Raw genomic sequence first — 288,358 nt, 5'->3', positions numbered from 1 at the left:
ACCTTTAGAACAATTTATCTCTGCCGTCCTGGATGCCCTGTTGACAGCGTTATGACAGGTGTAATTTTGTATTGAACTAGTGTGTGTGTGTGTGTGTGTGTGTGTGTGTGTATAGAGTAAAACTAATTCCACCCAAGCTTTGGAAAGACAGAAGGAGTAAGACTCCTCAGTGGCCAGGTATACACAAGCAAGCTCTTAGATTAGGGCTGCTGTCACACTGTCACAATAATGTGTTTTACATGTGATCATGCCAATGGGGTCTGGCATGATCACATGTAAAACACATTACCCTAGTAGAGGGGAAATACACTCTCAGTGGCAGGTGTCTCGATAAGGAAGAAGTAGAATTAGGGAGGCATTTAACAAGTCCAGGCAAGTGCCTTCAAGCCAGAGCTACAGTACAACCATCCAATTCTCTCTCCGCTGGCAGCCTCTCATTGGCTCAGTAGCTAAAGGGGGAGAGCGCGGTCAGCCAGTGACCAGCAACCCACTATTGAAAACCACTCAGCCGGCAGCTAATGCTGAGCGGCCCCAGGACTGCAAGAAAGAGCACAGTCAGGGGCCTGTATTCCTCAGGCCGACCATGTCTCAATCACACGTCCAACAGGCTTGCGTGCGCACAGGCATATGCTAATTGCTGCTATTGTCCCCAAGCCAACAGCCCTTTAGACAAGACCAGAGCAGGCCACTGCTATTCCTGTGTGAGCCACCACAAGAGGGAATTGGATTCAGCTCCACTAATTCCGGCAGACGGGGCCCCTGGCTGAACAAAGACCTCTTTGTCAACTGCGATTCAGAGCTCATTGTGGACTCCCTACATCCCCCCCCCCCCCCCCCCCCCATCACTGCATAGCGCCACACAGGCAACCGGTTACTGCCGACCAACATCATTAAACTCAACTCCTTGGCTATTGTCATAAGACAGTTAAGACAAAATAAAAGTTTTTTTTTTTCCTTTAATTAAATGAACGGCTTCTGGAAGCATGTGAGAGTCCTCATTAAAAGTTGTTCTGGAGCCAGTGTTAAACTAACTTGAATCTTTCCTTCATTTAATCTATTTTAAAAATGCACCATTTTTTTCCTCTCAATAGAAGTCTTGTCCCCTTTTAAGTCAATCACGGCTAGCGATCTGTAACAAAACTGTTTGGGGGGGGGGTGTGTGTGTGTGTCACCGTCACCAAATGATAACTCCCACTGCTGGCTTGAGGAAGAAAACCACTACGGCAAAGTGCATTCGTGTCTATTAAAAGATCATCCCATCCCATCCCATGAGCTGTGTCATTTGCATATAAAAAGTGACTCTCCGCTACAGCCGTCCGGTAGAGCTTCACAATGGTAATGGTAGAATTGGATGTGCCATGGTGCCACATCAGTATTTTGCTACACGTTTCCATCTGTACCATGAAACCAGTGTGTAAAATTCATATATTTCCAAACTGGGGCTGCCGCAGGTTTCCAACTAAAATTTTTTGATCTTGATCTGAAAGAAATGAACTGGATTGTTTACAAATCGCTTTCCAGTGGCAGATGGCAATATGGTGTTAAGAGTGCCGACATGTTAGCCAATATTTGGTCCGAATCCATTGCATTGACTTTGCTAGTCCATTGCAGTGACGTTGACATTGCTGGTCCATTGCATTGACATTGACATTGCTAGAGTGAAGTTTTCATACATACATTATGTCTGTAAGTCATTGTGGCCAAGTGGTTTGCAGTGCGCAGGTGTAGAGGTGATGCGATGCTCAAGCAATGACAAACAGCAACGTTCACGGTGTAATGGTGGTTTATTTATAATCCAAAGTCACTTGACAACTGTAAACAATAATAACTGGCAATACACAGCGATGTGTAATGCTCAGAAACCCCCCCGGGGTTCAGTCCTGAAATAATAATGTTTGTAAATACACACACAGAACACAGACACGGTCACAATTCCAAAGGGAGTGCTTTTCAGTGCGAGTGGTGAAATACATTTCTTTTGTGAACAATGGTGCTGTGACATCCAGGTTGGTGCTGGCCTTTAGTGACAGCTCCTGGTACGTGTTAGCCGTCTAACAAAACAAACATTTACAATTAGCACGACAGAACAAACAAACGCTAAACATTCACGATATTTTCAGTCCTTCAGCGGTTCATCCATAACCATAACAAAGGAGCACTTCGCTCGGCCACTTCCCCTTTAGTACCTTCAGCCACGCCCCCTTGGTTAGCAAGCGCAATTGTTTTTCCTCCAATCCGCGATTGCCACATCACTTCCCGTCTGGGGCGATGATTTCCTGGATGGCCGACTTCCGACTGACCCTGGAATGAACTTTCAAACCATCCAGTCCGGGGCACACTGTTCCCTTTACAAAGCGTCCTCACAGGTCGGGAGGGAGATTTATAACCAAGATTCATTTGTTCTCTGTCACAGTCATGCATCACAATGGCTCCAAGGTAGCTTTCTTTTTGCACTACTCAAACAAAACCAGTAGGATTTCCAGTCCATATCTGCACTGACACAGCCTGTTCTTTACCCTCAGGGTGGACCTCGTCTAAACTCTATATTGACTGCTTTAAGATTCCATGATGAGACACCTACAAGTTATTTTAAATTTGGACAAGAAAATAGGATTCTTGCAAAGATACAATGGCACCCCAAAGGTCACTTTGTAATGACAATTAGCATGGATAAATAATGTCGTTGTCCATTCAAAATCATGCATAATGGTGGAGTCCTTGTTTAAATCAGTTACCAGTACAGAAATACATCTGTTTTATGATTAAACCTTATCCTGAAACCTACAAATCAACCAACACAATATTTTAAACTGCTCTGCCAGAATGGTACCACCACAGGAGTGCAAGGTTAGATATTGGAAGTGACCTACAGCACAGGAAGTACATATCAGGAAGACACAACTTAAAGTGTGGTACTTGAAAAATCTGCACATACCCAATAAAAAAAGCAACAAGCAAATTAATATTTAGTACAACAGAGGGCCAGTTGTAATGTTGCTAATGCTAATAGGGAAATTGATTTTAGTCCTGGTTAGAACTCTTTTATATGCTCTGATTCCTTGTAAAAGCTCAAGCCAGGGGGAGATAGGAAACCCTATAGAATTCGCAGAGCACACCCTAATTCAAACAGTTGGCATTTCAGCTTCAAATCACTGCTATGCTGTGTTTTGCTGTTGCTATTCTTTTCCTTAGTTGCCACATTTCAAAGAAACATCTGGCTTGTAAGATATGAATCTGTGGAAAATGTTTGTGGACCCTAACCAGTGATGAAACAGATAAATGTACCACAATGGGGAATGTAAACAGCAAATCAGCAGCCCCTGACCTCAATAAAAGAAGATATTCAACTGGAGGTTTTCTATACACTAATGAATTATTCATGGCAGGGGCAACATGCGAGCTCTGGCTGCAGCCGGGGAGGCACCTGTCCATTGCAAGTCAAGACTTGTGCATATTCATTCATGAGATTAGTGGACACATGTCAGAGCGGCAGAAGCCGCTATTGAAATGCACAGCTGCTCTGAAGAAGGCAGACAGACCCCTCTGCAAACACTAGGGCTTGGGAGCGTGACACACTGTTTACACTGAAACGCCATGGCAACAAGTTGAAGAATTGACTCAAAACCTCCCAGAAACAACAGCACCAGAATTGACCCGTTTTGTTGTGTTTAAGATCTTTTTGTTCTTTAGTTGGTTTTATTTCGTATATTTCAATTAATTCAAATTGAAAGTATAGAATCAAAAGATGCTTCTAGTACCTCATTTCAGTGGTCGAGATGCAATCAGACTGTGACCTACAGCAAAGGAATTAGCTACCAAGAAGACGTTTATTGACCGATTTAGAAAATCTGTATATGCCGAAGCAATATAAGTTGGTACCACCATTACTAAAAAACATAGAATGTAGTAATACTAAAAGATTCTATGACAAATGTTACGACTAGAAGTCTTTCTCAACGTCTTCAAGAGAAGAAAGCGTGTTTAGTTTCAAGAGATGTGCCAGTGAGTGTTTTTATAGTTACGAAGATACTATTTCACAACCATTCTGACTAGAAGTCTTTCTCAATGAAGACATTTTTACTACATTACCATAAAAGGTGACTCAGTGATAAGGGTGCTCATGCTTATAATAAAATAGTCCATACATTCTAAATGCTCAATCATAATTCAAAGGCAATACAATAAGAAACTAAGTCAAGTAAACAAATGTTTTGGCTACAGTCAGTACCAGTGCACTAAAGAAGGCACTTTGGCTTGACTTACTTTCTTATAGCTTAATAAGAAAACGGATTTTAAAACTTTGGTTGTCCCAGGTAAGAGACTATCAATCCAAAGAGTGCTCCATGAGTTCTGTGAACCTATCTTGTGTCTTATCATAATGAGCGATTGTGGGGTGCTGGCAAAGTACTAGTACTAGACAGTTCCTGTCCACCGTGCCTGACTTTCACAGACTCCAGGCAGCACAAAGGGGAGCATGGATTACAAAGGTTAATCTGCTGTGGTATGTCAGGGTCGTAGATCCCAGCGCGAGAGTCTCCTAATCCAGTGTATCAGAATGCTATCCAGCACAGTTCACTTTCCCACAGACTAATCACAACTAGAAAACACTTAATGGAGGAATATATAATATTACTAAAATCAACTTTTCTCTTTTGCAATGTCTTCAATGGATTGTCTTTCCCATAAAATCCATTATTCTGAAAAACGTGGCGTAAATGGGTGGCTTGCATTGGAGAAGGTATTCTAACAATATAGTAACATTTTATCATTTAGCCCTTCAAATTGGGTTTGGTATAGAATCTCTAACACCTTGTGTTAACGTAACATTATTCAGCAGGTTTAATTCAACTTCATGAAGCAAAATGAGTTAATTCTACAGGGTGATGCACAACTTTTGGCAATAAACCTGAATTGAACAGCTTCTGAAAACCAAAGCGGCATCATTTAAATCAATGTGATTCTCTCGGTGATCATTTTGGTGGAATTTGTATGGAAGACAGGATACACCACTGAGATTTTTTTTATTAAAAAAATATTGCTGTGTAGCATTGAATGCAAAAAGTTATTCAATGCTAGAACCTGCTACATTTCTTACTCGTTTAATACTCTATTATGTGTGTTCTTTATCATTCTCCAACACAATGCTGTTTTTAAACCACTTGTGTCTGCTTCTGAAAAGACTCCTAAAAGCTGCATTTCTAAAGTAGTTGTACATTTGATGGGCCCTGTAGCTATTGTTTAATTATCCCTCACAGTTGTACATTTATAATATATCTGGATATATCTGATATTCATATTTTCTAGCAGAAGCTATTGAGAGTATCAGATTGTGGGGATATATCAAGGTGAAAGTTAAAGAGATGGTGTATATACCTTTTTTGTTTTTAATTGTTAGGTTGTATCTAGCATCATAAAATAGTTTAAAACTCATAACCTCACCCAGGTCCAGTCAAGGTCAGAGTTCCAGATTCATCAGTACAAGTTAAGCCTAAATACAATCTCCAAGTGCTGTAACCAAGGGAGGGGAACAGTAAGCGCAACTGTGATATCCTTGGGTCACCATGGAAACCATAGGATTGAAAAATGCCTGATTACGATTAATACTTAACACACAGCAACAAGATAGATTTTGGGAAACGGTTTACTGCTAAAAAACAATCGAGTCAAGAAATTATACACACCCCAGACCCACCTCAGATTCTGAGGGAATGAAGAAATATGCTCTGGGAAGTCTATTTCCCAGACACAAAAAAAGAGAAATAAATTGTCCTTGGCATCGTTCTGAAATGCTGGGGGTGATTAATGAACCAGGGGGGGGCAGGTCAAAATATTTCCCTTGGCATTATAAGTGCCTGCAACTTAACATTTTATATGTTGTTTTCCAAACCCAGAAATAGCTCTTTGGCTGTGTTTCTGTAAGAATGCTGTGGAAAAACTGTGGAAGGGTTTCGTGAAGTAATACTTAAGTTCTGTAAGCGTATCACGGATAGCTCTGTGGTGACATCAGGCCAGGGAGTAAACAGAAAACAATACTGTGAGTGAGGGGGCTCCCGAGCCTGGAGATCGCCGGTTCGAGTCCATGCTATTCCACTGCCGACCGTGGATGGGAGTTCCCACCCGAGTGGGGAGGGGCCAGGTCGGCCAGGGTGTCCTCGGCTCACCGCGCAGCAGTGACCCCTGTAGACTGGCCGGGCGCCTGCGGGCCTGCCTGTAAGTTGCCCAGAGCTGCGTGGTCCTCCGACACTGTAGCTCTGAGGTGGCTGCATGGCAGGCCTGCAGAGTGGAAAAGACGTGGATGGCTGACAGCACACGTTTCAGAGGACGTGTGTGTCTGTCTTCATCTCTCCCGAGTCAGCATGGAGATGGCAGCATCTCTAGTCCTGCCTCTGAACACACCAACCTCAATCAGTCAAAGCGGCGGGTTTAATACATTATTATTATTATTTATTTCTTAGCAGACGCCCTTATCCAGGGTGACTTACAAGATATCACTTTATTTTTTACATACAATTACCCATTTATACAGTTGGGTTTTTTACTGGAGTAATCTAGGTAAAGTACCTTGCTCAAGGGTACAGCAGCAGTGTCCCCCACTAGGGATTGAACCCACAACCCTCCGGTCAAGAGTCCAGAGCCCTAACCACTACTCCACACTGCTGCCCATGTACATGTGACCATGGTGCAATTTGTCAAATTTACAGTTGGGGGGGATAAAATAGACAAACAATAAAACATCATGGCAAGCCTTGATACATCTGTAGTACACATTTTAAACAGGTAAGAGAATCACTATGTTACTTATTTATACCGAATCAACTGCTAAAGAAATCTTTAGGAATCACACATTTTCCAAACCTGCCCTCATGCAGGATAAATGCAGTTATTATTTTTATGGATACGGTATCAAAAGGCAATAACAAAAACTACCTACGGTACAGCAAATAAAACACAGGTGCCGGAGACGGGTGGGCCAATGGGCCACTGCCCACGTACTTTTTAAACAAGGGGGGGGGGGATCTGCCCACCCACTTTTAACAGCAAGGACGAGAAGAAAAAAAATATGGTATATATATATATATATATATATATTGCTACATTTGTCATCTTGTAACACTATAGAACTGTTGAAACATGTTGAAACATTTGTGTCTGAAACTGTAAATAGCTGTAAATATATATATATATATATATATATATATATATATATATATATATATATATATATATATATATATATATACAGACGTGCTCAAATTTGTTGGTACCCTTACAGCTTATTGAAATAATGCTTCATTCTTCATGAAATTAAAAGCTATTTTATCATGTATACTTGCATGCCTTTGGTATGTCATAGAATAAAGCAAAGAAGCTGTGAAAAGAGATGAATTATTGCTTATTCTACAAAGATATTCTAAAATGGCCTGGACACATTTGTTGGTACCCCTTAGAAAAGATAATAAATAATTAGATTATAGTGATATTTCAAACTAATTAGTTTCTTTAATTAGTATCACACATGTCTCTAATCTTGTAATCAGTCATTCAGCCTATTTAAATAGAGAAAAGTAGTCACTGTGCTGCTTGGTATCATTGTGTGCACCACACTGAACATGGACCAGAGAAAGCAAAGGAGAGAGTTGTCTGAGGAGATCAGAAAGAAAATAATAGACAAGCATGGTAAAGGTAAAGGCTACAAGACCATCTCCAAGCAGTTTGATGTTCCTGTGACAACAGTTGCAAATATTATTAAGAAGTTTAAGGTCCATGGAACTGTAGCCAACCTCCCTGGGCACGGCCGCAAGAGGAAAATCGACCCCAGATTGAACAGAAGGATAGTGCGAATGGTAGAAAAAGAACCAAGGATAACTGCCAAAGAGATACAAGCTGAACTCCAAGGTGAAGGTACGTCAGTTTCTGATCGCACCATCCGTCGCTTTTTGAGCGAAAGTGGGCTCCATGGAAGAAGACCCAGGAGGACTCCACTTTTGAAAGAAAAACATAAAAAAGCCAGACTGGAATTTGCTAAAATGCATATTGACAAGCCACAATCCTTCTGGGAGAATGTCCTTTGGACAGATGAGTCAAAACTGGAGCTTTTTGGCAAGTCACATCAGCTCTATGTTCACAGACGAAAAAATGAAGCTTTCAATGAAAAGAACACCATACCTACAGTGAAACATGGAGGAGGCTGGGTTATGTTTTGGGGCTGCTTTGCTGCGCCTGGCACTGGGTGCCTTGAATCTGTGCAGGGCACAATGAAATCTCAAGACTATCACGGCATTCTGGAGCGAAACGTACTGCCCAGTGTCAGAAAGCTCTGTCTCAGTAGCAGGTCATGGGTCCTCCAACAGGATAATGACCCAAAACACACAGCTAAAAGCACCCAAGAATGGATAAGAACAAAACATTGGACTATTCTGAAGTGGCCTTCTATGAGTCCTGATCTGAATCCTATCGAACATCTATGGAAAGAGCTGAAACATGCAGTCTGGAGAAGGCACCCATCAAACCTGAGACAGCTGGAGCAGTTTGCTCAGGAAGAGTGGGCCAAACTACCTGTTAACAGGTGCAGAAGTCTCATTGAGAGCTACAGAAAACGTTTGATTGCAGTGATTGCCTCTAAAGGTTGTGCAACAAAATATTAGGTTAGCGGTCCCATCATTTTTGTCCATGCCATTTTCATTTGTTTTATTATTTACAATATTATGTTGAATAAAAAAATCAAAGCAAAGTCTGATTTCTATTAAATATGGAATAAACAATGGTGGATGCCAATTACTTTTGTCAGTTTCAAGTTATTTCAGAGAAAATTGTGCATTCTTCGTTTTTTGTGGAGGGGTACCAACAAATTTGAGCACGTCTGTATATATATATACAGTGCCTTGCGAAAGTATTCGGCCCCCTTGAACTTTGCGACCTTTTGCCACATTTCAGGCTTCAAACATAAAGATATGAAACTGTAATTTTTTGTGAAGAATCAACAACAAGTGGGACACAATCATGAAGTGGAACGAAATTTATTGGATATTTCAAACTTTTTTAACAAATAAAAAACTGAAAAATTGGGCGTGCAAAATTATTCAGCCCCTTTACTTTCAGTGCAGCAAACTCTCTCCAGAAGTTCAGTGAGGATCTCTGAATGATCCAATGTTGACCTAAATGACTAATGATGATAAATAGAATCCACCTGTGTGTAATCAAGTCTCCGTATAAATGCACCTGCACTGTGATAGTCTCAGAGGTCCGTTTAAAGCGCAGAGAGCATCATGAAGAACAAGGAACACACCAGGCAGGTCCGAGATACTGTTGTGGAGAAGTTTAAAGCCGGATTTGGATACAAAAAGATTTCCCAAGCTTTAAACATCCCAAGGAGCACTGTGCAAGCGATAATATTGAAATGGAAGGAGTATCAGACCACTGCAAATCTACCAAGACCTGGCCGTCCCTCTAAACTTTCAGCTCATACAAGGAGAAGACTGATCAGAGATGCAGCCAAGAGGCCCATGATCACTCTGGATGAACTGCAGAGATCTACAGCTGAGGTGGGAGACTCTGTCCATAGGACAACAATCAGTCGTATACTGCACAAATCTGGCCTTTATGGAAGAGTGGCAAGAAGAAAGCCATTTCTTAAAGATATCCATAAAAAGTGTCGTTTACAGTTTGCCACAAGCCACCTGGGAGACACACCAAACATGTGGAAGAAGGTGCTCTGGTCAGATGAAACCAAAATCGAACTTTTTGGCAACAATGCAAAACGTTATGTTTGGCGTAAAAGCAACACAGCTCATCACCCTGAACACACCATCCCCACTGTCAAACATGGTGGTGGCAGCATCATGGTTTGGGCCTGCTTTTCTTCAGCAGGGACAGGGAAGATGGTTAAAATTGATGGGAAGATGGATGGAGCCAAATACAGGACCATTCTGGAAGAAAACCTGATGGAGTCTGCAAAAGACCTGAGACTGGGACGGAGATTTGTCTTCCAACAAGACAATGATCCAAAACATAAAGCAAAATCTACAATGGAATGGTTCACAAATAAACATATCCAGGTGTTAGAATGGCCAAGTCAAAGTCCAGACCTGAATCCAATCGAGAATCTGTGGAAAGAACTGAAAACTGCTGTTCACAAATGCTCTCCATCCAACCTCACTGAGCTCGAGCTGTTTTGCAAGGAGGAATGGGCAAAAATTTCAGTCTCTCGATGTGCAAAACTGATAGAGACATACCCCAAGCGACTTACAGCTGTAATCGCAGCAAAAGGTGGCGCTACAAAGTATTAACTTAAGGGGGCTGAATAATTTTGCACGCCCAATTTTTCAGTTTTTTATTTGTTAAAAAAGTTTGAAATATCCAATAAATTTCGTTCCACTTCATGATTGTGTCCCACTTGTTGTTGATTCTTCACAAAAAATTACAGTTTCATCTTTATGTTTGAAGCCTGAAATGTGGCAAAAGGTTGCAAAGTTCAAGGGGGCCGAATACTTTCGCAAGGCATTGTACATACATACAGTATATATATATATATATATATATATATATATATATATATATATATATATATACTGTTTAATGTTCTTTATCAATATATTCTTTATCAATGTAAATGCTGTACATGGTCATTTTTTTTGGTTTGTTTTACAAAACAAACATTTAACTTAATTTTAATTAGATTGTGCGATACCACTCACTACCCTACATTCAGATAACAAGCTCATTATTATTAACAGTAGTCATAGTCATCATAGTAGTGTAGTAGTATTGTTGTTCCAAACTTTAAGAGATTTTGTTAAAGTCAGTTTGCGTAAAAATGATACAGCATACATTTATAATTTAAAATATGTTTAAAATGTTCCAAAGAAATCATTGTTAATTCAAAATCTTTTATCCGGGGGGATAATGACAACGGAAAGTGCAGTGCCAGGGATAAAATAAAAAGCAGAGCCATCGAATCGCACCCTGCATGTGACCGTCTCCAAATTAGTAATAAATGAATCATCTGGAGACGTCACATTCTGCACGAGTTTAGCATGGACGGGGAAGTTTAACCCCATCCATGCTGCTAAATGATTAAATGTTTTTACACACATAAATACGTTTTAAATAATAATACGACAAATAATATAATACACACAGGGGCGGGGTGTACCCCGTCAGAAAGCGGCAATGTAATTACATAGTAATTACCAGTACGTATAAATTACAGTTGAAGATATATGAAGGAAGGTTGGGGTCATTCCTGATTTCCAATTCCAATTCCAATTCCCTTTTAATTAATTACAACCCATCATTAATAAAAACTGCAATTAGCAGTATTCTGTAAAAATTAGCACCTCACAGTGGCAACAAATTGCTTAAATTGGCTTCAAATGAAAGTAGATGAACAATCACATCAATTGTGATAATATTGAAAATATGAATGCCTTGAAATGAATTGGAATTTGGAATTGTGAACTGGAATTTGGAATTGTGAATTGGAATTTGGAATTGTGAATTGTGAATGGAATTTGGAATTGTGAATTGTGAATGGAATTTGGAATTGTGAATTGTGATAAGCAGTAAACATGAATTACTGAAATGCTGTTTGCATATTCAGGCTAGTGTAACAGGGCAGACAACCACCTCCCATGCACACCGCAAGCAAGCATCTTAACCACTATGCAAAAGACTTGTCTGCAAGTGTGGTTATAGAGCTTTATAACTCATCACACTGGCCTTTACTTTAACAACATCTGTTCATGATAAATTCATGGTTTCAATATGAAGTGTGAGATATATCATTGATAATGTTAACTTCATAGGAATGAAATTTGAATCCCAGAGTACTTCATATATAACTGCATTGATAAAGAACTTAAAAAAGGAAACATTTACACATCCCCTTTATACCTGTATGTAATACATTAACTACATGTAATTTTGCAACAGTTAACAGCAACTCATAGTACTATCTACATGTATAATTAATCATTTGTAACCCAAATCTCAATTTAGCACAAACAGTTCATGTCACCCTTGTAACTAAGTTTCATATCAGGAGTTCATGAGACAAGGATTTTAGTTTGTTCTCAAAGAAGAGGGACATAGGGGGAATAGTGCCACTTTTGTTTAAAAAGCACACCACTACAGTAATACAATTACTAACATTAAAATCAATTTTAGCTGCCGGTTCCAGTTATAGTGTTAGTGAACACCCATGTACTCGTATGTCCTTCTCTCTGCCTGTGTGCTACGTTTTGTTAAAATAAACATAATTACCCACATGTGTTAGGCCAGTACAGTTGATAAATCTTTAGTTTTCGTAGGGAGTATTTGAGTCAATATTCTGAAACTATATTAGCTACCATGCTGGAATCAGTCAAGCTATTGTTCTAGGAGTGTGGCATATTTCCTGGATAGAACATCATTTTCTCTTTCAGGGTGGGGTGATTTGTTTGTGGTCTATTGAGTAATTTTTATTTTAACACCGTAGTATACTATCCATATAAAAAGAAACAAGGCTGGTAACTCATCTACTGTGGTGGGGTTATTGTTTAACAAGAGGAGACTTGTGGAATAAACATGTGCCTCATGTATGAGATAGTGAGCCTTATTCACAACTCACACTTGAGTAAACTCATAATGTAGTATTATGGAGTAATATAACTTGAACCAAGAGACGCACTAAACTTTGGGTCATTCAAACTTATTTACATAGGTGAGGCTATGGCAGTCTTCTTGATCGCTCCTGAGTTCCTGGGTGTAATGAGGGAGTTGGCTTGGTTGTGTGTTGGGAGGATGCCCGCACTGACCTTCAGTTATCTTGAGCTGTTGTGGGAAGTTGCTGCAGGGACAGAAGGTAATTGTACGTTCTAAATTCTGTGTGTGTGTGTGGGGGTTGGGGGTTGGGGGTTGGGGGGGGGAGGGAATTACTGGACTTTCCAAATGTATTAATCATCTATATTGTTTGACTGTGAGATGTCTTTCTTCCAACATTTGAAAATGAGATATGACATATGTAATTAGCTTTTGTTTGTGGAAAAATATACCAGTTTGAATGACCCCCTATTGCTGCTTCCAAATGGACATGCCCAAAGTGGGTTAAGTCATGTTTAACAGATGGCAGTGTATGGGTATGGTCTCTGTAACTGAATCCTAACTGGTTACCCCTTCTTTACATTGCAACACCAATTATTAAGTTGTATTCCCAAGTAATACAAAAATACTTACATTTATTACACTTAGCGTTCCGCATTTTAACACATTTTTATTTTACAAACATTAAAGTAGAGATAAAATCGGTAAAAAAACTAATTGTTTTTAATTGAAACATCGGTAAAAATCAGGGGGGGGCGGGGATTCTCAGTATACACACTTTACATGTGGAGTATGATGAGTAGCAGTTCTGGTTTATGATTAAGTTTAATGTCCCTGGCATGTATGATGAAGAATCTGTGCAAGTCAAGGCCACTTTTTCCCAAGTTAGCTGGTACTTTGCGAACAGTTGGGCAATCACTGTGCTGACAGAGCTAGTATTTGCAGAAGGTGTGAAATCATTGAAATCATTGACAGAACTGGATAATCCAAGGCATTGGGAGACGCGTCACAAATCACACTGAACATTTCCATCAATAAGTTCCATAAGTTTACCAACTAAAGCATCATCATTTTCTCTCAAATATTTACGAGTAAGCTTGTCGGCGTTAGGCAGTGTTTTAGCTGATGTGATGGACAGTGCTGTCGCACAAAGTCGCCAACAGAATCAGGTGATGATGTGTTTGTGAAGCAACAGAGAACCAATCACATGCGATGTTTGAACGTTATTTGGTCCACTGACATCTAAACGTACCTGCTGTATCTTAGGTCACTGTAGGGCTGCTTATTACAATGTCGGAGTCATAATAAAACAGCATTTAAATCAAAATATTGTGTATTTCCTAGAAAATAGTAATCCTTTAATTTTTCGGTAAAATTTGAAATAAACCGGAAATGCGGAACGCTAATTACACTGTATTTATTAAATAATTACTCAGTTGTTGCTATGTAATGTTTGTGGTAACAAACACATCATGAGACTTTACCAAAGATAACGCAGCTGTTTAATTCAATTGAACATACCATCTCTGAAATTCAAGTGAAATGGAAAACAAATGACCTCATATGGTCCATCCCATTCACTATTTTTCTTATAGGGACAAAACTTTATACACAGTAAAACAACTGTACAAACCTCAGCGCTGTGAGTTCTCGAGATTGGTTTTCCAGTACTGGTACTGGGTTTTTACGACTGCTGTCTGTTCGGGACAATGAAGATATTATTGAAATGTACACGCAGCTGGAGGGATGAGAACTGCTTTTTACTGTACTGGGAGGAAATCTGTCAGGAGCCTTTGGGCAGATAGCAGGGACAGAGGAAACCTGGTCACTGCTCCATGCATGATAGAATTTAAAGCCATTTGCAATGATTCACTGGCATATCTCTTGGGAAACCTGACTTCACCTCTGGGCTGCCTGTCAGTGTTGTAGAGGTCAGGAGGGTATCCACACAGAACACATTGTTTCTTACACACTTTCCTCCATCAAGGAGGACCTTTTCAGTTGTATCTAGTCCTTTCGACACCAGGAAGCCCCTGTGGACAATAGAGACAATTGCTTTGTTGAAGTCAACCGAAACATAGTCTACAGGATTTTTTTTTTTTTTTTTAAGTTTTGCTTTTGTACAGTTAGCATGATAGCTCAGACTTAAACCTCAGAAACTTGCTGAATACTACACAGGTTTTGTGATGTTTCAATGGACTTAATTCAGCTCAAAATAACAATTTTCCTCTGAAAGGTGAGTGGCTGTAATAATGCAGGTATAGCATGAAGTAACACATAGTTTGACGTAACAAGATGCCTCATCCCTGGCACCGATACAATTGATCAGTTTTAATTTAAAACATTGGGACAGAGAGTGTGCAGTATGAAAAAATAAAGGTGATTTAATTTATTTAGATGATGGCTACAATTAGGCAATGGGCCAGCAGGCACCATGAGGGCTATCCATCAAAACTCTGTGTGTGTATCTTAATCCTGACCTGAAACTCCCACTATAAGGGTTCAACCAATTATGTTGAATTGTGTGACCTAAGTCGAGCCCAACAAACTAATACTGTGACCTGAATTCAAACTGGAAGACAAAGACCTGAGAGACTTGTGAACTAGCCTGCTGTATTATCAAGCCTCTTTTCCATAGTTTAAATGTAATCCAACATTTGAAATATGTAGCCTGTTTGAACAGACCAGCTAATGAAGGCCTGGATAAAAGTGAGGGTCCTTCTAAAATGCATTACTATTCAGTTTCTACAAGCACTGTGTTACTTCCAATCATACTGTAAATAATGATATAGTCAAGTTTATGAACCCTGGCTCGATTTCAATTGAACTGCATACTGAACTGATATTCTGCCGTCTGTATTGTGTAGCAGTGCAGATCCATTGCAATGCTAAAAAAAGTCTGAATGAACGCATTGTTTCGCATTTGGTGATAAAGGGTAATTAGTCTGATTTTCAGCCACTGGGTCCAGAATCTTACGGAAAGATTAATGTTTTCCATCAATTCAGATACTGCCAGAGCTGAGAGGAAATGGAGACTGATGTCATCGTAAACCAACTAAAAAAAGAGGAAAAAATAAAACTTACAGCAAGTGCTTTCTACTGCACTAGACAATTTTCTTCGAAAGATTCAGAGAGGGCTTTGTCTGGTCCAGCAGCTATGAGATTAATCTTTCCCACAAGAGTTAACCATTTCCAAGGTGGCAGAAACTGCAATGAAAAAAAAACAATTAATCACAACAGTGAGGCAAAATAACAGACATAAATTCTAACTGAATGGCAACATGCACACCAATGTCAAAGAAAACAACATGCCCAGGCCCCAGAGATAAATACATCACTACAGTAAGTATGCATGCTACACACAATTATTAACCATTTCTTTGAAGACCCACTGAAGTGTATTTATGTAGTCCAAAACACATAAGATTTACTTCATTTTGTTCATTTCTAGCAGTACACTAGTTTTACATTGTATTTCATATGTGCAATATTAAATGGTAGTGATCAGGTTGTGTGCAGTTTCCCAGTCTGAACTCCCAAATGTATTTTTGCAACCCTTTGGCTTTACGAAAAAAGCATGTGTTTTATTGTGCAGGTGAAACAGGCATTGCCTTGCTTAGATCAATCTCATGGGATTTATGATTTTTTATAGCCAGTTGATTTTTTTATGTACCATTGTTCACTCCAAACTGGACTCTCTTTGAGACCATATGTCAGCAGTCTGCAGTGTTTATTCAAGATTATATGACAAGTGGAATCTCTGCCATTCACTTTCAACTGTGTTATCGTGCAATAAAACAATAAGGTATATTTTGGATAAACAAACATCATAAAGTGTCCATTGACAGCAAAGCAACAAACAGTAGCCTCTCCCTAGCTAGTGTAACTCAAGTTTTGTCCATTCAGAAGACTGTCATAGCTTTGTACACTTTAATTCTAGCTTCACTGCCACAAGGTACACAGAATGGATTGTAATCTGGCTATAAACCTTTTAAAAGAGGAAAAGAGGTTAAAAGTTTGGGCTAATGAAGGTATTAAATTTGAAATAATTTAAAAATACATTATTCATAATTCTGACTTTTCATACAGGTGACATCACTGTAGGATTTTACGTAATTTTACGTAATTTTTCTAGTATAATATTTTTTTGGATACATTTTTACAGTGTCAAAACCCAACTGTATAAATGGGTAATTGTATGTAAAAATAATGTGATATCTTGTAACAATTGTAAGTCGCCCTGGATAAGGGTGTCTGCTAAGAAATAAATAATAATAATAAAGAATTAGTGTTCTAAAATCTTTTTCAGTACAGCTATTTCTATGTAATAAAGACTAGGGTCCAGGACTGTGTTTCTCTCCAAGGACGCTGACCTGTGACTGGACTGCCTGACGAATGACCTAACAATGGACAGGAACTATAAAAGACACTGTACACAGCAAGGTATAAATAAACACGCCCTGGACACACTGCAACCAGGCCATTGATATCAGAAATGTAAAACCAAGCAGACATTACCCGGTTCCTTTACTGACCACTATTGTTTCATGTACGAGAAACCGGGATTGCCTGACCTCACTTCCAGAGGGGAATTGCGCTGAAATGAATTTGTTTGAAAGGAAGCTCTCTGGGGTATTTATCAATCCTTCTTGTACATAACACAATAGATTACTCACCTAGTTTTTAAAGGCGCCAAATGAGCAAAAGGAATATTATTTTGTGGCCACAAGCGTCTGAAATGTTTTTTGAAAGCACACCCTTTGATGTCAAGAAGAAGTACATTTCGCCCATATCATAATAACAATCTTTTATTGCTGGATTTGCAGTTTTTGAGATTTATGTGGCGTTGCTCCTGCTGCTGATTTGCTTTTGAAATGGAAACGGTGAAGAATTTGAAAGGGAAATGTTGTCTTCTTGTGTCTTTTACTGGCCACATTAATAAACAGAATGGCGAGTTAAGAACCAGACTTGTTGGCAACACGTTTATAATGATGGAGTATCTTGTGAGCTTTCTTTGAATTCATACACCTAACTTCAGCCTTGGCACTTCCTGTGGATTTCATAACCTTTATCAATTCTGTGTTCCTGTGTAACAAATAGAGTTGATCATATGTATGACTGGAATTCTAAATTCCAGTCAAATTAATCAAAAACACTGTGCTGCATACTCAATCAGACTTCCAATATAGCCACTATATCTATATATAGGGGAATAACGTTGTATTAATACATGATTATTTAAAAATAAATAATATTCAGCAATTCATCATACAATTCATTCATAAATAAAAACTGGTGATGGGGATCAAGTGGAGACACCTGTATATATGTCACACATATGTGTTTGCACATATCTAGATAAGCATGTTAGTAAGATACATTATAAGTATAAGTTATAATTGAAGTGACACCAGAATGTATTCTGGCAACAGGGTTTTGTGTTAAGCACAGCAAATATAATAAATGATGTACCTATTGTGTATTTACAGTATACTATGTTTTTAAGTGTCCCTGGAACTACACTACACTTGTGTTTTTATACTGGTATAAACACAGGCTATTTTTAGTGATTACTGTAAGCAAGTTTCAAAATTGTAGCAAATTTGTATCGGCAAACTGACTCTAGTCTGTGACCTGCTGTACCATATACAAATATGTTGATGAACTCAAGCTGCTCAAATGAAGGTGGAAGCAGTGATGTGTAAGCTTAGTACACAAGCAGGTCTTGTATCTCTGTACAATGTCCAATGAGTATGGTTGAAACAAAGCCATGACCCTGCTATAACTGTATGTGCTTTGGAACTCCCAAATGCTGCTCCTTAAACTGGTTTTGTTATGGAAACCGGAGTTGAGTGGAATATATTTGTCTGTCCTTTCCTAATTTAATTTAGGCTTGTTTGACCTCCTGGGATGCTTCAGCTGTCTGGCGTATCACTTTCCTCCAAGGCTCCTCGGCAGAACAACTGCAGTGCTGACCTTGTGCCTCTCCCTTCTGAGACGTTTGACCCTGCTTAGAATCTTATCACTTTCCAACAATATCCACAGACTAGTATTCAAGGACTTCTTTTTCAATTGGATTTTTGTTTTTTAGTGTGACAGGCTGGCTGCAGGGAGGAACTCAGACCAGAGATAGAGAAACACACAGACAGACGGTGGTTTATTAACAAAGTAAAAGGTTTAAACAGAACACAAAACAGGACACGGCGCTTGCGGCCAAAATAAACAGGTAAACAAAAACGAACAGACACTTAACAAACGGTGAATGGACAGACAAACGGTGAGTGAAGCAAAACAAACGTTTCTTTCTTTCTTTCTTTCTTTCTTTCTTTCTTTCTTTCTTTCTTTCTTTCTCCTCTCTCTCTCTCTCTCTCTCTCTCTCTCTCTCTCTCTCTCTCTCTCTCTCTCTCTCTCTCTCTCTCCACTCACGAACACCCAACCCCGAGTGAATGAAAATGTGTCTATATATACTGTTGTGCTGGGATTCAATTACTAATTAATTATTCACTTGAATCCCAGCACGTGAATTAATTCTGTGCAACCCCGGGCTCACATACTACATTTAACCAGCACGTGAAGTGATTTGTGCCCTCCTCATGACTAAATACAAATCTACATTTTTAAATACACGTGAAACACAGACCCGTTTATATCCCGTGTACCAATCTCTATACACCAACATTTACACACACAACATACAACACATAACACACACATGCCACAGGGGCGGGGCACACATTTAGTCATAGAGATGGCACTCTAAACATAAGCAGATAGGAGACAGAGAGCTTATCACGTTATGATGCATTATCGCCTTAGGGTTCATATTAATAATGCTATTACAATCAGGCATTTTAATCAAAGGGACTGAGTGGAAATAAGAGGGACTGAGAGGTGAATGAACCAGAGTGTGTTAATAACTGATGATACTATCGCTCTGCAGTTAAGAATACAAAATGGTCAGATCCAAAGACTGTTGTTGGGTTTCTTAATGACACATATTTATTCATAAAAAATATTATCTAAATCTCATATATTAACCGTTTGTTTTTAGGGCCGTACTGTAGAAGGAATTAAAAAAAAAAAAAAAGTCTATACCTTTAACTTGAAATGGATTGGGCTTTTATCTAGTCTAGCTAATCGTGTATTTTTCATCCAGCTTTTGGTCCATCTGTCAGTTGTCTAGTGTCACTAGGTGCTCTAGTTGTTTCGTTTTTAAAAGATTTCTGGAACTTTCTTGTTTTGACCAAACAGCTAAGTGTTAAAATTCAAATCTCTCCTGTCACCAGTGCCATGGCAGAGAGGAGTGGCCTCATTGTCCATTGTCTGCTGCTGTGCTGTTGTCTTAAACTGTCTTCCCACCTAGAAAAGGATGCACCTGTCTGATGTGACTTCAAACAGGAAGAGCTCTTTCACCCTCCACCTGCGCATCTCTCCTCAGCTCCGAGGACGGGCAAAGCTGGTGAATTTGATAAGAATGGAGGAAACGTCAGGTTCTTGCCTGAGATGGACTCTGTGGCTGTTAGCTATGGGAACGATGTTCTGTTCTAGGAATTATAGGTGACACTGCATAGCCCCCCTTGAACAAACCATGGTGCTACAGCAGGTGTGTCTAATTTTCTGTTCATCCCCCGTGTGTCTATGTGCGTACTTCTTACAGTAATTAGAAACGACATGCTATAGTCCACATTTTGGCTTACTCATTTTCATAGGGATATCCTGTGTCCTTTGGATATCAGACAGCAAACTATATTTAACTGAGCTGTGAGCTTCTAACTGGTAATGAATGAATATTGCTTACAGCAGCCTGGTCACATAACCCTTGACTGACGTGGCTGTAGCAGGACTGATGTATACAATCCACACGACTTTCCTTAGCTATCTCCATGGAATGAATGGGCCAAGCAAAAGAAAGGATAGTGGTTATAAATAGCTATTTAAAACCAGATCCCTATGGGAAGAAACCATAGGTATGGTGAAAGGGATACATTTCAGTTATTCAGAGCACGTGCTGATTGATTGTAACTTGAAGATTACCAGCCCTTGCCATGAGGGTCTGCTAGCAGACACAGAGCATAGGCCAGCCTCCACATACATACAAGTTGAATTATGTATCTGGCATCAGAGCCAAATAGCAAAATGCATTCTTAGCGTGGCACTGACCAGTGTTTCATTCACGTAGCAATCGATAGCGGAAATGGGCGTTAGCCAACGGATTCATGCCCCAGTACCTTTAATAAGACGGGTCACATTTAAGGGTGGTCTGGTTTCATTTAGAAAGCGGGGGGCCATCATTGAAAGAGTAGAGTAACCCACTAGCTCAGATGTATGGTCGTATATTCAGGCTCAGGTTTCTGTTTGTGACTGCAACCATTTAAGTGCAATGACTAGGACTGAGGGCACACTTGTAAACATCTCAAATGATATCTTTCCTGATTAACTATTTTTATTAATAAATTAGTTAAATCAAATTTTCTGATCCAAAATAACACATCCACGGTCCTAAAATGTGGCTATTTACAAGGCTATAATTTTTGCCTATTAATAAAATGTAATGCTTTTTTGTGTATTCACCAATGAACGGTATTTTAGTATAAAACTGATTATGACTGAAGGACACTGAAGCTTTCATAAAAACATGTGCATATAAGTAAGTAGGTTCTGTTATAATCAGAGATATTTGGAAAAATATTGAGAAATCTTAGTCAAAGCAGTGTGTAACATTGAATTTTGATCAGAGAATTATGAAACATTTTATTATCCCTATATCACTGAAATGGTTAAAGCAATGTGTGTGAATCACTCAAAGAGAAACAAATGCAGATATCTGAACACTTGTCTGACATTTGCCTACAGCAGTCTCAGAAACCTTAGAAGATTCACAAAGCTCTGGCCACTGCTGGGTTTAATGTATACGATCTTGTGCATTTGGGATCATGCAAGTCACATGCAGCAGCTCTGCTAGACTCGGAAAGTCACAGACACACATTCCAAGGACAGCTGGTGCATTAGCACTAATTGTGTCCTCAGCACATATAACTTCTTGTGCCTTCGGGCTATGAGATCTTTAAAAACAGGCAGTGCCTAGTAAATCTAGCAGCATTGTTGTGCATGGCAATCAACCAGCTGACAGCAGGGAGACTGTTAAAACGAACCCTGGAACATGACCTAGAGTATTAGTTCTTGGTTGGAATCTGAGGGTGAAAGCAAGGCTATTTAAATTGTAATTCAAACCACTCAAATGCAAACCGCTTAGAAAAACAACCTGAAAAGGGCTGTTATTTAGGTTTGAGGTATGTCTGTGTTTCCTTCTTTGAAAACTACAATCCACACGACTTACCTTAGCTATCTCCATGTTTAGAATACTGAACGTCAGTCAAGGGTTATGTGACCTGTGCTCTAAATTACTTAATTAGACCAATAATTGGTAATAATTGATCCAATTAAGTAATTTAGGGCAAAGTTGGAACAAAAGCCAGGAGGGACACCAGCCCTCCAGGACCGGAATTGCCCACCCCTGAGTTAGAAGCTCACAGCTCAGTTAAATATAGTTTGCTGTCTGATATACAAAGGACACAGGATATCCCTATAAAAATGAGTAAGCCAAAATGTGGACTATAGCATGTCGTTTCTAATTACTGTAAGAAGTACGCACATAGACACACAGGGGATGAACAGAAAATTAGACACACCTGCTGTAGCATCATGGTTTGTTTAAGGGGGGCTACGCGGTGATTCTTAGTGACTGTAGCCTCTAATTATATACAAATTATCGCCAAAAGTTTTGCTTCATAAAATCTAATCAAACCTGCTGAATAATGTTACGTTAACATATTGAATTACATACCGCAGTGTACTTTTCCAAATGCTTAACGAAAAACTGACAAACATTGAAAAATGTGACATTTTGAAATCTAACATGAAATCCTGTACTACTATTATGGCTTCTGGCAGACTTTTGCAATATAATTTTGTAGTTTCTGTGATTACATGATGTTGAATAAAATATCTAAATTATCCTAAAATTCTAGGTGATGCAAAACTTTTGGCCATAGCCGTATATCCCATATATAAATACCTAAGCATTGGAAAAACTGTTGTAGCATATTAGAGTATACTTAAGCTTTAACTAGAGGTTGCATGATGTATGAGGAGATAACCGCTGTCTCCAAGTTTATTTAGCTATAGCTTTTATTATGCATTCAGGGCTACCCTGTACATTTCAGATACAAAGCTTTATCTTACATGCAGAATTTAGAGGCATATACTAGATTGTATTGCAGTATACAGAGCAAGGACAGAGGGTGGTTGAGGGGAGAAAAAAGATGTGTTACTTAAAGCAACAATTCAGCCTAATGCCTATATTGAAATAATATATAAACAGTGACCTGTGACTTTCATAGAAAAAAGTTAGATATGATCGGTGATAACAGGCTGTTCGATATTTCACATTCTGTCAAAAGAAGCTGTCTCAGTGTAATAGATTTCAAACATTCGCACATTGTTTAGGCGAGGCAGACAGCCGATCCTATTTTTAATTAACAGATTTATTTAAGATTTTTAACACTGCTGACCTCTGAAGAGATCTAGGAAAAAATATCTACTAAAAATGGCAGACTGCTAGTGCAGCCTTGGAGAAATAACTCCACTCAACATAGCGGACTTGTTAACTGGTCCCATGGGTATGCCCCTATATTATTAATGTATGATTTATTTCCTATGACAGGGTTAATATTCGTCAACTCAAAAAAGCTTCAAAGCCGCCAGAAACCAACTTTTATTTGAATCTCTCATTTTGAATGCTTCCGGGTTCTGTTGCTAAAATACATTGACTTGTTATATTTGTTCTCTAAATCTGCCTTACCTGAGTTTGAGCTTCTAAGTGCCAGGACTGAACAAACTTTGTCATTCCATTTACATTATGTGGCAATGTGACTTTTCTTTGTCCTTCCCACCTGCTCTTGTTGTCTTTCTATCTATCTAACTAAATAACTAACTAACTAAGTAACTAATTGTCACGTTGTCACATGATTTAAAAAGGAATGAAGAAGGCTGTTCGGTCCTGGCACTTAGGATTCTCCAGACAAGCTCACAGCAATCTCAAAGCCAGGTAAAGGATATAGAGATACATGGTAATAACTCAATGTGAATGCAGGCCAGAAGTACTCCGAATGATTTGAAACACCATGAAATCGTAAGGGACGTGTAATAAAGCCGTTAACATTGGAAGCTGCTCACTCTTTAATGAACTGGAGGGTGAATATTGAGAAAAGGTGCCTCCTGTGTCAGTGCTGTAATTGCGCAGGGGCTCTGCTATACCAAGTGAAGTTTGTCTAGACGTGGCCTGAGGGATTGTTTTTTTATATAATTGGTCACTAGCTAGAGAAACAGGGTGCAATGCTACTCCCACCCTTGGAGTTGAATACACCTAGAAAACAACACCCGACTCAGAGCATGTAGCCTCTAACTGAAACCCTAATTGGAGTTTTCTTAATGTACAATAATTTGAATTCCAGTTTGCTCCCCTTTAAAGGTTCATTTGATGTACGGTGAGCATTGTGGGCTGCTTTATATAGCTCTATTTTTTTTTTTTTTTTAATGTGTAAATGAGTTAACTAGCTTGGCCTACTAACAAATCCCTAGCTTTGAAATGTAGTGGAAAATGAAAATAAAAATTGATATTTTCTTTTAATTGATTAATCAGAGCATGTGAGTGATCAATTATTCACACTTCACAGTAAATTATAACATTACATTCAGTAAAATGATGTAATTAATTGATTAAAGACCCTATTGTTTTTGTGTAGTATTCAGTCTTTTTATTACAATATAATAAAGTTTAAAATTCATCATTAATTAAGCTAATAGAAGTGTAATAAATAGATATCAAACTGCAATTTAAATGCATCATAAAAAACTGAATTAGAAACAATACACTTTTGAAACATTTTTTATGGTTATCTCCCACAATTAAGTAATTTTTTCATACAGATCACAATATAAAATAAAAACAGGAGACAAAAATGACTGTTTGGATAAAGCAGCCACAGGGGTAAGGTCTTTCCTTAGTACCAATGGGGCTGGCCTAGGAAAAGCACAGGCAGGCAGGCAGGCAGGCAGACCAAGGGGGGTGTGAGGGTGGGAGCCTCTTGTTCTCTGGCAGGAGAGCAGGGAGGAGGCTGGTTCTCATGCCCTGTGGTCCCAGGGGAGTAACTGTGGCAGATGCGATGGCTAGACCCAAGCGAACCCTCCTGCTCTTCGGAGTGACAGCCTCAGTCAAGAGGAGGGTGTCTCCAATCCGTCAACTTCAGTGCGTTACCACTGAGATGTTTATTCAAAGGCCTGGACTTCGTTTGTTACCCGGGCCTTCCCATAGAGTGGCAAAGAGTGAAGTGTGTTGGTCACCCACACCTTCAACTGTCTTTGATTTTATTTAAACTGCTGTTTATTTACACTGTGTATCTTTGTGTTTAAAGTTATGAAATAGCTAGTATAAATTAAACAACATAAACACAATGTAATTACAGAATTAAAAAAGGGAGTAAAAAAACTAATGTCTAAGGCCTAAAATCTAATTAACTATAGCTACTGCAACTTTTGGTATCACTGTGTATAAAAAATAAGCAACAGATGAAGGCAATTTAACAAAGCAAACCCTATGGGAATGCATTGGCTTGGGGAGGGGGGGGGGGGGGGGGGGGGGTGCGGACTGTTCAACTAGTAACAAGCCACCAGGGAGCTATTCCCACATAATGGGCTATATCATTATCAGCTGTGACAAAATCAAGTTTACAAAGTGAGAATCAAAAAGATCTAGTTCACGCTTTGATGCAGATGAACCCACATCTGTAAAAGCTATCACAGCTTTGAAAACCCAAGGAATTCTATCGGCACGCATTACATTGCACCAGCATGCATTACATTAAACCATAATAGTCAGATGTTTCCCAGCATGCACCTCTGTGACCAGCGAGCAAACCAATACACCAAAATCACACTCACCAAAAACCAACTGGCGGCAAGGTTTTTTATTTCAGCAAAAATGAAAGGATGTTTGTGGTCTGAACCATGCAACATCTTCTAATGAGTGTGCTTAGGATTTTGATTAAGTATACCATTAAGCTGCACCCACGTCTTTTGAGGTTAGTCTGCTGTTGATAAAGCTAAATACTTTATAATTACTGGACTTTCTGATTACATCAAAAAAAAACTTTCCAGATAAAGAACATTTCCTGAGCCCTGATTCGTCATAATATTTGGGGATTCTTGATTTTTATTTATTTATCTTTTGGTATCATGCTTGTATCGTGTTACAAAAATAATAAGTTACACAGAGTTCAAATGATCCGAAGCAATAAACAATTGTTTGCCAGGGACCCTTCCCAGAGGACATGATTAGTATTGCACGTGAGGATCCCTGAGTGGCTCTCCTGGTAAAGGCATGACAGTGTGGTGTGCAGGGTGAGTCATACAGTCAAGGGAGTGCAGGTTTGCATCCTGGTTGTGTGAAGTTGACGGTCTTCGCTGGGGATTCCACCGGGAGCGTTACATTGGTCCTGGCAGTCCAAAATTGCAGGTATTATTTCTCCTCACCACACTACAGCGTACCCTACTGGCCAGACACCTGCGAGGCTGACCTTTGTCCTCCAGGGACCAGTAGAGAACTGACATCCACTGCAGAGCTCCTGGGTGTACAGATGCAATTGGCTTGGTTGTAGGATCGGAAATGCACATACAGATATTAACAATAGCAAACTCCTTTGCTTGTCTTTGGAATTCTGTTTATCTGTACAGCCTCTGCACAGCCTTGTTCTGGTTGTACATAAGTATTATGATCGCATGGCATTTAAATGGTATGGTTTTGTGTACTGGCTCCATGACCTACAACTGGAAGCATTCACTTTATTTGCCATGCTGGTAGCTGTATAGGTGATTAACCTTTTCACATGGTGCTTGCAATATTTCACTGACTGTGGATGTAAATTCTCATTCATTCTTGTAGTTAACAGTAACTATGGTGTGGTAATTCATAAACTTTGTGTATGTTTTGCACATTGCTTACTTTAGGACATTATAATGTTGTGTGTCTGTAATAATAAGTCTTACAAATATTAAGGTGGTTGTAGCTAAGAAAATACATCCATTAATCTTACAGCAAACATGTATTTTAATTTTAAAACAAATCAGGAACTACACTAATTTAAAGAAAACTGTTTTCAAACCTGACTTTACAGAATTGATTTGTCCCCACCACTTCAACCCTTCTTTCCTATCATGAACTCCTTCCCCTAGTGACTGACATCCTTTGCAGCCTGTAACACTTGACCCTAAAGACACAGTGAAATGACCTAGGAAGTGAAACTGTATCAGTCTTCCTTAAAGAAAGACAAGCATACTGAGAGCTTTCTTTACCCTGGCGTAGTACCAGATACCATGCTTAAAAAAGAAGTTCTTCTGCAATCTCGACTACCAGTCGTTGTGCATTAATAGTAAGTTGATATTATGTGGCATACCACTGCACCTGGGACAGAATATTATCTATTATCATCCTGACATTTGTATGCATGGGGTCTGAGTTAGGTAATAATGGAGAACAACTTCACCCATCAGTGAGTCTCCATTTATTCAACATTCTTGCTGCAGGGTAGCATGCATCAGACTGCACATAAGCATTTAATTCTCTGATGTCAGCTTTTAAAAACCGTGTTTTGTTACACAAGGCTGTAGTTATCTGAGAAAAACATACAACATAATTTGCACTTCAATGTGTGCTCAGAGAAGCCAGAGAAATTATTTGTGTAATTAAACTTGTTATTGGTTTTCATAAATTAATTCATATGTTTACATTTGCAGGACATATGTGATTCGATGTCCATATAGAAAATGTATTTCTGAATTGAAAATAAACAGACAATGGTTGTATCAATTGCTGTTGAAACAGTATTACAGTTACATACTATGAAGACATAAATATTTGCAACCAAAATATTTGGTGAATCACACCCATAAAACCTATTTTGCTCCAGAAATGTTGGCGATATAAATGTTGCAATATACGAAGTATGCATTGTTAGTGGAATTTGATATTCGTGCCAAAAATGTTTGCAGTTTTTTTTCACTAATGTATTGCTTTGTTCATGATAATATTACATTTGAAAGAAATATATTTTTCCACAGAAGCTCATGAAATTCTGACCCTAAATCTCTCAATAAAACTCCATAATTTACAGCATTACAAATAATATAAAGGATGTGGCCTTCACCTTCACACTGCAACAATATTCTGTTCTAATAATTGCTGGTTAAATTTTTACTGGCCAGGGAGAGAAACAGACTCACTTCTGTGTGTGGGACCATGAGGGCAGGCTTATGAGTAACTTTTATAGGCCGATATGAATCAAATCACAGGACGCAATTCACACGGAGCGTTTTTATTCCTCGTACTGTATTCTATTGGGCTGTAATGACAGGGCTGGAGTCGGGATTGTTTGATGTATTGTGGAATCACAGGCTTTTTGTGAAATAAAGCAAGGCAGTGTTTCAGACTAATGACGCGTGCTGGCACATGCTGGAGTGGTGGAGTCACCCTGAGTTTATTGCCTGTGGTGAGGAGTAGCAACTCTTTTATTCACATGTAAAAAAAAGGGTACAAAGTTCATGAAAACCTTGACATGAAAGGCTTTACCAAAAGTTATCTGATTAAACATATAAATATGTATTTATACCAGATACCAAAAAGACATGACTTGGCCTTTTCCCATAACACCTGTCACAAAGACGGCCGGAGTGGGTGGCGTCAGACCAGAAACAGGAACACAAACGACAGAGAGATGGGGTTTTGGTGAGGCTGAACGCGTGATCGCGTTCAGCATTTAATAAACAGAACAGAAAATAAAAGGTTGGAACAGACAAAAACACTGGACACGGCACTTGTAGCCAAAAGAAACATATAAACAAAACGGACTACCACTAAACAAACGGTGCACGGACAGACAAACAGACAAACACGGTGAGTGAAAACAACTACTAATTCTTACTCTTTTCATTAACATTTACCTCCGCTCCAATCCCGTTCTCCACTCACCGAACACCTAACCCTGAGTGCAAGAAACGTGCATCTATTTATACTGTTGTGCTGGGATTCAATTACTAATTAATTACTCACTTGAATCCCAGCACGTGAATTAATTCTGTGCAACCCCGTGCTCACATATTACATTTAACCAGCACGTGAAGTGATTTGTGCTCTCCTCGTGCCTAAATACAAATCTACACTTTTTAAATACACGTGAAACACAGACCCGTTTATATCCCGTGTACCAATCTATACACCAACATTTACATACGCACGCATACATACACACAACACAGATCACACAAATGCACACAGGGGCGGGGCACTTTGCCACATATACCCCCCCTTGTGCGCAGCACACATGGCCTCAACGGCCACCTCCCCCCTTAAAAACCCAGCAGTCCAGAACAAAGTCTCGGGCTGGGAAGGGAGGCTTCAGTGGGCCCTTGGCTGGCAATGCTGTCAGCACCCCTGCCGGTAGTGGCACGGCTGACAGCCTGTTGGTCCCATCCTGCAGCGAAAAAGCTGCGGGGGCAGGTGGTCCCCCGACCTCCCCCTTCTTCGTAGCCGGCAGCTCCCTCCTGTGGGGCTCCGGCCACAAGACCTCCTGCAGCGAAACTGCTGCTGGGGAAAGTGGTCTCCAGACCTCGTCCCCCTTCTTCGTGGCCGGCAGCTCCCCTTTCTGGGGCTCCGGCCACCGTACTCCCTGCGGAGGTACGGGCAGCAGAGGCAGCTCCTGCTCCTCTGCTCCGGGCGGTGGCGGAGGCAGAGGCAGCTCCAGCTCCTCTGCTCCTGGAGGTGGTGGAGGCAGAGGCAGCTCCAGCTCCTCTGCTCCTGGCGGTGGTGGAGGCAGAGGCAGCTCCAGCTCCTCTGCTCCTGGAGGTGGTGGAGGCAGAGGCAGCTCCTGCTCCTCTGCTCCTGGAGGTGGTGGAGGCAGAGGCAGCTCCTGCTCCTCTGCTCCTGGAGGTGGTGGAGGCAGAGGCAGCTCCTGCTCCTCTGCTCCTGGAAGTGGTGGAGGCAGAGGCAGCTCCTGCTCCTCTGCTCCTGGCGGTGGTGGAGGCAGAGGCAGCTCCTGCTCCTCTGCTCCTAGTGGAGGAAGCGGTGGAGGTGGCGGAGGCAGAGGCAGCTCCTGCTCCTCTGCTCCTGGTGGTGGTGGAGGCAGAGGCAGCTCCTGCTCCTCTGCTCCTAGTGGAGGAAGCGGTGGAGGTGGCGGAGGCAGAGGCAGCTCCTCTGCTCCTGGCGGCGCTGGCTCCCTCCGCTGTGGCGGCTGGGCTGGTGCGCGCCGTGCTGCCTTCAGCAGCATAGCGAGAGGCTGCTGGGGGACACCAGCATCCTGCCCTTCTCCCCCCCAAAAATTTTCAGGGGGTTGAGCCTGTAACCCCTCCCCTTCCGGCTCTTGGGGCTGAACCAGCAGGCATTTTCCCTCTGCTGGTGGCTTGGGTCCCAGGGCTGTGGAAGCCCCGACTTGCCTCCCTTTGGGCTGTGGACGCACCGACTCCTCCCTTTTGGGCTGTGGACGCACCGACTCCTCCCTTTTGGGCTGTGGACGCACCGACTCCTCCCTTTTGGGCTGTGGACGCACCGACTCCTCCCTTTTGGGCTGTGGACGCACCGACTCCCCCCTCTTGGGCTGTGGACGTTCGGGCTCCCCCCACTCAGGCGTAGGACGTTCGGGCTCCTCCCACTCAGGCGTAGGACGTTCGGGCTCCTCCCACTCAGGCGTAGGACGTTCGGGCTCCTCCCACTCAGGCGTAGGATGTTCGGGCTCCTTCCGCTTGGGCTGCGGACGCTCAGGCTCCTCCCATTTGGGCTGTGGACGCTCAGGCTCCTCCCATTTGGGCTGTGGAGGCAAAACCAGCAGGCATTCACCCTCTGCTGGTGGAGATGGGGACAGCAGGCATTCACCCTCTGCTGGTGGGCCTGCTACCTGGGCTGCTGTTCCTTTTATCGTTGCCTCCAGGTAGCTGAGGAGAAACTCCACACCTTCCTCCAAGGTGTTTGGGGTGTGTTCCTCCTGATAGGCCTCCCATCTCTCACAGTCCATCATCCACAGGGCCTGGACGACTATGGGCAGAGACTGGGCCTCCAGCCCAGCATTCTCCAGCATCCAGCCCCGCAGTTTGATGGCGTCTTCTGCCATTGACCTTTTTTTTTTTTTTTTTTTCTTTTTTTTTTTAAATCCAAACTGCGGTTCCTGCTCTGGCCTGAGTCCTGGAGGCGCTGTCGATCCCACTTAGGACACCACGTGTCACAAAGACGGCCGGAGTGGGTGGCGTCAGACCAGAAACAGGAACACAAACGACAGAGAGATGGGGTTTTGGTGAGGCTGAACGCGTGATCGCGTTCAGCATTTAATAAACAGAACAGAAAATAAAAGGTTGGAACAGACAAAAACACTGGACACGGCACTTGTAGCCAAAAGAAACATATAAACAAAACGGACTACCACTAAACAAACGGTGCACGGACAGACAAACAGACAAACACGGTGAGTGAAAACAACTACTAATTCTTACTCTTTTCATTAACATTTACCTCCGCTCCAATCCCGTTCTCCACTCACCGAACACCTAACCCTGAGTGCAAGAAACGTGCATCTATTTATACTGTTGTGCTGGGATTCAATTACTAATTAATTACTCACTTGAATCCCAGCACGTGAATTAATTCTGTGCAACCCCGTGCTCACATATTACATTTAACCAGCACGTGAAGTGATTTGTGCTCTCCTCGTGCCTAAATACAAATCTACACTTTTTAAATACACGTGAAACACAGACCCGTTTATATCCCGTGTACCAATCTATACACCAACATTTACATACGCACGCATACATACACACAACACAGATCACACAAATGCACACAGGGGCGGGGCACTTTGCCACACACCCCACACACCTCTCTGACTGACATAAGTGAGATTAAATATCAGTTTCAAAACTCCTTCAGACTGGAATTATATGATAGTGTTATGAAGTACGATAAAGACATTAATTATAATAAATGCATAGCCAATTCTATGTGCTTATATATGGACTTGAAGTACTGTGTACTGGTACTTTAGTTAAAGCTGTTTTATCACTGTTGTGACGATATATTTTTAGTAGCTTCAACTGATTTATTATAACTTCATACCACTTAATTAAAGTTCAGTGAATGTTCAGTAAATTTTGTGTGTGTGTAGTGGCTGTCTCCCGGCTTCAATGTAAATATCCCAGACCAGAGAGTACAAGTTAAATTAATTCATTAAAATCAGGTTTGTATTTAGTGTTGGTCATGGGGTCCATAAAACTTGGCCATATTTAGTTTTTCCATTTTTTCCCCAGACACAGCAGAAAAAACTTGTGGCATTAATAAGTCTGACGCTATGTGGAGGTGGCAGTGTGGAGTAGTGGTTTTGTGGCCCTATTTTATGAAAAGCTGCTGAAGAGAATGCTGGTTGAAGCACTGACAATGCTGGCGCAATCTGCTGGCTCCCTGTTTCCATGTACTGTGGGTCAGTGAGGATTCTGTGTTCCACTGACTGCTGTGAAATGTAAATTTGTCTACCTGTAGTTCACAGCATTTGCTTGCAAGGCACCAGTGACTGTGTGTTAGAATCTGTGCCCCTTCCCAGCAGCGCAGTGGTCTCTGGGATTCCCAGAAGTGTGTTCAGTGGCCTCTCACACTGAGCCAGCTGCAGGTGCAGCACCAGCCCCCAGCTACTATCTGTCAGTACAGCTTCAGCGTTGTGTGCCGGCTAAACCAATACACAATATCTCAAGGTCTTTCCTAAGAGGTTCTTTAGACTTAACGGACCAAACACCAATTCATTTGCCCCTAGGATTTTTGTCTGGATAATATTTTTCAAGCTGTATAACATAAAGTAAAACATAAGTTAAACATACATTTTGTGCTGTATAAATAGCATAATATAAAACAGTGTTGTTTTGGACTAGTTTATGATGAATTCACTAGAAACCTGAGATGCAATTACCTAAAATAATTAATATATGAATTCCACAACTTTTTATACAGTATACAAAGTTGGCTAAATTAATAAGTCTTTCCTACTTCTTGTAGGTACATTTACAGTAGGATTGTATCAAAGGCTTCCTTTATTAAGTTTTTTTTTTCTTGGTCTCCAATGGTCTCTCAAATTTAATCTGCATACTAAAATATTCAACATATTCTAAAATAAAGTTAGAACAGCCATTTCAATCCCTACGTGTAGCTTCCTAAAATCTGGAAGGGGTTAGCAAAGATGTAATGACAAACGCAAGTGTAGCTCCTGTGCCAAAACGAGGAGGCAGCACAGAGACTCCTCAGAGGAGATGAGAAGGCACATTCACTTTGTACATGCTGGTGTAAAATACACAGTATAGTTAGTGGTTGAGCTGCCCTGTACGTTTAATCTGCTTGTCTTTTATGTCAGCAGGAGAGAAATCCCAGTACTTCAGTAATGTGCTTTCACTCCTGTTGCTTTCTCCCAGTCCCAGTAATTAAACAGGACCCACACGCACAGGCAATGCCTATAGTGACCCCTGCTGGAAGAGACTAATCACATTTTTAATTTGCTTTTAGCAGTGCTTACAAAGGTACCACGAAAAGTTCCTGTCAGGACAACTGAGGAAGTCTGCACCTCCGGTCACTTTTTTTTTTAACAAAAACGCTTATTCACTATCAAACGTGAACTACTTTAGATGTGTAATGACTGCAGTATAGGATACTGACCTTAAGGTTAGGGTTTCGGTGTAGGGAGAGGATTATTCATTGTTTTATTAACAATAATATGATAGCCAATCAGAGTGCAGTGTCCTGACAGGAGGATTTCGTGTTACCTTTGTAAGGACAGCTTTATTTTACCTTTGCATGAGATCTGTGTTCAGTTCTGCAGACAGTCTTCAGTACCCCCTGCCATTCATTCCTGGGCCTCTCAAGCAGAGGCTGAACTGTGTGATGGAATACAGTGTGGGTTAAGAAGAGACCATCAAATTCATACGCTTTTGACCTAAGCGGAATTCAAACTCAGATCATTTTCATGAGGAAATGTTACAGAAAAAAGTGATTAAAAAAAAATATATATTCTAGAACTTCCAATTGTAGAAGAGGAATTGAGCTGTCAGCTCTGATTTGGCACAATTGCAACAACATCCCCCTTCAAAAAATGAACAAACATGCTCAAAGCTCAGCAGTGCTGTGGAAATATCCTCAAGAAAATAAATTGAGAATGAGAACTCCTGTGAATACTCCTGAGGATTAATAGTCAACAGACCCAGCTGACTACATATTGAAAATGCTGTATGCAGAAAAATGTTGGGTCATATTATGGTTCATATAACATTATGTTAGGGAAAAGGCTAACATGCACAAAAACTGATGGAACTGGTCCAACCTCAGAGGTCAATAAATACATATAAAGCACATGCTTTTGTTACGCAAACAGCAAATACATCTTCTGTAAAGCATAAGAGCTGCATCTCCCTGTTGCAAGACTGTATCAGCACAGCACGTCTGACACAACTCTCATAGCGGTCTGATAGTCAGTGCACATTTTTGTTGGCTGTTGCTTTTGTTCCCAACACTGCACAACTTACTGGTGTTTCACGAGGAACGTTATCTAAATGGATGACTCATTCTGGACAACAGACTGTCTTGCATATTTCCACCCACAACTTCCCTGACAGAATTGGAAGAGAAACTGCCTGTGGAGGCCCTATGGCTGTACACTCCTTTGTTCTGTTACAAAATATAGCATCAATAAAATAAAGCCAACCTACGCATATCAAGTTTGTTTATGTGTGCAATATGACTGATTCAAACTAGCTACAGGAATGAGTGAGATGGAATTCACCTGTGGTATTCCATCATATACAGCCAGGTCAATCTACAGCAACTTGTACAGGGGGGTCCCATTCCTAAATGACACTGATATGGTATTTCCCACAGGGACCCCGACCAGGAATGTAAATCAAATAATCTGCCAGATTCCATGGTTTAATATGTGTGCTTAAGCCCATGGCTAGACTTCCCATGTATATGGTCTTAATAACTCAATAATTACAGAGTGCTTTATTGCTTAAAGCAGTCTCACTATTATCTTGAAAGTAGTCTATGTCTCCCACTGACATACTAAAGGTTACATTCAATGAACTGTCGCTACAAACCTACAGTATCTTTTTATTTTAATAGTAAACCTTAGGTAAACCTTATAAAAAAATACTTTTTAAGGCACAAGCCGACTGAAGTCATGGTTAAATAATATACGCTATGTTTAGAAAACAGCGCAACTTTAACTTATAAAAGGTACTGAAGGACAATGAGACTGGTCATTGGTGGAATGGTAACACAGTGGTAACATTTTCTAGTCTTGACACATCTGGTGATAATCCATTATTGAACCAAGGTATCAGTATCACTGTGCAACCATATCTGGACCACTGTGTCATGTTTTTAACAAGACAAACAAAAACATCCGTCAGTAATCGCAAAACAAACAGGATTTCTGTCAAACCTGGCTTTCATTGTTTTATTTTAGTTTTTTTGGTGTCAAAAAATAAACCACTGCAATGGCACTGGGCCTCTGAGAATTAGCAGCACCATCCCCACCCTTGATTAGAAATCCTTAAGGACAGCTCCATTTCCCTTGATAAGCAGACAAATGTAATGCACAGGCACCAAGGGGACCCTTTAGGGTTCACCTAGTAAAGGCATTGTCACAGGAAGTGAGGCTTGAGTCAAGCATTCGGGAGCAAAATCATCTGAGGTTGGTTTGCTTCAGCATGGCAAAGCAACCCTTACTGGCCAGGAAAAGACCAGTCAGGCCGATCGCTCGCTTCCAGAGTTCAGTACCTTTTAAATTATAGGCACCAGCTGATTAAAGAGACTAAGGACCCCTTAACTCTTATCCTGCCACTATGGACTGTTACTGACAAGCAACCTCCTAGTTGAAAACATGCACATAACTTTAAATAAAGTCACCCCATGTTAAAAACACAAAAGGGAGGGAGAATTGTGAGTTTGTTTAATGTTGTAATGATTAGTTCCATGGCTAGACTTAACCCTGAAATCCATTGAACTCCAGACTTTGAAACAGATAGACTTGCTTATTTAATGTATCTGTGTTTTCTTTTGATCGTCCGTGGTGGAGTCAACATACTTTCTTCTGCTGTCCCTTGTTATGATTGCAATCACAGCTGCAGGTTTTCTGCTGTGTCTGGAGGCCTAGGAAGTTATTTTCACTACGCATGGGAATTCATATATAAGGTTTATGAGCATCCTTTGTTATTTCACTAACTGGTTCCTTGCTTGGCAAGCCTGCTAGACGGTCCAGCAGTGCTTTGGTGAGGGGGCAAAGAAAACAAGCAAGCAAAACTGAGCCACCAAATAAGACAGCAACTCCCTATTCTGGCAGCCGCACACATTATGCCTCAGGTCCTTCTGAATCAAAGCCTTGCTTTGTATTCACAGTTGTCTTCCACTGGAATTACCTTTCAACTTGCCCAATAGTTTAGAGTTGCCGTACATATTATGTATGTGTACATAAAAAGTTTCCCTCTCAATCTGTGTCTTTCTGGCATATGTTAAGCCTGGAAACATCTCTTCCAAAATGTTATGGAGTGTAACATGTGTTGTGTTTGGATGAGGTTAAAAGCTCGAAGACCAGAAACAGACAAATCTGGCTCTTTCTCATGGTGGTTAGTAGTCTTGTTGGTTGATGCTCAGTCTCCACCCCTGTTACATGACCATACCAATCTGATAATGTTAGACCTACATTCATTTTTTTACTGTAAAATCCACAAAATACCCCCAGAAAACTAAGCAAACGACTTTCAAACCTGGATTTGAATTTGCATGCATATTCGTCAATGGTCCATGTAATGCTTTTCATTTCAATTTCTAAGCCTGTTTTTAATACCCTGAATGGTATGTTCCCATTGTGAGCATTTAATTGAAGAAAAGAAAATCATTTCAAGTTGTATTTATCACTTTTTTTCCACGGAAGCAGCAGAAGTTGTATCAATGGTAACTAGAAACACTGACTTTTTTTCTTCAATTTTGTGAGGGGAAAAAAAACGAAACTGAAATTTTCACCATTATGTCAATGTTTCAATTTTTGAAAATGTGTTTAGAAATTGAAAGGATAAGCATTATACACACCTAGAAACTTACTTTGAAATCACTGTTTCCTTTCAACAACTAGGACTCCAAGCTACACCCCCACCCCCACCTCCACCCCCACCCCCACACACCCCCCCCCACCCCCACACACCCCCCGGGGGAAACTCCCCAAATCAGGCTGAAAGATTCTCTTCCGATTGGCCGCAGGTAATTGTTTGAGGTCTATTGCAGAAAACATGTTTTCTTGTTTCTTGAAACATGTCTCTGGAAACATGTTTCCTCGTGCATGTTGGGTTTTATGCCATTATTCTCCCTTCTTGCTGCTGCATGCCCCTTTTCTTGGTCATTGTTAATATCTGCATGCCTGAAACTTGCCTTAATACATTGGGTCGACCATTGAAACTGTCAGAACAATTTTTTGTTATCATTTTTTGTAATTTATGCTTTTGTCTCAAGCTACACTGTGATTGTGTGTTTAAATCGTAATTACATTGTCAATGCACAACCACATGCATAAATAATGTTTCTATATGAAACGTCTGCGTAATTACAGTGTAGTTAAAATATAAGATGACAATCCTAAAAAACTGTTAGGTTAAATGGGCTCTAATGTTTTCTAAATAGGAAATTACCAATTTAAAAGGTACTGTCAGGGTAAACCATATCAGATGTTTGCCTAACACACAGCACTAATATCTGAAGGGAAGTTTAGATTAACATTTCATTTTATCAAAGTATGTGTGTGGTAAAGGTTCCCATGGCTCTCAAACTAGATAAGCCACCAGCCAAGACGATTTGAAAGAAAATCTGAATCGTTTTATTACCTTTATTAAAATAAATAAGGCCACATAATCTACCTTTCCTATGCTGTTTATTTTCTCTTCTGCGTTTTGTATCAAATCCATTTCAACCTTGTTTTTCGTTGTGGAAAATCCAATTAAACACAAAAGCAGGACCTTTCAGCTGCAGCTGTGAAAACACTGCCGGGCAGCAGGCAGAGGCCAGGGGAAGTAGCTTCTCTTCTGAGGGATTGTGGGAAATGACCTTCTCCTAACCTGGAGCTGTTAGTGTAATATCACAAATATTTGAAACTCAAGAAACTGTCAGGACATAAAATTGGAATGAGCATGTCCTAGACTGTCCAGTATCTAGAAATTAAACACAGCTGGCCGTCTGTACGTTCGAAAGAGATTACTTTCCTTGACTGAGGATAGCTGGGCTTGATTGAGTATACCTTCACAAGATCATCCACAGTTCAAAGACACAGGCATATATACAGCCTATGTTACATATGTCTATAGCAGGCAACTAGAACTGAAGAGCGGTTTCTGAACCCATAGTCAAAGAGCAACACACAGTGATTGCAAACATCATAACAAGGGACAGTAAAAAATAAAAAGAACATGAAATTTGATTCTACCAACCTAAGCAAGCTCTATAATCCAATAGTAAGAATAGAATAGCGAATGCGCTTGTTCAATCTTTAGCTGTCTGGAATTCAGATGTACTGTCCTTTCCCTATTCAGGCCCGTCTGTGTCCCACAGTTCAGCAGAACACAAGGAATGACCTTTTAGAACTCCCCAAATGTGGTCATATCTCAGTTATAATCAGTTCAAAACAATCTCAAGCGGTAATCTTTTACATTCATGATGATGTAAAATGTGTCCAGTCTTGAGAAGGCCTGAATGATGGTTCTACACGGGTAACACAAAAATAACAAATGAGTGACGAAGACATAACCGTGAATACGAATTGTGCACCTCTGGCCCAGACTGGATTTGTTTCTTTCCTCAAGAGATGTCCACTGATTAATTGAGAATATTTTTGCTTTTGAACACCCATGTCTCTATTTGCTAAGAGGGTGGAGGTACGGCTCAGAAAGCATTATCACTATGCACTGTACAGCAACACTTCCACACAACCTAACCAGGGATCCAGAAACAATGAGGCAGAGACTAAAGAGTTAACCAGCTGCGTTCTAAATATACATCAGAAGAGAATACTGCAGGCTTAATCTCAGTGCCCTGGGTCCCCTTTCCATTTTTTATCTTTCCTGGGAATTTGGCCCCATTTGCATGTAACTCAAAATTGTCTTACGTTCTCAAGGTCTGAGGCTGTAACAAACAAAGTCTAAACTGAAAAAAAGGGGAATCTTTCTTTGACCTTGTTTCACTGTGCTGCCCTCATCCCTTTATAAAGGGGCTATCATTGTCCTCTTATCTGCAACAAAAACTAAATGTAGCCAGTGCTGCTGATTAGACCCCATCGTCACAACGTGTGTTCGTCCCGCTCAGGCAAGTTCCTTCTGGATTGGACAGTACACATGATAAATCCCTAGGCATGCCAAGAAAGATAAGCCTATCAATCTTTCAGTTTGCTTCATTGAGGGTATGTTGCATTGCATAGTGTGTGTTTATAGAGCTTATGAGAATCGTTTTGATTTCCATTTTTTAAATGCGTATTCAAAAAGGTGTAGTATATGTGGACTTTTCTGAGAAATACATCCAAAGTAGGTGAAAGGGTTCTACTTGTAAGGCACCCAGTGCTGGTCTTTAGAACGACCTTGTTGAAATGTGTTACTGATCAGCACTGTGCCAGTGTAAGATGGTTCATTAAGGACTGGAAAAAAAAATATTTAAAAAAAAGGTGTTATGTATGATAGAAATTATGTCCGGATCTTCACATTTCAAACAGTCTAGATCACATTTCAAATGTAGTGATTAGGTTAAAGTTGTATAGCCTGGCTCTTTTGCATAGTGGTTAAGCCACTCTGTGCCATGACCCAGATCTCTTATATGGGCTGCATCCGATTGTGGGAGCTAAAGGGTGAAGATCGTAACGGGCAGTGTTCTGTGATGCACTGTCGTTACGGATTCTGACCCTTGTCAGTGAGATGAGATTAAAAGTCTTGTGTTGTTTTTTTTTTTAACATATGGTCGACCCCACAGTTAAAAGTCAGATTGTACGTTTATACAGATTGTAAGATTTTCAACAGCAATGTAATGGTTCTGTACTAAGAACAATTGTAGCGCAAAATGTGATCCGTTGCTGGAAATTCTGCAGACTGGTTTTCCAAAGGGTTTCTTTAGGGTAATACTGTATTTGCTTGAGTAAATAGGTTAGGCGCTGTTCTCAAAACTGTACTGTTGGTACAACAATTCTGAGAATCACGATTAGAAAACAGAAGGGATGCAAGTCAAATCTTTCTACAGACAATCTCTGTGGTTTTTCGCTTGATTAACTGTCACCTTGCGTAACCATGTGTGTGAGTGTGTGCGTGTGTATCTGTATCCGTCAGTTTCGTAAAATCAGCAAAAGTAATCTGAAAGTCATCTCAATTATTCCTGACGGCTTCTCCAGCTCTTGAAAAGGTTGAGGCTTTTGCCTCAGGTCCAAACATGCATGATGTTCCGCTGCTGTAGAAGGTATCAGCTCTGATTACAGTAAACACGGTGTTAAAACATGCTTGCTTGATTCATGCTTCAGTGCTTATTCCCATGCGGGGTTAATGTGCACCTGTTTTACTTTTGCCAGGAGTAAACAGAGGCAGCCCTGCCAAGTTCAACGCTGACAAGACAGTGGGAAGGGAGCGGCATTTGTAAATTAGGCCTTGGGAAACCAACTTTTCTGTCTGTTTTGTTTTCTCAATTCTTTTGTCAGTATTACCTGAAATACTGTACTATAGTGAAATCAGATGCACCCACCCTCTTTGTGACACAGGGATCAAGTTATATTGACTTTCAAAAACTGCTTGGTTATGTTTCAGTTTGATTTATTTAGTGGGAAGGACAGATCTTATTGTTTTCTTTGATTAAGCAATGGAACGTGTAAGCTTTCACCTTTAGGCTACCAAGTTCATACCCTGCTACCAGAATCTATAGAATAAAGACATATAGAGGATAGACCATGAACGTTCATGGAATACTGTAGTTATTCCACGAATGAGGATGGATGAATAAGTCACAATTAAACAGCTGAATTCACCTAATTACTTTCCTTAGATGAAACGTAGCAACATGGCGTTATTATTTAATTGGCTTTATATGAATGAAAAATCTGGTTAAAAAAAAAACTCTGGTTCTCTGGTTTTCAAAGCGCTTACCTCTTATTGTGATTGGCTGCGGCTCACGAGGACCAAACAGAACTCCAAAAGAATTCCAAATCACAGGGTATCAGTAGAGTTTTCAAAATATTCTTCAGAAGTATAGACCCAGCTCTGGCCAGTATTCTTTTTTTCAGGTTTTATTCACCGGGTGGTTTATAGGTGACCAGTTCATGGATCCATCGGGGATGAAGTATGCACCATAGATTAATGAAGCAGGACAAGACAACAAGACAATGGTTTGGTTGCCACCTCGAGCCATAGGGAGCACTGCCATAGCATATCTATAGTTCACAAAAGTGCTGCATGTCATGGATTGTCAGTTTTGCAGTTAAAATTAGTATTAAACCAATATGACAAGATGTAGACTACACTTAATTTGGCTTGTGCTCTGTTAAATTACAATGGTGAAACATAAACAGTATTTTAGAGATTGCACCTTTTGCTGTCACATTAGGGAGCAGTTTCTATCCTCGTTGTGCCACTGAACACAAAACCACTCCTGAGGGTCTGGGTGTTACCAGCACAAAGGAGCTTGTCAGCTCTGAAAGGCCTGTAATGTTTCAGGGTCTTGACTGAAGTCTTTAAATCTCTAACGCAGGTAAGCAGAATCTTCTAGAGGAGGGTGTGGTCAACACAGTGTCATCTGACAGAGGAGTCTATCTCAAGACACATCCTTGGGCTGCAAAATTTCTAAAGCTGTACAGTATATGTATGAACCTGGATTGTCTAGCTTTTCAATGCAGTTCAAGGTCTTGCACCTCAGTGTACAGACTAGTGCAGTAGTCAGATTTCTTAATGTTTCCCTGTAACACATTTAAGCCAACAGATATTAATTAAAGCAGAAAGAATCCTATTTTTAATTGCAATACAAGAAACACACAGCACTGAATACCAATCAGTGGTACTGTAGTAAGACAATGTCTTCTGGCAGTGTGATTTAATACCAGTATAAAATTATTTAACATCCTGTCGTGCTGTAAAGAGGAACTGTGAACCAGTAGATAATATAAGAGTTATCGTAACCACTGTATTCTGCTTCTTCTTTACTTTGTATTCTTTTTCTGTTTCCACATCCTGGTGACCTTTTAAACCTTAGAAGTTCAAAGCACCGCCGTGGCCTAAATAGATCTCTCAGAAGCAGGTACATCAGAGTTCAACCATTAACCTGCAACACTCTGCTCCTAGTGGGTGTCAGCAGCAAATTTGCTTTTTGTTGCGTTTCTTACTTTTAGAGTACATGTGGTATTTCTTGCATCCAGAGTACTGCAGGTTACACTCTGGGATACCTGATGTACTTTCTCATATGCTATGAAGAGAGTTGATTATGTAATATGTATCAGTGTTTCTTTTCTGTCTGGTCCCTGCTAAATGGGAGTGTGTTCCCCAGGAGGGAATTGAGTGGGACAATTTACCTGAGTTATCCCCCTGTAATGACCTATGCTCTGTAATGACCTGATAAAGATATAACAGTAGCATTCCCTTACCTTGAATGGTCTGAGTAATGAAAGCTACCATTTGAGACAAGTGGAAAGTGGAAAAGCATGTTAGCTATGGCAGGAATTATCTTCAGATTTGAGGGTTTAACTTGCAGTAGCATTGCCAAAAAACAAGAGGCCATCTTTTCACTCTGCGAGCCCGCCATGCAGCCACCTCTGAGCTACAGCATCGGAGGGCCACGCTGCTCTGGGCATCTTACAGGCAGGCCCACAGGTGCCCGGCCAGTCTACGAGCTCGCTGGTGCGCTGAGCCGAGGACACCCTGGCCGACCTAAGCCCTCCCCACCCGGGCGGCGCTCGGCCAATTGTACGCCACCCCCTGGGAACTCCCATCCATGGTCCGCAGTGGAAAAGCCTGAAGTCGAACAGGCGATCTCCAGGCTATAGGGCGCATACAGAATTCTGAGGTACTGTTAATGGCCACTGAAAAACATTTTAGTCATCCCAGCTCAATTGGACCAAAGAGGGTTGTCAACTTTGTCAAAGGCTTACAACAATTAGGTACTTTTTGTTGGAAAGCCTTTAAAACATTTTTTAAAATGATAATAACCTTATACCCAGATAATTTGCATGTACTTCCCTGTCATCATTTTCTTATTCACATGTGGTTCATGTGTCAACAATCCTAAATAAGGGAAAAACCATAATTTGGTTTACTTGGGCTGGAACAACACATTTACAAATCTGAGCCTCACACCCGTGTATCTTGGGTATTTCCATGAATTTGTTCACTACTGTATACTTTGGAAAGTTAACGGTTTGGGATACAGGAGTATTACAGTGGACTTTATACCTACTTCCAGTGCACAAGCAGTCAGACTATGCCTATCAAAGGAACCTTTTCAATCAGATATGCTCATTCAAAGGCAAAACAGATAAACTGAAGATGTGTATTTTATTGTATTGTTTTGCAACCTTAACCTTAGAACTGAATAAAAGCTGTCTCTATTTTAGGATATTATATTTAATAAAGCTCAAAGAGGAACACCTGGTGATGTTGTCAATGGGGACCTTTTTGGAGAAATCTAATGTTTGAGTTCAAGTTTTCTTTTTCTTTTTTAATACATTTTGATCCCTCACCGCAGCTATCCCCACAAAAGATCAGGAGAAGGTCAGTGGGCAGTCTCTGATCCCATGACCAAGCCAATTGCTTCTTCAAACCTAGAAGCTCTACAGTGGATGTCGACAACTGGCCCTGACTGAGTTTGCTTCCCTAATCAGTAGGAATGCCAGAGTCAATCTGACGCTCTCTGTGGATTCCTGAGTGAAGATCAGCAACATCACTGGGTCAAGATTTCTGAAAAGTTATTTTTGGGATACAAATGATCTAATTATGTGAAAGAATTGTGTATAGCTTCCAAACATCTGAATTCACAATAGAAAAATAAAAATACTTCAACCCTTATCAAATGCAAAGTTTATTCATGAAAAGATGATAATCTAGCATTTGGTGTGGCTTGCCAAGGTTGCATAGTGTAATGTCCTGAGGCCGTCTCATGAGAACGTAGAGAGAATGGTATTTTGCTAGCATATGGTGTATGAAAAGATTGTGCTATAAGTATAAAGTTGAAACAAGGGCAAACCTTAAGATTAAAAACAAAAAAAAAAAATGCTGGCAAACTGGAATCATACCCAACATGACCTTCAAAATACACTCAGAGCATTATACAAAATACCACCTCAGAGTGCTTTTTTACACAAATGTTAAACTGTCTCAATAAAGTAAATTGGAGTTAGCGTTCCTGTGTCATTTTCACAGCGCTGTTGCATACAGTTACTTTTATTAAACCCACTTCAATGCTGCAACCACAAAATGTAAGCAACTGCATAAATCTCAAAGACAAAATTGCATTTATTTTCCAGTGCAAAATGTCAAATGTTATACAAACTTCAAACGTGAGAAAACATCAGGACACAATGAGAATTTACTTTATTGAGGATTATTACTATTATTTGACTTTACATGATTGTTCTGTTTGTCAGATCCATATTTTTTCACATTTCATAGCTGTTCTATTCGTCAGCTCAACTTTGCCACTCTGCACTGTAGCGTTCCAGTAGAGAAATCCAACAACCTCTGTACAACAGAGCTTGTGCACTACCTCATTTACACCACAGGGGGCTCACACCAACTCTCCCTACCTCTCTTACCCTGGACTGTATTTTCCTATTTTAATCGCGTGTGATAATACCTTTATTGTAATGACCGAGACTGGTTGAGTTTAATAATCCTTGAAATCTAATATCAGCCTCACCAGGATTTACACTCCAGACTGCATGGAATCCCCTTGTATTTTGCATCTTCTTTTGTTGGCTTTCATTTACTTAACAAAAAAAAAATACAGTGGATGCTTTCTTCTTACCTGCTTGTGCTGTGTATGAATGGTCTAAATTGAGCCTGTGTACATGGAGTTAATTAGCTGCTTTACACAATGATTGAATAACAGCTGCCAACTACTGCTTTTTCACACCGATTCTTGTGTTAACCTCCCTCATTAAAGCCAAGTGGAATTCGCATTCCTTTGTAATTCTCACAGCAGCACTGCATACAACTTTCTTAGCAGCTCCTTTTCCCTTCTTCTCCAGGGTCGTTTCAACACCATCCTATCAAACCCAGCCCTGTTATTAGAACCAGGAGGCACTTCTTAAATCAAGTGTAATTAGAACTCAGCCAGCCAGCTCTCACAGCTATCAATTGGTGGCAACTCAATATTCCTGAGGAAGTCATGGCAACTCTTTCCTTGGAAGGGGGTTGTGAAACAGGATGTTTCTTTGAGAGCATCTGGTTTAAAACATCAAGTGAAAAGAAGAGACTCTACAGCAGGGGTGTCCAAAGCTGGCCATTCCAGTCCTGGTCCTTGTTCTAACTTGTTAAATTGAATGAATTAAACCTCCACCCAAACCCTAAAGTAGTTACTTTTTTGATGTTACCTGTTAAACCTGGAGAGGAATGCCCCCCCTTGTTTTTGTCTGCTTTTGTGGGTATTACAGCAGCAAAAAACATGCTAGAAAATGAGGTTTTTTTAATCTTATTTTATTATTATTATTATTATTATTATTTATTTCTTAGCAGACGCCCTTATCCAGGGCGACTTACAATCGTAAGCAAATACATTTCAAGTGTTACAATACAAGTAATACAATAAGAGCAAGAAATACAATAACTTTTGTTCAAGCAAAGTATAAGTGTGACAAACCACAATTCAATAATACAGCAGATAATAGTGATAGTTACATCAGGGTATGATTAAATAGTGATAGTTACATCAGGATAAGATTAAATACAAAGTACTACAGGTTAAACACTTGACAGATTACTGTATTCTGAAGTACAGGATTAAATGCAGTAAAATAGGGGCAGATAAGAGCAAAATAAAGCACAATATTTCAACTGAGCTTCCTGTTTTCTTACAGCAATTCAAAGATTTGTGTTTTGTGTCTTTTAGCACTGACTGAAATATACCGTGGCACTCTCTCAGCAAAATTGGCTTACATACGTATACAACCCTATCCTGACCTTATCTCTGGGGGTATTGTCCTCAAAATACATAAGTGCAAAAACAAATGAGATTTAGAAGGAGAAAGAAAGGCAAAACCAGAATGTGGTAGAGTCACACCCAATCACAATACAAGGTGACTATAGCTGATTGGCAGCATCGTGTGTACCACTTACAGCCAATCATACAGGCGCTGACATCACAGCAAACAACAACAGCAGACAGGATACAAAAAGGTCAGTCGTGGCCATAGAATTCGGTCTTAAATTAAACGAAATTTCCGATGGTGTTTTATACTTGCCGTTCAAGGGCTGCACTGTGAAGCTTCGACCCAGACTTGTGTATTTGAAGATGCTTCCTGAAATAGAGAATAATGAAGGATTACAGCTGGATTAAATGTTCTTTATTAAGATGTGCTAGATCTTCATTAAAGCTTACAGTATCTCAATGTATTGATCCTTCTTCAATTGCCCTACAAACACTAAACAGTAGCTTGTGCAATAGGAAATCCGTTTTTAAAGAGCAAGTCTCTTCAAATGTCATTTTAATAGTTTTCCCCTGATGATTTTATTATTGTTATTATTATTTGTTTATTTAGCAGACACCTTTATCCAAGGCGACTTACAGAGACTAGGGTGTGTGAACTATGCATCAGCTGCAGAGTCACTTACAATTAAGTCTCACCCGAAAGACGGAGCACAAGGAGGTTAAGTGACTTGCTGAGGGTCACACAATGAGTCAGTGGCTGAGGTGAGATTTGAACCGGGGACCTCCTGGTTACAAGCACTTTTCTTTAACCACTGGACCACACAGCCACCATTTTATGGTGATTGCAATCCTTATGAGTGGTTCAGGTCTCCAATATTGAGAAGTCTTTTCAGTCCTGCACTTAGGATTCTCCAGACAAGCCCAATACAAGCTCAAAAGCAGGTAAAGACAGATTTAGAGAAAACTGATAACTCAACAGATCCCAGAACCACTCAGGATAATTACAATCATCATAAAACAGCAAAGGAAGTGTACAATAAAAAGAAAATATTTGAAGCTACTTAATATTTAACAAGATACAATTTACAAAATGAACCAAGTGTTTAGGCCAAAGCAGGCATATAAAACGCAGGAAATTGGTTAATGTTTAGTTTGATATACAAACACATCAAGAACATGGAGGTGACTCAGGCAACTTAACAAAACAAGACCAAAAAGACTAGAATTAAAAGCAGTGCTGTTTGTTCCATTTTAATCTTGAACAGTGAGGTTTTTTATGAGCCATTTAGATTGATAGTTTGTGGACAGATAAGACCTTAAGTCAAAATAGACGCTTAAATCAAAACAAAGAGCCTGAAAACAATGGAGTGGCTTGTAATTGGGCGGGGCAGTCATATATTTATAGCAATGATTTATGAGCATAAGTGAAAACATCTTATGCTATTATTCATCGAAGCGGGTATTTTATGTTGTTGTCAAGATGTATTTAGAAATAATTGTGGTGCCTTTTACTTGCAACTGAAATATGACCTATTTTCATGTTACATAAAGGATTAATTTACTCTGGGAAACACAGTACCATTCTGTAATTATGTGTATTTGTTTTATCATACTCATTCAGTTGCTTTTGATGACTTGTTAAGTATGGCTGGTACAAATATTATAGAGCCGTGAGTACATTATTTTCAGAGAAGGGCCTTCTCTGGTGCATTTTACACTTCTACTAACTTACTTTCTTACTTTTAAAACACAGTTGCAATAATTTCAGTCTGGCTACAAATACCTTTTTTCCAGTACTGGATAATGTAGTCAGACAGGTGCCTGTCAATGTCACATGCAGTAATCATACCTGAAGGCATGTTGGTTGGTTGTATTTCCAAAATTCGGTGTGGTTTGATGTTCAGGTTTTATAGCCATGCACATATATACAGTGACAGCTGCCTCTTCTCAGCAAAATGATAACATGTAGGTTAAATACTTATGATATAATATGAATACACACCACAACAACAACAGAAATGTGTTTGCACGTCTATGTATTGTATTGTAATGTTCAGTATATTGCAGTTCATCTATTCATTCTAGCCAGACTTTTTCAGTCCTAAACCTGTGCTATAGCTTGCAAACTGGGGTAATTTTATTTCATTTTGTTGATGTAGGTTCTGTACTGAAATCGCTTGTGACCTAAGCAGATTTGAATCAAGACAAGGTAAAAGGCTAGGATGTTAATCACTGTGCTACTTAACCTTCAGGTTTTCAGGTTTTTTACCTTGAGTTGAAGTTGCTTGGTGCATGTCCATCTCAAGTCATTGTTTAAGGTAAGCTTCCCTTGCTTTAAAGCTAAAAACTGGCAACACCCCTGTGAGCTGTGCTTGTGAACTCTCCTCCTCTCTGTGCAATGGGATAGAACTGCAGAATCAGGTTGCAATGAGAAGCTGTACTGGATGTTGTTCGCAGCACACTCGGTTGTAAGACTTTTTTTTTTAGGGTGTTTGTCTCGACTTAATTGTCGAAACGCCTTCATTCACTGCTTGAGTTGTTCAAAGCTGTAATTGGAACGAGGATCCACTCCCTATATGAAGTGTCGTCTGCACTCAGTCACCAGAGTTATCAAGTGATGGCAACTCAATATTCCTGAGTAAATGAAGGTGGACGGGGAACTATTAGGGTATTCTAATGTATTGTGTCTTTGTTCTCCTGTATGAACATATATAACTAAATACATAACACTTTTAACACTAGAACCGCCACGGCAGTCATTTTGACGTTTTTCACATTTCAAATTTAAATAACTCTGCGTGTGTGAAAGATACGCGGTTGTCTGTTCTTGACTTTTCCTAAATACATGTATTAAATACCCCGATGGCATTTGAAAGGCAGGATCGCAAAAATAAAAATGTTATAATCCCCTCTACCTAGAACCACCAGAGCAGTCATTTTGACTGCCTTTTACATAACCTGACTATAACCTACAATATTCTGTTTTATTTTTATATACAAGCCTGGTGCTATCTCTACTGGACCTGGCAACCATCAATTATTTTGTTTTGTACAAGGAATGCACCGGGGAAAATACCAGTAGCAGAGATTTTATCTTGAAGCTAGCCACAGCGCATCAGCAGAAAAATTTTGATCAGAAAACTGCAAAGCTGCAGCAGCTCAACCTGGATTCTGTGCTGCACTGAGTGACACAGGCAAGAGAAAACATATGTTACTTTCGTTTTAAATTAAAAACTACTTTCGTTTTTACAGTTTTGTATGTACATATACCTTGACACCTGTATACACACTAGTTTGTTTTGAAATGTTTATTTTATTATAGTTTTTCATTTTTTGAAGTAGTGCTTTATATGTGGTAAGTTAGAAAATAAACCCTTTTATGTTTAATTGTTCATTTAAATACAGCGTTTCAGCTGTGCAGATGTTTGATATGATGTGCTTGAATAAAACTTTTGAGTTGTATCAGATAGTTTGTCTTTCATTTTAATATTGATGTTGTTTAAAATGTGACCGTCATAATGACTGCCGGCGGTGGTTCTAGGTATGAGTATAACCGCGGCAGTTATTCCCTCAACCTAAATCATGCCTATAGTACTAGAAATAAATACATTAGTGATGTCTGTTTAGTAATATAATAATGCTGTAAAACATGTGCTAGTTCTGGCCAAATGTGTTGGGTTTGAAATTCGGTGTGGTTTGATGTTCAGGTTTCATATTCATGCACATGATGGCAGCTGCCTCTGTTCATCCAAATTATACCATGTGTGATAAATATGTATGAAATAAAACAATTATTATTGCATTATTGTAATATTATAAACAATGTACTGTTTTAAAAAAAACAAAAAAACAACATTATTTTTGGATGTAATAAGTATATTGGGTAAAAGACAGACATATTAAAGAGAAAATATGACATTGTAACTAATGTACTCTTCTTTGTATTGCTTTGTATATCATTTTCTGTTTCAGTCATCACATCCTGTGAAGTTTAAAGCACCCCTGTGACCTCAATACACACCTCAAACATGTCTCTCTAAGTACAGCTAGTACATCAGAGTGCAACCAGAACCTCCCCACCTGCAATACTGCCCCAGTGGATGTCAGAAATACATCAGTAAGAAATACCACAGACTGTAAAACAGAAAATCATACACAAAGTGATTTTAAATCACAACACAAATACATCAGTAAAGGTAACAGGGATATGTCATACCCAAAACAAGTTGCTTTTTGGTTAAAGTTTATATATGTATTTTCAAATAATTGCAAATATATTGCTGTACCATATTGGAATTTGTGTGGGAGCGATCAAAATGAAAGATCATCCCAGGGTCTCAGACTGCAGTAAAGCCCAAAGGGCCCTTATTTTCACAAGCACTTTTTCTCACGCCTCTGCCCCTTTTGTAAATCTACAGAAATCTGCTCCGACATGTTACCGAAACCTATATTACCTTCAATTTGAAGAGAGCAGTGAGCCCTGGAGGAGGGAAAATAACATGTTAAAACAGTGCTGTGTTTTAGAGAACCTGGACAGTGTGTATGCCTGCCCTGGCATCTGTAGGATAGCTCTGAGGCATTTCTTAAACAAATTTAGCCTGCCCCGTCTTGTGAAGGAATGGTGCAGAATCAGTATCAGCTGATGAGGAGAGCATTATGGGATTACTATAAATAAAGGAGTTTCCACAAGGTGTGCCAAAACTGAATGAAGTGTAAAATGAAATTTAAATTTTGTTTTATTGTTTAATAAACTTTACAAATGATATTATTTACAGGCAAGTATTTTGGTACCGGTTCCAAATAGGTGAAATCACAAGCCCCACAAAGATGGGTTGTTTGTTTTTAAAAGCCTGTTCACGCTAAAATAATCCACCATAGCATTTAGAAGATTGTTTCTGTACAGAGCCTTCTGTTATATTACACACCATACCAAAGTTGTGTATTTGACACAGTGTGTTTCAGTTTCAGCAAGGTGGTCTTTTGCCAGCCTGTGATGTGTAATAAAAAAGGTTATGCTACAGAGTTCAAAAGACGGTTTCAAGGAAGAGATCAATTAAGATTTTAAAACTCGTTAACCAAATTGGTTGCTGCAACATACAAAACATTTAATATTAAAACTTTGTCGAAGTGACAAAATACACCTCATATAAAATACTAAAAAAATATTCAAATAACACTGACTTATTTCATCGCTTTAACTCTGGGACATCAAATTGCTATACTTCACAACTCAGCACCATGTGATAAGTAGCTGTCTCTCGCATGACTTAGTCATTCGTTGTGTAAATGGTATCTAGACTCTCTATAGTATGTAAAGTGCATCTCCTGATTGCTCTGGTTATGAGCAAGACAGTATGTTTCACAGAGAACAGATTCAAAACACTTATTTCCAGACATAAAGAGTACTTTTTCAAAGTCTGCTTTTATGAATAAAATACAGTTTGACATTCATGAAACTCTCTTGAAGTGATTTTGGCTTCTTTAACAGTCTAGAACAGTTTTGTGAATATAAAACTGAATATAAAGTGGAAATCACTGACAAAAGGATAACAAGATCACATGCAGATGTATCCTGTTGAGTCAGAGTTGCCCTGGCTGCCCGTGGTGGCCCTACACCATTGACAGTGTTATGGCAGATGTTTCTAATTCATTATCCAATCCCTGTAATCTTTTTACACTGGGGACCATGCACTCCGCTTCTGTTAAGATACTAATTGAATTTATGAATTGAACTTTATTATCCTGATATTAATTGAAGAGTCAAGTTGCGCTGATGTGTGGCTGTGTCACAGTTATGTCTGTTGACTTGCCTTATCAGTTTCTCTCAGTCTCTGCACTGTCTGGATTCAGGACAATAAAAGTCAAGTACCAGGAAGCCAAATGGGATTTACTGCCTCGGGTCAGGTGTTTTTCCTACCAAACTGGTTTGTTAAAACAGCAAACAAGCAGAGCGCCTGCTTACAATACCCGTGCACCTGTGCCAGGCTGAAGTCAAAAACAAAATAGCTGTGGGAAAGGCTTATCGACAGAGATTTTGTCAACTGCGGTTTTTATTTATTCAGGATAACTGTTTAGTTCAGTTTTTATTAACTGGTGTGCAGCTTTTGTTTTATGATTATAATTACCAAGCTACAGGTATATCAAATCACCCCTTTCCCCCATTTCGAAATTTTTCAATAGTCAGTTATTTAGCAGGTTTCATCTGACTTTATGAAACTAAATTAATTCATTCTATAGAGTGATGCAAAACTTTTGGCCACAGCTGTAGATGCTTATATGCAACTATTGTACCATTTTGTAAAAGTAAACAGATGATTGAACTAACACGCCCCGTTTCTCACCTGTTCTGGCTGCTAATAAAGGAAGCCCTCTTTTCCGATTGAAATGCTCCCTCTTGAACTCTGTAAATCATTAAGAAGACCCGCAGCTCATTGTTAGCTAACCTTTGTTTCCTGGCTAATAGAGCGCAGTGTACTAGGCGTCACTCCCTGAACTTTACCGCCAAACACAGCCCTCTCCCTCCAGAGTACTACCAGGTAGCTGACTGCATTCCAGGTCTATGTGCTGTAGTTCTAACTCATAGACTGAACATTCACAACTCAGTTTACTGTAAAGCTACGTCTTAGTTAGTGCTTATCTTGGCGAGAGCTGAGTTCAAATCCGCATGAAGTTTTAACATCTACTCTTGTGTAATGGAAATCTGGTTCTCATACAGGCACTGAGATTCAGTACAAGTGGAGTGCCTTCAAATGATTAAGTTGGTTGAAGGAAACTTAACTGACAAAGCCAAAACCTACAATTACCTTATTTGTAAGTGGCCACAGTGGTCGATACGAACTGAAGTTTCACGTTTCAAGATATCAAACTCCTTTGAGCGTTATTGATGATACCCAGTCATAGCTAGAACCTCCTTTATTTTTTTTATATTTCAAAAAGTGAAATTCAAACACGAACAAGGGGGTGGAACAGGGTCAATTGAACACATTGCAATAGGAATGCACTCACAGTTTGTTTCCAGTATAATACATGTGCAGTGATTTTTATCCACCATTCATGAAACACAGATGTTGAGGACAGGTGAGACACATTCAAACAATCACAGTTGCCAAACAAGACTAGTTCAACACACTAGTTCCTTGTGCAAACAAACTATTTCAATGATTGGCAAATGGCTTTAATGCAAATACATAACCTTTTTATCTACCCCCACCTTTCCCAACCTTGAACGTGCTTGCAAAATCCCTTTAGAAAAGATTCCATGCCAAAGACTACATACAACTGCTCTTATAAACACGAGGACCGAATACCATCACAGTATCAGCCTTAACCTAACGAGCGGTTTGTTTTCTTTGAGCTCTCGTTCCAAAGCATACTATTATTTGGAACAGGCAAATATTCCCACGCCCTGGGTTTGTTGTTGAATGCTTCCTGTTGACACTTTTAGAGATGGGGAGTGCTGGAGTCTGTGCTTCTTCAAGTACTCTGAAAGAGAAATGGAAACTTGACAAGGGCATTTTATAAATTACATGCAAGGTAATAACTGATGTCTCTGCAAAGTGCTGACAGGTGGGATTTGTGATGGAAGGAACAGCACTGCAGGGCATCCACCTCGCCTCGAGAGTAAACGGGTTTATCTACCAAAGTCTTCATACTATTGGTTCATTATCGAGGACATTCAATATGGATTTGCATAATGGATACCCTGGGGAACAGAAAATCCCTCAATGATATTTGCCTAAAATACTGTGTAGGTTTTGATTTTAAATTGTTAATAAATCCATAAGTGCTGCTCATAATTACTGGCACCACCTTCGTGCCAACCAAAAAACACCTGAAGACATTTATGCAAATAAAGGATGGAACATTTGAATATCAGTGATGGCTAACCAGCAGGTTGTCAAATTTCCAAGTAAAAAAGGGTCCTGGAACATCTCCCAGTCCAGGTGTGTCTACTCATAGACCTCACCTCGGGCTCACACTTTAGTTTGTTGTTTTGTTGTGTGTCATCCTGGGCTTGCTGTGTGTAGAACAGGGCTTGAGACACACCGGGTTCCCTACATCTGCAGAGCTGGAGATATTGTTGAATTTTTGTGACCTGCTTAAATACCTACAGGCAGGTGTCACTCACTACCTTAGCCAGGTGACTATCATCCCAGCTCTAATTCCAACCCGAGGCATTCTGGGGGATGTAGTCTTGTACATTATCCTACATTTTCCTCCCTCTACTCTGCCACAGTAGTTTGATCTGTAGAAGCTCCTGGAGCAGGTTGTTTAATTAGATGCTGCTAGAGCTGCAGATGTTAACAGAGCATTCTGGCTAAACAAAATGACAATCTGCTGGTCACTATAGTACAAGGGTCTTTACTGCAGGCTTTGTCGTGGTACCATGTGTAATATTCTGTCTTCTCTGTTATGCAAAAGAATGCAAAGGTGGCGTACATGTCTGAGCTTTTGACCCTTATCTCTCTCAAGGAGTCTTGAACTCTGTTAATTCTGATACGGTCAGACCAGTGCCCAGTGCATGACCCCTTGCGTGTTGCGTATGACTGAATAAGAAAATGCACAGAGGAAGTTTGCATAAAGAAGTGAGCTCACCCGTTTACCACCACGAGCAAACAGTACCGAGATGTGTGGGAAACCCACAATGATGACTTAACATTATCAGTGTCCCTGCCAGACCACAAGCACAGCAACAGGAGCCGCCGGCAGCAGCTGCTGCTGAATCTTTGGATGTTTGGCAATACTGACCTTCAAATCTGGGCCCTGCTGAAGATAAGCAGACTTCTCATAACAGATATAAAGAAACATCTTCAGTGTCACTCAGATTGAGGCTTGGTGCCTCGTTTCCGAAGGGAAGTGTAAAGCTTGTTTTTAAAAATCCACACTGACTGGTGATAAGAGGTCCTGTTTGTTGAACAGCACAGCTTCCATTCATGTATCTGAGGACTAAAGACAACAAAGTGCTCACAGAAATATCAAGTAACTTCCTCAGTGGTTGCTTTCCTGTCCATGTATCTCATACTAAACCTTTAAAATGAGATTTCTTTGTATGCTGCTGTTTAAGTGTTAAATGCTACATACTTCCTAGTCTTATATTTTGAAGTCTTGTTGCCTGTACACTATGAGACCTGTCTAGGGCAAAAAGCTAAGGTTAAGCTTTATTTTAAGAGACACTTTTTAAATGTGTTAACTGTCAACAGCTATCTTACTAACATATTATGTTGTTCATTTTTTGTTAGTCAATGATATGGGGTTACATTTTAAGATATAGCTATATTAATGTAGTAATATATAGCAAAGGAAAAGTTTTCTTTTATTTGACCTTTTTTATTAGTTTATAAATAGGTAGCATGTATCTATTACACCAAAAGAGATTTAATCTTTAGAGGTCATAGTAAATGTTATTAAAACAACTCCATACTCTTAGAAAAGAGGTGTTCTTTATAGAACTATTGGAGTCATATTTAGAGGCTCCAAATTTGAAGCATGTTATTTAAAACTGAACCTTATTTGAACCATGCAGGGCCAAAAATGGTAGAACTCGTTCAGTTTGGGAAAGAGAACTGCATAAAACTAAGCTGTGTGTATGTGACTTATGATAAAGGATACCCAACACAACATAATGTGTTCACTTTTTAATCACAAAAATGAAAATCATACACATGAACTGCTATTTAAAAAAAGGGTGTTTTGTTTTTTCCTTTTTTGTGCCATAGAGTAAAGTATTGTACAGATAATATCTGTATAAAATGTACTGTATTAAGTAATATGTTGATTAATTGATTGAAACCGTGCCTGCATACTTATTGAAATACCATGTGAATACAGCTCCTCTCATTATTCTGAGCTGGATGCTCATTTAAATACATTATCATGCATTACCATACAAATCACATTCTGATTACCATAGTATGGCACAATAAAATTAGCATAATGAATACAATTGCAATAGTAAATACGAAAATCATTAACGTGCATGGTAATTGCAATTATCACACACCATGAAGTTTAGCGGGCCTTTCAGAAATGAGGCCCAAGGTGTGGTTTGTAACACTGTAGACTTAACAAGGATTTCAGCAAAAAAAAGTACTTGTTCTAGTATTGCCGCCTACACATTTTCCATATTTGCTCAGCTCGCCCATGATCACCAACAATAATAGTTATCTGTGGTAAATAAATCCAACTGCTCTAATAAAAACAATTAAAGTCGCTTATTGAATAGCAAAATATACTGTCACAAAATGGGACAGGGTGCTCTCTTACACACGCAGTGTAATAAATACCAGGAAACCAAGAAGCAGAGGCCAAGGCTTGATGTTTAGTGAAGCGTACAGCCTTGGGTGCAGAAAATAGTAACAGAGACTGGAGCACAAGCCCAGTGCTTTACACTTCAGCATTGCACAGCTCCAAACCCAAGCTAAATCAGACAAAGACTGGAGCACAAGCCCAGCGCGTTACACTTCAGCATTACACAGCTCCAAACCCAAGCTAAATCAGACAGAGACTGGAGCACAAGCCCAGCGCGTTACACTTCAGCATTACACAGCTCCAAACCCAAGCTAAATCGGACACAGACTGGAGCACAAGCCCAGCGCGTTATATTTCAGCATTACGCAGCTCCAAACCCAAGCTAAATCAGTCTACTATTGATCCTCTACGCAGCCTGCTCAATTCCAATCTCTCTACTTGGTTCTGCAATTCATCCTCTCCTATCTCCGCCCATTAATGATTGACTTCACGGTCATTCCTAAACCCTCCCTATGTTTGTGTTGAGCTCAAAGCAACCCACAAAAACAAAATAAAACACAGGGGTTAATTTAGCAAGGGCCACTGCCTAATTATTCAACAAACTCCCCCATGTGGCTGCTGATTCCACGGCAGACCAGCCGGAAACTAGTGCCTAAATACAGGGGCCAGTGTGAAACGGAATCACCCCTAAAATCAGTCATGTAGTTCTGTAGGGGCTACCCCCCAGGTCCCCGCTACCATATGTAAAAATCCCTCTCCAACAACCACATAAAGATTGACTAAGCAAGTACTCTCGGGTTGACTGTAACCGCATATAACTAATGCTTACAGTTTTCTTTAGAGATGGGGTGCAGCTACATTGGTTTAAGGAACATTTGGTAAAGTATACCTCAGTATTTCTTTATTTTTCTGCAGAAACCATATTCTTGGCATCCCTGCTGAGCACAGCTGCATTTGATATAATGGAGCAACCACACAAATTCAAGAAATCCAGCTGCAAGTTTCCCCATTGCCCAGTATGCATTGGTGGCCTACTGCAGCAGGAAGTATACTTGCAGTAAAGTCTTGTGCTGATCACAAGGTAGGCAGTCTAGTGGTGAGGGCTGAGTGTGGAAGTGAGGCGATCCTGGTTTCATATCTCAGGTCTTATATTAAGCCTGACCCCTAGTTTGGTCAATTCAAGTCTCTGTTCCTCAAGTCTAACTGGAAAAAAAAAAAAAAAAATCTTTGTATTTAACATTACATTACCAGTGTTTAACCCTGAATAAACTCTACCTTTAGCAGACCACAGCACTACCAGCAATAGCAGCACAATGGATTCGAAGCAAATCATGCACTGGGCCCTTGCAGGCTAATGTAACAGGAACCGGATGGAGGCTGGGTATGAACCATCAGGTTTAAGACAGACAGCCGTTCAGAGAACTGCAGGGCGACCGGAATCCGATTCACAGTGTTGTTAACCTCTGCTTGTACTGTTGAACTCTTTTAAAAAACCACTCGTGCTGCGTTGACTGGAAATCAAAAGCATTTGCGTGCCTTGATTTGAAACACCCACACTCGCATGTCAACTGGGACTTGAGCAAAACTCACCTTGCTAAAAGTTCACAGTGATATACCAACATAATGCTTTGCAGTAAGGCAAAGTAATATCAGAGCAAGATGGTAAAGCATTGCAAAAAAAAAAAAAAACGTGTTTAATCTAGGTTTGAGGAAAGCAATAAAAAGGCAATATTACAGGGCAAAGGTCTGCTTTTATAATATTTTAATAGATGTCCTCTGGATCCAAATTAAATCTTGGAATCCAAAAAATTGAAGGCAAAGCTTTTAGTAAAAATACATTGTAATTATGCTGTTACATATATATGCTGATAAAAAAATATATATATTATAAACACTTTTCTACTGTGCAAATACACTAATAGTGTAATTACAGAAATGACTGTAGTATAACTTTTTCACTGAAGCATACATTTTCCTTTGTACAATCTGTGTAAACACTTCACTTGGTATTCACTTGGTACAAACAACAGTGCCTGTCAGTGACCAAATAAGGGCAGCAGTGTGGAGTAGTGGTTAGGGCTCTGGACTCTTGACCGGAGGGTTGTGGGTTCAATCCCAGGTGGGGGACACTGCTGCTGTACCCTTGAGCAAAGTACTTTACCTAGATTGCTCCTGTAAAACCTGTATAAGTGGGTAATTGTATGTAAAAATAACATCTTGTAACAATTGTAAGTCTCCCTGGATAAGGGTGTCTGCTAAGAAATAAATAAAGCTGACCATTCCACTTTTAAAAGAGAACTAGAAGGACAACTAAGGCAAGTAAACGGTTAACCCTGCAAGGCACTGGCTAATCTCTGAGCTGGGTTTTAGACAGTGTGGTGAGCACACACTGATTAGTGGATCTGACTAGTGGAAGGGTGCAGGATTAATGTGGGAAAGTCATTGATAAAGACAGAGGGGGCAGATGTTTTCCTGAACTTTCCGATCAATAGAGGCCTTGGAGAATGGGCAAGGCAATCAAGAAGAGATGCTGCCTAACAAACGAATGGGGATTTCTGACTCCCTGTAGGATACTTTGCTGAGATAGTCATTAGCAGGGAAACAAAGGGACTGCGGGCACTCAGTCAAACTGCTCAACTATCCTGGAGGTTGCCTTGATTGATGGGTGGACAGGTGGAGGATACAGGGCTTTAGGGGACAGATTCTAGCTTTTTTACTCTAAATATTCATTTTGCAAATTACATTTTATATTTCAGTTCGGTAAACAGCCAGATGAATCGATAATAGAAACCACATCCATCTGATGGAGCGTCTAGGTGCAGAGGACTTCATGTTTCACAAACAAGCTTGTGGTTGATCTCGTGTTTCTTGTTTTCACCATCGCCTCTGACCTTGTCACCCCTAACAGCACATGCCTTACAAGTCTGCAATAAAGCACGACACAGCAAACAAGAACCGTGATTGCTGCAATAATAGTTCTGCCTCTTTTAATCCCCACAGTTTGCAACCCCTTGATGTGCCATTGGAACAACATCTGCTAATCAGCATGGTTAGGTAACATTTCTGTTTGTATATTATCAAATACAGATTCCATAATGGGCAATATAGGTTTTAGAACCATGTTACTGCTCTGCTTTTCAAAGGAGAGCTTTATGACACTCAACTGGTAAAGATGTTTAAACTTTGATCTTGGTAAACAATGCTACTGACCATATGCTGAGACACACCTTCACTAAGCAGTCTGCAGCTGAAAAGCAACACATGCAACTCTCTTTTCAGGACCCTGCTCTGTCAATATTTACTTATTAATAATGTGAAGTGTGGGAGAAATCTGAATAACTAACACACTATACCACTAACCATGCTTTATAGCCAAAATATATCCACCTGCTACTTTTTGTTTTGTTTTTGCAGTTTATGTAACTAATCATTTTACAGGAAATACAATCTTTGTAAAAATGCAAAAACTATTTTAAAAACTTGAGTCATACAGTTTGCCTCACTGTAGCTGGTGCTATGCAATAATAATAATAATAATAATAATAATAATAATAATTTCTGATTTTAACAACAATTACATCTCTGAAATCTCTTAAAATATTGGAATTGGATATGCATGGGGAAAGAAACTCCAATATCAGTTTTAAAATACTGAAAGAGGTTCTATTTCTCATGTACTCAGTTCCAAAAGTTCCAGAAGAAATATAGTATATTATGCATATACATACAGGGATATTTATTTTTTCATAATGAATGGTAGTAATATTTAAACCACAGAGTGTACACAGTAAATAAAATGGGCATGGGCATGGGCATGGGCATGAGTGATTTATTAATTACACACACAACTGTAGGGTATAATTGACTTAATTCTTGACAAGTAATAACAGTAATTTACTTACTTGGGGGGCACTTTCATTCACGATGTGCAGTTTTGAAAGAAACATATTATATTGCAAACATGCATTTTAAAATATGAAATCTGGTGCTACTATCTTACACTATGGCACCACTATCGGTAAGATAAAGTTCTCTTAGGCTTCCCTTCCCTTCCAGGAAATCTGTTACACTTCCTAGGTCATAGACAGCTGTGTCTTTGGGGTCAAGCGTCTTACTAGCTGCAAAGCATGTCAGTCAATAGGGGAGGCAGCTGGTTGGTTACTGACAGGAAAGAAAGCTCTGAAGGGGTGGAGACAAATTCACTCCTCAAGAAATTACCATGAAAGTGCATCTGAAAGCAAGGCCTTCAAACAGAGAATGATTTAAAATAGTGTAGCTTCAGATATCTTTTTAAATTAAATAGTGATACATGTTTTCTAAAACTACATATATATATAGTGAATTGATGTGCATGGTGTGGAAAATGTATGGAATTATATTATAAGCTGAATCAGGCTTTTGGCTTTTATCAGGATAAGAATCTATAGGTCCCTTTGTGGCACCACCAGGGCGACATCTAGTTGCTTGAAATTCATTTCACAGACCAAACACACAGAATCAATAACCTAAGAGATGCATTGTGCAACATCGTGTGTAAGCATTTTAGCAATGCTGCAAAAACCTGAAACCTTTTTTTACTCTGGTGTTACTGTACCTCAAAATTAGCTTCCTTGTGATAATTTGCAACCAGAAGCTGTTTTCAGCATAAAAAGCCTGCTTCCATTTAAAACTTTGCAAAGTTCATTTCTATATTTACCTTAGTTTTGCTTCCTTAGTTTCATTTCATTAGGTTTAGTTTTGTACCTAAATGTAGCATGGGCTGTATTCAGACTAAATGCAATGTATAAGATAACAGTTGTAAACATTAAATATCTTGCTGTTTCTTATAATTTTATGTAATAAAAAAATAAAAAATCTTGATTATTCTAAAGATTGTGTGATCCAGTATGCTGTATTACTTTCAGGACATGAATCTAATTCTCTGTTAGACCACAAAGGAAATGGTCAGCTACACGTGCATACACACACACACACACTGCATCATATAGATTGTGATGTCCTTCCATGATTTCTGTTATCTTTAGAATTGCTGTCAAACTAGACATGGAAAACCACATCCAGGCTAAACAAATCACTGTACATTCAAGTTTTTTTTCTACATTAATTGATAGGTTGCAAAAAAAGGTATTCAACTCAGCCCCTGACAAACCCTGTTTTGTGGTGTTAGAATGTTGTTGCTAGACTATGTTTACTGTGTCAAACATTCCCTGAACCATCCTGGGAACTGGGGGTAGGATAACTCCAACTCTGCACTTATCTGTTCTACTGTTCTTTAGTGCTGTGTTTTGATGGTCTGTGAGTGCCCCTGCTGGTTAAATAATGTTAAAGCAGGTCTAGGATAAAGAATTCCTCTCTCAACATTAGACTGCTAGTGAAGGCTAGAAGACAGCAGATTAGTTCACCAGGCCTGGGCTTGGGTATAACACTGAGGGCCATATTCACAGCTCATTTGCCTCTGTACTAAATGTCTGTCATTTACTGGAAAAGAAACAAGGTGCATTAAAGAGCTCTTAAAAACTATAAGCCTGACAGAACAACTAAACATTTTTAATCTAAGTGTCTTTAAAGTCAGAGCACAAATGTAAAAACTAATTTGGTTTGTGGGGCTAGGGGAGGCATTTGTCTGTTTTACCCACTCAGGCCTCTTGCTTACTAGATTGGTATCCTAAAATAGATAATCGTCCACTCTTTGAATATATGCAAATGGTTTCAATTAGAAAGTTTTTTTCTCACAGGTCCAGTAGTACCTGAAATATCCTTTTTACCACAGATACAGACCGGCTGGTATTGAGGACAAATATCCCACCCAGTTGTTCTCTATTGGTAGTAAACAGATAACATTTGTTGGACGTCTTGCTTATTACTCCCTTATAAATGACTTGCTTTTGATAAAATGCTCTTCTTTTAATTCATGTTGTTATTGTTTTCAAAGCTTTTGAGTTATAATCAACAAAGTGGTGACATTATTACACATTAACATACTCATTTCAACAGTATGTAGTTTTATTTAAATAAAAGTTCATTCATCTTTAATTTCCACAGTGAATTTTCTGCTGGCTCGCTGACCTGTGAAACAGTCTGTTTATCTTTCTGATGGTTTTCTTCTGCATGTTCAGAAACTTCCTAACCCTTCCCCGGGCAAATATTGTTTTTACCTTCCAGCCCAGCATGTACGCAGGCAGAAGGAAGGGTCTACGTGACAGCAAGTGGTTCTGTAGTGGCTGCAGCTCACAAAATACTTTCATACTTTCTCTCACCTGCCGTGCACTTCCGTTCACTATCAAGGTCTCAAATGTGCAGTTTGGAAAAAAAAACATCTGCTATCGCAAACATATAATCATTTTAAAACAAGATAAATAAAAAAGGTGAAAGAAAGTTCTCAGTTTGCTGGCCTTACTTTCCAGAACCTGCTTACACTTCCTCTAACAATTAAAATATTTGTTGAGCTGCAATTTTAAAAAGGGGAAAAAATATAGCACTAACCTCAAATGAAACTTGTGGCCAAGATTAACATTTATTTTGGACTTCCCTCCACACGAATACTGACACAGCAGATGTATTGTATTTTCTGTCAAAGAGGTCCCCCTTCTGGTGTTATAGGGAAGCACGTATAAATTTTTTCAACTGTCACACAAAAGAACAGTATCTAGTATTTTAAGGCTGTTCTCCAGGTCTGACTCAGGTTGACAATGTCCAGTATTTCCTCAGACTGTGTTTTAAAAAACAAAATAGTTTATCCAATAATAACCGCTGCTCTTTTATAGTCCTCCTTTACTAAAGGATATAGTGACCACTCACGAATACCCATGTATATATTATTATTATTATTATTATTATTATTATTATTATTATTATTATTATTTATTTCTTAGCAGACGCCCTTATCCAGGGCGACTTACAATCGCAAGCAAATACAAATACATTCAAGTGTTACAATATAAGTCATACAATAAGAACAAGAAATACAATAATTCTCAAGTGTGACAAACCACAATTCAATAATACAGCAGATAATAGTGAAAGTTACATCAGGATATGATTAAATAGTGATAGTTACATCAGGATATGATTAAGTACAAAATACTACAGATTAAACACTTGGCAGATTACAATATTCTGAGGTACAGGATTAAATGCAGTAAAATAGGGGGCAGATAAGAGCAAAATAAAGCATATTTAAATGAAGGGTGATAGTGTCCCAGGATACAACAGAGGAGTTCTACAGGTGCTGTTTGAAGAGGTGAGTCTTAAGGAGGCGCCGGAATGTGTGTATATAGAGTGCACCAAAATTATTCAGATGACTTATTTGCCAATACACTTACATTTAATATCCATATTACTATAAATTGTAGTTAGGTTCAATTGTGTAAATAAACAGTGCCAAACTGTCTAATATTGAAAAATATAAATACACATATATAATTAAATAAAATTTACACATTATTTAGGGAAACTAAAACATATATTTTTACAAAAAAATATATATACAAGGCAACTTTGTATGTGCATTGTTGAGAAAGCATAATAAACACCCTAAAGAATCATTTGAAATGCACAGTGGGGGCACATTCGTGCAATTTGACTGTAGTAACATGACCTGTTGATTTGTTGCTCAATATACTTGTACCCACTGGAGGGAGTGCAGAAACAAGAACATGGCCTTGATTTCACAATGTCTCCAGCAGGCCTAGATACAGTAGGCCTACTCTAGAGTAAAAAACATATAAAGTAGTGCTGTGCAAATATTGGATATACAGAGAAACATTTTGAGGTAAAAATGACCATGTTCTTAATTGTTACTATGCCAGTATCCTAATTTATAAATTACTTTTATCAAAAATACATGCAAATGGTACAGTCAAGTAACCTGACCCCTCTTACACAAAGGAAACCAATGCATAATGCAACGTGAAATAAATAAAGCACATTCCATTGCACAGGAGAGTGTTTCTCTCCTTTCTTTATATGCTCATTTGATGGGTACCAGGGTTATTGAGAGATTTCTTTCATGTAATATGGCAGTAGTTATACATTTGTCTCAGTAAATTCTAAATGTAATAATATTTGGGTTACACTTTAGCATAATGGTTGCAAGTTCATATACATTCCAGTAGATTAGCTGTTTGTGGTTCTTCAATTAACCCCAATTACTTTAAGGTACTGCTAAAATATTTTGCCTGTTGTTGTAGAGGGGGCAGTAATCTATTCCGAAACACCAAGAAGATTAGTAAACAAGGGGCTGATTGCAGTTAAAGGGCAATAAACACCCCACCCTGCATCGTCCATCATCATAGAACATGGAGACCATTTTGGGGTACCTTTCGTCTTGTGAGATGGTTTGCTCATGGAAATCATCGGTTATCTCTTCAGGGATACCCAGGTGTTTATGAAGAGGTCTAAGTTAGATAAAAATGGACATCAGATATTTGGTACAGTCATTTACAGTACAAGTGTTTTCCAATTAAAAATGACAGCGGGTATATCTATTCAAAACATGCAACTAAAGGGTTCCAAGTACAACTATTATCAGCATTACCAAGGTCAGTTGAGATACAGAGAAAATGTGCTGTACTAGCCCTTTTGTTATTGCCATGTACAATCATAATTACATCTATGAGCAGGATTTAAAACAGCTGAGCTTACTGTATTAAAGGTGTGTTTCTTTACATGCCATGTCCACTCAATGAAACCTTTACTTTATATAACTTTATTTAAAGTACCTCTGCAGCCAGGAATGGCTGCAGAGGTACTTTAAATAAAGTTAAAAATGCACACATTCGTCAAAGTTCAGACGTATTTATCCCCTTTTTATTTAATTATATGGACAACAAATATATCTTAAATACTGTACATAGATACAAATTTCACTTTACATCGCTGACATAATGAAGGCCGGTTTTGATATGTAAACAATAAGAACATAAGAAAGTTTACAAACGAGAGGTGGCCCAATATTCCATATGGGTTTAAATAACATGTTTTAACTGTGGTATCTGAAATATAATCAATATATTTGCTATATACTGTATTTATTTTTCAGTTGCAATACCCCAGACGCTCGGTGTTTTATGTTTTCAGAGGTACCTGTGAACGTCATTCAATAAAGCGTTCGCCTCAAAGTGCAGGCGCAGGCGCCCTTTCAGACCACAGAACACATTTTCATCAACATCGACTCAACTCGGCAGTTTCCGTCGGAACTGCTCGTGTAAGCCCCCACCCTTCACCTCTTGAAAAAGCAAAATAAATGAGCATTACATTTTCAACAAAGCACCGCACTAGGTACTCCAAATATCATTAAAAACTTTGCAATAGGTTTGTAAATTAAAAATAAAATATAAAAAATACGATACATGTTCCATTGCACTTCGATTGTGACGCCACCGTGTTTGGGATTGTGACGTCGCTTGTACACGTCGCCTAGCAGGATGTGCTCGTCGAAGATGGCGATTGTGTGTGAGCCTTTCAGACCTACTATCTTTTAGGAATTCATATTTAATTCGCTTTTATATCAAGTACTATATTTTGTATTCGTTGGGAGACCCGGATTCAGATTATTCAAGGTAAGGAGCGTAGAAATCAATTATCCTGTGAAAATAAAGCTGTATTCTGTAAATGTACCGGGTCGGATTAGTACGAGTTTAGAGCACAGTGGGATTTGACAGCACGTAGACATATGTATCATGTTATCACCCTTATAACCGGGGCTTTAACTCCCAATAAAAGTATTTAAGCATTTTAAAGAAGCTCAGAAGTTGAGGTTGTCTGTTGCCGTGTTACAAATTGATCCTTTATCATGAAGACTATGTCCGTTAGTTTGTTTACACCGCGGCACCAATGTTTTGTTCACGGTTTCTTGCTAAACCGTAAATACGTTTACTCCTAGTTTATACTCGCCTATGCACTTCGCGTTTATATTGTTTTTTGACAGGCTATGTGCTGCCTGTACGTGCATTCCGCATCTATTCTGCGTGCCTGGAATAAATCATTGCACGCTTTCTTTAGTGTATTTTTATATGACAAAGAACCTTGTGCTTGTCGTTCAGAGTTTGTTATCCCAGCAAGTATTCCCCAAGTTGCAATAATATCCTGCTTGTTATTTACAACATCAAGCAGAAGACTCAAATGATCATTGTTACAGTCATCTGCTGTTGCTTTTCGTAACGATTATTATTACTTTTTGATTTTATCTTTGATTTGGTTCTTTTTGTATTATAAAGGGTGCAGGTATTCACGAGTAGCATTACAAGCGAGCCAGTTGCCTAAGGGTAGCATCGGGCAAAACATGATGTTGCATACAATTTGAGTTTAAATAATATGACAGATTATTTAGTGCGTAGATTGAGTGTGTATTATTGTTGCCTTTTAAAATATATTTTAAATAATTACTTAGACAGATTACTTAACAGATCGAGTAAGTATTTTATTGTTGTCTGAAACACCTACAGCAGTTGTTTTAGAAACTGTCTGATAGGCGAAAGGTAGATTTGTCCTTAACTTTTGGTGGCTCATACTGATCACTGAGGCAGGTGTCACTTCGTGATGATGATGCTAGACTTAACACGATTTTAAGCGTCTTATCTTGGGTTAGTTATTGATTGTTTGTTTATTTTTAAATAATTATTCCACCCTCTGTATTAAGAGAACAATCAACTTTAAAGAGACACATTTGATTAACAAATTATGATCTGTATGTCTGTCAACTTTCCAAAACATTGATGGTAACTTTTCTTTAATATAAATACCTCCTAAATATTACTAGATTTGACAGAGTTAGAAAATGTTTTACTCCTGGCCTTATAAATCGAGTCAGTTGCTGTGACTCTTACATTACATTGAATTAAAGATTAATACAACATTCCTCTTTTTCTTTTCGGTGTTTCCATTACGCATAAGCCTTTGGTATGATTTTATTCTGCATGTTGATTTAGGTCATCGTTTTCATGGTTCTGATACATGTAAGTGATGCATATTATTTTTTATTTGAGAATCTAATTCTATAGTAAGATACGATTTGTCATTTTGCAATGATGTAAATTCCTGTAGGTTATTATGGCTATAGGTTCAATGTAGAAACTACAAATAGCTTGAGATTGCTTGACTGTGTTTGATAGGGTGTTGTAGATAAACATAGGACCAACCCTGGAACTCTGTGTAGCATGCATGGGTTTGATTTTTATTTATTTTATGTGCTACATACTAGCTGTGCATTGTAGCGTTTCTTAATTCAAATCATTATTTTTTTATTTTACTTTTGTCTTATCACAGCTGAGATTAAACACAGCTTTGTGCTGGAATAAAGTTTCTGTCAACTGGAATCAAAACGGCCATGCAGCCACCTCCTCGATCTGAACCCCCCGGGGCTGCCGCCCTCCCACCTGTAGGGGTCCCCAATGTGTTTCGGAGAAGCAGTCCTTACAGCAGAAGGGCGAATGTACCAATGTCAGCGGCAGCTGCACCTGTGCCACCAATGACAGACCCCTTTGCGTTCGGCAGGCAAACCCCTCAAAACACACCTCTGGGAAATCCTCCCCCTAAGAGCAGTCCTGTCCCTGTGCAAGGACCGCCTCCTTCAAGTTTCACACAGCCAGGCCCAATCCAGAATCAGTTTGCACCCACACAGTCATTAGGTAGTACCCAGGGCCTCCACTCTGTACCATCATCATCGGCTGGAGTTAACCTCTTTACCCCAAACAGCTGTGTGGCTCCATCACCCCTGCCAGGACATTTTAATAACTCAAGCAGATTTGCCTCGCCAACCCCTCATGTTAGAGAACAGGAACAGCGTAACTCCAGAGAACATCCACCCTTTAACGTGCAAGGATCACAACAAAATAACTTTGTCGGTCCTCCTCATGCTGCAGCCCCTCTCCAGAACAGACCTCCTTACGGACAGGATATCGGAGGAGATCCCATCTCTTACAACCCCACAGTACCTAATGCAATGCCGTTCCCTGCTCAGAACATGCAGCCAGCAGCCACTTCATGGATGCCGGATTACGGCAGTTGTCCACCTTCGGCCCAAAACTACTTTCAGCCTGGTGAGCATCCAGCCCAGCAGTTTGGTGTTCCTGTGCCAACCTCATCCCCAGCTAATATACCATCTCAGACGCCTCCCCAAAACCAGATGCATTCAGAACAACAACCCCAGGTTGGGCAGCAAAATATGACACCTTTCCTAGGTTTTGTTAACAGTCATCCGCCACCAGACAAAACAGAAGGAAGTAATCCACCTGTTTCCCAACACCATAACCCTCCATTTCAATCTCAAAATCACTTCAGTCAAAACTATGGGTTGTCTAATACCTGGTTTAACCAGCCACACCAAGAGCATTTCTACCACCAGCCTGGTGCGGCAGAAACCAACTTCCCTCCTACTAATACCGGACAAGCAGGGCTTCCACCAGAAGGCAACCACATTCCTTATGAATCAGATACTGGAACCGTTTCAATGTTTTTCAAAGGTAATGAAGTGGAAAATGAAGAAACTCTGGCAAGTGAGAAGAAAGCCATGAACAGTGTTCCCGGTGGAGAATTGTTTCTGCAAAGCCAGGGTCAGCCACTAATGGGTGTTGATGTGGCACAGAATGTGGCAGGAGTCCATCAAAGTTTTGATCATAATGTGACCGGCCCTATTAATGCACTGTCCAGCTGTGAAACGGGCCCCTATCTGAATGACAGTGCTTTTGTAAGTGAACCCCAAAAGAACGCTGCGGTGCACTTTGACAATGTGGAAAACCTGGAATGTGCACCTAATCTGGAGGTTTTACCTAGCAACCCACTCAATATCCCACCAATGCCTCAAACTGTTCCTGAAGGTGCAGGGCTTGGACCAGTCCCAGGCCAGGAAAATCCAATTCCACACGTAGCTGACAATTTTGAAGGGGGGCCCAACTTGGAGACTCCAGATTCTGTACTTGATTGTCCTGTGCGATCTGAAAGCGTCTCTTCCAGCTACAGTAATGCAAGTCATGGTAGCGCATCTAGTTCCAGAAGACCGCAAGGAGTGGTCGGAACATTTATACAACAGGAAATTGCAAAACCCCCTCAAGAAGTTACTGCCGGTTATTTTGAGCAAGTTGATAGTTCTCCTGCAGGAGATGCAGTCGTACAAAACGCTGCTAACAATGTGTATCACAGACAGCTTTCCCAGCCTCCAACACCTAGCCCCCCCAAACCAACAGGAATATTTCAAGCTAGTGCTAACAGTTCTTTTGAACCAGTCAGATCCTACTCAGTTGGAGTTAAACCTGTTGAAGTTGATCAAGCCAGGATGGTGATGGAGAAAAACAGTGGAGCGCAAAGCAATGTCCCACGTGGGGCACTGGTTACAGACGCATCACCTGGGAATCTTGAACAGCCACCTGACAACCTGGAAAACATATTTATGCCCACAGGACAGCCACCTGTTGGTAGCCCAAGTAATGTGTTACAGCCCATTAGCAAGCCTACAGTAGAAACAGTTCAGCCACTGCCTGATAGAAGACCATCTTCTAGAGCACATGCTCCACGCTTGAAATGCGAGAGTCCTGCCACTACCCTGTGGGCTCAGAATGAGATCATGCCACTGAACATTCTCTTAGCTCCAGCTGCCCCTCCTGTTCATGTCTTTAAGCAGCCAAGCATGGAGGTTATTCAGCCCCCAGAAGATAGCCCTTTGGATCAACCATTGGAGCAGCAGGCTGCCCACAAAACATTTATCTCACAAAAGGCTGATGTGTCTTCAGAGAATCTTGAGAACCCTCCTCAAGTGGGTGAGGGTGACCATCTGAAGCAGCAGGCAAGTTTTGGTTATGCAACCCTGCTGGTCTCTTCACCTCCAACCGAATCATTCCAGAATCAACCAATTTTGATTGCCCATCCTACTCAGAACTACAGTGTGGTTCCTCCAAATAATCCTCCTGTTTCTTTACCTAATCAAACTCATCAAGTTAGCCTAAGTGAACCCTTAAAAAACCAAGGAGTCGAGGACATGACTGTGCCAGTCAGCCAGGCTCCTGGAATTAATTTGACTTCTGGAGCCAATGCAGTTCAACCGGGGTTTCCATTGAGCACTTCCATGCCTAATTGTCAACCACAGTTAATTTCTGTCACACCAAGTTTATCTGGAATTGTCAGCAATCAGCCAATAAACTTGTTAATTCAGCCGCCACCTAATCAAAATCCCCTTAATTTAACACTAGATAGTAGACATGGCATAAAACCAGCAGCAGAAAACACTTATGAGTCAGCAGCCTGGCCATCAAATCAGGCAGCAGCTACTGATCCTTCCAATTCAGCGCTTGGTCAAAAGGCGAATCTTTCTGTGTTGGCTAATAATTCTCAAAGCCAGCCTGCTGGTCATCACCAAAATGCCACCAATCATGTACTCCTTGATTTTACCATGCCCCGTACACAGGCCAACCAAAACCAAGATCCTAATCAAACCAATCTTCTGTCTTCTGCTGGTTCACAACCGCCTCCGCCCTCATCGCAGGGCTTGAGGCAAGGTGCACAGGCCAATAATCCAACAGGTTTTTATCTGCAGGTTACCAAAGATGCTCAGCAGTCAGCTGGGACTGGACAGGCACCTCAAAAGCAAACGGCTCCAGCTTCACAGCAGACTGCTTTAAACCCCCAGCAGTCAGCTACTCAACCAGGGCTCCATGTAAATGAAGGCACAACGCCAACCCAAAGCGTGCAGGGTCCAGGACCTCAAAACAACCAGTACCCACAGTCTTTTCCTTTGGTACCTGGGCCTCAAGGAGTGGGAGCTCCTAATCCACCAATGGGATATGGCACGACAGGGCCGGGTGGCACACAGCACCCCATGTACCCTCCACAGCCCCCCAGTTCACAGCCGCCTTCATTAGACAGTTCTTCACAGCAGCCTCCTCAAGATCTGCAGCGGCCAACCCCTTCACACACACCTCAGCAGATGTACGGGCCGCCACCTCAGCATCCAGCAGCAGGGTATGGGTATTATGGTGGTGGGGCCTATCCTGAGTATCCAGATGGCAGGCATCCTTATCAGCAGCCCTATCCTCCTGGGGATCCAAGGACTGCTCAGCCATACTATCAGGTATCTTTTCTGTCAATGCAAATATAGGACTGTGTCCTGCTTGTGAGCTGCATTTAACAATTGTGAGTAAATCAAATATGACCAACTGAAGAGAGTCAAATTCACAATCCAAGGTAGTTTTAACAGTATTGTCATTGTGATTTGTTTTTCTATAAGAAATCAAAGCCAACAAAAATATTGTTGTCTTAATTCATATTTCTACTGTACACTTTGTTGCTCATTTGTCTTAAGTTGGTATTGATTTTCTTATCAAATGTAATATTCATCAGCCTTGTTTATATAAAAATAAATATCAAATTGCATTGTTTGGAAGTTACAGAGTTAAATATAATTTAATGTTTGCAAATATTATAGATGGTACTTTACAGCAGTATAAAGTCTTTATTGAGCATTGTGGAATGCAAGAGGATTCATTACAACCAAACACTGTACATCTTGATAAAAGCCAAGGAGTATATTACATAGTTTAAATCAAGTTTTCAAAATGTCTGCTTTTGCTAACTTTTTTTTTTTTTTTTTTTACTGTAGCTGACTTATTGGCAGCATTCTTTATTTGAACAACTTTTAACAAGGGCTGTCTGCCTGCCTAATTTCAAGACCTAATGAAAGATGTATGTCTTCCGTAATACATGTTCCTTTTATAGCCCGATTAAAAACAATCCTTTACAATAACCAGATTTGTTTTTGTGACTCACCTCCTGACTATAAATGTGAGTGAGTTACTCCATGACCACGAATGTTATTTTGTCTAGGAGGATCCATACAGAAGGTATGACCCTCGTTACGTTCGCTATGAAGGGTACAATCCAGGATATCGGGAAGGGAACAGGTCTCAGTACCCTGAACAGCAGGAGCGCCCCAGTTCTAGAGCCAGCCAATACTCGGACAGACCTTCCTCCAGGTCAGAATCTTTTTTTTTTTTTTTTTTTTTTACATTATTTTGTAAGCCTTTTTTTCAATGAAGTCATGCCTCATGATTATTATGGTCTTTAAATTGTAATATATATTTTTAATGCCTAAATGATTTTGCATTGTCTATATATAAAAATAAACCCCCAAAAAAAACATCACTTTCCAAAATGTGGGCCACCGTGTGCATTTCAGGGTATAGCAGAAATCTGCGAGACAGCACGGTCTCTTCGGTTCATTTGTGCTGTGCTCTGTTGTGTGTGTTATTCGTGATTGGAATTACTACAAAGTCTCTGTGTTTAACCCTATCAGTGTTCACTTAGGCTAACTTGATGTGCTACTTCTAATTTGAATGTTTTCAAGCTACATGTTTGGCTGAATTTGTGTAGTGTAGTACTTAAAATGAATTGCAGACTGCTCCCTAATAGTGCTCTAAAAAGATGATTCCTCTCAAAGCATCAGCGTTTAATTGCTGGCTAGGACAGATACTTCATGTATCCACTTTTAAGGGTTCTCTTGTATAATGGTTATTACTTTCATCTTTTTTTTATTTCATAAAGCACTCCCGAGGTTTATTCCTAATTTAATTTTGTTAAACAGTAAAACCAAAATGGGACCTCATTAATTTCTGTAGTTTTTTTATTTTCATTTTTTTTATTCCCAACAGACAAGGCTATTCTGAAGACAACTATCTGAAGAGTGGCCGAAGTGCCTATGATGATTATTATGCAGACTACTATAAAAAACAATATGACTATGGAGGTAAGACTGCGAATAAAATACTGTTTAAGCCACAGACTTGTTGTTTTGAATATTTTTGAACCAGAAAAAAAAAAAAGAATGAATACAGACCTGTGTTTGTCTTCATATTATGCATGCACAAATGACAAATATCTTGAAGTTTTTGCTTTTCCAAATAAGAACATAGTTAAAAAGGGTTCTTCAAAATCTTTAATATATAATGTTCTTTCATAATAGATCGCAGCCAATGGGACCATTATGATCCAGCTTCCTATGACCCTCGATATAGAGAATACTATGAGCAGCAGTACTGGTACAACTATGACCCTGAGGCTTACCGACGAAGAGAGCAGTACTACAGCCAACAGTATCCCAGGTATAACAGAGATCGCTTTTTAAAACGTTGGTACGTAATGTAGATCAAAATTAAAATACATACAAATAAAACTGGACCTATGAGTAAGAGTGGAGAGTTTTGTGCTTAGGATGAACAGTTTAACTTCCTCATCACAATTCAAAGTGTTTTATCTGATTGGGAAGAAGTGGATTTTCCTAAAATACTGTTTTTTTTTTCTTAAATCTTCTGAATATTTTGGGTTCTTTATAAATTGTTATTTTTACTGATTCTTCTTCTGGATGGGAATGACATGGAGAATAAACACTAGTCTCATATATTTTGTTTTTGCAGGAGGTTACTTGCTACCAAGAAAATATAATTAGGCAGCATATGTAATAACATCATTAACACATGTAATTCTAGTGACATCATTGCCTCACCAGCTCTTTCTTCTTAGGTGGGGAAATACAGCAATTAACAAAGCAAAACAGCACTGAAACTTTATTCACTGCAGTCAGTGTAATAGTGTTTACATGAGCAAGCCGTGTCTTGATATAATTGATAGGCATACTTCATGTTTATGAATTTAATAAGAGAGTGATCTCTGTAAAGTAATTAGTAGGGATGTGCTTTTGGTACATTTTTTATGAACATTTAAATGCTGTCAACGTTTAAACGTTGAAACCATATCTACACACACACGCACACTCTTTATATTACATTATGATGTATGTTGACAGCTCTGGTTAGTTTTTTCTAAGCAAAGAAACCCTAAATAAGCAAATAACGTTTGAACATCATAAAGACTGCAAAGTAAAAACAAAACAAACAAACAAACAAACAAAAAAACGTACACACCAAAGTATATATTGAAATTAGGGCCGTCACTTGATTCAAATTTTTGCTCAGTTAATTTATGTGCATTAGTTGATTAACCAGTAGAATAATCTGTACACATTTTTTAATAACATTTTAAAGTCGTGTTATACGTATTCACAGGGATGTAAGGGCTAAATAAATGTCAGCCAAAGCGTTCTGTTTATTATAGATGTTTGCTTTTTTAACTCCGTCCACAGCAATTTCTGAATGCTTTCATTTCAAATGTGAAGCATGATACGGCAATTTTCTTTGGCATAATTATTTACATACCACGGTTTTCTCGTCCGGTTCCTCAAAATACTTCCAAACATGGCTTTGCTTTGTTCCTTTGTTTATAGATGCCATTTTATTAAAAATATATAACAAACTTAATAAAAAATTCTTGTCATTAACTTTATTACACTGTGGAGTTGAAACCATATCACGCCTACTACGAGTGGCTCGCCTGGTAAAAGCACAGCCACATGGTGTGCAGGGTGAGTCATACAGCGCAGGTTCCTGGCTGTGCGAGTCGCCGGTCTTCGCTGGGGATTTCAAAGGGAGAGTTGCATTGGCTCTGGCGCTCCCATGGGTTAGGAAGGCAAAACCAGCAGGGACTGCATCTCTTCATCGCGCTACAGCGGACCCTGCTGGCCAGGCACCCAGTGAGCTCAGAGCGGACACCTGCAGGGCTGGCCTTTGTCCTCCAGAGGCTGGTAGCTCGCTGACATCCGCTCTCGAGTTCCTGGGTGTAAAAGAGGAAGCTGCCTTGGTCGTGGGATTGGAGGATACCCACTAAACCTTCGGGTCTTCTGAGCTGTGTGGGGAATTGCTGTGGTGAGGAGAAAAAATGATTGGATATTCCAAATTGGGGAGAAAAATCACACATTTCTTTTGTATTTTTATATATTTTTTTTAAATGTCCCCCCCTAATTTGACAGACGGGAAGGATATGATGATCGCTGGCAGTATGATCCTCGCTACGACGCCAGCTTTGATGATGAGAATGCTCACCCGAGAGACCCCTATGGGGATGAGTATGACCGACGCAGTGTCCACAGTGAACAGTCAGCCCACAGTGTGCACAGCTCACACAGTCAGCAGAGCCGCCGAAGCAGCTTCAGCTCCCGCTCACAGCAGGTAAGGATGATAAACCCTCACCAGCACCAATATTCATTAAAGCACAAGGTGTTAACATGGTGCTGACATCATTCCAGTAAACCTAATACTGTATATATTGATATCATTTTGTTCATATCAGATTCTCTTGTATGAAAAAGCGCACACATTATGGTAAAGGTGAACTCGATTTTTTTATTTGAAGCTGTTGGAGAAGAATATTTTTCGAACAGTCCTTGCAAAGACTTCAGTGCTGTACATCCGGTCAGATTTGTAGTGTCAACAGTATCCTCTGAGCAGTATTTATGGTACCTATCAAGGACCTGTTAATTCCGGTTTCAAATGTGAGAAGGTTTTATCTTGGTTTCAATTATAATAAGTCAGTGTAAAGATCACACTAATAAAATGCAAGGAAATTGTTTACAGAGTTGTTCCTTCAGGAAGGATTCCCAGGTGGTGCTATTTCTCTATGGCTTGTGCCCTCATCAATGTCAAAGCTAGCCTAAAAATAAATTGGCTGTTTAGGCTCATGTAATCAATGGTGTTTTATTTCTTACAAAGCAGATCTGTACCACTGAAAGAAATCAAACTGAAGGAACAATACCATTAAACATCAAATTCATGTTTAATATAATGTGTGCCTCTTTCATATGGGAAAATGTGAGCTGCATGAAGTGGCTGTCTTGTTACAGCAGCACCACACATTTTGGAGAATGGATTCTTAGGGAAGAAGTTTATGAGAATGTAAAGATAATGTATGCAAAGGCTCTAGTTCTTTTTTTGCCATGGTTATGTGTTACAACGTCGCATTGTTTCCTGTTCAGAGTCAGGTTTACAGAAGCCAGCAGGACCTTGTCACTGCTGGATATGAAGCCCCGAGCCAGCCTGCCGCTCCAGCAGATTACTCCTATGGACAGTACACTGACAATGTAGGAGGCCGTCAAGGATTCACAGACTATCAGTACCCAGCAGAAACAGGATGGCAGTCTGTTGAACAAGGTAAGACTAAAAAGACAATGTGCAAATTACTACTGTACTACTAAATATATAAATAATGATGCATCCTAAAAAACATCTGTTTACTCATATATGTTTGATGTTGCATCACATTAACACTTTTATTAAGTGACAGGCATGTAGAGGATTACACCAGTGGACCACAGTTTCAGAATCCCAGGGTATATAGAAGCTGTCTGTGTTGCACTTACAGTTTTAAATGTGATGTAGGCCATGGTGATCTTTCTCAATGATACTGATGGTTCTCATTTGGTATTCACAGCAGTGGCTGTGATTGTATGTAATTAACCACCTTCGGAGTGAGAACTGCTGTCCACATTTAAAAGAGCAGTTGGAACTTCTTCTCAAAGGGTTTTACTTATTCTGCTTACAACCTGTTCTTTCTTCAGTGCCTCCAAGACCTGTAACTCCTGAGAAGTTTACAGTTCCTCACATATGTGCCAGGTTTGGTCCAGGAGGTCAATTAATTAAAGTTCTGCCCAACCTACCTTCTGAAGGCCAGCCTGCTTTGGTGGAAATACATAGCATGGAGGTAAAAACAGTGGTGTTTATTTAGAAAAGTTTACAAATCGCTTTAGTGCACATTATTTAGAGTAATATGTACAGTATCATTGAATATAAATGAGCAATGCAAAAGTATTTTAGTTAAAACCAATATTTAATTATTCAGCCATGTAAGCCTAGAATGGTTTCAAGATCGGGCTGCTGGAGTTGCTTAATGTTTCGTTTCATTTCCACAGACCATGTTACAGAGCACACAAGAGCAAGAAGATCTGAGAGCATTCCCAGGACCTCTTGCCAAGTAAGTCTGTTCAGCAATGGCCTGCACTTGGCTAACCTGCCAAATATTCATAATGTTTTGCTTAAAGACAGCCCTGTTTACAAACATTTCAGCAAATGCCTTCGTCAGCGCTACAGTATTACCTCTCATAATTTATGATTGTGTTTTCAATTATGCATGACTTACTGCATTACAGAGTATCTGTGGTAACAGCCTTGTTTGTGTTTTTTTCTAGGGAGGAAACCCATAAAGTTGATGTAATCAAATTTTCTCAGAACAAAGCTATGGAGTGCCTGAGAAACGACAGTCTGCTTGATAAAGATTCTGCAAGTCTAATCTGGGAGTTCATTGTATTGCTCTGCAGGCAAAATGGGGTTTGTATTCTGCCCATAATTGAATATAATAAATGTGTAACATTAACGGATGAACTGTAGAAATGTTAGCATTTTTTATTATAGTAAAGCAGAAGTGTGTCTTTTGACCAAAATATTTGTATATGAAGAAATGCCTCTTAACTTTAATACTCTTAACATTGATTTTAGTTGTAAATGCAGGTTTTATGAGGGCTTTTGTAGGACAAACCTCATATTACAGGTCTATTTAATTTTGAATACCGGTTTTAACTTACAGATTAGTATGGTAAACGGTTTCACGTTGCTTCTTCAAACAATTGAAACAGTCTCTTTTTTCAGACTGTTGTTGGAACTGATATTGCTGATCTCCTGCTGCGGGACCATAAGTCAGCCTGGCTGCCTGGAAAGTCACCAAACGAGACGAACCTGATTGATTTTAACAACGAAGCCCTGGACCGAGCTGAGGAGGACCCTGGCTCTGGGCAGCTCTCCCTGCTCTCGGACACTTTCATGAGTGTTCCTGAAAACGCAGGCAAGGAGACGGAGCGCTTCCGGGAGCTGCTCCTCTTCGGCCGCAAGAAGGTAAGATGAACTTTCTAATCCTAAAGCACACCACTGGGTTCCATGTACTCCATTTAATACCTTGTATTGACATCTGCATTAAAACAAGACTTGCAAACAACAGAGCTAGTTTTAAATGGGCATGGTGCATTAGTAGTCATTATATTAAAGTTTACACAGTCATTGTTATGAGAATCTAATCATTGCGCTGCGGGTGTCGTCTGTGATGATTGATGTTTTATAGTCATCCCGTGGTTTGTGTTAATGGCCAGTTTAAATAATGTTGTTTTCCAGGATTCTCTTGAATGTGCAATGAAGCATGGATTATGGGGGCATGCGCTATTACTTGCCAGTAAAATGGATAGCAGGACACATGCAAGAGTTATGACCAGGTAATGTGTTTTTTTTTTTGTTTGTTTGTTTTTTACATTTATTTATTTATTTATTTATTTATTTATTTATTTATTTATTTATTTTCAATACTTACACAGATATCCTGCTTGAGATTATGGTACTTTTTGTTTGTAGAAAACTTGGACGTTTGTTTTTATGACATCATTTTTTTCTGTCTTTGTATTTGCTTTTTAAGGTTTGCTAACAGCCTCCCTATTAACGATCCTCTACAGACAGTATATCAGCTGATGTCTGGTAGAATGCCTGCCGCAGCCACTGTGAGTACTAGATGCAGCATTGCAGCCAGGGGTGTAATATCACTTTCATTGAGACTGGATCTTTATTTTAGAGGATTTGTATAAAAAATTAAGGTTAACCCTTTGCGGTCCTATGTCGGACCTGGTCCGACATTGCAATTTTCCCTTTCTGGTCCGATGTCGGACCCTGTCTGACATCATCAAAAAGACGCAAAAAAAGGTCTCTAGTCATTTTTTCTCCGGAAAAAGCTGAGAAAACCATTCAATGGCCGAGTGAGATCGATAGGAGCCGAGAGAAACCGAAAAAAAAGGGGCGTGTCTCATGAATATAGATAGCCCCGGCATCACATAGATAACACGGACATAAACAAACAAGATAGCTGCTTCTGCATCCAGCGCTCAAAGAATATCACAGACATTTGCAGAGCTTTTTTTAGATGTTATAGTAATAAAATAATGACTTGGATCACATTATTGAGGAGTTTGGTGATAAAACGAGTGATCAGGAGATGATTTATCGGTATGCACTACTATCAAGAGGTATGTGAAAAAAACAGCGAACGAGGGGTGGGGCAGGGCTGGAGATGCAGTACTGAGTGTCCTGTTGATATGCAGTGCCTTTTAAACCTGTTTTATTGTGAGAAAAAATACTTTTAAACAGCGTGTCTAAAATAAACTGCGCATGTGAAAATAAATTGGACCTGACGCGCCTGAGACATACTGAATAAATGGACCGCTAAGGGTTAAAGAACTTAAGGGCATATTTTCAAAGCATTTTTTTTTCCTCCAGTGTTGTGGAGATGAGAAGTGGGGAGACTGGAGGCCTCATCTGGCTATGGTGCTGTCGAATCTCACTAATGCCTTGGACCTTGATACTCGAACCATCTCTACTATGGGAGACACGCTTGGTGAATCACTTGTATTCTTTTATGTTACTCGCACATTTTAATTGGTGGCATTTTAAAGGTATTTTTCATTTTAATGTTGAAATTAACCAGTCCTATGTTTGTGACATTTCCAGCCTCAAAGGGACTGATGGATGCAGCTCATTTCTGTTATATGATGGCCCAAGTTGGATTTGGTGTTTATACTAAGAAGTCAACTAAACTTGTCTTGTTGGGGTCTAATCACAGGTAAACTGCACTGAAGAAAAACAAATGACATTAGAAACACATTTTCTTTTTAAAGTTCACTGTTACATTTGCTGTCTTGAATTTGCATTAAAATAACGTTTTTGTTTGCATAATCCGACTTCATTGATAAGTAGTAAATATTTCGTTTTCATCTGTCTAGCTTGCCGTTCTTTAAGTTTGCCTCAAATGAAGCCATTCAGCGAACAGAAGCATACGAGTATGCACAGTCTTTGGGCTCCCAAACCTGTTTACTTCCTAACTTCCAGGTTAGTACTGTTCCCCCTCAGTGTTCATGCATTTCAATGGAACGGTTTTATTGCAGTCTGAACTAGATTATTACAAGGTTGTAACTCTCTTGTACTTTTTTTCCCAGGTATTTAAATTTATATATGCCTGCCGACTAGCTGAGGTGGGACTTTCTGCTCAGGCTTTCCATTACTGTGAGGTCATTTCAAGAACTGTCCTCAAGCGGCCATCCTACTATTCACCTGTATTCATCAACCAGCTCATTCAGGTAAACTTGATCTGCATTTCTTGTGTGTCCTGAGATGTCTTGTGCAATGTGTATATGTCTTTGCTTATCATTTCTTTGTTCTCTCCCCAATAGATGTCTGCAAAGTTGCGATTCTTTGACCCTCAGTTGAAGGAAAGACCTGAGCAGGAGTTGTTTATTGAACCAGATTGGTTAGTTCGACTTCATCAGCTGGATGACCAGATAAAGGTAAGAAATGAAACTGCATACATTTAAAAATAAATACTTCTAAAGGATTGTGCTGTAATAGTGTGAATTTGTTTGTGTTTGTATAAAATCTAAGCGAATCTGTTTCTGGTGTGTGATTAAAATATGTGTTTTGTATGGTGTAACCTACAATAAGCGGTGGTACTCTCTCTGATAGGAAGGTGCAATCTCCTATAATTCAGACCGAGCCACACCCCAGCAGTATGCTTGCAGCACCCCCAGCTCTGAGTTTGATCATACCAGCCAGACAGATGGCATTGGATTTCCCCAGGACATGACCTCCAATACATCAGAGATCCCTCTAATGACATCGTTGATGCCAAATGCAGGACCACCAGTGCCAGGAGTGCAGCTTATGCCACCAGGTAAATAGAATTAAGACATCTGTGGGGGGAAAAAAGACTAGTTTTTGATATAAAGTCTTATTTCATAGTAGACCTTAAGAACAGTCTATCAGTGCCATTGATATGCAAATATATGCACTTGGCTGTGTCCTTGGGACCAAGGGGTGTTATTGGAATCAGTGTGTTTGGATAATCATATAATTACTTTGTTTGTTAAGATTACAGTCCACATCAAAGAGAAGGAGATGCGATACCTTTTTATTGGACTAACTAAACAAAAATTAATCACGGCTACCATTTCATCTGTCAATTACCAATCAAGAAACCTCCAGAAATAATGATGGTAAATGTCTTTTATATAGACTAGACCGCTGAGAGATCAGTGGTGTTTGTAAAATTGAAGTTCGTGTGATCCGCGTACAGCAGCATGCTTAAGCATGAGCCCTCTGTATAACTGTGACTCTAGTCAGTGTGGCGTCATTGAGCAGCTGTTTCTTGGCTTATAATTTTATCATGTTGCTGTTTTTTCTTCAGCTCCTCAGACTATCCTTGATGGAGCAATGCCTTCGGTCCCCTCCCCACAGTATGCTGCAGATGTCCCATTTAATCCAGGGCCTCCTCAAATGCAACCTCCAATGCAGGGTTCTGCACACCCCTGTCAGGGTCCAATGCAGGGCTATGCACCTCCAGCCATGAACCCTGACCCAGGCTTTGGTGCACCTTATCTGCCAGAACAGTCTCATACACAGTTGCCACCACAAGGGTCCCTCAATGAGGCACTGCCGACTGTACCAGAGCAGCAACAAAACCATCAGCCAGGTCAGTAGGAAAAGATATTAGCCTTTGTTCCGTGTATCTTCATATTACCACCTTGGCTTCTTTCCCCTATGAGTATGCATTATTATTAATGAATTAAGGTAATGCAGGGTAAACTATGATTAGTACTTCTATCGTGGTAAATTTAAAATGTGAATTGAGAGAACAGGTTTGTGTTCTGAAGTGCAGAGACTAATCAGATTATCGCCACTACATTTATTGAAGCAACCTATTCTTAAACCAATGCATTTATATATACAATCTACAATTTAAATGAATAATACTTAGTTTGGGGGTGCTGGCTAACCATGTTGGTGAATTTTCAATTCATCTAAATACAGCTGCTGTTTATTTTATTACAAACAGAAATACATTTATTCTGTAAAATGTAAGATTTTTAAAACCTTGTTACAGAAGGGGCCGAGCATATACAGTACCCATTGCCTTGCCCAGTGTAACTCCACTGACATAACTGTTTTTCTTTCAATTTGTTTAAAAGTGGAAAGGCATTTAAGTTCCCTGCCGTCCTCACCGACCAGAAATGCTTTCCCTCCGCAAGGACATATGGATTTCTATGACCAAATGGTCCACATGGTAAGAAATGGTTTTCTGAAGTAGTTCTAAGGCAATGCTTTTCGTTTTAGTAGTTGAATCTAAACCTTAAACAAACTAAATGTAAAGCCTTTAGAATGAACTTGGTTTACTTATTGCTGTTTTAAATTTTTTTTATTTTGCATTACATTTTTGTGATTGAAAGCATTACTAAATCCTGCATGAAAACAGTCCTTACTGTAGTTTTTAAACAAAAGTTAATGATACTGCATGATTTAATTGCTGGCACTAATACATTGATCATTGATGTTGATTGCTAATTGGCATGTAATGTGGCTTTGTCTGACTAGGCCCCAGGCAGAAGGTCCAGGTCTACTTCTCAGTCTTCAATGCACATGGTATGAACTAGTCAAGCTCATTTAATACATTTGTTGTGCTTCCATAGGAGCTTCTACTAAACACTCAGTTAACATCCAATTGGATAACCCTATTACTAATGTTTTTAAAACCTTGACTGTGTAATTGAACATCTAGCCATGTCTTTCTTTGGGAACGGGTGCAACAATCCACTTCTTTCACGTCCATGACTCTTCATCTTTTCTTGATACTGAACTGTGATCCTATTTAGAGGTGGTAAATACCATTACATATAATGAAAATATGTTTTAATGAAACCATTCAGCTTTCCCAGTAGAAGATATCTTGTTGTTTTTCCAGATTTTGTGGATTTAGTGGTGAATGATGAGTGTAACCAAGAAGTGAAATAGATTCCCGTCCTCCGGTCACATAACCATGCATTTCTGTACTGTAGGGACATGGAAGACGGTCTCGCACAACATCCGAGTCTTCCAGTCACTCAATAGGACGTGACAGAAGAAACTCTGCTGGAATGCAGCCCACCCCACCTCCTTCGTCGATTCCGGAACAACCGACACGCAAACCAGAACAACCGAAGAAGGACTCGCCAAAAAAGGTGATCCAGCCTGTCCTTACAACCCAATCCCTTTGCTTAAAGAACAAGTTGGTTCAAATGTACATATTTTTTCACATTAACGTTTTTATAATGTTTGCAGTCGTTCTGAATGTTTGCAGTGTTTCTTCAATGGAATAATTGTAAGCATCATTACAGCTTAACGGGAAGGTGAAAACACTATGTGAAATAAAGCTACAATTTTTTTAAGAAATGCTTTTATCATTTTTTTTTTTTAAGTATATATTTTTAGGTGATTTTAAAAAAGAAAAATCACCAATTCTGTTCCTATGCAAGTAACAGTAAAAAGTAGGGTAAACTATGATCAGTACTTCTATTGTGTGGCATATGAAAATATGATTAAAAAGTGAGTGAATTAAGAGGACAGGTTCTGAAGTGCAGATCACATTTCTCTAAGGACTTTCATCAAATTACCTACATTTATTGAAGCAGTTTCTTGTACGGCAATTCCCAGCTTCTTAATATATTAAAATAAACACTTTTAACTGCTTCCTAAATGCTCTCTATGTGCTTTTATTTTTTCTGCAATACAAGATGAATGTCTACTGTGAATTTAGAAAAGTTAAGTGGGCAAAAGCCTTTTGGAGCGTGAAAGCTGCAGTGCAAAACAAGCTTCATGTACTAAAGCCACTATCTGATTCTTTAATCAGGGCGGGGGAGGAGGATGGCTCAGCTGGCTGACTCGAAAAGGAAAAAATGAGGCTCACCTACCGGACGATAAAAACAAATCGGTAAAGAGATATTTATACCCATCTTAAGTGAAGATGTTTTAAGAGCATTTACACATGCAATGTACTGTGTGCTTTTAATATCGCATTTAGAGCCCTTCATTTTTAATTGCGTCCAAAGGCATGTTTTCTGAAAGCAATGAAAACAATTCAACAACTGTATGATACTATCAAGAAACAACTTGGCAGCAGGCAGCAGCAGTTAACTTACTGCTTTTACTCATTTCTTTTTGGAAGAATTGGGGAAAGTCATAATTTGCTGATGTCAGATGAACAAATTGTCACCTTTTTCATTTTAGATAAGATTCAATTCTAGTTTTTATCCATATTATTTATACTGCAACTAGATTATCAGTGCAGTCAGCAATAGTAACAGTATATGGTGCCATTTATGACAATCAATCTATCAATCAGTCAATCAATAACTTGGTACCTGAATTAATTGGTCGGTTAAGAAGGCATCAGATATTTTTACAGTACTAATAAAGTAATAGTTTGAGATAATAAAAATTAAGTTTAGGTGCATAATCATTTTTGTAGTTGTACGTGTCAAAGTGGTAGATCACAACCAGTATGTGGTGGGTATAGTCATGTTATCTTTTCACATTTCAGATTGTCTGGGATGAGAAGAAACAGCGCTGGGTTAATCAAGATGAACCTGAAGAGGAGGTAGGATTCAGATTCTTATTTGATTTACACAAATGTAGAAACCTAATTTTTGCTTACCTCATTTCACTGTATTTTGGTTTTGGTAAAATCGTTCTGTGATCATAAAACCTGTATAGGGTGCTAATCCATTACTTGCTGTTTTCTTACAGAGCAAACCACTTCCACCACCTCCCCCTGGTTTCCCAAAGATGGGTCCACAGATGGCACAAATGGGGCCTGGAGGGCCACCCGGCAGTGGTCCCCAAGTTAACATGTTTTCAAGGAAAGCTGGTAAGTTTCTGAAAGCTCTTCCATTAAATATGGGTGTGCCATCTGCATTAGAATAGTGCAAAATATGGTAAACAAACTTGTACATTTGTGTTGGTGTGCAGTTCCAGCTGGACAAATCTTTCATTATGTGGGCATGGTTGGGGAAATGTAGGAAATGTGCCTGTGTTGTTTTATCTTCTCCACATAAATAACTAGAAGACTTCAGTCTCCGTTGCCTTTTTTAATCTCACCGCATGCTGTGCTGCCCTGTTCTAGCTGTTCTTTACTCAGTTGGTATTCTCATTCCAGCAGGTACAAGAGGTCGATATGTTGACATTCTCAACCCTGGAGGAGTAGGTACCAAGCCTCGTGGTCCTGCCCCTGCCCCAGCAGATTTGTTTGCACCTCTGGCACCGATGCCCATCCCTGCAAACCTGTTCGTCCCGAGTGCAGGTGTGTGTTCTGAGCACAGCATACACTAAAGAGCAGATATAAGCAGCAAGCGCTTGACAGTCAAGGATCTGTTTCCATCTGACTTCTTTTTTTGCATGCCACTTGATAACATTGCATCCTATTTTAACTTGGCATCCTGTTTCATTTCAGCTGCTGATGGTGGACAGCCTATGGAAGGCAGCATTGCTGAAGTGGAACCCAATACAGAACAGAGTAACATGGACACACAGGTAGAACTCTGATCTGCCGTACTGTTTGCCAGCAGACACATTCCATTAAAGGAGACTTGTGGCTGAGCTGTTAAGCTATTCAAGCAAGTCCCTCAAATAGCATAAAAAAACCATTTTTGATGGGCATGGGATTAGTTATTTTGAATTGCTGTTATATTCTGTAGTATTTGTGGGTTATTATGCTTGTAAGTATACTTCTACAGCCTTCACCTGTAAAAAATACAAATACTTATAAACATGTGAAACTATCCTTTGACACTTATAATTATCATTAGCAGAATAAATAAGTACAGATTAAGTTTACAATGGTACCTTTTTTTCAGTTTAACCCAGCAGCTTGCCCTCCTGGCTCTGAAGCACCTGTAAATACAGACGGGACACAGTCTGGGGAGGTATGAATCATTACTGATACAGAGTTCAGATGAACATTATCCTGAGCTATTTAATGTGGTTTATTGCACCAGACAAAATGATCTGCCAATTCATAAATTAGATTTACTGCCATTAATTTTGCTAGCATGATGTTACAAACATGCTCACTTTTTTTTTTGATAACATCATTTGCCCATTCTAATTTCCACATGCCGCACATGGAATATGTTGCTTTGTTCAGTGTAATTTCATTTTTTAAATATAAATTAATGACATCGTTTAATCTTTTAAAAGAAAAAAAAAAAGTGGATTTGTACATTTTGAGACAAACACTTTAAACTTGACTCTTCCAACTTTTATAAGGAGTGAAAATGTCAATTTATCAAGCATATGTTCAGAAAAATCATTCTTGCTTCTAATCTAGTGCTTCTTTTGTACTCTGTGTTAGAAGCTTGTGTCTCAAAGTAAATAATGAGACCTGCCTGTTTGCTTTGGTGTGTGAGTGTGTGAACTTGTAATACGTTTGTAACGATTGTGGTTTATGAGCCATGCCTTAATCATATGAGCATGGGAAATTTCCTGAAGTTTTAAGTGCCAGGATAAAAAAACTCTTCTTTTGTTTAATGAAGGAAGATTTTATAATCTAGTGTTGTGTTTTGTTTTTTTTTTAAGCCCATTTATAGTAAACTAATGTTAGAATCAATGCAAAAACTGTAAATAGTTTCTTCTACTTGGAGCAACGTTATTCCATGTTGTCCCTTTTTTATGTTAGACTCCTGGCATTTAAAAAGTGAAGTCTGAAATGATGCTTTCATGAGATTTTCCTTGGATTGGAGGCTTTGAGCCGTGACACGCATGTTTGATTTTGGTTCATCTGGGTTCTTTTTGTATTTATTTTTGCTGTTTTGTAGCTCTCACGTTCTAGCTCAATGAGTTCATTATCACGTGAAGTGAGCCAGCATTTCAAACAGGTACATGCAGCTGGCAGTTCACTATTGCACGCCAAACTTCTTCTTTTTATTTATTATTATAACCTTTGCACATTTACGTGTCTCAGATTTCACAGTCTCTGCCTTTAGCATTGCATACTTCACTAATACACAAGCAACATTTCTTAATGTAATGCATCATTAAGATTAGACCGAACATTTCATGATGCACTGTGCTTCAGATTTAATTTAGTTATGTAGTATTGCAGTCAGGCAAGCCGCAATAGAGAGGCTACTATTTTACTGGTGATCTATATTTTTAAAGTACCAGTGTATGAAAAAACATGCCTTGAATTGCTTCATAAATAGTCCAAGTGTTTGTTTTAGCAGAATTCTGACGTCTTTACATCGGGCTGGGGCGAACATGTATTTCATGTTCTAATATTCAGATTATTACAGCAGAGAAATCTTGCAAAACAAAGGAGCAAAACACAGTTCTGTACAAAAGATTGTTTTGTGATTTGTTAATGCATTTTATATTAAACCTGTTGTCAGTCTTACTTTGGTTTACTATTGTCAAAAAGCTTTGCTTGATGCTTCCAGCGAACATGGATGCGGATGTATCTCGGTGTTTGTTTGAATAATTGTCCCAGCACTAGAAGTACAGAAGCCAATTTGTAAAACAATCCCCTCTCTTTATGAAGCATTTATGATCGCTGGATAAATCCTCATAATGTAATGCTCAGATTTGACATGATGATGTATGCTGAAGGCAAGGGTTTGTCACTGTCCTTTTCACTTTGTTGTAAACGTAACCATTTATTGCACAGAGTGCATGCTTTTAACAGCAATGTAATACCTCTTATACAGTGCATGCTGTGCCATTAATAATGTGTTGGGAGTTTCAACTGGTTCAGAAGAGAGTAAACCATTTTTCATACACAGTATCTCATTTTGTTCACCTTTCTAGTAGGTTTCTTTTAATACTGTTTTAAAAAGTTAAAACTCAGCAAAGTGCTGACAGGGTTGATCTCCCTTCAGAGCTCCAGTTTTGTTATCTCCTACAAGTGAGGTAAGCTATCTACTAGCACTAACTACCTTACAGGGTGGAAATAAGACTCATATTGCATAGCATTTTCATCCTTTGCAGGTTTTACAACTAGCTTGATTAGCCACAGTGTATAGGTAACAAGCTCAGGTGCGTCTTATTAAACTCTTAGTAAAACCAGGAATGGATCAAACTGCTATGCAATGGGAGTCTTATTTCCATCCCTGCGTTACTATAGTTTATTCCATGGATCACACAGGTAAACAAAAAAATGAAAACACTTTTATTAAGACACTTTGGCTTACCTATGTGTGGAAGTCATACATCCCCTGGGTGTAACACAAGATTCCATTTGCCATGGGACAAATATATTCTTTATAGGTTCCTTGTTGAAGTAATGTTGACTTCTTTTGATGCTTTCTTCAGGCTCCTGATCAGCCCCCTGCTCATGGAGGTCTCCCTGCAGGAGGTGTCACTTTCTATAACCCCTCTCAGTTTATGCAGGTAAGTGATGCTTTCAGAATTCAAAGCAGAAAACCTTTGCGAGGTCTGGGAGGAATTTCCTAGGGACTTTGGGCTCTGACCTAATGTCAGCAGTATCACTGTAGTGATAAATATATATTCTTTATTAAGATGATAAAGTTATGCATGAGGTTTACAGTTGATGTACCTATAGGAGTGCTAAAAAGGTACTTTGGTAATAAACTGCATTTAAACACAAGCATTTCAGGTTTTTTGTGTGTTTTGTCCAGTTTTATTTAACCTGTAAGAGAAAAAAAATCACCTGTTGAATATATGTGGGTCTGAATCAGAAATAAACACATAAATAAATACAAAAAATGTACCAATATTCAAATATGGTACAAAATTTGGCTTACATTTCTGTAACTGATGCAAACATTTGTGCAATATATATTTTAATAATTTGACATGCTGTTTTAATGTGTTAATGTGGTGTGTTTTATTATCTTTATTTATACATTTTAGCCAGCAGGACCATCGGCTGGCACGAGAGCGGGGAGATTCAGCCAGAGAAAATACCCAGCCATGAAGTAATCTGCCAGCCTGACCCGTCTATCCTTTCAAGAAAACAATTAATTCCCACGTACAGTCAATAATTCATTGTGACATTAACTATTATAGGAATGCAAATTAAGAAAATAAAACAATATCAAGATATTCATCCACAGTAGTTTTTTAAAGTTTAATATTATTGTTTTAAATCAGTATGTAACTATTTAATATAACTGCCCAATCGGGTCCATCAGAATCCATAAGTGAAATAATTGTGAATGTCACAATGCCGTATTGATCTGCATATTGTTCAAAATGTAATCAGCATTTGTCACACACTAAAAAGCCAGTAGTTTTACCATCATAGGCAATTAGTAAAGCAAAAACGACATGTTTTAATTTATTAAATGCTTTTTATTGAACTATTGGTGAAAAACAAACTTGTTACCATTGAGCACAAGGACCATGTCCCTGTATACCATTCCTCAATACACAAATCAGTGCCCTGCTTAAATCCTTCTTACAACTGTGACTAACGAAGACTCATCTTTTTTTTTTTTTTTTTTTTTTTAATTTGAATTGAAATGAATCACCTGTTTTTATCCTGTATGTATGTATGTAGTTCATTTTGTGATTCTATAAGGCTGCTGTCAAAACAAATTGTATAGCCTCTCTGTATAATAGGCAACGCTTGAACATCTGGAAGGGTGGATTGTGTGATTTTTTTTTTTTTTTTAAGTGCAATATTATATATGCTTTCTCTTAAGTGATATTGGTAAAGTGTCATTAAGAGGGGGGAAACGGCTTGACAGCAATGTGAAAGTGGTTGTTTACCCATTATGAGTGTTGGAATGTGATTTGTAATTACCTGCCCTATAGTACCTTGTCATAATTAACCACGGTCTTAATTGATCTGCTCTAAAGTTTTAACCATACTAAAGTAAAAAGGAAGACCAGAACCACGAAAAACCAGTGTTACTTTGGCAGAAGGTACCCGAATTCAACATCATTCGAATTTATTGTCGTAAATCTTTTCAAATATGTGTATATCAGAATCAAATTGTATTTATGATGTGTGGTCAAAAGAGGTGCAAAGCTTATTAATTAATGAATTAATCTAATTTAACATGACTAGGAAAAACTGTAGAGTATGAAATTCTAATCCTCGGTTGTACTTTTTTCAACATAGTACCAAAAGTTTTCAAAGCATCTACCAGTACAGAATGAACTTAAACATTTATGGAATGTTATTGGAGGGGGGGAGGGGAGGGTAAAATAAGACTGGTTTTGGTCTTCCCTTTTTTGATTGGATTGTCAACATTTCTTTTTTCCTGTCATTCTAAATGTATCTGGATCTTTGCTTCCGTGTAGTTCATGAAGCTGTATCTCCATGTAGACTGCTGAATACTTTTAACTCAGAAAGCTTCCTTTTGTTTAAAGAAGCTCTTATTTTTCCTAAAAGTGTTTGAATTGACACTGTAAGATTCTTAACAAAATAATAAATAAATATTTTGCGCTCTGGAGCACTTTCAAATGATACTTTGTGTTATTTTTTTTATGAATTTAAATAAGTCTTACTTGTCTTTCTGTTACCACTACTATATATTTAAACATTTCTATCGTTGTCACTTTAATTGAAGCAAAAACTATATGTTGAGTGTGTGAGAGGGGTTTTTCTGTAGACAAAATCTAAGACAGAGCTAAGGACTGTAAACTAGACAGACCGTTGGCTCCAAGTACACTGGATATGTCCATTAGTTCTAGCTATTACATGATCAGTGCTTTGCTCTTTCCCTTTTGAAGGTACTGGATTCCAAGTAAAAAACATTAAGTTCTGCTTTCACTCTGAGTAGGGTTCGCTGTGCTGCCAATGGACCCTTTTGATGTTTTTTGTTTATCCAAACTGTACTTTGCCTTTAAGAATCCCAATGAGAGCTGTTAGCATTATCATAATTACTACGTTTCGTCCTGTTATGATACTTGATCCTGCTTAAGCATACATTTCAGATGCACCGCTGTCCTTTTTTGGCATACGATAAGCTCACAGTCTATGCTAATACCTGAACTTTGCTCTGATTAAACAAAATCCAAAACAAAGACATTTGTTTTCCATTGTTGTTTTGTTTGAAATCTTTATAGTATCATTATAAATTACATACAAATTGGCTAGACTTTTTCTTGTAAAAAAAAAAAAAAGATATATATTTAAAGAAACAGTTTAGTTATTTATCCATTTCCTGCTTTCAAAATACTATTTTGCTGTATAATATTAAAACTGTTATGCAGATCTTTTGGACAAGTGTTCATCAGCACATTAGCTGTTTATCTACTTGTTCTAGCTTTACGTTTAGAGTGTCTGAAGTGAGATCACAGGATTTAGTGATCCCCTAAGTGAACTACTTTAGTATTTGCAGAACATCAGACTGACCATTGAGCAGTACCTGAAATCAAGGGAGTGTCCAGCTTCTCCTGTCCCAGACCTGGAAATTGAAGGTTGCTGCATATTCTATACAGTAATAGTACAGTACTGAATAGTTTGGATTTAGTCAACACGACTGTTCCTTGCTTCCTCCACTTAGAAGGAGGCGCTCTAATAGATTCGCAAAGGGGATAGTAGTAGCCCCGCCTTCTTTTGCCTCGCTTGTTGCTAAGGAAGCTGTGTCTGTTACTAAGGAAGCAGGCAGTGATGGAGGTTCTACAGTCGCGAAAGGGAATTTAAGGTACTTGACATTGTTTAACATTTTTTGTAACATTTAAACTGAATAGTTTACAGCCAAATACAGTACATATTTTATTATTACAATAAGTTACATTTTACTTTTAAGATGACGCAGTTCCAAACACACATTGTAGCTACATTATCTTTTTAAAGCTATAAACCAGTGCAGTTGTACATATAGTGATTGAGATGGCAACCAAGCAGTCATGTTTTATCATTGTTAAATAATTAAGCATACGTCTTTGTTATTGTGGCCTTTAATTTAAATAACGTCATTTTGTCAATAGTCATTACCGCGCTGTTTACATCTAAGTCCAGTAGTATAGTCAATACTGTAGTAACAGAAAATGAAAAAAATAATCAAATATGTTACAGGTACATATTTTCATTATTATTCCCCCCCCCCGTTTATTTGATTTGCTATAGGAATACTATTGATTTTGTATTCTAGTATAAATTAAATTATAGTTTAAAGTGGGCCTATTATTTATTACCTAGTGTGATCAAATGTAAAGTTACTGTATGTAAATTGTAAATGAACGCTAGACGAGTGTGTTACAGTAAATGCTCTTATAGAATTGAATTACGGTAATGTGAAGCAGACAATATATAACCAGTTGTTATTGTGAACAATTACAACGCAGTATGAAACAACGCGGCCGAACACTTTTAAATACATATTTTTTAAAACCCCACTGTTTAGATATTAGTATATGCGCAGTTTGGTTCTGCTAGCATTAAATCGTTGTCTGTCAATCAGAACACCACTTTTGGTAACAGAACCACAAAGTACTATAAAAATAAAGCCTTATTCAAAAGTGATCACCAGTTGATGACTGCAAAGTGAAATATAGACAATGCAGGACATGTTTTATGAAATGATCGTTTCAATTCCTCATAGGGGGTTAAGTGCGTGCTCATCCTGCATTGACAGTCTCTAGTTTAACACTGTGGTTGTTGTTTGGTTGCCGTAGCAGGTCTTTATTTATTATGTAAGAAGGAACAGCAAACAAAGGAATACTTGGATGAATGCCCAGAACACAACAAAAGGCCAATAATTAATTCATTTTAGTGGCTGCATTTAGTTGAAATGCCAGATGTTTATTAGAAATATGTACCGGTATTTCTTAAGGTAATTTCAATTAAAGTTAACAGTTTGTCTTGTTTGTAAGCGTTGCAACCTGTGTGTCAGAGCACTGAGTAAAGATGATCTGCAAAGTGTAATATAACACGTTATTGCCTTGATCAGTTTCAATGTTAGAACCGTAATTTATTTTTCAAATTCACTATCTATTAGTTTTTAATCATTTCATAAGGTTATTGCCGTTTATGTATTTCCAGAGTATGCTTTAATTAAGAACCACTCTCTAAAGTCTGATAACACTTGATGCATTTGTTCTGATTAGCTTTTCTTCATGCTGATGATGTAGGTTGCAGTGACCTACTTTTTCATGCTACTGATATCTGTGTTGTTATTCACCAACGATGTAAACATGATTTAATTAAATCATTTGTTTAAGCTTTTAGTATTGCTGATTTCAGTGACAGACATTTGGTTTAATGCATCTTGCAGACCCTTCCAGAGTAAGTATTAGTAACATCAGCAAGTTAAAATAAATACAGGCTGTATAGCAGGCATACACAATTCCAGTCCCTCTGGTCCCCCTGGTTTTTGTTCTACTAAATTTCTTAATTGAGCTAATTTGACCTACTTTAAGGTCTTAATCAGGTAATTATTTAACAATGCCTATAAAACCTGGGAAGATTATTATTTGTAATTTTCTGTTTTGCAGGTATGTAGCAGCAGCAGGTGATGGAACTACCACATCTGGAAATCTGGGTCTTGGATGGGTACACACATAAATGGTATTTTGTGGGAGAACTTCTTTCTTCCAGCAGTTATCTTCATGAATTGCAATACACAGCCATTGAGTAAAAGTAGTACATATTTAACACTGGACTCCCTGGATTATTAATCATGCAGTGCCCTTCCTAGACATCCTCAGTGCTGCCTGGGCTGAATTATTCTGCCAGAAACAGACAGGTGCAGATATGATAATGAACTATCAGAATGGTGTTCCACTTCAGCCTTGCACAGGTGCTGTTTCTTCAGTAAAAACCAAAGCAGTAAAGAAGCCAATGGGTTTGGAAGCTAATGACAGTACAGAAAATGTGGAAAAGGGCTCAGAAGAATATGGTTGTGAAAGGTTTCTGAATGACACCTTGCGGTTTCCCCCGGACGAGTTGGGCCAAGGAGCTCAGATGTTGGATAATGCTTTCCTACCAAGACCACCCCTTCTGCCCAAACCTCCTGGGCATCCTAAATTGGAAAGGGCCTTCTCCCTAGAAGAAAAGGTGGGAAGACGGAGGTTCAGAACAAGCCAGGAGAGCCTGGCTGAACCTGGAGGGATCGGATCTTCTTCTGTGAACTCCCTTCAAGACGATCTGGTTGGTCACCCGGTTTTGAACAGCACTTTCAAATTTCTAGATGGACGGGTTTCCTCAAGCAGCCTTCACAGCAACGCCTCAAGAGACTTCCAGGTCTCTCCTTGTCTTAGAAATGGTGGCAGTAGCCATTCAGACCCTGGGAAAAGGAGATCCAGTCAGAATTATGAACAAATAAAACCTTCAAAAACAAAACTTTCTCCTCTTCAGCCTACAGGACCCCTGCCTGCTATGGAACTCAACATGGCATCTCCTGCATTAAGGACAGCTAATAGGATAGACCAGGATTGTATGGATTACGGAGTGATCCCTAAGAGTGTGTTTGGGAGACAGCACAGTAACCTTACTGATGGCAGGCTGCTGGACAGTATGGTGTCAGATACCTGTTCCACTAACTCCATGAAGTCTTCACTCAGTGTACTCAATCCAATTCGATCCAAGGATGTAAGAAATAGGTAAGGCTTGTTTCTGCTCTAAATCCGTTTGCTCAACATATATACAACTATCAACCAGTAGGTCTATAAATGTATGTGGCAGCTGCTGTATGTGCTTGTTAGTTCAGCAAATTCTCAGGATATAATGCTATGTTAAAAGATTCTGTATGTTAGATATTCTTATTGCTGTATCTCACTCAAACCTTTGCAAATCAAATTAAATCAAATCAACCCTACTAACTCTAAGGGTGTTATGCACCTGATGTTTTCCTAACAGTCCAGTTAAAAGAATCTTCAACACAGAAGTGAAGTGTATACTAATTTCAAAGGTGATTTTGCTTTTCATCTCTTAAAAACACCTTTTGAATAACTGGCCGTAACCATTAGACTCTGGAAACTTATTTTTTAAATAAATTGTAGCTGTTATTATTGATGATGGAAGCAGCCCATAAATATCTTGTATTTGTTTCAGTGCATTTGAACTAAATACCACTTTCAGAGTAGAGCATTAGCAGTTCCTAAGATGCTGTTTTATATTTACAATAGTCTCCAAAACATTTTGAAAAAGCTATGAGGACCAGACTTTGTGATACCAACATGGCAAATCTTCATGTTAGGAAAGTAACTTTAGCTTTTAAGACCTGGCTTGAGTATTGTCAAGATTAGAAAGGCTGTCATCTCATTAGGTTGAGGGTGATTGAGGCTGCTTGTTCAACAGCTGGCAGTCTTTCTAATTCCATTGAAAGGGGTCACTGGGGAATTGGGGGGGGGATCCACTGTCCTCAGGTAAATGTGAGCAGGCTTTACAAGAGCCAAATAGTTATTTTAATGCAAATAATTTACTGGTCAAATATTGTACAGAGCATAATCTTTTATTATAGAAAAAAATATTTTAAACGGTTGATTTAGACGCTATCTTGTATGTAAATCACAATGTATGTTATATTATGTTTTAGCATAGCCTAGATTGTACTGGCATTTAGGTGATTCCTTTGAGTCCACTTTGAATCCACAAATTGGCCCAACAAGATTGTAAAATAACAAAGAACACTGTGCAGATATCTTTTTTTTTTTTTTTTTTACAATTAAGTTAATAAAGCTTTTCTAATTTAAAAAATAATTATGAAACAAAGGTGGTGTGTGGAGGGATTATTTAACCATTTTTTACAGCCTTACACAAAACATTGATAAACTCTAAGACCCAACCTGACTTTTACAGGATAACACTTAAACAGAAGTGTCTGTAATTCCAATGTAACTATTATTATTATTATTATTATTATTATTATTATTATTATTATTATTATTATTTATTTCTTAGCAGACACCTTATCCAGGGCGACTTACAATCATAAGCAAATACATTTCAAGTATCACAGTACAAGTAATAATACAATTAAGAGCAAGATAAATACAATGACTTTGGTGACTAACACGTGATTTCCTACTGATTTCAAATGAAATTCGTATTGAATTCAAAAGTCACAAGCATGACTTCATAACATTTCCCTTAATACACATGAAATAATCATGAACAGACACTTATTTGAAAGTGTTACCCTTTACAGTATGTGTGTATGTTTAGGTGATGCATTTTAAAGCAGTGCACTGTAATACGTTTATTTAGTGTGTCTCTTGAGTTGTTTTTGAATGTTGCTTTGTTCTGTTCTTGTATATTTTTTTAAATATTTCTGCAACACAGGAGTTTTCTGGAGGGCAGTCTTCTAGGCCACGGTGCGTTACTAGGAGCAGAAGAGCTGGATCGATGTTTCCCTGAGAGGAGTATAGGGATTTATATTGCCACGTGGAACATGCAAGGAAAAAAGGTGGGTTGGAAACTCCATTTGAACTAGCATGTACACAGTCTGATACCAAGCACGTGTTTAATTATTGAACATTGCTTTTGTTATTTCATTCACAAGAAATAATGTGTTCTATAATCATCCTTGTAGACTGCAAGTGCTTCATTATAGAGGAATGTCAAGACTACAAGATATCTAGTCAATAGTTAAAACAGAGTCCTGAAGTTGTATACAGCTATGGCCAAAAATTTCGCATCACCATATAGAATTAACTAGTTTTGCTTCATAAAGTCGAATGAAACCTGCTGAATAATGTTTTGTTAACATATTTAATTACATACCACTTTGTAGTTTTCCCATATACTTAATGAAAAACTGACATCAATTGAAAAATGTGATGTTTTGAACTCTAACATGAAATAGTGTACTACTATTATGGCTTGCAGTAGACGTTTGCTATATCATTTTGTAGTTTATTTGATTACATGATGTTAAATAAAATATCTAAATTCTGTTCGTATAGCTTTTTTTTTTTTTTTTTTTAATTATGTTCTAAAATTCTAGGTGATATAAAACATTTGGCCCTAGCTGTAGGGCATGTCATATATTTTAGTTAATATGTGGTCAGTATTACTGGAAAGCAGACAAAGATAGAAGGCAAGAAATACCAAGAATCAGCTTCAAAGCCGCTCTGTCATTTTAAGTTTCCTTTTTAAATTGTTTATTAGGAACTTCCTCATAACTTGGATGATCTTCTGTTACCTCCTGATGCTGACTTTGCCCAAGACATTTACATTATCGGGGTTCAGGAAGGCTGTCCGGACAGGTGTGTTAATAACTAAAGTCGTGTGGTTGCACTGTGCTGTTAAAATGTTAGAATAAACCAGTTCTCACAGAAACAATTGCAGAGGAACATACTGAAATCTTTCAAATAACATTTAAAATCTATTTAAATTGCATAGTGTTTAAGTTGATTGTGTAGCCTGCAGCAAGCAGGTATCTTTTCTTGAACAGCATTTCACTTTCTGTTGCCTTTACGGATATGTGCTTCTTCTTTGTGCTGTTTGGAGCAGTTGTTTGCCAGAAGTACAGTAATAAGTGTATGTTCTGATTTCCCAGGAGAGAGTGGGAAATACGCTTACAAGAGACCTTGGGGCCTTACTACGTCATGCTGGATGGAGTCGCTCATGGGGTTCTTTACCTGTCTGTGTTCATTAGGAGGGATCTCATTTGGTTTTGTTCAGGTAGGTGCTGGTAGACTTACCCTCTCCCTTTCAGATGTAAGCTAGAATCTATGATACATGTTTGCACAATTAGCTGTTTTTGTATCTGGACAAAATGTATATAGTGTAATATCTCAGAGTATAGAGGCAATGTTTTTTGGTTTTATGTTTAATAATAATAATAATAATAATAATAATAATAATAATAATAATAATAATAATTGTGATGATTTTCTTGCTTGATTTAGAGAAGAAAAACCTTTTGTGATTTAATTTAACCTTTTCTTATAAATTGCAAAAAAGGGAATAATGGACACTTGTTTCCATCAAATCAAGTCTCTAAGGATTGCCTTGTAATGTATTCTGCTGAGGGTAAGTTATTTCTGTGTGCTGTCTTTTAGCTGCTGTTTGTATCTGGTACTTTGTTTCTTGCAGAAGTTGAACATACAACAGTTACAACCCGAATCGTATCCCAGATCAAGACTAAAGGAGCTGTTGGTATTGGCTTTACATTCTTTGGTACATCATTTATCTTCATCACCTCCCACTTCACATGTAAGTTCACAGTCTGAATGCATCTGAGAGAGAGCGTGCATGCTGGATGCACCTAATTTCTTTACAAGCACAACCTCAAAACTCCTTTAAAGCAGACCAACCAGCTTTAAGTGATTATAGAATTTTATGTAGAACATTTACTAGCGCTGGGATGAATATTGAAACAAACATAGCTTGAAATGTATTTATTTTTTAAATAAAAAGATAATATAAAAATGCTTGTATTTCAGCTGGAAAAACAAAAGTATATGAAAGGATTCTGGACTATAACAAGATCATTGAAGCCTTAACACTTCCCAAGATCCTGCCGGACACAAACCCTTATCGATCAAACTCTTGTGAGTTTTTTACTTGTTAGTCTTTACTCCTTTAATAATACCATTTTGACAGAAACCAACCATGCTGTTGAAATATAAAATGCAAAAGCAATATGAAAAATCTAGTGCTGGGACAAATATCCGAATATTCGAACGAATACGTTTTGACATGTATTCGGATACAAAAATCAGATGTTTGTATTTGCTAGAAATTTAATATCTTTTACTTATTTACTGGCTCACCAGAACTTGCGCGACAGTTTCAAAAATGGCAAATGAAAAAGAGTTCTGTGTGATATGTGAGATTAATGTATATAAAAAATAAAAAAAAATAAAAAACACAGGATCAACACAGCAGCTCTTGAGCCTCTATTTAAAAGTTTTAGACAGCAAAAAGTAAACAAACCAGATTATGCGCACACGGATAGTGATCTCTATGGAAGCGCGATGTGCTGTTTTGGAGCGAGTCAGAATCTCATGGGACAGAAAAAAGGCAAGCATATCATTCTGAAATGCCTCGCTTAAACAGTGCCCAACTTGCTGGAAATGTTGTGTAGTAATTTTTATATAGATTTTATATGTTATACATTTTTTGTTGCGACTTTCTGTTATGTGGAATGTAATAAACAAGAACCAAAGTGGTGAGTTTTTCCTCTTCATTTTACAACGCCATTTGCACGTTTGTTTATTTGTGTTTAAAGTCAAATTTCAGTTTTCGTTTGCTTGTTCAGCTACAAAAAGCCACAAGTAAACCTCATGTTATTACTTTATGAAAACTCATCTGGCCACTGTTTACTGTGAAGAACTGGCAATGGCAAGGAATGAAAGATAAATAAAGTGTGTTGTCAACTTTATGTACTATTTATTTCAGGAATAAACAAAACAACGTTTAACTTGAACTGTTATGTGGCATCCTACTCTTGGGATGTTGTTCTTCTTTAAAGTGTTACATATTGTAACGTCTTGCTGTAAAATACAGGCACACACACACACAGGGGCCACACACCCCTGCCCCTGCTGCTATGCTGTCTCTGCCTGCGTTCTGAGCAATATAATGGCTTTTATTACTTTTTGAAAATGAACGAATATCCGAACATGAAAAGCCTGTGTTCGTTCCAGCACTAATATAATCAGTAGTCTCTGTGTATAGGAACACCTCCTAAGAGAACACTTCGGCTTAGGAAGCACCCTTGTTGTGAAATTTCCTCATTGTAAAGAAACAGGAACTTTGCTTAAAAGAACACCTTTTTGGCACAGCTAGTGATTCACTGCTAACCGATTCACAACTGATACAATACTGTTTTGTAAACTGATAACTCGTCATCATCAAACTCAAATTCAAATGTTTTATTCAATCTTTTCAAACTGACTTGTCATCGCGAGAGTAATCTAGAGTGTAGGGGTGCTGTGTTAATAACCATTGTGTTCAAATTCATTCTTGTATTCATAATTACTGTTAGTCACTGCTGCATTTTTACCGTATGTCGGGGTGTTTTGTTAATTTAGTTTGTCAGTTAGTTTATTAGCGTTAGTTTGTCAGTTAATGTATTAGTATTATAGTTTATTAACATTTTTTTGTACCCCTAGCTGATGTCACTACACGATTTGATGAGGTGTTCTGGTTTGGAGATTTTAATTTCCGCTTGAATATGGACCGCATTGGAGTGGATCAAATCCTGAAGCAGGACCTCAGCTCAGACATGAACAGACTACTACAGTATGATCAGCTTTCCAAGGAAATGAAAGATGGTATGTAACTAAACCACACTGCTTGTTTATAAAGATGTAAAGGGGTTGTGACCCTAAACTATACCACAAACATTGAACAGCTGGGTTGTGGTTTGCTGAACATGGTTTGGAAACACGTTATTTATAGCCTCAATGTGTTGGAGTGTCAAGCATATTTCATGGGCGGTCATTTTTGTCCCCTTAGATTATTGGTGTTACCTATCGCACGTATAACTTGAAGTCACTACTCATAACCATGCCATTTATTTTCTGCAGGTTCTGTTTTTCAAGGGTTCAAAGAGGCTCCTATACAGTTTCCCCCAACATACAAATTTGATGTTGGATGTGACATCTATGACACCACCACAAAGCAAAGAACCCCTTCATATACAGTAAGGAATCTCAAATTACACTATAGGAGTTAGGAAATCAGAACCTATAATATGTGTTTTAAGAAGTATATGCCAGTTTGTAATATTTTTCTCACACTTTTAGTATCTAGAGAAAATGCTAAAACTAAACCCCATTATATGTTTGTACTCTGGGATCACTCTACTGTTAAAAGACATGCCGTTTTTCCATCTTTCTCCTAAAGGACCGTGTGCTGTATAAAAGTCGTCACAAAGGTGACATTAAGGTTGTGAAATATACCTGCTGTTCCACTATTAAATCGTCAGACCACAGGCCAGTGTTGGGAGTATTTCAAGTTAAAGTGAGACCTGGGAGAGACAAGTAAGTAAAGCGCCAGTTTTTGCTCCCTTTGTAGAAATGTAGTTTATAAAATAAAATGATCTGTAATACGAACAATCAGTAGCAGGAAAGGGTGGGACAATGCAGTAATTCTTGTGTGTGTGTGTTTTCTTGGTAGTATTCCATTGGGGGCTGGTCAGTTTGACAGGGAGCTGTATTTGGAGGGGATCAGAAGGAGGATTACCAGGGAACTCCAAAGGAAGCAGGCACTGAAAAATCAGAAAAACAGCACGGTCTGTGCCATTTCCTGACAATCGGCAACGGCAGGAGAAACTTGGGAACTTCTAAACAGAAACGGAATCTCAAAAAACACAAAAAAGCACAGCCTGGTCTCTTTTATACAAGGTATACAATCAATGCTGATTAGCTGTTAATTACAGTCAATACAGACTGTGCATTGTTTTAACCTTCAGGATAGTCAAAATAAAAAAGAACAATTTAAAGGAGGAGTGCACAGAAGTTCTGTTTCGTGTTTTGGATACATATGTAATTGACTGTGCCCTTTGCAGAACATTGTGCTTGAAATATAATGTTAACTTTGAAGGTGCCTACCAGATACCCCATTATTCCAGAATGAAAAATATTTCATACAACATATTGCTGACCAGAATGGATGACCATAGGAAATACATTATTAACCTTTAACTGTCTGTGATACTGTTTTATTTGCTTGGGTATTCATTTATAAAACAAAATGCTTAGGAGTAAAATGCTGCTTCCACAATTGTTAATGGGTTTGTTTATCCTGGTACGTATCCAATAGCCTATCCACACTACCTAAACAATGCCACATGATTGTCATTCATGTCAGTGATTATCGCACATTTAAGTAGCAAGAATAGAGTATAGCAATTTCTTACAATCTAAACAGTATTATATATAATTGTATGTGCAATTGGCCAAATTTAACGAAACCTTTGTTTAAAACTTTTTTTTTTTTTTTGGCCCTATTGCCTTAACAGATTATTGTTCCAGTACGCTAATAAACTGAAATATTGTAATCAGTGAGAATGATTCTTCAGTTTCATCCGGGCTCTGCACTTTTTATACCCGTCTCATTTTAAGATTCATTCTTAAACATTAGCATTGTCTACGTGCTCGGTTACATGTTGAGCTCCAAAGGGGTTGTCCAGGGGTGTTTCCCATGGGGTAGCCTTCAACAGGTAGCGGCTGCATCGTAACTATTTACACAGTTAATCATCTTTATACATTACAACAAATAGAATGTGTGGTGCGGTTTACACTCACAAAAACACCAGCAAATTGTTGTCAATTTCTTATGTATTTCACAAGCACTGTTTTTACGTTTGCTTATTAGGCAAGATGCCAAATATATCACACTGGTACGAAGAGCTCGTGCCTGGTATCTTTTGTGACATTGGCTCAGGGGATTATTACTTTTTTGTTCATTTTATTTTTACACATGTTGTGTTAAACTTATTTAAAATTGTCAACAATCACACCTGTATACTTATCTGCAATTTATATTTTTTCTACATAAATGCAGAGTTAAGTGATAAGAACTTGTCTGTTGTCTTTTTTTTTTTTTTTTTTAATTCCTTACAGAATTAACAGATCTTTTCCAAGAATCAGTGTTAATAACTGGTAACCCCGGGCCACCACCACAGATCACTGCTGCAAGGGCAGGTTGTTATTTAAAAATTCTGAGACAGGCAATATGGTTTTAGGACAGCTGATAAGCTTAGACTTTAAATCAAAATAAGTTATTTAACTAAAATGATTGTCATATTTTGTATGAAAGGAAGGAAAGTGCTTTTGGTTTAACACCATTTGGTTTAAAACACCAAAAGACAGACCAGAAGAAATTTCAAGTAATTGGCATCCACACTTTAATTCTAGCAGGGGTAAGTATGGAATTGAGCCATCTCATTTAAGAAATAAAGTCTTTAATATGTGCAGATAAAATAAAAAAAATGCATAAAGGTGAAAGTCTGCTTAAAACAACATGTAAGATTTATAAACACTTTGTAAATGTCTGAATCAGTGTTTATTTAAATACGTTTTGCATCATAGGTGTCTAAGAAACATATAACCCACAAGAGACTTTGAACAGTTTAACATCTTATACAAGCTACCATATATACATTCACAATAAACTAACTAACATTAAGAGGTCAGTGCTTATTAAAAAAGGGGGTTCATTATTCAATAAAGCCCTTTAAGCCAAGAGTTTTAGAATCGTATTAATGTAAATTAACACGGTGTGTGGTAAATACAATGAGATTCAGTTTAAGTTCTAAGTATGCAGTCAGTAATTCAAAATGCTTGATTAGTACGGCTTGGACACGAGGGTTTACAAAAGACACTTTAAGGTTAGGGAGAAAAGACATTCAAGAAACTCCAGACCATGTTTTGCAAAGGTGTAGCGTCACCGCTATGGGCACTGTGATTAAAGTCTGGTTACAAGATACAGCAGCACAAAATCTGGAAAAAAGTGCATTCTACAGTTTTGTATCTTTTGTCATAATTTAGTCACTAGATACTCTATAGAATCCAAACTGTGTATCACGAATAGTTATAAACTGAGTTTACAGGTTTACAAAATATGGCATTGAAACTAAGATTGACACCCATACAACCTGCCACAGTGGAACCTCAGTAATTTAAGCACAAGTCACTGACGACTGTGGAAAGGGGATGCAAGTAGATTCTTGGAAATTGGATTACTTGGAGTAAAGGAAAAAGCTCCTCATTGGAGAAAAGCTCCAGTTCTCATCATAACTTTGTTTTGGTGACCAATAAATAAGTCACTCTTTATAGCCACTACTGTTGAAACACTACTGTTGAAAAACAAGTGGTTGAGAGGAACAATAGAACCTTACTTTGAACCGGGTTAGCCAGTGGAATAGACTTTCCCTCAATCTGTTCACAAGCAGCAGACGTGCTTGTTTAAAAGTCTAAATTAATTAATTAATTCTCTCCTTTTTAAAGATTTAAAAGGCCATAAGGCTGGCACTTTAGATAGCTAAACTAAATATCATATCACGCATTAAATGCAAAAACAAAGACCAGCTCTATAGTTAAATAAAATAATTGCCAGGGAAAAATAAAATAAAAAATAACACATCTGTATCCTAAATAAATGCACACTTGAAACTGTCTCTGTAGTATCTGAACAATTTACTACCTGTGCGCCGTTTCTGGCGTTGCACCCTAGTCATAGTCATAAAGGCTTAATGCAAAACCGTTTGACCATTTCCCGTTGAAGAAAGTAGTAGCAATGTTTAGCCCCAATGTATTTACACACTATGAAACATTTCTTGGAAAGGGTTCCTTTAAGAAAATACCCACGTTTCAGTTTGTGTTGCACAATCCTGCACCATGCGTTTGTCTTCTACCGGAAGAGCCTGTATATTCTGGGCAAACGCCCCTCTTTACTAGACAAAGCCTCCTGGATATGATCGTATGTGGGTAGCTCTGTAAGATCTCCCAAGGCTGCCACTGCTGGCTTGCTGCGGAGCATTTTGGCAGTCACCCTCTTGATGTCACTCGCAGTCACTTTACCTTTAAGAGAGAGACACACACAAAAAAAAGCAGCGAGTTAGCAGTTAACTGAAATTTTGAATATCCGAAACACAAAAAAGGTGCAATTGTATGTTAAATGCAATATCATTTGGAGTATTTGCTAATAAAAACAGCAAAAGACAATTGTTTTATAGGAGTGTTTAATAAATGTGTCTCCAATGCTTAATCCTCAGGAGTAAAATTAAACCTGAAAAATCAGAACACCTATATAGTACAAAGTGCATGAAAATACAAAGAAATCTTGAAGATTCATAAAATAATCACAGGAAGGCTGTTGGGAGACAAGGGGCTCCATAACCAAAGAACTTACTGATGAGGTCACAGAGCTCATGAGGCAGTTTCCTCTTGCCAGTGGCCAGCACCTGTCTCCCCACATCCTCGAAGATGACAGGCCGAGACTCCAGGTTCATCATCAGCATGGACTTCAGCTGTGTCTTCGCCCGCTCTAGCTCCATCTGCAAAACAAGGCAGGTTTAGTTCAACAAGCAGCACCGGTGACTGTCTTTCCTCTACACTGAGTCCCTTGATTCATTACTAACCTTCATATTGTTTTCATTCCTAATAGTCAAACAGCTCCACGTTTGAATTTATTTATTTCCAAAACGGGTTTACATTTTACATTCAAACCAGCGTGTTCTTAAGTATGTTAACTATGATGATCCTGTTAAGTGCAGACTGTTTCCATATGACCACCTTTAATGCAAAAGCACCAGCAATACAAAGTGTCAGCCACAATGAGCAATCCTTATGGAATACACATCACTATGGCCATACTACTGGCTTTTAAGCAATGTAAGTAGTCAGTTACCTCTTCAGCTCTCCCGGACATCTGTATAAATTCTCTCGTTATGATTTCCACCATTTCTCGGGCCTAGAAAATCAGACTTAATGTCAGTCAAAAAACAAGTAAAACGAACACGGCACATCAATATCCATCTGTCAAAATACCAAAAACGTTTTGTAGAATACTGAAAAGATCGGTTTATTTGATCTACTGTCAACGTCTAATATTTTTAAAGTCTTTCCTCACCTGTCTGGGGTCTGCACTAGCATGGATACAAAGCAGCCCTGTGTCTTCATAGCTGTGGTGGTAAGCCGTTGCGTTGTACATCCAGTGGTGCCTAGAACACAAGATGAAAATGATCTAGGGAGGATGAGGTTAATGCAAGTGTCACTTTTACAGACATATGGTACACCTACACCATATCCACATTGTCAGTGATATTTATCCTTGCTGGTGATGGAAGTACAGACTCTATAAAGCAAAGCGGACAGGGGTGTTAAAACCCTTTGTTGTGGCCCCTATTAGAAGTGAATTTAAATCCACAAAGGAATCAGGATAGCCCTCCATGCAATCTCTAATAGTCTCCAGCGTACCTGTTAAGGACATTGAGATACAGCCTGGTAAACATTCCCTTTCCAGGTCCACCCGCTGAAAATGAACCTCCCCCTCCCATCATCATATTCAGCACTGCAAAGGGAATGAAGTCATCCTCCTGAAAATGGAATCGATTCACAAAAATACAAATGGGTGAACGATCTATTTCAACTAAACAGGTCAAAAAATCATTCTCTTAAAGAGCACAGTTGTTGTTTTTTATAAACTGGATTCCAAATTCTTTTGACCGTAACAATGTATTAGAAATAATTATAAACTCACTAGGAATGAACAGCTTTCCAATCCAATCATGATGTGAGTCAGCTCTGGCATTGGGGTGGGTCCAAGACTGACATCAGACATGTCCTTCTCAGTCTGAGGAGAAACAATAGAGCACACAACTTAGAACCAATAAAAATGATTGTAAAACAAAAACAAAAAACGAAGTGTGTTTCAAGGTGTCTTACCTTGACGATGCCCCCTGTGTACTGTGCCACAGAGAGGTCCACATTTCCAGTCTTCCCTGCCCCCCACACCGGCTTCACTCCCAGCAGGTACTTCCTGGCACACTGCACCAGTTGGTCATGCTCTATACCCACTCCGGCCAGTACCATGCGCTCAGGGCTGTAGTAGTTGCGCAGGTAGCCGTGCAGCATGACCTGGTCAATCTTGTCAATGTTCTCTGGGGGGCTGAAGCGGGGCAGGCCCACTGTGTTTCCCCGATACGCAGCCTAGGAGGGAGAGGGGATAAGGGGGAGGGTCTAATGTTATGAAATGACATGCTACAAATCCTCTCGGCCAATCAAAATACCCGATTCACGGTCAAAGAATGACTGACCGCATGGATCATCTCGGTGAGGAGAGGCTCAGGATCAGGTCTCATGTTCAGATCTTCCAGCTCAAACCTCACTGCCATCCGTGTCATCTCAATTTCATCATCTGAAAGATAAATGAAAAGATATTGGATAATGGCAATTTCACTGCCACTGTTAATATTAAAAATTACAGTGTACCATCACATACTGTTCTCTGCTAGCACAGAAATGATCCAAAGCATTCATTCCATACATGATCAATACGATGCATTCCTGCTATTTCTTTACTTTTACAAGACTCTAAACTCCCAGCACCATCCCAGAGGAAAACATGAAACCTACAGTGACAGGAATTCCTATCAGGCAAGATTTATAGGAAATATTTTGTTAGCTCTATGTGCTTTACATGTGTTTTCCCAGTTCCCTTTAAAAATGATCCCTTAACAGTCAACAAACTTCTCTCTATTAAATCAAATGGTGTCTACCTGTTAGCCTTGGCTGAAGCACTACATCAGAAAGCAGGTTGACCACAGTCTCCAAACCTTTTACCTCAGCTGACACAGCATACATTGTGGTGTCTCTGTGAATAAAGGCAGCAAGATTTCACTTCAGCACATTAGTTCAGCACAACTTGGACAGTCTTTTGCAGGATTCTGTATTGCAGTACCTGGAGGTCTGGCAGTCGCAGATCCCTCCATGTTTCTCCAGTGTTAAGAGGATTTCATCCTTGCTTCCATATTGGGCGGTAGACTGAAATGGAAGGAGGTGCAATATGAGAAACTCAATAGGATATATCCAATTGATCTAAAGAACGGTGGGACAAATAAATGGGCTGTACAATCACAAACATAAAGAAGAATTACAACTGTAACGCCTACTTACCGAAAACGCCAGTTTCTCAAGAAAATGTGAAATGCCGCTGGGATATTTTGTCTCATGTCTGGATCCCGAATTGACTAAAACTAAAAGAAAATAAATGCTTTTTACAATGACAAACAGTGTTTCAGCCAAGTTTCCAACTTGAAGTAGGTAGGCTAGTTTTCCTTTCTTAGATGTTTTACTTCAGCTTTGAGCGAAGACCCTAAAACCCCCATCATCGGCCCTGTCATTAATATTAAACCTGTTCCAGATATTGTTCCAGGTACGCAGGGGAAATATTATCTGCAACAACACACAATACAAGTATCAAAAAGCTTTACTAATGCTGTAATTTTAACTATCTGCAAGCCTTAAAATATAAGAATTAAGTAATTTGTGATAAGAAATCAATATTTAATAGATCATAGTTAATTGCAACTTCCCCCACCACGTGTACCCTTCAAAACAAGAAACTGATAAGCATGTTGTTCCTGGTAATGTCTCTGTAAAATCAGGACTTACTTCCTACTGTACAGAACTGGCCAAACTTATTCTGGGAGGCCACTTTGAGCCCATTTTCCAGAGTAGTGATTTTAGTTTCGTACTTCTCCTGCCCATCTACAGTTGCAAAGACTGGCTTGGGGGTGCCTGGAAGAGCAGTGGAGAGTGAGATATTGGGGTAGCCGGTGCCGCTGCTATACCGCCTGTACGCTGCAAGGCCAAACCTGAAAGATAAATCAATAATTATATCCAAGAGACGGAGGTCAAGAGGCCAGGTGGAGAGGCAGACTAAAGGCTGCCAATAGGTTACTTCTCTGGGGTAGCAACTAGGTAGTAACGCCACTAATGATACTTGACGGTACAATAAGTACCTTCAGGTTACATTTACTTTTTCCTGCAAAACAAAATTAAACTTTAGCCAGAGTGGCAGGTCATTAGATGCTTTCGTATCATTGCTTAGAACTACAACACAGCGATTGCAAATCTCATTATATAAAATACACCGGCACAAGTAAAAACGATATACTGTACTGAAGCGATCTGCTGACAAACGTGTTCGATCAGTTTCACTCAAACAAACACCACACGAAACGAAATGTCAGATACTGAGGGAAAATACAATGCGAAGAGCGAGCACGATAAGCTTGACATTTCTAAGAATTAGATACATGTGTAACTAATTTGACCAAAGTCACTTGTGTTTTCCGTTCTACAAACTAAGACATCGGCCACAAACGCCACATTGCACGATGTGTTGCCTTTCTAGTACGTATCTTGTTCGACATTTATTTTTAAATAATACCATTACCTTTGCAGTCTGCTCAAACTTCTAATTCTAGCCATGTGTGCCGCCATCTTGGATTGCCCCTAACCTCTAATCCACTTCTGTTTCCGGGGCCGGTTCTATACGTTCCTTCCTGTGTTTGGGTTGCTTAGCAGCTCACATGTTCTAGATATAAGCTTTTTTTTTAATGTATTATGACGTTTCTTAGACTGGGTCTATTGAAAAAAACAATACATATTTAGAATTATTCCTGTATTCCAAACATTCTTTACTCCAGAAATATTTCACCTAAGGCTGCTCACTGATAGGGGATAAAAATGAGACACCCTTGACAAATTAAAATACTTTTTAAGTTCAGGGTTGTTGGTTATACTAACAACAGGTACTGAGTTGATAACATAACGTTGTGCAATGCAGTTCTCTCAGTTTAACCCGTACATAAAGACAGACAAGTTGCCACAAAACAGCCATCAAGACCTACCCATTGCACCTGTTCGTAATAAAAATGTATCCTTGCACAGAAATTAAGGATTTGCAATTAAGTGGGTGGTATTAATTGATATGACCATCCTTCAATTCTCAGAAAGAAATATAAAAAGCATTACAAAAATAAAAAAAGTGAAAATAAGTATATTAAAATGTCAGTAAATACCCTTACAGATATTGGGCGTGAGAGGAACAGCTACCCAAATCTGAGACCAAGACCTACCAATAAACACCGTGTTTGTGAAACCATTACACCGCGCACGTGTAAAGGCATATTCACCCCGTCCGTGTTGGTGGGAACTGGAAGTCCCGGGGAATCGGAGTCTAACTCCTTTTCGGCAACTGAAGAGAATGATGGGTGAGCTGTGCAATTTACGATTAACAGCATGCATTGTATTGTATTCTAAAATCAGTTTTTGCAGTATTTGTTATATAAAAATATTTCTCTGTTCCAGTTTATAGTTGGTATATTTCAAACTTCAACTTTATTGGCATGGGAGGGCTGTTTAAATAATAATAATAATACATGAATTCTCCACCACTGTACAGGAAACATGAAACCAGACAGCAAATGTTGCCTACATTTTTTAACTTGATATGCACAACGAAAACTACTACGCATGTTTTTTCGTTTATTTTATGAAAACACCCTTGATTCCATGATTTCTGGCTGCGCCCCGTTAGGTCCTCATCCATCAGCGACTCCGATCCTGAGGAGGGTTTGAATGAGTTGCAGAAGCAAATGCTGGAGGAGCACAGGAAAGCCCTGGCCTCCGTCAACAGGAAGTGTGTGCTGCTGGAAAGAGACCGCAGGTAGGAAAGAAGCTGAGAACAGAACTATTTGGGTGATGTTGTGAAATACGGACATGGCAGTCTCAACCATCCCAGGTTCTTGTTACACAATAAATGGTTTTGTATGGTGTAAGAAATACTACATTTGCCCCTGAATTACTTCATTCAACTCATGTTTCACACCTAGGGTTACCATGTGGCTCCAGATTAACCGGACGCTGTGAGACAGAACGGGATTTCACACTTGCCTCTAAATTGAAATAAATGAAGGTGTAAATGAACCATCCTTAGCTACAATTAATAATGGTGCTTAAATACCGGCATGCGCGTTAAATAATTGTATTATACCAAGAATGAATTGCAGCCAGTCGCTATTTTTTTCTGTTTGTTAAAATTCAATCGCCAATATTATTCTGCAAATACAATCGCATCATCATCTCGTTGCTCTATCGATAAATTAGCTATTCGTTCATTAAGATCTGATCAGAAGCAGCTGATCAGTGTGAATTGTTTGCTGCGCCCAAGCAATTCCACCACAGCAGGATTAATCTCAAAGGTGGAGCTCATTTATACGTGAATTACTTTCAATTTAGGGGGAATTTTGAAATCCCGGTCTGTCTCAAAGCGTCCGATTAATCTGGAGCCATATGGTAGCCCTATTCACACCCATTCCAAGTTTCTCCTTAGTCCTTGCTTTGCTCCTTATAAAACTCCCAATTTACCTTGACTCGGCCTCACATTTCAAGCAACAGGAGGCCTTACAGATAAGGTATATGTGGTTTAGTATATGCTAATATGGTTTTTGCCCTTGTGAACGCTCTGTATACATAGTGACATCAAACCAATACATTGCCTACTCAGGTCACATGGTAACAGTGTTCTTGTTGCCCTAGGAAGCGCATCTCGGTCAGCTGCAATGAGCTCAGAGAGCTCCTCCCCAAGTTCCCGGGTGGGAGGACTGACATGGTGACTGTCCTGGAGAGGACGACAAAGTACCTGGAGCTGGTCAAGGAGCTTGTACCGGCTGACCAGCACAGTGCTGTGAGTATCTAAGGACATGGTACCGACCTACTTGTGCCAGTCTAGGGTTAATTGTGTCTTTTGTTTGTTATTATTATTATTATTATTATTATTATTATTATTTATTTCTTAGCAGACGCCCTTATCCAGGGCGACTTACAATCGTAAGCAAATACATTTCAAGTGTTACAATACAAGTAATACAATAAGAGCAAGAAATACCATAACTTTTGTTCAAGCAAAGTACAAGTGTGACAAACCACAATTCAATAATACAGCAGATAATAGTGATAGTTACATCAGGATATGATTAAATAGTGATAGTTACATCAGGATGTGATTAAATACAAAGTACTACAGGTTAAACACTTGACAGATTACAGTATTCTGAAGTACAGGATTAAATGCAGTAAAATAGGGGGCAGATAAGAGCAAAATAAAGCACATTTAAATGAAGGGTGATAGTGTCCCAGGATACAAACAGAGGAGTTCTACAGGTGCACTTTGAAGAGGTGAGTCTTAAGGAGGCGCCTGGAATGTGATCAGGGACTGGGCAGTCCTGACATCTGTAGGAAGGTCATTCCACCACTGCGGATCAAGGGTGGAGAAGGAGCGGGCTCTGGAGGCAGGGGAGTGTAGCGGAGGTAGAGCTAGTCTTCTAGTGCAGGCGGAGCGGAGAGGTCGAGTGGGGGTGTAGGGAGAGATGAGGGTCTGGAGGTAGCTGGGTGCAGTCTGGTCAAGGTATTTGTAGGCTAGTACAAGAGTCTTGAACTGGATGCGAGCGGTGATCGGGAGCCAGTGGAGCGAGTGGAGTAGTGGAGTAGCGTGGGCGAAGCGAGGCAGAGAGAACACCAGGCGGGCAGCAGAGTTCTGGATGAGCTGGAGCGGACGGGTGGCGGACGCAGGGAAGCCAGCCAGGAGGGAGTTGCAGTAGTCTAGGCGGGAGAGTACCAGGGCCTGGACCAGGAGCTGGGTAGCATAGTTGATGAGGAAGGGTCGGATTCTTCGGATGTTACATTTTCTCTAATAATGTTGTACTCAATCTTGGTTGACTGTCTTTTTTTTTTTTCCCCCCATTTCCCTATAACATTCAGACAGGATAGAAAAACAGATATAAAGGTGCAGTTGGAAAAGTTGATTTTCTGTTTTTAGATCTTGTTTCCTCCAGAGGACCTGTACTGCAAATGGCAGAAAGAGCGCCGGATTATGAAGGAAAAACGAAAAAAGAAGATTTGTGAGGAGATCCACAAAGCACGTACCCTGCACCAGAAAGCATGCGCTGCTGGGTCAGTACTGCAGCATTCTTTAGCTATTCATCCTATGTGCACAGTGTGGAAAAAGCATGAAATGACGTTAATAACCGTTGCTGAGGATATTAATGCTATTATAAGTCAGTTTATGAGTTCTGTTTTGAACTGGATCATTAGTTAGTTTTAGAGGGCTGTATACTAATTTCATCTGCTCGAGTTAAATTACAATTATTAAACTATAAATTAATGTCAGTCATAATTATCAAATTGTATTTAATGCTGATCAGTTGCTTCGCTAATAAAATAGAGGTAATGCCTTGTAAAGTAACACTTGTTGTAAATATTTAGCAAGCGGAAGAAGCCAGTGAAGAATCCTGCTTCAGCAGCCAAGCAGAGCAGCGTTAAGAAGAGCATGGAGAGTGACAATGAAGACTCTTTGACTAATTCAGGTGTGCGGTCTTGGGTTTTTGTAAGTGTTACATTTTCTGAATGGATGATGCCTTGTACCACTCTCTTTCTTTCTATTTGCAGGTGACTGCAGTGGGCAATTAGCTGTTAGTACCCAGCCAAGGTCTTTCCCACTGGATCTTTCTGTGAAGACCTTTGACTACAACCCAGCTGCTTCCCCGGTGCCCATGTTCTCCCTGTCTTTGTATGACCTGGAAAATCCTGTTTGGCCAGACAGCACTCCAACACATGAACCTCTCGGTGACCTGTTCATGACACCCGTGTGCACCGACAGGTACACCAACTTTATGCTTGACTTTCCGTTGGGTGTTCAGAATACCTGTGGGCAGGTGTGTCGGCCCTAAGGGGCACATGGCCTTATTCATCAGGGCTCAACTCAAGAGCTGCTTTTGTTTGTTTTTTAATAGGTCTGTTTTGAAGAAAATACAGTTTGGAATTTGTTTAACTGTAGTCAATGATGATCTAAAACGGTTTAATACAAAACTGTGTTTTATTAATTATCTGCGTCTTCAGTGGTAGCAGACACCTCAGTATACATGGTCACTGACACATATTGAATAAATAAAATAACATTTGAACAACTCAGAGAATGGAATCATTTAGCTACGTGTGCAGACTTGCAAATACTGTTGGTTTACGGTTTCTTATATGCATGTTTATTATGTAAGCGTTTTAGTCTTAAGTCATAGCTTGTGTAGGACCTTCCAAATGATGTGGAAATGTAACCTGACTTCTCAATAACCCGCAGAAGTGAAGTAGAATCTGCTCTGGGAAGGCATCTTGGACCTCCGACCTCTACCACTGCAGTCAAGCAGCCAGCAATGCAAGGTAAGTAACGTGACTGGAGTTAGACAAACTATTCTTCTGTACATTGTGTACAAGAGCTGTCACTCGCATAACTGGTTATTTGTTCTGCAAATGAGTCCCTAAGTTGTATTGGCACAAGCTGCATCTTTGTTTCGGTCCTGATGGGCATGACGGCAGAGATGGCAGAGAGTAGGTGCTTGGTTGGCCGGTGGTTCTGTATCCAAGACTGCAGTAATTACTGATTTCACAAGTTACAGCCTCAGAAGTGATTACTCAGTGAGCCATTTGGAGAGTTGACTCCACAGATTTTGACCTTCCCTCCTGAATTGGAAGCAGCAATTATTTCATTTTTTAAATATTTATATATTCTTTAACCCCCAATACATACATGGCATGCATAATTTACCTCCTGTAGTCTTGAATGTTGGTGTGTTCAGATTAGTTTGTTACTAAGCTTTCTATTATAAATCGTACAACATGTTTTCTGTGGCAGATTGGGATCAACTGGGATTTTGGAATGAAGAGGAGGAGCAGTTTGTTTCTGTCTCTCAACAGCCAATGACTGCCCTTGCTGTGGAGAGAGGCGGTGCCCCAGCCCTGGGTATTGGCTCTGTCAACCGGGTGTCAGCGCCGGGGCCACTGCAGACTCACACAGAGCAATGCAAAGAAAAAACCTGCGAATGTTGGGAGGCAGATCTATCCCATTGAATATGGAAGCCAGCAGGAGAACCGTGTTCCCATTGAGAACCTGTGCCTCTTCAAGCTTTAAATACAGATGCTATTAAGAAATTAACCAGTTTGTCAAAGACTGTAATGGTGTCTGCTTTATTTGTTTATTTTTTAAAATGGTGTTTCAGTTATGCCACGTGGATGTTTTTGAATGAAGGCATGTTAACCATTAAATCTCCTGATCTCTATTAAATCTGTCAGGGGTGTCATTTCTTGTCCATCAGGTGCTGTTAATGGCTTGTTCTACAGTTAAGAAAACACCATGTATTTCCCACTATGGTGAATTATTATTTATTTCTTAGCAGACGTCCTTATCCAGGGCAACTTACAATTGTTACAAGATATCACATTTTTTTTTACATATGATTACATTATTTTTTACAAATTATTTTTACAAATAATTACCCATATTATACAGTTGGGATTTTACTGGAGCAATCTAGGTAAAGTACCTTGCTCAAGGGTACAGCAGCAGTGTCCCCCACCTGGGATTGAACCCACAACCCTCCGGTCAAGAGTCCAGAGCCCTAACCACTACTCCACACAATTGCCCCCTCCAGAGTAAATATATAAAGTAGGCAATTTGCAGACAGTGGAAAATCGGGAATTATGAAGCGCGTTTTTATATTTTGTTTGATTTCTGTGTTTTATTAGAAAGAAAGAAAAAATCCTCAAATATTTGAATAATAAACAAGAAAATTATTTGGAACGATAGGTACCCATATAAAAAGTGCAGTGCAGAATCTAAACTCATGAACGGCTTTATAGTTAAGGTCGATATACTGTATTCCTGTACTGTAATCTGTAAGAAATTGCATAATTCCATACAAATCTATTCTAGAGACTTGACACACAAACACATGACAGACAACCAGCTGTTTCTTTAAGAATAGTGACGTCGAAAAGGCATTCTACCCACACCCCTGCTTCCCATAACACAATGCGGCCAGACCGTGAGCTGCAACGCAAACAAGTCTTCTCAGCTAATACAAAGCGAATTGTATTTTAATTAAAAAAAAAAAAAAACATTTTATAAACAGGTGTGGTTGTAACAAACCGGGCGGAAATATGAAGCATAAAATACCGGGAAAATGCGGTTGGTTTTCTTTTAACTAAGTTAAGTTATATATGTTAGAGTTTTGTATCGTTTAAAAATTAAATACCCCAAAAAACTTAGCTAGACAGTAGTAACTTACAGACGGTGACATCGACAATATATAGTAGTTAGTACTCGGGCTGGTAGAAATCCAGAATGCTAATTTGTTGTATATAAATAAGCACAAAATCGGATGGAATAAAATAGCAAATACACTTTACGTTTAGGTCAACATTTTTAACTAAAGTTAGAGAAACAAACCCGTATTAATATATGCTGCTTAGTTTAATCTAATGATTCTTAAATGACCGTACCAAAAGTACTCTTTCTGTGGCACGACCTGAAACGAGACTATATTGTTGACTGATTCTGAAGTGAGAGACACTGAATAATTTATTGATGAAAAATGAGCTCCACGGTACAGCCAGCTGATAGTGCCACCAGCACCGGAACCACCACTACGAGCAATCCGAATGACGATGGCATGTCCTGGTGGTATAAGTGGCTGTGCAAGATCGCCGGAGTCCTAGGAGGAATCTGTGAGTATAGTACCTGGTATTGTCACGCTACACCGAAGCGGCACTGCCGTATCATGCTAATGTATACCTCCTCTGTTTTCACAATCCTTATGTTTTCGTTGTACTTTTAGGGTTAAAGGAGTGCCAGCCAATGATTTTAGTTTTGTTTTCTTGCCATGTTCTATTGTCATTATTTCTGGTTCCTCTTTCCTTGTGCTGAGATGTTTTTGGTTCTAAACAGGTTTTTAGGCTATACAAATATTATAAATACAAACCTATCGAACTGATAAACTGCTGCATGGCAGTACCATTGCTGTATGGTCTTATTGTCGTGAATTTCAACTACAGTGTATCATTAGATACCAGGATGCAGTCTCACTTCATCTATCTACAGCATTTTCTGTATGATAATAAGCTGTAGGCTACTCTGAATTGAGCCTGCCACTGCCTGCCACTGACTGTACTTGTACTTTCATGCCTAAGGATCTGGTTATGCACTTATATGATATTAAATATCATGACTAAGGCTGTACACGTTTAAACAGTGAATGTATCTGTTTGTTAAGCATTTAAAGGTGTGATTTACATCCTGAATCGAGACTTTTGCAGTTTGTTTAGTGGAACATGTGGTCGGCTGGATTGTCTGCTTGTCAGCTTTGATTAGCTGAAATGTAATAAAGGTCATAATGTAGGCTATATGTACGGCACTTCCCAACACAACTACCTCAGATTTATAATGTGGCACGATGGAGTCATCCTAGAGTGGCTTACAATGTATAAAACATGCACTGATTAATTGATGCAGCTCATTGGAATGGGGGGGGGGGGGGGGGATGCAAAGTTAAAATGAATCAAACAGTGAAACAGCTCCCCCTCTCATGGTTGGGGCACGAAGCTGACTTGAATAAAATATAATCATAGTTTAGCAATTAGTCGTGCAACAGTGTTCATATGATTCTCTTGCAACAAATTAGATCATCCACCGCCAACATCAAATAACACAAATCTAGCTGGTTTAACATCTCATGTGAATGTTTTTGCAAGAGTGTGTTTGTTCAGTATATATATGTGTGTGTGTGTGTGTGTGTGTGTGTGTATATATATATATATATATATATATATATATATATAAATATAAAATGTGTGTGTGTCTGAATTGCTTGCATATTTAAAACCGGATTGATTTTGAACACTCATTGGACTGCAGACCCAGCATGCCCAACAGCTGTAAACGAGTATAATTATTCCCCTACGTCGATAGGAAATCTTTAAGAAATTAAAGTTACATCCATATAAATCACTGGTTAACAGGCCAAGTCTTCCATTTATTTAGATGTGCACCGCTGTTAGGTGCTTGGTTATTTGAAATGTAACACTAGCAGCTCTGTCCGATTTTATGATCTTCATTCCTAATGCCTGTGCTAACAGTATGTTTGGGAAACTTTTGAAAAGTTATTGTCCATGTGAGTATTGTACAAAATGTCACAATTGGCTATAAAAGATTACCAGACACAACATATGTAAATTAGCTTTCATCAGTGTTGCATAGAATTAAAATGCTGTGCTTTAGATCAGACTCATTGTATTACCTAATAGTAAGAAAAGCTGTTTGAAAATCATGCTGATGACTGGTATAGAAAGGACAATTGTTGGGGGAAATATGTGTGCGTCTCCCGGTGCATAAACAGTACTGGTACAAATTTACAATCGTGCTATTATTGTCACGAAATGCAAATTGCAAAGTCACATGCATGCCCTGACCTTTTCTCTGTGTCTTGGTTGTTTTAACGTTGTCTGAGGAGAAAGAAAAAACAAAACTGTCTGGGTTCAGTCTGCCTGATATAACAGACACCAATCTGAAAAAGATGAAGAAGTTTGTTCTTTTTCCTCAGCCACTAAGCTAAGGTATTTGCACCTAACTTAGCGAGTGCTCCATCATTGTAGAGAAAAAGAGACTGCTTTGATTTGTCATCCAAGGTTTGAAAGTTCTATGTGTAAATGTTCTCTCGACTAGTGATGCGGATGGGAAGGTTTGCAGTGGAGTTTATTGTGTAGAATTGATTGGTTTTAATCTATTCTTTCAGTTGCTGTGCCATAAAAAAATCTTAGGGATCGAAGCAGCTAGAGAAAGAGAGGATAGGTGCCAACAGCATTTTTGTTAATATTCAGCATGCAGACCAAGGCTGGGAAGGCTGCAGAGCTGCTACTGAATGTACCAGAAAACCTCTCCTGCTGCTCCTTTCAGAGGGCTCTGAAAATGGCACAAAAGACAGACCAATTTGATATCTAGAATCTTGGGGGTTTTTTTTGTTGTGGGAGATTTGCACACTACAAAGCAATATTTACTTTTCAAAGTCGATAGAAAAAACGATGAATGATCGTCTAAAAAAACAATGATTATCGTCTAAAAATGCTGATTAAACTACGTTTTAACTCCCATTAATTGAGACTATATCTCCCTAGTTAATAGTTCTCCCTCTCGCATTATTTTCTTTTACTGCTTTTTGCTTGCTGGCTTTTATTTTTATTTATTTATTTTTTTAAATAGTCATACTATTGATCTCTCGGACAATTGAAGGGGGACTGAATTGAAGTAATTTTCTGATGTCAGTATTAATTACATGGCACCTAACACCCACCCCCACCCCCCTGCATCTGTTTAGGGCCATCTCTAGTCTAAAGGAAGAGAGGAACAAAACATCTCTGTCTTAGATGACAGTCTGCAACATAATACGATTTTCACCAATTCATTTTCCAGCACAATAAATAAGACACATTATCGATCATCTCACGATAATTGAGTGTGCTTGCAACTGTAGCATAATAGTTGAAGCCTTTTCATGTTTTACACTGAGTCACACCTGCAGTTAAGACAAACCACTGAGATCAGACCTGGACTGCTTTGTGATGGAAGTTTTATTTATCCATTATTAGAATTGTAGGTTAGCTAGTGCAGTATTTATTTCCCCAGAGCAGAAGATTTCTAACTGTTATCTGTTTCTGTGGAGTTTTATGGTTGTCAAGGACTAACACCCACAGAGTGGGCTTGGAACCTAATGCAGTATCTCTTTATTACCTTCTGTTTTGCTGTCCAGCACCAATACTATAAGCACTACAGGCTCCAAATTCTGTCTCCATATGCCTGGTTTCTAATCCTGGGGCTCCTGTTCTGCAGTATAACATCAACTACTTAAAACGGATGCAGCATTATTCTAATGAAGTGTCATTTGAGAGCTGCGGATAGATCAGATTCAGAACAGCTACTGCATATTTAACGGCTGCTTGTATAATTAAACAGGTGCTGTCAAATCAGAACAGAGTCATTCATGAGGAATGGCTGCCCCCCACCCCCACGCCCACACACAGCACTTCCTAATTGTAAACTTCATTATAAAAAGAAGACTGCATATTCATTATTTTAACTGGTTTCCTTCCCTTGCAGCTTGTGCAATTGCAGGAATCTGGAACTGCGTCACAATTAATCCATTAAACATAGCCGCAGGAGTATGGATGGTGTAAGTACTCTAATAACATAAGGTAATCTGGAACTAAATGCTTCCCTGATGTTCTCTGCTATCAACATTTTAAGTAAATTAAGTCATGGTTTGTTTGTGTTCCGTTCTTGTGTGTGTGGTACAGTAAGTTAAAGAGGAGGCATATTTTCATACTAGATTTTAGGACCTGTTCTTCAGTTCTAGTAGCCTTTCATAGGAATATGGCTAGAGCCAAATCTACCATCAAAGAGAAACTTGATCCAAAATAGCTGATCACTAGATGGTGCTGTTTCACATGAAGACACTTTCTAGACTAACTAACTGGTGTCCTAAAACTTTAACTGACATAAATAAGTACATACATTAATGTACATAATGAGGAGCTTGGAGTGCAGCAGTCTTAATTCAGACCTTAATTCTCATTGAAGTTTAAGTACATTAATAATTGTTTGTTTTCCTCTGTAGGTTAAATGCTTTTGTTCTGTTCTTGTGCGAGGTTCCGTTTTGCTGTCAGTTTATTGAGTTTGCAAATGCAGTGGCTGCTCGAGCTGACAAACTCCGTCCCTGGCAGAAAGCGTTCTTCTACTGTGGGTGAGTGCTTGGGATGTTTGAAGTTGCTGTAGATTTTAAAATAATAATAAGAAGAATTATTCTTCAGTGCCAATATTCACTGGCCCTTGTTTTAAATCAACTCTTGATTTCCAATTCTCTATGAAGCTATGTGACAGTACACCTTTAGTTACCAAGACAAATATACATGTCTTGGTTTGGTTTTGAGAAACTTTCAAGATCGTGTGTACCCAGCGAGCCCCTTCAGTATCCTCTGCTGTGAGCGATCTAGGGCTGCTGTAGCTACAGCCTTCCTCACAGTCAGTTAGAGCATATTTGAACCACATGTGGGACCAAATTGCTAAGTGGGTCAGCTGTCAAGTAGGATTAGGCCTTTAGTTTTAAATGCAACACAAATGAAAGAGCAGCATAGTTCACTGTATACTGTAGAAAAATAAGCTCCATAAAAGTAAGTGATTAAATGTAATATTCTTTTCTTCCCCAGGATGGCAATATTTCCTGTTTTTCTGAGCATCTCGTTTACCACACTGTTTGGAAATGCAATTGCCTTTGCAACAGGGGTACTCTATGGACTGGCATCCCTGGGGAAAAAGTATGTCTTATTAAATGCTTATGTAAAAGTATACATTTAACCCACACATTGGTAAATTGTTTATTTTTGTTAATGTGTAAACCACTTGCAGTAAGCTGCCTGACAACATCTATTTAAATGATAAACAGTAACTTAATACTTTTTAAAATTTGATGACTAAACCCTGTTTCCCCTAAATAGTGTCCCGCGTTTAATAATAATCGCATAATAAATGCTTTAAATTTTAAAGCAGTGGGATACATATGGCTAATTTAAGTAGCCACACAGCAATCAGATACTGACCAGTACTTGAATAGATTAGGTTCTTGAATTGTGTTGAAATAAACAACAACAAAAAATATATATATATCTTTCTGTTTTTACTGAACTAAGGCTGTAATGCATGCAACATCTCCTCCTATCCTTGCGTATACATGGTGAGTCTTGCCATATTTGTAACCAGTTCTTTACCAACAAAATAACTTTATTAAATTAACAAAGTATCAAGAAATATGAAATAAAATGCTGCTATAACTAAATATAATACATGCTGTCATGCTTCTTGTGCTTGTCCCATTGGGAGTCTCTTTTACTTGCTCTAATGCAATCTGGATCAGTGTATTACAGGCACTCAAAACACTCAAAAACAAAATCCAGATATAAAGGATATGAACTATAGAAAGTAAATAATGTTCTGACTTTCAGTGGAAATATTCATAAACATTCTCAAGGCAAAATGGTGTCTTTCAATGCTATAGGTTCACCCTTACCTTTATACACTTAATCCTAAATTGTGCTGCAGAACAAAAAAAATGAAATCCATTAAGTGCAAGTTTTTCTAAACCATAAACCCAAACCTTTGTCTGAAGTCACAGATGGATTAATCAAGACAATTTCACAACACCAGGGTTCCCCACTCGATTGCATTAACCTCTTATTTTAGGGGTAAGTGGTTTATGAAATCCACAGTGATTCATTCCTAAGTGTTGTGAAATGCCCTTAAAGCTGTGGTTTATCCTGGTAAAGGTTGATCAAATGATCCCCTAATCTTTTAAAAGTGTTACCTCTGTTTCTCTTTTAAATTGAAGATATTAAAGGCATTGAGGTGCTGATGTTTGCCTCTTCATTGTCATGTGTCTTTCTGTCTGCAGGGGGGAGGGTGTGGGCTATGCACGCCTGCAGCACCAAAAACCAGGTGACGAGGAGAAACTGATGGGAACTACAGACGGATTAGCACAATGACATCCCACCCTGTCTCTAAACTGCCTGAACACTAACCGTCTACGCAGAAAGAGGAACAGCTCCACTGTCTACCTTTACAATAGGATTCTGGGATTAAATGCAAAAATGTATTGCAGAGTTAGGGTTAGTTTTCTTCTTTGGGGGTCTCTTTTTGTTCTATGTTTCAGTACGCAGGGTTTCCCTAAAACACCATGTTTTACTGCCAGGTTTAGTGTGCAAGGATTTCAAATAAAAATGGTTTGTAATCTTTTTTAAAGATTTACAAACTGTCTTAATTTTTAAATGTGTTTTACACCTCAGGAGAAGGTGCTCCCCATCTTACAGAAATAATTATTGGAGAAAATGCAATAGAAAGGATTTGTATAGTCTCGTCAAGAAATCCTAACATGTGTATGCTGACGAGATACATACTGCAAATGACTGCAATATTTGGTGTAATTTAATAATATCAATGATGCATCCAGATCTATGTAAATTACAGTTACTAAATGGGAATAAGTTACCCCTAAAAAGCAGTACCTGCTACAAAGAAACACTATGTATTAGCCGTTTAAACATAGCAGGACCCAAAAGTGGTTCAAGCAATGTTTACCAAGCTATAAAGTATATAAATCTCACACACTGCATGCTATAATAGATATTTAAAATCTTATTTTCAGCATTGACAGTTCTCCTCTGCAGCTGGGAAAGTATTGAAACAGGCATGTTGTCATATTGTTTTGTCCTGAAAATGCAATACAAATAAAAATTAAAAATCCACATCATTAGGATCAGGTTTCTGGGGTGCATTAGTGACATCTATGATTTAATTTCTACCAGCATAGTAAATGTGCTTGAAATCCTATTCTGAATAGTGTGCTTTGTGATGGGTATTATAGATAACCTAACCGACTAATGAATTGCATTAGGAGTGTCTCAACACAGGATCTATGTGTAAAACTTTAAACTGTGATATTCCACAAGTTCTAAATTAGGACAAATAAGCTTTTATAGTGACTGGAATTGAATTCTCTAGACTTCCTAGGTCTCTCTTTGCTGCATTACAATACCTCTGTGTACCTTTACACACTATAAAGCTGTGACACTTAATTAGGTAGATCATGCTACAAGTTTTCAGTTAAAACCCCCAATTTTTTTTTTTATAAACTTTGAATCCATGCAGCTTCATTGCTAGAGGAAAGAACAGCTTTCTCTTCTTTAAAGCCAAGAGGAAATGTGTTTTCTTCTGCATTCCTGATGTGTTTGCTCAGTAATTAATACTTGTTCTTTCTGTTACGGTAGAAGAATGTAGTTTTATTTTATTTAGCTTGCATGTTGTTGCTTTGTGCAGAATGGATGGTGCCCCTTTTACAGCAGTACAGAGATGCACAAGTCTGAAGATGAGCTTGAATTTCTTTGATTTCAAGGTGTATTGCAGAGCTCAGTAAATGATTGGTCCTAGTTTCCAGATAAGATGGGAAATATATACAACTGCACTGTCATCACAAAGACTTTGTTTGTGGGTGCCTATGTGCCTTTTTTGAGGCGTGTTTGTTAATATTTGGCTTCTCAAATTTAGGGCCCGTCGTATTAGACTTTGCTTTTGTCAACAGAGCAAACACTTTTTCTAAAGACTGTATTTCTCTGTCATGGATCAAAGACATTTTTCTGCATGATCAATAATCAATACATGGGGTTAGTTAACAACAAATCACTCATTGTATTTAGTAGTTAATAATTCCTTGATCTGAAAGGTACATTTTTCAAAAAAGAAAAATTTATAATAATTTATAGTTTTGTACTGTAGGTCTCTGAGGATCATTTGATAAAACAGGATGCCTTCTGTGTTATGTAAATAGTTTTATATTTCAAAAATAACAGTGCTTTCCTGAAATTAAATTCCAGATCATTGAAAACTGTGAACACCAATCTGTTAGTTAACTTGATACACAGAACAGAAGTGCATGCAACCAAATGACTCGATCAATATGATAATGTAAAGCAAAGCATGCATTAAATAAACTAATTTATGTTAATGCAGTAAGGTGAGAATCATACCTTAGTAATGTAGGCGGTAGCACTGATGAATGAATTATACCAGTTTAGCATTCAGCTCACAAACTCCTGTAAGAGAAGAGATGGGGCTCCACCAGCAATACAAAACTACCAGCAACTCGAAACACACTGAGCAGTGTGCAAATGAGTTCTACTCAGTGCTCCAGTAAATATACTGTGCATGTGCAATGTATCACAGGGTGACTGGGGATCTAAACACTATTTTTATGTCAATTAAAGAGTACTCGGGTAAATATCTATCTGGGGACTTGGCCACCTTTTCATTCACACCTGTTTAGCTGTATCTGCTGTAAATGGTGCACACTATTCCAGTGCGATGGGGGTTCAGGGGGTCGTTTTTTTTTCTTTCCCTTGTTTGTGATCCTGAAAAGGAGTTTGTTTGCTTGTAGAAACTGATTTAAAATTGTGTTCCCCCTGTATAGCGATACTAATGAATAAACTTAATTTTGCCTTTTTATGGAAACTGTGTGAAGCGTGTCTTTTGAAATGTGAAAAAGAATTGCACCAATTTGGCAAAATACTTTATTGCATTAGAAATGTCAAAAGATTTGCATTTTGTTGTCCTGTTATTGATAATCAAGATACTTTTTTTTTTTTTCTTACAAGTACAAAGCAATTATAATACACACCTGACCCAATCAACAGTGCAGTGTGATTAATAATAGCAGCTTTAATTAACATGAAACTCGCATTGCCCCGCTTCCTTATGAGAAGGTCAATTCCTAGTATCTCCTGGGTTTGTTAATTCATAGACAGAGACAGATCTGTTCCCTTCATGAGTAAATAATCACTTGATGCTGGGCTCCAGATCTGGAATGCTGTAGCCCTCAACCTCAATGTATTCCCAGTCTTTTGAGTAAAAGAAGAAAGAAGTAAAAGCTTACAGGGAGGGGAAGGAATGATTTTGGCAACACCACTTTTATTAAAACACAAAACAGCACAAATATGTGTTTGTGTTTGCCGGAAGAGCGTGGATTACAGTACTTATATTTAAGATAGAGTGCTCCACAAGATTGTTGAGTTTTATTTGATTTTAATATGAACTATGATTTCTGGTTAGCACATACTTTCATAGTTTTCCTTGTTTTTTTGTGACCTCTTTAAAAGCATGGGGGTGTAACAACAGCAGCTGGATTATATGCAACCTTAAAAGTGCAACAAAGTTATCATTTACTGTTAGGAATCTTGATGTCTCTTCATTCTTTGCATGTTTAAACTGGAAGTGTAGGCTGCTATTTAAGTCATTCCTCTTGCTCACAACTATGGAAGTTGAATGACTTGTACTATAAAGCTTTGGCTGCTACAGTACGTATCTGTGTACTATATCAACTCTCCAGGATAGAAGGAACCTTCTGTCTGTTTGTAAGTGCCCAGCGCAGCAGTCCACCTCCTGCGTGACTTTTTTCTTGACCAATCCATTCTATAAGATTCTAGAACTTAACGCAGGAAAGCTTTTAAAATGGCATATTGCATTTCTACTGTATAGCCTGAATACTGTATGCAATCTAGTTTGCTCGTGGAAAACACCCTATATAGCAGCGAGCAGTCAGTTACAATATGTTGAGAGTCTGAAAGCTCTTGTTCAAGTTTTTAAATCAGAGCATGAATACTGATTCATATGATAAGCTCTGATATCGCCATAGAAAATACATACCGTTTCCCAGATCACTTAGCAGTCCCCTGTAAGTATCTGTGTTCCATCAGTAGATTCTTTCATGTCGTTACTCGTCGATGCTGAATGTGCATCCCGTTCTGAAGTAGTTCTCAATCTCCTCCAGTGATCTCCCCTTCGTTTCTGGCACGCACACTGCTGTGAAGATGATATTCACCACGCACACCACTGCGAAGAACAGGAAGGGGACGAATAGGCCATAGGCATTCTGGGGAACAAACACAGCATGACACACGCATTAGTGTGTTAATGGCATAGGAAGTAAACTTGCTCATACTCATTGGGTTTTCTTAGCCCCTTTTGGGGGGGACTTTGCACAGCCAGGAGCCAGTTAGAATTGCAGTGTTATTTTTCATTAATAAATCATGAATCCTGTCACTTTTCAAGCCGCAGATGACAGCAGTTTTAATTTACTAAAAAATACATTAAAAGGACACTAGACCATCTGCATTGTCAGAATACAGTATTTCATTCTTTACCTACTGTGTGTTTGGTATATAACTTTTATCATTTCATACCAGGCTTACCATGTCCTTTGTCAACAATGCTGGCTGCTTCTGAAAAATACTTCTTAAAGCTGAATATCTGAAGTGAGGTGCTATTAAAAATATGACCACTAGGGGATGTGCAGCTATAATTTCAGCCCCCTCGGAAACAGTAGCAACTACTAGTGCGCATTTCTAAACCCACCTCAATATTTATGGATACAAAATTACATTAGTTAGTAAGACGGCTAAATAATGATCTAAGTAGCACAGTAGGGATGAAAAAACACATAATACGACATTAAACAGGTAAAAAATTAGGTTTTCTGAAAACAGAGATGGTATGAAGTATCTTCATGAGGTTTAAGGATTTTCTCCATATATTTAACTGTCAGTGTGTAGTTAGTGGACAGTGAGAGTGGAACTCACCACGACAGTCATGAAGACCTCTGTCACGACGAAGGCTGTGATCCAGCTGACCGTTACACACAGACCAGAGGCCATCCCGCGAGCACCCAGGGGCAGAATCTCTGACATAAGCAACCAGGTAATGGGACCCCAGCCCACTGCATAGCCTGAGGGGAAGAGGAGGGGGGAGGGACAATTAACACACCATTCAAAATAAAATGGCTCCATTTTGGCATTCTATTCTATTTCTAACTTCCATATTTTTTATTTTACTGATTTTAGTGTGCTGTAGGAATCGTATTATAGCATAAATCTATTGTTTTATATAGAACAAGTGATAACTAAAAAGTATGTTAATAAAGTGTAAGAAAAAATGGGAGTTTCCATGCTTGTTTATGATGCTTACAATCAGTCAGTAGTTTTTTTCTCTTCTCATTTTAATATCGGCTAAGAAATAAATAATAATAATAAAATAATAAGTATTTTAATGGTAATGGTATCCACCTCACGTCCTATTCAGTTTACAGGTGAAATAAAAATCCTGTAGGACTGGGGTTTGGTGTTACCGTAATATAATTATGGATAAAGCACCTCTAAAACTTACCAAATATAATGACCATGGTGCTAATGAGAGGTATCCAGGTGAGGAGACCCTGCCCTCCTGTACTGAGCATGCTGTGTGGCTGTGAGAGGAGATCAGTGAGGAGCTGGGTGCTGTTGTGGTGGGGCTGGGGTTGGGAGTGGTCCTCACTGAAGTGAATGTACAGACTCATTGTCAGAGTGGAGAGGAACATGAGAAACCCTGAGTGAAGACAAAACCAACCGAGACTTCAATTCACTTAAACATTAGGGATAACACTGCCCCCTACTTCTTTTGCTACAGTTTCATTCTTTGCATATTTTTAAACAATTGTATTTTTTAATACAGATTTGCAGATTTCTTTCAAATACAACATACAGAGTTTAAACCGCTATTTACTGTGTGCCACAGGTCAGCCTGACCGCCGTGCTTTGTTATAGATTAAGTTGTGCGTTACAAAGTATTTAGTTAATGCTTAAAGACATTTCTACATCTTACATGTGTGACACTGTAGCTTTAATCTTCATATAAAGTGTTACCTCATAAACTTACCAGACAGGAAAAGCAGAATCTTCCTCCCTGCTTTATCCATGAAAGTGGCAGCGATAATTACAGCCACCAGCCGGACGAAAGCCACAATGACAGCATCGTAATCCCCAGGCTAGCAAGAGAGAAGTGGGCCTGAGTACTATTATTACTACTACAGCAATTACTAATAATGATCCGCAAGACACAGCATGTGGCCATCTCGTAATGAACCTCTACTAACTGGTTTCTGTACCTTTAAGTACTGTATTTACAGTAATCCATCACATATCCACCCAGACTGTTTATATGCCATGATCAATCTCTTCAGCTACGTTAGTTTATTATTGAACAGACAGGAATAGTTCAGAGTGTAGATCCTACCAAAGTTTTCATACACTGTGTTGCATGTGCTCGGTGCGCTCCCATTGCTGGTAGTGTCACGTGAGCAGTTCAGTGTGTTGATATGGAAATAAATCCTGTTCGCCTGAGGGGTGTATTAACTTGCTTGTACCCACGGTCCATGTCTGGTCTCTATACTGCCCTCTGGACTGCCCATCGTTACAATCTGTAATCCTGATCACTTTATTACTATCCAAAGACTGGATTCTGTAAAGTACAGGTCCGGCATAAAGTGCTTGGGGTATACTTAGCTGAAGTTGAGTGCTGAAATTTGGTATAGAACAAGCCAAGGGAAACCCAATAATGCAATAAAGAAACTGGCCATAGGAGGCACTGCTGTGCAAACCATATGCTAAGTTAACTGAGAAATACATAGTGTCAATAAGAAATGATTAATATCGATCATCCCAGATGCAGTGTGTTTCTGAAATGGCAACCTTTGCAACAACAGTGATCATTTTTTCTCACCAGGATGACTTTGGTCATATTGAAGATGGGCTCCAGGTAGACAAGGATAGGGGTGATTCCCGTCATCTGCTGTAAAAACCTCATGAGCACAGTGATGAGGACGGGCCTGTAGTAAAAGGGATTCCGCAGGTCTGTGCACGAGATCTTACCCTGCAGAGCACATTGGTATTCAGATACAACAAAGAGGAACAGAGGAACCCTTGTCAGCCCTGTCGACTCTACCTGACCCTTATAAAACTAAAGCATAGAGGAATATGAAATGTTAAAGCATGTTAAATGCGTAGAAAAGTCTGGGAGAAGCATGATCAATTCTATACTTACTGGACAAATGTATCATTTTATAATTTCTTAATTCCATCCTTAATTCCTGCTCTCTTTAGCCTCCTTCCCACACGCACTCACACTTAGCTTGCAATCCTATTGATAATTTGTACCCAATGCAAGATGTGTAGGATATCACCACTTGACCACAAAAAAGGTTACAACCAGAACTAAACATAATTACTGTACTGTATATAAACCAAGCCCACCTGGTGAAATATTTAGTACACAAGAGCTCATGAAATAGTGATAGTGGCATCCAATCTAAATTAAAGGCAGAGCCAGGTGCAGGAACACAGCAGGCATGTCAATGGTGGATGCCATTTGCAGAACAAATTAAATGTTATCTTGTGAGGGACTGCCTATTTACACAAAAGTGTGTGCTGCATATGACAGGTGTTCCACGTTTTTGTCTGTAAAGTATGGGTATGTTATTAGTTGCTCATCTCTACCCAAGTCTTGTTATATAAACTCTTGCTGTTTAGCTCTGCTTTTGCTATTCACAACAAATCCTCTCTATACTCCTGTTCCTACCTGTGCCTTGATACTCCGGTCAATCTCCGCAAACTCGCGCATGTAGTCAGTCTCGGCCCCTCGAAGCCAGGCCAGTGAGCGCTGTGCCTCCTCAGCCCTGCCCTTGGAGATGAGGAAGCAAGGCGAGTCTGGCATGAAGCACAGCAGCACCAGCATGAGCAGAGTGGGCACCTCCCCCGCCACAGCCAGCCAGCGCCAGGGCAGCCCCAGCCCTGTCAGGACATACACACTGTCAGCACTGACACCAACCAAGAGGATTGGGGTTCTATACAATGTTGGCAATGTACAGCGGATGTCGGTGAGCTGCTGGCCCCTGGTGGATCAAAGGCCAGCCTTGTAGGTGTTTGCTGTACAGCGGTGAGCGGAAACAGTCCCTGTTGATTTTGTGTTCCTCACCCACTGAACCGCCAGAGCCAATGCAACCCCTGTGGAAACATTACCCACCTTTTAACAAAATGAAATGAATAAAGCTGTAGTTATTTATGATTATGGGTGTATAAAGTCGCTTGGGGTGTATCTCCAAGTGCTGTGACTTATCTAGTCGACGTAGAGTGTTGAATTGTGGCACTGGCACGGAACAATTCACGTGGAACACTGTGATCAAGAAATTGATCATAGGAGGTCTGATAAGCTAATAACTAAGCAACATGTTCCAATGTACCCTTACCAAGTGCATACAGAGAAAGGGCCCCAAAGACAGCTGTGATCTGAGGGCAGGATCCCAACCATCCTCGCACTTCTGGTTTGGAAATTTCTGACACATACACCTGAAACGGATTTGAAAGGTTTTTGGAATGCTATTTGTAATAGTCACATACATAATAATACATAACACAAAAAAACAGGTAGCCTTGGCTTTTACATATCACAGTTTTATTAATATTTAGTTGGTCTCTACCCATAAGAAATGATGCACAACTCATTGAAAACAGATCACAAAAGGCATGCAGGATTACAACACTATTTTTAATTATTTTTCTACAAACTTGTTTCCATGCTGTATGATGACTTTCAATAAGTTGTCCTACTTTGGTGGTGCCATAGCCATTCTAAAGTGGCTATGCCAGTGTCAAAAGGTTTGATTGAATAGCGCTATAGGTCAAGAAAATAATGCCAATAAAACAGTGGTTATGTTTTGATTGAATCCAGCCTTCAGTCAAGGAAACACTAAAACTTTGCCTAGTTTTTTTCTATATCTATAGTTTTATGAGGCATAAATAATTAATAAAAAAAAAACACTGCTTTATGACCTGTGTTATTTCACCTATTTTAACGGAGGTGCTGTATTTTTTGATTGAATCTCCCCCATAGTGTTTGAGGTTAAGGAAATGTACAGTATTTATCCAGCTCACTAGGACTCACTGGTATTGAGGCTGATGTCATCCCTGCAGCTATTCCTGTGAGAATGCGTCCAAGCAGCAGCATCCACACTCCCTGTGCACTGCCCATCACCGCATAGCCCGCCACAGAGGGTACGGCAGACATCATGATGCAGAGCTTCCTCCCCAGCCAGTCATTCAGGAACATCCCACTGATCCCTCCAAACGCCACCCCCAGCGTGTACACTGACTGCACAGAGACGTCATCATCAGGTCAAACACCAGGCAAACTTGTGCACATCACCCACAAGGGACTATGTCCTGCACAGCTGCTTAAAAACTACAGTAGACTTATTCATCTGAATCCTGTTGGTCTGAATGGACCATTAATCCAAACCATGCTACAGCATAAACATGTATTTTATTATGATAGCATGGTTTGGATTACAGGTCAATTAGTACTAGCAGGGTTCGGATTGCAGTCGAAACTTCAACATCATAATTCAATTATAAAGTATGTAAAACAGTCACACCTCCTTGTGTAATTTTTATTCATTTTTCTTCTGATTTTTGAAGAAATGTGTGTATCATAAAACTAAAATAAGGACTAGGTGCTGGTTAAGATCACAACTTATAAAAAAATCACTGAACAGGGTCTACTGTACTGTATTATTTCCCATTTAGTGACTACCGTATTTTTCTTTTTTAGTAAATTATTTGACAAGTGGAAAGTCTCTCCAGTCACTTTCATGGGAATTCCAATCCTGTTACCCTGCGATGACATGACTTCACCGTGTATAGATATACTGTATAAATCAATGAATATTGAAACCTAGGGGTAAAGCAATAGCTAGTTAAAGGGACACACTATTTACGGCACCATTCTCCACCAGCCTCTTTCAAGTTAGATACAATCTAAACGATGTCATTTTTTCTTACCCCAAACCATGCAACTTGAGCATTATTCATTCTTAGGTTGGGGTTTGTGGAGTTCAGCAGGTGTGGTATAACAGACGATGTGTAGACCATCGAGAACCCAAAGTTAAAGTTCCCCAGAACTGCTGAAAACACAGCCAGGTACAATTTGGCATTGCTGTGGAAAGAGAAGCCATATGTGACCAGTGGACATGGTTTATCCTGGCATCCCTATTTCACTTCTCTTCTCTTGAATACAAAGTCTGGGAATTTGACTCAACCCTCTCAATTTCAGAATAATGTTTGCATAAGCACAGTTTTGAATTGCAATCACTTTGAATTTGCCTTTTTGTTGTTTTGTGCAAACTTACACAACTTCAATTTGGTTGTTAAATACAAATGGGAATTCTGCAAGACTCCTTCCTGAAAGCCATTAATTCCATTAAGGAAGAAGTCAGAAACTAATTATTAAAAAAAACAGCGAGGGAAGAGAGAGATTACAAAACTAAAGGACTTAAATGGAGGTGCTGCACATTTTATCCTTATCAGGAAATAAAGTAAATAATTCTAATTGCATTCTTCTAATTGTGGTCACTAATTACTGCACCATACCATACGTAGTGGGCTGTCATATATCATTCATATTTCATAGAAGGCTTTTAAATCTTTAATCTGTCTGATATTTTGATATGTATTAATCATTACAATAAATACTCATCATTGCATCATTAGGTGGACTATAAACGCATGTTTTTAGGGAAGTTTTTGCAACACTACCTTTAGTGCCTACAGAAAAGTTTAATTTCTACAAAAACATCAGCCAAAACGCTTAGAAAGGTCGTTTGCATGCACTTCAGTATGCATGTGTGTGCTTGTTTTGTAGTCGTTAGACTGTATTTTCAGATATTGTGCAGAATAGGAACATTCAAACAGTTGACTCTGCTTGACTACTCATGCATGAAATCATGTTCCTGTTTTAGTTTGTTACATTGTGTGAGATCTCCCTGTATATTTTAGTCGCTGTATGGCTAAAATCATGTAATTACTGTATTCTGTAAAGCCATATATATTTGCAAGCCTTTTATTATGCAAACACTAAACAACATTTAAGTCCAGTAATGCTATCTACTGCATGTATCCTAGCAGTACAGTAATTATAATATTTAATTGCAGAATAATTTGAAAAACTTCAGCAGTATTACTAAAATATATGTTTTAAAGTACATTTAGGTATTTCATAGATTTAGGACTTGTTATAGACAATTTGTAAAGTACAACAACATCACTTGAGTTGGCTCTGAGTATTTGTACAGCACCGAGAAGTAAAGTATGATTTCTCACAAATACTGTTTTTACCTTGTTCTTACGGGACCATTTTCGGCAGCTAAAGCACCGTAGGAGGAGCTTCTGCCGTTTCTAATCAGTGGTTCTCTACCGTCTCCCATTCTGTTCAAGCCCAGGCAGCTGTCTGGCTGACTGTCTTCGATCTCTCTCCAAGCTGTTATAAACTCAACACGAGGTTACTTCTCCATCCTGCTTTGCGAGCAATCGCATCACCACCCCAGAGTTTCCCGTAAGAACTGTCCATCACGAACCAGGCATACTGAAAGAAAAAGTAAGGTATTTTGCAACATGTGAATTTCCAGCTGGGAACTGGAATTAACTCTTTCATGACAGAGTGTTCTTTACTGACAGGCGGTGGTATTTTTTTTTTTTTTTTTTAAGATAACTGGACAAGTATGCCGAGCCAACAGACAGACACACACCCTTTAAATACCCCCAGAATGTGATACAGTCAGTCATTTTTGCTAAAGACCCAGACAGCAATTTTAGTTGGGCCAACGTTGGGCTTACGTCGGCAGTTTGGTTGGCACTAAGTTGGCAACGCAAAGGTTACATCTTTCGACATGGCACAAGAGGGCGCATCAAAGTGAAGCATGAGGTGTGACACGTGCCAGGAGCCTTGGTATTATTCTAACAAAGTAAAACAATAAATTATATTTTCACTGCTGGGTTTGACATTTAGTATAACAGGATTACAGTAAGAAATGCAGATCTTACTTATTCTAATGGAAATAGAAAGTGAAATTGTACTCAGAACTTGTTTGTACTTTCTGCTGTTAAGGTTTACCAATGCATGGATCATGCTAAGATATAGTGCTTGTTAGACTAAATTATCACACTAATTGTTTGCTAAACTGCCAGTAGATTGTCCCAGGTGCTACTGAGATCTGTGTGAATTGCAATTGTGTTCATACACTGCCTATTTAAACTCATCACAAAACACAGGCTCTTTTCTATCTATACTCTGCCTTTTCTGCCTTGGTGCACTGTCTGCACCGCTCCCTGCCTCTTCTGCTTCCTAACTGCTAGTTTGTCCACTCTATCCATGGTGCTGTCCCAGCCCTTCTCTCCTCACGCTCTCGCTAAATCTCCCACCAGCACTGCTCTAACTCTTCCAACCTGATCTCCTCTACTCCTTCCCCCTGGTCCCCCAGCAGGCTTCCTGGAGGAGCTTGACTCCTGCCTCGCTTCTATCACCACCTCTATCCCCATCATCTATCTCTACAACTCAACTCCTTCTTCTTCATTCTTTCTCTCTCCACCTCGCCCCCTCGCCTCCTACTCACAAAGCTGGCCGCCAGCAGGATCTGATTTTCTCCAGAAGCTGATCTCCTCCTTCCCCTACTGTCACCCCCCTCCCCTTCTCGAACCACTTCTTCACCACCATAGATTTGGGAAAGTGACACTACCAAGGATCAATAGGGTTTTGAGCAAATGGGCGAGATAGTTGCATCCCTTCACCTTCACCTGGTGACAGCACTCAATTCTGCCGTTTCAGCAATTGTCAAAAAATGTCTGCAAACCTACCAACATTTCACATGTGTTGTGCAATGGTTGCAGCGCTTGCAACATAGTGACAGTGGCTTTTTATATCTGCAACATCCAAGAATCGTATCCGTTTTCATTGCTGGGAAGTTTCCGTCTTTATTGCAAAGACACGTGTCCTAACGCGTAACCCATTTTTACGTTAGGATATTTTGACAGTGCAAGCAATTTAGCTTCGCTCTTGTTAGACTGGAATAAGAACGTGTGAGCATGCGCACAAACAGATTGGTCTGTGCGCTTGTGTTTGCATCATTGGGTATCCAAGCAACACAACAAAGACAAACTCGGCGACGGAGAGATTTGAATTTACTGAATTTTGTTTTAATTTTAATGAAACTTTAAACATGGAAAAATACGAGGTAAACAGTATTCACTATATTTTAAAAAACAGATCCACTGAAGCCACTAAAGCCTCATGTTTTTGTACCTTTTAGTATTATTATTATTTTTTAATAAAGAGTGAATTGAAAAACATGAAACTGCAAAATATGTTGGTTTTGGATTTTGATAATATATTGTAGAACGTAAAAAATTATATACATTTTCTGTAAATTAATATCTTTAGTACGTATTTATTATTATTATTATTATTATTATTATTATTATTATTATTATTATTATTATTATTTTATAAGACCAAATAATATACATTGTACTGTGATTGCGTCATAACTTTAAAGACCTTTATAACTTTACTTGAATAACTGGATAGATACCCATGACATTCTAAAATGTTGCATATCAATTATTTCCAACACAATTGCTTCTTTCTGTCACAGTCGCATTGTCATTGGCTTAATTAACTTTTTTTCCCATTTATTTCCATAATAGATTTTGTATAAAATGGATCCAGGAGTATATGGTAATATTTTATTTGTAAAGAACCGAAGAGATGGCAGGGAGTACACAATGAAAAGGGTAGGTGATACCAAGTGCACACACAGCACACACATTAAGCAATGAGCAAGTGTGCAGTATCTAACCTTCCCCCCTTTTTTTTGGCAAGATAGTAATTAAATGAACCTTTCAACTCATAAACTCCTGAATTATGCACTGTAAAAATATATAACTGGATTTTACCCGTCAAGTAATCTTATTTACAAATGAAGTTGGTGGCAGTGGTGTTGTCAACAAAGAAACAAACCTGAATAAACAAAAATGGAAGCCTACCCAATTTACTTTGAATATTTGATTATGTATGTATCTACTGTATGTTTTATGTCAGGGTATCCCTCACATGACTAATAAATGTGTGATGCAAATATAATCGTTGACATTGGAGGCAGTGGTCATTGAGGAATGGTCCTGTATTCCACAAGAACAATGTAAACAGCTGGCAGATTTGTCAATTTGAATCACTGTTACTTTGCTTGCCCAGTGGGGCTACGCCCTTTTGACAGATTCTAATGCATGCAATATCTCCGGCAGGTTGAATTTCTTGATGAGGGGGAAGCTAACAAAGCATTAAAAGAGGTAAGACAATGAGTGATTGTGATTATTTGTGCTAAGAAATAGACTGTACAGTAACGGTTACTGACTTTTCCTGTCAACATGAGCTCATTGGGCTAACATGGATGTTATATTAAATGCAGAAGAGTAATGATATGAAATACAAGAATACTTTTTTTTTTTACCATCAGATTAAAACACTGTAAAACACCTCTAGTAAATAACCTGTATAATACAACTTGATTGTATATTTTTTTCTTGCTCCTTAATTAAATAATAGACAACTAATAAAAGACTCAATTTTCATCTGCTGGTGCAGACATAAAATAAGCAGCAGTGGAAGCCTGATTAATTAGTACAATTCTGGAACTGCAGTTTATGGACTCTTCTGGTCTTTGGGCCAATTTACTTAAAGTTGAGCCCTCATTTTCCACTTTAAATAAAAACACTGTTATAGTATGAACTATCCTGTAAAAAAAACATCTGTCACCTGCTAAATTTCTGTCTGCAGGCTCATTGCCTTTTGGAGATGCAACATCCACATGTCACCAGTTACAGGGAGATTTTCATCATGTGGGACAGAAAGGTATGGGGATAAAGTTGTATAGTCACCAGATTGTGATTATTTCTACAGTAACAATGATTTACTCATTTACTGTGCTTAGAAATTATTTTTCTTTTTTTTTTTTAAATACTATAACCCTATCCATTCATACTGTTATTCTTAAACTTTACCCCATTCTGGAGCAACACCACCTTTCACCACCGCCTTGAAAACCTGGACTAGATTCTCAATAACCTTTACTCTAAATCATTAACAGCACAATTGTTTCTGAAAGGAAAAACACACCAAATAATGTTACCAAAACAGAAATAACAACTTTAATACTACATGCCTTTCAGTCAGCTGCCATCGGGAGTCAGAGTTGGCTGTCTTGTAAGCATCGTTTTTTTCCCATTTAGATATCATCTATCATGCTGTGTCTGGTGATGGAGTGCTCTTACATGAGGAATCTGTCTGCGACGATCAAAGCACATAGGGACAGAAGGAAACACGTTGACGAAAAGGTTATACCTGCAGTTAATTCATGCTGTTCAAGTGTAAACCTGAAGACTCATTTACACTAATTTTATATAAAGTATCCTACAGTTCCCACCAAAATCACTTTAAAATACATTTGCATATTTTAAACATAAAACATGCCTTCATAAAGCTTTATGTTTATTGTTTACCTACAAGATAAGTATACATCCTGCAAAACTATGTTGAAAATGATCCAGTCTTTCAAATAAACAGTGTTGCAGCCTTCAGAATAAGAAGGTACAGTAAATTGATTTATTTTGAACTCTGTAATATATTAGATCTCATTAGTTCTGCAATTTATGCATACTTTTATCGCACATTGTTAAATATCACATTTCACACATATTCATCAAAAGTCCCATTTTATCTCATACACTTGACCCAGCAAGTTTTGAATGGGTGAACCACATAAGAAGACTGGACTCAGATGGTTCTGAAACAGCATTGTGTACTTACTGTTTTTAATTCACCAGGCGATCAGAAGATGGCTGGGTTCGATGGTGGATGCTTTAGCCTACCTTCACAAACAGAACGTCATACACAGGTCAGTGGAATCACCTTGGGTTATTGAGTTTTGCAATCTACATACTGTACAGCTCTTTTTAAACTTGTCACTGGAGCAAAAGCTTTTTAGGATTTCTTAGAACATTTATGTAAAAGTGGTTGAATGTATTTATTCTTCTTTACAGAAACCTCAAGCCATCAAACATCCTGCTGAAACAAGATCTGTCCTTCCAAGTCTCTGATTTCCAGGTTCACTCCATGGCTGATGATGAACTGAAGCTGAAGATACGGATCAAAGAAAGTAAGAGCAGTGCCATCATTGTTAGCTTCCACTAAAATAAAAAATGGTCCAGCTATGCACCACAGGGATAAACCACAGCTGGATGTTTGTTACCAGGAAATCCTGCTAGATTGCATCAATCACTTATTTTTAGGGATAATCCCTTGATAACCATGGATGGGTGATTTATGCAATCCCGAGTAATTGACCAGTGCTTTAAAATGCTCTAGCTCTGGCTTATCTTTGCAGGGTATATATTGAGCAAAGCAACCAAGTAGACAAACGTTTTGGTGATTTTTGGTGTTACACTGATGAAGGCATCAGCTGGAATAGTTGTCTTCTTGACTTGTCTTCCTTGCTCTGTCTTGGCAGGTATGAAAATTTGGATGGCCCCAGAAACCTTAGAGCAGTGGAAGTGGAGTGAAAAATCTGATGTGTGGTCCTTGGGGTGTATCCTTCTGGAAATGCTGACTTGTCACACGTTGGATGTACGTATTGTTAGAAGGAGCATTCTCATAAGAACACAGTTGAATTGAAAACAAATACCTAATAAAGGTTTGGAAATGTTGTTTGACAAAACATTCTATAACATGGAAAATGTCCAAGGAGAATGTGGATAATTCGCTTTTATTTATAATACTATATTTACTAGTTTGTGATTGGCAACCTCACATTCTGTACACAACACTAAAAAAAGTTACAAAAAGTTGTCTGTCTTGTTTGTTTAAATTGATATTTCTGTGACATCTCTGTGCTTCTTTTTAAAGACTTTTGACATCAATTTAAGAGCGTGCACTCTTTTTCAGGAAAAGGCTGTTCTGTCACTGCTACAGAAGATCAGGCAGGATTCTGAGCACTTGGAGACTTTCCTTCAGACTCTAGATAGACCCCCTGCTCTGTGTTGTTTACTGAAGTGGATGTTACAGAGAAACCCACACCACAGAGCGACCATATTGTGAGCAAAGTGTTTGAAAAGATGCTAAATCAGCCTGCCTGTCTGTTTGGTCCTTAAGGAATTGTGACAAAATGTGTTTATGTAGCTTTTTGTGTTATTGTTTTTATTATGCAGTGAGCTGGTCAGTGTCCCTTATGTTAAGGAATGCCTGATTTTGTGTGACTCTCCACTATCAGGGCTGAAAAAGAAATTGCTACCTGGGGTAACAGGAGCTCCCTGTGAGGCTGGAATTGAACAAGTGCTAGGTATGGGAACCCTCATTGAATTAAAAAAGAATTCTAATACATTTCAAGTGCAATTTTTGATTTAAATGACTTGCATTTTCCCCATTCCCTTCTTTAGAATTCATGAAGAAATACAACGATATAGAGGAAGCACAGATCTCGGCTATGAATTACCTGCTAAAAGCAGATCAAGACAGTGAGTGTCTCTGATATATATATATATATATATATATATATATATATATATATATATATATATATATATATATATATATATATATATATAATGTATTTTGTGGCTTTAAAAAGTCTTTGGAAACCCCGACAGGTTTGTGCTGCTTTAAGTGTTGCACCAGTCTTGGCAGTTAGCATTGCAGAATGAAGAACAAATATTCTGTTGGATTTACTGGAGATAAACATTTTAATCCAAATAAAAGATTGTGAGGGAGTGATATTCCATAAAAATAAGCACCTGGAATCAAAAGGAGCTTATAGGAAACATAAACAGGTGGTTAGCAGATTCAAATGAAATGTGTGAGTAGAAATGACTTATCCCCTAACAATATTGTTTCTTGTACTGCACAGTGTTTTCCTTGATCTCAGATGTCCTGGAAGCCATTACCTCAGCAATGAAGAGCAATGTGAACTGTGTGGAAGTGCAGCTGAGGGCCTGCAGAATCCTACAGCTTCTCTTTGTGGCAGGTATTGATTTGATGGCTCTACCGTACTCTGCCCTGTAGTCCTTCTTTGAAACTAATAAGGGCTGGTTTTAAGCCTTGTGTACAGTAATTGAGTGTGTAATGACTCTGACTCGGCCCTGTTTGTTTGCAGTTCTGGAGCACAGTGTGGAGGAGGAGTGGATGTCCAGTGAGAAGGTCATCAGCACTGTGCTGGATGTTGTCCGAACCCATTCCACCAACCAGGAGCTGCTCGCACTCGCTTTAAATGTTCTCATGATTCTCTCAGGGAACGGTGGGTAATAGAAGGCTGTGTTTAATAGAAGCGATGCTTCCATTATAGCAGTGGTGGACAACTCAGGTCATGGAGGGCCTGTGTCCCTCCTGGTTTTTGTCCTAACCACACCCTAAATTAGTTAATTGGACCAATTAAGCTTCCAATAAGGTCCAATAAAGCATTTTAGGGTGCAGTTGGAGGAAAGAACTGCAGGAACACCGGCCCTCCAGGACCGAGTTGTGCACCACTGCATTATAGCAATATGATATAGAATCTTTGAACTTAAAACAGTAGATCCAAGCACCCCACATGAACTCAATAATGTGATTAAGTACAGTAGGTATTTCCATTGTGAAAATGGTAAAGCTAAATCTGCTTTTATCTGTGTGACTTTCAGAAGCATCAGCAGGGAAGATTGGCAAGGCAGGTGGTATCCCAGAGCTGTTGAAAGCAATGAGGACGTTCATACACAACAGGGATATCTGCATGTCCTGCTGTGGAGCTCTCTGGAGCTTAGTGTTGAATGGTAAGATCATTATTACAGAGATCTCTGTCCATTAGCAACTTAGTAATAGTTCTGCATTTAAATGAGCAGTGAATCTAATTGTTTAGCATTACCAGTAACAGGACTCTGTGAGATGTCCCTGAAGACTTCTCTTAATACAGGTGTACGTATTGCACAAGCTCTTGTTACATTAGAACTTTATTTTAATAAACAACATATACAACATTCCACTAAAATGCCACTCTGTACACTTCCAGGGCGCAATGCTAGAATAGCATCAGCAGAGGGCGCCCTGGTGACTGTGTGCAGCGCAGGAGAAGTTTACCTCCAGGATGAGGTGCTGATGGAGTCTGTTTGCTCTGCACTCTGGTCATTGATTTTGCAAGGTGAGACAATAGGTTTTTCTTAACTTCTTTTCTTTTACAGAACTACAGTTAGAAACCAAAACCAAAAAAAAGTGAGATGTACTGGGCTTAGGAACACATAAAAAGTAAGAAATAACCAACTAGTTAAAGATAAAGTTGAGTTTAATAGCAGTTGTAAGCTGATGCTTATTTAAATGAAAGAACATGGTTATTATTTCTGAGAATAACAGTCCCTTTTTGTCCAAATGAATTAGGGGAGAGGGGGTGCAACACTAAACAGAAAGGGCGCCCTCAGTGCAAAACTTTTGCATGCTGCTGGTGATGTACAGTAACATCGTCATGTATTTGTTTTTAAAGGCACTTTAACAAAGGAGCATTGTGAAGCAGCAGCTCTTCTGTTATTGGATGCTCTCAGGACCCACACAGACAGGCTGGGCGTGGTGAAGAATGCCTGTTTAGCTCTGGCAAGTCTTGTGAGAATTTCAGGTGCATTTATTTTTTTCTAAGGATGTGATTGATGTCTGTTCAATTGATCTAATCAGCAGTGTGTATAAATACCGTTGCTATTTATATAATTAAATAGGACTCATTGGGTACCAATATTATACAAATCAAATATCTAATTGTGCATGCAAGTCTGTCTGATGCATTACTCTCTGTAACGAAGAGTCTTATTTTATTTATTTTTAATTTAGTAGTCGCCAATTGATTTTACCCTGTTTTTTCTCCCAATTTGAAATGTCCAATTGTATTTTTAGGTTCAGCTCACCGCTACCACCCCTGCGCTGACGATGAACACACGCTGTACTCCGAAGCATGTGCCGTCAGCCTACCGCTTGTTTTTACTCTGCAAGCCCGCCATGCAGCCAACCCAGAGCTACAGCGTCGGAGGACAACGCAGCTCTGGGCAGTTCACAGGCAAGCCTGCAGGCGCCCGACCAGTCTACAGGGGTTGCTGGTGTGCAGTGAGCCTGCCCCCCAGGCAGCCCTCGGCCAGTTGTGCACCGCCCCCTGGGAGCTCCCGTCCACGGTCGGCAGTGGAGTAGCCTGGACTCGAACCGGCGACCTCCAGGCTATAGGGCGCATCCTGCACTCCATGCGGAGCGCCTTTACCGGATGTGCCACTAGGGAGCCACCTAAGTTCTATTTTAGTCATTGAAATGATGGCTGTATTTAGATATGCCACCCTTTAGATCAGTTGAATAGTTTCAGTGTTGTCAGCAAGTTGGTTTCGCCATATTTCTGTAATGTAATGTAAGAACTACTTTGCTTACAAACCAGCTGTAATTTCTCTTCTACAATTTTAAGGAAGCCTGCTAAAACAGTTATTTTCCTTTCCCTTAGAACTGGCAGCATTCAGAGTACTTCTGCCCCCTGCTGGAACCAATGGGTTACAAGTGGTTGCAGAGGTCTATCGTTACCACACTGATGATACAGAGGTGGTGGAGAATATCTGTTCTCTGTTTTATGAGATGGTGCAGTATGGTAGGTTAATCTTTCCTATATATTTACACATTTGTTTGTTTGTTGTTGCATATATCCATCTTTTTTTTGCTTATTCTAGCATTTCTCTCCCTTAAAATTAGGTGTGTAAAAAATGCATTAACAATTAAGTAAATACTAAAAATTCAAATTACCAAATCATTTCAGCACTAAAAGCTGACTTCAGTTTCTGTTTCAGATGAAGTGGTGCCAGAATTAATATCTTTCAAGGAGATGATTAAGCAGATACAAATTAAGTTTGCATCAAATGAGGTAAAACAACATTTATTTATTTTTTGTATTTTTATTCCCGACAAGGTTTCTGCTAGGTTGGCAACCTTCCTCATGGGTACTTCACCCAGTCATTCTGTGGTTGGATTTGAATGAAGGCAAGACAGATTGCAAAATGTGATCCAGTAAAAAAAAATAAAAAGGAGAGATTATTTAAAGTCATCACTACTCCATTATGTGTTCTTCCCATACAGAGAAAAGTGTAGGAGTCTCATAAAGAACACTGTAATGCTGATAATGACCATTTTACTCATTGAAATGTATGAAAATAAGGACTTTATTGTTTTTTTTTCCTCCAGGAAATTGTTGTGATGGCTAAATCTGCTCTTTCAAAAATGCAAAACTGACAGAATTGGCATCTGTAAAAAAGAATATGAAATGATGTTGCTGGGGTACTTTTCAGAGACAGAAGACCCATGCTCCGGCTTTTCTAATTCCCTGGTCTTTTTAAAAAAGAAATGTTCTTAGTTAAGAATCTCATGGGGTTGTTTAGAATCAATTTGTCTATTGTACCATCACATTCCACAGAACAGCACAAACAAGAATTCGCCAGAATATTTTGTGCAATAATAAACAAGGGACCTGGTTGAGGATGTGGGAATTCATTCTCTGTTAACGTTGCACAGTAAAGTATTTTAAAACAATTTAAACAAAGCTCTCTTTTTGGTCTATCAAGCAGTGAATAAAAAGCAAGCCAATTGATCACTCTCCTCCTTACATAAATAACATTTGTTTCAGGTATTTTTTTAATGGTAGGGTTATACTTTCTTTGTGGAAGCAGTGTGCTGTCCATACAATGGCTAAAGTGAACCATGTTTTAAATGCAATACATTCCATTGGTCTCAGTTCAGTTAACAAACCATATTCAACGATTTCCCAGAGCTTTCAGTTCAACAGACAACATAAGGGGAAAAAATAAATGAATCTCCTACAGTTTGTGTGAAAATATCTGAGTTACAGAATATATGGCTCCGCTGTGTTCCTGCTGACAAGTGTCTGTGTTATAAGCACATAACCAGAAGTACATGAAGACCACACGATTTCTTCGGCTCAAAAAGAGTTCCCTTCCATTGGGAATGTGGGTTTGCCGCACCAGTTGTAAATGCATTAGTGGTCTGTAGGCCGTTTCCCTTTGCCCTCCTTTCCTGCCAAGTTATTCCCTTTATGTCTGGCTTTTATCTCTGCTTCCCAATGTTTTTTCACTGAAGTGTATAACTTCATTGTGGCTTGGGCATCTTGAACCTGGCAAAAAATAAATCAAATAAATTAAAGTTTGAAAATGGTCTACCCAAAGTATCTACAGCCAAAAACAACTAAAATAAAAACACATACTATCACATTCATACTAATGGTAGGAAGAAAGAATGTTAATTTACTGTACACCATTTCAAGGGAACCCTTTAACAGTAGTTTGGTTTGTCATCACAGTGTTGTGAATTCTCAAGGAGATACTACAGGACCCCTTGAGTTTTTAGTACACTAGTTGGAAGAACGTTTCAAGCATACAAATTTCATGGATGAATACCAATTGGCCACAAAGGTTGTTAAATGTTCATAAGGTTATACAAAAATAATAAAAAGAAAATAAACACTACTTACAGAACTGTGTTCACCTTCCTGGACTTTAACATTTAGAATGTTCTTAGAGAGAAGTTTAAGTGAAGGACGTCCACACTGTTGACAAATATAAAAACAAAAAAGATGCACAGATCAGAATAAATTCAGTTGCCAAAAGCTGCTCAACTGACATGTGTCTTAGCTTAATAAAACTTCAAATGCTCCTTTCTTCACTTGAAATGTTCATATTTATTTTCTAATACAATATGCATCTTACCTTTACTATTGCTTTGAATGGTTTATATTTTTGTGTGTCCCTGATTTTTCTTTTGGGGTGATCCAGAAACAAAATCTGCAACAAACAGAAATATTGAAAACAAGACTTGACATATAAAAAAAACAAAACACAGTGAAAACTTCTTCATGTGATCACGTGTGTATAATTGTGATCACGTAAAGCGGTTGACTGAATATCACGGTAGATTATAAAATGGGTGAATAACAAAGGAAATGCAATTTCTGATTACAATATGTGGTAGATTTAAACCAGTGATTCTACTATTATATATATATATATATATATATATATATATATATATATATATATATATATATATATATGTATTATATATATATATATATATATATATATATATATATATATATATATATATATATATATATATATATATATATATATATATATATATATAATGTGTAAAACTTCAAATAATTGCTGGGTCTCAAATAATCACCTGTCTCTAATACATAATACACGCCGGGTCCACTGGCAAATACTGTAAATAAACGCTGGGTCTTACCTTAAGATCATTATGTATGGCATGGCCAACCAAAATCCTTCCTTGTATAATATCAGCCACCTCTTTCTGAACAATCTTGACATTTATTCCTGGGGGGAATAAAACAAAATAATGTTAGAAATTGTAAGTAAGTAGGTGAATAGTTTTCCCTAACAGTCTCCAGAATGTCTCCCCACCCCCTGCAGCTAAACAAACTTCACAAAAGAACTATTGCTATTAAGAAAACATCCAGCCACTAACCTTTTTTGAGATCCTTTGGTCTGATCCCACTGACAGCAGTTCTGTAATCAGTTACTTTCTCTGTAGGCTTAACATATTTATCATAAATACATTTTCCAAAATGATTTACAATGGAGACTCGAGCCACAATGCTGTCTTCACCACTCTGTCCAACCCCCACCATTTCACAGTCCATGGCTACAGCTTTGGTCAGACTAAAATGAGAAAGCTTCATTAGTTCACCAAATCACTAAAGATGTACCATTACATTGCAAACAAGGAGAAACACTGCAGTTCTCAGTTAGACAGCCCATTAGTACATACTAAGAAAGGAAGAAAACCCAGGACAATCTGATCCAAAGGTACACTTTAAACTCACCCTTCAAATCCATGCTCTTTCACCAGTGATTTCTCCAGCTCCTGTGGCTTGCTTTGTTTCACCCCCATCCTCTTCCTGGCAATATCTGCAGCATCAGCTCCGACTGCTGCCTCAATGTCATCTGGGTCCACATCATCAAACCAGATATCCGCCCTGCCATTTAACAAACAGACCTGCTTGAATGGGAACTCAGCCATGACACATTCAGTAGTGCTAACAAGAAAATTGCAGTCGAAAAATTAGACCAACACATTTTAACAAGACAGAGATTGATGAAAACTTGTGAACGTTTGTCAAATTCATAGTGAATGGCGGTAGCATAGCATCTGTTGGCAGTCTCACCTAAATTGGACAAGCATATGAAGCCTCAGTTGTTTTGCAAGCACAATAAAGTAATATGATTGTACAGGTCTGTGTACTTACTCAGTTGGTTTGTGCTCCACAACCTCCTCGGTCTTCCTCTTTTTATTTTTCGGATTGTTTCTCTCTGCGGTTATTTGTCCATGTGTCCTCTTCTTGTTGTCTCTGCCCTTTTTCTGCTCTCCCGTCTCTCCACCACTCTTCTCAGCAGAGGTACAAGGCTGTACGGAGTCTGCTTTGGTTTGCTTGCTGGTACGCACATTTGTGTCCTTCAGAACTTGATCTTTCACTGGCTTTCCTTGAGACTGAATCTGCTGCTTTTTTTCTTTCTTTGAATTGTGTTTCAAAGCAGTCATTCCGTTTTCCTGGGCTGTAGTCGTGGTCGCCTTCTTCTGGTTCAACAACTAAAGAAACATGAACAGGTCAGAAGTTAAAACAGCATGCGGGTAAACGTGCATGTCCTTTCCAACAAGGTTTAGCAGCTCAATGTGGATGCAAACTGGTATTCTTAGAAATGCTAACACCCATTCCTTATTTGTGTCAAAAAGTTAAGATCATGTATAGCTCTCATGATTAGAAACTGGCTATTAAGTATGTTTTACAAAAAAATCAAATCAGTTCAACAGGATTACATATTATTGTTACATTTATTATGATGACAATTCAACCTAATATCCTTGCTACATACAGTAGCCACCAAATGGCACTATGTGCTATGTAAAGAACCGCATTGTTAGCCATTCGATAATTATTATTGATGTATTCCTACCTCTTGCAGAGCCTTCCAGTTAGCTGAAAAATGCTGAGAAGCCTTTGGTGGGAGCACAGAACCCTTCCTGGCTTCATCTTCCTTCTTTACTGCTCCTTTCTCTGCAGTTCTCCAGAACTTCTTTTTCTTGTTATTTTTCGTTTTTTGGTTGTTGTGTTTTGTTCCTTCCACGGGGGTGCTGTCAGGCGCCGTACACGTCACGTCAGACATGATTTATATTACTGTTGCCGCTACCACACAAGCAGCCTTGACGCAGAAGGACTGTATCAGAAAATAAACAACACACCGGCTACCGTATCTTAAAAAAACTACTCTAAATTAAATGCACAACCACCTAACATATTTGACAGACTTGCCTATGGAGTATACCGTTTCTTGCTAACTAAGTACTGTAAGTAAATACATTGATTTGCTCAGACTCTTAGTAACTTTAAGAAATCAAAACGTATACTTACTAAAAGGTAGTACATATCCCTAGTTTATGCTTACATTAAGCAAAGCGTCATACCTTAGTAATCTGTAACTTCTCAGCTCAGCTACCACAAGCTAAATCGCCACGTTCGATACACGTAAAGTGTCGCTGAATTGTAAACCGATAAACCGATCTTTTTCGCCTATGACTTAAATTCTGTGTAGCTTGATCGTTAATCGGCTAGACATGAACTCAAAAGTAACCCGAGCACTTATTTGCAATCCATGTGTATCCAAAACGATCACCTGTGCACTCCATGCTGCTTCTAGCTCTATCGGCGTCACTAACAATGATGCCCTCCGGAAACAAAACCTGTACGCACAGTAAACAGTCCGGCCAAACACAAGCATAAAGGCCCACTCAGTTACACTGGTGTCAGCTAAAGTACACCAGCCTTCTTTTCTGTTGTTGTAACTTGTAAGTATTTTTAGAAATCTTGAATAACTTAATTTGTTTTACAGAGTAACTGTGCGCTCCCCGACACAGACAAACAGTTTGTAATACACGTTTTCGAAGAAGCATGTTTTCAGCATACACTGTTAAGAGCTGCTGGGCGCACGATACTGTATTTTATAATTGTTGGGCAATATTTGAAAACTGTACACTGCCTGGAGAAAAGGCATAGTAAATCAGGTTTCTGGTTTGTTCGTGTCGTGTATTAATTATTAAATGTATCTGTTTTAGAAATGTTAAGGCATGTGGGACTACAGAACTCGCAGGACTGGAGGTTATAAACAAACTCTTCATTGGTTAGCAATATACAGATTTAATCCAGGAATACACCGCTGTACTTCAATTATTTTATACAAAATATACTGGAAATATTAAGCGTGTTACCACAGAACCATTTTTTTTTATTTTTGTTTTGTTTCCTACGCCAGAAATCGCTTTGATGGTGTCATTAAACCCTTGAACAATACTGCGTGAAGAATGTTATTATATAAAGTTATTTTAAATATCGAATTTATTTTCTAATCCAGTTAATGAGTCAGGTAGTTAGTTGGTTCTGTGATCTAAGTTTAAACTACATGTACTGTACATAATATTCATATTTATTGTACCAGCAGGTGTCGCTCTTGCTTTATGTCACACCGAAGCCCCAGCAGAACTGCTGCAAACTTGCTGGGCAAAACTAGCATTGCAAGATCGTAAATCAGTGGGTGCTCTGTCACGTATGTCTGTTATCACTTCGCTTAATAAGCCATTCACAGTTATTTTTAACAGCGGATAGCTTCTCGAACAAATTGCAGATTGATAAAACTGCACATTGAAACAAGAAAGAAAAATAGCGATTGGTGACCTGTACGAGATTGCTGTTTCCTCGTTGATAACACTACTTATTGATCATGAAACACGCAATATACTTATTTAAACCACCAACCCTTTAACAAAATAGCATTTTAAATGTCTTTTTTAAATACGTTTCACCCACTGCAAAGCAATGAAATTTGCCTATAAATGCAGCTCCTTTTTTCATTCACAATCTGTGCCAAGGGACACTGCAGACCTACGGTAAAATGAATTGCGCGCTCTCGATTCTGGTGCATGGCATTCATGTTATACACACATCGTGATCGCATATTAGCACACGCTAAGCAACAGTCAATGTTTTCATCTACTTTTAAACCCGGGATCCTTAAGGTACGATACCAGGCATATGCACCCCTGCTTTTGTTTGCTACTCGATCTGTCTTTCTGATCTCCCGAATTGATGCGCGCTCCCGGACAGCTGTCACTGGTTCTCGCGGGAGCCCGCACAGGCCGTCTGGAGTCTCTGCTGCAGCTTCTGGCCATTTTGTAGAAAGACAGAATGAGGTGAAGGTTTCGACTTTGCACAGGCAGAATAGCGGCTCAAGAAAGCAACGCACGTCTCATTTAACTATTCAAAAACACCTTTGCAAACTGTGGATTATAAAGAGGACATTTCCCTATAACCATGAACTGGGGGACGGAGCTATGGGTAGGTTAAAACAAAATATATAATAATAATGCATTAATCAATTTTAACACACTACTGTGTGTGCACTGCACATTCGGTGGATATTATCTAGCTAGGACTCCCGAGATAACGGTTCCACTATGAGTAAGCATGGCGGGTTCATTTTTGTAAGCATTTAAATGAATGAAAGCATGCTTCTTTTGAATTGAATTATTAAAATACATTAATTGTTACTATGTGTTTTTTTTATTCGTGCAAACCTGCTGAAAAGCTGAGGACATTTTAATGTATGCAGTTACACCATTCTCACATTATATACGCGTGTGTTGTGTTTATAGTATATGGATTATTAAAAACGGGGTAGGACATGAAGGCAGCAAGTAATACGAATTATACGAGATATGAGTCGTATCTGGTGCATAGAAATGTCATTGGAATTATTTGAAAGGAAACCCTTGAAATCGCTTAAATTTGAATTCTCAGAGCGCATATGATGCAGTATGAATATAAATTGATTTAATAAGAAACTCAAACTACCAGCTGTAATTATCCTGGGAAGCCGGGTAACGGAATCATTCATCATATACAATTATTATCGGGGAACACAACAAATAATATATTACGATTTACTTATTTTTGCTATGCCGTACCATTTTGGAATAGAGACTAAGTGAGCGCAGCCACAAATACTGTACACCGCATTGGATAGGATTTGTTTTTTTACTGATTAATCTGATTTTATTTATTCTGTGCAATTAACACGACTTGTTTTGCAGCTGGAAATTACTTTTTTTTTATAAGATAATGTTGTAGCGATCTAGTATGTCAGTGTCATTTGCAATACTTCCATGGACTTAGCATCAAATATAAATATTAAATTAAACGTTCTTTATTGACTTGTCAGTACCAACGAGACCCCCCGCGTTTGACCATGTTTTCTTTTCAGCGTGGGTAGATTTATTTAGTCAGTCGAGGGTCAGGTTACACAGACCCATCCCATCCCATTTGTGATTAAAAAAAAAAAAAATAGTAAAGACTATTGCGGAAAAAAATCTTGTTCAGGTTGTTCAGGAACCAGGAAGTGAAAAAATAAACACCGAATTTGAATGTTAGGTGGATCGGAGCTTGTAGACTTATCATTTTAAGCACATTATTGAACACAAAAGATAAACCTGCAACATTAGTATTTATTTATTTTATTCGTATTTATGAGTTAATGTTGAATAAGGGTTAATATGAACGAGTGTGAAAACGTGACATGCATTGGAATATGAATTGAATGCGGAATCAATCCTGCAGTTTCATATAGTTCAGTTACTGAAGCCTGCACACATTTTGTGTTCTTCTGGCACTGTATTGAATAATGATTCCTATCCATGATATTTTTTGATTGCTTCAGTATGGCTAACAAACAAATAGCTGATCACAGTACTGAGACCTCTGACCTAAAGCTGATGCGGCACCAAAACAATCTGTTCTAGTCACCAAGTATTTTTTTTTTTAAGAGGTTTCCAATTAAAAAAAAAAAAAAAAAGTGTGAGAGAACATCAATGTAAAGCCATAAATTATTAAGCAATTTACACAACAACCCCCACCCCCCCTTTTTGTTTTGGATAACATAAATCTGCAGATAAAAAACATGCCAGTGATCACACACACATAATCCAGTATAAGCTTAAACGGTAGGTCATTTACAATCTTGACTGTCTAGCCCTCTGAGTCTCTGTTATGTATACATTACCCCCTTGACCAAATGTTCTTCAATGGCAATGCATTGTCAGATGTCAATGCTATGGTTTGTACTCCGAGGAAAGGAAAGCACATGGGCAGCCAAGATGGATGAGCCATTGTAACCCTACCCATACCCTGGCGATGGATCACATAGGTCAAGGGGGGTATTCTCTATCATCCTATTCTTTAAAGAAACCTGGCAGGCTTTTCCTATTTTGGGAAATAATAAAGCCCCTTTCACGCTGCCGCTCCTATCCGGGTCACAATCTCACGTAGTGTGAAACCATGTACCTGGGTCGTACCTGGGTCGACAGCGACCCACCTCAGGATGTGGGTCGATGCGCTTTGACCCGGGTCGAGCGAGACAAAATGCATGCTGGGCGTTCGTAAGCGGACGAAGTAAGAAACGGCCACGCCTGCGTGAAGGTTTCAGTTCCTCAAGGAACATTTCTGTTCTGTTTGGCCATATTTGTGTTGATTGAAACACACTGTGAGCCAGCTTGCAGCAGGGATGGAGAAACATTTGCTCTAATCAACACTTGGACCGACGATGTAATCCAGAGAAGCTTGGATGGAAGCGTCTGTAACAAGCTGCTTCCGGGTCATTTCGTACACTGTAAAACCTCGGTCAGCCATTTGAGTTTACTGTGTTGAGAAACAGAAACTGGTTTGTGGAGTCGTTCTTGATGAGCAGCTCCTTTACTGACGTCAAACAAGGCTGGCCTTTTCTTCTCTCTGTTAGCACAGATAGTGGAGTGCCTGGTTTGTTTCCATTATGTAACGATTGCTATGCACACGCCCTCCTACCCCAAACCAGCCTCACCCCACCACAGTATAATGCAGGAGAGGGCATCACTCTGACACAACACAGGCAAGGAAGCCATCTGCAGTATAGGCCGTGTGGTTGCTTCCAGAGTTGCAGTACAAGACCATTTTTTTCTGGATTGTACAGGACGTACAGTACATTACCTGCAAATTAGTGTAGAATTACAATGACATTTGTTCATCAGTTATCGGTTTAAGCATGATAATCATGTTTGTCTGAAGTCATGTGTTAACATCCATTAAATGTGAGTTCCTCTTAGTCCTCTTTCTTACATAAACTTTTTTTTTTTTTTTTTAATTGTTCTTGGTCTGCTTTCTGTTTGTTGAGTACAGTGAAGGTAAATCCATACAACTGTTCTCTCACCTAGATTAATAAACTTCATTATGTTTGTTTGCAACAACACCCTGTGACACTCCAAAACAGCTTTTGAAACCATTAGTAAAGTAACCACAATGCTAACTTGCTTTATATAATAAATTAAGTATAAATACAGTTTGTATTGTCTCTATTGTATTTTTGAGTAGAATGAAGCATGCACTTTTAAAGCCTGTCTTTACAAGGAAAGTACACCCCTAGCTTCCTTTTATTTAATTCAGTCTACAATCAGATCACTGAGCCTAGTTGTAATGTTCTATAGAACTGTAATAGTCTCAAAGCAGTGGCAGTAACGACTAGTTTTGTATGATAAAACTGTGGCATGTGAAGATTATAGGACTGGCGTTTTCTATTTCCATTCAGCATTAATAAGCAGGCTTGGCCTTTTGGAATGAAAAAATAATCGACGTCCATTTTTAAATGGTGTTTTGTGCAGTGCCTGATTTCTCGTTAAAGGCACAGGACCTATAAATCAATATTGCCAAATGTGAAGAAATAACGCCAAGCTGGCTTACTTCTGAGCTTGTAGGGGACACTAAACCTTGTTGTACTACTGCTGATAGCAACAGAAACGTGCCTGTTTGTACAGGGGCATAGTGGGTTGTCTTTTTTCATGTTGGGGGTGGGGCAGATTCCCCTTCAACTGAAGCTAATTTTTTAGACGGTAAACAAGAATCGGGAACTTTCAGAACAAGAAGGGTGCATTTTAACACATGAACAAAGGAAGCGAGCAGACAACCACACACCATGAGTAAAACATCCTGTAAACTTGCAAATCTGAAAAACTGGAGCTTCAGTGTAGCTATAGCTCTGCATTACCAAGTATGATCTCAAATTCCCCCTGCCTGTTTTTCTTTTTTTAGATTAGTTTGCATGTTGGTCTGAGATGAGCACAGAGGAAACACTGTCCACACTACTATGATTCACCATGTCACCTGTAACACTCTAGAAGATTATTTATTCAGGCACATTAAAAGCGGATCGAACTTGCATCAAAAACACAAGCCAAGGGGGCTCCTGAGTGGCTCATCCAGTAAAGGCGCTCTGCGTGGAGTGCAGGATGCACAGTATAGCCTGGAGATCACAGGTTTGAATCCAGGTTATGTCATTTGCCGACCGTGACCGGGGGTTTCTAGGGGGCAGCGCACAATTGGTCGAGCGCCGCCCGGGTAGGGAGGGATTATAGGTCGGCAGGGCAATCCACGGTTCACTGCGCATCAGCGACCCCTGTGGCTGATAGGGTGCCTGCGGGTCTGCAGTGGAGCCATTCAGATCTGTGTTGTCCTCCGGCACTATGGGTCTGGTGGCTTCGCTGTGGATCCGCAATGCGAAAAATGATGGATTGGCTGGAACACGTTTCAGAGGACGCATGTTTCAGCCTCCGTTTCCTGAGTCGCCGGGGTGTTGCAGCAGTGAACCGGGACAAAAATAATAATTGGGCATTCCAAACCAGGGTAAAAACCATTGGTGATGACTAAATTTAAAAAAAACAACACAAGCCAAGTTAGTAAAAACAATTGGGCCAACCTTGACACCCACCGCTTTCACAGTGCCTATTTGCTTGGTGCTGACCAAGGTAGCCCCAATTGTTTCTTCTAACTTCGCTTGTGTTTTTGCACTTTTGAAAACCTTTTCCACATTTCCAATGTGTTTTTTGTTTCAGATAATCGATACATTGAGATTACTTTATTATTCAAAACAAGACGCATAAAAAAATGATATGAACATAATTTAGATCTTTTATTTAACATCATGCTATCAAACTACAAAATGATATTGCAAAAGTCTACAGGAAGCCATAATAGTAGTACAGTATTTCAGGTTAGATTTTGAAATGTTTACATTTTTGTCAGTTTTTTTGTCAGTATACTGAACATTTACAAAGGATATGTAATTCAATATGTTAACATAACATTATTCAGCAGGTTTCATTCGACTTTATGAAGCTAAACTTTTGGCTGTAGCAGTATGCATATCAATGTGATATATGCATTGAGAAAACTATATCTATTCATTCAAATATTAAAAAGCAAGTGAACATACAATAGATACTGGCATTTCTCATCACCAAAACAGACAAATGGAAGAGCTTCAGTCTAGCAATGCTCAAGGAAAGTGAGTGTTATTGGCTGGATAGCAAAGTAAAGTGTGAGGCTCCAAATAGGAAGCCTGGGCAATTAACTGATCAATGGTGTTTAACTGATGCTGATAACTACTGCATTTCTAGTTATCACTACATATTCTACTACTGAGTGCTTTACAGTTATAGATACAGTAAATGGCAACATTTGTGCTAGCTTCAGTGTATGTTTAAAAGTTTTCGGTGGCTGCTTCTAATTGTGTTGAGAGTGTATTTATCATGCAATCTTTGATTTGTCAGGCGAAAGCAAGTCGACTGCAAGAGAAAGTCCACTCTCACCTTGATCAGAGGTAGCCACGGAGCACATATACACATTTTAAAAGTCATTTAATAGAAATAAAGAAAACAGGTAGCCTCAGCTGATATTAACATATTTAATCACTTTATATAGAACCTGTTGTGGTTTAAACATTTAGATTTCTGAGTGCAGATCTACTCTCAGCGAAATTAAAAGTCTAGAGTCCAAGAGTCGCTGCTGATAGGTTCCTGTGTGGATGTGTCTTTATTAATATGAATGCCCAGTACAGCAACATAACTCTTTTGTCCAGCACAACAAAAATGTTTGGGGACTTAAATGGCTTAATATTCTTCCTTAAATAAATTGACCTTTTGAAACACTGAAAACAATAACAGCAGGCGTTGCAGCTTGAGCAGGTGTCGTCTTCACTGTATGCTGCTCTCTGCATGGCACATTTGTGTGGCATTTCAGGATCCAGTAATACAGTCTCTGTATGTTGCACTAGTTGTTTTATTCAGATTCATGCAACTATGACTTTCAAGCTGTGCTTTTGTCACAGGTGGCTGTTGGGATGCAGGGAAACAGTAGTTCTGTGTAGACTCTGTCACTTCTGATAAAATCACTTTGACATGACGCACAGCCTGCCATGGGTCTAGTTGTTTCTGGCTCTCACTCTCAGTAGCTGCTTTGCATGTTTTGGCTGGCATGGCTTGGCAGACCATGACGATTGCTTTATTTTCTGAAAATGTCTCATGAGAAGGGGTAATTTGTTTGGCAGAATTACCCTTAAATCAAGCAGCTCTCGCTATCAGTATTAGTTGTGTTATGATGTTATAAAACTAGATAAGGGGATCCCAGTGCCAGTTCTGCAGGGCCATTCCACTCCAGGATCTACTGGATGGAGGTTTGATTGGTTCAATTTAACAATTTAGAATATGGTTGGAACAAAGAGCTGGACTGGGTGAGCCAACTTTGCCTACCCCTGGATTAGATCATAAATAAGACTTTATTAAACACTTCAGCGATGAGTGTATAAATCTGCTGTTAAAATAATGTAAATCACATACAGTAACCACTAGGTTTGCAAGATAAGGTAATGGGATTAAACTACTGTAAATACATGTATTTTGCCATTGAAAATTCAAGGCATGCACTCTAGGACAGTATTGAAAGGGTTTATTTAGTGTTACTAGAGCAGGTGTATTGCATTTCTGGCAGAACCGTTGTCAAGTGTTATTTTATATGGTTGGTTATATGGTTCTCTTTTTGAAGATCAGACCCTCTTGAAGACTCTTGTACAACTGCAGTTATCTGTGGTCAATTCAGAGACAAGTACAATAAAATACCGTATATTGAAACCCTTATAAAGCAGCTACTATTGCCATTATACAGCTATGGCCAATTGTAATACCTTTTGTCACACATTTCACAATGGGAGGGCACACACATTTCACAATGGGAGGGCACCCCCCCCACCCCCCCCCCCACCCCCTCTACCCTCGCCGCTACGCACCTCGATGACATCGGTGACCCCTGCTACTTTGTAAGTGCCACATACTTTAAAACTGATTGAAAACCCTGGTGTTTGCAACATTTCTTTATAATCATTAAGGATTTCCAACCCTAAATATCCTGAATCAGAACTGCTCACCGCTCTTAAGTACCAATCACAGAGGCAGCTGTCCAATCAGAGCAGTTTGTGAATGTTTGTTTCTCGGAGTGCTTGACTCTCGGAACGAGCTGGGCTGATAGTTAAACCTAAGTGTCCAGTACTGTATGCTGTGTTATTGAGTGGTATTTACATCCCTCAGCAGTACATTACACAGTAGAAAAAACTGCTGGTTTCAAGTTTTACCCTGAAGTTAACATGCAGAACCTTATCAGTGGGTGAGTGTGTGATATAGTTACTCTGAAGTTAACATGCAGAACCTTATCAGTGGGTGAGTGTGTGATATAGTTACAGGCTGTTGCTAGCTGTTACAGATTTCTAATTTTAGTATTTCAGATATTACTGATTGTAAAAATGACCAGACTTTATGAGAAATAATACAGGATCTTTAGGCTAATTGGCTCTTTCATTGCCGTTCTCATTATGATTTTTTTAGAGAAGGAACTGCCTTAAATTTCATAAAACCTTCACAGGAAGCAATGACGCCTGGTCTTGGTTAAATGTGAGTCCGGTTTACAAACCCTTAACAGGAACGGTGAAGAGCCCCTTCTACCCTATTAGATTTGTAAGGGTACTAACTACTGTGCTTTTGAAGTGTTTACAGTCTTGTCTAATTTGATACTAGTACTGCTGAATACCTTTTGATCCATTTTGTGGACAGTGATATTAAAATGTTAGATTGCAAAAATCACCCTGGAAATATAAAAATGTAATTACCTTAAAGACATCATGCAAAGAAAACATATTACTGTATCAACTGAAACCTACAAATACATGAGGTAACAACCACCCTTAATATGGTACATTGTGTAAAACTACATTGATTCACTGGTGAAATTGAAGAAAGCCACATATTATAATTAGCAATTCCTGTTCCCTTTGATATTCACCCAGTACAACAACTATTCAACCTCTTTGATTAAATTGATTACAGATGCCTTTTCATGTTTAAAACCTAACGGGATGATCCCACTCCTAAACCTTTTACTATGTGAAGCTTAGTAATTCAACTGCTGAGTGGTGTTTGGATCACAGTACAACCAGTCCTAGAGACAAGTGCTTCTGACTCAGCCCTCCGTTCTGTTGAGTGAGGAAGTCATCACGACAGAGACAGAGCCTCCCTCACCTCGTCTAGCCCCGGCTCTATAGGAAGTACTGTTGAAGTTCAGAGCTGTATTTTAGAGCAGGATGTGGTTCTTGATTTGGGGATTCATTTCAGAAAGGTAACTTGCACAAATGAAGAATCTGGTACGTCATATTAGAAGGTGTCATGTCTGTTAGGTAGAGGGACAGAAACAAAATGTAAATGTGTGCAATGAATCAAGTTGCAAGTCAGCCCCCTTTCCAGTCAACATCCATCTGCCCTGGTGAGATCACAGGGCCCAGCTCCTGGCTCTTAACCGATTCACTCCTGGCACCTGGACTAATAGATAAAAGATTAGATAGCAGGGAGTTTAGCTTTTGTTGTCATTGTTTAGGTAGCACTGTGATCATTTTTCACCTTTCTGATAATGACGATTTGGAGAATCAACAGAGCATTGCAAAGCCATTTACTCCAAATGAGCACTACTGTAAGCACCATTTTACTATCAAAGACAGCACATTGCTTATCGGTTATACGCTCTTCTGACCAGGTTGTAAATCAGCATCATCTGCTGAATTTACTGTTGGTTCTGTGTTTGAATAATGTATAGACTACTGTAAGTAACCAGGAAAAGGCTTACCTTTTTTTTTTAATTAACAAACAAACTGAGATTCTTTATAAAAGCTCAAATAGTCAAGTGTGATAAACACGCAAGTTATTCCAAAGACTTTAAAAGGTTTAGTGTTTTAAGGGGAAGATATACAAATACTGTAGCATATTTACCTATCATCACAAGACAGAGCAACACAATCCCGATGCAGTGGAGAACAGAAATCCATTGATCCATTGAGGAATGGTCACGTATTCCTCTTTCCAGACTAATGTCATTCTGGCTACTCGTACCCATGAGTCTGACTGTGTGAATTTCCTCTCCGGAATACGTACAATAGGAGTATTTTATGGGATAGACATGACCACTTTTAAATGTCACCCAGTCTCAGTTCTCTGTTTAGATTCAGGCCATGAATGGTGAGAAACTTGGCCTTCTGAAACTGCAGATACCTGTGGTCAATTCAGAGACAAGTACAATAAAATACTCTTGTAATGCATATACTATTTCCATTGTATAAGCATGCATAGGGAAGCATGATATTCAGCAGAAATACAATGTACTGTAGGGGTAAGGCCAGCAGAAGGGTAGAGCTCCACAATGGAGCCATCAGTGGAAAGATACCATAGGACACAGTTTCAGAAATTGACATGGTGTGAACCCATAAACTCTGCTAATACATTGTATTGTAGTACCATAGCAGTGCCAGAGTACTACAGTACCATTTCAGGACTGTGCAGTGTTTGTTCCTGGTCCACTGAGTTGGGTTTGCTGGGAATGCTGTGTTTTACTTGGGTTTCTACAGGGTGGTAATATAACATGATATCCCAATAGGGACTGTGAAGTAAAGTCATGGTTTGGACTAAGCATGGCACTGTAGACTGTGCAAAAATGTACACAGTAATGTTAACTTTTATGTTCGGTCAAAAGGAGGAAATCTTCTCATTGAAAAGGTACTTGCTACCTGTAACCTCATGTGGGGTTTCTCGTCTTGAAAACGTTTCACTTCTTATTTCCATTTAGCTATAAAGGCTAATCGTCGCATTCCTTTTTAGCAACAGGTTTGCTTAATGTTTCATTGAAATGGATTCGACAAAGGCAGATTATCTGGGGAAAGCTCAGCAGCTGAAGGTGAGCTTGTCTTTTTAAATGTTTTTCTATATGAATTCTGGCCATTCTGTTTCCTGTTTCTCCATTGTTTCTTTAATGGTTCCTATGTGGGGATCTTCCTCCGTTAATCTAGAGTTTTTAGGCCTGTCGGATCTGCTTCGTTCACAGTCTATAAAACGGAATAATTTATGCGGAAAGGAAGGTTTGCAAAAGCTTGAAAGAATATGTAATAAGGCTAAAAAGAACTCTGAGAAAAGTTTCACCTTCTTTCTTGAAGACATCGAGAAAGTAGAAATGTCAGATTTTTCTTTTGTTGCAAATACAGATGAACCTGTTTTATATCACCTCGCTTAATATCATACCCCTATTAATGTCACTATTTTTGTGTAAAATCTGACACATTTCCAGTGTAAACAACATTTTTTAAATAATGACACAAACTGTTTTGTTCCAGTTAATGATACAGAACGTATTTGTCCTGTAGTAAACTACTGTATATGCATTTGTTGAAATGCAGTAAAGAACGACTAAACGCACAGTATTAAAACACTGCTCTTTAATTCACCGTTAGTTTTCATTCTTTTTTTTCTTGCTCTCGTAATGTGCTGTCACAGGCAAACGTGAAACACAGTTTATATCATGACCTGCTTTATATCATGAAGTATGCCTGCACGGCAATCCTGATATAAAGCGGGTTCATCTGTAGTTTGAAATAAACAAGAACAAATCTAATAAATGAAATATGTTTCCCGTCTAGGAAACATATATTTGTTTAAACAAAGGCATTTTCTGAAGCTGGATATACAGTAGTACATCTGACCCTTACAGTAGCCTAAATGAACACTTTAAAAAAAAAGAAAATTACAAAATAGGAAGAAGTCTACTTCCTGAACCCTTAGAAATGTTTCTGAGCTGTTACTCTAGATATATCTAATGATTTCTCAGTGAATTACTCACTCGGTTGGGCTTTATACAAGCAATGCACATGTACACTGTAAACTGTTGTAAGTGCCTGAAACTCTTGCTATCATAAGGAATTTATTTTAGCTGTGCAGGTTTCCACACACCTCTGGACTTTACAATTCCAGTCGGTTCCAGGGCCACTGTCAGACCAGCTGGTTTGTAATTATGGTCCCATTGTTGACCATGTGAGTGTCTTGAGACCTGTAATCATCAAAAACGTACCAGATAACTTGGCTTGGGAGTCCTGGCTGGAGTGAGTTGCAATAAATCTTGAGAAATTTGTAGTTGAGCTGTTTTGGAAAAAATATGTATGCACACAATAGGACAAAGGTACACAATCACTTTTATGTAGGAAAAAATCATTTCAGAAATTCAGCAATAAACTGCAAATGAGGAGCAGTTTTTGTCCCTTGAATCATTTGACATGTTATCAACAATAATCAAAATTTGAGCAGGTACTGTAAAATGTGCAACATTCAAGACAAATAGCAATCTAAAGAAACACATTGTGCATTGTCAGTAAGCCAGGCCATGTAGATGATCTCTGTGTTCGGCTGCTTTGGTCATGTTTTTAGAGATATTTTGGAAATAAATAGTGTCAGTCAAGCAGCATGAACCTTCATCTACTCTGCAGCCGGAACTGCTTCCACTTTTCAGTTCCTTTCAAGAAAAAAAAATATTGTTTAGTGTAGTCATACCTTCATGAGTAACAGGACATTTGTAAGTATTTCTGAAAAAGTTTGATGAGCAATGGTTACAAATCCTTGCAATTTCAGTGTCGCCATTGAACAATCGAGCAATATGGAGTGAAGTAGTTTCCAGGGAATTGACTTGTAATGCACACCTTGGGTGTTATGTTGCCTGAAGGCTATGCGTCCCAGCAGAGCGCTTACTGCCTGTCTGCATAAATACGCGCTTTTTTCCATCCTGTTTTATTTTTAGAAATGCAACAACAAATTGCCAAATGCCTTTCCTAAGGAGCAACGTCTCGCAGGGTTTGCAATTTTGATACAAATTCAAATTGTAATTCTAATTGCCTTAGCTTATAGTAGGGAGAGTTTCCAGCAGACTGGAGCATTTTGGATGATCTTGCAGTAGTTTCTTTTAAATGCTGCTGATATCAGTGTTGCAAGATGTTCTACCTCTTTGTTTATTGTGTATGTCCTGTGCAAGGATAATTGTTGCAACTGTTGTTTGTTTCGATGTTAACAAAACAAATAAATTGTTACATCTTTATAAGAAGCATTCTTAACCTGATTGTGCATTAAACCACAAACTGTACTTCTGCAATTTGTTAATCCTGCAATGACGTAAAATACATTGCACAGTAAATCCTGCTGACCCTTGAGTCTTCAATTATTATTCCAAAAGTGAGGTGGGGAATGAATCAATCTAAAAACCGAGCACTGCCATATGACCTGCATTATTACCTCTGTATGCTGCAATTCAATCAGACATCCAGACACAGGCAGTCTCGCCACTATCACAGCCCTGCAATAAAAACGTTTTAAGACTCTCTGAACACAAAATGGAAAATCTGATTGAATGTTGCCATATAACAAGAAATAAATCAGTCCAGTATATTGTTTATTAATTCCCCCCTCAAGACAAGTAGCATTCTGGGATGGCCGGGATTAAAATGATGATGCAGCTATCCTTTATAGCACCTTAAAGAATCCACCAAACAACAGTTTTATCTTTGTCATAGATTTTGTTACGGTTAAACAGCTAAAAATGATCTCTGTTTTTGTTATTTGGTACTTATTTTAAAGCCGATAAAGACAGCAACAGGGTTATGATTAAATTCTTCTGAAAATCATGCAAGACAATGTGTCAGGTCTGCGGTGTCCTGTGGTTTTCTGTGTTAATACAGGTCAGATTACCCGGGCAACAGGAATCTGCATGCTTCCTCCAGAGAGTTTCACAGGATGTGTAAAGAAGAGCACTGCCCCCAGGGAGGATGGGACAGATAAACCAAGGCCCTTGTCTTGGCCTTTCCACTAGGCTCTGGCAGAGCAGGCCCATGATGTATGGGAAGCCTGGGGCTCCAGTAGCAGGCTGCCCCTATTCACTCTTCAGTGTAGGGATGTTGTTATAGTGAATAGGAGACCGAAGTAAAACTACTAAACATTGTATTTGAGCTGCTCAGTATTAATTAAGCCCTCCAGATTAGCAGTGAAGTTAGAGAAAGTGATATTATTGCGATATTCTGACATAGTGATTAGTTTATTTGTAGGAGCCTCAGGGTGACAGCCCTCAAGACAGGCTGAACTGAATGTCTGTCATATGAACGTTACAAAAACCTGCAACAGGATACGAATTCAATGAAAAAATGTAGCACCAGTGTAACAATACTTCACAGTTCAAGCTCCAACACAAGTGGGCCACACCGCATGCCACTGCATCAGCAAACATGCCAGACTATCGTGTTATTAATTGAAAACACTGTTCATAAAAGCACAGTACCATTAGGACAATTGATTAGAGAGCCCAAGTTAATAGCCAGTTAAAACTCCTATAACATTTTGTGTTATAAGAGATTCATTTCACTTTCACTTGCTCAGTTTTGATTTTGACAACAGACCATTTTCATATAAAGGATCTATGGAACACAGGGACAGGGATGGCAATCCCCAGAGCAGAAGTTACAGTGGATTCGAGATCTGGTCTGAATAAGACCAGAAGTGAAAGTGTGGCTGGCCAGAAACAAGGTTTTGGGAAGTACTCACTCACGTGCAATAGCAGAAGTGAGAAGTGTGCAAGCATATTGCTGTATTATTCAGAGGGCTACAGTTTGCAAATTAGGTCCAGTTAGATCAAACAGGGTTTAAATTACAGTCGTTTTAACAGAGCTATTCAGGTAAAACTGATTTCACGCTGATGGTCGCAGTATTGTTTTTGTGAATGTTAAGCAATGCAAGCTGATGCAGACAGACTTTTCTTTACAATCCCTAGACTTTGAACCCTTGTTATCCTAATCTATGCTAATCAAAACTGCAGTGTCCTTCAATAATGTTCTTGATGTGTGTGTGTGTGTCCTATATTCCTCTATACTTTATCCTTCTTAAAGTGGTACTTGAACGTGTTGATGGTCCAGTTTGTTTAGATTGCCCAAAGGTAGGGTTCTCTCTCTCTCTATATATATGTGTATCTTTTTTCAGTTTGAGCTTTGAATGAATAGTTGAATTTAGGGGATTTTTCACATGACTGAAATTAATCGGTGAGTCATTTGCTTTTTTTATGTTTAGTCCCTGGTTACCTAGCAACCTTGTGAGGTGTAAGCTGTTATGGGAGACACATTTTAGTATTGATAGAAATGTGTAAAGGTAGTAATGACCTTCTAGACAGAGAAAGGAATACTGCAGAGGTCAGACTGACACTGTACCGTGCCACACACAAAAGAACCGTGGCACCTCAGAAAAGTGTTGTCCCCTTCTCTCCAGGTAGCAGCCATTTTGGACCGACTCGGACTGGAAAATGTATTTATTATTGTTGCTAAAGTCCACTGTGACCTCCGTATTCTCCTTAACTGATTAACTGTTGTGCTGTAGTACAGCTGCCCTCTGTCCAAACACCAGTCAAATTTACTGAAGAGTAGCCTGCTGCTACTTGACTTGGTTCTCTTTCAAAGTAATACTTTACAATGCCTTAGACTGAGAAACATATATAGTGTTAACACTGATGCACCTAAGTAGTATTGTAGGCTACTACCTCTCTCTTTTAGAGGGTCTTGTGCATTCTAAATAAAACTGTAGGAATATATTGAGAGACTTTCGTTGTTTAGGTTAAAGAGTAAGTAGCAGGGCTCCAAAAAAATAACCTACCTGTAATTTTTCTTTCCATTTTTAACATCCTGACAACATTTTAAACGTATAACTTTAAAGTCTGTTTCAATGCTCTTTTCAAAATGGCTGCTCTAGCGCACTGGGGTTTGAGATCTGTCCTCTAAATCACTGCAGGAAGAGCGATTAAAAAAAAAAAAGCATTAAAAGTGCTCTGGCTTTTCTTTTCTGTACCACATCATGGCTTGTTATTGCTGTGTTACCTGTTTGACAATGTGGGCAATAATCCTGACCCTATCGGTGTACTAGAGTGGAGATTTTGAAAAGAGCTTTGAAACAGACTTTAAAGATATAAGTGTAAAAAGTTGTCAGGATGTTAACAATGAAAAGGAAAATGGAAGGTACATTATTTAAACACTTGTAGCAACATGTGGGGATGTATAACACTATATTTTTTGGAACCCCGCTACTTACTCTGTAAGTAGAACCATTATTATACAGTACATACTGAGTAAGAGTCAGCAGAGGGCTTACCAAAGGGTTACTTATTTGGCTTTATATTAAACCCATTATATGGAATCCTCTGTATACTAGAAATGTTATTGGTACTTTACTGACCCAGGACACAAAATACCAATACATCAAGGCAGAAATGTATTTCCACAAAAGCAAGTGATCACTTATCCAAATTGACCCAATACATACTGTACAAAAAGCTAAAGTTACTCTCAAATAAATGTAAAGCAGCATCTCATGTTTCTTCATACCACTTTGATACAGAACACGTCTAGGTTTCTTTGCCTTTTCAGCTCCACATACCAGCAGCCTACAGTACGATGCTGGCAGTTTCTATAGCAACCATAATGAGTTTTTGGAACCTACAAGTCAGCCAATAGCCTGGCCTCCTGGTGGCAAAGCCAGGCAGTTACTGCAAGGACATTTCTGAGAAGTTCCTTAATATCTCTGCATTGTCCAGGCTGAAACATACAATGTAGGTAAAGGACTCCGAGAATGCTGACGCCTTTTGGAATTCTTTGCTCCCCTGCCACTCTAAACACCCTTGTGATTTGTAGCTGCTTTGTATATCAAAAGGTCTGTCTGCTGCTTCATTTTCTTTCTGTGAATCACTCCACTCATTTATTGTGTTCTTCTACTTCCTTATCATCTCCTCTGTGGTTAATCTTCATGTGTGAGCCTGTTGTTGGAGCTCAGCCATTACGAAGATTTGCACTTGTTTTTATTGAAGTATTGCAAGACTCTGAGCAGAATGAAGTGATTCCTGTAACTGCACCAAGCTTTCAGTGTCTGAAGCACCCTAGTGACTTCACAGCCTGAAAAATACACTGTTCCAAGTTTGCTTTTAAACTTTCCCATCGCTGCTAAATCTGATTGCAGACTTTTTTGTTTCAACATGGTATTGTTGAGACATTTTTACCTTTAGATTTTGTTTAGTAACTTTTGCTTATAACATAGCTCAGGTAATACCGTATTGTGGTTACACTTATTACATTGATTCAGGTGGCATGAATTACTGCTAAGTACACTGTAATTACACAATAATTAAACATGTTTGGGTTATAATTACAAGTAGCTTATGCTTTTTGTGATTACACTAATGTATTTACAACGAACCGCTGTATGTAACCACAATGAATGCCATTTAAAGTAAACGTTATCTTTTGACGTTGCAGTAAAATATAGATACAGTAGTTAAATACAGAATTATTTTGTTTTGGTATTAAGTAGGCAGATTTGATAATACAGATATTTTATGGCACCTTTCTTGATCAATGATACAGTTTAATGAAACTAGCACAGTTACCGTAGATCTACAGTTGGCAACACTAATAGCTGAACTCCTTCAGCATTCAGTAATTATTTGTTACAGTATAAAAACTATTTGATCGGCAAGATTTAATGTCATTTTAAACGCAACTTGTATATGTAAGCCATGCTTGCTACACAGTCTGCTTCATGTGCAACAGAAACTGGCATGCAACAGGAAACGTGTGCAACAAAGGAAGTCATTTTGTGATGATTCGATAGGGACACTCATTTCATGCTCTCATCCTTTAGCTATTGGTGGTATTACTAATGCCGGGGGTGGTTGCTTGTATCAAAAATCTGTGACTTTGGATCTGTTGACCAGTTGATCTGAGACTACTTGGCTTTGATTTGATATTGTATTAAAACCGTGGCTGTATTGAAACCATCTCCCAATGGTTGCTGCAGTAAATTAAACAAGAAGTACTGTACAGTATGTAGTTGTATAAATATTTCAAGTTTAATAACTGCTAGGCTTTTGTACTGTGAGGTCATCAGCCTTACATCAGCACCGCAGTGTAACCCTGTTGCAATATTCTTGTTCCAGTTGCGGTATTTACTGTAATTCAGTGGAATGACAGGTGCTGATCAGATTCCAAAGTCTGCCCTTGCTTATCCTGTTCATGCATTGATTTCTTGACTGACCTCTCCATTTACGGTGATGCTTTAACTTCCAGGATTACTGAAGTTTGGCATCGTCTCTTAAATATCCATCAGACTGCTCTTGCCAGCACTTTCACAAGCCTCCACCAGCTGCTTCTTTATAGCACTTCTCTTTAGAGGGATCTTCACGCTTCCTTATTGACCATTCCCTAGTCGTTTGCCAGAAACGTAATGTAAGTCTGCAAAACCTGTTACTGGGAGACTATTGCACAGCATTTGTTTCAAAACCGCTGTGCGTTTGGACGAGTGATTTTCAGGATCCACGACTAGTTATTTTTCATTTATCTATTCTAAGTACTTTCTTTAAAAAAAATGTTGCCCAATACTATTCATTTTCTGTCGCATACATAGCAAGCAAGACAGTACTGTATAGGGATGCTTAGGCAGCATAGCAGTTTCACCCATTCCAGGTTTTACTACAAGTTGGATTAGCCACGGTGTATAGGTCGGGTGTGTCTTATTAAACTCACAGTAAAAACCAGGAATGGATCAAGCTGATATGCAATGGGAGTCTTATTTCCATCACTCATTCAAATAGTGGCCTCATTTCCAGCACACTTTTAAAATAATCCCCATGTTTAATGTCTAATTACCATGGGATCTGCAGTTCAGGGTGACCCTGAGTGCCGTTCTTACGAACCACAATTGCTTGTTGTGTGAAACGCTCGGACAGACCTCCAGGATGTGTATATTTATAAAAGGCCACAGAACTGCTATATCTGTAGCCTTCCTTGGTGTAGAGTTACTTCAGTTCCTAGGCTGTGCCTGTGTGGCATCAGGGGGTTTGAACCACATGCTGTAGTGTTCCAGTTATTTCTGTTCCAAGCAGATGGGTAACAAGGTTTGTAAGATTTACACTGGACCTGTGCTTTAGACCTTGGATATTTGGAGATACCTGTATACTACTGTTTTTTCTTTTAATTTGCTGAGTGCTGTAAATATATCAGGTTGCATTAAAGAATAGGAACATCACATACTGTACTGTTACAGGACATGCTTTTCATTCTCGTGCTGTTTCGATGGAATGGGGTTCTGCAGGTGGAATGCTGGTGTTTCATCATGTTATCACACTGCAGAAAAGGCTGTATGTGTATACAGTACATCGATAACGAACATCGATAACGAACAAGTGCCTGAAAAAATAATAATCTGTTAAATAAATTCAATTGTATGCCAGAGGGTGACCCAACAATGTGTGCATCTTGACAGGGTGAATGACAAGAACCCAGGAACAGTGAAGTATCACAGTCTGGCAGTGCTCTGCTAGATTCCTTACAGTGTCTGACACACGCAGTATCTAGTATTCCTCCTGCAAGAGGCTGTTAGGTTGAGGTAATGTATATCGTGTCAGCTGAGTAAGACCAAGCCCTTGGTACAGCAGCTTATTTATATGCTCCAGCCCTACAGTACATGCAATGGGTGTACAGTAGTTGTACAGCATTTAATCTGATACTGTGTCAATATTGGTTGTTGATACTAAGCTGTTCAGTAAGCAATCGGCTTGGGTTGGGTAAAACAGACAGACAAGTTTCCCAGGCAAACAGCTGCACACACGTGTGTTGGTTGGAGTGTGTGTCTAAGAGAAAGCTGACTATTCAAGCAACACTCGTATCACAATTATAAAGACTGCAGACATTCTAAAACACAATTGCGATTATAATACACAAAAACTACACAGTAGCTACAATGCACTGGTACTTCTGTTACATTGTTTAATGCAGGTACTCAACAAAATGTCATGGTTGCTGTTGTATGGAGCTCCATCCTCACAATCAGAGAACGGTGTGCTGATTTCAAGTAAATATCAGTAAACCATTACTGTAGTGTAGCTATGTGTAGTAAATACGCCTGGATTTTCAAGATATTCCAAATGATCTAATGTGAAGTTTCCCCTTGGCAAAACACCTGTACTTTATTATTAATCGAAGGATGTCGCACTAAACTATTTTGACCTTTCTTTACTGCCACTGCATTGTGATGCATTTATTTGCTTACTAGGGTGGAAAGGCCTTAAGCATTGCTTGCACTATTTCAAGCAATATTTGTACTTGGAGCAGAAAAAGTATGGCTAAAATCAATTTCTTACTCTTATTAGGTTAATTAACATTATTACTGCTCCCCCTTTATTGTATTTATTTCATGATATGCATATATTTCAACGCTATACTGTAGATGCACTATTGCACTGCTATATCACTGTAGATATAACTTGTTCTAATCTTATTATTTGCACTTAATGTAAACTACACTGTATTTAAATATTAATCTTGCATTGTAACCCTTTACTGCCCTGTAACACCTGTAAGTAGCCTTGAGTAAAGGCATCTGCAAAATAAATAAATAAATACATAATAATAGATGAACTGCTGTATCCTGGTAGCTTTGCTGTAGGTCACATGGTCTAATTGCAGCTAGTCCATTGGACTGAGTTTCAATTACAACACATGAAGTGATTTGTTACCAGGAAGAAGCAGCTACTAAAGTATAATAATGTCCAATATGAATATACTTACAGTAGAAATAACTGGCTTTTTCAGAGACAAGAGACATCGCTGCTTTTAGACGGTCGTGTCAACTCTCAAGACCCACTTGTTCTCTCTTACTTTCCATGCTCTTTAAGCCTGATATCTGCTATTAGCTGCTGTGTTGTCGTTACTATGTATTATGCTACTATATCATGTATTATGCATTTTTCACTATTGTATTATGCATTGTTTTTTACTGTATCATGTACTATGCATTTCTCTGTATTTAAAGTATGGCTTTTCTTATTGTTACTGCATCTTGTAAAGCGCTTTGTGCTGGTGGTCCACTATGAAAGGCGCTATATAAAATAAAGATTTATTAAGAATGCTTCAGTACGGTTTGCTTTACAGCTGCTTTCTGTTCCCTCAGTAATTCAGACCACAGAATTTGTTTTGGTCTGGCAAACAAAAACGTCCCTTTCCTCATAGTGTTGAGCACCCTTCACCAGAAACCAGCGCTTCTTGGCTTTGCAGTTAAAGTAGGGAAATGCAACCACAGAGGCTCCATTCTACAGTACTGAGGAATCGGTGTGTCTGATCTTGTCCCTACAGAACCACTGCATTCATCTGAACGGCATTTGGGAAGGGAAACAGCCATCCCGTTCCCCTTAATGAGGGGATGAATCGGTACACCCCTACTGAACCTATAGTGACAATGCTCTTAAGGAATACAGATTGGCACCCTTTACTTATTTATTATGGAATCATTTTCACTTTAGATTCTTTATCATTCTGCAAGTGAACTGGTAATTCTGCAGGTATCCATGTGTTACTGCCTGACTCCACTGGGTACAGTACCACTCTACAGTACATACTGTATTTCATTACTGTATTACTTTAGACAGATACGGGCTGGTTTCTACTCTGTGCAATTACCTTGCTTGGTCTTGAAGCCAGCACAAACCTTGACCCAGTTGGTAGTGAGAGAAATCAAAGCACAGGTGCAGTGCAGCGTCTTATTGAACAGCACAGTGAGGACAACATCAATCCGCAAGTGAAATCGAACCCAGCTGTGCCACTGGGGGGGTCATGTTCTGTCTCAAAAGACTGGCAGACTGTATAAAGAGTCGAGGGTAAAATTTTGTAGATTAATTAAAGTTCCCTGTTTCTTAGAAGGGGTGTGAAAACACTTTATTTTCAGCCACCTGATGTTGGCAGATATGCTAACACCTTTCTTTAAAGCGTTATTTAAGAGTTAGGGCCGCTGGCAAAACCGGCATGTTGGGTAATTGGTGTTAGTTCTTCCATTGTTCTGAAACACGATAGAGGCAGACGTAAAACCTTACTGTATGTGCACTCGGTTGGCTTTCCAGTTAGTTTGCATTCCCTAAAAGCAGAGCTGTACTGTCGATGCACATGCCTGTCCCCTCATGAAGTCTTTTTCAGGAGGTTACCGTAGGGACAAATGTACTCTCCAGTTGAAGATCTAGGAAGTACATATATAATAGACTTTTGTACAGTACTACAGTACACCAACAAGAATAGAGACAGTACGATATTATATTTGCGTAGAGTTATTGGTTTGTGTGTTTGTTTTGTCGGGATGTTGGCTTTGCGGCTCATTACCATTTGAACAGAAAAAACACATGATCCTGTTAGCCTGGCCATTGTTACATTTGACCTTGAAGATTTTCCTCTTCCGCAGTTCAAGAGAGCTTATCTGTAGCTCTTCCTCTTTATTTTTAAGCCGTATTCACAAACGCTGATAAACAGCCCAGCTTTTGCCTTTAAATTGTTTTGTTTTTACTGTCAGATTTTATACAGTGAAACCGCTGAACACGGTACAGTATATATTGGCATTTGAAACACAAAGACAAATATTTGTGGTACGTGATGCTTCGTTATGAGTTTCTTTGCTTGTGAAAAGCTTTATTCAGTTGGGAAACTCAAGGGTTGAAGATCCGTCTTGGGTCACATTGTTCAGGGCCGCTGGTAAACAAAGGCGCTGTGTGTCGCGTACAGGGTCAGCATTTTTCAAAAATATTTTTGTGTATAAGTGACCGCCTACTTTGGTGCATGCCTTCAGACACATCTGAGCCCCTGCCAGTGCTTTACACAATTATTAAAAATGTTCATTCGGGACAAAAGGAAGAAAAAACAAGGTCTTGTCAGACAGCACTGTAGCACACAAGGCTTAGTTTGTTCTGAACTGCAAGTCATTAATTAGGCCATCTCCATGCTGCAACGCGATCCATTCAAAACACTGTTGTTCTAGCAGACTGAACATGGACCTATAAAGGTACTTAGTGATTAGAGTAGGTGTGTTCACAGAATCAGTACACTGCCTTTGTTGTAATTGAACTGTGTGTGTTTTCACTTTATGCAAATTATAATAAAAAAAACTACTGCATCTTTCAATTACTAAATTAGACCCTTTGTCCCAATAGAATGTAGATTAATCTAAGTCTCATTTGAATTTTGATTTATTTATTAGGTAACGGTAAAAAGATCACTGAGGACTCACAGACAGAGTAGATTTTAAGTCTTGAATGACAATTGTCTGTCTCCTTGTTTACTGTACATCTCTCTTATATATCATTAGACTTTGGTCATTCCATAGCTAGCACAGTCATTTCATTCCTAATCTCCACCTCTCCAATATTTGGGCAGAATGTCTCCATTTAATCAAAAACAAAAGCCCCTCTCTATTATGTTGCTGTCTACGGTTCAGCAAAAGGGGGTACCCACAATACTGTATGACAATCAGAAAATGGGATAGGGTGTGAATGGATTAACATGAGTGCAATCTGCTCCTCATTGCATACTGTGCTAGAACCCTGAAGGCAGCTTCTGGCAGCTGCTTCCAGAGCTGAAGTTATTTAAAGTTGTCCTTGGTCGGCTGTCAGGCTGCATCCCTTCTTTAATTTGCCTGCTGATCTTTAATAACACGGAACATGCTTTCCTTTAAAATGTGGTTTCTTTCATACTTCCTGTTCTAACAGTTTGCAGTGACTTGCCATTGCTCATGATTCAAACCTCGTTCACTTTTATTTTATTGAACTCAGTGCTGGAAGAGCACAGACAGACACAGATATTTGGGCTTTCCTTTAGAGAAGTAAATCTCAAACATTTACAGAGACTGGCTGTATGTTTACAGTGTGGCGTGCTTTACAACATTTCCATAATGGGGCAACTGTCAGCTTGTGTCTGACAAATAGCGGCTGCACTGTACAATATGATAACCTTTAGTGTGCTAGGTTGTTCTGCGCAGTGACTCATCATAGTTGCCCCGGTTCAGTATTGGAAGAACTGGTCTCCCACTTTGAGTTTACAAGGTCAAAAGCTAGTGAACTATTTCTTTTTAAAAATGTCATGAAGATCATGGTACTTCCTTCTCTTGTGAATCTGTCCCATTGCAATTCTAGAATATAGAGGATACACCATGTTCAAAGATGAACCATCTCGTGAGTGAGATAAGCACAGCTTTCAATGAATGTTGGAAAAGAAAGTATAGCAGGCTACTATATGTTTAAACCCAAGTTAAACAGCTGAAGAATATACTCTTAGTACAAATGTTTGTTTGTTTTGTTATTTACTTATTTAATTCCTAATTACAATGCTGTCTCAGCCTGGGTGTATTCATCTACCTGTAAAGCTCGGTGATAGATACTCGATGCCTGTCTGAGAAGTTTCACAACAGGCTGTCCTGTACGGTAGGAATGCGTGTCACCTTGTTGGTAATGTACTGTACCGTTCTACTGTATGGATCAAACTGAACCATCAAAATGATACAGTCCCATTGAGTATCTGTATCTGTATTCTGTACCTGGCCAAACCTTTGCTAGGCACAGTGAATGCAAGGCCAAAGCTACAGTAGTAAAAAAAAAATAAAGTTACTATAGAGCTGGCCAATTGAATCTCAAATTATTGTAGAGCTGGCCAAACCCATTGAATCTCAAAGTTACTGTAGAGCTGGCCAAACCCATTGAATCGTAATGTTACTGTAGAGCTGGCCAAACCCATTGAATCTCAAAGTTACTGCAGAGCTGGCCAAACCCATTGAATCTCAAAGTTACTGTAGAGCTGGCCAAACCCATTGAATCTCAAAGTTACTGTAGAGCTGGCCAAACCCATTGAATCTCAAAGTTACTGTAGAGCTGGCCAAACCCATTGAATCTCAAAGTTACTGTAGAGCTGGCCAAACCCATTGAATCTCAAAGTTACTGCAGAGCTGGCCAAACCCATTGAATCTCAAAGTTACTGCAGAGCTGGCCAAACCCATTGAATCTCAAAGTTACTGTAGAGCTGGCCAAACCCATTGAATTTCAAAGTTACTGTAGAGCTGGCCAAACCCATTGAATCTCAAAGTTACTGTAGCGCTGGCCAAACCCATTGAATCTCAATGTTACTGTAGAGCTAGCCAAACCCATTTCCCATCAAAGTTACTGTAGAGCTGGCCAAACCCATTGCCCATCAAAGTTACTGTAGAGCTGGCCAAACCCATTTCCCATCAAAGTTACTGTAGAGCTGGCCAAACCCATTGCCCATCAAAGTTACTGTAGAGCTGGCCAAACCCATTGCCCATCAAAGTTACTGTAGAGCTGGCCAAACCCATTGCATCTCAAAGTTACTGTAGAGCTGTCCAAACCCATTGCCCATTGCATCTCAAAGTTACTGTAGAGCTGGCCAGACCCATTGCATCTCAAAGTTACTGTAGAGCTGGCCAAACCCATTGCCCATCAAAGTTACTGTAGAGCTGGCCAAACCCATTGCATCTCAAAGTTACTGTAGAGCTGTCCAAACCCATTGCCCATTGCATCTCAAAGTTACTGTAGAGCTGGCCAGACCCATTGCATCTCAAAGTTACTGTAGAGCTGTCCAAACCCATTGCCCATTGCATCTCAAAGTTATCATAACTGTTACATTAAAGCCCCCTTCTTGGACAATGCCATTCTACTGTATAGTACAGCACAGTACAGTATGTTTGAGCTGGAATTGCTTTACAGTACATATGGCTGTTTGTACCAATTACATTTCATACTGTATATTTGAATTAGATTCTGGTTAGGAGCTGGGATTTCCACCCTGATCTATGAAAGTAAAAATGGGAAAGCAAGAACAGTCTAACACAGAGGGATTTACAGTACAGTGCCAGGGATTACTGGCTGATCAGTAATTACACCAGCCAGGTCCATAATCCCAGGTAATTCCTGATTCAAGGGATCTCAACTTCTAATCTAAACTAAAATCTCAATGGAGCTGTAGAATATGGATTTGTGTGTGTGTAGATGGGGCGTCACGCACCTTGCTAAGGATTAAAGGGATAGTCTGCACTGAATATTGTTTAAGAAACTCACCAGCATAAGTTCCCATTGGGGAGTCTCTGAACAGCCCTGAGCAAGGTGGACTTCACTATCTTCCCCCTGTGAGACAGTGACCGGTGCTTATCTGTAATTAATGTAAAATAACAAGTAAGAACCAAATGATTCTCAGCACGATAAAAGGAGAGGGGATGTTAACAAAGATTAAAACAGTAGACTATAATTACAGTATACAGTACAAACCCCATAAACCATTGCAAGTTTTACAGAGTATGGTGTACTTAGGTCTCTCTTTGTATTAGTGCTGCACTGTTAGAGATGTGCAGTACCTGTGCTGGCCCTGCGGGCACAAAGTGAATAAACTAAACTAAAAAGTTGTAATACTGTCAGTGTTGATATAAATGCAAATTCATATTCAAGGAGGAAATGTCAAATAAACAATGTAATCAACTGTATCATACTGTATAGCAGAATAAAGAAGAGAGCACTCTTTAACACAGTTTCAAAAGCATGTCAGCCTTGTTTTATATTCCATCACACAGCAGGGTAAAGAGAGAGAAACAATGCAATACTGAAGTGTTAAACACTAACAGACATTTGAATATTCAAACAAACACTGCAAAAATAACTGTGTTTGTATCCCACACAGAATCTATAAATGAATCAAAAAACTGGGTAAAACATACACATTTTACTGTATGGAGGATTTTGTGCACAAGGGGCAAAATGCTAGAAAAATCTACTTGCCTCCTCCTCGTCGCACAAAACACACACTGTTCCTTTGGACATTTCACTTAGCCTCCAAACAAACCATAATGCCCTGAGATCGCTCTAAACCCCCGCAAAAAACTGAGAAGATTGTTACAGTACCTCATTATCCCATTTACTGTACATGTTTCTTGTAAAAGGTTGTCAACATAACACCATTCTGTAAAAAGACCCCCTTTTTATTTTGTTTGTTTTGGTTTAGGTTTTGCTTCCTTGAGCAACAATACAGCAGAACTTGCTAATCACATATCCACCTGCATGCATGTAGAGTGACAGAGTAAAAAGGACTAAGGGAGGGTGGAAGCTTGCCTGGAGTGCACAGACAGATGAGCTATCCTCAAAATTGGATTTTGCTATAAAAATGAAACCCGCTTCTACTTTCATGAAACTAGTTACTCTTCTGAGAGTATGTACAGTACTGTAGATGGGTTTGAAACACTAGTGATTTGTCGCACACATTTCTGTAAATTTGCTGTCCAACACATGACTGACTAATTTGTTATGCAAATCCCTGACATTCCTAAAAGAAAACAACAGGCTTGCTTGAGGGCTTATACCGTAGCAAATACTCAACTGGAAGGAACTTCAACACATCTGTGTTTCTTGAGGCACTAAAAGGGTCACTCTGTGGGGTCATTCTGAAGATACTGCTGTACGACTTCCCTATAGGAATCATTAAGAAATGGTCACATCCTGTATTTCAATTTAAAATCTGAATGGGTGCCTACAGTACCTGCTTGCTGCAGGGCCCGTTCACCCTGGCAGTGTTTCTACAGTATTTGTTTATGCAATCTCATCATGAAAGGGTGGGGATGAGCATGACAGCTCCGTCCAGCTTCCCCTTGATACAGTAGCTGCTGATTGTAGGCTTGTACAGCTCATCCGCATTGTGAATGATCCCATTTCTGTCCTTGGCTCCAAGCAGTCTCTTGTTTTCCTGGTGCCTGTCATATCTTTGAACTTATTTTGCATGCCGGGAAGCAATCTCCATGCCTCAGCATCTCTTGCTAGCATGTTTGCTCCCTCGACCGCTGGGATTTTATGCAGATGCAGTATCAGATTACTGAATTTGCTGTACTGAGTTTATGAAGATGTTGGAGAAAGCGTTATCTGCTAAGTGCATGTAGAGGAATAATGCTTTAATGAAGACGGCTCAATAAAATGCTTCGGAGGAAAAAAAGGGTAATGGATTCTTTTTTTTTTTTTGTTGAAGCATCATGCAATTGTCTTTCAACGGAATTTGAGTTGCAATTTTATTATAAGATTGTGATGTAAATTTGCCAACATGGTTTTTAGCTGTGCTTTGTTGTTTAGTTATCTGGATGTCAGATTCATTGGGAAATTCTAAGTTTATTGAATCTCTATACTATGAGTGTTTAGCTGTGCTACAGTAAATGTTTAGATGAAAAACAAAACCAGAACTTGATCAAATACAAGAAGTATATACGTTCTGTATTGTATGCCTTGATCGTGCCCTGCTGTCATTTAGTTATCATGTTTAAAATCACGACACTTGCTTCTTGTTTTCCCTTTGTTTGCTCTTTCTTCCTCTTTTCTCACTCTCTGTCCCTCTTTTTTTTCTTCCACTTCCTATTATTTCTCTTTCTACTGTATGTCTCTTCTTGCTTCTTTGGTATGATAGCAGTGGGACTGTCAGTTTAATGTGAAGACTGGTTTGCAGAAGCGTTATCTCCAGTGCAAATTGCGCACCTTTCTGTTCTAAAAGAAAAAAAAATACACTTACAGTATATTCGATTCTAGTTGAATTTGAAACAGATTTGTAAGTCTGAAGAAAGTAGTGCAAATTTTGCATTAGAACTGATATCATAAGCAGACATCACTACTGTACTCCAGTTCTATGGCTAAGCCAAAAACTAGTTATCACAATTACTATGGCTAAAGTCACAATAATATAAATGACACAATACAATACTTATCAAAATGCAAGTGATGGGGTATGTGTGTAATTAGTCCACTATTAATGCTAATTATTACAGTAAGTGAGATTGGGGAGTGTGTATTACAGTACTAACTACTGAAAATAACATGTATTGGTGCACTTCAAGTACTGTAGCTACTGTACTGTACAGTAGTGTTTTTGGTCACACTGTATCATGATACACAAAATCCCTTGATCCGCACTGTGTTAGGATATGCACTGTATCCCCGCACTGTGTTAGGATATGCACTGTATCACGGTTAATGGATTGACAGTGAACAGTTTCATCACTACCAAAGACAGTAATGGCAGGATGGAGTCCTACTGACACTCCCTGTACTACTGCATACCAGGCTCCAGCATCTCTGAGCTGCAGCAGCTGATCATATTGTTTCTTTACAGTATTGATGAGAGATTAGAGAGGGGGGGATGGGGCAGTAATGAAAAGTATGCAGTGCAGCTGTATGGCTTTATTTTTCCCTGGCGTCATTCAGAGCTGCATTTACATACTATAGTACACTACATTTTAAATGGGAGCGTAGGAAAAATAAAGGAGTGTGTAAATTATACAGGACAATGAAGTATCAGCACTGTGGAGGCAACAGTACAGCATGTTCAATACAGAACACCCTCGCTATAACAAACCTGTTAGGGTCCAAGCCTTTTATTCAAAATCAGTGTGACTTGAATCGTTTCAAAGTGCACCAAATCTTAATCCAACATGCAAGAATCCCAAACTGATCTTTTATTCCAAATCAACCCGACAGGAAAAGTTCATCAGTTTTTGTTGTCGTTGTTTCTTTCTTTAATCAGTTTTGCTTTGCCGCATGGTTACTGAACAAGCCAAGAAACAGAGTGCTTTTTGACAACCTATATTCACGACAGAGATATGCCTGCGTTACTGCTTCTTTCAAACGATCAATATAGTTTTCAGCTTTGTTGCAACATAAAATGATTTTCATTTCTGAGGCATACACAGCGCGCACTTTTTATTAAGACAAAAAGAGTTCACTGCGGAGGTGGCATCCCGTGCGCACAGACCGGGATACTGACAGTGTGTGTTTATATTATTTATTTTATTTTATTTGGGGTCCAGGGGCCAGGTTCGTTTTAGTGAAGGGCGTTATAGCGAGGGTGTACTGTACTAACATCAGGGGTCATGTAACCGGTTGTATTTATATTTGAATTTGACTGTAAAATCACCAAATTTGTTTTCCTTTTGAGGAGTGTTGCTTACTTTGAAACGCATGCAAAAAGGGGTTGAGGGTTACCAACTGCAAAAAATAACCACAGTGTCTACGGTACAGCATATGATTTTGCTGACTTTAGCCTGCAGATTCAGTTTGGAAGGAGAGGGGGAAAGTTTCAAAGCAGTGATTTCTTTGCTTGGGTAATTTCTACACAGTAGCAGTGCAACACAGGATAGTATCCCCCTATTTCTGAAAACATTTTAACCACTGGTATTGGGCCTAATCTGTACAGAGCTTTATACTATTGAAGGTTTCAATGGGTAAAGTTGGACGGGATTTTATTACCCGCTTTAATTAAAAAACACTGATAAATAACCAACAAATACAAGGATTTAAATAACACCGATTACATAGCAGTTTCACCCATTCCAGGTTTTAGCACAAGCCTGAATAACCCCAGTGTATAGGTAACAAGCTCAGGTGTGTCTTTATTAAACTTAGTAAACCAGTAATGGATCAAACTGCAATGCAATGGGAGTCTTATTTCCATTTTTAAAAAAATGTTAGAAATGCATAATACTTTTGAAATCTCTTATAATAAACATTGGCAACTTTTCACGTACTGTAAGAAAAGTCTTGTTCAGTACAGTATCTTATACCGCTGTAGATGAAAATAGTTTTAATTCAGTTACAAAATGACACGTGTTTATTTGTAGTTTTAGCCTTTCTGTGATGATGAGCATAAAGCTTGCTCTCATGTGGTTACCTGGCTGCAGTGTCTCGTTCTAACCACTTCCTGTTCCATTTACTCTTCCGTTGCAAGCGAAAATACCCCATGTTTTTTACTCCTCCACAACAGCCTTCCATGCTGTTGTCATCTATAGCAGCAGCCACATGTACATGAACAATGAACTAGATAGATAGGCGCCCTGTACTGTTTTAGATGTGTTACAGGGATTCTTTCTGAGACAAATATAGTAATGGTAGAAGCAAAGATGGGGGCTTGTTGGAGCATTACTAAGGTGAATATTTTTGCAACTATGTATATATGTCTTTTTTTAGTATCGACTGCAGAACCTGTTTACATCATACAGCTTCCTGACTATATGATCTTACTAGAGTATACTGCTGCAGTTTTAGAATGTAAATGATATTTCATATTATTATCTGACCGACTCTAGCTCTGACGATTTTCGGCTAATGTAAGATGGATTGAATACAGTATGCTTATGTAAAATAAATATGTTTTGCTAATTGCGCAATTTCCCATAACCAAGTGGCAGCTGTAGCTTAGATGTATTCATAATGGCACACTTGAGTAACCTGGTCCTTGTTGCTGCTTGTTAAATCTGAAAAGCAATTTTTTTAAAAATCTTAATTTATTCACAGTGCTTAATATTCTTTAGCCTGCAGCTGCTGGATGGAGTTTTTCAGATTACTTGGTTTCTTTAAAACTGTAACCAGCAGTCTGGTAGATTGGAAATCTGATCAGAATAAAGTGGCACAATGCTGTTGTATGATCGTGGTTGTTAGGTGCTGTGGGTTTTGAAACCATCTGATTTTTGCTCACAGTTCTCTTGTAGTGTAATTGAGCTGGGGCTCACACCATGAGATCTCTGCTGTAACAACAGACGTTTCCATTTGCTGTTTAATGTATAATTGGACATACACTACAGCACGTTGTCCAAATGAATTACACTAATCACATTTTAAACTGTAGCCTGGTTCAGTTTCCTTGCATAGCATGGCATGCATGTCCCAGTATCATATTGGGGCTTCTGGCAGTTCCATCTGCAAGCTACAGTCAAAGGTCTCCATTTAAATATTAAACTCCAATATTTTCCTGATCGTAAATCATGTTTAATTGCCATTTAAAAAACATGTTTTATACTATACTACAGGGATGGGAATAAGACCCCCCATTGGATAGCAGTGTGATCAATTTCTGGTTTTACAGCTGTATGAGTTTAATAAGACACACCTGAGCTTGTTGCCTATACAATATGTCTAATCAAGCTCCTAGTAATACCTGGAATGGGTGTAACTGCTACAGTATGCAATAGGAGTCTTGTTTCCATCCCTGTACTACTTTTGGTTGCATTCAATTTCAAATTCTGGTCCATTTCCAAGTTTCTGTGGCAAACAACTTGAATTCTAAAATGTAAAAAGCTTTTGCTCAGACATGAAAATACATTAATACTCTTCAATGTTACTAATCTATTCAGAAATAAGTAAGCTGAACTATGTTTAAAAAAAAAAAAAAAAAAGATTATTTTTCTTTTTGAAAATTTGAGCAAAAGCTTCATAAATCTGCCCCGAAACATTAAACCTGCAAAGAGAAAAAGGGAGCTAGGCACTTCTATTTTCCCACTTTATTTCCCTGGAAAAGCACAGACCAGGCTGCTATCTGTAAAAAAAATCTGTGCTGAAAGCTTTCTGTACAATAACATTTCATATTTGCGGCCGCCTTTTAGTTTCCTGTGCAGCTTATCAGAATATGGGGTGTCTGCTTCTGACTGCCATTGACACAAATATCTGCAGTAGATTCTGTCTGGCATTTGTCAAGCTTATGATGGCTCAACATGCAACCACATGGGAGCCACAGTTCCGACACTGTGCTATGTACTGAATGTTACGCCTTATAAAGAGAGTACAAGTGCTAGTTTAGTGGCATTATGGGGCAAATGAGAGCCATGACTATGCTGCATTATAACCTGTTCTGTGCTAAAAAGGGGTGCCTGCAATTGAAGTTATTTGGCATCTCTTGTGTCCAGATTATTTTAGTTATATAGAGCTTTTTATGCAGGCGCGGTGCTGCAGCATTTCACCTCTGGTGGGCTGGGTTGGTATCTGCTCAGGTCAGGTGACGTGAGTTTGGTCTTAACCCTGTCCACATCAGAACCACTACACAACTCGGCACAGTTGTCTTGCGTATTGCTGTAGGGCTGAATGATGGGGGGTGTTCAGCTCGGAATTGAGAGAAAGCAATCCAAGAGACTAAACGTGCCTCTTACCTTGCACACAAGTTCTTATTATTTAACAATCCCTCCATCGTGGGGTAGGAGCTACCCTTGTATTGTACATTATTTAGAACCTTGTCATAAATAATTGAGCAAGTTTAAAACTGAGAGGCAGTGTGAAAGCTGGAAGGTATGCTGAACAAAAGCTGAAAATTGCAGAAATTGATGTACTAGGAGAGGGCATGCATGATTCATTATTCATGATTCTGCCGAGGAGCAGCAGGTGAACCAGTGGGCTTTTTAAATTGCTCTCCTACTGTAGTAACAAACTAGTAACAAACTCGCTTGTGATGGAGATGACTGCATCTCACTAGCCTTGGGCTTCCATGAATGAGTGCAGTTAGCTTCGTTAAAAAGGATTAAGCATCGAAGTGTGCACTGAAACCCAGGTTTAAAAACAAAAACAATGACAGCGCCTGGATGTTAAATGCTGGAAGATCATTTGTATTTACAGATCCTTAATGAGGAATTGTTCTGGAGGAATAAACGTGGTTTGGTCAGACCAATTGGGAAATGGTTAGAGAAAACTCTCCTGGGGGTATAATGCTTACAATAGTTTGTTATAGCAATTGTAGAATAAATAGATCAATTACTGGGCACGGGGGTAACTTGAAACATCAGAAGCATCAGATTCACATGTACAGTATCTCAATCTTATGCTAAAACTGCACAGGTACTGTATGTTTATTTGTCTCAATGATTCAACATGCATAGTAATGTCCATTCTTTAGTTATTTTGAGAACCAATCATCAGATTAGGATGAAACTAAGAGAACACGTGCGTACAGCTACTGTAGGGTTAAAAGTTTTCCGTTACTTTATAGAATTAACACATTTTCCTTCATAAAGTCGGATGACACCTGCTGAACAATGTTATGTTAACATATTTAATTACATAACGCTTTGTAGTTTTCCATATACTTAACAAAAAGCTGAAAAAAATTGAAAAATGTGACTTTTCAAAATCTAACGTGAAATACTGTACTATTATTATGCCTTCTGGTAGACTTTTGCGATATCATTTTGTAGTTTCTTTGATAAAATGATGTTAAATAAACAATCTAAATGTTCGTATAGTTTTTTGGCCATTGCTGTACTGCATGCTTTCTGGCTTGAGTTTTTCGATGGCTTTTGTTTTATCTCTTCGGAAGATTGTGCATTGAAAGCAAAACCTGAAGACTGATGTTTTGATTTTTTTCCTTCTTTCAAACAGGATCAGTTTGAAAACTTGGAAAAGCACACACAATGGGGAATCGAAGTGGTGGAGAAATACAACAAGTTTGTGAAAGAAAGATCTGAGATTGAAATCAGCTATGCAAAGCAAATCCGGTAAGATTGCAAACATGTTTGCTTATTTCATTATTATGTCTTGAGGTAAACACAGTGGTCAGTTGAAGCTGCTACTAAAAATAGTGAAGTTTAAAACTCAAACCCAGTACACGGAAAACTCTGGGTGATGTTATCATAAACATTTTTTAAGTGTCTGCAGTGTGACAGTGTTTTGTGTTTCAAAATGATATAAAACAGTGAGCCTCACATATCATACCTAAAGCTGTAGTTCTACCAGTAAACAACATAATAGCATAAGAAAAGTTTGGAAACAAAGCCGTTCGGGGGGAGGGAGGGGAAGTCACTTGACTTTTCTAATCGTGAATAAAAGGTCAATGTTTTGCACCTTTTTCCTGAGTTAGCTCTGAAAGGATGTGAACACCAGGCCCTCCTCTGCATCTGTTCCACAGGGAAAAAATAACAAAGCAAAACAAATTATACATTGAATTCCCTGTAGGATGAAGTGGTAGTCACAGTGAGAAAGCAATGTAAGATGAGGCTGGGAATTGGTTACTGTGCTGTACTGTAGGTTGTGTGGTTTCCAAATGATTTACCATACCAGTTATTGTACAATAAAAGTCCAGCTTGCTGGCATTATTTGCACATAGTCATCACAGTGTTCTGCATGCTTTGTGATGAAAGTAGGCATTCATGAACACACACTCTACATAGCTACAGTACATGCGCAGTAGTTCAGTTCTCCAAATGGTTCTTGATGAATAAAGTGACATTTCTACATGCTCTCCTGTCTCAATAGTCAATACTCAGTGGTCAATAGTCAACATTGTGCAGCCATTCCCAATTGCTGGGACTGGGTGACCAAAAGAGAGGCTGGGTGCTGCCTTTTAGTCACCGAAAAGTTGATTCCCCTAGGGCATGCCTGTGGCAGGGTCATGGTACAATATGGATACGTCACATTGCCACTGCTAGTGCTAACCCACATCTGTGAGTAAATACAGAGGACTACACAATACAGTGCAACCAGCCCAATAGACCAGTGCATACCCACAAACTGTTTTGCATGCGCAGTTATAAAGAGCTTTCGTCCTTGTCTATTCTTCAGGGGTCAGAATCATGGATGACACACAACCGCCCTTCACACACCGAACCATGTACTAATGGGAGTGAATTCCTGCCCCACTGGGGACTCCCACAGAGGCTCTGACCTTTGGCGGCTGGGCTTTCCAAATGGGTAGTGCAGAATGAGAGCAACTCAGCACTCCGCACGGAACGAAGCAAAAACACTTGTATTTCCAGACCTCTTTTTAGATCAAATAGTTTTGATTCCAGCTTATCTGTGTGCCAGCAGCAAGTGAAAGTGATTTGTCTGTGGTTGAGGGCTGGGACTGGGGCCAGCGGCAGCTCTAATCCAGCTCTCAGGTTCTCTGCGAGGCTGTTCGTTATGGAAAGCCGTTGCAGTCAAACCAGGTGAAACCAGGGAAAAGATTAGTGAACATTAATTATTTGAGTTTTTGAGAGCGGCAGGATCTCGCAGATGCTTCTGTATCCAAAGCTATACAAATTACTAAGAGAATCAGTCTGAAAAGTGTGGTCTCAGGAGACCATTTTCAACACATTTCCACCCAACTTCCCTGAAGGAATAGGAGGGTTTTGTTTTATGGAGGACTGGTCAAGCAACAATTTAAACAGCTTGCAGACTCATCAGGTTGAATCAATGCTGTCTTGCATGCTCATGGTAACCCACAGTGTTATGGCAGAACTCTTATCAGAACGTTATGAGAAAAAATGCTGTGTGTGTGTTCTCAAGTCAAGTACTGTAGAACACAGCAGAATAAATAATTTATCAAGTGTAGAAAAACTATATACAGTAGGTTAAAATAAAAGGACAGGTTTAGACTGTTTTTAATATATGTATTGTTTAAAAATAACACATCCCTGACAGGAAATTGCGTACACAGAGGAGGATGCATTGCCATGCAACGAAGCGTTACCATGCAACCATGTGTCTGTGTTCATTACAGATCTGACCCAAATTGTGTATCTAGAAGGTGAACCTAGCAGTGGAGCACAGACATTGTAACAGTTTTTGACACCCGCGGTCCTGAAGGGATACCTCATTAAGCTTGCAAATATTTCAGAAGACAACAGGAATCAGCCACAAGATGTTTGCAGTGTCTGATTGCTTGTTACACCTTCCAATAAGTCTGTGAACACTGATTGCTGATTTTATTCTCATACCCTTATAATAACAGTGATATGCACTGAAGAAACCTTAGCAAAGCCATTAGCAGTTTACAGCATTACCAGAACTTTCAGCACATTGGTACTGATATGGTACCTGCTGTACAGTAATGAAACAGCATTACCAGTCTGTACTGTATGACTTAGAATGAGTTTAAAGTATATATTGTTCTGTACAGTAACATTGAATTGCACTGTAGTGGAGCAAAATTGCGCAGGGCAATTGAACGTTCGAGAACTGTCTGTACTCTGCTTCAACAAAAAAACAGTTGGCTTACCAGTTTGTTTACATTAGCAGAGGTAGTTTTTGCTGCAAGCACCAAGCTTCTTGCATCCCTGAAGCTTTCTGTGAGCTAATCAGCCACCCTTCTCATACTACTACTGTACCTGTAGAAATACCGCATGGAAGCTCTTTCTTATCTTATAAAATGGCGGTGGGGGGTGGTGGGGGGGCTACACTATATTCAATCATGGTTGAACTCAATCAACAAGGTGTCTTTCTCTGCCTTGGAAAAAGTGCCACTTTGTTTGTCACGGCTGATTCTTAATTTGTCTTGCTTTTTGGGTTTTCTTTTGATTTAAAAATGTAAAACAAATTATACTGTTAATCAATGGGCCAAATTCAAGAATATGTTTAAAGTAAAACAAATCTATACTGTTAGCTTTCCTCGACAACAGTAGACGAGACTCCAAATATTGGGAATTACCAGGGATTACTGACCGGTATGGCATAACAGACCCTGATAATTCCTGTGTTTGGTCTTATTGCTTAAGATAAACATTTCCCAATCATAAAAGCCTACTGAGGCAAGACATCTTGTTACGAAGGACCCCGAAAACAGACCACGAGCGACCTAACAACCACAATCTGCCCAGCAACATGTCACTGTGACTGACTGGAAGTGGACTGTGGGGATACCATATGCTACAAACAAACCTTATTCAAATCGTCTTTCGTTTCCAATTGGAAGCTGTAAAAATCCAAACACAGATGAAAAGCAAAGGGGTCTGGTTTTAAAATGGAAGGTTTCAAATGTGTGTGCCGAACTTTTCCATAAACTGACTTCCCCCAACTAATCATCAAATAAATGACAGCTTTAGTAGCAGTGCTTTAATGAAATGGCCGTCTAGTTATCTTGCTGTACTGTGAGAGCTGTTTGCTTGTTGTCGAGTCTGTCTGATGAATCCAGTTTGACTGGAGGCTAGCCATGTGAAGGGAATCCCTTTCTTTCATGCAGGGAAAAGCGGGCAAAGTCTGGAGCAACTACAGTACACCACAGGCCACTGACTACAGCTCACTGAGCATAATACAATGCCCCCAAGTGAAATAAGCTTACAATAGGGGGTGGCGAATGTACTGTACAGTACCATTAAAAATAAACAAGATGATGGCTGGCCTGCCTCTGCAGCACACAGTTTATAAACTTTGTTCAGTGTCAGTGAAGCATGGCAGTAACAAATTTAGGATATCCTCCTAAGCTTACAAATTGAGCCTATGACATATCGCATATCAGTTCAATGCAATAAAATAAAGAAACTCTATTTACTGCTCTGTGCTGTACTGCAGGAAAGAACTCCTCTGATAAGTGCAGGGTTTATATTGCAGTGCTTTTATCAAGCGGTTTGATTTCACACTCACTGTTTGGCAGTGCACCAAGTTAAACACAGACTCGTGTTGTGCAAATAATGGAGCAAAAATAGTCTTTTCCTGTGTTTTCGTCTTTTTGGTACTGTACTCACACGGTACTGTAAGTGCAGTGGAGTGCAGAAATGTATAGAAACAGTTTTAGACCCATTACTTTGTAATTGCAGGCCTTCAGACAGACCCTGGTTTCATAAGAATGTGTTAGTATTGAAAATACATGCAGAGGTATAGTACTTAATATTTCAGGTGTGTAACCACAAAGCCATCAATGCAGGTATCCAAAAACATAATGAAAACGTAAAGCAGATGCTGCATTGTGGTGTGTTCTTACCAAGAGCACCAGCAATGTTTTATGGCAGCTTTCAACTAGGGATTTGGGTCTGGCTTTGAGAAGGAGAGAACTGGTAAGGTATGTGCGTGCATTCCAGTGCACTTACGTTATGGGTTTTCCTTTGCTTGGTTACTTGACCCACAAGTTTTAGAAGCATTGTACTGTATGCCAGTTTTTGGGGTTTAAAAGGATAATGACAGACTAATCTGTATGAGGCTCAGCATTTTCAATGGGAGCAGGGTAGTGGCACTGCTAACTGGCCACTATTCACTCTGCCAGCAAGCATATTAATGACAGAAACAGGCTTGTTTTCAAGAGAAGACATGGAGCTCCACAGTGCTACAACAGGTATATTTTTTTGTAGTAATTTATCAATTAACAATCAAATGTTCAGTGGACAGGGCGAGGAACTACACTTTGGTTCAGAAGTATTGATCATTAATCACTGTTTATTCCCAGGAATCTTTCAAAGAAGTATCAACCCAAGAAGAACTCGGAGGACGAATACAAGTAAGTCTACAGTACCCCTTTCTGAATAACATTTAGGCAGCATTCTCAATTGCTGTCTTACAGTAGATATTTTTCTCTCTATGTCCTGGGTGATTTACCTGGGTCACTTGCCTTCCAAATGTTGCTGTAACTTATATGCTGTTCAGGAGGCAAAATGTTCCCCTAAGACTGTTTGTGAATGGTGGACTTGGGGGGTTGCTTCAGCAGAAACCCCCCAGTCTTGTCTGGATAAAAATATCAAAACAACTGCAAATGTAGTATAAGGAAATATCTAAGTCAACTGCAGTTGTTGTACTAGATCCCATCTACTGTAAGTTTCCAAAGTGTTTAATCCGGTCTAATTAAATGTTTTTTTTGGTTAGTGTTAACTAGTAGTTCCAAGTTTTTGAAAGTTTTTTCTAATAGAGGAGGTAGTTAAAGAGTAAGCTCTTTGGAATAATGCATCATTTCCTAATGATGTTATATATGTTCCATCCCAGTGCACATCTGTGTACTGCTAATGATAACACATAACCCTCTGGCAGGTACACGTCATGCCGGGCCTTCCTAACGACCTTGAACGAGATGAACGACTATGCCGGCCAACACGAGGTCATCGCAGAGAACCTATCATTACAGATCATCAGCGAGCTGTCACGATACACCCAGGAGCTCAAGCAGGAGCGGAAATCGGTAAGAAAGAACCTCCTCTCCACACACGCCAACATCAATAATCATATCCGTTTCTTTCTTTAAAATACATTAGGGTAGATTCTCAAAGCTTGCACACTTACATGGTCATCTGGTAACTCATACATGAATAAATACATTTGAAGTTGTTAAAGTAAATAGCTGAACCCATCTGGTTACCAATGCACATCATGTTTAGACGGTAACATTCGCAAGGTAATTAAAGTATTTTTAATAAGTCTGTGAACCAGACTGTTTCCACTTCTCAGTTTTTGCTTTGAAGCTCAAAATTGTTCCGTTTTTTTTTATTTTTATTCCAATTACCAGATTCCAAGCAATTTTACTTCGTAAAGAGGCAGCAGTGCCTCGTCCAGTTAATCTGCAAAAGAAACTGGGTTAAATATTCAGGTCAGCTGTTGTGTCCAATAAAATCCTGCCTGCTGGCAGCAGAGATAGGAGTGAGTACAGTCTAAGGGGGGAATGACTGGAAGTAATGCGATGGAGCAGAAAATCACATCATTCTGTCAGGAATGACCCGCAGCGTAGTGGGAGATATTTAAGTACATAAATAATATTTCAATAGTCTGCAACAGATTGGGCCAGTTTTATTGAGGTCTACACCACAAGCATGGGTATATCTAGCGTGAGATAACATGTTTACCGGGACTAGTTTTAGAATGTGTCTTTGCTTGCATTCCAATCCAGTGGTGTACTCTACTGCTGAAATTGCTGAAGATCCACCAGGGAAAGTAATCCCTACATTAATTGATTTAATATAAAAATGTACACATTTTTATTGCCATTTGTTTTACATCCTTCCTGTCAGGGCTTGTGGTTCATGTGAACATCTTCATTCTGTGGATAAAAACCAGATACCATGAATGATGGTCTGTGAAAGAAAAAAGAAAACTTGTGCTGCATAGTAACAAACAAAGCAGGCACACCATGGAGTCCTGTACTTAATCTTACAAGTTGTTTGTTACTTGGTTTGTAAGATGAATACATTTATTTTACTTAAACAAACCCATGGACGAGCATACAGAGGTAATAATCATACAGTACCTGAAAGAATATTGAATCACACGTGTTAATTAGGCACACCACAGAAGACAGCCAGTTTCATATGAAGCACACTTCAGCATTGTTCAAAGAAGGCCAAAAAGATTAAATTAATTAAGGTGCTGTGCAGTCTTTCTGCCGCAGTTTCTTATACTCACCAAAGCAAACCTGCACACAACAAAACCAGCCTATTAAATTAATACTAGCAAAAAATGCTTTCATTGTGCATCACAAATTTTGCTCTGGGGTTACAGTTGAATAAATGTATTTTCTCAAAGGAGAGCTGGGGGGGAATTTTGGTCTCATAGTTAAAGCTTTGTTCCTTTTTAATAGGAAAATACATTACTTTACTGTTAAGAAAATGTGTCCTATTCTGGGCATTCTTGCCACCGTACAATGCAGAATGGAATGCATGGGATTTCTTTACTGTACAGTCATTTGTTTTCTTTAGCTGTTTTTGTGGTATACGGTAGTGCTTATATAATGGTCTTAAGATTTCATATAAAAAATACTTGACTCCTACACAAGCAACAAATAAAATGTGAAGAATTCTAATGAGTTAATAAAATAAAGATAAATCATTTTAGAATGTTCAGTACTGAACGTTTCTAAAATAAATGACGGACGCCGGATCAATTTCAATTGTTGGAATGCATTTCCACAAAAAACTTCTTTAGAACATCTATCTTCTTTTATATCGACCAAATTGAATAATCTAATCGTACGTTTTCATGTGAGTTTTATAAATGCAGTATTCACCACAGTAGCATTTCCTTGATCTCAAATTAAACGTAATACCCTTTGTCTTGAACCATGTGCAGCTTGTTAGTGCTAAAGCAGGAATAACACCAACCAGAAAGATTGTAGATATGTTGTGTCCTAACTGACCTTGTTCTAGATTCAATAACCATTAAGATTTAGTATATAGGCTCCCTATTGTATATGATGTTCTAAAAACATAGTGCTCAGAGCACTGTAGTGCGTTGAGAACAGTGAAGCGTTGCCCTTACTACTTCATCTCATATTTTAATCAGCAAGGAGGCAAATGTCATCTTCTATGAACCTGTATCATAGGTTTCTACAATTATAGAGTGCTGTCACATTGAGTGTTGGTGAAATCCAATGCTTTGAAATCATTTAACTGACAAGAATTCTATGACGGGCATTGGAGAGGTGGCAGTACAGTTGGGCTAGCACTTAAAACTGTTATGTTGTACAGTTTATCGGTCTCGTGTCCATCTGTCTTTCAGTCTCGGGTTTTCTACAAAGCCAGTTAAAGCGCTTATGCTTCTGAAAACTAATTCCCGAGTTAGCGGTACAGGCTAGCACAGCTGATATATATTTTTCTCATGATGTGCTGAGCTTCAGTCATGCTGCACTGTATCTTGTGTTTACTTGGCTGACTTCCAGTGTACTATTGAAACACCAGCGCTTGTAACCCTCTCTGGGAGCCAGCATTACGATACAAGCCTTCCTCCATTTCACAGATACTGGATCTCTGGGGTATAACAGTCCTCCTCTTAGTTCCAGTTCTAGATTAAACACGAACAACAAAATATACAAAGCGTATACACATCTGCGGTAGCAAATGAAGTAGGTCTGAGAGCAGTGGGCGGGAGCAATTAGGTACAGTCAGTGCAGCAGATAAGACAACAGATGCAGATAGCCATGCTTAAAAACCTGGAGCATATTGAACCCAGAAGCTGCCATCAGAAAGCCTTTGTGCAGTCGTATGGTAGTGTTTGTTTGCATCAGCCAGCTTTGATCTCATTTTTACATTGTGCTCCATGCTTGTGGTTGGCCTCCGAAGCAGTTTTTGTCTATTGCTTTCCTTTGTGTCTTTGGCACACTCAGTGGACTGGAAGTGTTATTTAAAAAGCCACTGGAGTTTTTCTAGCTTTTGCAAAGTGGGTGTGGTACATTTAAAAATGTAGGGGGTACTACAGAAAGTACAGAACGAGGGAAACTGTAGTTTCAACTGTCATGTTTTGAAAGAGAAATTTTTATGGGGATTTTAGACCTGAATAATGTTTTCCTGCTGTCAAGACTACACAGGCCATATTTTCAAAGCATTTACTCCAGTCTTTAATTAACTCCTTTTTATTTTTTAGGTAAAAGCGCAAGTTCATTTTACAAAACGTATATATTTCAAGTTCTCTTCAACACTATCAAGGTGTTTATTTCTTATTTTGTAATATTAACATCATTTTTGCTCTTTTCTATAAATATGAGTTAATTAAAGAAACTCTTTGAAAACATGGCCCCACATGCTATATTTAGAGAAGAATGAGTCGAGTCGTGTGGTCAGCTTGCTGGATAGAGAGGACAAGCAGGTGTGGTTTGACTTTGTTAGATCAGTAAAGCAACCTTTCAAAAGATGTTATTTCCTCATATGGAGAGTTATTGAAACCTTTTTTTATCTATGATCAGGAATCGATTTACTGTATGGGGTTGGTTAAGCAACTTCCACATCAAATCTAACATTTTAAGTGTCTGCCGCATTAATGTTTTAACATTCAAATGTATATAATGTTCACCGAATATGAATTATTTGTGAATTTATAAGGAAATCTTACACTGACTAGCCAAAATAACCTTAATAGCCCACAATGAGTGGCATCCTGGCACAGCCAGTGTATATAAGTTCAAATGTGTATATATTTGGAATATATTCAAAGTATTTTGAATTTTTAAACCTAAAAAATGTGGGTTCGTCCCAGCTCTATAATTAGGTACTAACAAACAATAAATGCATTTTCTGAATTGGAGAGTAAAACATTTTTAAAAAATACAGATGCAAAAATGCAGAACAACTGAAAAAACATACTGTAATAAAATACTCTGTGGTCCTCCACTTACAAGAAGGAAACCATAAAACTTGAGAGGATATTGCCTCTCACAGCACATCTGGTACAGCCACGCTGTCCTTCAAACTCCCTCCCTTCCCACATACTGCACAGTGTGAGGCCATTGCTGATACTGAGAACCTTTTCTTGGCTTTATGGAAGAAAATAATCCTCCTCATTGTCCTGTTTGATGTATCTCTGGCCTTTTCTTCTCTGTAGTCTGTTGTTTCCTCCTACAAACTCTGCTCCTTACAGTCTTTGCTCTGTTCCTGCTTATCCCTGAACCCTTGAGCCAGTGCGTATCCTGCATTAATATGCATGAAGTTGCTAATGAGGTGACACAGACCTGGGCGATTTGGTTCTTAGACTCATTCACTCAGCCGCATGTCTCAGGATAGCTGCATTGCAGGGATATCATTATGCATTTTCTGTTATTTTATTTTTGTTGAGATCCTCAGATAATTAATTAATTAATTAATTAATTAATTAATTAATTAATTAATTAATTAATTAATTAATTAATTAATCAATCAATCAGCCACTATACCAAATTGTCTAAAGGAATTCAAGAAACCAAAAAAAAAGAATTAAGCACTCTAAATTGAAAAATAAACCAAATTAATATTTAAAAAAATCACACAGTACATGAGTTGTTGATTTAAACTACCAGTACAGTTACACTGAAATGTTTGCTAGCTTCAGACTACATGCTAACCTTATATGGATTTCTGTTTTACCAAGAAGGATTAAGAGTGTTTATTGTGAAATGGTTGCTGCTGGAAAGGGTTCATGTCCCACACATTAGCGATGCAAACTGGAGAGGGCACAGTGTGTTGGTCCTAGATGCTAGCTGTGTTCTTCATTGTTGGACTTTAATAATGTATGGCGAATGCTGATTGCTGTAGGAGGGGAAGAATGCTGGTAAACTGGAGACTGAATGAAATGGCTCATATACAGTTCTTATAAATCCATGTAACTAGTTCCTGCAATGGGGATAGATAACCCTGACGGTGGGTGTATAGTGTAGTGGAGGCGCTCATACAGTACCTACAGCATCTGTTTGTCTTTTTTACACTTCATTTGCAGTTTTTTACAACAGGGACAGGTTAGGAGTTGAAGGACTTGTCTTTTTTATTAGTCGAGCTGTAGAACGGAGCTGGGTAATGGAATCTACTTTCCCATTTTAGACACCATTTCAATAAGCAACTAACAAAACGCAACACTTTAAAAAATGCTGGTAAAACTTATAGCTGTACATTGTATTTAGATTTCATTGTTTTAAAATCTGAATAACTCCAGTTTTGTACTTGCTTTGTTCTGAATTTTCTAGTTCTAAAGATAATGTTACAAATGGGCACATATTCACAACAAATGAATGTGAAGCACCAGAGGAAGACTAGCTAATCCACTGGAATTCAGATACAAAAAAACCCTCTCTCTATAACTAATTTCATCTGTAGTTCTTGTTTTAAACCACATATTATTGCTCCCAGCAATTGAAACCTTTAAATGAAAGCTGTAATTCAAAGTTCAACAGAAACAATAATGAGCACTGAGGGAACATGTAGTTAACAGTTGAGAATTCCCACACAGATGAAAAAGGCACCGTTTCCCCCATTGCTCTAATCTGTTGGAGCTCTAAAGGGAAGAGTGCCAGTGGAGTGGCGTTGGCATGGGAAGTGACTGTTCAGCATTCTTAGTGGTGGTGGTGTTACCTACAGGGTGCAAGTGACCCTTGTGATAGGACTAATATACCTGTCATGTAAAAGACATGCCTTTTTCTCAGTGCAACTCCGGATAATTAACAGCTTTTGTTTTGCGGTTCTTTGGCTGTGATTACAGTAACAGCGCAGAGAATTTCAGTTGTTGGATTTTAATGAATGCAGTATAGATTCCAAAATGAGATCCTGTGCGTGCGTGTGTACATACATAAGAAATAAAAAAAGTAAATGAACCAACATAAATGACCTACAATTTGTAGTTTTTAGAAGAAATACAATTAGATAATGTACAATACAGACAAATAAAGGAAAATACATGGATACAGGAAATCATTTTGAGTTGTGGTACTTAAAGAGTAAGTAGCGGGGTTCCAAAAAAAATCTAGCGTTATCCGTCCCCACGTGTTGCTACAAGGTGATTTAGAGGACAGATCTCAAACCCCAGTGCACTAGAGCAGACATTTTGAGAAGAGCTTTGAAACAGACTTTTAAAGTTCTAAGTGTAAAAAGTTGTCAGGATGTTAAAAATTACAGGTACGTTATTTAACGCTATATTTTTCAGAAACTCGCTACTTACTCTTTAAGAAAAGTACTGCAGCGAAGGAGGCTGTCCATTAAAGAGTAACATTAACTGGATATTGACTCTCTTATGACAGTTACAACTCAGAATAACTGCTGGGTCATAAACTGAGCAACAACAAAAAAAAAAACCCTGCTCGGTAATGCCAAATTAGGTCTATAAATATACTGAAGAGATCAAACTCCTGGAACCAACCTGTTAAGTCCTATTACAATCACAGCCAGAAGCTTCAAACGCGTCTTTAAAAAAGAGAGGCTTATCAAGTAACTAGTGAGTTGATTATTGTGTTTAGCCTGTTCATATTTATCCTGCATATTTATTCTCTTCAAATTTGATGCCTGTAATAAATCAGAAAGAAATCTGGCAGTACCATGTTATTATTCCTCCTAGATGCTTTACTGCGTTTTCCAATCACAGTCTGTTAAACTCCAGCCTCATCGCACCCTGGCTCATTGCAGTGTTAAACCTCGCTGTCAATAATTCCTTTGATAGTTCAGAAATGCAGGAATACTGCTGGAATACACCTTCGTTCTCATGCCTCGCTAGCCTAACAGTTTAATGAAGGTCCCCCTTTAGCAGTGCCTGCACTGAGAATCCATCAACTTTAAGTGCAAATTGACATCAAAGTCATTTTCTGGAGTGTCATAATGTCCGTCCTATGGGTTATATCAGAGAGCTGCTGTAAAAGTACTGGAAAAAGAGATTGCTATTCTGACTCTCCTGAGCTCTGCACTGCCATGTGCCTGCCTTTTGACTATAAAATATCTAACTGAAAACACATTGCACTGGCTGGGCATCAGCTGTAGCACCAGGATTCTGAATGGTGTCGTCTCTTGATTTAATCTGCCAATATTCCTTAATTGTTTTCAGAAGGACTTGTCATGGATATAGACTTGATTGAACCTTATTGCTCTGATCATTTGCACATCAAAAATGTGTGTCTAATTTAATTCGCTACAATAACAGCATTAGCGGTATAACAGCAAGGGTATGTTTACATAGTTTGAGCTGCTCTGTAAAAAAAAAAAAAAGAAAAGTGCTCTGATTTGGATTAATCATTTCTGCTTTGGAAACTAATATAATTGTTACAATGTAGTTTCATCTGTCTGAACAGACACATGCACGTCAGAGGTGCTGGAGAAAGGGCAATGGGTGCAATGAGGTGTAGATAAAGCTGAGCCGATTCCAGTAAGTATAGTGATAATGGCCATTTGTTTGTGCTCTGTTTCATTTGCACAGTGTACGGTTACTTTGCTTTGCTTCCAGTTGTCATGTTAAAATGGGTTGGTGACATCCCCCCAGTTAGATTTTTTTATTTTTTATTTTGAAATGACAGCATTTTTTTCTAGAAAACAACAGAATTATGATTCAGTGGTAGAGCCAGAAAAATGACTCAATGTGGCCAAAAAACCCAGCAAAAAATACCCACCTACCCCCATAAGCTAACTATGAAACAAGTAGAAGGTTACAAATGACTGTGTGTTGTGCATTTTATTTGGGCTTACAGGTTTATATGAGACACTTCTTCTCCAAGCTGGCTGTTTCACTGAAGAGTTTGCTTTTGGAGTAATATTTTCCAGTTTCATCCCTCTCGTGATCTCCATTTATAACTTATACTGCCATCCTTTTAGTTTGTTGCAGAAATTACTCTGAAATCTACATTTCTCTTTGTTTTTTCTTACCTTTCCTGGGATTTATTATTTCCATCTTCAAATAATCCTTTTTAGCTGCGCTGTCGTCAAGCACAACAGCAGTATTCCGCTCCTTTAGGAGAACATGACTGCATACGATGAGATGCCCGTTCTGACCAAATAACTCCACTGAAGACTTGCTTTGGTACCAGATTTTGCTGTAGTCAGATTGATTGTTTTAACACTTTCCACGCTTTATTTCACATTATTCCCATTGCTCAGTTCAAGTCTTCCCCTCCCTGCCTAAGATCTTGGGGATGCAAACAGTTTAATCCCTGAATCCTGACCCACTGCACTCTGTCCAGCTCAGAAATCACATCTTAATAAATAAATAAATAGGACTGCAATTACTGATACACAAATGGGCGCATGGAGTTAATGTACTTATTTGGTTTCATATATAAGCCCATGCACCTCTCTCAATACTGTATCAGCACCCCATGGATGAAAATCGGTGTAAATGCCAGACATGGGGACTATAAGTGTGCATTACTATACAACAACATGGTACGTTGTCACAGTAACATTGAACAAAGACCACATTAAAGCCTTCAGTATTGTATGCATTCACTGAGCTTCATGGTTTACCATATTGTATTTGTGTTTTACCATGCTTTCTCTATGGTACACAATAGTTATAAAAAAAGGGATTGTTTAAGCTACTGAGCCTGCTGAGTGGACGTCCTCACTGTGACCGAGCCTTGTATGTACAGTACAGCGTGTTTGATCTCCTCCACACATCATGCATTTAATCCTGCAACATATTAATAGCAGAAGAGACTATTTTAATGACATTTATATAGAGAGCTCTTATTTATGTTCAGACATCACTGGGTTCAAGTTTCAAGATTGAATGTACAATCTGACTTCTGACTTTGAAGATTGCCCTTCGTTTACTGTCACTTCTTGTTGACCGGACTCTAGCCATGGATGGTACGGCCTTTGGTTTCTTCAGAATTCGATTGCCCTTCAGAAAGTGGTTTCAAACCTCTTCAAAGCTGTGCCACAGATCAGCACTGAGAAGGTTAATAATTCACTAGGGGGCTACAGTAAGTGTCACAGCATGCCAGCATGATCATTCATTAGCTTTTAAGGACTTTTGTAGACCATAACTTGAATCCAGCTCTGTTAACAAGTGAAATAAATACGGTTGTTTTGGCTTAGCCCTAGCGGACTCTCATGATTACTAGATTCCCCCTCTCCCCCCTTCTAAAGGAGTAAGAGGAAAAGCATTTGCTGTAGATGATTTTTCTGGTGTAGTTCCAGCTGTGACTCATCTTGAGTATTAGGGGGGTCACACACTTAACTGGGAACCGACTCCTCTCTTATCCAGTGTATTTACAAAACATAATTTACCATGCTTGACCTTATCAACACAAAAGTGAGTCTCACTGAGTTTCCCATGATTCCCAGTCCCATCTGCCATGATGTAATTACTTTTGAGCTAGTACAATTACAAATTTTACTTCCAACACTGTCCCTTGAGTAGCTGCCCATTATTACACACTGTTTAACAATTTATGAAGCTTTTCAACTAAACAAAATCCTTTCATCTAAATTTGCTGGTTTCTGTGTCTCTTATTTTCTCATTCCAAATAAACACGTGATGCTTTGACCTGCCAAGGCTGTTAAAGATCACCTCCTCACATTTTGGAATTTGGATGTTTGATTATACAGTTATTTCACTCGTTAGGATGGCTTTAGACAGACTGGATTTGACTGGATCCCAGAATGAAGTGCTGTGGTTTAATCACTTCCTTGAGAGAGCGCACAGCACAGTATCCAGTCCAGGCCTCGTCAGACAGCAGCCACAGCTGTGACAGAGAGAACGCACTTACAGCTCCAGACAGAGGTCAGCATTTTACTGAGTAACAGGGAGAGGAAAACTGTTCACTGGAGGAAGAAGCCCTATTCTACTCTACTCTTAATATAGCCTCCCCTGTTGGCTTTGATTTAGAAGGGACTGGTTACACAGCAGCTGTCTCACAGTAACTATCCTTAGGATTCTAGGGCGGGGAAAGGATGTTTACTTATTCAGTTGGTTAGTTGGTTGGTTGGTTTTATTCCTGCAGCTTTTTGCAATAAATTATATCCTGATACAGCATGGAACATAATAAATACATTAATGAATATTGCAGGGGAAAAAATGGTTTATATGGATTTTTATGGATCAACTTTAGAAAGACTTCGCCACACAGCAGTGATTTACTGTTTGATTTCTGGAAGCAGGTTCCACAGACCACCTCATATTTAAAGTATACCGTATCTTACTGTTAAACGTACTGTCATAAATAGCTTTATGCTAGAATTACCTAGCAAATGAGAGTAGCTAAAACTAGAATTACCCAGAGCTTCATTAATTCAAGAGAAACTAACCGTGATAACTTACAGTATACATGGGTGCAGAATCAGTCTTCCACTCCACACTTCAGACAGGCTGCACATGGCTGGTAGTGTCATTCTGGGGATGTTATTTTTATTTTTTATTTTTTTGTACTGTACTACAAAATGCAAGCTGTGCAGAGGAAATAAACACTAGAACCAACGTGGTCGTGGTTAGCCTTCTTCGAGGAAATCTATAAAGAATTCATTGGTAAAGTCGTCATTACCGGTGAAGTATACACAGGCATTGTAATATACAGATATATTGAGCATCTTTAAAATTAATGTGTGATTAATTCATTTTATACCAAAATTATAATTCTTTAGGGTTTGGGCTGAATGTGCACTTCCCTTGTTTAAAGAACAAGTTGTTATTTTAATAGATTTTTGTTACATTTCTTTTGTATTCTATGGTGTTTGCAATCATTCACAGTAGCTCTTGGTCCTGTCGCTCCAACATTGAGTTATCATTTTTCAGAATAGCTTAACAATAACTAAAAGTATTTTTTTTCCCCAAATGGCGTTTTGTTTTTTTTTCATAGCATTTAACAGCCAACACTAATAGAGCTGATATTTTCAATATGAGTTGATTAGGTATCACGAGTAATAAATATTGATATAACCGCATTGCATACTGCAATCTTGCATAAATGTGGAGAATTGTCTTTCCATATTCGCATATAAAACGTCCTTGTTGGTTGCTGTCATGGTGAAATAATATTTTCTTTTCTGCACATTTCCATTTATCGTTTATTGTGATGATGTCATTTATTCCCCATCTGCCCATTGTGAAGCTCTTCTTTTTCCACTGGACCCTCCAGATTACTTAATGATTGCAGAGCAGCTTTGGAGTTTTTACTGACAAAAGCATTTAAAACGAAGTGTTTTGTTGGAGAGGCTCTTGTTTAAAGTCAGCTTTTGAAACCCAATATATTATTTTTATAGCGATCAGTAGAATCCGTTCAAAGTGTCTGTTAAACTCATCGCTTGACAAGTTCAGCATTGACCTACTTAGAATAGAATAGTTACTAATTGTTATTAATATGGTACCCAATATCACCTTGTACAAAAAATACATTAGTAACATACATTTACATACAAGCTGCCTTAATGGGGTACCCTCTATGTATCCTGTCAATTAGGAACTTCAGTGCAGCTACACTAGTATGATAATCAGACCTGGGGTCAATTACAGTTGTAATTGTGTAATTTGTAATTAATTACAATGTAATTGTAACTATAGTTGAACATTGGCACACCTGCGTACTTATACTGTACCATATAATTGATTGATACAGTTCAGTTAAGCATTTATTTGCCATTTGATCATTATTCTTGTATTGTCAACTACTTTTGGTGACCCCATTTGTTTGAAAATTAACGTGTTAATGCGTGTACTGTAGTTGTACACACAATTATCATTACAATATCATCGTAGCATATCTGTACCAGTATGCTGCCATATAAGGAACACGGTCATATTAGTTCTTAATCTATTGGGTTGTCATTGCTGACAGTGCTGTGGTCTGCCAGGGCTTCTTAATACACACATTTGTCTAAGAGAAACAGTGAGTGCAGGCAGTATACACTAAGCCATCGTCTCCCAGTAAATATTGTGAATTTCTTTCTGTTCGCTGGACTGCTACATATATAATCTACTACTTAGTTCACTTCCAAATCGCGTCTCAGAAGTGAACCGTTCAGTCTTGTGTATAGATGTCATCCCATGCATAAGTACAGCACAATTCTAAACTTACATAAAACAAGCATACCTTTTAATAAATCTACATACTGTATTTGAGATGTATAATTAGTTAATATGTCATGTGTAAGTTGTCTTTTTAGAGGTGTCACTTTGCAAAGTTTGAGCAGCTTTGAGTTTTTCATGCCATTTCTTATACAATGAGAGACATCCTATACACGAGGTATAAAATATTTCTTGAAATGAGGGATACTGTATAAAATCTATACAATGAAATAAAAACTTAGCAATGTAATACTGCAGCATAAGTCAAGTGTGAACTACAAAGGCAGATGACAGTTTGGGTGAAATGCCACCAGTTACTGCATTTATGTAGACTACAGAGCTTTGTTATTCGGACCAGGATGATCAAGACACAGCACTGATGATTCTGAGACTAACTTCTGTGAGAACCAGAATGGTCAGCATTATTTAAAGCAGGCTTTATAAAGCCATTAGGAAAGGTCTCCGCGGAGTGGGGAATGAAGAGACATGCACAGTGCATCATCAGCACTCTCAATGTTAATGAGTGATATCAATACTTAATGGAAGATATGTAATTCCTCACACACTTACAAAATGCAGTATTCAAAGGCTTTTGACATGCAGTAACTTGTTTACGTGTTGAGAGAATGTAATGTCCTTTTGCATGTGGGTAGAGGGTTTGGTAGTCTTTATAATTAGCAATATTGATGGTGCTAGTCCAAAGGACAGGGTCGTACACTAACACATTTAATTATCATTGTTGATCTGCTCAGTCCTGACTGAGTGAGGTTGGGTTAATGATTTCCACGCTCCGGATCACATTGTTAAGATGTCTCAGTTAGGACAGTGAAAACAAATCTATAACATGTCTTAGGCTGAGATCCTGGGATAATTTATCTGAAAAGCAAATGTTTCTTTTCTTTCTTTTACATGTACTTCATGAGTGTACAGTATTACATAAAAGGGTCATTTACTGGTTGTGTTTATTTCTTTAAAATTGATTTCCCAAGTATCTGTTTGGATTACAACAGGGTTCTGTGGGACAGCAGGATTCACACAGTGACATCATCATCCATGATAAGTATCCATACTGATTTCCTTGATCCCATAATACCCATAATATAGGGTTACCATATGGCTCCAGATTAACCGGACGCTTTGAGACAGACCGGGATTTCAAAATTCCCCCTAAATTGAAAGTAATTCACGTATAAATGAGCTCCACCTTTGCTGAGATTAATCCTGCTGTGGTGGAATTGCTTGGGCGCAGCAAACAATTCACACTGATCAGCTGCTTCTGATCAGATCTTAATGAACGAATAGCTAATTTATCGATAGAGCAACGAGATGATGATGCGATTGTATTTGCAGAATAATATGGGCGATTGAATTTTAACAAACAGAAAAAAATAGCGACTGGCTGCAATTCATTCTTAGTATAATACAATTATTTGACGCGCATGCGGGTATTTAAGCACCATTATTAATTGTAGCTAAGGATGGTTCATTTACACCTTCATTTATTTCAATTTAGGGGCAAGTTTGAAATCCCGTTCTGTCTCACAGCGTCCGGTTAATCTGGAGCCACATGGTAACCCTACATAATAAACAACAAATACCTGATTTTTATAAACTGCACAGCAACACTTTTGGAGCCGTTTCACCAATATAAAATATTTTTTTGTTTTGTATAATTTCAGCCTGCATAAGTACACACACAGTCCCGTTATAAGCCAGAATCTATTAGTGGTCTTCTTTTATTTCAGATTTCTATTGACCCTGATTACAGCTAATTCATAATGGCTAATTTTTTTTCTAGCCAGTTTGGGGAATTAGGTTGTGAAAGCGCTCGCTGGTGTTTGTTTTCTGTTATGATTGTGAGTTGCTAGGAGACAGACAGAGTTAATGCTTACTTACATGATGTGGTATATTGCCTGGATGCATCAAATATACAAACTTAAACACACCATGCAGAGGTTGTAATAAATAATTATGTTAACATAACCCGTGTAATACATCCTGCAACAATAATAAATTACAGAATACATTATTTTGGACACAGTAACCTCTTAATGTAGAACTGCAAAAGTAGTATTGGTATTTTACAGTACTTCTGCAAAGTTGTTTGAAAGAGTATTTAATCTCAACTGTTTGCAATGGATCAAAATACTATAAAGGATGAAAAATTTTGAAAAAATGTGAAAATCAATGCAGTACTGTAGGTCTCCGGTTAAATGTTTTTTAAAATATTACCTTCAGGGGTTTTATTGTTGTCTATGTCTAAACCTTGGTATAGCGTTTAGTATTTTTTTACATGAGAAGATTTCTTAAAAGAGTTAGATTACATACTGTACTATACATCATGGTGAAGCTGTTTTATTCAGGTTTATGAGAAAGGGATCTGTAAAAGCCATTGCCTTTGGAGCCAACCTGTTTTGTGGTCGGGCACGCTGGCAGCTGTGGATATGGCAGCCTGGCGAGAGAGCAGAGAGTGATGTAACATTATGACTGAGCCCTGCGGAAACCAGCCTGCTGTGTCTGGGTAGGGGAGTCCCAGGCCTGCCAGCAAGTCTCTCTACTCTGATGATTCCGTGGCCCCCTTAATGAAAAGCAGACAAGTGTTATCATGAGAGTACTGTATTTAACCTTTACCCATAGGCTGTAGTGCCACCACTTATTATCTGCCTGCACCGCACATAGTGCATAATGGCAAATTCAACAGAATGATTTATTCTGAATACCTGACTACAATGCAGTTACTTCAAAGTGTCTGATTTCTATGTGAAAAGGCATCAAATGTGCGTTAATAGTGTGTGGACTACATCTATCCTGCAGTCGTTGTCAAATCCATGGCTAAAAGGTGTTGGATATTTGCCTAGCCCTAAAAAGCCTCTATGACTCACTATGTGGAACAGAAGGCAGATTATTGTACAAACGCATCCCTGCAGGCTGCAATAACTCTTGCATTATGCTGGTTTGGATTCAGCAATGGGGGGATGTAAGTGTCTTGTGCAGCGCAGATTTCTCCAAAGGCTAATGTTGATACAAGCTTGCAGTCTTTTTGTTGGGAAGTGTGGTATTCTGCATTTTATTGAGATTTTCTCATTGATAACACATACAGGAGTTGCTATGTCTCCAGTTCCTCCAGTTCCATTCTGCAGAATGGTTTCTCATGAAACGTCAGTAAGTTGTGCCAGCCATGCTTCTGCTATCCCCCCACTATTAAGGTCTGTAGGATCTGTTGTGTTACAGCTTTTTTTTATAATACAGCATATATGTCAGAGTTCTCTGAAACACATTAGTCATGGGAACAGCAGTCCGTTTGTAAAAGTGTGTGCTACTTATTATAGGTGTGTTCACTGAATTGAATTGAATACATCACTCTTATACAGCACAGGGGAATCCCCCTGTATTGCATCCCCACTTTAGGGGACATTCCAGGATAACCCATGAAAGGTGGTTGATGCAATCCAGGGTAATTCCCTAGTGCTGTAAAACTTTTATTTTTTTCCAGCTGTGACTTAACCCAGTGGGGTATAGATTGGTCAAATCAAACCCTTAACTGCAGTGGAACATTTTATATTGGTAAAGCATATCTATTCCATAAAGCAGGATTCGCACTCCAGTTACACAGGGTTGAAAAACCTTTCCGCTATGCCCTAAATTTAAGTTTTATATTAAATTCTACCATAGTCAGTCCCTAGACACTGGGTAGTATTTACCATAAAGGGATGAGTTAAGTGTGATAAGTTAATTGCTTAGGACACTCCATTACCTTAAAAAAATAATCTCGCTGAAGTTGAGTCGGGCTGTGATATTACACATCAGCAGTGCATGCAAAGGGGAAGGATGAGAGTTCTTCCTTCAACACATATATGTTATTAGAATTTTCTTCAGTATAGAGGACAGTATTTTATAAAGGTATTATGTATTATTTAAAGTCCAGATAACTAACTTCAATGAATAAATGCTGCATTGGTTTATGAACTGTGTTATTTTTATGTCATAAGAGATCTCCTGCAGATTGTTTGATGGTTGATTTCTCATATATGAATGGTAATATCAAGTTAATATATACTGTAAAGCTGACCCTGTCTCTTATGGTGAGCAACGATACCATAAGAACCAGGGTAAACTGGACATACCAACTTACTATAAATCATGTTTTATTAAAAAAAGAACATGATACATAGTTAATACCATTTTCCATGTCTTGAGCATTTTTGTCAGCTGGTAATCTTCTGTGCACAAGACGACCATTATGGCAAAATAGGATTTTGGTATTATTGTATACTGTAGTGCATACTCCTTTATAAAATGGCTAGTATATACAATAGGAACAGCTTTTTGCCTGTCATTTCATTTTGCAGATGTAAACTACCCCATGCAGGTTTTTAAAGTCCTATGATCCACAGGAGTGCTCGTACCTTATGCTAGCTTCACACTTGTTAGAGGCACATACACATCTGTCTCTCATTGAGATTCTTCTCTAAAGTGAACTCATGTGTTTTTTATCAGGAAAAATAACAATTTCATGTGTGCTTCAGCAATCTGATGAATTCTACTGCAGGAAAAAGGACAGAGTTGAGGGGAAGTTTATCAGTGTTAAGGAGATCGAGCGGCTTTTGACTCCTGAGGTAAGATTGCCACCGCAGTGTGTGCTAACAACGTGCTTTGTGTTTTTGTTCCAGCATTTCAACGATGGTCGCAAGGCGCAGCAACACATCGAGAACTCGTGGAAACAGCTAGAACAGGTAAGCGTCTTTGCTTGTGGAGTACAAATGACATTGACAGCAGGTTTTCAATTGGCTTTAGAAGATGTTTGTTTCCATGAGGCTTGAAGCAAACGTGAAAAGATTAGCCGCTTGTAACCTGAATTATTCAAAAGAACAAAAAATGTGTAGATCTTCACAAAAACATTCAAATGCAACTGAAAAAATATGTTAAATTATGCATAGTAATTTAATATACTGTATGCTGCATAACTGAATTTTTATTAAGAAGCAAGATTTTTTAAGTAGATTCTGCTATTTCTCATCACAAAACAAACACAAATGGCTTTAGCCTAGCAGTGTGCAAGGAAAGCATGTGTTACTAAGCAACTAGTTACCTGATGTGTGAGACTCTGAATACTGTAGGTCACCTGAGCTTGCAGATTGAATTTTGGGGTTGAAATTGTTAGGGTGCACTTTTCACAGCAAGCTTCTCCTTTGTCTTCCTAGCCCAGCATCCTAAATGTTAAAAGCTTTTTGCCTGATCGCTTATCCATTGGCGGTCCAGAATTTCCACTTCAAACCCTTATGAATATGTCATAAATAACTAGCCGGTGAAGCCTGTGCTACAGAGTTCTGATACCAAAGTAGTTCTTCCTGGAGGGATTCTTTCAGCTCCAGACTCTCTGATACCAGGACTTTCATTTCTTTGGCTTTCAAAATCAAGGCGACTGTTCAAAAGCCAGAACACTTTTAAACAGCCAAATGTCAAGACACTGATCCATTTGTGGTGAAACTTTGTAAGGACATTGTTTAGCATACAGGGTGTATATCCGTAATGCCTGGGATATAGTGGAGGCATCTTCTGATCTGTCACACTTACATGTTTACATACATACTTGTTATCTATCGCCATTGCATATGTATTCTACTGTTTATCAATAAGGTGCGTAGATCTGAAAGTTTAAGGGCAAATTGGGGTAAAAAAAAAAGACTCATGAACAAATGTTACAAATCAGACCCTGTTTGTGATCTTGGTTACATAATGAGAAATAACACGTCTAAATAAGGTACTTTGATGAAATGATATTAAAAAACAAACAAACATCAAATTCGGGTAAAAACTACATCAAAATTGTTTATGTGTTAAGTTATGATACTAGAAAACATGCATTGGTTGTTTGTGATTGGCCTTGTCCCGAGGCACACAGTTTAAATGCTGGTATAGTGTGGTTGTTAGCTTCACACCTATGCTGTTCTGTGCTGGAAATGTGTCAAGGACAGGCGTGGGCGAGGTTAGTCTGCATGCCCATGGCACTGCCTCACTGCCCTGCCAGACGGAGCGCCTTGGCATTTGCCCCTTTGCCAACACGGAAGGGAATGATAAAACAAAAAACAAAGAATAAATTAAACTAAACAAATTCGACTTCATGAATTTAAGGCGGTATTGTTATGCCAGACCCTCCTCAGTGGATGAACATGAATATAATATTTTAGATATCTCCAATTCTTCAAATGGCTGTTGCCTTTGAAGTGTTTAACAGCCAAAGGTGCTGTTAAACATCACGGTTTCAAAAGACAAATAACTCTGTGGGGGAGGGGGGGAGGGTGCAGATGCTTACATGTGTAGGAGTCCTGGTTGGTGAACCTTTAAGCTGTTCAGAATGGTTTGCTTGTTAAAATGTTCACTCTTGATAGAATAAGTTCTATTCAGAATGTTGACTAAGAACCTTGGGAAAGCAACATTCAAAAGGAAATATATAAAGAAAGACACACAGATTGATTCTTATGTGTGACATATTATCTGTTCTCCAGCTGCGGCCACAGAAGGCGTCCAAGCTGTTACTGTCGCAGGAAGAGATCCAGGCATACCGAACTGTATATTCTATATGTGTGGGATTGAATATCAGAATTGATATTTAACACATCATTTTTTATGTTTGTGTGCCAAACTGTGGGTGAAAAATCAGCAAAAACTGAATTATGTCTTATAAACCTGCCCATACTGCAGAAATGCAAGATAATAAATGTAAGTGTATGTAAGGATTTCATGCATACCTTGCACAAACAATGTGCTTGGCTGGTTTGCAAGATTTGACTGGAAGAGTTACACAAGTTTGGTGCCAGACAATCGTAAAACCCTTCCATACCCTTTGATCATACTTGCATACTTCTTGAACTTTTGGGGGGAAAGATGAGTGCAACTGAAAATAAAAGGATTGCCTATGATGCATAAAGATAACCCCAAGCCAATATTTACAAGTTACAGAAACTTGCAACATTCTCATAACTTCACAATGACTTTACAGTTTGCATTTTTCAGTTATGCAGTTATTACAATACGCTGCAACCTCCATAACTATATATTGATCGAATGAACACATACAGTGCTCGCTTTCCCAAGACAGGTCACATCAATTTTAAGTGCATTAAGTTACAAGAATGATCTGATTTTCCTTTTTAAAACCTTTATGGTGTTCTTCTTTTGCTGTTGCTCCACAGAGTAAAAGAAGGTTTGAGCGAGACTGCAAGGAAGCAGAAAGGGCACAGCAGTATTTTGAGAGAATGGATGCTGACATCAATGTAACAAAGGCCGATGTGGAAAAGGTGAGTCATATTCAATTCCACTAATGCTGCTTTACAATACAACACACGCCAGTCCAGTACAAAGCTTTCCATTCCTGTTACCCCAAGGATGAACAGGAAGTTGTATTGTAAAAGTTTTTCAGATTCTTTTGCTTTTAAATTATTATTATTATTATTATTATTTATTTCTTAGCAGACGCCCTTATCCAGGGCGACTTACAATTGTTACAAGATATCACATTATTATTATTTTTTTACATACAATTACATTATTTTTACATACAATTACCCATTTATACAGTTGGGTTTTTACTGGAGCAATATAGGTAAAGTACCTTGCTCAAGGGTGCAGCAGCAGTGTCCCCCAGCTGGGATTGAACCCACGACCCTCCGGTCAAGAGTCCAGAGCCCTAACCACTACTCTACACTCTACTCTACATTATTTTATAACGCAAATGGAAAAAACAATTAAGTTGAATAATTACAAACATGCAGAACTATATTTGTTCTACAGTATAAACGGTGATAGTGTGTTGACCTAGTTGGTGCAGTAATCTATTGTAAGAAATGTGAAACTGATAAACAATATTAGTAATGTCAAATATAGGTTTATTGGTATAGCTCAGAATAGAATAATTTGAGGAGAACTGCTCCCCAGGAAATACATTCACCCCAGTTTTGTAGATTCCAAAACACACCCTGCCACAAACTGTGTTCAGAACGCCATTGTCAACGATCACAGTGCTGCTCCAATGATTAACAATTTGAACATCTTATTTTACCATCGCCCTTCCTCCATGTTCCTCTCATCGACTTTGGGTTATTTCATTGTTGCTCTTAAATGTTTGTGAATTGTGCATTTAGATTTGCTGGAAGGGACTTAATCCACTATTTTAAGGTGTTATTGCTGGTTTTCAGCAACATAACAAAAAAAGTGAGAATCTCGTTTAAATTGTGAAGCGTTAATAAAAACCTAAAACACCAATGCAAAATACTGCCAACAGCCATGACCTCTCATCAATGCCGCCTTTTTAAAATAGCCTTAACTGTTGACGTCTGGCGCCACCGTGCTATGCTGTAGAAGATATTTATAGAAGGGGGTCATAAGGTCAATTGCAGGCCAGTATTGATCCAGGCTGGGCATCGGTCTGAAATGAGGGAGCAGCTAGATACGCTTTGGAGGCTGCTTAACTGGAAAGGCCAGAGGGACCCGCAATAATTGCTGCTTGGTTTCTAGGGGTTGGATTCAATCAAAAATAAACAGCTTTATTGCACACAGTATTTACCATCCTCTACAATGATGCTCTTCCGGTTAACTTTGTTGTCTTTAAAGGATTTCTGTGATTCCGTATCATCAGTATGGCTAGGTATTCCCTCACCTACCCTCTGCCTCCAGTTCATTTCCAACTCTCCTCTGGATCTGGTTTCTACAATTAAAGTATTATCTAGGGTTAACTGTCACCTCCTTTTAATATTTTAAGGACTTCAATCAAGTCCCCCCTGTTCTAGGGCTAGATACTGAATAGATGTTTTTGTTGCCCCACTATCTGGAAGTATGAATAAATGGTGTCTTTGAAGAGGGTTGCAACAGAGGTTCATTTAAGCTGCACTGTATTTTTTGATTGAATTAACCTCTTAAGCTGCCTGTTAGCTCGAGCCCATTGCCAACCCCTCCTCGGTTAGATTTTGATTTTAATTTCGCTTGCACTTGTGCAGAGTGACTCAGCCCAAAGTTAATCAGATTCTACTATACGGCACTGGGGGGGGGGGGGGCAGTGGAAGAAACAGCCAGTGCATGTTGATGTAATTAACTGATGCGGGTACGGCATGTGAGAGTAATCCCAATGGCTCAATTATATCTGAAATCTCTCCCATGACACTCTTCAAAATAAGATGGCCCGCATAACTCTTTCTTTATTGGCACGGTGGCAGCAGATGCTGAATTAATAAGCAGCACAGTTGATTATGTGTAGCGTGTCTGAAAGTATTTGTTTAGATTAAGTATAATGGTACTCCCTGAGTTTCCGGTTGCTGTTGATTTCCTGTGCTGCAGGGGTTAAAGGGCAGCTTGGTATGGGTGGGCCTTTATTGTTTTAAAAAGTCACCAGCATGTGAAATGACAAGTAAATCCTTCACCTCAAAATTATTTTATAATTAAGATGGGCTTCTAATACCTACATGGGCTAACTACATTCTCTCCTACAGGTAACATTGGATTTAGATGTGTCAATGTAGGTGTGATTTTCAAAACCTGTAGTCACTAACGTGCTCATTGATGAGGCAGAATGTCAATTAGGATGGTATTGAGCAGACAGGGCTCTGAATCACCTACATTTAGTTGTTTAGGCGTTTATAAAGGTCATTTGCATTTCAGAAATAATAAAAAATAAATGAATAGCTGCAAACCTCAATACAACTGGAGCGTCTGCCTCTCTGGTTTAGGAGAAAATAAAAAACAACAGAAAAAAACATTTTTCATCTGAGGAAGTAGAAATACTTGTTGATGCAGTTCTTCATTGATATAAAACCTTCCCACAAGGCAAAGGATCAACAGATCCCGGGACCATACAAAAAAGAGGATGGGGTAACGTGTTGAATCGCTGCAATTGTATAAAATTATTATTTTGTTTTTTTGTGACAATCTATATTTATTTTTCATTTTGGCATAAAATATCCTCCATACTTTGAAAGCCCCCCATAGAATCTTAACTGCCACAGGAACAGCAAAGCTGTGCTTTGTGGAGTTCTCCTCCAAATCCTCTGATAACTCCTCACATAAATCAAATATTTCTTGTGTATCTAGTCGAAAACGACTAATGATCTGATCATCTGTTGTGTCCAGTAAAAAGATACGGGGCCTGTATAATCTACCAACCACTTCAAAAAAAACACCTGCCATTCTTGCTTTTAAAAGGGTAGTGAATTGTCTATCGTTTAAACGATAGCCACTAAAGTTACACCAAGTAGAAGCAGGTGTAACTTGGAAAGTCCTGAAAGCCTAATAATAGACGTGTAAATGCGATGGAAATCGCACGTAGGGGTATGCCAGCTAATTTAAGTAGCCGTGAATAACTTAAAATGGACGGACGACTAAACCCCTAGAAACAGCTACATTTACACGTTTGAAAATCTCATATACACAAGTCACCCATCTAAACGACTAAAAAGGCTTATGTATGCTTAAACCCCTTAGTCACGAATGGAAATAGGGCCCGTAGTGTTGTGCTAGGAAGAAATGAGGTTCAGCGCAGTGAAAATAAAGTACAGCAAAACCGTTAGGCACATATGAACATGCTAGTGAGAAAAACGCGTTGGATACCGCACCTTAGCAACAGTGCATATCAACAGTACCACCTTAAATCCAAACAGCTGTTGCCATAGTGTATCAATATGAGTTTCTCCTGTTTAAATAATTAAAGCACGTTTAATGAACAGTTAAATAACAAATGGGCTGCTAACTGGAGCCTAGAAAATAAGGGATACTCCATTTCTAATTACGAACCACGGATACAAACCAAAAACCGGACAGTGCTTCCTTGTAGCACAATATGTGTATTGTCGCAGGGCACACTGTCGTTGTCTGTAGCCTGCTGTCGAGAAATAATCAGCGGAAGATTGTGACTGGCCAGCTAATCTCTATACACTGCGGAGCTCTAACAGTGTTGCTGGTTTTGCACAGAAACACTGGAGTCTTTAAACGGCAGGAATCAATACCAGTCAGTCCTAATCGGAGCACAGATGTATAATACACATTTGCACTGTCTGGTGATGGTAGAGTAGGGGCAAGATCCTGTGACAATCGCTTGACCTCTTCAAATGATTAACTGCTGTTTCTGTAGTGGAATTCGTTGCCTGAACATTCTAAAAATATACACTGTACTGGTATGTGGTTACAGCTGGACTTGTATTGTATCACAGTGCTTTAAGCACTAATTAAGCAGCCAGAAAATTTACTTTGCAAGCCAGCTGAGCCAAAGGCCTTGAGATGGGGTGTTTACACTTAAAGAGAAACTATATCTTCAGAATATTCAATTTCTTACTGTTTAATATCCTGTTCTATTAATCTTAACCTGCCATGCACTCCCATTCACTTTGTGCGCTAGATCTCAAGGGTGAAGGAAGCACATGTTGTATGTCTATATTTTCATTATCAAAATGATATCTGGAACTACACTAAAGAAAGCTCTGAGTTTGCACGTCTTGCTTTCAGGTAGCCTGCTACACTGTTATAAGTCATTTCACCTCAGCAATGACTTGGGAGTCAAAGCATTGTCTTTAGAAATAGTGAGTATTTCTCGATTCAGCACTATTGAGTGTTTAATAGTTATGGATAGTCAATGCCCATCCCTGTCACTGGCTGTAGAAGCATGGCAGTCATTAGAGGATGCAGCTGATTGGTTAACGACAGAAAAGAAAGCATTGGATTTCACAAGGGTAACAGCTAGATTTGTAAAATTACAAAGGAGAGTCTTTACTCATTAGTAAAAATGACCTCTTTTGATCTCATGGTTATAAACGTTTAGGCCTGGAGGTAATTTATTCTCTCCAACAATGATCTTTTTCTTCTGTATTTTAAAGGCAAAAGTGCTGAGCTACACACAGGCACTACACAAATGGTTTATAATTATACCTAGATATATTATAATAACATTTATACTGAGAGCTTTATTTAATCTACTGATAGTATGGTACAAGATATCACAAATGAAAAAACTGCACATGTGTGATTTACATAACAAATGGAAGTGTGTACTCCCGTGTGATAGTCCTGTTTACAAGGTAACTTTAGCTGCAAGCTTCCTTACCCTTGAAGCAATAGGATTTGCTTAGTAACATCTTCAAAATGTGTTAAAGCTTAAAGGAAGCAAACTCGCTAACTGCTCTAGGTCTGATATACAGGGAAGTCGATCACATGACACGTAAGGCTGTTGAGCCTCTGCATAATGTCGCCTTACCTGTGCCTCTTTTAACTTTCTAATAATTGCCAGTGCTAATGTTCGCACCCAGCAATTAGATATCACGCAGTACAATGAAGTATTCAAATGAACTTTATGAGAAATACAAGTAATGGGTAATAGTTGAATGACAGAGGTATGTCGTGAAAATAGTTTGACCCCTGCACTGTTGGTAGGTAGATCTAAAATTACAAATAGGAGTGACTTTACTTATTAATAATACATAATTGCTGTCTCTTTTGATCTAGTGATGATAAAGGATTAGGCCTAGGGGCACTTTATTCTCACAAAAACGTTTTCTTCTATATTGAAATGAAGGCAGAAGTACTGTTAACCCTTGATGTGCTGTGGATTACAATTTTGTAGTTAAATAAATAGATTTATATAGTTATAATTTATATAATAAGGACATTTAGATGTCAGAGAGTCAATTAGATTTGAAGTTACTGTACAAGTATACTGTATGTGGCCATTCTGTTCCTCAGAACTGAGTAAACTCAGAGACGTATCAATCCTTTCTAATTACATAGTGACTTCCCCATGTCCATTGTAAATGAAACTGTCTTGAAAAGTTGATATTGTGCTAGGGATGACCATAAAACAATAAATATTAATCATTACCAAAAAGTGCGTACTCCATGTGGCAAGTGTTTCATTTGTTTTGTCCAACCCAGCTATGTGCATACAGTATTGCAACACCAACATAAACATTCACGTTTCTTTATATCCAGTTTTGAAACAAGTTTATTCCTTTTAAAAAGAAAACTTAACGCTGCTTTGAAGCAGATTGCTTAGTGCTGCCCACAGAACGCATTCAGTGTTCAGAGCCCCGGATCGAGAGGACGTGGCTGGGAAGGGGTTAACAGGAGCATGGTTTTGAAGCTTGTGTAGCACTGGGCACAGGCCAGCAGCGACAGGGTTATCTCTGTGAATGGAATGTGAACTAACATTTAGTGAACACTTAGGCCAGCGTTTTGATAAACACACATGGCCGATTGTACTCATCCCTGCTGCTCTGTGAATAATAGCCTTTCTTTAGCAGGCTGCACTCCCTACCCCCTCCCACTCCCATCCTTCACCAGCGCCATGTCACTCTAGTGGACTGGAGAATAGAGGGTTTGTTTAGCTGACATTGAAATGAATGGCTGCTTTTTGAGTCTTAAAACCACATGTTAAAAAGACCTTTAAGAGATCCTGATTCTCTGTGTGCTTCACATCTTGTGTATGCACTTTGTCTCTTACATTTTTCTGCCTTACAGAGTGGAGAAATAAAATGAGAGTCCCCTTATACACACAAGAGGTTTGCACTCCAGTTAGTACAGAGTGTATTCTATACAGCAGTGGCCAGAAGCATTGACATCCTCCTCCATGTACTTCAAAATTATCGCCCTGAGTTGCGTGCAATAAATGTTGATTTTGGTTAAATATGTGATACATCAAACATGTACTGTATATACACCAATGCCATCTGCTGGACATGTAATGTATTACGGCTTAGTGAAATACATGACAAAGTACCTGTGCATTTTGGTGCCTTATAGAGGTTGAACAGATGTATGAATAGCGGATGTATGTACTCTAAAAGAACAGGGTAGTTTGTTCACTACCTATTGTGCTTTTTTTATTTGTGGGGAAATGAAGCAATAGGGATATAATTCATGGTTGTTTTTTTGTTTTTTTTTATCATACATTGAACCTGTTGTAAATTGAACCTGTTGCCCCTGCTTTTGCAATTAGGTTATTGCATTAGCTTAGAAATGTGAGTGTGATTTTATTTCTTTGAAAATGAATTAACCTCACTGAAATCATACTGATGGATTATTATTGAGTTTGAGCATCTCTTAAAGGTAATAGTAAACTCAATTGTTTAACCAGGGAATTCTGCATATGATGTGCAAGGGGAGGGCTAATAGATCTGTGAGGAACATTATTTGCAGAGCTGATGTTCATTGCCAGACTGCAGCACAAATTCAAATTTTAATTACAATTTAAAAAAAAGAAAGCTGATTGAAGCAACAACCTGGACCATACGAGAGGACCTGGGTTGAAAACCACTGGACTAAAAGATTAGTAGTATTTATTTAGGAGAAGCTATTTTTAGCTGGCTTTTGGATCCTGGATTCATAGTCAAAATATTCCATAACCTGACTCAAAGGACAAAACCATGAACCGTTTTGCAGTTGTCTATAATGTCTTACACATGGCAGGGTTCCGTAGCTATGGAGTAATGACAGAAGGTGACGAGAGATCGGAAATCAAAATCAAATGATTGTCTGGTTCGCTGTTGAAACTAAATGAGAGATCGAAGGAGAGTGTGGTTCCATTCTCAACCTTACCTTGGCGTTCCATGAAAACTGAAGATCCTCTCTGGTTTGTTGGATAATGCCCAATCTCCAGCACAACAATAGTTCCCGAATATCACCCTTCCCTAGTTTTTCCAGAGCAAAAATAATCCTTATTTCTCTTTAGTTTTTGACTTCCTTTACATTAGACCCTGCTGTGGGCAAGGTACTGTATTATGGGCAACTGCGAAATCCCAAATTGCTTGTTGTTTGCAAAGGCTGCTGGGAGATGGGCTCCCCACAAGCAGCTTTCAGGACTTCCTTCCAGTCACTGAGTCTTATGATGGCATGACTTGTATGATTCACACAATCAGCAAATCAGAGACAAAGATACTAAAAGCAGTTCCCCTCAAAACAGTATTGCTTCATAAAATTAATTACAGTGTTCCTTTTCAGCTGTGGTTCCAAATTAGGCAAACAGCAATTAGACCTGAATTCAAGTTATTTACTAAATAAATAATGAGTTCTATAGTATTATGCAACTAAACAGTGTCATGGTGCTGTTCAGTAAACTGTAGTGTTTTTTTAATATGGGTTGTACAGCAATTCATTAGTGTCCTGCTTATTGGATAATAGGTTGCTAACTGTAAGTTAGACTGTGGTGAGTTTAAAAAGGTTGAACCCACGTATTCCTTAATTCCTTCACATTACGAAAGGTCTGCTCCTTTGAGTAATCCATCGCTTTCCCATAGGCTTGCTTAAGAATACAAAGAACAGTCTTTTGCCTGCACAGTACAGTTTCAGCCGATGTGTAATTGACAAGGAGGGTTTATTGTTAGGTGTAGGTGACTCAGAGTAGATGAATCTCCTGTGAATCATATGAGAGCCGACGGGTAATGAAACTGATCGGACCGTGCTGTGGTACATGTCATTGCAGGGCACACACAGGATTGCAATGGGTGTGTTTCTTGCCAATGTTACACATCCTCAGCCTGAATAATGTAGTGTGCCTCAAGTTATAAAAATTTTATAGACTTAGGAAGCAGTCAAAGCCCAATTTAATGATGGACAAAATAATAGGCACTCCCTTTTTTCAATTGTGTTGTGGGGCTGTATAACAGAACTTTCGGTTTAATTTTATAACCTTTTACTGCTGCAGGTAGCCACAGGAGCATGCCTATTTGAATTACAGACTACCTCTGCAGCATTAAAACAAACCGGGTCGTCTCTTTCTGAAAAGAATACCCAGAAGGCTGAACTATGTACTAAAGAGACACCAAGGATTTGTAATGTGGTGGAAACGTTATGGAGCGAGATTGTGGTGCACTGCAGCTTTAAGGGCCTGTGCAGATTGCACAGCAGCAGCAATGGCAGCCCCTCAGTCCCATGGATACAGCATGCTGCCTCGTGACTGCACACAAGAGGCCTATATATAGAAATTCAGCATGCAAAATATGATCTGAAACCTCAGCTGAGATGCACAAAAACACTGTGACAAATGTCAGGAATTTCTGCAAACAGAAGCACATGCAATCAGCAATTTCAAATTCTCTACAGTTACTTTATTTATTTTCCATCTTTAAATACCCTGATGCCCTGAATCCTCTGTTGTGGCATCTGTCAAGTTTGGGAATGTCATTGACGAGCCTCTGTGTATCTAGTTAACTGAATGTCAAAACATTCATTACATTGTACACTTGTGTTGCTTTCTTGTTTTCCCATAACCATATGGAACTGTTTTATAGCTTTTGATACACATTAGTTATACGGCAGACTAGTGCAAAGGATGAATTGTTAAAAAATTCTATTTTGTACTTTATTGCTATTAAAATGCTATGCATTGCTATATACTGGTGTGCAATGTACTGTATAATGTCATGGTTGCCAGCTGTTCTGAGATACAGTAAAAGTCGCAGGACACTTTATATGTTCAAAAGCCTAGCCCTTGCGCAGTGACTTGAGCCTTACACTATATAGCTGTTCAACGAGGCTTGTCATGATGGTGCAGTGTTTTGATTTGTACTCTGTGTTTTTCATAATAGCAGTGCCCTTGCATTTGTTTTTCGGGACAGTTCAATACAGAAATATTCTGCATCCAAATAATTTTGATTTCCAGAAAAAGAAAAGGCACTTAGAACAGACACACATATACAAAAAGCACGTCTACATTCCTGTTTCAGTATCCCTTGTTCAACACCCATATAAAGCTGTCCTCGTCCCCAAATCCTGCCCCTTTTCATACAAAGTAGACCTAATGCTAACTGCATTATTTCTTTTTCTAACATGCCTTGAAGCGATGTTCCCACAAGGTAGGTTTATCGTACTTTTTTTTTACATCTGTGGGGACCTGTACTGTATATGTTAAACATGCACATATATACGTACACGCACACACACACACACACACACACGCACACACACATGGCAAAAGGATTATTTCAAAGTAAATGAAAAAAACAACCTGGACAGTAGCCAGTCTAATGGTTGTCTTGGTTTTTAATCCCTTGTTGGCTTTCAAGGAGTGCAGATTGTAGGGTTATGAAATGCCCAGAGCCACTGTTAGATCAAGCATTACTAGATGAGGCTGAGGCTGTAGCAAATAGCCCAGATGAAACAACAGCAGAGATTAAGCTTTGGGCTCTGGCCCAAAGGCGTTGGGCGTTGGGCTCTGGCCATGTTTTCAGAGGGCCTAGGAAGCAAGTTCCAGTTTACTGTGTCTAATTTGGTTGCACTGGTATGTGCCAGCAAGTGGTTCTTAATTCCAACATTCGGGTACCCAGCATTTTTATGAGCACCTTATACAGTATAATGATAATGTAGACTTGAAGGGATAATTTATAGCAGCTACATTTTCCTAGTATTTAATTTATTACCTCTATGTAATTACTTGTGACCTGAGTTTGAGAACCACTAGTATATACAGCAAATACATAACAGGGAAAAATAAGTTTTTGGTAATTGAAAAACAGGGCTTTTAGGCACATCCAGAAATGGTATTATATAAGACAAAAATCATCTACAACATTTAGAAAAATACCAATGCTATTAAAACTAACATTTTTATTCTATATTCTCTGGTATTTGTTGTATTTTAAGATGCATTAGTACAGTTAAAGCTTCTCAGTGTAATTTGGGTATCTCAGTTGGTGTGCTGTCACACAAGTTCATACATTACACATCGGTTGCTATAGAGAAGATGTATTTTATTAGTTAGCTGTCACAATTATAAGCAGGATAGCCAGCATGGTGCACAGTAATTATAATACCTGGTCCCATGTGTTGTATGTGTTGTGTGTCTGTGTCTTCATGTGCATTGTGAAATGCCATTAAAACATCGTGTTTGAGCTCTGGGTGTCTTGCCTGACAGAACCCCGCTCCCATATTTTCCATTGCAAGCATAGTACTGTAAGCATGGATTGATCAACGCTCTGTCTTTCTGTGGAAACACAGCATTGCCTCTTTAAAAGCTCTTTTCTGTTTTATTGGCTTTTGAAATGTGCCAAAGCTTCAAATTAATGCTTTTGTCTGCTGTTGCAGGTATGAGCTCACCCACAAGAGATGTTTACTGGCTACCTCAGTGTCATATATTAAAACCATTGCTTATGAGTTCATGTTTTTCCAATTTTCCACAAAAAAAAAATAAAAAAAATGATACACAGACCTGGCCAAATATTTGGACAATGTAAGTATCTGCAAAGTATGCAAATCACTGTGGTAACGTGATGTGTCATGTGATCCACTGGACTTGTATAAGGTGTGTGAGAGTTGCGTGCAGCTATTCAGCAACAATCATGGGAAAGAAAAAGGATCTCAGTGACTTGACAAGGGGCATGGTAGTGGCTGCGCTGACCAACGTGCCCATTAAGACTCCCGGGCGTTCCTGGAATTGGAAGAAAAGCACCACCTGAAAGAACAACTCTGATTGCATGCTGCTCATGATGGATGGAGCCTTCAGTCTGCAACATATGTAAAAATATGTAAAACTCGATGGAGCTTCCTGTTTAGTGATTTAAAAGATTGCAGTTTAGAAAGTCAGTCCTTTTTTCAAAAAGCATCTGTAATTAGTGTCAATGAGACGAACAATAAACATGGTTACAATTAAAAATAAAGCCATGCGAATCATGGCAGGGCTGTTAAACTCCTCTTATGTATTTTATACACCAATCTTCTCAGTAGAGTTTCAAACCTCACATCCCAGACAGCATATATAGACACTGAGGTGCAATATATCTTAAATGGGTCTGTGGTCAGGTCTCAGCACTTTACACGTAAAATAAATACAGATAGGGGTAGACTACATCAATGGAAGGCAATGTCAAGGTTTGATATCCCTTCATTTGTTTCAGCTGTGGTCTGTCTGAGTGGGTTTAACATAACATTTTTCATGCAAATTGCAGTATAGAAAAATGAACTATAGGCTGCAGCAGACTGCATTATGAGGTAGTTATTTTGCACTTGGGGGCAGATATCATATACATCTGCACATGTGTTTTCTTTGTTAAATTTAACTGGATATTATAGCACTCAGTGGTATGTTTTGTTATGCCAGAAAACACCTTTGTTTTTTTCCATGAGTTCCTCTGCATGCTCTCATTTCTTCATTTTTCTGCCAATTCCCCGTCGACTTGGATGAGCAAGAAGCTTTCTGGCATCCAGAAATCGAAAACCAGGCTCTGTAATTCAGAGAATATTCCTGGCAAGCTGAAAAGGTAGCAGGCTGTTTCCATATGTTTGCAGGAACCTGTAGAATTGTATATACAATAAATTCAAACTGAACACAAACTGAAGCACATTCACTTATTACCTTTTTTGGTCAATTAATGCTGACGTGAGTCCAGAACACTATCACAATTTGTAAGATAATCTAAAACTGAGTTGAACAGTTTGTGCCTACCAGAACAAAACTTGACCTTATATAGCACAAGAATTTCCCTGCACTATAAATCAGTGTTTAATACAGAATACAGTAAGAACATGTACTAACACCATGACGTATTTTAAAAACAGTAATAACCAATAAATCAGTTCCTTAACTCTTATTAGCATTGGCAGCATTATCACAGCTGAAGGTTTTTGGTTTGGGTTTTTGCATGTGGTAGTTTATTTAATTCCATTTTTAAACCTTAAATCACCTTTACTGAGTGAAAGAAAAGTCTTTATTTAAAAGACCGTGTGTTGCACTTCCATGAACTGGACTCCCCAGTCTAATTGTGTCTCTGTTTGGACGTCATAATCTGTAAAGCTTCTTGAAATTTCTAAACAAAAACTAATGCTAAAAAAAGAGTTTTCTGTGGAAATGTTATTATCCTAGCTCAGCACTGCTACAACATTGTTGTGTTGCAGATGGAGGAAAGAAATAGAGGATACTCCATTAAAGTACTGTAGTTATTCCACAAATGAGGACGGGTGAATAACCGTAGAATGAATGAATGATTGATAGTTTCTCAAATTAAATCCAATAGAATCACTCTGTAGATGAGTACAAAAACATTATTCAACGCCTGAACTCTCAACACTGTAACGAACAGTATTTAGGGGAATTGTTTTATTTTTTATATAAATGGTTGTAGTCAAGCCTTTATCATGGAAATTATACGCTTGAAGTTGTTATTGAGACATTAAAAGTTGTATGAAATTTAGAGTGGTACCTAATGCTTGTGTGTGTGTGTGTGTGAGAGAGAGAGAGTTTGGGGGGGGGGGTCCTAATGTGGACAGGATGTGTCATTCTCTTAGCGTGTTAAAAATACAACATTGTTTGAATTTGCTGCTGAAGGTCAAGTACGCTTAGCGTGTCTAGAGATTAATGGACTATGCGTTGCAGCATTCTGCATGTCTGCGCGTTTCTGTGCATGCCTAGCACTCCCTGTCATTAAGCAACCATCTACCATATTGGCTGACATACTTTCAGCCAGCAACATGCTTTGACCCAGAAGATACTGCTGTGGTGAAACAATCTAGAAGTGAAACAAAGACAACATGAAAACGGAGAGCTTCCTTTAACCTAGTGTAGTAGGTGTTTCTTTCAAAACTGCACATTTGAGATCTATATAAAGCATATGGAAGTGCAAGACGTGTACGATCTATGGATTTTTTTTGTTAGCTACAACCATTTTAATTAGCATAATTGATAGAAGTGTAAAGTCTAGTCTTTCAGTAGCATCTCCTAGGGATCACAATAATTGGTGGTTACCTACATATAAAATGCTTATCTCTTTTCATGCTGCAGTGCAAGAATTGATTTACCCTAATTTGCAGAAACAGAAGCTATTGGAAACATCTCAAGTCTTCAAGATGTTTAAAATGTTCTGGAGGGGTACATGGCCTTTCCTTAAAATCCAGGTTAAATGCCTTTACACACATATACACATAACAGGGTAAAATGGGTTTCTATTGTATTCTGCTCTTACAAAATAAAACAGCAGAATCGTTTAAAGTAAGTAGCTTCCAATATATTTGTGTTGCTTTTTTTACGTTTCCCTTATTATTTTATTCGATGATCTGACCTTTGGGGGCTGGCAGAATTGAAAGGTCACTTTGTCACATGATTCAGTCCCGCCACTTAGGATTGTCCACAAAAGCTCAAAGTCAGGTAAAGGCAGATTTAGAGAAAAATGAAGCATGCCAGAAAATGGTAAGGGCAATGTGATACGCCAATTAAAATGACATTTGATTCTACTTGCTCTTTTAATATACTTTCATATGCTAAATTAACAATAAAATGAACACCTTTACTTAGTCTGTTGGTTAGTACATTCTTAATAGCTCACAATGTTAATTAATTGGTCTGTCAAGTTAATATTTGTTTCTGATCGAACCCAAATTTCAAGAATTCCATTCTGGGGTTTTTGTGTTTAACCCTGAAATCAGAACCCCTACCCATTAAGATACAGGTCTTATTGTTTTTTAAGAATTCATGTGAGTGATGCCGTTTGTTAAGCGTGTTAATCAGACGTGTAATGGACAGCCAATTTGGCTTTATAATCTCAAATGCGACAGTCTGATTTATTGTTACTGTGTGGAACTTGGTGTTATTACAGCAGGACTGTTTGTGCGAGAATGAAAAATTTCCGACCCCACTTTCTCCTCATGTGTCTGGCACATTTCAGTGTCTTCCTGTTATGATCCAAATGTGGAGACCTTTGGGAATTTAATAAAAGCGAATGCCAAAAAAGCCAACTCACCTCTGTGCTGAAACCTGGCATTGCATTTGCTAAGTGTTACAGTTACATGGAGGTATTCTGTTACACGCCACATATGCATCTCATAAGAACATAGGAATTTAGATGAAGTCATTACCCATAGTTTAGCTCAGCAGTAGTGGTGCCCCTCGCTAGTTTGATTGGCTCGCTCCACTTCTGTAAGATTGCCTGCTTTGATGTGGCTGGCTGTGTTTATTAATGGAATGGCACGGTGGGAAATGGAAACAATGGCAATGCTACAATATGTCAGCTGTAATTGGCTGAGGCACAGGTGCACTCATGGAAGGCACTGATGGGTTATAGAATAACAGAGCACTGCGTCTTGTCTCTTTCGTGGTTATGCAGAAATTCTCACCCATAAGGGACAGGGGTCGGCTGTGCATTTTAAATGATTATAAATGATCTTTAGTTAAAAGAACAGTGCACACATAATCTAAGCCAGTGCTTTCCAGCTCAGTCTGTCTGGTTCACCAGTGTTGAAACGTATAGCCGAAAGGCAAGAATATTGTTTCAGCACCAGGGTACATCAGAGCTGGTCCGTAATGATTATTCACTGGGACAAATATTTGACTGTTTGAACAAATACTGCTTGCAATGTGTTCGGTGGCAAAAACGACCATGTTTTGTTTTTGTTCATTTGATAGAATATATCGATTACTGTATCAAAAATACATCATGCAAAGAAAAACCATGTGTGAAATAAATACCACACATTACAGATTTTTTTTTTTACTGTAATATAGTACAAATTATGATATTTGTTTTCCAGCTTTCAAAATGAAAGAATATTTGTTGAAAAGAAACCTGTGTTCAACCCAGCACTATTAATCACCTGATTCCATGTTAATAGTACAAAAAAGTATTAAAGACTGGAGTAAAAAGGTTAACAATATACCCCGAAAACGCTGCATGGCAAACTAACATCTAACTGACCTAGGTCTTATATACTGCACAGTCGATCACAAGACACGTCATGTGGTCCTTTGCGTAACATTGCCTCATTAGCTCCTAATGTGCATAACCATGTGGAATTACTGTATGTCTTTGGTCTCAGTAAATCACAGGATGTAATGAAAAGCATTCTACTGCACATGCAGCTCATTCATTTCTGCGTCTTCATGTCATTCGCAGGCACGGCAGCAAGCCCAGCTACGACATCAGATGGCCGCTGACAGCAAGGCTGAGTATTCATCCTTCTTTCAGAGTTTCAACCAGGAGCAGAATGAACATTACTACACCCTTATACCACATATATTCCAGGTAAGCTGACTGTTGTGGCAGGCCTATTATAGTATCTCCTTCACTTCCATTGAAGAAGGCATCAATCTGCTTTGCTTATGCATTTCAACTTCAATGTTCTGTTTTGCTCAGTGAGGTTATGCAAAACTTATGATCATCTTTTTTTCTCTATGATCTGTGATTCAGCAGTTACCAAGCTTTGAAAATTAGGCAAACCATTTGTTTTTCTAATTAATTACTTAATATGGAAAACTGGATCATATAAGAATGCTGTCAGAATTATAAAAAAACAGGAAGGGCAGTAATCCATTTTGTCTCTGAACTTGTCTTACGATTGTTGCCAATGTCCATGCTTTGCTCACTTCAATACCGTATTGACGTGGTTTTAGGAGCGGGTTTGCCGTTTTTAATTTGTCTCCCGTGACCGCTTGCAGAAAATCCAGGAGATGGAGGAGAGGAGGATAGAGAGACTGGGGGAGTCCATGAAGACCTTTGCAGAGGTGGATCGACAGGTCATCCCCATCGTGGGCAAATGTCTAGATGGGATGACGAAAGCTGCAGAGTCCATCGAACCAAAGAGCGTGAGTGAGACCCCCTGAACTACACATGCAGCTTAAATGTGTCTAAAAAAAAACACTGTTCTGATCTACTCTTAAATACAGGAGTGTTTCTACTGTATAGCCATACAAACAAGTGCACAGCCTCCTTTTGCTTTTATATACTGACCCTTGAGCATGTGTCTCAAGTATTGGCCCATTGCACTGACACCAGTATATATTTGCACATAGCGCATTGGGCATTTTCATTGTCCTTTAATTCATGTTTTTGGTTGATCTGTTTTCTACTTCAAATGCAGTAAGTGTGTGTTCCTCTATATTCGTGCATCAGCGCTCCCTCGAATATAGGCAGGTATGCTTATATTGTAATATAACGGTAGATTGATAAATAGATAGATGGTGTTTTCTTTGCCTTCCCATGCTGTACAGTTGAACAAATGGTCTGAAACCACGCCTTTCCCCTCCATCTGCTCACAAAGTCATGCAATGAGAGAATGTAAAAATAAAAATGATCATGCTAACTGTAAATATGTAGGAAGGATTAGTAAGGAGGGCTCATTCTAAATAAGGCTTTTTAAATAACTTTTGAAGGTTGCTGAAACATTCAGCCTTTGGTTTGAAAACCATACTTTGTTAGTTACAACATTCACATGACATTGAGTGATATAGACCTGAACTCCATCCTTGCTCATTACAACACAGTACAAAAGGTGTTTTGAGGTTAAAGCATCTCAAATATGTGAAATTCACATGGAATTATTAGTAACACCTGCCATAACAGGTGTCAACAGGGTGCACGACCACCAGTGGCAGGACGGCAGTTAGAGATGCAATTGATTATTGATCGTCAAGGCTAGCTCAAAGCTCTTCCATTTTGTATTAGTTGTGATGAGAAATAGCAGAATCTAATTCTTCAACAAATTACTGCTTCTGTCTTCAAGGGTGATACAGCCAAAATGGTCTTCCTGTGGTGCCTTCGCAATTGAGTAATTTGTGCAGCATGACATTAAAGTCTGTCCGCTGTGTTGCCAAACTTACAATGAAGGGTTAAAGTGAGGTGTAGAGATTGTGTAATCTGTTTGTGTGTCTCCATTTCCTGCTGCACTATCTACTTCCACACTGTGTCCTTCACTCTGGCCCTGTTTGCTGCTCCCAATAACGAGCACTAGAGTGTATAAAAATACACAGCCGGTCTTCACGGGGGGAAATGAATACTGTCACAACAGGAACTGGAACCCTAGCCCACTGCCCATGCCTGTTCAAAAACACAGGAATGGAGACCTGGGTCAGTCTCCGTGTGGGATAATTCCTGTTTTTGTAAGATACAAATTGCAAGTCACTTGCATTTAGTTGTGCAGGTTTCATTTTGCTTTTTCTGGTTAAGGTTCAGTATTAAAAGACTTGCACCGTAGTGGCTGTTAGTATTACAATATCCAATTCAGTATTTCAATGCCCCGCGGTACAGGAGAAAGAAAATGATTTAGAATTTCAGTGAATGGCGCGACCATACTGGCTAGGAATGTTCGAATGATTTTTAAAGCAGTTTGGTCTTGTGCTCTGAACGAAGTTGGAGCCTGGTATTCCTGAGTTCAAAACCCAGCTGAGACTCGATTTATTAGAGCATCCCGGTGAGCATAACCGTAGACAAACCATGGATGACCGTGGCATGAAAATAACATGTTTGTGTACTTTGGTGAAGTCCCAATCTCCTACAGCTCGACCACAGGCTACATTGCTACAATCCTTTCTTGGAATACTAAAAAAAAAAAACATTCTCGACCTCAGTTCCTGTTTTTAATTCTCATAGTAAATTAGTATTCTAGTCTGGTCTATAGGTTGAAGTAGGCTTTGAGAGCATTCCAATAACTAGTGCTGGAACCTTGGCCCTTCCTCACTCAATACTGCATTAGCTCTAAACATCCACACATCTGTGCACTGTCCCCATCCCAGTTTGTGAATCATTCATCTTTGGAACAAAGCCAGGGCTGCTGCACCTTCCAGATGTTGTTCGGATACCAAATAAAAAGAGAACCGTAAATTGAGGAATAAGTGATGTCATTGCTTTTCATTTAACTCCTTTCCTGCAGCCCTGCTAAATCCCCTGTGATGTGTTTAACAGAACCCATACCAAATGATCTTCAATGAAAATGAAGTGTCTCTGCAGTAGCAATGCAAAGCAGTGGTACGAGCTATTGGAAGAACAATACCACAGTGATAACATTTTCATATGTTATCTTAGCCTGCGGCTATGTGTCCGGCAGGTTGGGAAACAGAACCTTAAAACGCAAGTAGAGTGTCCCCGAGTGGCTCACCTGGTGAAACCTGGTCAAATATAGAATAGATTTGGTCTGTTGTGTTGCCATTGCTGATAAAGCTGTAGTCTCTGTGTAGTTCTGCTAGGATTAATAGGGTAATACACTGAGATTGAAATAGTATATCAATTGTATAACTTTTCTCCTGTTAGCTAAGATAATGAGGTTAATATAAAGTACTTGTATGTAATTGTTGTTAAGTTATTTGTTCATTTATCATCTTTAAAAAACAAAACGAATACTAACTATGAAGTGTTTCCATAGTGGTATCTTGGAATTAATGTTACACGACTACTGCTTACTCAAACAGATGTCAAAATTGTAACAACAATTTAACAAATCGCTGTTCTGGCTGAATCATTTCTGGGTGTAATGGAAATTTTAGGTTTTCTAATTATAGTTTTAATGACTGTTTCCCTTGAAAATAAAGCAATACAAAGATGAACGACAATACAGTATGCAGATATTGATATTACAGGAATGGGTTGAATGACATGCAAAATTATATTTCCAAATGTGAAGATTAAAATCTGTCCAAAATCTTCCCTGCTAATTGAGCAGCTGTTTTCATGAGCATGCTGCCCTAATATAACTATGCAAAAGCTGAAATATTAAAATGTTTTAGATTATATTCTAATGCTTTATTCAATATAGTATACAGTATTTAAAATGTTAGAAACTAAAGCAAAATCTATAACTTCAGTCAACTGCTGATATATCACAATCACAGCACTTTCCAATCCTGCTGAATACATGCTTTGTATCTGCTAGCATGCAGTACCACAGTGCCACCTATTGACTGAAATTTAGTGTACAGCTCTATATTGATAATGAATTGTGTATGACCCAGTCCTGACATTTCCCCCCAAAAGACTAAATGAAGTGGGGCTCCCGAGTGGCGCATCCAGTAAAAGCACTCGTTAGAGTGCAGGGTGCGCTCTATAGCCTAGACGTCGCGAGTTTGAGTCCAGGCTATTCCACAGCCGACCGTGGACGGGAGCTTCCAGGGGGCGGCGCTCAATTGGCCGAGCGTCCGGGGGGATGGAGGGTTAGGTCGGCCAGGGTGTCCTCGGCTCACCGCGCACCAGCGACCCCTGTAGTCTGGCCGGGCGCCTGCGGGCTTGCCTGTAAGCTGCCCAGAGCTGCGTTGTCCTCCGACGCTGTAGCTCTGAGGCGGCTGCACGGTGAGTTCGCAGTGTGTAAAGAAGCGGGCGGCTGACGGCACACGCTTCGGAGGACAGTGTGTGTTCATCTTCGCCCCTCCTGAGTCAGCGCAGGGGTGGTAGCGGTGAGCTGAGCATAATAAAATAATTGGGCATTTCAAATTGGGGAGAAAATAATAAAAACTAATTGGCAACAACTAAATTAGACAGCGGGGTGGTTTTAAGGGGAATCCTTTGTTATCAAAGTCTGTAACAGTGCCCAGTTAGTCCCCCATTACGAACCAGCATTCAAAATTTCAGATCAATCCAACAGCCTTTAGAAGTAAGAAGGGTCACAAGCTTTCATAGAAACATCCGCACAAACAAACTAGATGGAAGGTGTTACTAAGAGCTTGATTACCCACAGCGTATAGGCAACAAGCTCAGGTGCGTCTTATTAAGCTCATAGTAAAACCAGGAATGGGCCAAACTGCTATGCAATAATAGTCTTATTTCCATCCCTGTATTATCCAACAGCTAATGAATGCCACTCAGTTTTAAGAAAAAAACAGCCAAAAGTACATAAACATAAATACTTCATAAAGATAAATAGGTATTTTTTTTACAAAAGGGAGGCGCCTGATATTCTTCTGTAAGACATTAATTAGAGTACAGGTTCAATATATATATATAACATAGCGTATCTATCTATCTTTCTATCTATCTATATATGATCTTCAATGAATCTATATATATTTTTCAATGAAGAATATATATAGATTATGTATATATATTCTAACCAGGTGTTTCTCCCATGTGGCAGGACTCTCAGCTGGTAATAGAAGCATACAAATCAGGGTTCGAGCCTCCAGGGGATGTGGAGTTTGAGGATTACAGCCAGCCGATGACACGAACAGTCTCCGAATCCAGCCTGTCCAACTCCAGAGGGGACAGCAAGCCCGAGAAGTCCAGCAGCAAAAGCAAAGTCAAGCTGTGGCCGTTCAAGAAAAACAAGGTAAAGACTTTGCTTTCCTGAACGCGGTGCAGAACGTCTACATGCAGGTCACCGCGAGGCATCTAGAGAGCGTAGCTCCAAGCGCAGGAGTAGACTGATAGCTTGAGGTGTTGCTGAGTTTATCACGTTTTTGAAGTCTCTTTTTGTTCCCGTTTTTAAAGTCTTGTGTTTTCTATTTGTTTTTTTATTGGTTGTATATTGTTTGTCGTTTTTTTTTTGTGTCTTCCATGGTCATTTGACTCTTCCAACGCATTCTAACAAAACTAATGCAGTGATCTGTTTTGAGTTCCACAGCTTTTCATTTTTCTTTACATTGACTCTCCCAGATCTCTCTCTCTCTCTCTCTGTCTTTAATACTAAAAAAAATCCATAGAGCTTTTTTTCCACTAAATGACTCCAAAGGGTTGTTTTCTCTTTGAAAACCTCCCTGGATTCATTGAAAAAGGCTGGATTCCCAAAACTGAGAAAGAAAAGTACCTGACATTTCATGTCATTACTCTGTGTGGAAATAACCAGAGCTGGTTCTGTAGAAATATTCACACCACCAATTCCTGGCCATTGACGTACTGAATACTTAGCACAACTGCTATAGCAGATCAGCTCAGTATAAATCCCATCTTGTGCGTACATCATCATTGACAATATGTGTATGCTTATGTCAGATCAATGCTGTGGATGAGATCACAGGACTCTCAACAGTCATAGGATTTTTCACAGACAGGAAAGATACATTTTACAGTACTAGGAAATCCACCCAGATTCCGTCTGGGCATGCATAGGCGGTTGATGCAATCCTGGAGAATTTCCCAGTTAGTGGATGTTAGCGTATTGCACTTCAAGTCCAGTACAGTATAGCGTTTTATTAGCTCAGTTCTAGTAGTATAATTTGCTAAGATATGTCCAGTCTGATTCAGTTATTTTTCATTAATTACTGTTCTTTTCACTGCTAATATTGTTTTTACTATGTGTAGTGTCTGCATACCCTTAATGAAACATTACAAAATACAGAGAGACTAGATCTCATCTCTGATTCCCAAAGGCTGTGTACATAATTGTACTTTCAGCAATTTTAATTACATTTACCAGAAAAAAAGTTAACTGTAATCCTTGTGAAGAACATATTCTAATAAGATCTGTGGAATTTGTTTGTAAAACAATAAAGGGAAGTTTGCATGGGCTTTCTATCAAAATATTTCTTATTCTTCTATTAATACTCATGCTTTTTTTGCATTTTTTACTTTCTTTTGTGTTCCTTTTTTAAAAATCAAACAAACAAAAAAAACATGGCTCAAATATTGTTTGATATTTCGTTGTTGTTCTTGTGTTCAATTTTGAGCCTTATTTCTCGTTTTGTGTTTATTTTTTATCCTTTTTTATTCCTTCTGCCACAACTCCATCTCTTACTCGTAGCTTATGTCCCTTTTAACATCCCCACATCAGCCCCCCCCTCCTCCCCCCGCCTCTGCCTCACCCTCACCCTCTGCTGTTCCCAACGGCCCCCAGTCTCCCAAGCAGCACAAGGAGCCCCTCTCCCATCGCTTCAACGAGTTCATGACCTCCAAACCCAAATTGCACTGCTTCCGGAGCCTAAAGCGCGGGGTAAGTGGTCCTCTGGATCTCCCTCTCTCTCTGTCTCGCTCTCCTTCCCTGTACGAAAAAGTACTCTGGCATTGTCACAAATACTCTCCCCTTACAGAAAGTCTGTAAACAGTTTCAAACTCTTAATAACCTCGGGTAACACTGAAAGTTTAAAATTCCCTTTCGTAATATTAGGAACCAAAATTGATTCTTCACAGTATGCTTTCATTTTGAATTAGCTGCAAAAAATCTGTAAAATAGCCGTGCATGTATTACTGTAGAGCGCAAACACTCTCTTCTATACAGTATTGCGTTTCATTTCTTTATGTCGGTTATTACATGACTAGAAAAAAAATTGACTGCAGTAATACTGTAGACTGCAGTAATGCTGCTGTATTTTGGACACAACAGGGTCTATTGAATCAAATCATTAAAATAGCGCTCCCTGGCGTTTTACATGCTGTTTGAGATCCACTAACGAGACCAGTCTGTGCAGTTAGAGAAGCTGATTGCATACCCTTGGAACTCAGATGACTCTGTCGTTATGAGCCTTGTTTGTGGCAAAATGTAGATCATTTAAAGAGCTTGGTACGGCTATGAAATTTCAGGGTTATCTTAACTAATGTATTATTTTTATAGACCATTCCAGTCTAAACTATGAAGTGTAAAGCACCCCTGTGGCCACAGAAGCACTCTCTAAATCATGTCTAGCTTAGACATGTACCTGTTCCTCTGCAACACTGTAGTGATGGGCTTGATGTACAGCCACTAGAGGCAGTGCTACAGGGGGGAGAGGTTAATGGTTACACTTTGGTGTACCAGATGTACTTGAAGGGTAGACATGATTCTGAGAGCTCTACTGAGGTCACAGGGTGCTTTAAACTTGAAATGTTTTAAAATATCACCAGCTGAAACAGAAAATTTTAAAAAAAGTATTCTGTAAAGTATACACTATATAATTACCATGGTATTTAAATGTTAAATCACAGGTATGTAAAATGGTAACTAAGCAGGTTACATTTGGTATTGCGGACAGAATCATTTTTGCAGTACTAATCTATTTTACTACATGCGTATTGCATTGGAAAGATATAAAATACTTCATTAGTAATGCTGATTATATCCTGCCGTGTATTTTTGTGAGGGTAATTATTAGATATAGGGTATAGGGCAGCACTAAGGTAATTAAGGCAGTGCTACAGTACTTATTCATACAGGATCTCCTCTCCCCTTCTCTCTCTCTCTCTCTCTCTCTCTCTCTCTCTCAGTCCCTCCTTAGTCTCGTTAGCGCTCTTGCACGCCCTTGTAGTTTTAATCTATCAGTTGCTCCAGTAGGTGTGTTTCCTATGGAATGCATTCTATTTTTTTTTTCTTTCAAACTGCAGACAAACCTTATACAGTACAAAAAACATAAAGTACAAACTACTGATGGAAGCCAAACCTAGTAACAAGTTGCAGCTCTTATGTTGTTCATTAAGTTGCCACCACAGCACAGATTTTAGCCGCTTAATATAAATATTAGTATTTTTGACCACATAGAATGGTCAGTTTCTACATTATGTATATCAAAATGGGAAGCAGTGCCCAAACTCAGGCCTGAAGGTCTATCCATCCCACTCCAGGTTTAATGAAAGGTAAAATGAAATAATGAACGACTTTAGGAAAGGGTAATTGGTTCAGTTAAGCAATTTAGAACATGAGATACAGTTTTGTGCTCGTACCACACAAACTACAAGGCAACAAATGCTGTGAGGCCTGTTTTTAAGGGACATGCACTAAACAAGAGGCAAATATAGGAGAGGAGCCCCTTTCAATTCAATATGCAAGTACAGCGGTGAGCTTTGCTTCTGCACTCAACCCAAGTGTAGGAGTCAGCTCAGAGCACACTACATTGGTTTAGTATAGAACACCAAGCCCTTTCAAGTCTGGGGCCAGCGGTCTTGCAATTTGCCCTCCTCAGTCCTGAAATAGTCAAACGCCCGGTTATGTATTCAGCTTTTTAACCATGTGAATGCCATTTAAACATGACTGCTTGTTGTCAAGGGGTTCCTGCTTGCTGCATGCACAATATAACTTTTAAGATACCTAGCTTATAGATGGACATTACCACTGCAGTTCTCCCAAATTCAGTATGGTTTATCTTGCCAGTAAAAACCACATGTTTAGGAACTGTGTAGCTATTACTGTTCACTACAATAAGTGGAATTTTAACAAGAGTACTTCTAAAAGCTGTTAGTGAATAGTCCGAGATTTCTACTGAGTGAGGCTTGTCTGTAATGTTACCTAGGAGTCACAAACCTCCTTCTTTCTGGTAGTCTGGACACTTCACACTCTTTCAAGTCTTCTGTCACCTGTTGCATGTTTGTATACTGTTCAGAATGACAGTGTCAGACAGCATGACATTATCACCCCAATCAGTCTTCCTGCAAGCATCAGCTCCTCTGTCCTGTGCTGCGGTCTTCCGCACGGTTTCCTGCGCTTTATCTAAGACAAGTTAAACCAACATCTGCCGGCTACACTAGCATCTCTTTCAGAGACATCTGGACATTTCATTTAGAGTTTATCCTACAGTGTAAAATCTTTATTTTGCTTTCTGTGAACGCACCAGATTCTCCACCGATAGCAGCTATGTCTCATTTGGTTTTTAAAGTCAATACAAAAGGAATTATGCCAACGAATGTACTTCTAGTAGCAGTCACTGGATGCTAAGTGGCAGAGCTGACTAAATCATGTGACTGGATACCACATTTCTGGTTGCAGACTAACACTGCATTACTAGAGGAAGCCTGGCCACCAGGCCTGATGTTATTAGTACATTTGTAGTTAAATGAGCTATTTATACAGCAGGCTAAATTAATTGGTGCTGCTAGGATTAAAAAATAATTAACAGAAGTTGAATAATATGCCCACGATGCTGTTTTATTAGTTTTGAGGCTTCTGCTAATCTAAGGATGCATTTATATAACTTATGATATAGGTGTAGATGAAGTTACCCATAGCGGTGTAACGTAATGTGATACTGGACCGTATTCACAAGTCACAAAGCCTGTTTTTTATAAATAAAATACAGTCTGATATTCATGAAATTGCTGTTGAAATCAGCATGTTATGATGTATTTTGAGTGCATGGTAGAATATTGAATTTAAGGATGCATTAGGTAAATCATCTGGTCAATTAAAAAGAGGTTTACCTAAAGATATGACAAATTGGGTCAAATTTTGGTTTCATGTACCCAAAAGGAATTGGGTTTAATTTAGTAATCACTACAAGTTGTTTTTATACTTAATTGGTATAATTGCAGAAGCAGAATGAACAGCAGGTGACTCTGTGATTGCCTGTGTTTTAAAATCTCTACAGGGTACAATTAGGATTCCCCTGTCCACTCATATACAATCCCAATTGGCCACAGGTACCTGACTCAGCTGTTTCAATCCCTGCTCTGGGTGAATATCCATCTATCCACCTCCACAGAGAAGTCAGTCCATCCTTCACAGTGACAGGGAAGCAGACAAGGTTATCTGAAGCCCATCCTCCACTCACATGTTTCCTGGCTCCAGCTGAGGCTATAACCCAAGTGGCCTTTATTCTTCTGAATCTAGATCCGCGCCCATCAGTAAATGCAGACTACAGGTTACCCCGTTTCAATGCTGGGGTAATTTCATTTGAACTGCAAAAGAAATGTATGGTCGGGCTGGGCAGAACTCTTTGTGGCCACCGCATTTCAGTGTGCAGTACAAAATAATTGAACAGGTATGTGCAGAACTACATTTCCCATCATCCTCCTGCTCACTGGTAAATCCATCTCAGTTACATATGTGACCAGGAGGATGATGGGAAACGTAGTTCTGAGCAGTCCATGCAGGTACATGGGAAGCCATCTTGAGGCAGGGAATGCAATTCAAAAGTTAAAAAAATTAAAACAATACACACACCTTACGTAAACAGTTGTAGCAACACATGGAAACATGTAACACAATAAAATAAAAAGGTCCTTATGTACCCTTTAAATACATACATTCATTAATGTGTTAATTTAAACAAGAAAAGCTGGAAAAAAATTCACTTCCAATCGTCTTTTAAAACAGTGCGGAAGTTAATTGCCATTGATTGGTCCTCGGTTGTAAAGGTAAGGGAAGGACAGCCTTTCTTGTTTTGAAATCAACACATTAATGAATGGATTTATTTAATACCTGCCATCAAACACTCCTTGAAGGCAACTGTGAGTATATTAGCACACCCCTTAACAGTTTGACTGCTCTTTGCTGAAACCCTGTCCCGATAGTTATATTCCACTCCGGGATAAGGAATTTGCCTTTTGCACTCGCTTTTAAAATAGGGTCCCTTGTGTTGTAACATCTCAATCACAAGAGCGTCCCAGGGTGGCAAAACACTTCTTTGCTACAATCATACTATCACACAGTATGTACTCAAAATAGGAAGTGGGGCATCAAAAATAGTAGGGGCAACACTGTTGTCACATACTTTAACTAGGCCAGCCTCCCTGTCCCAAGTCTCATTGCTCGACGATACAGACTTTTACTATATTTGTGAACTGGTCAAGTGAAGGGACTTCTGAACATCTATAGTGGAGACTAGAGTCAGTATTCTGTGTAGGAGGCTAGTTCTGAAGTGATTAAGGATTTGCATTTAACATGTAAGAATCTTTAGTCGATTAATTTGTAAAAGAACCAGAGAACAAACAAGACTCTTACTTGTAGCTGTCGGTTTTTCCTGGCAGGTTTCCACCATTTAAAAGGAAGTGAATTTTAAAACAGAGATTAAAAGTGATGGCCGTGATCTTGCAGAAATCAATCATGTATGTTGTTTGTGCTGAACTTCCTCTTCCACGATTATTAGTGAGCAGACTATAACAAATAACAGTTCCGTTTTGACAGTTTCTGCTAAGGAAGACCAATTTGCACGCATTTCAATGCATTTTAAACATGTAGACCATTATAACCAGAAAACATTTCAGAGAGCATGGTGAGTTGTGGGGGTCAGTATTGTCAGTATTGCACATCATATATAGTTTTGCTTAAAAAAAAGCCATTACATTATTTCACTGTGTCATTTATTCCCATTGCCCATGTACTGTGTTTTTTAATTTTTTAATTTAGTTTTGTTTTTTTGCTTTGCAGTTAATATAAACACAGCTGCCCGAAGCCCAATCTAATTCGTCAGTAGTTATTAAGTTAATGCATTTTCCTTGGCACGCTTCTCTTTACAGGTTTTATATGCATTTAAATGAAACCATTTACTGATTTGCTTGGACCTGTTCCCGAGGGAGGAGGGAGGGGAGAGGTGGTGGGATTGGGTGTCAAAGGTGGATCTGTTTTTCAGCGGCTGCCCTGTTTAGAAAGAAAGTCTGCAGCAGCACCAACACCACAGACTGATCTTACTTCCTATGAACTATGGGTTGATATACATAGCACATATAAAGACACATTGTCAAAACTTTTGTTTCAGGACTACAGTGTTTTAATAGTCTGTGTTTGCCCAGGCTATTAACCGCACACAAGAAAAACACAGTGGGTTACATTTGCAAAGTCAGTCTTCAATGTCAGTAACCTCAGGCTCTGTCTATTTGCATAAATATAACAATAGGATTCCCTGGTTTGTTTATTAACCCTGTGCAGTTTGGAACACATGTGACTTGCATCCCTTTGATTGAGGAAACTCATATACTCCCTGGCAACGTAACCTTGTGCTAGGTCCACTAGGGGACAGTATTTAAGAAAGGTCTTGTACTGAAACTAAACTAAAAACAGATAAACAAACATTACATATTGCCTCATTGACAGCACAGCAACAACAGCCTGTCGCCAAGTCTGTAACTACCCAAAACATGCTCTGTAGTGGCTTAAGTAACCCTTTTAACTCCTGACCCCATACTTTACAAAAACAAATAAATGCACTGCAGCAACAGTAGGGGATGTGCTCTGAAACAGATCCACAGTGGTACAGGCGGGCAACCTTTCTTACTTGAGAATGCATGCAAGAGATTGGAAAATTGATGGAACAAGCCTACTGTTTAGCTAGAGGGTTAGCTCAAGACCAACAGCTATTCACTAGAAAGCTGAGTTTGTGTAGCAGGCATACACTGTAGCTTAATAACAGACCCATCCACCTCATTAGGAAAGCACAGATTATCTAACTGTGTCTCGAGCTGACAGGGGCACTCCATGTGTTAGGAACTGCAGTTTTGTAGACATGCTGAACCTGAGCGCCCAGTGACTGATAAGAAGCAGGCTTGTTTATGCTGTAGGCAGTCGCAGCTCTGTATCTATTAATAAAGATGTGTTCTTTCTCACCAATGCTTCAGCAGAGTCGTACTTACTGTTATCACAAAGAGCACATGAAGAGGACTTTAGGCAAACCCACGTACGCGTATGAGGCCAGACAATACGTTGTAAGTGTTAGTATGGCGACCTAGCCATACATGTGCTGCACAGCCACTAACCACATTTAAAGAAATTACTCAGGCAGTCTTTGTAAGTGAAAACAATTCGCCAAAATGCAAAAGCAATTAAAAAAGTTTTTTTTTTATAGTTTGGTAAGCATAAATAAAATAATGAAACTAGCATTGTGTTGGTGTTTTTCAGAAGCGTCAAACCTAGTCAGTGCAAAAACGTTTCGGAGAGGAATCAAATCATTTGAACAGAAAGAAACGACTCCAAACTAATGCCACAGTTCCATCTGCCAATTGATTTCAAATCAGATGTGTTCATTTCCATCAGCAGCCGATTGAGAGTGAATGGATTTTAACTGGAACTCTGTCAGCCCCAGTTGGGATAGCGGGCTGGCAGAACTCCATCTCTCCAACACACACTGGTGGTGGAAGTTACTTAATGTGAAGGGGATTTAAATCTGCAGGAAGAAAATAAAGACAGAACACGTGGGTTGTGGATATATTATACTGTCTGGGATATATTGGAGGCGGATGTGATATAAACTGGGGATCTTTGTGTTTTTCGTAATGTCTGGCGTGCAGATTGCAAATGCAGCCAGCAGCAGCCCCAGTTTGATATAAGAGATGAGATTCAGTTTTACAGACTGGTTTCATGGTGGCATGAGTTGTTTCTTGTTAGTTTTATACCAGAATTGTATTCCTCTCAGGCATATTCGCCTTTGCACGTGCCACAGTATAACAAAATATATATTAATAAAACTGTGCTGAGCAGCCCTGCCACAATTTAGTGTTTAAACTGACAATTGAAATAAACAACACACATTCTGCTGTCTGAAAGAGTATTTTGAGTACTTCTGTCATTTCTCTACTGTAAAACAGAGCTATGTAATAGTTTATCAGCTGTTTAACAATACAAAATGGATATGCATTTGACTTTTGAAAAAATATTTGACCCAGTACTGACGCAAAAATACTGTACAATTCAAGCTTCCAATTCTAATAATTATTATTATTATTATTATTATTATTATTATTATTATTATTATTATTATTATTATTATTAAACACTCTACCCCCAGAGACTAAAGCCTCTGTATTTGATTATTTTCATATCTCTGTTATTTTCTTGTTTTTGTATTGGGTCTTGAGAAAGTATTTTGATAAGCGCCCAATTGATATAGACTTGCGTACGTGCACACTTGCTATTGAAAATGAGGTTAGTGTCTGTGAACTCCCAATAACACATGACCCCTCCCCTCGCTGGCTCCATTCTCTGTCTCATGTGTTATTGAAGCTTCTGTCTCCCGGGATCACTGCTAGAGTAGATCGAGCAAGCCATGGCTGAAGTGACTGTACTGAACCAATTCAATGTATTCAACCAGCAAGAAGCTACTGTAGGCATCCATTACTCTGTGTAGACTTGTGCACATATTCCAGATTCCTGAATCCCAAGCTAATGTTACAGGGCGGCCTCCTTTAGTTTCTTTCACCGGGGGTGTTTATGTGATAATGCCATGTTTGTAATCATTTAGGTTTGTATGTGCATTTTATATACAGTGTAAAGTTTATGGGGCAGTGGCAGGATAGGGGTACATTTCAGAACACTGCTCAGACAATGTTTTACAATGTAGGTGTTCATCTTTACAGTAAATACTAATAATTAAATATGAGTATACCAAATGGATTTCAACATTTTATGTTGCTATTCATACAAAGCTTACATTTTTATTTTTATTTTATTTTCAAACTATTCCACTTTTCCACAGTGACTATCAGGAATAGAGTTTCATCTACTACTGTATGTTTTTAAGTGACAGGATATGTTATGAAAGATTAATTGGTAAAACACATACAAATTAAACTATTAAAACATAGCCTGCATTGCTTTTCCCCCCATAATGGTTAATTTCTCTTTTTTAAGCCTATATTTTGTACCCCCATCCCTTTTAGTTGATTTTTGCTTGTTTTAAAACTAAATTAACAAAACAATTGTGATGTGTTATTATATGATTTATTTTTAATTTTTATTGTATTTGTGGAAACATACTCATCAGAGCAGGGAATTTAAAAGATATCCTTAAAAGGCAACTATATTCTGGCAATTAAAGGTTCCAAACATGACTGAAGGCTTTATCTGTGAATTGCAGAGTTCTAGAAGTTTCATACTGGTTTGCTGGACATGCTCTTGTCAAACCACCCCTCCCATTCATTTGAAACCAAGCCATATTTATTACAATTGTATTTTAGCCCCTTCTCTCATTTTGATGTGGGATGTTGACAAGAGCGGATCCACTATTAATAAAATGAATTCAATTTTGTATAGCTTGACTCGAAGACTAGCTGATGCAAGTTGTGGCTATTTTGTGTATCAAATCTGGGGGTAAAAAAAATCCATCAAAACGATGTGGAAGAAGTTCTCAAACTCTTGTGAAATTCCTGCGATTAGAGCCCCTGCAGATTGAGGTGCATGTATTGGGATGGAATCTGTGCAGATGTGTAATGCATTTGTGCAAAGTGCGTGCCACAGGTACAGATCCAGTCACACCCCTGCACTTTCTATTGTAGCTTCACATAGACTACTATACTCCCTCTAGAACAGTGACTGGACCAGTAGCAGATCTGTACCTGTTGGTACCTCATAGAACCTGCTGTATGCTGAGCAGAAAGGAGAAGTTGTGTCCTGCTCTGTCATTCGCACTCCCCCTGTGTGCAGTGTCTATTCTTCAAGCTGTCAGATTGACCGGGCTCAATGTGCTTGTCTTTGCTCGGTAGCTGGTGTCTGTTTTGTCTGAAATAGCGCTTGAAGTGTGCCTCCCATGTCCTTGTGCTGAAGTTCACCAGATGACACTAAAGTTTCAATTTGAAGTTGATTGGGCTAACCTTTATGATAATCCTTACAGATCGAGGTCCAGTATTTATGAACCTGTTGGTTAACAATGGGTTTTGATCTGGTGAACGTGCAGCACTGGGTTGCTCCCAGTGTGTGTTCTTACTCTGTGTGTCATATTATGATGCAGCTATATTTGATATTATATGAAGAATTCAAAAGTTCATTTTCTGCTGATGTAGATTTTTTTGTCTTTCTCCTTTTTTTATTCTCTTCCTCTACCAATTGTTCGTGAAGCTTTCTCTGAAGCTGGTAAGCATGAAAAGTAGCATGCCAGTCCTGTGATTATAATCAAAATAATTCAATGTTTGTTGTTGTTTTTTTTTTGTTGTCTTTATTCTTGTGAGATGAATATTAATTGTCGAAATGTGTTGTCTTTGTCCCGCTGTGTCTCTCTATCCTGTCAGATAACCTTGAACACACAGGTGTGGAGTCTAATCGAGGTGATCAGCATTATATAATCTTTTGATTTTTTTAAGACTAAAAAATGATTAATTTTTTTTAGTGGTAGATTGACTTGCAAATAATTTAAAACAGGGCTCTAAAACCTAGTAGAAAAAAAAACGCAGAATATTTTGTGTGAGATGTTTCCCAAGGAGAATATGAAAAAAACCCCAAAAAACTGTGATATAGATTGTTACCATTTGGAAGTGATTAAAAATATTGATTCAAGCTCTCTTAGGCTGGGACCAAATCAAAACCTTGACAACCAGCTAATCGCACTTAACAAAACTATATTTAATAGTGTTTTCTTTTTTTGTAAGTATCTTATTTCTTTAACTCATAAAAAGAAAACGCTATTAAATACAGTTTTGTTAAGTGCGATTAGCGGGTTGTCAAAGTTTTGATTTGGTCCGGGCCTTAGACTAATCTTGAAATTGTATGATATTATTACAGCTATACAAAGCATTGTTACTGTTTAGAGCCCTGTGTTGGTTTAACCTGCCAGAAATCTGGCAATTGTTCTGATTTAATTCAACTGTTTCGTGGTATCTTAGATTAATTATGTGTTGTCACAACTATTTATACAATAACCAAATACATACAATTAACAGTTTACTAATCAGTTATCTGTCGGTAATTTCTAAAAATACAATTTAGTTTAGAAAATGATCCAGATATTCTGAGAAGGAGCACTTCACTGAAAATACTGTCGCGACCTGTTATAAACGAAACTATAGATGTTTACAATGCAGGAATCCGTAGAATTCAGGCTCCCACTGAAACTTCTCTGAAGATGTGTATGAAGCCTGACTGGGCTGCAGAAACAGCTGAGCAATTGGCTAAAACAAAAAAACAGGTTAAAACTAAACAGTACAAAAAAATAATTTCTGGGACATTGATTTGCGTATATTTTAACAGGGAGGGAAGATATATACGAGTGAGCACCAACCCCTTATTCAATCTGTTATGTAGAAATTGGGATGTGTGTGTATTTGAATTATTATTATTGAACAATGCGTCGCGTATTACACACATTTCTTTCATGAAAAAACATCATTTAAATGCATGACTGGTAAGTGTTGGAGTGTCACACCCAGAAACGAGGGTAAGATCACTTTAAACTAGACTGTACTGTTACATGATGCTGCTGTGATAGTGTGACATTACGCAGTGATAAGCGGGTGGTTGTGTTTTGCGGATATTTAAACCTTTTCAGTCCAAGCAGTAAAAAAAAAAAAACTGAAATGTGAAGAAGCGCAATAGAAGAATTATCACGAACCGGATCAGTTTTGATGAGGTCTTAGCGTTCCAGAAACCAATACATCTGGATTTTATTCGAGGGTGGAAATGCTGCCAAAATTGAGTCTTAAAATAAAATCATTCGATTTTAAAATGCCTTTCCTCACCTTTATTAGCTTCACATTATGCCTGCTTCATCATTGTGTATAATTCTAATACACGCTCTGAAAGCTGTGCCATTACTGAAACTGTTCAACTGGCACGATGGTTGGCATTATAATTGGCCTCCACATCATTCACCTTTCTGTATAGGTTGGCTATCAGTGTAGCCTTTTCTGTTGTGCTATTAGCACCACCTTTTGGCCAAATAAAATTGCAGGACGTTGTTAATTTTTGCACATACAGAAATAAAATCTTACCAAACAGCATCTTTTGAATCAAGCTTTTTTTTTAAATATATAATATTAGATATCACAAAATCATATGTAATGAATCAAAAATCATTGTGGTTCAGTGTTGTCAAGCCTATCAACAATAAGAAAAAACAATATATAGAACTGAACACAGCAATGATGACAGAATAAGTAAAAGCAAGGTTAAAACGCAGTCATCCTCCAGTGGACCTGACTGTATATCATGAGCATTTTACTGAAGCAGCTATGTCTCTTCATCCGTGGCATAATGACTGTGTGTACGCGAATGACCCCTGAGTGTTTGAAAAATGCATTTAATAGGATTTCTGCTAATGCTCAGGGCTGAAGCTTGAGACTGAAAAGGTTTAATCCCGAATGTTTTCAGAGATCCGCTGTGTGAAAACTGCAGTATCCCCTTGGTTTTAAACAGTGCTTGTCTGTTGAATGAGTGTTTCATTAAGAAAATATATATATAATCCGCTTGGATCTGTCTAAAAGAAGACGTCCTTCGTATCAGAAAACACCATCTGTTCTGAGTCTCTTCACTCAGCTTAGAAATGATCTTACGAAGCAGCCTATTACAGTTTTTAGGTGCACTCGTGAAACATAGTTTCACAAAGGCTTCTTATAGAAATGTTTTTGTTTTATAACTATGACTTGTATAGCCACCTGTAACTTGACCTGAAACACATCATTAAACAGTCAGTTTAATTTTGAAATTGCACCACACACCGTGCATTAATATACTGTATAATATCAAAGGACACAAAGCAAATCACTTAACTTATCTTCAATCTCTCATTGAATACAGTGCTATTCCCCAGTTCATCACAAAGGTATATTTCGAATATTACTTGAAAAATACCTAGAAGTGTGGTTCTTTTGCCGCTAATTTTAGGCAAGCATAGTGAACAGCACTGTATTTAAGGTTAGTTTTTCTAAGCTGATGTATTAGCATTATCACCTTAAAATCTGGGGGTTTAATGCTTAGGCTGTATAAAGCATTGACAAAAGGTGGCTTTAGCAAAACAATACCTATTTATATTATAAAAGGGGGTGCTGCATTTAAACACAGTGTTCGATTGTTCGTGTTTTAATTCCTGTTAGATGTTCAAGTTCTAATTTATTGTATTTCTTTTCTCCTGCCGTTGCATTGCCTCTTTTCTTAGGGATCTGGGCCGGAAGATTTTAGCCACTTGCCCCCAGAACAGCGAAGAAAGAAACTGCAGCAAAAGATCGATGACTTTAATAAGGACATCCAGAAAGAGATGGACCAGAGGTAACCATTTTTTTATACTATTTGTCTATTTACTTTGTGTTGCATTGGCCTGTAGAAATGCTTAGAGTAGTACGAGCGTGGCAGAGACCAGTGAAGGATAATGAAAGCGCTGTAAAGTGCAGACCAGTATAACACACAAAGAAGATTTTAAAACCATCAGGGGAGCACAGGTTGTGGCTGTGTGAAGTCACCGGTCTGCACTAGAGTTTCCTGAGGGAGCGCTGCATTAGCTCCGACTCCCCAGTGGGTTCAGGAGCAAAAGCAGCAAGGGCTGTTTCGTGTCTTCATTGCGCTACAGCACACCCTGCTGGCCAGGCACCTGGTGAGCTCAAGCAGGCATCTGCAGGGCTTTGTCCTCCAGAGGCTGGCAGCTCGCTGGCATCCACTCTCGAGTGCTTGGGTGTAACTGGCTTGGCGGTGGGATCGGACGCCCACTGATCTGTTGTGGGAATTGCTGCAGTGAGGGAACGTAATTGGACATTATAAATTGGGGAGAAAAACAGGGGTAAAAAGTAACAAAAATAACAATGATAATTGTGCAATTATATACTGCTAACACTGCATACAATATCCCAAAAAAGTTATCATTATCACAGCTGTTGTTTATTCTGTTATTTGTTACTTTTTAAAGCTTCTAAGAAGGATAGTGGCACCATGCTTTACATGTAATCATAAGGCAAGGCTCATTACAATCACATCACAGCATTTTGCAATATCTGTGCTAGATCAAGAGAAATCACCTTGTTGTTCTTGTTTTTCTAGTTGTTCTAAGTGAATATAGTGTTTTAATCCTCAACAGTACTTCTCCAGCTAATCCGCTAGTTTATCTTTGGCTTCTATAATAGGGATGCTTTAACAAAAATGAAGGATGTCTACATAAAGAACCCCCAGATGGGAGATCCCAACAGCGTGGATCCTCGGCTAGCGGAGATCGGGCAGAATATAGAGAAGCTGCAGTTCGAGTCTCAGAAATTCGAGGTTGGCTCTTTTTATTATTTCTCATGATATACTTGGGGATTGTCTTTGGCAAGTGGATTCCCCCTGAGGAGAAATATAGCCATGTGCTGTACCATAGGTGTAGCATCATAAAATATGTTACGATAGATAGATAGATAGATAGATAGATAGATAGATAGATAGATAAGCACTTAACATTATAAACATTATAAAAATTGAGGTGCGGCTACCTTAGGTAAAGAACTCCTACATAGCAAGAAAAACAAACCAGAAATTGTATGGTGGTCCAGCTGAACACCCAGCTCGGAAATCGTGTTGAGAGAGACAGCTACGTTCTGCAGCTGTGCATTCGATAGCCTGTAACAGGGCAGGGTGTGGGAGAGTGTGGATAGTGTCATCTGGAGGCACTTGAAGAAGCAGCTGTGCAAGATCAATTCAGATTGCCCTTGCATCTTAGACATAATTCTTAGTAGCATGATTGCATCCTATATCATCCTCCCACCTGCCTTTATCTAAATACAGCATGGGCATGGGGTGTGCTGATCTCCATGTTAACAGATGGCAAACTTCAAGTCTCTACCCCATACATAGTTTTTAACGTGGTAATATAATTTATGGCTGACTTTCCAACGTGTTGGGAGGTGGGGGGATGTTTGTAAATATGTCCATATATATATATATATATATATATATATATATATATATATATATATATATACAGTTTTCTATAAACTTGTTAACATTGCTAAACTGAGAGTCTTTCAGCTTGAGATCCATCATGTAACAGATGTGAATCTGGATCCCAAAGAATGCATACCAATCACAGGAAAATAACCATTTCAAATTAGAGGTAATTGATCAACAGAAAAGCACTATGTTGAAAAAAAGCTAAAATGTTTTTGCTTCCAGGAAAATAGACTGAATTACTGGTGGTGTTGTTTTTAAAGTGTTTCATTGTTTTAAGGCTGCAGCTGATACAATATAGTATCTGTTTTGTATAGATAGTAGTTGTAATCTTTACCGTTTTTGGTATATGTTGAGAACTGCACCTCAAATTGTGATGAAAACATGGAACATGGACATTCCCCAGGCTAGTGAGGGTATTGGAGTATAGACCATGGTTACCTACTTATTCTGCCTTCTGTTTGGTTGGACTAAAAATGTTATCAAATGTTATCAATGTTTTCAAGAGGTTCTGGGCTCCTTTGAACAGATTGCGGTCTGCCAAGTCAGAATTGTGAGGTGGGTCGTTAATGACCAGAACTGAGTCTTTAAAAGGGCTCTTTGTTCCCATTCTGAGGTACCCCTTTGTTCTCCAGGGGTGGCTTGCTGAGGTAGAAGGAAGGCTGCCTGTGAAGAGTGAGCCTCCCCGGCAACAGAGTGCATTGTATGAGACTCAGAACAGCACCCCCGTCAACAACAACTGCGCACAGGACCGGGAGAGGTACAGTATAGACAGATAGCAAAGAGTCCCATTGAAACCAGCATCCGCAGGACTAGTAACTGGGAGCAAGAGCAGAGTAAAGTGCAATCAGGCCTAGTGAAAGTAAGGGAAAGCACTGTGAAGCTCAGAGAGCAATAGTAAAGCACATTACCAACCATGACAAACTATGGGGAATGTATAGTATAGCCATGGCAGTGCTAATATAATATCCTATTATGGTAGGCAATGAAATATTAGGAAATGTAGATTTTAATACTGCTGCATATTTTTGTAGGGAACAAATAGACAGCAAGACTATCATGCCCCCCAAAAATGTTCATGTCAGTAAGCCTTTAAAATAAAGGTTTTTACTGGTCTTCAGAGGATTATCACTGTCCCTTTCTGTTTTTACTGAAAATCTCTTTGCTTGCAACGCTATACAACGCTATGCATAAAAATGTTCTCTGCCTGGTACCAAAACACTTCCTTTGCAATAGGAAATGGTCTGAGTGCTGTTAGCCCATTGGAGCAGGTCTGACCTACACAACAACAGGAAGTGATTGAATATTCCAAAATGAATGCTCTTGACCAAAAAGGAAGAAATGAATGAGATGCAATGAGATTGACAGTACTGGAGACCTGCCAGCGCTGGTTTGCACAGTGCTGTTGCTATAGTTACTGTCTGTGTTCCTTCCTTGAGCAGCCCTGATGGCAGTTACACAGAAGAGCAGAGTTCTGAATCCCAGATCAAGGTCCCAACCACGGACTTCGATGACGAGTTTGACGACGAAGAACCACTCCCCACCATTGGAAACTGCAAAGCTCTCTACCCATTCGACGGTAGGCTTTGAGTGTTCTGTGTACAGAGTGCAGTGTACATTTCCACCTTAAATACTGTCATTCCCCTTGCACTTCTATATTTCTTTGTGCTTAACCATGCTTGGTTATGGTTACAGTTATAATATTTTATATGCAAATATTAGCACTGAGATTTGAAAAACCCATGAATAGTCTTTCAAAATACAAACAAAAATGCAAATGACCTTACAAACAAAGAAACAGTATTCTTGTACAGTGTGTTATTTTATTTCAGACCTAGTTTGCTTTGCATTTCTTTTTAGGAGCGATTACGAAAATGGTCATTTTTGTCTCTAAATACATTTCAAGCAGTGTTTAAAACCTTGGCTTCTGGCTGCAGCATTTTCTAGCGTCACTGCTAATAGCGTCACACGCCATATAGCCCTCCAAGACTTTAAATACAAAAACGTAGTCATCCCTAATACTTAACAACTCCTTTCTATGAGTTTACCAGTGACAGTTGCTGGTCATTTGTTAAAAAGATATATTTGGGTTTTTAAATGTCAGGAATAGTGGGATATGTTAGCACTGCACATGTTTAATATTGTGATTATTCATGGTGTTTGGTTTTCCTCTCATCAGGTCACAATGAAGGAACCCTCTCAGTCACTGAGGGAGAAACGCTGTACGTAATAGAGGAGGACAAAGGGGACGGCTGGACTCGGGTTCGAAGGAACGAGGATGAGGAGGGATACGTGCCCTCGTCGTACCTCGAAGTCTTTTTGGACAAAAATGGCAAAGGTGCAATGACTTACATTTAATCCATGTTGAAAGCAGGTAAAGGGCTTCCAAAGTGCTATCACTGGGCGATTTACAGTGCAGGAGGGACAGGGAGAGCGGCACAAAGTGCATTGCACAGGCTTGTTTGGGATCTGCAATGGGAGAAAACAAATAACCTTTCCCCAGGCTCTGCTAGGGCCTGCTTGTGTCTCGCTGCTGAACTGCTAGGCAACAATTAGCTGAGGGATTATCAGGGGGTACACTGGTGTATGGAAAGTACAGAGTGATTCAAAAGCAACGGACCATTAATCAGAACATTATTCAATCCTGGCACATGGTAATATCCACAAAGCTTTTTAACCACAGCGTGTGGCTTTGGCTTATCTGGATAATTTTCATGAAGGGCTGCACAACCAGCACTTTGCTCATAATTTACACACAGGAACCCTTAAATCCAAACATTCTTCAACACCTTCATTGACCGGTGCGTTCCTGTCTGCCATGACTGTCTATATAGAAAACTACAACGATACATTGACATTTATCTTCCTATGGTACGTTTTTATGATTCACTCTGAAGATCCTCAAGCTTTTGGGTCTACAGTAGATCTGAAAGCTGTTCCTGTGTTTCGTATACATCAGTGTTATCTACAATATCGTTTTTAAATATAAAGGCATTCAGCTCTGTAGTGCTGGCCACTGGGGGGGTGAATGCCTTTTTGGGAGAACCGAAGGTATTTGTTGAGCAGAAAACAGTCTAATATTTACATTTTGACTAGCCCTTTATAGTTACTCTCAATGTGGAAATCCCTATGTTCAGAATTCTAGTTCAGCTGTTTTTATCATTCAAGCGAAGTGGTGCCATAAATGACTAAACGGTAGTACACAGATACAGTATTTTATTTTAGAAACACAAAGAAATGAGCACATGCTTAATACTTTCATATGAGTCTCTTCATTTTAAATAGAAACAGGCCTTCACAGTTAAAGGAAGCCTTTGTTTTCAGTTTAACTGTAAAATAAATAAATCAGCTGAATAAGGAGGGAGTGCCATATTGTATTGATTAATCAAGGCTTAGATCCACCACTGTTTTACATGAATTAAATTAACCTTTCAATGTCTGTCAGTTATAAATAAATACCTTTATGAATCAGTACAAAGCAGGACTAAACATTAATCCTTTTTCTCCCAGTAGTTTATTGTTATTTGCTTGCGCGTAAAAGAAAATATTTTTTTAACAGCAAATAAAAATTTCAGCTACCTTCATTTTTTAAAGTGATTTGATTTTGTAATGCAAAATTTTAAATAGTGTGCAATTGTTAGTTGATTTTATTGCAAATACTGTTTTACTATGAAAGGCCTTGAATGAACTCCCTTTTACTGGTCAAACTCCAAACCAGATTTGAGATTTGCGTTTTGAAATCTGTCTGGTTTTCCCTCTGCAAACAAGACAACAAGAGCTTTGAGCAAGGATAACATTTCAACAACTTTACCGCATACCTGTCAGTGCATGTGCTGTTCGGTCTTGCGACACGTTCTCTCTGTGCGCATGTCATTCTTAAAACTGTCATATATGAAAAAAGTTCAACATTTTACATGCACAATATTAAACATTTACACAAGGCAACACATGCTGTTATGTTTTATCATGGGTACATATTTAGCTGTAGGTTTGTATGTATATATGTGTGTATGTGTGTGTGTGTATTTGTATATATATATATATACAAACATATATATGTAATTCAAAAGGACGTACACCCCAGTCGTAAGGCGTAACAAGTTTTTTCATAAGGAATTTAAATGTTTTTCATTGCAAAATACAAATCTCTGAAATTGTATTTAATTCCAGACTATTTTACAACCTTCTGGACAACTTTACATTTAATTGGTCCATTAACAAAAATATAGAGCCAGCTATCAGTGCCATTGTGAACTAGGGGCTATGAAAGACCTGGAATGCAAATAGAGACATTATCTGGTTCTTCACTAAAAAAAAAGAAGTGTGGTTGATCTTACATTCTGTTTAATTCAAAACCATTCGATAAATTCAGTAGCAGAGGAACCCTGAGAAATATGTCTAGCATTGTGGTGTTTATTACGCTGGCTGCATGGAAATGTATATTCCCTCAGTAACCAGGCATAAATAGAGTGCTCTATAGCTGCAATCACAAGATAGACAGTGTCCATATGATATAATTGTAACACAGTGGCATTGTGTTAGCCTGATAGGTTTGGCATTATCTAATCAGAGGTATTTTGAAATAAGAACTTACTGCATACTGCTCCCCAGCAGGATTATTGGAAAAATGTGCAAATTCTGACTCTTTTTAGCTCAAGCAGAATTTGCATAACCCATATAGAAACAGCTCTGTAAAGGAATTGTTTCCCATTGAAGTGGTTCCTGGGCTTGCTGAGACACAGTCTGGTTAATACAGGAATAGCACAGCCTCCTGACCAGCACACAAGACTATATTCTTGTGTGATGTGCATGCTGGTGTGTCGATGCATTGTGAGGTATGGTGTAATGTTCTGTGTGAATCCTGGTGTGCCGATGCATTGTGAGGTATGGTATAATGTTCTATGAAGCTGCTTATCCAGTATGATAATGGCATGCAGTTTGATCAAAGCATGTTTAAACTTGGTTTAAATATTTCTTATTCAGCAGTGCATTTAGAGAAATAAAATTGATTTAAACCAGAGTCAAATATCAAAAACATGTTTTTATTGTTTTGTTTTTAATGCTGCATAACATAAGGACTGGGCAATACATATATACATATATATATATATATGAATATAACTGAATGAATAACTGTAATTTGAACACCATAGGAAAGAGTGCCTCTACTGGTCACAAATTGTAGTGCAACTGTTTTAAAGGCAATGTGAGAGTTTTGGAGCCCAGCCTTGTATGAGAGTGTGTTTGCATCCTATCTAACCGTGGTTGTCTGTTTTTTTTTGTTTGTTTTTTTCTTTAAATTGCAGATTCCTAATTGTGTGGGGCTGGTGCAGGAATCACAGGGCAAGCTGCTTCTGGAGAAACCCGTCCTCCGTCTAAAACTAAAATCAGAGACAAAAGATAAAGGAGACCTGAGCGTGTTGAATCTAAATACACCCAAAACAAATAAAAAGAATACAACAAAAAACCAAACAGATCGAAACCAAACTCAATTTAGGCACCACAGCGTAGGAATTTGACCCCTTGCTTATTTTGTGTTGTTTTGTTTTTGCCAGGGCATGCTTCTTGTTCATATCTGTGTCTGCAATGGCAATTTCCTAATGCATGAAGCTATGACAAAAGCTGCCAGATAAAAGCGATCTCCTCCAACCGTGTTGTCTACCAGAACTGTGTACCACAGGATCAGAAATATGAACCCTAGTACATTACTTCACTTGTGTTATGAAGCCAAGTCTAACCTACCTTGATAGCAGATTCACAGGGTACGTATTCTTAGATTGCTGTGCTAGAAAAACGAAATGCAAAGGGCCCAACAGACCCATTAGCAAAGCATTAGAAACTGGGGATAGCTTTCACTCTGAGAGCTTAAACTGAGTCATAATGGAAAGTAATCAATAAAAGAATCATGGACTGTAGGAAAGATGTTCTGTTAATCTGCACAAGGAAGCATACCATCAAGTATACAGGTAAATCAAACTTCATATAGAAATTAGTTTATATAATATAATCAGTAGACTACTTCATTCAAATCAGTTCTAGTTCAATATGCTATTAGCTATTAATTCATTCAGCACTAAGTACCTTTACAGAAAGACTACCCTGGATTAACTAATTGCATAATTTCAGTGTCTACCCTTAAAAAGAAATAAATATAGCCATCTTAGAACAGTATACTGCGTTAGCTTACTGGTCTGCTATTTTGAGTGTAGTTATTAACTTTCGTTTGCTCTGTACATGTAGCAGGTTATTCAGTTACAGCTGTCAGAAATAGACAGTGTGCTTTGCTTGTATTTTCTGGCCCTGTGGTACATTCTAAGGTGTCTGCAGCACTCTCCTTTACCCAAGCCAAGATTCTCAGCCGTGCATTTTTTTTGGTTTGTCCTAATTTTGCATTTTGTTTCTTAGCCTGCATGCTCGCCCTGTCACCCTGCCTGTGCCAACCTTACCAGGAAAGGGGTCGTTACAGACTCCACACGATTTTTTTTTTTTTTTAAACTGTTGCCTGTACATTTTTGTTACATTTTAATTTGTGATTTATTTTGCATTAGCACCTGTAACCTTGAATTTCAAAAGCACTCCCTTTTTTTTTAACCATTTTATTACCTATTGAGGAAACGTGTTTCAGGGTTTCATCTATAGTATGTGTATTTAATATATATAAGATATATACATTGAGGAGATATTACCTTTTAAAAGAAATAGTCCCTGCCAAACTCATAACAGTGTTACATACATATTTTTATTACCTCAAATTCTAATTCCTCATTAATTTGGCGTGGAAAACAGAATCTCCTTTTTAACCTAGTAATGTTTAACTGCTGTGGCGCCAGTGTATCTTTGTAAGCTCTTTAGCGATTGCTGTTGCTTTACAGGATAGTGTAATTTTTTGATGTCCAAGCGTCATGTGTAAGGCAGAATAGTAACAAAGTGAACTGGGCAATTGATTTCACTTGATTAGCAACAAGCTTTAATTGTTTTATCAGATGCTAGCATATTTTCCTATGTGTGAGTTCATGAGTAACTTGACAATTTCTGCTGTTTTTTTTTTTTTTTTTTCAATCACACTTTTTTATGAAGACAGGAAAAAAAATGTCGTAATTCGTAGAAGGGGACAGTATATTATTGTCGGCCCAATGTAAGTCAATGTCACTATACGGGGGAGTCTACTGGTGTAAAATGCCATTTAAATAGACCTATCTCAGAATGGTATATTCTTTTGCCTCCACTGGGTGGTGTAGTTGCACCGAAGTCTTTTTGTGGAAAAGCACACCTCCTGGTGTAAAATGCAAGTTGTCCGAGCGAGTGTTGGCATGTGATGGTGATTGTTTTTCTTAAATAATGTTCCACACCTTTACTCTGTTCCTCAACCAAAGCTGCACTGCCACTTAAATCTGGGGCCAAGATGAAGCTTTGTAGTTTATTAAAATAAAGTTACTGATAGATTAAGTTAAATCGCTTACTGATACAACAAACAACTTAGGTGTACTTCAGAGGTGGAAACATTCTTGATTAATCATAAAGCACTGTATAGATGGTCACTGAAAACCGCATTGGCACCTTACAGAGTGGGAGAGTAAAAGTGACCTGTATATTTGTATACAAGGTTTAAAAGTGATAGAACTTCTAGTAGTTCATCAGCTGTGATCAGATTCTTGTTCTCTGATTCCTGTTTTTTGCATTCACTAGCCTTGGCTTTAAGTTCTTCTGTAGATGGTTCCTCTCTAAAACTAGTAAAAAACTTCAGACAGAATAGACTAGAGGTTTCTTTTACCAGAAGGAGATATTTGATCAGATTATAGGCAAGAAGTAGTGTGGAATAAAACAAAACAAAACCTGTAATAGCTGGATGGATGTGCCGGTAATCCTGTTTAAAAATGCATGTGAGATGAAGCTCTCAAAGTTTGCCTGATACTATGAAAAACAAAACAAAAAATCCCACGAAAGATGTAAAGTTATATTTTTAAAGAGTGTAACTGTTTTGTTTTGCTTATGTCAGCCACATGATGTTTTAATGTTTTTTGCACTTTTCTGTTGTTGTTTGTGTTTCATTGGAATGCTTGTGTGTCAAAAGCACTGAGAATATCCATCATAATTTACAGGATACTTTACATGTGTTGTTTACTGTGCCAATTAAAAGATTTCCAGCATTTGTTATTTTACTAGTGCACGTAAATGCCTACTTTATGATAGGGGAGGTTGAGGAGAAAGGCTGGGAAGGTCTGCACTGTTCAGCCTCCTAAATATCAAGCAGTCCGTTTTGGTCTGGTAAATAATAAATTAGTAAGAACTTTTAGTATCTTACCGGTGGTGTCAGTTCTGGTGCCTTTGCCAAACTTGAGCATAACAGATCTGCCATACTATGGTTAAGATGGAAGAAATTTCTCAAAAACCTACAGCACCATCATGTGTGTTGTCCTCCTTTCAGCCCTTCTCCATGAAACAGAAATTCATGCAAGTGTATTTTCAAACGAATTGCTCTATGTGCCCTCTGCTGAGATTACTGCAATGTCTAGATAACCTAGTGGTTACTTACTGCAAGTACAGGAAGTAGTCAAACATGGAAAGGTAAAAAGTATCATTGAGCTAGCCAAGTACATTGCAAAACTACTTCATTTAGCTTCTTGGTTTCACCTCCCTATAAGATTTGTTGTGAATAAATCACAACAATGAGGACTGTTCTAAAATGATTCCAGCATAGGAAATCGAAATATTCTAGGAAAAGGAGAATAGTACAAGTTCCATTGAATTCCCTTTCTAAACCTTTTTTTTTTTTTTACTTTTGAAAATACACCAGCATGTTATTCTACAAGAACACAGCAACATAACTACAGTTCAAATGTAGTTAATTAATTAGCAGTTCAATGAGTACAAAATAACTAAGCATGTAGTTACAGTTCCACTGCACTAAAACTAATAGCTAAGGTTGAACTGCACTAGTTGCTGATTATATTACAGCCACTTTGAAAGATGTGTGCTCTGAATGTGTGTATTTAACTTTTACCACTGTGTACAGTACACCTTGACTTGTAATGTATCTTTCACCTATAGTGTAAGTAAAACCTTGTACTATCAAACAGTACAGTAGGTGTCATTATTGTGATATATATATATATATATATATATATATATTCCTATTGTATAATACACTCACTGCATGAATTTCTGTATCATAGAGGAGTCTTGATTTAAAAAAACAAAATGTTCACATTGCCTCGCTCTGTTCTTTACTCTTCTAAATTCTGCCATCACAAACGCAGACGCCTGGTTATTCAAATGTTATAGTTCCCTCTGCTTTTCATACATTGCATTGTTAATGACTGCATTTATTTGCAAACAAAATAAAATATATAAAAATATATATGTTGTTCACTTATAAGTGTTTGCCTTTTTTCATGTATTATTGCTCAGTAAATGAACAAGTGGCATCTATTTGCCAATCACTATCATTGAGATTCGGTTAGTACAAGTGCTGGTCAACTAGCTTACAGAAACCTTTATAATACCTAGCAAGGACAAGTCTAAATGTAACAAAATAGATAGATCACAAAATTAACAGGCGAGCTTTGCACACCAGTGGTATTATACCGACCTGACATATACATGTTCAATATTTGAAAATCAACTAAAAAAAAAATACTTGCCTTCAAGTAAAGATGAAACATGACACAGTAGAAAATTGTTTTTTAAAACAATTATATATTTTTACAAAATACATCAGCTTTTTCTTGGCTGTCAGAGTAAATTTCTGTTTACAATGTACAAGGCAGCAACATTAAGACTTATAAAACTTTGTAACAGGGTGTTATAAATGAAATCAGAGTGTGTCATTTTACAATCTAGCACCCTCCACTTCCATCTCACAAGAGGATAACATTGCTAACATTACTATACCAGATGCAGCCAATAGAAGTACATTGGAAGCTGTGCCGATTCAAAGACACTGTGCAGGTAACCTCTACCGTTTCTAGTTACTAAATACTGATATGTTTATACAGCCTCTAAACTAAAATGGTATTTTTTTATTGAAACCTTAAATGACTATTTTACATGCGGCAATTCAGTAGTAAAAAATGTTAGTGTACAAATAGAAGTTGACAATTTGAGTGGTTGTTTTTAAACTCAAGTTTATAAGACACTTCTTGTTGCTGTAATGCAAAAATGAATTGTTTTACAATGCAAACTGAGCTCTCCGTGATAGATCTCTGCTGTGCTCATTCATTAGTCCCTGATCAGGAAAATAGAAAATGTACATCTGTATAGATTATTATTTTTTTTTTTAAATCATAAAGCCTAACCCAAATTTCTGCACATAATTAATCATTAAAGACATTCATCATTTAATACAATATTATATTGATCCAGGACACATCATTGTATCAAATGAATACTGCTGGCTGGTTGATTCGTATCCTTCATATTCATTTTGAATTTAATTGTCCCAGATAGTGCACCAAAGATGCAACGTCTCATTTAAAAATGCAGTCCTGTTTCTATCAAGATTTTACAGTAGGGTGATTTAATTGGACTTTCTCAAGGCATACAGAGTCATTGGCAGAGTTGAACCCAGGACCTCCTGGTAATCACAAGGCTACACTGCCAACCCAGTTTAAATTAAGAGTCCTTCCCTCCATTTATTTGTAAACACTACAAGTGATAATCTAGCTTCTTCTCCACGGTTTTGCAGCCTTTGTCTGAAAATATCTTCTCTTCTTTGGGGAAGTAGGTCATTTCTTCAACCACAGCATTGACTATATCCTCGTCTAGCTTCTTGTTGCGGGACTTCAGCTCTTCCTTCACACACATTCGGACGTGTTTGATCTCCAGAGGCAGGAAAGGGACGAAGAAATCCACCAGGTTCTTGTCAATTAGACTGGTGTGCCAGAACCCACCTGAAAACAGCAGAGATTAGAGAAAGTATGAATACAAGACTAGACTCACAAGAGGAGCGTTCAGACTACGGACTGATTTCAGTCTTAATATCTCGGGCCCTACCAAATCCACGGTCCATTTTTGTAAATTGCATGGTCATAACATTTAAATCTTGAATTTCACGGTCTCAGCTATTTCCGTCTTAAATTTCATAGTGGCGTAAAAAAGCATGAACATGTATTTAAAAAAAGCAAAATAAACATTTAAAGCCATGTTACAAAAGCATGTCACTAACAACGTTGCTTAAGTCAGTGGCTGAATGTGAGCATGAAGCATCCTGCAACTGTTTCTTTATTCATTCCCTGTCTCTGCGGTGTCTTTGTCTTTGATGGCTCTAGTCTGAGTCAAAATGGCGCTGGATCATTGCTCGACGTATGTGATCCAACTAAACACTGCAGGTGGTACAATAGAGTTTGCCACTATCACCATGTAGAACTTGGCTTCCAAATTAATTTACACATTCCGCTGCAGTAATTATTGTAGAATATTTGGATTTATTTTGGACATGCATTTTACAAAATTCACCTGCCTAACGGTACCAGTTGAGATCTCTAGGATACTAAAATAAAATAAGTTCCCTCCAAATACCTGAATAGACTAGCATAGCCACAAGGGGGAGGCATGTAACCACTAATAAGCCATTATGATATTTATTTTTGTAATCAAAATGTATGCAACAATTGTGGAGTGTGTCATAAAATCTGAAGCCATCAGTGGCTTAATCACATGAGAAGTGAAGTTTCATGTTCCAAAGTATCAAACACCTTTGCATATTATATAGTGACTCTAGGCCTTTACTGCCTCTGCACGCCGATACGAATAGAAGTGGGTATAGTGGTAAAGTGAGTGGCATACTTTTCTTGTTGTTAAAGACTTCCAGTGACACGGCTGTCTCCAGGTCTTTCAGCTGGATTTCTTCCCTTTTCTTGCCTTCATTCCAGAAATCCAGAGCCACTTTGGTAATCTTCTCTCCACCTGCATTGCTGTTGGATTTAAAAAAAAAAAATCAATCAACAGATCTACAGAATATGCATATTTGTATGTATTTGCAGGTTCACAAAACTGGAAACAGACTGAAGGAAAAATGAGCATGCATCTGAGCACAGTTAACATGACATTACAATCAGTGTTCTGCAAAGACCGCCAAAAAACATTGGTGTAGAAACTAGTCATTAATTTCCTTTATAACAGAGAATCCATATCCTTCATGTTAGCCCCCACCTATTAAAGCCCCACATCATGCTTTCTTTGCAAGACATAGAAAATCTTAGCTTTACACATGCTGTTCCACCCTACAGGTTTTACTGAAAATGTGACAGGTAGGTGAATTGCTGATTTAAAGAGACCCTGATATCTGTGGATCAAAGAGGAGGAGATGGCCCGATTACCTGAGGAATATGAAAATGGCTTGCCGGTAGGACACCCCATCCATGGTCTCATAATAATCCAAGAACGGTTTGATACTGTCAATAAGGCCCGGGTGCATTTTGTCCATTTCATCAAATATAAACAGGGATCGCGCACAGCTGGACACGTTCCCTCGCACCCACTGCTGCAGCTGGTCCTACAAAGGAAGAAAAAAAAAAAGCACATTTAGACTTGGGCCATAAACACCTCATCTCATTACAAAAAGCTATGCCTCTCCAGCTTACTCGGGTTGTATTTACCTTGTAGGAGTCAATGTGGTCAGCGTGGGGAAAGTGAGCAGTGGAGACAAACTGGTGCACAAAGCCACTCTTCATGCCTTTCCTGTAGAGGTGTTCAGCTATCATCTGGCTGACCAAGTTCTTGCCTGTTCCTGTCCAGCCATGGAGGGACAGGACCAGAGGCTTCTTGGGCTTTTTGTTGTTGACAAAGCCGGTCACTGCTTTCAGGATAACCTGGGTAGCCAGGTGCTGCCCAAACAGCTTCCCTTCTAGGGTCTCCTTTAACCCTGAAAAAAAACAGCATTGAAGAGATGTCAGTAACATTCTGGATTAAAATAATCTCCTACATCCACAGCATTTATAATAGCATAAAAACAAAATCTACAGTTTTACCCAGCAATTGACAGGGCGTGTAGTACCTTCCAGGTAATAAATTCATGGTGGGTCACAGACGGTTACTATCAGTTACAATACGTACTAGCAGTAACTGAATTTCATTGAAATCAAAAGAAAGCAAACAGATACAGTATTATGCCACTCAATTACAACAGATGCACTCACTGACCCATGCACTCAGGCACACTTTCACTTGAGATTGAACACAATTCGTTTTGAAATTAACTGGATGACTGCATGCCTTCCCTTACACCCTAATGCTGGTAGTCTATGCTCGTCTTTAACTATGATAATTTCCCAATGACAGAATGCCTTTTACCTACATATAGCTATGGCCAAAAGTTTTGCATTCATTTTGCTTCAGAAAGTTGAATGAAACCCACTGAATAGTTACGTTAACATACTGAATTGCATAACGCTTTATAGTCTTCCATATACTGAACGAAAAACTGACAAATAAAAAATGTGACATTTTGAAATCTAACATGAAATACTGTATTATTATTATGGCTTCCAGTAGACTTCTGCAATATCATTTTGTAGTTTATTTGATTACATGATGTTAAATAACATACGGGTGTTAAGGTTCAAATTGCAAGTGAATTTAATGAATACTAATAACGTAAATTAAGTCAATATTAAATAATCTTAAATCTAATTATTTTGGATAATTCAGGAACAGTGAATTAAACTGTGTAGATATTGAACTGCAAAAAATAAAGTATTTTTAAGGAAAAGGTGTTTCTAAACACCCTGAACTGTGGGTGTTATCGAGTGACTTGAGACATTTTGTTTGAAAGTGGTCGGGGTGAGTCAAATATGGGTCAAAGGCCATGTATAATAATCTTGACGTATATGCCATTTTGACGTCACTATCACAGTATTATGACTTTTTTCGAATGGCTCAGGATGCAAATACACACACATTATATTATATACACACATATATTGGTCTCAGTCCGAAAATTCAATGTAATACAACACTTTTGGCCTTAGCTGTATACATTGTTAATTTGCAAACATTTCCATCTGAAACCTGCAAGCAATGTTGAAGTATCACTCCACGTGGAACATGTAGACTGACTGTTTACCCCCTCAAAGTGAGAGGAGTCTGTTAATGAGCAAAAAAAATACTGCACAAAAGAAACATTGCAAAGAATGTAACATAAGTAACTTATTGCAGTAGCGTTCATATCTACTTTCCAAATAAAGACTACTGATCTTAAATGGTATCATACACAGTGTGTAGCTTTGGTAAAATGTAAACATTTGCTGAAACACAGGCAGATAAAGCCATTTAAATAAATCGATCAATAACAATAAACGTCGTGTACGTCTCTGTCCATTTTAACCGCTTACTCCAGGTCGCGGTGAGCCGGAGCCTAACCCGGCATACAGACGACACCCTGGACGGGACGCGTGTCCATCGCACGCTTCCCTATTTAACAATTACAGCTCGTAGTTATACACCTCACCACCAAAAGCCGAATGAAAAAATAAAATAAAAATAACTTACCCGTGCTATTAAATGCTATCCAGTTGTCGTCGCAATTTTCTATAAAATAATGAACAATTTTTCGGCCGAGCGGGAATAGCCCAGCACCTACCCCGAGTAAAACGGTGGTAGTAAATGGCTCAAATGCATTGGCAATTTGCACACACGACAGCAAACACAAAGGGGTTAGCAGGCGCATTACTCTCATCGTACTGTTTTTAAAGTGAGGCGTTTGTGGTTTTTAAAAGCAGGCTTAAATAACACCAGTACAAGGAAGAAACGGTAAAACCTCACATCCGTATTACGCTAGCATTGTAACAAAACTAAGGCACCAGACTCAATTGCGCTTTTACTCGGATAACGTAGTCACATTGTATAATTTTTAAAAGGTAGGTGTGTGTGTGTGTGTGTAATATATATATATATATATATATATATATATATATATATATATATATATATATATATATATTTTTTTTTTTTTTTTTTTTTTTTAAGCGGCATTGTGTTGTATTTTTAGGACCTTATGATCAGACCTGTTCTGGTAATTTATAAATACATAACCTTTGTTGGAACAAATACGTCTAATTATATAATACAACCACCACATTTTTCTCCACTCAAATTGTTATACACTCCGGTTTAATTGTTAGCTCCGAACTGCATGGTTAGCCTTAAACAATAAATAAATAAAAAAAAAAAGCTTTGGTATTTATGATTTTGTACGCCACCTAATAATATTTGTACTTCTACTATCCCTTGCTAGCTCCACCTACCCTTGACGACTTCCTTTTTTTGTCAAAAGGCTTGTAAAAAGCCTGTTGCTGCCACAGTAAAGTAATTAATCTAATCTTTGTTTATGTCCCCAAAATGAACTAAATACGAATGTAGTAATTCTTACATCAACAACAAGCACATATACTGTATTTAGGGCAGCAGTGTGGAGTAGTGGTTAGGGCTCTGGACTTTTGACCAGAGGATCGTGAGTTCAATCCCCGGTTGGGGACACTGCTGCTGTATCCTTGAGCAAGGTACTTTACCTAGATTGCTTCAGTAAAAACCCAACTGTATAAATGGGTAATTGTATGTAAAAATAATGTGATATCTTGTAACAATTGTAAGTCGCCCTGGATCAGGGCGTCTGCTAAGAAATAAATAATAATTTATAACTTGAAAATAGTTGGTTATTTGCTTGCTTAGCACAAGAAATGATAAGATAACAGGAAGCAATAACTGGTTTTAATTCTACTGTATAACTTTTTTTTTTGGGGGGGGGGGGGGGTCTATCAAATGTCAATGCAAGGTTACATCAAATTTGAGAAAACCGTTTTAAAAGATAAACATTATTGGCTAGAGTTGAAACAAGCTCTATACGATTTAAACAGATGTGCAAATAATTAACAGAAGAACTGATTTCTCAATAGTATTTTTCAGAGTTTGTGCTAATCAATCCCAGACCCAGATGTCTTACACAATAGTGTATGTAGGTAAACTCCATATAGACAATCATTAACATATACTGAAGTAAGCATCCCTCACAAACTGCTTGTATTTTCATGTGACTCCCATAACATTACTTTACATGAATGGTCGCAGACAAAAGTATTGGCACACTGCGAAGGACATTCCAGAACTTATCTTTGTTTTCTTCAAGAATTCCACTTGACTTAGCCATATACTTTGGGTCATTGTTGTGTTGGAAGACAAACTGCCTGCCATGTAGTTTGTAGAATGCTTTGATACATGGCTGCATTCATTTGGTCTTCAATCACATGAATGTCTCCTATCCCTGAACTGTTAAAACACCCCCACATCATGATCAAACCACCTCCATGTTTAACTGTAGCTACACGCTTTTCTTCATTGAAGGCTTTCCCTTGTTCTCCAAACATACTACGGTCCATTTTTGGGGAAAAGCTATATTTTAGTCTTATTGGACCAGAGAATTTTGTTAGAATGCTTCAGATTCCTGTTAATATTTCTTGGCAAATTTTACAAAGTTTGTTTCATGAATTCTCTTTAAAAAGTGGTTTGCAGCTCTGAGGTCTATGTGCATACAACCCTTCTGTGTTCAGGTCAATTTGAAATTGCTGTATGTTAAACTACCAGCAATTGTATATTTTGGTCTGTCATAATTAGTGACTAATGTTCACTAAATGTTTGTATTTAACATGTTTTTCTTGAATTACATTAAGTGCAGGGTGCCGATACTTTTGTCTGCCACTGTAACTATGTTTCCAACATAAATCAGGCAGAATTACGTACACAACACACACTACACACTACTGTGGATTATTACACAATTGTCCTGTAGTACCTTGCTCCACGACATTGCATTGTACTCTATACTGTAGCAGAATGCAGGTCTTATTGACAGTCCAGTTTGTTTCCCCAATTATAGCTGTAGGGAGATCTGGTCACTGTAGACCCAACACAGGTTAGTTCCTGCTGTACATAAATTACACACTACAGCTGTTATACTACAGGCAGCAAAATGAATTAAAAATCGGCCACCTTACCTGTGCTGTTCATGGCGATCCATTCCTCCTGGCAGCACTCGTGAATACTACACAGCATGTTTGGGTAAATGGCAAGTAACCCAGTAAGGGCTGCAGCCATCCCAACTGCAATGCTGGTACTGATGGGTTCAATGGCATTCCCCGTCGACACGCAAAACAAGGCGAATGCGATATACAATGCTGGGCGCTGGTGGAGTCTCATTGCAATTTCGGAGTTTTCTTAACTGTGAGAAAGACAACAAAAAAAAACTGAATACCAAATTACAAAATAGCTGCAGTATACCGTGTACCGTTCTGAACACAAGACCGACCTCACCTTACTGTGTATGGCTAGTTAAATACAGATTTACGAAACCTTTAGGGACATTTTTTAAAATGTTGTTTTGTTAATCGTTTTGTTTATACATAGTTACAAAAGTTTATATATATAGCTAATTGGCATAAAGGAACATACATACATACATTATGTTTTTAACATACCGGTGTTAGTTCGACTTACTTACCTAGATTTGCACTACACTAGTAGTGCTGATGTTGGTTGCTACGGTAGTTTGTCGAAGGTAACATAAATAACGTTAGCTAAGATTTTCAACGGTCGTGTCCAGAAAGCAGTTTCACATTCTAGTTTAATGAAAATAATGAATACGCTAGACTGAAATAAACGCTCCCTAACCGCACTTTACTTTACTTTAAATCTTGTCCGGGTACTTGGTTCACATTGACTTCCTGAATGTCACTTCCTTACATGGTCGCCATGTCTTTGCGGGGCAGAATTTAAAAAAAAAAAAAAAAATGTAAAAAATGAGCCACTAGATGTCTCTAGAGTGCTAATTATACGCTGTGTTCAACAGTAACAAACACTTGGAACGCCTTCAAATATTTCAAGTGAAGCATTTTTCTTCTCTTTTTATAATTATCATGAAAGGCTTTGGTGAGCAAGACATTTGCTTCACCCCTCCGCCTATAATTACTTCCTTCTCCTGGGTGAGATTAGATCTCATTATTTCAGAGTTTTGTAACAGCGCACAGATTTGCAGCAGCTGATATACAGAATTAAGATCCTGAGATAACTACATACCGCCCCCCCGCCCCCACGGCGACTCCTGCTGGAGGAGACCAATATTGCATGACAAAAATGAATACATTTCACCTTACTTGCACCCATTTTTCTAATCTGAACACAGACGATTTATGAGTTTATTAAAGAACATTTATTTTACAAAGGACGACAATGCCCTTCCCAAATGACCTTAATGGCAATTCTTCAGGGTAATACACTGATGAATCCCTAATCCTTGTTTTATTAGGATACAAAGCTACGGTAGTAAATGTTGTCTTAAAACACATTGACAGATCAGTCAATCAGTCTCAATTACTCGCACACCACTGGGATAAAGCTTAGAATAATTCCAGCTGATAGCATCTGGTTCCCTGAAAATGAGAGCAACTTCTTGTACATGTATAGCTTGAGTTCAGAACAACACAGAGAACCCCAGTACAAATAAACTGCCTATCGCTAACATTGTCTGGACATCACAGAATCCTTTGTGAGCCAATAAAAGCATCAGAGTGCAGTTTGCATTACAAGCCAGGGCATGAAAAGCCTATTAAACAGTACACTTTCATTTCAGAAAAGACTGTTTTATAATTACAGGATAACAAAGCTTGTGATTCCACCTTTATTTTATTACTCTAAACAGGCTTTCAAATTTCCTGATTAAATAAAATAGCAATGCATTTCAATTGCTGTGGGTGTGCAGTTCTCTAATATTGTACTGACATGCAACCTGATGTTGTAATTTCCCAAAGCAAATCCAGAAAATGAAGCTGGTTCTTTAAATCTGAGGTATTTTAACATTCTTATGCTAAGTACTGCTGACTTGCTTTAAAACTGGTGTTTGGAGCCAAGATCCCTGCCAACTAAGGGTTCAGCAAGAGTACCACTGAAACAAACAGTGTGAATTGAACGTGGAGTAGCCCAAGACCAGTTAGGAGGAATTGGAGGAATCAGAATTCAGTTAAACCAGAGGAACACAGCAGGCCATGCAGTTTGATTCAGATGTACAAGATGGGACACAAAAATAGGATTGAGAGATACGTGAACTTTACTCAGTGTTCTTCAGTTCTAGTTACCACTCAGCCTGACTGGTATTTTCTTTAATACATCAAAACAGAACTTGGTTGGTGAACAGGGCCAGGTATTTCAACTGAATCAAATGGTCGGGTGCTGGAATCACTGCAGACTGAAATCTCGGATTTGGGATACGTGACCATTCCTTCAGGGAATTTGGAGGTGGAACTCTGCAGAAAAGTCTCCAGAATCCTCACAAACCATTTCTCACACATTAAAGGGTTGCTTTTGGGGGCAATTACTGTTTGTCTGAAAGTTAACCAAACTCAACACTATCCTTAGAGTGTGATTTTAGACTGTGAGTTGGGCTTGGGGAAGGGGGTGGGGGGGTGGGGGGGTGGGGGGTGACCAGACAATAAATATTCTCCAGCTGTGCTTCTGCTCTCCATCCTTATCAGGTTTCTGAGGTAAAAGGTCAAAGGGTGCTAGATATAACAACTGACCCCAAGAAAAAATTAGCATCACCACTAATAAGATATAACTGTTTGAATTAAACTGGGTTATCTAGGAGTGTACTGTACTGTGACTATATCGATAAACTATATACTGATATAGTATGTGATTATTATTTTGTTGTGTAATCATTCCTATGACTCATATGGAATAAATGATGGATAAAAAACAGCAGCAGAGATGGGATTTGAACCCAGTATCTCCAGACTTGGTGTCCTCTATCCTAATCATTATTGAACAAAATGCCTTCTGACTGCCTAGCGCTACACTTTAACAATAGAGCTTTATGGGATGTATCGGAGAGGCCCTGACTGTTCAAGCCACGCTTGAGAGATAAGATTGGTATGAATAGGATGAACCGCAACCACCCCACAATCACAACTCCCTTAAGAGGGCACAGGCTAATTAGAGACACAGAACTCATCACGCTCAGTGATAACAGAAGAGGCTCTTAGTTTCCTTTGATAGTGGAAGCGTTAAAACAAAGAGAGATGAAGTGGAGGTAACAAAACAAGCACTCCTCCCTATTGAGGCAGTAGAGCGGTTGAGGCTGGTGTGTAACCTGACGCCAGCTTCCTCCAGCAGATATTTTCTTAGCGCTAGTAACCAGTTGACTTTATCTGCCTCAGATATTCAACGAATGATTGATGTACTTAGGTTTGATTTATTGTGCTGGTTTTAAATCCTGGAGCCAAGTACTCTTGATACTGTGTTGCAGTTTGTATTGAGTTGTTTTTAAGTCAAAGACATCCAGGGGTAAGTGTGATCCTAAAAAATGATTTAATCAAGATTTGTTTTTCTTCTGTTCCACACAAATCTAGTTGGTGGTTAATTATAAAAGACACTTGTAACAATCTTGGACGAGGTCCATGAGTTTCTGAATGTTATATATATATATATATATATATATATATATATATATATATATATATATATATATATATATATATATATATATACAGTATATATACACACACATATGGGGCACAGAATATCTGAGAATCCTTTACTCAATTAAAAAAATAAGCACAGCTGCTGTTTAAATAATTAATAAAGGGACCGAGGTAATACAAATAAATGATCCCACAGTTCATATTACAGCTTTGGCCACAAATTTAGCAAAATTTTGAAAGCTAACATGAAATACTGTTCTATTATTATGGCTTCCTGTAGACGTTTGCAATCTCGTTTTGTAGTTTCTATGATTACATGATATTAAATAAAATATCTAAATTATGCTCATATAGGTTTTTTTTATGACTCAATCCTAAAAATATAGGTCATGCAAAACTTTTGGATATTTTAACCCATTGAAAGTGTCAAAATATTTTTTCTTAGAAAAAATCAGAACACAATTGTAAAGTTGTGAAATTATCTCCTCCTTGCCCCGTCTCTTCCTATCCTTCATCTGCACAACCGGAAATCATCCCCATTACCCCTAATCCAGTCTCATCCCATCACCTGCTGCCTCTCTCATTCCGGAGGGGTGCCTCAGACTGTTTTAAGCACCAAAGTCAAATCAATCTTTCTAGCTGCTGCACCTGGTTGTTAGCTCTCACCAGCTCGTCGACTTGTCTTTGATCATCATTTAAAGTGGGGGTCCCCAATTTTCCACTCTCTCGTACATACTTCCAATGTGATGCCAATATGCCTATTGTATATTTTACAGTGCAACAAATGTAATTAATCAGCATTCAGGTTGGATGGGCCAACAGAAACACAAAAACACAACACAGACGCAACCACTTTTATGTGATCGGTTTGAACTAAACACCATTTAACCTCCATCATGGTATAGAATGTGGATACAGTGGAAATGTAATTCCCACTATGTTGAATGTAACAGTCTGTCTGCCAGTTATTTATCTAGTTTCCTCAATGAGGTCCTTTTAGCACAGAAGTATATTGCAAGAACAAAGATCTGATCCATTTCTACTGGATTGGGTCCTGAATTGATTCACTCTATACTCCAGCTTGGATATTCAGTATGTATAAATGATTAATTTGAGTCTGATGCTAGTCTTGATGGTAGGTATGTATGGGTGGTAGTACTTGGTAAGGTTAGAACATGATTGCAATGGGGCAATGTGGAAGGGGAACTAATTAGCAACTCAGAGGAGATGATTGATGTAAGTAGTAAAAGACTGTTAAGACCAACCGTGCCAAATCCATGCAAATCAATTTCAGCCTTTGTGTGTGGTAGCGATTGAATGTAAATCCCATGTGATGCCAATGGGAAGAACTGTTTCTTGGGAAAAGCTGACGGTACCTCTTACCACAAGATCTTCAGTGACACTACAATGTAATAGCTCCTGGCCAGCGCTATCAGAAGTGCCGCTACAATGGAAACATTTTTATATGTTCTCACACTGGTATGAAACAATACATACTTATTTTATATTATAAAGATATTATAAAATAAGAATCTTTACACTATTAATGCATCATTTGTAATACACTGTATTAGCAATCGTCCACATCATTAATGAAACATTAATTTATATAAGGATCCTGAAGCTAAAAATCAAGATTTTATGATTTTAAGTTATGGATGAAAGCCAAACAATGGAAGAATGTAATAAACAGCTGATATATTTTACTATAAAACTGAATTGGACTCATAGGTGGTAGCTAGGTGGCAGAAAATTATTTAAAAAATGGGACAAGCCATTTCTACCAGGTGAGAACAGATTGTGGGAACGGCAGCTTAGCATTAGAGACTGAAAATAAAGTTGGGAAGTCTTAACTCCTCATTATGTTATTTGGTCAAGCTGATGTTTTAAATGTCCCTGCTTTTAAATCAGCTCTAGTCTTTGTTTTCACACTTCCCTTGCTACTTTTATTGGTTTCGCAAAAAGTGCCGATGCCACTAAGTGGGGAGGTGAAAGTTCAGAGCCTGACCCATGACCCTGGAAGTTGACCTACTAGACAGATTAGTGTCCGGGCAGGAGGGGTGGGAAGCGGAGGTCAGCCCTGATGTTTGGAAAGAAGGGATTCTCATCGTCACCACAGTCACGACTTGCATTCTTACGACAGGCTGTGTAAGAGGCTCAACGTCTTAAAGAGACCAAGGTTGCTCCCGGATCATTAATCTTAAGCAACACTGTGGTTCATCCAATGGAGAGTTATTTTAACTATGGTCCCCAAGACCCCCCAGTTGTGTTTTTAATGTCCAGGTTTACTTTGTTTTCAAGAATATCGTCTAGGAATATTCACAGACGTTGGACCGCACAATAGCAAAGATCAGCTAAATGATGGCAAATTGATTAACCAAGTGCTTTGGCTGGTGAAACTGATGTAGGAGAGATCAGTTGTGATTTCCTCTTTAAAATTCTTCCCATCTGAGAAAGAAATAGATTTTAAAATATGTTTCAGAATATGTTACGAGATGCGTTCAAGGAGTGCTGTAGTTATTCCACTAGAGAGGATGAATGGGTTGTTTACAGTCCTCCTACTGGGTGCATTAAACACACAGCACTACATGAAAGTGGCACTTGTTTGTATAACCAGTACAATGTAGGGAAAATAAATCTGTTTAAACCTAAAACTAAAAGCTAAATTCAGGGAATCCGAAAAAGTTATTCAGTGCTATATACTCTGATCTGGTATGTGCTATGCATTTTACAATATCCATTTATAAATCAAGTATACTTTTCCTATAAACTACAGAGTTCAACAGTCTTATTGTAGTTGAGTTGGCATATGGACCCTGTATTTAATAAGAATGCAAACGTTCAGTTGTCTGACGTCAGCTTTTCAAATGACTAATAGTACATATAACTATTCCTGGAATTACAGCCTTGGGTACATTATTTCTTACAATATATTATCATTAGGTCATTTCATTAAATACATCTTTTCAGAAGTTTTAATTCACAGGAGTATCCTTTACTGAGAATTTGATTCAGCATGCAAAGGTTTTAATTAAGAATGAAAAAATCCATGACTTTCAAGTGCGTTTCAACAGATCATTACTATTGTTTCAAACCAACTTCCAAACCCCGGAGTTTGGAACCGGCATGCGAGCAAACATGTGCTGTTGTTTTCAATGTCAATAGTGAAATAGCATCCTTGGATCCAGCTGGTTTGAGCGTGGCTGTCGTTTTATTTCCTCAGAACTGACTTCCCCAGGATAGTTCATCTGAGACCCAGTGTCTTCTTTAAAGCTGGGTCCTGTTTCTACCAAGTGTCACAGCTGGGTAAGGAGACCTTGAGATCCAGCTGGGAGTCAATGGCAGAGCTGGGATTTAAACCCAGGGTCTGTTTGCTTTAATCGTTAAATTAGACTTCATAGTACATACTGACACATTTAGCCAATTAGTCTTAAACAAGCGAGAGTGTATACGATTCTCCTCTGCCTGATATTTTTTGTTCACCGGGATGAACACGTTGCATAGATGGATTATTTTAGTGTTTTTTAGCAGGCGGCACTGGGATGCTCCAAGGGATGAGGCTGTGCTCCAACTATTATTTTTATTTTTTATCACCAGTTGTTTGGATTCAGTGTTTTTGGAAATCTGTAAGATGTTGTATTATAATAAAGGTGGTTATTTAATGCAAGATTGTCCTGACTGAAAAGATTCAAACCATTTAGTGGAAGTAAGCTGAAAATAAAATTCTATATACAAATAGCACCTTAAAAGTGAATTCATTGCATGGACTAGTAGTAAACAGACACATGTTATTGGAATGATGGAGCTAGGGAGCAAAGCAGGGGTTGGCAAAACTTCAGATACAGATCTTCATTCCAACCATGGTGTGGATTAAATCAAAATATTGCCACTGCCTTAGGCATTATAAAGTATAGCTATGGTGGCGCAATAAACTTCAGTTTAATTCATGACATTAATTATTATATTTAAACAATAAAAGCCTTGACTAGGTCCCACATGATTTAATCACACTGTACCTGCTAAACCTGTAATGGAACAGCACCCAGGTCCAGAGCAGCCGATCCCCGCGCTAGCCGGACTGAATGGCAGGACTGGGGAGCCAGGGGAAAGCTGAAAATGAACGTGGGACACGGCATCCTTAAGAAGCGAGACCAGGTGTCTTTGTATCCAAAGAAATACAAATCCTTTGCTGATCTGGATCACACCCGGTCTGCAGGTCACTGATTAAGATGCTGTAGATGTTTCTCACACCACTGTTTTAAATGTCCAAAACTCTTGGTATGCAAATACTATGACCCACATAAAATCAGAAAGTTACAATCCCACTGTCAGCATGAGAGAGCGCACCCTCTAGCAGGTATGCAATCTTGTAATAGAAATAAATGTGCTTCTTGGGGACTGTCCTGAACCTCCCAGAATTATCATCAAGGGGAATGAACTCGTTTGTCCCACCATATTTGTTCGCTCCATAGCAGCTGAGACTGGGACACTATGCAGCACTTGAGAATCTACACGGGACTCACGCTTTCAAAGATTAAACAAAGGCTTGTTAGCACCTAGACAGTTTTGCCTGTCACTTCAGTTCCCAGTTTCCTCTCAGCCTGAGCACTCATTTTAGAGGTGTCATGCAGGTTATCACAGCAGGGGCCCTTGTTGTAGTGAGGAAGTGTGGATTGAAGCTGTTATTTTGGAAGCAATCACATTTGTGGCTAAATGTAATGGTGTAATTGGCTGATGTTTGAAAACTTATTTAAAAAAAATGTTTGTTAGGCATTACATTCACATGCAATTTCTTTTTTTGAAATATTAAAAAATATATACATTTAACCTTGATCGATTCTGGTTGTTAAATTAATGCAATGTATATATTTATTTTCAAAGTGTCCATATCAAGTGTATTGCTCAGCGTATTCCACTAGATGGGGTGATTATGATTACCAATTTTTTTTTTAATGTGGCTTGTGTGTGTAATGATCTTTATGCAGACATTTTCTAATGCTTCTGTCCCCCGTTATCTTTTTCCTAACTTGGTGGAGTTAGAAGTTAATGCTTTGAAGCCAAAGGATAAAAGACCATTATTTTTCATGAATCTCAACTTGTTGACAACATCCTGAAGTCTGCAGACCAGAGTGTGTTAGCATTCTTGATTGTCCCTGCTTAAAGCATTGGTGGGCTATGGTTAGCATACTTGTCTGTAGCTCTAAACACATATGACTGGATTAAAAGGTTGTGGTTTGAATACACAAGGTTTGGGGATCTCTGCTATCCGTTGCTTTGCTATGCTTGTTCTGAACTTTTCTATGTCCGATAGTGGTATGTAAGGAAGGTGTAAAACTAAAAGGTTGAAGTGTGTACTGAGTACATTTTTTAATACGTCTTTTCCTATGTGGTTAATATCCACTTTTATGTATCCAGTTTGGTATAATTCTCCACAGATTATTCAGATGTGGTTATTCATCAAGTCTCATGAAGAGCATTCTGTTCAGCTTTTAAACTTACAAGTTTACAAATGAACTGTTTTTGTAGACTACTTTAAAATGATGTCATAGGGTAATTTTGAAGTTGCTTAACTAAGCCAATACCTAAATTCTTTAGCATAGAAAAACAAATCAGTTAATTAAAATGTATTCTATGCACACTGTATCGGAGCTTTTTGACATCCCAGTTTGTTTACATTCTCCAACAGTAGCTGTAAGCAATCCCCCTCTTGAAACCTACATGCCAAAATGCCACTCTGAACCAAATAGGTATGCACCTGCTACTACTTGCAGACGTAGGTTATAATTTACACCTTGAAGCTCTGTTGTAGTATCCAGCCTAAACTGCACTTCCATTCCACGCTTACCAATATCAGTATTACACTTTTCAAACAATATTTATTTGTGAACAGTATTTTAAAGTGAGACCAAATGCATTTTGAATCCCATTTGTCTCAATTTAACAATGCATTCAAGTTTAAAAGGATTTTGATTTGGGAATACATTTAAACAGAATAAGAAAAATGACGCCAGGAGCCCATGGTTCTTACCACAGCACTTCCTTCTGATCCCGTTGACAAGCATTTCCACATTCGCTCCCAGGGTGCTGAATGAGAAACATCTTGAATGCACGCGGCACCCACAATAAACTGAGAGGTCAGAGGTAGCCCCTGCATCACTAGAGCTGCCTGTTAGACAGGGGGCTCTCCTCAACAGTGATCGATTGATGCATTTGGAGGGCAGGGTTCCGTGGCTTTGTTTGTTTTCTAAGGTGGGAAGGGAGAGTAACCAGGTCAAGTGGACCAGATGCAATCATTGCGTGTCATCTAGCACTTTTTGGAATTGAGGTGCTACAGCAATGGGGCATTATTTCCATAACCCTGTTAAAGGACTGTTTTAATATCCTGGATTATGTCTTAGTAAATATAAGACTACTGAAATAAGCTACACACATGAGTAAGAAAGTCCTGCTCACTCCCTATGCAGGGACAGAAATAAGACTCCTATTACATAGCAGCTTCACCCATTCCAAGTTTAACTATGACCTGGTTCTAATCTTATAGGTAACAAGCTCAGGTGTGTCTCACTCATAGTAAAACCAGGAATGGATCGAACTGCTGTGCCATTTCCATCTCTGCTATAAACTTGCTTCGTACTTTGAGATCATGCTTCTGTAGTCCCCAGGTTCTGAATGAACTTGGCTGGGGCCAGGCCTTTCATCTGGTTGTAATGCTCCTCTTCTTCGGAATTGTATTTCGAGTATTTGGTTTTTTTTATAAATCTAAGCTTAAATGGAAGCTTTCTGACATATTTTTTGTCATGAGCAATTGTAAACCAAGTGTGTTTTTTATGTTCTCAAATGTAACAATGTTCACACTAAAACATAAACTATAGATTTTATGTAAACACGAGACATAAATAGCTAATGGATACTCCAAAAGACATATAGCACTAATTTTCCTGGTAGGCAGCTGGATTTAAAGTGGTAGTACACTGCCGTCCTCTATGAGCATCACAAAAATGCAGTTTTGAATGAAACTCTACATAGCAAACATGGATTTCATTTTAATCTGATATAAGCAATCAGACTACTATTTTCACGCCGACATTCCCAATCTGAAGTTAAAAATATACAAATAAATAAGAAAGGTGCTTTGATGTACATCTCTCAAGCCTGCTTATTTAAACTCTGCTATCACTTCCTCTGAAGTGCTTAAGAGTCCTGCCGCCTTCCATTTTAACAGCAAGATGAATCATGAGCTTAGTGAAAGAACGGATGGCTATGTGCTGACAGTAAAACATTGCGAGCAGCCTTGAACTATTGTTTTAGTGTGTCGGGTCTTCCTTTGGAAAAGTTATCAATGCTAAAAAAAAAGACAAAGGGGTGTCTCTTCCCTCTCAATAACATATGGTTTGAATTCAGTGGTTGGAACTTCATAAAAGACCCACTTTCACACAAAAAAAACCTCATACATCACCAACACCTCAGTCTTTAGCTCGGCCCTCTCTCAGAGGTCTAGGCCCTGGACTAAGGCCTGTCACAGACATGATACATGGGGTCGATGGGTGGAGAGACTGCATTAGTAACAGATAACCGCACCACCTGCTTTGGGTCAGTGGGCTGGAAAGATTTATTCGCCGCATATATACTACTTAAATTACCCTTTAATACTGTGCTGCCAGCTTTTCTCTCAGGGTAAGGGGTTTTGTAGGAGTTGAGTATCCTCAGATGATATTGAGCCACCAGTGTACAAGACCAGACTTTCATATCCACAGTAGTTCTACTGTTCTAGTTGTTTTATTAATCATTTGAGATTCATAAACCAGTTTCTAAATTCCTTAATCTCCTTTATAAATATATTTTTCTAACCTTTTAGAACAGAGAACAATAGAAGCCAAGACTGAACATTTCAGTGGCACGTTTGTGTACTGCTACTTGGGTTAATCAGCATGTTTTCATAATCCCTTTTATGGTGTAATTAATTAACTTTTGAGTTTGCTGGAATTCATAATTAAGCAAAGAAATCTGGGAATGGACTGGAGCAAGGGCAAGTGCACAATGAGACCTTGGCCCACGCCTGTGTGTGATAAATTGTTTTAGGAAACAACATTATGAATCCTGGATGTTCTCAACAGAACTCCTTCAGACAGACAGGTATGATTCAGACTTTCTTTTACTGTTCAAAAGAATGTTGTTTCCTGCATGCTTTTATCCACTGTAAAATGGTTCACATTAGGGTCTACAACTGGTTCAACAGAAACTTGACTAAAATAAATCCCAGACTTTTCTTGCATTACAAGGGCTGATTCTTGGTCAATATGTACATTATATAATTCCATAGTTAACAAAAAATGTGACTTAATACTATTTATCCACTTAGTAGATTATCCTTATAACTATTAACTATTAAATATTACACACAGTGCGTGCATATATAATGTGTGTTGAATAATGTGTGGCAATCAATCTCACTAGACGTCATCAGAACCCCAAGGCTGATATACGTATACGATATGCTGTCTGTTCTTTCTGTTGTACCCTCTACAGTGATGGAGGGAGGAAAGTAAGATGTTAATTTATTAACATTGTAATTATATAAGGATTAAAGGGGGGTGAGACAGGGGATGAAGAAATGCATCATTGGGGTGCAAGGGCTTACAAGGACAAAACCAAAAGAGAATTGATACAGCCATCAACTAACTTAATAAAAAGCATTTTGAATTGAACCACAGATACTTACATGTTTGTTTAACTTTAAACTAACAGGAAAATGTCAATTAGGATTCTAGTTGGTATATAACAAAATCGAGAATGGCTTGATTTTTTAAGCAATAAAATAACTCACACTGGCATTGTAACGGGGTACATCCCGCCCCTGTATATTATTTTGTATTATTATTATTTAAAGGTATTATTTGGTGTTTAAAAACACAATGTTTTTGTATTGTTATTGTTCTACAGCATGGATGGGGTTAAAATCCCCCATCCAGTTAAAACTCATGCCATGGCCATCTCCCAATTAATCAAGTAGTTACCAATTGGGAGATGACCGCATAGATATAAAGTGAAGCAGCCGCTCCAGAAAGGTTGATGAGAGCTGGAGTTTGGAGAAAGGAGAAAAGAGAAAGGAGATGGAGCGACAGTAAGAACTGAAATTACTCAAATATAAACAATTGCTACTCGTTCTGGCTTTAAACCAGCACGTTACTTGTTTGTTTTGTGTGTCTGTTTTGGCCACCGTGCCGTTTTGTTTTATGTGAAAGTCTTTTGTTTAAATCTTTTGTTTTATAATAAATCCGTGCATCAGCGCTCCACCCGCAGTACTGTGTGTGTCTATTTCCTGGTCTGACATCACCCACAAGCCATCCTAACCACAGGCATGTTTAAAAATATGAGAGGGAGTCATCTTTGTGTGGGATAGCATTCTGTCGCTGCAAGCAGCATCCTTTAAGAGGAAAAGCAAAGCAGATGCTGTGTGATATTGACATTTCCTGATGCAATTTTGACAGCTTGTTACTGATCTTATTATCTTAATTGAATGAGAATATGGGTTACCAATCTATTGCACAATTTTTACATGAGCCCCAAATGGATTGAAAAGGTTAGTTGATGTATTTTGTTTAATGAAGGAGAGTAAGCAAGGAGAGCTGTGTTTAACTTGTAAAATGACCAGCGTCTGCTCTTTGCATCTCTTACAGTACTGTACAGCTTTGGCCAAAAGTTTTGCATCACCTAGAATTTTAGGATTGAGACATCATTTTTATATATATATATATATATATATATATATATATATATATATATATATATATATATATATATATATATATATATATAAAACTATATGCACATAATTTAGATTTTTTATTTAACATCATCTAATCAAAGTACAAAAACTACAAAATGATATTGCAAAATTCTACCGGAAGCCATAATAGTACAGTATTTCATGTTAAATTTAAAAAATCTACATTTTCAATTTATTTCAGTTTTTTGTTAAGTATATGGAAAACTACAAAGCGGTATGTAATACAATATGTTAACGTAACATTATTCAACTTTATGATGCACAATTCTATAGGGTGATGCAAAACCTTTAGCCCTAGCTGCATGTAGCACTGTTTCCAGTTTCAAGTGGTGTGTTCAGTCAACCGGTCACTTCACAGGTGTGGTGTTCCTAACTTTGAGGTTCTGCTGTATCAGATAACCTCACAAAATCACCAGGCTGTCTTGCGTATCTTACCAAGTAAGTGGCATTATTTCCACACCCTGCTTGTAAAACCTCTCTGCTAGCTCTTTAATAGTTCTGCTATACAGTATATTCAGCACATATTACTAAGCCACTCAATACCTCCCTTTAAGATCCCTTTGTACGGTCCCAGCAGTGCCTGAAGAATGGCTTTGCAGGACTCGGGAGCATATTAATATTCTCGATTTTCATATTTTTAGGAGGTGCTAATCCCGCCTTTCACCACCACTGTACCAGGAGATGAATTGTTTCAAGCAGTAGTACGATAACATCATAAATCACTGTTACTGATTTATAATGAGGTCACATTGGAACTGAGCTGAACTGCCGAGCTGTTTGGCTTCATGCTGTCCAATGCGGGGTTATTGGGAATGAAAAGCATTATATATTTCTACTGTGTATCCTGGGGTTTGTTTTTACAAGGGTGAAGCCTTGCAACTCTTAGCTCACTCACCAGGGGACCAATACATCAAACCCAGTCTTAAAATGATATATTGTCTCCTACTAAAATTATATGGATTAATGAAATATTCTAATATGTAAACATGCTATATTAAACTGACTGCACTTTACAGTCTTATTAAAGTTTACCCATATACCATGAATGACCCAGGGGGTATAGCATTGTCGTTTGGCTTGGGTTTCATTTATTAACATCAGGGTGAAGAAATTGAAAGACATACATTTTATTGATGTGAAGCTTAAAGAAAGGGAAACTGGTAGTTCTATTAACAATTAAAGATGAAATCTTTAAGCAGTAGATATTCCAGGAGCACCTTGTATATTTGGTACCATTATTTTGCTAAATCAGTAGATATTCAAGGAGGAGGGCTACCATAAGGCTCCATGTACACCATGACAGTTTGGGACAGTTCAGGCTTTTCAACTCGTATCGCAATGCATTCTGGTCTGCTTTATCTGTCTCAGGTACCTTTCACAGGACTACACTTACCAGAATGCATTGGGGTCTGAGTTGAAAAGCCTGAACTGTGCCAAACTGTCCTAGTGTGGATGAATCGATAGCCTGCAAGTAATACCTGATGCACTGAAAATGTATTTACTGTACAAAAAAATCAGATAACAAAATGTTGTTACACTAATGAGACTCCCTTATAAAGCATAGCAAAGGGTAATAAAGCACAGTGAAAGCATGACATAGCATAGGGAAGCATTGTAAAGACCAGTGAGGTATGGTAAAGCACAACAATAAGATCCAGTGAGATAGCAACAAGGTGAAAGTGCTGTTCTGACAGAAGCTCTTACTGTACAACTGGGTTCAGGAAAGCCCATATGGGGATTGCAGGCTCCCATGAGGGGCAGAAATAGGAGCTGTATTGAATGTTTCACTGCAAGCTGAATTAATACCACTGCACAAGGGGAGAGAATGTTCATGCAAATAGAAACAGGGTTGTTTTGGGAGATGTTAAGACAAATGCTCCCTCCAGCTACCTGATGCCAAGCAAGATGAAAACGGGCACAGTTTGGCGTTCAAAAGCGTGTTTAAAATGTGGTTTTAGAACTGGAGATGGGTTACAGTGAAAGAGTATCCAGATGGGTTTCCTTATAACATCACGACAAACCAGCATGTTTACAGGGGGACCAAAAAGGAACCTGACACTTTCCTATTCATACTGTTGTTCTTTGTGTGTCTGGCTGTCATGTCAATAACTTATCTGCATTGATGCAATCCTGATAACACATAACAAGAAATAACTATTGCTTATTCCTTAACTTGTATTGCAATAAACAATGCCATGGGTCATCCATTAGTATCTGTATAATATAAACTGACAGCAGGTTTCTGGAGGCCTGGGTTTGAATCTTGCTCATCTCGATGTGACTTTAGTGTAATCATAGCCTGTTAATCTGGTCTTTAATTAACTCCTACATTTCTAAAAGATACTATTCTACGTTTATGTTACCAAACGAGAAATAAACAACTAGCCAGTGCTCAAGAGGCTATGAATTGTATTGCTTTAGTTCTTTTGTTCCAGTTTTGTAAAAACGAACAGGTGTTTTTCTGTGCTGCAGTGGGAAAGAGAGGGGGAAAAGTATGGTGTTGAATTACTGCTTTACTTTTCCATTCATAATGTTGTTTTTTGGGTGTCTGTATTCATGGTTATGTGATAAAATGAGACTTTGTCTGGGGACGTGAGTAAAAACAACCCCCCTCAGCCTCCTTTTCCTCCAAGTAGCTCAACCCCTCTTCCTGTAAGAAAAGCCGGACAATTAGCAGTGAGGCAGGCTGGCTCCCAGGGGAGGGCCTGGTGTTATCTGCACTCGAACATCTGTGAAGCTGCGCTGTGGAATGCAGCGGCGTCACGCCTCAGGCCTGCTGGACTCAGAATTTACAAGTTATTGATGTAATACCATACCATACCAATTTCATTTTCATGTACAAGCAAGCTACAATAAGCAGCCATTGCGGTTACAAAAGTGTGAATCATGTCTCAATAGTAGAAAAACGCTAGTAACATGACAGTATCCTATAGTACCTTTTTATAAGGGGCCCTACTCTGCTCTTGGGCATATATGGTAATGTACATCATTTATCACTGGGTTGCCAAAAATATTCACAGCATATTTAGCAGGTATTCACAGTTGTGCCCTAGCTTGCAGCAATGTACTGCTCAATGACCTGTAGCAGGTTCAACTTAATGTTTATATCTATGATGTGGGGGCATATTGGAAGCAGCTGTACACTGCTATATTTACATGATACACATCATAATTGTACATAAAATATCTTTCTGAGAGATCTCCAGCCATTTTTGAGGAAGAATGTTGATTTCTGTTCCAGATATGCCATGTTTAAAACTTTAGAAGCAGGCCCTCAAGCACTGTAGATATCCTCTTGGGTTTCCAGGCCTTAATTGTTGGAGGAATGCATCAACCAGCCTGGAAACTCTCTCTCACGTTAGTACATTTGGAGGATTCCTCTGCTAAATGAGTGTTTGGTGTTCTGGTTTGTGGGTTGTTATGATTATAACTTTAGACTGAGAATGGGAGATTGTGGGCAGCAGTGTGGAGTAGTGGTTAGGGCTCTGGTCTCTTAACTGTAGGGTTGTGGGTTCAATCCCAGGTGGGGGACACTGCTGCTGTACCCTTGAACAAGGTAGTTTACATAGATTGCTCCAGTAAAAACCCAATTTTATAAATGGGTAATTGTATGTAAAAAAATAATGTTTTTATGTAAAAATAATGTGATATCTTGTAACAATTGTAAGTTGCTCTGGATAAGAGTGTCTGCTAAGAAATAAAATAATAATAATAATTGTGAGAAGCGGGGTTGAGGTTCCATTGTTTTCTACAGAGGCGGCTGTCACCATAGAGACGAATGCCTGCTATAACAGGGAGAGATGTTTCTAGACCTCTGTGGTACCAGTGCCAAACAGCCCCACCAGTTTGCTTCAATAACCCAAGTGTTTTTTGTGTGTGTCGACAAGATTGGAAAGATCTATATTAAAAATACCAGTATGGCATTCTAAAAGTTTACTCTTCCTATGCTTCTTATACCAGGTATATACCAGGCTTTACCATGATGGTTTTTACAATTTCTCCCCCCACTCATCTGCATATCTGTGGTTGGGAAGCACTTGAGAGATTGAATGAGATGCTGTTCGCAGCCCAGTTCAACTTGTGTATAACACAGTTCTGTCAAGTTCCCTGTCAAAGCCGGAAAATCCTGTACTGTTTCAAGGCCATGAACTTTGAAGTGTTTTTTTGAATATATCTGAATGTATGTCTGAAAGTCTGCTCTGCTCGAAAGGGCCTGTGTGATTGATTCTGTTGGAACACGTGAGGTGTCTGCTGGACTGCAGGCCCAGCATTTTTCTAGGGAATGGCAGATTCTTCTAGAAAATAACAGATTGTGGGAAATGCAGCCCTGCAGCTCTGGTAATGTAAATCACATGTTTTAATCAGGTGTAAAGTAATGTAAAGCAGTCACTTGCAACACTGCTACCTATTCCAGTTCTGTACTGGTATTTACTTATTTTTCATATTAATAAACCAGATTATTTTTCATCAGAAGTCCATCGTGACTGGTCACTGAGAAGAAAATTACGTGTCAGGAATATTTTTTATATTTTTTAATTACGTGTCAGGACAAGATAGACAATTAATTTACACTGAAGCGTGGCAATTTGGTAAACAGTTACTTTGGTACTTTTAACCATGTTGCCATGGTGCCATGTTGCCTAGTTCCAGGCTCTAAAATGGGAATGCAGCACAGGTATGGCTATGTAGCACCAAAAAGGAATATTGTGGCAACAGACTATATAAAAAAAAATCCTTTGGTCTTGGCTATTTTCTATGAGTAGCGACTCAAAAAGTTCAAACGATCTCAGAGTGACCTACAGTCTTAACAATGCTAAGCTTCACTTATACCAGGTTAGAAACTTGTTGACAATAGAAAACTTGCCTCAGGGTTGCTATTGAAACACAGGGTGCATAATTAAAGGTCTACATTGTATAAATATGTTCTGAAAATATAAATAAATACAACACTTTCTGGTCCTGTAAGGCTAGGATAACGTGTAAGCAAGCAGTCGTGTTTGCAAAGCTTTTCTTTGCTTCTTCACAGTAAAGATGACATTTATAAAGAAAGCTGTTTCACATTTCTATTACTGTAATTAAACAGTACAGGAATCGTTTTTTGATTGATGAAGAAGAGAAATTTAAAACACATGTGAGGGCATTAAATGAGAAACATTGCATTGTTAATGTAAATTTGTAATGCTTTCTGTCATACATACATTGAACTGGCTCAGATACAAGAAAGTCAAGAAAGACGAACTGTACTTTCTTTGCAGTCTTCTTTCTTGCTTCTACTGTATGTGTGTGGTATAGTGTACAGGTACAGGGATGCCTGTCGATCGAACTGTAACTAATAACCATATCTATGGTAATCTGAGCCATGGTTCCCAGCATAGCCTCCCCAGGTGCTGTTGAGTTCAGTGGGAACCTTTCTGCTTGGGCCAGCAGTAGTTAGGAAATGGCTCTATTGCAGATCCGCAACCCCCTACCTATCCATTGCCAGATGCATTGATCACAACACGGTCTGTGCTTTGTCAGTGCAGGGATCAGCTTTCACTTGCAAGTGGCTTTTTAAAATAGAACTTTGGTGGAGTTCTACAGATTAGCTGTTGTATCCTGTTCCAGTCAGCAATGTGCAGTCAAGAGGAAGGAAAGCCAGAGCCTAGGAGCCTGGGAGCACTGCTGATCCAGCAGCCATTGATAATCCTGCATCAGTCCTAACCAGCCCAGCCAGGCAGAACATAGGGGAGATCAAGGGACCACTATTATACTCTTTTTGTAGAATTGGCCTTTGTAAAAAGTTAACATGGTAAGCCTGCTAAGTAATTTTGCAGTTCATAATGCATCTGTGTTTAGAGCACAGTGGTTTTTACAATGCTTGACCATTATATGCTTTCATAAATACCATTAAAAGTCCCAATAGTGGATAATATTCACACCACACTACTTATAAACCCTCTGAAGTAATGCCAAGGGATTAAAGACATTCACTCCTAACCCTCACTTCCAATTAAAACCCTGATACCCTTTTCTTTGTAGTGTGTGCCTATGTCACATCCTGTAATACGCATGGCCTTGAGCAACCATGCTGTAGTGAGAGGTAAGGGTTCACAAAACGCTACAGCCTCTCCTTGACCTGCAACATGTCTTCTACAGTAACCCAGACTGAGGGACAAGGTCACACAATGGGCGTGAAGTCTGGAACTTTCCCCAAAGAGTAGGCACCACTGTGGAGTGGGCCTTATAAGTTACCCATCCAGGGGTGAGTAATGGGTATGTGTATTGTGGCCAAAATCACTTCTCCTTTTATAAGATATAAATTAAATTTATGATAGGGAAAGCCACATCTCAATTTTCTACATAGCTTCTGAAGCCATCTGTAATGACAGCCTTTGACACCTTTGCTTGGTTATATCAGAAGGGAGCATGGTGTGAAAGCAGCAGCTTCAACGGTAGGCGTGTAATTAGGGGACAGCTTTGGGGATCTCCCTGAATTTTTCTGGGAGGCTGCAGTGCCAGCAGGCCCGACCGAGGACTGCTGACAGCAAGTAATTTATGATTGTAGTAAAAATAATAAAGTGGTGAGAGCGTGCCGGAAAGACCTGGTCCTGGAGATTGGGTAACAGTAATGCCCAACATATTGTATGGCAACATTTCAAGAGCATCGCCCCCCTATTTTTTTTTTCAGAGCAATAATATTAAGGTCAGCTATTTCACACAATGTTATTCCACTGTAGCTTTCTGATCCCTGCACAGCAGTCAACATGAACGCCTTTTCACACCAAAACCCCACTGCATGCCAGGTATTACGGGCAATTGTGAAATCCTGAACACTGCTGTTAATTGCACAAGGACTACATTAGAACGGAAGTTTAAGTCAAAACTAAACCACAGTGCGCTTCACTGCAGCTCAGCTTACAGTCTGAGAGGGCACTAACTGGGTGGGACTGTTTGATGAAACACACAGGGTTACGGTATATCCTTCCACTCCAAACAGTTTAATGAACTTGTTTTGGATTCCTTTTCTCTAGCAGGAATTACATTCCAGGCACAGAACAAAAGACGGAAGTGATGCCTGCAGTCCCGTCAGTTTATCTCTGAGCTGCAGTCGCAAGCTGAATAACTGATTTCCCCCCGTTTTCACCAATAGGAGAGGAAAACATTCATCTCTGTACGGGCACTTCCTGTCTCAACTGACTGGTGATAAAGTGCTTTATTCTGTTGAAAGCTGTGGGATGTACACTTCTAAACAGTATAGCCAAACCCCACAGGGGGCCCATACAGATTTAACATGGGCTGAAGTTTTGCAGCAACACAATGCAAAGCTTTGAAAGGACCTTAATGTTACAGAACTAGTTCAAAGTCTGAGATAATCATGTGTTACTTGGAAAAGTTATTCTAAAACTACACATTAAATAACTGGTTTTATTTTCTGATCGACTATCTCCCCCCCCCCCCCCCCCCGTTTTTATGCCCAATTAGAAGATCTTCTCACCGTGGCAACCTACTTATCAATCAAGAATGAAGTTCTTATACTTTTAACCTGAGAACTGATTGTGGAGTTTTTAATGTTATGGATAGATTCGAAGAAGAAAACAGACCAGATGCTTGAAAAGGATCAAAGAATCTCACGCGGTAAAGTTGTTTTAAAATTACAGCTTGCAACATTGAAGCCTACAGTTCTCATATAGTTCAGTCTCCACTCGGGAAGGAAGTCTGGACTGTTAAGAGCACTGTTCTTGTGAAAAACGCCCTGACAAAGGTGCAGACACAAACATTTAGTAGGATAAAAGCTGGTTTGCTGGTTGTTCACAGTAACTGAAGCCCTTAGAACTGCGTTCTGTTTTCATTTGATGAGCTCATGTTCTGTTTTACATGGCTGTTTTTATAAGGTCTCATGAGGAGTATTTTGAGTGGTGATATGGCCTACTAAAAACAGACTTGTTGATATGCAAAATTGGAAGGCCCACCTAAGACTTGAAAAAAAAGTCTAGGCCTAAGTTTAACTAACTTAGCATTTAAGTCAGTAATAATTTGGTCAATGTAAGGTGAGCTGGCATAAGGAGAAATCAAAATATATTAAACAAAATATACCTGTCTGGGGAATGAGACTGGGGGTGGAAGGTAACTAGAGGTCTGCAGCAAAGTGTTTTTTTTTTTAGGCCTCTATGGGCCTGTAAATCACTTGGCCCACACCGGTTTTGGTATTATTTACTTCACATGTGTCGTATGGAGTGTGGACGTCTCTTTGGGTGAGGTTTATGGCCCTATCGCTTGTTGGAAGAAAAGCACAAATCTTGTTTTCTAAACACCTCCATTACGAGCTGCCACTCACGCTAAATTAAGGAACAGGTGTTGACGTTTCAACTAACAGTCTAAATACGCGACACAGACATTGATGGGGTATTGATTTGGGAATGTATTTTTAAACAGGGCCATTTGTGAATCTTTTTAAAACTCGTAGGCAACTTGTGTGACTTTCTGTATTTTGTTCTCTTTTATAGATGGAACATCCATGTGTTGGTATGTTTGCTTTTTAGAAAGTATTCTTAGAATCCAAAAGGTGCTGGGCTACAGAGCAGTAGCAGAACTTTTAATGGAGTCATTTTGAACTGAAAGGGCAATGGTAGCACAATAGAATAACTACAATGGTATAAGGTTGCCTATAGCAGAATAAGACCACATCCTATGTTGCCATAGTAATAATGATTGTTCTGCTTGAGTTTATTTTCTGGGTACACTGGTATGCCACATTTTCCTTTAAGTGCGTCACTAGAACTCTGTTTTCTTAGCTTGGTAACAGAACAACCCTACCATGACATCTGTCGGCTGAAATGATAAGATTGCCAGGGTCAGAAATGCTGTGATTTGTAATGTTTATGGTTGGGGAATCTGTGTTAACTACACAAGATGATATTAACTATGTCTTGGACATACAGTGTTATTGGGTAAAAGCCAATCATTCTCTGTCACTCGATGCTATCCCTTGAAATACACAGCTGTTTTTCAAAACATTGTGTAATCCTGCTGTCCCATCTGAGACACCTGCATTTTATACACAATATCTAGAGTCACGGTCGTAGTTCATTGTGTTCTCCAATGAGACCATTACATGCCATAAACAAACAAAAAAGTGATACTGACCCAAAAACATATTATTACTGCTTGTTTTGAGTTTATTAACTGTTAACATACTTATACAAGTTTACCCTGGTAAATTTGCTCCCTTTCTCTCTATACTGTGTTCAGGTTTTCCACTCCATTCCTTCCCTTATTTCTTTGTATTATTGTTTGATTCTGTTTGTAAAACGCTGCTTCTTCTTTCCCACAAAAAATGAATATACAGAGATGTATAAGAACTGCAGTGATAACAAAATTACGAGGATATTAAAATAGATATTTTTTTAAGAATAGGGTTGGACTATAAATGAAATAGTAGAAAATGACTTGGCATTATCTTATAACAGCAGGGATGGAAATTCCAGGTTTTACAACAAACTTGTAACAAGCTCAGGTGTGCCTTATTAAACTCATAGTAAAGGCTGGAATGGGTGGGAGTGCATGCAGTGGGAGTCTTATTTCCATTGCTGTAACAACCATGACAGGATGTGTCCATTGACATTTCCATTCCATTTTCAAGGGCATCTCAGGAGAGACTAGCATAACTAGGGACCTACCTAAATCGCGATTTCGCGGATTTCGCGGAAATCGTGAAATTGAGGGGTCACCGCGAAATTCACCTCTTAGGGGCCAATGCATACAAACGAGTACAGAGAGGAAAAAAAAAGAAAACTTGTTTAAATGAACTACTGCACAATGCAAGTGACGTATCTTCCTTCTGTGGATAGCCCTTTTTGATTCCTTCGCCGTCCCGTGTGCATTGCACTTAAGCAAAAAACAAACAAACAAAAAATGTCCACAAGTAACATTTACAAAATAAATTCTCCAAAGCAGTTAACGTTCTTGTTTACTATTCAAATGACAAAATTTTAATCAGCCTATCAGGCTGTTTCTAATCGATTTCCACATCTGTATAACTTGGCAAAGCTTTGCCTGAACTTCCAACCAATTCAGTGGATGCAGACGTGCAGTCTCAATGTATGGGCAAGTCAACTGCAGGGGGATGCTGCATACTCGCATTTAACAAATGCCAGCACTCTGTTTTAGTAAGGAAGCAAGTACCACTATTTTTTAGGCTTTATAGTGTACTGAAATACTGTCTACTTAGGTTTATTTAATGTTTAAACATGTCCGCGAAATCCTAATTTTGTTCCGCAACATACCCGTGAAAAATACGTAAATTTACCGCGATTTAACTAGACCCCTAAGCATAACATATCAATTACACAACATACACTCGGGTAAGTGGGATATAAGGCATCATTCTGACACAGAAATAAAGATACAGAACACTGATAGCCAATATAATCCATTTTCAGAGATCACATACAATATAATAGTTCTCTTGAATGCACAGCAAAGGAGCTGCTCTGCCATACTGGTTCATAGTCCTTGGTTATTCTCAAAGAAGTCAAAGAAAACACAAACTTTGCATTTCGGTTAGCATTCTTTTTGTAGACCATCTTTCAGCCCAAGCAGCTTCTTTTCACTTAAGATTGTTTGAAAAAGATACCCCATATACTGGCACATCAATGCAAGGAAATGATCAGGCGTGAAGGAAGTTCAACATCACAAGTTGAAACAAGCGCTACCAAAAAGATAAGGTTGTTTCTTACAGGTTACACCCTATCTGAGGGTGTTATCTTGCTGTACAAACATAACAAATCTGAAGTGTATGTGGTTGTATTTGTGATGTGATGTATTTTCTAGGCTGTAACAGTTTACCTATTGCTCCCCAAGACACCTGTAACATCATTTCAGAGTCTTATACTGAATGTGCATGCTTTGCATTGCAGTTTAAGTGGGGTTTCCTAGACCTCTATACATCTCAGCAGTGTTTTGTCAAATTTAAACCAAGTTTCAATTTAGACCTATTAGGTGTTTTATAGTTATTGATAAAAGATGAAATAGTCTAATCCAATAAAACGCTTAAAAAAATACATTACTTTAATAACACTTGGGAACTGGCCACAATGTGTAGTATGTCAATATATAAGTGTTCGGTGGCTACCTCTAATCAAGTAGAGAAAGTATCTTCTTTTACATTCTTTGTATAACAGGCCTGATACAGCAAAGAGTGTGTGAGAAATACACTCTCAACTTGATTAGCGATAGCCACTAATAAAGACCTATAAGCCAACCCTTATAAACACATAGCAGTTTAATAAAGAGCACACATAACAGGGCAGTTAAAGGAAGTCAAAGGATGCTTTATTACCTAAAAGGCTTTAATTATATTGCTGTATGTAAGCTCTGATTCTGCATAGTGCGTTCTTAATGGAGAGGAACTGGTGCGAGGTATAACAGGGTGGGGTTTGTCTTTTATATACTGAGCTCTAATTGTGTCTGCCTGCAAACCACAGCAGATAACGGGTCCCACAAGATGAAGGGAGACCCACAGCAGCCTGAGAGCGCTCTGGTCTTTATGAAATGCGTGTCCTTGCTGACCGCTGTGTCAGTTCATCGCAGCCGAGGAAAGAGGGCTCATGCTGCCTGAGGCAGGATGTCCTGTTTGGCTCCCTGCAATGGAAATCATGTCAGAGCTGGAGATTTAACCTTCACAGCTAGCTGCGTGCAAGGGGGATTTCGAAACGAAAGGGTCCATTTCGCTTTCTTATCTTTTGAGGCAGATGTGGCGGTGGTGGAGGCTACAGTTTTAATGCACACCGTGGTGATTTAAAAAAAAAAAAAAGTATTTAACGTGTTCAATTGTGCAAAGTGAATTGTTTATATCTGTGTCGCTCCGAGGGAAATATGTCTTGGCAAAGTTGACAGCATAATCCATTTTATTGGACCAAGCATGATCTGTAAATGCTCCTGCAGAATGGCCTGGCTCTTTTGAGGTTAAGACACTTTCTTTCAGTGTGTGTGGTCACTGGTTTGCTTCCAGAAGTACTAAAATAATATATAGGGCGCTGTATGGGCTTTCTGGCCTTCTTGAGTGGGATGAAAATCAGCATCCTATTTTTATAATATATAGTTAAATAAGAACAATGAATTAAACACTATAGCTACTCTTAAGGTGACATCATTGCCATCTTATATTTACTATCTGCTATCTGATACAAAAGAAAAATTAGAAGCCTGTAACACATCAACAAACCTGTCAACATTGAGTTTTCAAAATGCGGGAGCTTTTGTAATCTCATACCTGTCAACTTTTGAAAATACAAAATCGAGATAGCGGGGGTGCAGGTGTGTGGCTAAGTATAGTATGTGAACTTGCCTCTAAATGCATGCCTGGCACAAGACTCCCCTGGGTCCTAAACCCTGCTATGTAGACGGGAATTGCAGTAATCACAAACCGGCCATTGAATTTTGTAGACATTAAAGGTTTGCTGACATAAGGGGGTTTAACAGTAGAATACGGGAGAAAATCTGTCCCGGGAGATGTCCGGGAGAAGGGTTCAAAATACGGGAGACTCCTGGTGAATACGGGAGAGTTGACAGGTCTGCATCAATAGCAAGGTTTCTCCCTCCATTCTGCAGCGTAGAAGGCAGAACATATCTTTCTTTCTGTTTATATTCAGCAGTAAAGAAAACAGCGTAGCTCATTTAAAAGCTGGTAAGAAGCATTTATCACACTAAAACTAAAAATGTAACTGTACTCCTTGCTTGCTTTTTGCAAGTTTAGTTACCATTTAGTTATCATCAAAGTAGGGCCCTATATGTTATTTGATTACAACAGGTTACTGTGAATTTCCAATAGCATTCACTGTTCTGGAATGTAAAATTGTTTCAGTGGCTGGCTATTTAGGCATTTCTCTTAAAGGTCAGTGTTGCTGCCCTTTCAAAAATCTGTTCCTTTTGACGTAGGTCCGCTTCCCGCCCCCGAGCGTGGGTTGAATTGTTCTGTGAAAACAGGCCCAAATCTGCCTCCTGCACTCACTTCCTGCTTCCTGTCAGAGAGGAAATGCTTTTTTTTTCTTTCTTCAATCTGTGAACTGTTGCGCTTAATAAAACTGGATTTGTCCAGATTTGATTTCAAAGAGAAGGGGACCAATTTCCCCCCTAAAAAACAGAAATGCAAGAGACTATTCTAGTTGTTCTATCATATAAAAAAGCATTTGATTGATCATAATTAGCTGAAGGAATTGTAATTGTGTAGATGTTAAGGTATGCACTGTTATTCAAACAATGTGCTAATTTACTAAAATATAAATATATGTTTTCCGCTCATGATAAAAAAAAGGGTTTCGTTCAACCTAAAGAAGTATTTTGTGGATTCATAATTATTTTTTCATCATACAGCGGAAAGCACTTTCGAATAAGATATATACATGTGATATAAATATACACGCATGTTGCTTTTTCCCCATTTTGCTGACATGACTCAAGACTCCTGAATGCCTTGCCCAACCCTAAACTATCCCTGACCCTTATGATCACAAGCAGTCCTTTGTAATATGAAATGAAACCCTAAAGATAGATCTTTTGAACGCCATAGTTTTAAAGAAGGTTCCATACCGTTTTACAAGCCTTGGCTTTAAAACCACTTTTATAGGGCTGGGCAGTGTGGTTTAATCTATGGAGTAAAGTGAAATAAACCATGCCGAGATCAGTCTAAATACAAGCTCAGCCACTTGCCCTGTGTGTGACCATAGTAAAGGCAAAAACTCTGACCAAAAACAAAAGTAAGTAAAATGAGTAAATGCCTGTGTCTGCATTGTATGCACATGTATGTGTTTGTTAATATAAACTGTGTGAGAGATGTGTGCAATGATCACGGGAAACTAGATGGATCTCTGTGACTTCACAGTGGACATGATCACGAGTGCCCGTGCAGCAAGCTGGTCTCTCAGCTCAGTGACTGCATTGACCAACCTGTCCATCAAGACAGTGGAATGGCAATGTTTGCAGAAAGTCACCACCAGAAAACGCAGCTCCGGTCACAAACAGATCAAGGACTTGTGCAATGCATTGTGTGACAAGCAACAGACCAGATCACTGGACAAGACACACCCGTTTCCACTTGAACAATGTACTGTGATCTATACGGTCCATTCAGACCATTCTCAAATGCTATGGTGTTAACCAAATGATCTTCAATAGTAGTGGCTCTGCAATGGCAAAGCCTTGTGCCTGGGAGTATGGTACCATAATAGTAACATTTTCATGTTTCAGATAACATACTGTACCAATAGTATCCTAAACACAGTGCCATGGGCATACTTGTTAATACTGGTTGTCTCTCTGCCTCTCTGTCAGGTGTGAAATTAAAGAAGAGGCACAGATTCAGATCATTTTGATGTGTGGTGCAAATAGTCAACAGGTTGTGGCCACCCAATCTAACAGAGAACACCATTCTTATTTGACATAATATATGATATTGCCTGGCCTATGAAACACCCTTTAGTATGAACCAGTACACACTTGTAATCCAATACAGTGCTGTATCCAGACTAGTGTGCAATCAGGACCACAGTGTTTTTCCAAATCCATTGGGTTGCAATTGATGGCAATGCTGTGGTCTGTTAAGGACTCGCTGGTAGCAATGGATATTAATGGGGAACAGCAGAGCCTGTATCTTCTGGGCAGATCAAATGAACAGTTACCCTATTCACCTCATTCAGCAGAACTGTTTTGTAAATGGCTGAATATGTTGATGACGACCAGTTAATCACTCCAGGTCTACAACCCTCCCCCCATTCCCAGACAAAGTGTAATGTAATTTACTTCAAACTTCAAAATTAAAATGATAAAATAATATACATTTATTTATCAGAAGCACAGGAGTGACAGCTTAGAGGTTAAATATAGGCAATGTTAAGCGGTTATCGGACTGGAGTAACTAAACACCACAGTTCATATTCTTTAGACTAAACATACATAATCATATGGCTATGCCACCATTAACAGCCTGTAAGGAAACATTTAAACAGCATGGAAAT

General features: G+C 38.8%; 10 protein-coding genes across 43 annotated transcripts; 6 read left to right on the top strand and 4 right to left on the bottom strand.

The window, feature by feature from the left end:
• The first annotated feature begins 65,384 nt into the window (after positions 1–65,384).
• Positions 65,385–90,274, top strand: LOC117422335 (protein transport protein Sec16A-like). 3 transcript variants are annotated; one of them, XM_058987035.1, is made up of 32 exons: positions 65,386–65,649; positions 67,355–71,147; positions 71,900–72,048; positions 72,724–72,818; positions 73,035–73,173; positions 74,934–75,132; positions 75,936–76,110; positions 76,518–76,660; positions 76,869–76,930; positions 77,145–77,283; positions 77,602–77,844; positions 78,118–78,215; positions 78,413–78,494; positions 79,264–79,381; positions 79,495–79,606; positions 79,767–79,872; positions 79,980–80,120; positions 80,214–80,327; positions 80,503–80,710; positions 81,224–81,508; positions 82,005–82,099; positions 82,408–82,455; positions 82,869–83,030; positions 83,699–83,779; positions 84,389–84,445; positions 84,595–84,715; positions 85,004–85,147; positions 85,298–85,377; positions 85,701–85,769; positions 86,661–86,720; positions 88,153–88,230; positions 88,714–90,274. In XM_058987035.1, the coding sequence occupies exons 2-32, from the start codon at positions 67,416–67,418 to the stop codon at positions 88,780–88,782; spliced, it is 7,404 nt and encodes a 2,467-aa protein (XP_058843018.1). In that variant the 5' UTR covers positions 65,386–65,649; positions 67,355–67,415; the 3' UTR covers positions 88,783–90,274. The 3 variants fall into 3 exon arrangements, with proteins under 3 accessions (XP_058843019.1, XP_058843018.1, XP_058843020.1); XM_058987036.1 differs by lacking the exon at positions 82,408–82,455 and having other exon boundaries at positions 65,385–65,649; XM_058987037.1 differs by lacking the exon at positions 86,661–86,720.
• A 1,126-nt stretch (positions 90,275–91,400) lies between these two features.
• Positions 91,401–102,210, top strand: LOC131697526 (phosphatidylinositol polyphosphate 5-phosphatase type IV-like). Its single transcript, XM_058987038.1, has 11 exons — positions 91,401–91,460; positions 93,253–94,359; positions 96,041–96,164; positions 96,869–96,966; positions 97,260–97,384; positions 97,799–97,918; positions 98,149–98,256; positions 99,823–99,984; positions 100,240–100,355; positions 100,559–100,695; positions 100,832–102,210. The coding sequence occupies exons 2-11, from the start codon at positions 93,512–93,514 to the stop codon at positions 100,962–100,964; spliced, it is 1,971 nt and encodes a 656-aa protein (XP_058843021.1). The 5' UTR covers positions 91,401–91,460; positions 93,253–93,511; the 3' UTR covers positions 100,965–102,210.
• A 393-nt stretch (positions 102,211–102,603) lies between these two features.
• pmpca (peptidase, mitochondrial processing subunit alpha) lies at positions 102,604–109,004 on the bottom strand. The gene is made up of 13 exons (XM_058987039.1): positions 108,620–109,004; positions 107,833–108,035; positions 107,335–107,414; positions 107,120–107,202; positions 106,938–107,032; positions 106,476–106,576; positions 106,105–106,368; positions 105,920–106,012; positions 105,637–105,755; positions 105,290–105,380; positions 105,068–105,130; positions 104,570–104,714; positions 102,604–104,238 (listed from the first exon to the last, which is right to left on the bottom strand). The coding sequence occupies exons 1-13, from the start codon at positions 108,664–108,666 to the stop codon at positions 104,069–104,071; spliced, it is 1,554 nt and encodes a 517-aa protein (XP_058843022.1). The 5' UTR covers positions 108,667–109,004; the 3' UTR covers positions 102,604–104,068.
• A 154-nt stretch (positions 109,005–109,158) lies between these two features.
• LOC131697528 (uncharacterized) lies at positions 109,159–114,340 on the top strand. The gene is made up of 8 exons (XM_058987040.1): positions 109,159–109,439; positions 109,766–109,894; positions 110,767–110,914; positions 112,046–112,179; positions 112,492–112,592; positions 112,675–112,885; positions 113,360–113,439; positions 113,912–114,340. Exons 1-8 carry the CDS (start codon positions 109,234–109,236, stop codon positions 114,124–114,126), a joined length of 1,224 nt encoding a protein of 407 aa, XP_058843023.1. The 5' UTR covers positions 109,159–109,233; the 3' UTR covers positions 114,127–114,340.
• Positions 114,341–115,073: 733 nt separating this feature from the next.
• Positions 115,074–124,156, top strand: LOC117422612 (calcium channel flower homolog). 2 transcript variants are annotated; one of them, XM_034909220.2, is made up of 6 exons: positions 115,074–115,782; positions 119,204–119,276; positions 119,721–119,846; positions 120,310–120,417; positions 120,790–120,833; positions 121,548–124,156. In XM_034909220.2, the coding sequence occupies exons 1-5, from the start codon at positions 115,650–115,652 to the stop codon at positions 120,794–120,796; spliced, it is 447 nt and encodes a 148-aa protein (XP_034765111.1). In that variant the 5' UTR covers positions 115,074–115,649; the 3' UTR covers positions 120,797–120,833; positions 121,548–124,156. The 2 variants fall into 2 exon arrangements, with proteins under 2 accessions (XP_034765111.1, XP_034765109.1); XM_034909218.2 differs by lacking the exon at positions 120,790–120,833.
• A 29-nt stretch (positions 124,157–124,185) lies between these two features.
• LOC117422497 (solute carrier family 2, facilitated glucose transporter member 6-like) lies at positions 124,186–133,878 on the bottom strand. The gene is made up of 10 exons (XM_058987224.1): positions 133,742–133,878; positions 131,347–131,500; positions 130,451–130,657; positions 129,756–129,855; positions 129,089–129,300; positions 128,234–128,383; positions 127,391–127,499; positions 126,863–127,060; positions 126,280–126,425; positions 124,186–125,573 (listed from the first exon to the last, which is right to left on the bottom strand). Exons 1-10 carry the CDS (start codon positions 133,876–133,878, stop codon positions 125,415–125,417), a joined length of 1,572 nt encoding a protein of 523 aa, XP_058843207.1. The 3' UTR covers positions 124,186–125,414.
• A 592-nt stretch (positions 133,879–134,470) lies between these two features.
• On the top strand, positions 134,471–142,737 carry LOC117422107 (serine/threonine kinase-like domain-containing protein STKLD1). The gene is made up of 19 exons (XM_034909007.2): positions 134,471–134,570; positions 135,043–135,129; positions 135,640–135,684; positions 136,172–136,246; positions 136,624–136,728; positions 137,218–137,288; positions 137,434–137,549; positions 137,901–138,016; positions 138,335–138,483; positions 138,598–138,728; positions 138,826–138,903; positions 139,293–139,409; positions 139,539–139,679; positions 140,059–140,187; positions 140,424–140,552; positions 140,889–141,017; positions 141,876–142,016; positions 142,213–142,286; positions 142,604–142,737. Exons 1-19 carry the CDS (start codon positions 134,556–134,558, stop codon positions 142,649–142,651), a joined length of 1,896 nt encoding a protein of 631 aa, XP_034764898.2. The 5' UTR covers positions 134,471–134,555; the 3' UTR covers positions 142,652–142,737.
• Positions 142,288–147,167, bottom strand: LOC117396804 (RNA exonuclease 4-like). Its single transcript, XM_034927553.2, has 8 exons — positions 146,410–147,167; positions 145,704–146,044; positions 145,281–145,433; positions 144,923–145,116; positions 144,683–144,771; positions 144,139–144,213; positions 143,904–143,978; positions 142,288–143,546 (listed from the first exon to the last, which is right to left on the bottom strand). The coding sequence occupies exons 1-8, from the start codon at positions 146,617–146,619 to the stop codon at positions 143,412–143,414; spliced, it is 1,272 nt and encodes a 423-aa protein (XP_034783444.2). The 5' UTR covers positions 146,620–147,167; the 3' UTR covers positions 142,288–143,411.
• Positions 147,168–148,630: 1,463 nt separating this feature from the next.
• Positions 148,631–252,477, top strand: LOC117962555 (formin-binding protein 1-like). Of its 30 annotated transcripts, XM_058987005.1 has the most exons (20): positions 178,399–178,540; positions 181,752–181,867; positions 186,505–186,555; positions 187,080–187,227; positions 203,921–203,983; positions 206,444–206,548; positions 216,059–216,073; positions 222,095–222,223; positions 222,637–222,783; positions 227,037–227,228; positions 228,639–228,827; positions 235,133–235,216; positions 238,341–238,355; positions 238,511–238,546; positions 241,369–241,478; positions 242,324–242,456; positions 243,755–243,879; positions 244,559–244,698; positions 245,299–245,457; positions 248,426–252,477. In XM_058987005.1, exons 1-20 carry the CDS (start codon positions 178,499–178,501, stop codon positions 248,431–248,433), a joined length of 2,007 nt encoding a protein of 668 aa, XP_058842988.1. In that variant the 5' UTR covers positions 178,399–178,498; the 3' UTR covers positions 248,434–252,477. The 30 variants fall into 30 exon arrangements, with proteins under 30 accessions (XP_058842990.1, XP_058842991.1, XP_058842995.1 ...); XM_058987007.1 differs by lacking the exons at positions 178,399–178,540; positions 248,426–252,477 and adding an exon at positions 148,631–148,841 and having other exon boundaries at positions 245,299–248,419; XM_058987008.1 differs by lacking the exons at positions 178,399–178,540; positions 248,426–252,477 and adding an exon at positions 175,359–175,571 and having other exon boundaries at positions 245,299–248,419.
• Positions 252,478–252,795: 318 nt separating this feature from the next.
• On the bottom strand, positions 252,796–261,069 carry LOC117396770 (torsin-1A-like). Of its 2 annotated transcripts, XM_033994953.3 has the most exons (6): positions 260,608–261,069; positions 260,105–260,328; positions 255,716–255,981; positions 255,437–255,612; positions 254,904–255,031; positions 252,796–254,008 (listed from the first exon to the last, which is right to left on the bottom strand). In XM_033994953.3, exons 2-6 carry the CDS (start codon positions 260,304–260,306, stop codon positions 253,764–253,766), a joined length of 1,017 nt encoding a protein of 338 aa, XP_033850844.3. In that variant the 5' UTR covers positions 260,307–260,328; positions 260,608–261,069; the 3' UTR covers positions 252,796–253,763. The 2 variants fall into 2 exon arrangements, with proteins under 2 accessions (XP_033850844.3, XP_033850845.3); XM_033994954.3 differs by lacking the exons at positions 260,105–260,328; positions 260,608–261,069 and adding an exon at positions 257,607–257,899.
• Between the last annotated feature and the right edge of the window lie 27,289 nt (positions 261,070–288,358).

Source organism: Acipenser ruthenus, chromosome 15, assembly GCF_902713425.1.
Source record: "Acipenser ruthenus chromosome 15, fAciRut3.2 maternal haplotype, whole genome shotgun sequence".
NCBI classification, from domain to species: Eukaryota; Metazoa; Chordata; class Actinopteri; order Acipenseriformes; family Acipenseridae; genus Acipenser; species Acipenser ruthenus.
The sequence above is the reverse complement of the archived record's forward strand: the minus strand, read 5'-3'. Positions and strand labels throughout refer to the sequence as shown.

Coding starts and splice junctions, on each gene's coding strand:
- LOC117422335 (XM_058987035.1), top strand. CDS start 67,416: ATGCAGCCACCTCCTCGATCTGAACCCCCCGGGGCTGCCGCCCTCCCA. Junction 84,446..84,594: donor AAGATGAACCTGAAGAGGAG/GTAGGATTCAGA, acceptor GTTTTCTTACAG/AGCAAACCACTTCCACCACC. Junction 86,721..88,152: donor TGAGCCAGCATTTCAAACAG/GTACATGCAGCT, acceptor TGCTTTCTTCAG/GCTCCTGATCAGCCCCCTGC.
- LOC131697526 (XM_058987038.1), top strand. CDS start 93,512: ATGATAATGAACTATCAGAATGGTGTTCCACTTCAGCCTTGCACAGGT. Junction 94,360..96,040: donor TCCAAGGATGTAAGAAATAG/GTAAGGCTTGTT, acceptor TCTGCAACACAG/GAGTTTTCTGGAGGGCAGTC. Junction 97,919..98,148: donor CATCACCTCCCACTTCACAT/GTAAGTTCACAG, acceptor CTTGTATTTCAG/CTGGAAAAACAAAAGTATAT.
- pmpca (XM_058987039.1), bottom strand. CDS start 108,666: ATGGCGGCACACATGGCTAGAATTAGAAGTTTGAGCAGACTGCAAAG. Junction 107,203..107,334: donor TTGAGAAACTGGCGTTTTCG/GTAAGTAGGCGT, acceptor CTTCCATTTCAG/TCTACCGCCCAATATGGAAG. Junction 106,577..106,937: donor GCTTCAGCCAAGGCTAACAG/GTAGACACCATT, acceptor TTTATCTTTCAG/ATGATGAAATTGAGATGACA.
- LOC131697528 (XM_058987040.1), top strand. CDS start 109,234: ATGTCAGTAAATACCCTTACAGATATTGGGCGTGAGAGGAACAGCTAC. Junction 109,895..110,766: donor CTGCTGGAAAGAGACCGCAG/GTAGGAAAGAAG, acceptor TTGTTGCCCTAG/GAAGCGCATCTCGGTCAGCT. Junction 112,593..112,674: donor AGACTCTTTGACTAATTCAG/GTGTGCGGTCTT, acceptor TTCTATTTGCAG/GTGACTGCAGTGGGCAATTA.
- LOC117422612 (XM_034909218.2), top strand. CDS start 115,650: ATGAGCTCCACGGTACAGCCAGCTGATAGTGCCACCAGCACCGGAACC. Junction 115,783..119,203: donor CGGAGTCCTAGGAGGAATCT/GTGAGTATAGTA, acceptor CTTCCCTTGCAG/CTTGTGCAATTGCAGGAATC. Junction 120,418..121,547: donor CTGGCATCCCTGGGGAAAAA/GTATGTCTTATT, acceptor TTCTGTCTGCAG/GGGGGAGGGTGTGGGCTATG.
- LOC117422497 (XM_058987224.1), bottom strand. CDS start 133,878: ATGGGGATAGAGGTGGTGATAGAAGCGAGGCAGGAGTCAAGCTCCTCC. Junction 131,501..133,741: donor GTGGGAGATTTAGCGAGAGC/GTGAGGAGAGAA, acceptor CTCTTTCCACAG/CAATGCCAAATTGTACCTGG. Junction 127,500..128,233: donor ATATGACCAAAGTCATCCTG/GTGAGAAAAAAT, acceptor CTCTCTTGCTAG/CCTGGGGATTACGATGCTGT.
- LOC117422107 (XM_034909007.2), top strand. Junction 137,289..137,433: donor AAACAGAACGTCATACACAG/GTCAGTGGAATC, acceptor TCTTCTTTACAG/AAACCTCAAGCCATCAAACA. Junction 142,287..142,603: donor TTAAGTTTGCATCAAATGAG/GTAAAACAACAT, acceptor TTTTTCCTCCAG/GAAATTGTTGTGATGGCTAA.
- LOC117396804 (XM_034927553.2), bottom strand. CDS start 146,619: ATGTCTGACGTGACGTGTACGGCGCCTGACAGCACCCCCGTGGAAGGA. Junction 144,214..144,682: donor CCATACATAATGATCTTAAG/GTAAGACCCAGC, acceptor TGTTTGTTGCAG/ATTTTGTTTCTGGATCACCC. Junction 143,547..143,903: donor AGGAAGGTGAACACAGTTCT/GTAAGTAGTGTT, acceptor ATTTTTTGCCAG/GTTCAAGATGCCCAAGCCAC.
- LOC117962555 (XM_058987002.1), top strand. CDS start 178,499: ATGGTAGAAGCAAAGATGGGGGCTTGTTGGAGCATTACTAAG. Junction 228,828..235,132: donor TCCGGAGCCTAAAGCGCGGG/GTAAGTGGTCCT, acceptor ATGCTTCAGCAG/AGTCGTACTTACTGTTATCA. Junction 241,479..242,323: donor CAGAAAGAGATGGACCAGAG/GTAACCATTTTT, acceptor CTTCTATAATAG/GGATGCTTTAACAAAAATGA.
- LOC117396770 (XM_033994953.3), bottom strand. CDS start 260,306: ATGAGACTCCACCAGCGCCCAGCATTGTATATCGCATTCGCCTTGTTT. Junction 255,982..260,104: donor GATCGCCATGAACAGCACAG/GTAAGGTGGCCG, acceptor GTTTTTTTTCAG/GGTTAAAGGAGACCCTAGAA. Junction 254,009..254,903: donor AGTCTTTAACAACAAGAAAA/GTATGCCACTCA, acceptor TGCTGTTTTCAG/GTGGGTTCTGGCACACCAGT.